At 40.1% G+C, this 288,358-nt stretch overlaps 2 protein-coding genes across 11 annotated transcripts; one reads left to right on the top strand and one right to left on the bottom strand.

Moving 5' to 3' along the window:
- The first annotated feature begins 1,465 nt into the window (after positions 1-1,465).
- On the top strand, positions 1,466-174,553 carry LOC118917226 (collagen alpha-6(VI) chain). 5 transcript variants are annotated; one of them, XM_057491870.1, is made up of 36 exons: positions 1,466-1,595; positions 36,764-36,861; positions 45,684-46,280; positions 47,562-48,182; positions 49,194-49,754; positions 50,560-51,117; positions 54,160-54,735; positions 56,604-57,173; positions 65,601-65,944; positions 66,028-66,106; positions 70,044-70,198; positions 72,335-72,427; positions 75,972-76,025; positions 77,702-77,773; positions 77,859-77,885; positions 78,204-78,248; positions 78,340-78,393; positions 79,435-79,497; positions 84,357-84,422; positions 84,735-84,788; positions 101,020-101,055; positions 102,285-102,347; positions 103,937-103,999; positions 118,393-118,455; positions 122,488-122,550; positions 123,323-123,373; positions 124,970-125,005; positions 125,706-125,768; positions 128,410-128,472; positions 129,534-129,569; positions 129,689-129,725; positions 134,869-135,362; positions 142,031-142,127; positions 144,895-145,569; positions 147,981-148,074; positions 174,415-174,553. In XM_057491870.1, the coding sequence occupies exons 2-36, from the start codon at positions 36,795-36,797 to the stop codon at positions 174,428-174,430; spliced, it is 6,606 nt and encodes a 2,201-aa protein (XP_057347853.1). In that variant the 5' UTR covers positions 1,466-1,595; positions 36,764-36,794; the 3' UTR covers positions 174,431-174,553. The 5 variants fall into 5 exon arrangements, 3 of the variants coding, with proteins under 3 accessions (XP_057347853.1, XP_036750675.2, XP_057347854.1); XM_036894780.2 differs by lacking the exon at positions 174,415-174,553 and adding an exon at positions 161,178-163,264; XR_008993763.1 differs by lacking the exons at positions 142,031-142,127; positions 144,895-145,569.
- On the bottom strand, positions 164,631-238,935 carry PIK3R4 (phosphoinositide-3-kinase regulatory subunit 4). Of its 6 annotated transcripts, none has more exons than XM_036894767.2 (20): positions 238,484-238,935; positions 237,019-237,783; positions 235,800-235,933; positions 233,504-234,086; positions 230,289-230,423; positions 228,548-228,769; positions 223,415-223,588; positions 212,971-213,116; positions 211,877-211,918; positions 190,785-190,986; positions 188,805-188,992; positions 187,805-188,015; positions 185,357-185,522; positions 176,384-176,548; positions 172,299-172,510; positions 170,496-170,627; positions 167,145-167,245; positions 166,446-166,534; positions 166,082-166,190; positions 164,631-165,192 (listed from the first exon to the last, which is right to left on the bottom strand). In XM_036894767.2, exons 2-20 carry the CDS (start codon positions 237,749-237,751, stop codon positions 165,022-165,024), a joined length of 3,915 nt encoding a protein of 1,304 aa, XP_036750662.2. In that variant the 5' UTR covers positions 237,752-237,783; positions 238,484-238,935; the 3' UTR covers positions 164,631-165,021. The 6 variants fall into 6 exon arrangements, 4 of the variants coding, with proteins under 4 accessions (XP_036750662.2, XP_036750660.2, XP_036750663.2 ...); XM_036894765.2 differs by having other exon boundaries at positions 211,715-211,918; XM_036894768.2 differs by lacking the exon at positions 228,548-228,769 and having other exon boundaries at positions 211,715-211,918.
- Positions 238,936-288,358: the final 49,423 nt, after the last annotated feature.

Here is a 288,358-nt window from a genome sequence, read left to right on the forward strand (position 1 = left end):
TTAAGTTGTCAAGAGTGATTGATCGGATGTGTGGTTTAGAAGGTCCCCCTGTCAGAAGAATGAAGAATGGATTGGCAGAACTTGGGTGGGCTGGAGTGGGTGAAAGAGATTTTGGAAGGGTTTGGAAGATCAAGTAGAAGGCAACCTTAGTAGTTGGAGGGTCAGAACTATGAGGATCTAGCTGGGATGAGACTGGAGACATTTCAGAAGTCAACATGGATCTTCCCGGGCAATGGTAGCTGACTCTCCCCAAGCCTGGATCATATTGGCAAGGCTCCCAGAGTCCTAATACTGTCATGGTAGAACAGCTCATGTGCACAGCTCAGGTTAAGGGTCTACCTCGTCTTCTGGTGCAATTCATGAATTACCAATTTAATGAGGTTGTCATGGTCTCTAAAAGCTCATGCAAGCCCATACAGCATCCTTGCTTCCACTTAAATTCCAGATGTTCCTTAAAAAAAAAGGCTCCATAGCAAAGAACATGGGCTACTTAAGCATCATTCTTCTGCTCTGGAAATCAAGGGTTGCATACTGAGAAAAACTGGGGTCACTTTAAATAACCAACTTCATTTCCAAGATCCAAGGACTTTCTTCTGTCTTTTTGCTCTAGTCTAGGTGAAAGGAGGCCTAATTCTTTGGGTGCTGGTCAAAGTTTGATCCATTGTGAAAACTGGTTTGGACATCTAAAAATCCAAGACATAAGACATAGTGTTTTGAGATGTCCCCCAAAATATATCAAAGGGCCTTGGCTTATTGTTAAGACGGAGCTATCTTGCCTTCCGGTTGGGCTGATGTGATCCTTGGTCCCAGCTTGATGGTGCATCACAGGTTTATGACTTCCAGAAGCCGTTCTACGAGGCTATAATAGAATGAGGACTGTATGTGTGGTATACTTTCAAAAGTACCTTTGGGTGGACTGGCAATTGACTAGAAACTCTGCCACCAGGAAGCCTGCCACTGCATTGCTTTTTTCAGTAATGACCGTGGGGAAAGAGAAACATACTGAGTTTAGAAGGATGTTTTTAAAAATACTATATAAGAATATGAAAACCTGAATTACTTAATTTTAATCATTTTAGGTAAAAGCAATAATAATTTGAGGTGTCCCCATGTCCTCTATTTTTGTTGCTGTTGTCCCAGTGTTCTCCCAGCGCCCCTCGGCCCAGAGCCCGGGGACCCGCGGAGGAGCCACCATCTGAGGCTGCCTGTCCCGGGACAGCTCTGCCAAGCCTGTGGACCAGGGCTGGGCACAGGGTCCGTGTAGGGGCGAGGCGGAGGCGGCCACAGCCCTGTCACCCCCACTCCCGCCTCCGTCTGCCAGCTCCCGCTGCGCCCCCTCCCCGGGGGCCGGGCGCCGGCCAGGGCCGCCGGGGCGGGGAAGGGTCGGGCCAGGGCGGGGAGAGGCGGTCATATAGCGGCCGGGAGGGGCGGGGGCACCGCGCCTGCCTGCCTGCGGACTCCGGGAGCGAGAGGCTGCCCGCGCCGCCGCGCCCCCCTCCCGGCTCCGAGGCCCCGCGCCGTCCCCGCGGCCGCTCAGCGTGTCTGACGCTGCGCTCCCGCCGTGCGCCCGGGGCCCGGCCGCGCGGTTCCCCGAGGTAAGTCCTGCAGGGCGCTGCGGGGCCAGTAGTTCCGTGGGAGGGACGGGCCAGACAGGCGACTGCAAGGACCGCGGGGAAGAAGGCAGGTTTCAGACTCAGAATCGCCCCAGATTTTCACCTCCTCCAGAGTTAGCTGCCTGCATCCCTCTGTTGTCACTCTCTGCTGCAGGCTCTGTGTGACCCCCGCACACTGAGCGCCACCAGGGCTGAAAGTTGCCTCGCCCAACACTGTATCCCCACGCCCCGTAGGGCGTGATGTGCGGCGGGCTCCCCGGACTCCACAGGACTGATGAATGAGGATGACCTGCCTGGGGCAGGAGGCGTCCCTCCCAAGTCTGTGCAGGCCCACCCTGTACTTTGCTTCCCTACCTTATCCGGAGTTATTAAAGATGGTTGTTTCATTGTTGTCTGAGGGAAGAAGGCAGAAAAAACGCCGTTTCTGAATACCCAGTAACGCCTGCAGTGCGTGGAGCTGCACTCTCGGCTCAGGACGGACTGTGCAGATAATTACAATGTGCGGAGGAGGCGGGCTGAAGAGGGCAAAATATTGAAACTAGGGAACGATTTCTTTCCTTCTGTGTCCTTTTGTGATAAAGAGATTTCACTTCTCTTTTTAGAAGTCTACTCCTTAGAGATCCTGATAGATAATCTTTGCCAATGGGAAAAAACAATTTTGATATGGGACAGGGCTGGTGATATCTCTTAGGAATAGCTGACATGCTGGTGCACATCATAAATAAGCCTTGATATACAAAGGATGTTAGAAGTCTTAAGACTTTCTGTAATTACACAATCAGCAGTCACATTGCTTTTTTAAAGAAAGATCTGATTGATGAGCAGTCTTTTAATATAAAATTTTCAGATATGCCATCTGGAAGTTACAATGTTGTACTTATTGTTTAGTGTGCCCATAGATGGGTTCACCTACTTAAAAATCTTGATGAGTCTAAAAAGTATTTTAAAATACATGACCTTAAAAGCTTTTTCCTTATAAAAGAAGTTGCTAATTTCCTCTCCTCTCATTTTATTCTAAAATATTAGTGCAGAGGAGAACCTGAAAAGAAACTTATCTTCCACTCAAAAGTACATAGATTTTGGACATTATCCCACATGAAGTCAAATTTTATGATGTACATGAAAGACTTTATGTTTAACACTCATCAGAGAATCATCTTTAGCTTTTTTGGTATCAAGAACCCTTTAATTTTACTAGAACTTGTGAAACAATTCTCAAGAAAAATCATTGCTGAATATAATGTACTTGCAATTTCCATGTTTCCCAATTCCTTCAGAGAGTCAAAATTTCAGAAAAGTTTGAATAGTTGGAATGTTTATAAAGAAAAGATTTATTTATTTGCATAGACAATGCCAAGAGCAGCTAATTAAGTTACTAAATGAAGGTCGGGTTACAAGAATTGTGAATGAAAGTTAATGCATTATTCATTCATCTATATACACAATATACTAATAGTCTTGCTAATATAATGGTCTTAAAAATAGCTGAAAAAAAAAATCCCTATCAGCAAATGTCCCCTCCCTGGTATTTCTCAAAAACACGTGATTGCTAGCTATGTTGTCTGCAAATAAATAAGTGATCCAGAGTAATGAGGATGTGTTCGCAAGCAAGGATGGCTGCAAACTTCTACAGTCCCAAGAAGATGAAGATTAGATTTTCTATACTTATACTTGTATAAGTGTCACAACTATAAAACTTTTCCAAGGTGATCAGATGTTGGCCAAAATCTTTTTTCTCCCTCCCTGACCTTTTTGTTGTTGTTATTGTTTAAAGAAGGGAGTGCTTTTAGCTTTGGTCTGAAACAGATTTAGGTTCAAGTTACAGACTAGCTGGGACATTCTCTTACCCACTCTGAGCCTCTTCTCACCTGCCACATGGAGCAGTGATACCTCCCTACCTCACAGGGATGTGTGAGAAAAAATAGGAAGATCCTTATAAAATGCTCAATAACTGAGGGCAGTAAAGTTTGGATAGAGGCAAATGGAAGCATTTCCAATAATTCAGTTAATGTAGAGCCCAGTTTTGTTCCATGTTTTGACCTCATTGAAATACCTTGTTTCCATGGAGTATAAAACATGATTAAGAGAAATGCATAACTCCCCAAACATTGTAATCTCCCTTTTTCCTGGGAATGTTCCCCTTGTAGGGATCATTTACAGACAGACCTGTCACTCAGGCATGCTGCTCTCCCGGAAGAGAGGTTTGAGAGCAGTGGGCATTCTGATTTCACAACGTGTTTCTTCCTATCTTCTGCTTTACAGTTTGGGGAAACTTTTTCTAGCAAACTTACACTGTTCCCACAGGCAGAAGGTGGCTTTGAAAAATGCACTCAGTGTTTTAGTCTTTGCATAATGGGTTTATAACAAAAATATCTTTTTTACTTTTAGCAGAAAGGTATTATATTTACATTCTCAGAATGTCAATTATAAAGGCCTCAAAATCAACCTTAGGTTTTCCAGGGGATGGACAGTTAAAAAGTATAGAGGATCTTTTACAAGACAGTGACTAATTAAAGGCCAAACTTTTTAACTGAAGAGATCATAGTTAGACTTGGTCTTTCTGTTTCCTCTCCTGTTTCCTCATCCTCTCTCCAAAGTTGTCTTTTCTTGGAAGGATCCCAAGGCCTTGGCAGGTGAATTTGGAAGAGATTGCCATGAACAAAAATGGATACTATCTGGCTAATGTAAACCATGCACAGAAGAAAAGATCCCTTGTATCTCACATCCCTAATGCCTCCTGGCACTTCATAGGTACTCGATAAATATTTAATGAATGAATGACTTAAAATTTCAAATGTCTGGCTGAAGTGTGCTTCCCAAGTAAATCTGGATCAGCTGCACTTAGAAAATCTGCTAGCATGCAAAGTCTAGGCCAGGTAACAGAGGCATGTGTCTCAGCTTCTGACCTGAAGTTTTGCTAAAGTCAGAAGGCTGGCCTGTCACTGCTGATCCTAAATCTTACCTTTAGTTGTCTTGGTTGACTGAGATAACCTCAAAAGCTAATGCTTCCTATGGTTCCAAATAACATGTCAAAGGAAATTTAGTGATTTAAATTTTTTATGAATAGAAAGTTTCCCCAAATCCTCACACAGTAGAGGGGAGGGAAAAATAGAAAGTACAAACTAACTAAATTGTATTAATGCAAACCTCAACATTCCCCTCAAGTCGCAGAGACAGGATACATATAGATTCAGCCATTCTCCAACCATTCACAATCACGGATTGGGCATTGATTTGACTCTAAAATGTCATCGTAATGCTCTAATTGCTGTATCCTAGACTTTAGAGGGGAAAGGTTTTGCCAGAGTTCATTGGCAAAGGCATTTGTGTTGGCTTAAAAAGCATAAGCTAATCACTTATTGAGTCCTTAAAAAACAACTTGATTAATGTTTGGCAAGAAATCCTGACTGAACGTCTCCATTACACGAGTCCAAATATAATAGGACTTTGAAGATCGTAAGCTAGTCATAGTCACATTTGGCTATTATTGTTTGGTGGAAAAATCCCAGTGTGTCCCATGGCTCATGTGCCATCTTTTGGTGCCCCTGCCCCCCCGAGCCAGTTAACTGGATGATCACACTGACCTCCACATTTCTCTGGGACAGTTGGAATCTATAGTACTAAGAAGATGATGTACACTGTAACAGATTTCCCTAATATCTTTGTTTCCTAGCGGCTTTTCTTTTCTCTACCCGCTAGCAGATGATGTCAGAGCCCTGCCCACACTCCCTCCACATTCACTGCTTCAGTGCATGCTGGAGGCTTCTTCAAGCACCTGTGAAGGCCTGAGAGCTTTCCCTGGCTGTGGGAGCATGTCTGCCTCACATGTGGAGTCGGGCAGAAGGGCCTGGGAGTTAACGACCCTGGGAACAATCCCTTCCCCCTCCCCCGAGAACAGCTGAGAGTTGGTGAATAGATAACACACCTTAAAGGCAACAACTCTTTAGTGATGATCTATACATTCTACCAGAGGTTCCTGAGAGAATGAGTTCCAGCTGCCCACCATGGTGACCTCCCTGCCTGAGAACAATTCCACACTGGCTTCTTTCCCTGCCTCGCTCTCCTACCAGAGTTTCCCAAGATCACCTCCTAAATAAACTAACTGCACAAATTCTTGTCCAGAACCTGCTTCTGGGAAACCCTGCCTACTTTAAGTTTGTTAGCTATTTCAGTAAATGCAGTGTTTTAGCTCTAAGTATACTATAGATTCTGTTCCAGCCAAAAACTGAATCAAGAGTGGAATTCTTGCTTTCTGCATGGATGAACAGAATTATGTCCACCGCCAGGGCCATCTCAGTGTGTCTGGGTCGGCTCACTTGTTGGTCATGACCTCACATGAATTCCTGTCAGCTCTCCGAGGACCATGGCATGGGGACGTGGCAGGAGATAGCAGTGAGGGCTCAGCGTGACCCAACCATTATACAAAAGTACATTCTGCTGGTTATGGGAGTGGCTCAAGCACACACTCTGTATGATGGAATTGGCCTCTCTTCATTTCTCAAGCGTTCCTGTTCCCTCCCCAGGTTCCATCACCATTTACTTCCTGAGTTGGTCAGGGTCCTCCAGAGAAACAGAACCAATAGGATATAGAGGGATACAGAGGAAGGGGTTCATTATAGGAATTGGCTTGCATGATTCTGGAGGCTAAGAAGTCCTCTGATCTGCCATTTGCAAACCAGAGAAAACTGGCAGTGTGATGCAGCCCAATCTGATGGCCTGAGAACCAGGAGAGCCTTCCAAGCAGGGGTGAATGGGTGCTCTAGCTCAAGCAGAGGGGGCAGAACGCCTTCCTCTGCTTCTTCGTTCTCTTGGGCCCTCGGGCCTCCCTCACATCGGCAAGGGTGATCTTTGCACTCATTCTATCAGTTCCCTTCTGGAAATACCTCACAGGCTCACCCAGAAGTAATGTTATACCACCCCTGATCTCAGATAGGTCGACCCATGAAGTGAACCATCATAATTAACAATTACCCCCTAACCGCCCCCCCAGAACCTCTCCTCAGTACTCCAGACCCAGATATCTAACTGCCCACAGGCACGGGACCATCTTCCATCTCCAACTCAACAAGCTCCAGACAGTATTCACTCTCTGCCCCGCAAACATTCCCTCTCCTGTACATGGCACAGTGCAGGGGCTGCACCAGGAAATTCCGCAGCAGCCTTGAAGACCTACCCTCTTCCCTAGCCCTTGTCAACAGTCCCATCTAAATAGTCTCCCAGTTCTAGCAGTTTAATGCCTAATACATCTGCAAACTTTCCTCCTTCTCCCTATTGTTTCTGGCCCTAGGTCCCCAACACCATCCTTTCTCCCACCCGATGGCTGCTTCCTAGTCCACCTCCCTGCCTCTGGTCTTGCTTCTCTGCTAGCGTTCTCCATATGTCAGCCTTAGGGAGCTTCCTAAAACCTGTACTCTCCTCTGTTTAATCCAAAGATCCAAAATCCCAACCATGGTTGAAGATCTTTCTGCCATCTGACCTTTATCCACCTTCATCTGCCCCCCTATTTCTTTGTCCCCACACCTAATCCTTCACTTGTGTAAGGAGAACTTGCTCTCTCCTTCCTCCTGCCTTTTGCATTTGGAATTTCCTCTACCTAGAACAGTATTCTTGAGACCATAAATCTGGCTAACTCCTTTTTTCCCCTTAGGGCTCAGCTTATGTGTCTGTTCTTTAGGAAAGCGTTACCAGACCCTCTTGGTGAGGTAAGGTATCCTGCCCTGGGCCCCTCAGCACCCTGCACTTGCCTGCCCATATTGCTCTCCCACTGAACTATGGTCTTTGTCTTTCATGTCCCCCAGGCCATCTTCAAGGCCAGCCACTCAGTATATGCTCCAGAAGTGTCTGCTGTATGAATAACTGAGCAGAACTCAGGCTCCTTACTAGCTGGTGACCGTGAGCAAGTCATATAAGCTCTCTGAACTTTACTTTGCCCATCTAAAGTAGAAAACATATCTAAGAGCAGGGTGATTGAGGGGATTTGATGAAATTGTGGGTTTTGGCTCCTGGTACACAATCGATGGTCAATAAACTATGGCTCCTTTGGATTCAACAAGGTAAGTACTATGCTTGATTTGACCCTGTGATGTTTTGAGACAGTAAAGGCCAGGACATTCAAGGTGATATTAAAGGGGCACTTTGATACAAGTGACATCCTGTCAAACTGTGTGTGGAGTGTATTTTTGGAAATGTAACTGATATAATAGCATATAATGGCATCTAATTCCCTCATACAGTTTCTTCCAAATAATCCTTCTCCTCAAGCTTCAACATTGCACTCCCTGGATTAGTGCCACGAATCCAGTTTCTAAACTGAGGAGCTTTTTCCAAGAGTTTTGCCTTAATAAATTTTCACCAACTGCAGTTCCTCCTGGATTTCTCCCCTTCTCCACAATTACTGCTGTCTTCCTGAAAGAGTGCCAGCAAGCACCTGATCACTGGCCCCGGGGGCCTGCTGCGGACTCTGGTGCAATTTGGATGTGCTGTAACTGGGCGGAGGGAAGCACTGAACAAGTTCACGGACTTGCACTGGTCAATGATTTGGCAAAGAAGCTTTTAGGTTTTAGTAGGGGGAGTGCATTAAGTACATGATTGTGGTGGAAATTAGGATTTCCAGGGGAGGATTTTAGGATTTCCTCAGGGAGCTGTCTGCATGCTTTAAAGACTTTTAGGTATCATTGGTAAGTCACTGCTTTTGCGCCCTAAAGTCCACAGCAATCCAGCTTTCCAGCTCCTTGGGCCAGGGGTGTCCCGCCAACTGTGACACACAGTTTGTAACCCCCTTTGTTTCTACTGTTGTATCTTAACAATTTGGGCACATGTCATCATTTGTAACGAATAGTCATTATACCAAAAAAATTGGTAAACTGATTATAGTGCTCTCTATTTTAGAGACCCACCTCATAAATCCATAAATACATATTCCTAGGTGGAAAGTACTTTAAATATATGCCTTTTTTCTCCCAAATGGTTGAGGGTTTTCATGTACCTGTTCATTTATTTTATTTCTCTGTGCGCCAACAGTTCTTCCGATTTCTTCATGGAGAAAGTTGCAATTAGGCGTAGATGTTCCACTGTCAGCTCAATCAGCAGCTACAGAAGTTATTGAGTCAAGTAATGCATTGGACACTGAACAAGAGATAGTGATTTCAACATTGCACATCTGGTAAACTCTCCTCTGGGAGAAGAGATATGTGCTCTGTGTTCAAAGCGGCAGCCATGCCACCAGCTTCAGCCAGCAAGTAAGGGGTGAGCAGGCTAGAACCAGCCTGGGTTGGAGATGCTGACTCCAGGTTTCTTTACACAGCGGACCTTTGAGTTCTCCAATCCAGGGAGTTAGGTCACTTAGCTCAGCATTATTAAGCTCTTTACGTACATGATCACATTCAATCCTCGCAACAATCCAGTGAGGAAAGTACCCCCTTAAACAGGGTTTGGGTCTGAGGTTTTAAGGTACATCAACTACCTAGTGGAGGGATTTGACATCAGAACGTGGTAAAACCCAAGCCTCCATATGGCTACCTGTCCATTCTGCTAGTAAACTGGAAAATGCATATTTCAAAAGCTTAGAAGCTCCCAATGCTGATGCTCAACTTAGATCCCTGCATGGTCAAAATGATAGTTCAGAAGTCATATTTTTCATGATAAGAGAAAATTTTGACTCATTATTTTTTTAGGGGAAGGAAGAAAGGAGAGTGCTGAATACAACGTGGTCATAAAGTCTCGAAGTGCCAGTGTTTGAGCAGCTACAAAACTCCGTAGAATCTTCATCATTGAAATTGGCTTTGTTTAATATTTTCAAAAGCCCATTCTCATTTTGCTGTTTGACTTTTCTTAGCATCCTAGAACTTCAGAGAAAAAAATGGTCTTATAAACCATTTCAAGTATTTTTTGTAAACAAAAGTAACTGGTTCTTCCCCCAACCCTTCCCCATAATTGAAATCCTTTAATGACCTCTGACTAATCTTGGAATAAAGACAGAAATCATGAATGGGTCCTGCAGAGCCATGCATGGCCTGGCCGCTTCTGTCCCAGCCTCGTCCAGTGCCGTGCTCCCCTGCGTTACGTATCTGTGCACACTGGGAATCCTTTCTTCCTTGACCACCCTGTTCTCCCTCCCACCACAGTAACTTTACATGAGCTCTCCTCCCTCCTAGAACACCCCCCTCCCTTGGCCTCATTAGCTCTCCCCGTTCCTCTGGATAGCAGCTTAGACATCATTTCCTTGGGAAGCCTTTCCTGGCCTCTCTGAGTTAATCAATTCCCCTTGTTACATGTCATCAGAATACATAATTCAACAAATGCTTGTTAAGTACCTTTTTATATACAAAAGTACCTTATTTTAGGTGCTAGAAAACAAGATGGACAAAGTCCCACCTCTGGGGAGGATATAAACATTAAAGAAGTCAACAAACAACTTCCAGGTGGTGAGAAATGCCAGGGAAGAAGGAGTTCCTTACGGGGTTAGTGACTACCAAAGGAAGAGAGGGGTGGTTTTGGATGGGGTGGTCAGGAAAGCCTCTGTGAGCAGATGTCTGAGTCATCAGGGGAGCAAAGGGAAGCTACCCGTGGAAAGGGCATCACCAGGCAGGAGCAGCTTTATCATGTCCAAGAAGAGCAAGGCCAGTGTGCAGGAGTGGAGGGAACAGAAGAATGAGCTCAGAGATTAGGGGGCATGGCTTCAGGTGGGGCCCGTGGACCACGCATACCAGATTAGGATTTGATCTAAGCCTGATGGACAGACATTGGAGATTTTGAAGATGGGAAATTGTTTCAGTGTGTAGCTTTAAAGATCACTCTGAGTGCTGTGTGAAGAATGTATCAGGAAGGGAAAGAGTCCAAGCAGGGAAGTCTGTTAGTGGGGTAACTGGTCAAGAAGCAAGGTGGTGTGGACATGGCACGAAGTGGTAAGATGTGGTTAGATTTGGAATATATTTTGAAGGTACTGTTGACAGGATTTACTAATAGATTGGCTGTGGAGTCTTAGGGAGCCCTCTTCTCTACAGTGTGTAGCGCAGTCTTAATTTCACACTTATTGATATAATTCTTTCAAAAATATCTTGTTCTGTCAGTAGACTGTAAGATCCCCAAAGACAAAGACCATGTCTGGTTTTACTTCATTGCCTACCTGCTGCCTAGTGTAGTGCCTAGTATAAATAACTGTGCAGAAACCACCTTGTTTTTTGAGGTGGAAATGATGAGGAAAATGAGTCTCTGAGAGCCTGAGTTAAAGGCCTGGCCGGGACCTCTCAACCCTGATGAGAACCTGTGCCTGCACACCCCTCCCTCAGGCTTGCTTCCCTCTTGCAGCGGAGCCCCCTCCAGACAAGCATTTTCATTTGGGGAGGCAGGGATCACCAACGTGTGCTTCACATGCTCCTAAGGGATGACCTGCTGCTCAGGCAGGCGCCCACAAATGGCAACCAGCATCACCCTGATCACCTTTGAGGCTCTGTTCAGGCACGCTGAGTCTGTTACATTTCGTCTTTCCTTCACCGAGTTTGTTTTCTTCTAGATTAAAATTGTTGATCTTGTGTTATTATTGGTGTTATGCCTAGGACCCAAAGGAGGTCAGCCTGTGCCATCTGACTTGTGTTCTGTTTTGAAAGACACCACAGGATTACATGAGAGCAGCTGGCCTGTTTAATCTTCATATAAGAAATTATATGAAGAAATGTTTGCTCCTCCAAGGATATTTTGAAGAAAAAATTAGTCGAGTCAAGCAGTGATTAGAGGGAAAAAAGAATTGAATGCAATTAAGAGTTTCCTCATTCTCTGGCAAGGGAAAAGCTGCCTGAAATGTAGCTTTCTCAAGCAATGATCACATCCTTGGCTTTGGACCTCTGCCTTTCTAATTAAGTTACCAATACATATGTACATATTTCATTTGAACAGCTGGGAAAATTGGATTCTTACTCTGTGGAGATTTATAAAGCACTTTGGCATTTCTGTGTGATTGAATACTAATACTTAACCCTGGAATACAAAATGAGGGAATTAAATCTAACCTAACTGCTCATCATCCAGGACCTTTTGGGCTGCACCCTCCCTGGTCTTCATAGTAATAGGCTCTCTTCTCTCCCATCAAGTCACTGTCCCTTTACCTTATTACCCCCTGTTGGAATCAGCAGGTGGGCTTTTTGCCCTTCAGAGTTCTTATGCCCTGAGACCCAGTCTCCACTCTCCTGAGACTCCCAGTTTAGTAGGGTCATTCACAGAGTTGAAGAGCTCCCGGGTGATGCCCAGGTGCAACCTAAGTGGAGAGCCATTGTGGGCTTTGCTCTGGTTTGGTAGGCCCTGGGACAGGTAAGGCAAAAATTAGTCCTCCCTTCCTTAGTTATGACACACCACCAGTTGCCCAACAGCTTTCAAGGAAGGAGAAAAAAGTAGGTGAAAATGTACAGATCTGTAGTAACACCCATCCTGATTTCATGGACGGCAAAATGCTGTTGTAAGGGCACACTTTGAGTCCAGGAAACAGCATTCTCCTCCCCATTAGGTGGATGAGGAAGACGAGGCACAGAAGATGCATGGTACGGACTGGCAGACATGCGCCAAGGAGAGTCAGGCAAAGTCCTGTGACTTAGCTCACTGGCCCATCCCCGGTGCCCCACGTGCACGAGCCCCCCTCCTCCTGGGCCTCTGTGGCTGCATGCCACTCTCTCTACCTTGATGTGTTTGCCCCGTCCTTAGACTCACCTGATCCTGCTTCTCTACCAGGTCGCAGCTTCTCCTGGGTGTCCTCTCTGAACCCATACCTAGGGTAGGAGACCCTGCCGGGAGGCCTCCTCCCCAAAGCCAGGTCTCCTTCTGTTGACACAGACTTACCCCCAGGCTAGGGGAGAGTCCCAAGGGCTGGGACTGTGACTGCCTACTGTCCCTGAACCTGTGTGCTACTGCGACTCATAATAAACTGTATATTGGTCTTCATCACATGCCCTGGCTTACGTCTCCCAAAGCCCTGGAATTCCCAAAGCAATAAGAGCAATGAGAGTATCTTTTATAACATTTGCTCTCCTGTCCTCAGTTCCTGAAATCACTTCACAGCCCTAAAGTTGAAATGGGTGTCTTATTACTCATAACAAGCCCTTCCCTCCACAACTCGGTTTATGTTAATTAAGTGCCTTTCGGAAAGTACCTAAAGATGGGGGTGTGGGGTAAGGGGATGTGGAGGGGTGGGAGGCTAGTTGCTAGGGGAACCAATGATGAATAGAGGGTTGGAACCACCAATGGTCAATGACTTAATCTCACCTAAGTAACGAAGCCTCCGTAGAACTCCAAAAAGACCCAGATCGGAGAACCTCCAGGTTGGTGAACATATGCAGAAGCTGGGAGAGTGGCATGCTCATGCTGGAGGAGGCCGTGGGAGCTCCGAACCCTTCCCCAGACTTTGACCTATGCATCTTTTCCCTCTGGCTATTCCTGAGTTATAGTCCTTTACTGTAAGCCAGGAATATAGTAGGTAAAATGCTTCTCTGAGTTCTGTGAGCAGCTCTTGCTAATTAATGGAAACTGAAGAGAAGGTTGGAGTTTTATAGTCATGTAGTCTGAAGCACAGGTGACAGCCTGGACTTGTGGATGGCCTCTGAAGCAGGAGGGGAAGGGATTTTTGTGGGACTGAGCCCTTAACCTATGGGATCAGACACTATGTTCACGTAGATAGTGTCAGAATTTAGTTGGATTGTAGGACACCCAGCTGTTGTTGGTGAATTGTTTGAAGCTGTGGACCCCTTACTCCCAACACACAACAGGATTGGTGAATAGAACTGCTACACTTGGTGTGCAGCACAGCTTGGGACTATCTGTGGAATGTGTGCACTTTGGCCCAGTCCTGGCCATTGTTACTTAAAGAAGAGGGCAGCACAGTGTTTTAAAGTGGTGGTTCTCAAAGTGTGGTCGCCAGGTTGTCCCATTAGCATCCCTTGGGAGAGTGCTGGACATGCAAGTCCGGCACAGCCAGACTTAGTGATTCAGAGTGTTGGGGCTGAGGCCAGCTAGTTTCAAGAAGCCCTTCTGGTGATTCTGTGTGAGCACCACAAGTCAGGGTGTGGGCTCTGGAGCAGCTGCCTGGCTTCAGAGCCTGGCTCTGCTGCTTAAAGTCTGTTTGGCTCTGGGAAGGCCACATTGCCTCCCTGTGTCTCAGGGTTCCCATTATCAGAGGGAGATGATAGAAATAATGGTGGTGCCTCAGCTGGGTTCACGGCAAAGAGTGGCCAGCACGGCCCCTGCTCACAGGAAGTGCTCAAAATCGGTACGCTGTGCAAATATAGGAAAACTCATTACTTTCTCCAAGTTTTACTTCTTTTATCTTTACAACAAGGATGGACTCTTTGCCTTCACCAGGTTTTGAAAGTTAAATGTGTGTGATGATCAATTTTAGCTTGGCTGGGTCAGCTTGGCTGGGTCATGGTGCTGTTATTTGATTGAACACCATTTGAGATGTTGCTGTAAAGGTTTTTATTTTTTAAGAAGTGACTAACAATTTAAACCTATAGACTTGAGTAAAGCAGATTACCCTTCATATCGTGGGTGGGCCTCATACAATTAGTTGAAGACTTTATGAGATAAGACTGCCTTTAGGCTCAAAAGCACAAAGCAACTTCTGCTAGAATTTCCAGCCTGCCCTGAAGTTTTCAGACTTGCCAGTCCCCACAGCCAGAGCCAATCCCTTAAATCTGTGTGTGTGCATACATACATGCCCCCCAACCATAATGTACATATGTACACCACACACACATATACACATATATATACCCCATACATATACACGTATATACCCCCATACCACACAAACATATACATATATACCCCCATATGTAAACATATATACCCCTACACATACATTTACATATATACCCACCCACACGCATATACACATATATACCCCACATGCATACATATACATATATACCCCCATATGTATACACATATACTCCCACATATATGCACATATATACCCCCTTCTACTTTTTGTATTTTTCTTGGGAGACAATGTGTTGAATATGTGTAGGTCAGGATTTCTCAACTTGTGTAGTTCCCAACTACTGACATTTGGAGCCAGATAATTCTTTGGGGGGGGCTGTCCTGTGCACTGCACAGTATTTAGCAGCACCCCCAGCCTCTCCCCACTAGATGCCCCCCACCTTCAGCAGCAAAAACAAAAAAATCCCTCGACACTTCCAAATGGCCTCTGGGGACAGAATCTCTCCCCTGGTAGCACGGGTGTAACTTGAGCACACAGGCGCCACATCTCCCGTGTCTCCTGAGGCCCACCCAGCCGTCACTGCCCTGATGCCCACGTTTCCCACACACTCTCCCTTCCCCATCTCAACCAGTTTATCATGTTCCACAAAACCCGTCTCAAAACACACGCCACCAAAGGTGACCTTAATAGTCCCCCGCCTCCTTCCAACCCCACCTGTATGCCTGCCTTCCCCTTGCACACATTCCACTCCACACACCATTCCCCTTGGTCCCCACAGCCTCACATGCATGTGCTTTGCCCAGTTCCATGGAAATCCCTGCTAAGAGGAGTGGATAATTTTGTCGGAGCCACATCCTGCTGTTTGCCAGCTTGTGAGTTTGGGATAGCCACTTATTCTTCCTGACTTTCCGTATTAATATCTTTAAAATGGGAATAGCTGAGTCTACTTTGTAGCATGGCTATGAAGCACAAGCAGTTTTGAACTAGAAAAATATAGGATTTTTCCCAAAGAAAGTGAAATCATGGCTTTTATATTTTTCTGTAAGAGTTTACCCACTACAAGTGGGTTTAGGATGAAGTATGACTTTGGAAAAGGCTAAATGAACTTTAAATACATAAATTTGCATATCACATTTTGCATTTGGGTCTAGTTTATTTTCCTCTTCTGATAGCTGTTAAAGTAGTGTGGTCAGGGGCCTTTGTGTCCTTCTGAGATTGATATATAAATTATTATTATTATAGAAGGTAATACTGAAGGGAACACTGTTTTTAAGTTGGTTTGCATTATTCCCAGCTTAGCTTTAACATACATATGCTTTAAAAAATAGTTTTTGTTGTGTTTTAGAGGTTTTACATGGATGGCATTAAACTTCCGGCCATCTTCCCACATCCTCGCTGCCAGGGACTGGAGTCCCTGTGGCTGGGTCGGATCAGCCTACACCTAATTTACTCACTCTGTTTTAAGATTTTTTCCTATTAAAGAATGTAAAACTGAATCATGCATCTAATGCTTGAATAATATTCCCATGTATGAGTATGTGCCAATTTAATTACCCCTTTTTCCTCTTCATGAACAATTAAATGATTTAAAATTTTTACAGATATTCACAGAAATCTTCCCTTGCATGGTTCCAGAGTTTCTCTAGGGCATTTACTTGAAATGAAGTTTCTGAGTCATCTTTGATTTTACTAGAGATTGCCAAATTGGTATTCCAACTAAGTGTATCAAATTATATTCCCACCAGCTGTGTACGTGAACTCTTATTTTCCTACATCCTCATTAACCCTTGGTATTGCCAGTCTAATAGCAGGGAAATGGTATCTTCATCATTGTTTTAATATGCATTTCCCTATTACTGGTAGGGTTAGGGATCTATTCATGTGCCTATTGACCAGGTTACCTCTGTTGTGAGTTGCCTATTCATATCCATTGCCCATCTTTCTATTGGGTTTAGTAGTTTCTTATTGATTTGTAGAAATATTTCATATATTCTGGATATTAATCTTTTGTTGATTAAATATGCTGTTCCTCTGGTTGCTTGTTTCTTATGTCTTTTGTCAATATTTAGTATTTTACACTCCTTTAAAGTCTACTTTATTGTATATTCCTTAAGAATTTCTTCCAAAGTCATAATGATTTTGGTTTATATTTTGTCATTTCGCTCTTGGAACACCCTTTATCAGAGTTTAACTTTAATACGTATTTATGCTTTTATTAAATAATATCCCCCCCACCTTCCATGTTACATTGTGAAATATTTTTCAAGGCTCATAGAGAAAATTTATGCCAACCTTAGAATGCTACTGTGTGCATGAACCTCTTTAAATTTCTCTTGATTTTCTAATCCTGAAACTTAGGAGGTCAACAAATTAGTAGATGTTTGTTGAATGTCTACTTTGGCTTAACTGCCAGGATATTAAAGAGGCCCAGCTAGATCTAACTCATACTTCCTGCCATCCTAAGCCATGCATGTTTTTGATTTAGCGCAATGAATAAATATTTTACCAGTGACCCAACATATTCATGACCTCTCTGGTGCTTCTGAGTATTGCTGGACACATCTCAGACTAGCTGATGTCACTGTTGGCTTTTGTGAATTGTGTCAGTATGGCTGCCCTTTTGTAGCATCAGCCAAACAGAGAAAAACAACTTGGAGATGAGGAACCTCTATTCAGACTTAATGGGATCAGCTATAAATGACAGAAACTCACAGCAGCTGATACTCATTCACTGAGAAAGAAGACAATTCAAGGAAACAATTTCCAGTAAAACATAATTACAGACATAGATTACCTGGCACATTCTAACATGTTAGATAAAATTCCTTCATCCTCAGAGAACTGGGTAGCAAGCAAGGCTTTGTCTCAAAGAGAGCAATATGATATCATAGAAAAAGTACTGGACTTGGAACACCGGCTGGTTGTGACCCGGGAAAAGGCTCAGTCTTGCTGTGCTCAGATGTTTCCTTGGTAAAATGGGAATAATAATTCCTACCTACTTCACAGGGTGCTATTAGGATTCAGGGATATAATGGCCATGAAAGGACCTGGAAAGGTACAAAATGATAAACCTATACAAGCCTATACAAATCTGAAGGTTGGAAACGTTGGGAAGAAGACTTGAGGAGACTTTAATTCCTTTCCAGAGTATTCCTTAGCCTGTGTCTTTTCTAGGCTGCTACTCACAAGGTGTCCCATTGTCAAGATGGCAATAACAAGAATAAAAATGATAGTAGCTGATATTTAGTATCTGCAGAGCAGGTGCTGTGCCAACTCCTTTACATGTATCAGCTCACCAAACCTCCACAATTCCTTGAGATGGGGTGGTTACTACACAATTTCATAGATGAGAAGCAAGATTCACAGGGATCGTCACTGGCCTGCTTGTAGATCTGCTGCACCACACAAGCAGGATTTTAATCAGGTGGTCTGATGCCAGCTGCTGGGAGTTCACATGGCTCCATAGCCAACAGCTGGGTTGCTATGTAACTGGAGTGTGGCCTCAGTGTTGGGGGTTCCTGTGTGTTCTCAGTGATGTGATGCCCTCTGGGCTTTGGAACTTGTTCTACCCTTCACTCTGGTCATAGGGCTGCTCGTGCTGTTATGCCACCACAGGTGCTGGTGCTGTGTGGGGGGTTAGGTGACACTTGCTGTTGTGGTAAAAAACCCAAAAATGTATACTGGAAAATGCAATAGGAAGTTACATTCTCACTGCCTTAACAGCCCCTCTCCACAGCCATCCAGGCCCGCCAGCTGGGAAAGCAGCTGCCCTCCTCAGCATTTGGCTTTTGAGGTGTCCTCATTCCGGATAACAGGGAGCAGAAAGAGATGGAGGCGCCCATAGGAAGTCTAGGGCCAGGCCCTGCAGTGGATGGCATCGTGGTTTTACTGCCCATGCTCCACTGGAGAGAAGGCTGCTGTTAGCCACCGCAGTGGGTCTGGGACCTGTCTCCAGCTGGCAGCCGCAGCTCAGCGCCGACTGCAGCACAGAGGGAAGCCACACAGTTTGCGGAACAGCTAGCGATGTCTGCTTACCCACACAACAGTTCTGCTGCGTGTTTATCATTGAAGCTTACTTGAGTTCCTTTAATGGGGTCCTGCAAGATACCAGTGGGAGCTATGAACTCTGGGAACATTCTTTGGTCAAAACATGTTCTTCTTCCCTGTGTTCCACTCCCATTAATACAAAATTTACTACAGATAATAGTCTCAGGGGCACAAATTTCTCCCTATAACTGTTCCCCTACCTGCCCTCAACATGTCACTAGGTTCTGGGCTTAATTGCCTGATTTTTTTCATTCCTCTGTGTTTAATTAATCAAAAAATAAGGTTATTCTTCTATATACTTATTAGATCTCAGGTAAACAGAATTGGATTAGTCCTAACCTTTAGTTCATTACACACTCCCATCCATGGGTCTTTGCAAGACTTTCTATTTGCTTATTTATTAATAATAAACTCATGAAACTCTACCAATATGGAAACTCAAATATTAATAACTCATATCTACAATAAATTCCCTCCCATTCCCATCATCCTGCCTCCCACATCCTCTTTAACCAGTCCTGAATCATTTGTTTATTATTAGTTTTCTTTGTTCACAGCAAAATTGAGCAGAAAGCAGAGATTTCCCTTATGCTCCCTGCTGCCACACATCCACGGGCTTTCCCATTAGCAACATCCCCACCAGAGTTGCACATCTGTTACAATTGATGAACCTATATTGACACATCACTGCTGCCCAAAGTTCAGAGTTTACATTACACTTCACTCTTGGTGGTGTACATTCCATGGATCTGGACAGATGTATGATGACATGTGTCTATCATTGCAGTATAATACAGCTTGATTTCACTGCCCTGTAAATCCTGTGTTCTACTTACTCATCCCTCCTCCCCCACGCAACACCTAGCAACTCCTCACCTTTCTACTGTTTACACAGTTTTACCCTTTCCAGAATGTCATATAGTTGGAATGATACCATATGTAGCATTTTTAGATTGACTTTATTCACTTAGTAATATGCATTTAAGTTTCCTCCATGTCTTTTCAAGCCTTGATAGCTCATTTCTCTTTTTTTATTGAAGTATCATTGATATACAATCTTATATTGGTTTCAAATGTACAACACTGTGGTTCAACAGTTACCCATATTATTGAATCCTCACCTGCTCTGTCAATGTAGAAAGATGTTGCAGAATCATTGACTATATTCTCCATGCTGTACACCATCCCCACAACCAACTTATACTGTGATTGTAAATTACTGTGCCCCTTTATCCCCCTCATCCATTTTCCCTTCCTGTCCCCACCCCTCCCCCTTGGTAACCACTAGTCACTTCTCAGTATCTATGAGTCTAATGCTGTTTTGTTCTTTCTGTTTTGCTTTGTTTTTATATTCCAAAAATAAGTGAAATCATATGGTATTTGTCTTTCTGAGCCTGGCTTATTTCACTGGACAGCTCATTTCTTTTTAGTGATGAATAATATTCCATTGTATGGGGATATAAATATCCTCCAGTTTATCAGTGCCTATACTGAAGAAAATCACAGTTGCCTCCAGATTCTGACAATTATTAATAAAGCTTCCATAAACATCCATGTGCAAATTTTGTGTGGACATAGTTTTACTCCTTTGGGTAAATATCAAGGAGCACGACTGAGGGATAATTTAGCAAGGGTATGTTTATTGCAGTCAGACACCACCAAACCATCTTCTGAAGTGGATGTGCCATTTTTGCATTCCCACTAGCAATCTGTGAGAGCTCCTGCTGGCGTTGTCAGCGTTTTGGGTTTGGGCCATTCTACTACAGTGCGATGGTATCTAGTTATTTTTATTTGCAATTCTCTGATGATACGTGATGTGGAGCATCTTTTCATATGCTCATTTTCCATCTGTAAATCTTTGAGGTATCCGTTAAGGTCTTTGGCCCACTTTTTAATCAGGTTTTTTGTTTTCTGATTGTTAAATTTTAAAAGGTCCTTGCAGAATTTACGTTACAGTCCTTTATCAGATGTGTCTCCTGCAAATATTTCCTGCCAGTCTATGGTTTGCCTTCCCATTCTCTTGACATCATCTTAGTTTTTGTGAAGAATATAAGTTCTATTCTAGATTTTTTCTTTTGCATGTACATGTCTAGTTGTTCCAGCATTATTTTTAAAAAGGATTCTCTTTTCTCCATTTTATTGCCTTTGTTCCTTTGTTAAAGATCAATGGACTGAATTTATAGGGGGTCTAGTTCTGGGCTCTCTCTTCTGTTCTATTGACCTCCTTGTCTATTCTTTTGCCAATACCACACTGTCTTGATTTCTGTAACTTTATAATAAGTCTTGAAGTCAGGAATTGTCAGTCTGCGGATTTTATTGTCCTTCAATATTGTGTAGGCTATTCTGGGTCCTTCACCTCTCCATAGAAACTTCAGAATCAATTTGTCAATATCCATAGAATAACTTACTGGAGTTTTGATTGGGATTGTACTGCATCCATAGATCAAGTTAGAAAGAACTGATATCTTTTTTAAAGTTTTTATTGACGTATGGTTGAAATAATATTAGTTTCAGGTGTACAACATAGTAATTTGATATTTATGTACACTACGAAATGCTCACTATAATAAGTGTAATTATCATCTTTCACCATACAAAGATATAACAATATTATTGACTATTTCCCTTATGCTGTGCTTTTCATCCCCATGACTTACTTCTTTTATAATTGGAAGTTTCTACCTCTTGGTCTCCTTAATCTATTTCGTGTATTCTCCCTCTCCCTTTGCCTCTGGCAACCACCAGTTTGTTCTCTGTATTTATGAGTCTGTTTCTGGGGTATTTGTTTTTGTTTTTGTTTTTTTAGATTCCATATGTAAGTGAAATCATACAATATTTCTCCTTTCCTTCTGACTTATTTCACTTAGCATAATACTCTATAGGGCTATCCATGTTGTTGCAAATGGCAAGATTTCATTCTTTTTTATGGCTGAGTAATATTCCACTATGCATGTATGCCACATCTTCTTTATCCATTCACCTATCAATGGGCACTTAGGTTTCTTCCATATCTTGGCTACTATAAGTAATGATGCAAAAAACATATGGGTGAACTCATCTTTTCGAAATAGTACTGTTTTCCCTTTGGATAAATTCCCAGTAAAATTCCTTGTTTATGGTATTTCTATTTTTAATTTTTGAGGAACCTCCATACTGTTTTCCATAGTGGCTGCACCTATTTGCCCTACCACTAACAGTTTAGGAGAGTTCCCTTCTCTCCACATCCTCACCAACATTTGTTATTTCTTTTTTTGTTGATATTAGCCAGTCTGACTGGTGTGAGGTGATACCTCTTTGTGGTTTTGATTTATGTTTCCCTGATGATTAGCAATGTGGAGCATCTTTTCATGTGCCTGTTGGCCATCTGTATGTTTTCTTTGGAAAAATGTCTATTCAGGTCCTCTGCCCATTTTTAATAGGATTATTTCATATATATATATATGTATATATATATATATGAAGTTATGAGTTCTTTATATATTTTGGATATTAATGCCTTATTAGATATATCATACGCAAATATATTTTCCCATTCAGTAGGTTGCCTTTTCATTTTGTTTACAGTTTCCTTTGCTGGACAGAAGTTTTTTAGTTTCATGTGATTACACTTGTTTATTTTTGCTTTTGTTTCCCTTGCCTGGAGAAACATATCCAGAAACAAATTGCAAAGACCAGTGTTCAAGAGTTTGCTGTCTGTTTTCTCACTTCTTTCCTAAGTGTTTGGTTAAATTCACCAGTGAACCCATTTGTACCTTCTCTTTGGGGAGGTTATTAATTATTGATTTTGATTTATTTAACAAATATAGGCCTATTTAGGTTGTATATTTCCTCTTGAGTGAGTTTGAAAGACTATGACTTTTCAAGGTCCATTTAGTCTAGGTTATGAAATTTGAGAGCATAGAGTTGTTCATAGCATTCTCTGATTAGCCTTTTAAAGTTCATGAGTTCAGTGATGTTCCCATTTTCATTTCTGATATTAGTAATTTGTGTCCTCTCTTCTTCTTTTCTTACTTAACCTTTGAGGATTATCAATTTTATCAATCTCAAAGAACCAGATTTGGTTTTGTTGATTTTCTCTATTGATTTCCTGTTTTCAAGTTCATGGATTTCTGCTCTTTTTTAAATTATTTCTTCTGCTTACTATGGGTTTAACTTAACTCTTCTTTTTTTAGTTTCCTAAGAATCTTTGATTATTGATTTTATATCTTTCTTCTTTTTGACATATGCACTCAATGCTATAGATTTCCCTTAACCTCTGTTTTTGCTGCATCCCACAAATTTTGGTAAGTTCTGTTTTCATTTTCATTTAGTTCTAAATATTTTTAAATTTCCTTTCAGAAGAAATACCATGTATTATTTAATAGTGTGTTGTTTAATCTCCAACTATTTGAGGATATTACAGGTATCTCTGTGTTACTGATTTCTAGTTTAATCCATTATGGTTTGAGAGCAGGTACTGTATGATTTCTATTCTAAAATTTAAGGTGTGTTTTATGGCCAAGAATATGGTCTGTCTGGGTGAATGATCCATGTGAGCTTGAGAAGAATGTATGTTCTGTTGTTTTTGATGAGACAGTCTACACATGCTCATGATGGATTTGTGGTGGTGTTGAATGCAACTATGTATTACTGATTTTCCACCTCACAGATCTTTCCATTTCTGATAGAGGGGTATTGAAGTCTCCAACTGTAATAGTGTATTCATCTATTTTTCCTTACCATCTGTCAGTTATTGCCTCATGTAGTTTGATGCTCTATTGTTGGGTACATACATGTTAAGGATTATTTATTATACTTTCTTGTAGAATTGTCCCCTTTATTATTTGTGATGCCACTCTTTATTTCTGATAACTTCCCTTGCTTTGAAATCTGTTCTGTCTGAAATTATTATAGCTAATTGCACTTTCTTTTGATTAGTATCATGTTTTTCTGTAACCATTTATTTTATCCATTCCATTTTCTATATCCATTTACTTTTACACACATTTACATATGTGTCTATATTTAAAATGGGTTTCTTGTAGACAACATATAGTTGTATATATACATTTACATCTAGTTGTATATACAAAAAATGTCTACAAAAATACTTGTTTCTTGATCAACTCTGACAATCTCTTTTAATTGGTACATTTAGACAATCGATGTCCTAATTTTGTCTTCCACTCCTTTTGTCTTTTGATGTTTTAATTGAACATTTTGTGATTGCATTTTCTCCCTTCCTACTTTAAAAAAATATTATCTTTAGCATTTGCACTAGAGTTTGCAATAAATATTTACAACTAATACAAGTCCACTTTCAAAGAACACTGTACCACTTCACATGTAGTTTGAGTATTTTCTAATAACAAAATAATCCTAATTTCTCCCTTGTACCCATTGGAAACTTACTGTAATTCATTTCACATATATAGGCATAAATATATATATATGTGTGTATATATACACATATGTACATACATGTATATGATACATTTTTGCTATTATTTTTCTGAAAAACTTTTGCTAGATCTTTTAAGAATAAGAACAATAAAAGTTTTTATTTTACCTTTACTTAATCCTTCTCTAATGCTCTTCCTTTCTTTAAGAATACCTGAGTTTCTGACCTATATTAATTTCCCTTTCTATGAAGAACTTCTTTTAACACTTCTTCAAGGCAAGTCTACTGGTAATAAATTCCCTGAAGTTTTTGTTTGCCTCAGAAAGTCCTTATTTCTCCTTCACTTTTGAAGGATAATTTCATAGGATTAAAAACTGTAGGTTGGTGGCTTTCTCCCTTAAACACTAAATATTTCGGTCCACTCTTCTTGCTTGTATGGTTTCTGAGTAGTAGTTTTCTGGAACTTATTTTTTTACTTATTCTATTGCTGAGTGATTCACATTTTTTACTTATCTGTAGTTAATTCAATTGATTAATGTAAGATATTCCTTTGTGTTGTTATGCCATATTTATTTATATGTTTTTCTTATCAATAACAACTTCTTGGTTGCTATCACAGTCAGTGTTGCTGTGAAAATTCTTGAACATATCACCAAGCATCTATGAGCAAGAGCTTCCCCAGGAATAGAATCGTCATAGGCCACAGGACGTGAAAACGGCCAGTTCTATAAAGCAGTGCTGAGCTCTTTTCCAGAGCAACAGTGATGGTTCACACTCTCACCACCATGTTCACAAGGCCCTGTTTACCCACAGCATCTCCAATACTTGATTCTGTCAGAGTTTAAAATTTCTGCCGGTTGAATGAATGTAAAGTGCCCCAGTGTGACTGTGAGTTGTATTTCCCTGATCACAAGTGAGTTTGAATATTTCTTCATATGTAATGTTCATGTTTTCTGCCCTTTTTCTTTTGGGTTATTTACTCCTAGAAATTCTAAGAACGTTGATATATTTGATACCATTTTTTTTGTCTGTATTATGAGCATCTTTTTCCAATATGTAACCTGTCTTTCCACTTTCTGTAAAATATCTTTGACCAGAGGCTCTCATTCTAACACAGTAAAATTTATTGCTTTTGGAGGGTGCTTTTTGTGTCTTGTTTTAAAAATTCTTCCCTAACCAAGGTCAGAAGTGTACCCACATATGGTTTTACTTAGTACTTTATAGTTTTGCTTTAACGTTTAAGAACTGTATCCATTTGTAGCTGATTTGGTGTACAGTGTGGTGGACACCTCCATCTTGCCTATTTCCGTGCAGATAGCCCCCTGCCGGGTGTACCCTGACAGCTGTGCCTGGGTGCCCCTGCTGTCTATGCCATTACTTTATTCACATTGTCCTTCCATAACAGTTTATTAATTTTGTTATCAATCTTTTACATATTTTAATATTTCTTTCTTGGTATTTCATAAGTTGGTGCTATGTTAACTCAGCTCCTTTAAAAAGACTTACATTTTCTTGTTTATTGCAGATATACAGAAATGCAATTGACTTTTTTGTCTTGATGTTATACAAAGATACCTTGAATACTTGCCTTCTTATTTTTAATGATTTTTTTATATATGTAAACAATCATGTCACTTACAAACAATGACAATCCATTCTTTTCTTGTTTCAATCCTTGTGGCTTTAATTTTGCTGCAGTTAAAGAGGGCAACATTTTCTAGTTCCTCATTTTAAAGAGAGTACTTCTATTATTTCCCCATTAGGATGATAGATATTACAAATTTGTAAAATATATTTCTTCATCAGGTTAAGCTTCCTCCTATTCCTGGTTTGCTATGTTTTTGTAATATTATGAATTGATAGAGTGGTTTTCTTTTGTATTTATAGTTTTTTATTTATTTCCTTTTCTTTTACTATCTTTCCTTTCTTGTTAATGTAGTGAGTTATATTTATGTGTTTCCTAATTCTAAAACATCCTTGCATTCCTGAGATACACAAACTTAATAATAGTGTATTATCTCTTTTGTGTCCTGAGGGAATGGATTTGCTAGTAATTTATTTAGGAATATTTTTTGTGTTTATAAGTAAAATGGGCCTTTAGTTTTCCTTTCTTGTATTGTCTTGTCTGGTTTGCATATAAATTAGTATTATATTGGCTCCATAAAAATGAAATGGCTAGTATTTATCTTTTCTAGTCTGAAATAATGTGGGTGATTGAAAGTCTGGTGGAACTTGCCAACTAAATCATCTAAGCCTGGAGTCTTTACTGTGAATATTTTTAACTACTACTTCGATTTTTTTTATAGTCTTTGCCTTATCTATAGTTATTTCTCCTTTTTCATTCAATTATCTATTTGTCTTCTCTCTCTCTTCCTCTTTTCTAGTCAGTTGGTGTTTCTAAAACTTAATTTTCTTTTTCTATTTTAGTTTGCTGATTTCTGCTCAAATTTTTAGTATTTTAGTGTCTCTATATTTCTTTTGTACTCTTTCTAACTTCTAAATTGGGCATTTCATTCCTAGTGGGTTTGCCTTGTTGACATTTTAGTCCCCTTTAGTCATGTAGTTGGGTCTGGAAGGATTTCAGTAGTTTTGACCCAGAAAGAGTCACCACATGAGACATGCTCTCCTGCTGTGGCCCTCCTCACGAGAGCACCTGCACACGTTGTCTGAAGGCAGTTTCCACTCTGGGACTATTTCAGAACCTCTGCTCAATATTTCAATGTGCTCTTGGCCTTTTTGTTCTTCTTCTAGTGCTGTTTGTTAGATCAAAGAACTGTAGAGTTGCTACAATTTGGAAAGAAGTACCCTCTAGTGCTTCAGATTAGGAACCTACTGCAGTGAGGTGGTGGTGTCTGAAGTCACATGACAGTTCAGGAATGGAGTGACACCTGGGTCATGAGATTTTTTTTTTTATTAAGGTATGATTGATATACACTCTTATGAAGGTTTCACATGAAAAAACAATGTGGTTACTACATTTACTCATATTATCAAGTCCCCACCCATATCCCACTGCAGTCACTGTCCATCAGTGGAGCAAGTAGCCAGAGATCCACTATGTGCCTTCTCTGTGCTACACTGTTCTCCCTATGATCCCCCACACCATGTGAACTAAACATAATACCCCTCAGTCCCCTTCTCCCTCCCTCCCCACTGGCCTTCCCACACCCCTCCCCTTTGGTAACCACTAGTTCATTCTTAGAGTCTCTGACTCTGCTGGCTGCCATTTTGTTCCTTCAGTTTTGCTTCATTGTTATACTCCACAAATGAGGGAAATCATTTGGCATTTGTCTTTCTCCGCCTGGCTTATTTCACTGAGCATAATGTCCTCCAGCTCCATCCATGTTGTTGCAAATTGTAGGATTTGTTTCTTTCTTATATTTGAATAGTATTCCATTATGTATATGTACCACTTCTTCTTTATCCATTCATCTACAGATGGACACTTAGGTTGCTTCCATATCTTGGCTATTGTAAATAGTGCTGCGATAAACGTAAGGGTGCATATGTCTTTTTGAATCTGAGAAGTTGTATTCTTTGGGTATATTCCAAGGAGTGGAATTCCAGGGTCAAATGGTATTTCTATTTTTAGTTTTTTGAGGAACCTCCATATTGCTTTCCACAATGGTTGAACTAGTTTACATTCCCACCAGCAGTGTAGGAGGGTTCCCCTTTCTCCGCATCCTTGCCAGCATTTGTTGTTCTTAGTCTTTTCGATACTGGCCATCCTTACTGGTGTAAGGTGATATCTCATTGTGGTTTTAATTTGCATTTCCCTGATGATTAGTTATGTGGAGCATCTTTTCATGTGTCTGTTGGCCATCTGAATTTCTTCTTTGGAGAACTGTCTGTTCATATCCTCTGCCCATTTGTTAATCAGGTTGTTTGCTTTTTGGGTTTTGAGGGGTGTAAGTTCTTTATAAATTATGCATGTTAACCCCTTGTTGGATATGTCCTATACAAATATATTCTCCCATACTGTAGGATGCCTTTTTGTTTGTTGATGATGTCCTTTGCCATCCAAAAACTTTTTAGTTTGATGCAGTCCCGTGAGTTCATTTCTGCTTTTGTTTCCCTTTCTCGAGGAGATGGGTTCGGGTAAAAGTTGCTCATGCTTATATTGCCTATGTTGTCTTCTAAGAGTTTTATGGTTTCATGACTTACATTCAAGTCTTTAATCCATTTCGAGTTTACTTTTGTGTTTGGAGTTAAACAATAATCCAGTTCCATTCTCTTGCATGTAGCTGTCCAGTTTTGCCAACAGCAGCTGTTGAAGAGGCTGTCATTTCCCCATTGTATGTCCATGGCTCCTTTATTATATACTAATTGACCATATATGGTTGGGTTTATATCAGTGCTCTGTAGTCTGTTCCATTGGTCTATGGGTCTGTTCTTGTGCCAGTACCAAATTGTCTTGATTACTGTGGCTTTGTAGTAGAGCTTGAAGTTGGGGTGTGTAATTCCCCTGCTTTATTCTTCCTTCTCAGGATTGCTTTGGCTATTCGAGGTCGTTTATGGTTCCATATGAATTTTAGGATGATTTTCTCTAGTTTGTTGAAGAATGGTGTTGGTATTTTGATAGGTATTGCACTGAATCTATAGATTGCTTTAGGCAGGATGGCCATTTTGACAATATTAATTCTTCCTATCCATGAGCATGGGATGTGTTTCCATTTATTGGTGTCTTCTTTAATTTCTCTCATGAGTGTCTTGTACTTTTCAGAGTATAGGTCTTTCACTCCCTTGGTTAGGTTTATTCCTAGGTATTTTATTCTTTTGATGCAATTGTGAATGGAATTGTTTTCCTGATTTCTCTTTCTGTTAGTTCATCATTAGTGTATAGGAATGCCACAGATTTCTGTGTATTAATTTTGTACCTGCAACTTTGCTGAATTCAGATATTAGATCTAGTATTTTGGAGCGGATTCTTTAGGTTTTTTTATGTACAATATCATGTCATATGCAAACAGGGACAGTTTAACTTCTTCCTTGCCAATCTGGATGCCTTTTATTTCTTTGTGTTGTCTGATTGCCATGGCTAGGACCTCCAGTACTATGTTGAATAGAAGTGGGGAGAGTGGGCATCCTTGTCTTGTTCCCAATCTTAAAGGAAAAGCTTTCAGCTGTTCGCTGTTAAGTATAATGTTGGCTGTGGCTTTGTCATATATGGCCTTTATTATGTTGAGGTATTTGCCGTCTATATCCATTTTATTGAGATTTTTTATCATGAATGGATGTTAAATTTTTTCAAATGCTTTTTCAGCATCTATGGAGATGTTTATGTGGTTTTTGTCCTTTTTGTTGATATGGTGGATGATGTTGATGGATTTTTGAATATTGTACCACCCTTGCATCCCTGGAACAAATCCTACTTGATCATGCTGGAAAATCTTTTTGATATATTTTTGAATTCAGTTTGCTAATATTTCGTTGAAGATTTTTGCATCTATGTTCATCAGGGATATTGGTCTGTAATATTCTTTTATTGTGGTGTCTTTGCCTGGTTTTGGTATTAAAGTGATGCTAAAGTAAAAAGCTAACCTTTTCAAACAATAAGGCTTCTCTCTCACTTACCAACTTAACATTTCCCTGTATGGCCCCGGAAGATGACTGGTTAGCCAGAGACGGGTAAGATTCCTCAAGGGGGGAACAACCTAAGACAGGCACAGTCGCAGGGGGCCATCAGGTGAGAAAATGGGGATCAGCAGAGGTGAGGCTTAGAACCTCCCCCCTCATGTTCTGAGAGAAATCTTCTGCATACATGGATGTTTTATTGCCCTTGTCTAGCTCGGATTAACACATAGTCTACAGACACACACCTGATCATCTACATTTGCTCTCTTACAACACTAAACTCTGTTTTCTACCTTTATCTCGTATCTACCTACCACTTCAGCATTTTATTAAAAATAATAATAATAGAGAAATGTGGTATCCACATATAAATCAAGTATAAAAGTCAAATGAATATTCATATTTGAACTGACTGTTTATAGTTCATAATGCATGAACAAAACCAAAAGCTTCTGTGATGACTGCCCTTGTAATGTTCACCATGTAACTTATTCACTATGTAAGAATTTGTACTCCATGTAAGAACTTGTTCGTTATGCATCAGAAGATTGGAGACTGACGAAAATTAGGCTTGGGGTGGATTAATGATTGTGCATTGAGTATTGACCCCCCCAATACAGAATTTTATTGTTGTTAACAACCATTTGATCAATAAATATGACAGATGCCCTCACACACACAAAAAATTTATATATATATATATAATTATATAAACACACTTCCAATTGTAAAATAAATAAGTAACCAGGATGTAATGTATAGCATAAGGAATATAGTCAAAATATTGTAACAACTTGGTATGGTGATAGCTGGTACCTAGAATTATCATGTATATAAATGTTGAATCACTGTGTTGTATACCTGAAACTAATGTAATACTGTGTGTCAACTACCCTTCAATAAAAAATAATTATCGAGGAAAAAAAATAAAATAAAATAAAGTGATGCTAGCCTCATAGAATGAGTTTGGATGTATTCCCTCCTCTTCTATTTTTTGGAAAACTTTAAGGAGAATGGGTATTAGGTCTTCACTAAATGTTTGATAAAATTCAGCAATGAAGCCATCTGGTCCAGGGATTTTGTTATTAGGCAGGTTTTTGATTACCAGTTCAATTTCGTTGCTGGTAATTGGTCTATTCAGATTTTCTCTTTCTTCCTGAGTCAGCCTTGGAAGGTTGTATTTTTCTAGAAAGTTGTCCATTTCTTCTAGGTTATCCAGTTTGTTAGCATATAATTTTTCATAGTATTCTCTAATAATTCTTTGTATTTCTGTGGTGTCCATAGTGATTTTTCCTTTCTCATTTCTGATTATGTTTATATGTGTAGACTCTCTTTTTTTCTTGGTAAGTCTGGCTAGGGGTTTATCTATTTTGTTTATTTTCTTGAAGAACCAGCTCTTGCTTTCATTGATTCTTTCTATTGTTTTATTATTCTCAATTTTATTTATTTCTGCTCTAATCTTTATTATGTCCCTCCTTCTACTGACTTTGGGCCTCATTTGTTGTTCTTTTTCTAGTTTCATTAATTGTGAGTTTAGACTGCTTATATGGGATTGTTCTTCCTTCTTGAGATGGGCCTGTATTGCAATATACTTTCTCTTAGCATGGCCTTGGCTGCATCCCAAAGATTTTGTGGTGTTGAATTATTGTTATCATTTGTCTCCATATATTGCTTGATCTCTGTGTTTATTTGGTCATTGATCCATTGGTTATTTAGGAGCATGTTGGGAAGCCTCCATGTGTTTGTGGGATTTTTCTTTTTCTTTGTGTAATTTATTTCTAGTTTCATACCTTTGTGACCTGAGAAACTGGTTGGTACAATCTCAATCTTTTTGAAATTACTGAGGCTCTTTTTGTGGCCTAGTATATGATCTATTCTTGAAAATGTTCCATGTGCACTCGAGAAGAATATGTATTCTGTTGCTTTTGGGTGTAGAGTTCTGTAGATGTCTGTTAGGTCCATCTGTTCTAGTGTGTTGTTCAGTGCCTCTGTGCCCTTACTTATCTTCTGTCTGGTTGATCTGTCCTTTGGAGTGAGTGGAGTGTTGAAGTCTCCTAGAATGAATGCATTGCATTCCATTTCCCCTTTTAATTCTGTTAGTATTTGTTTCACATATGTCAGTGCTCCTGTGTTGAGAGCATAGATATTTATATGGTTATATCTTCTTGTTCGATTTACCCCTTTATCATTATGTAATGTCCTTCTTTGTCTCTTGTTACTTTCTGTGTTTTGAAGTCTATTTTGTCTGAAACAAGTACTGCAACTCTTGCTTTTTTCTTTCTGTTACTTGCATGAAAATCCTTTTCCATCCCTTCACTTTTAGTCTGTGTATGTCTTTGGGTTTAAAGTGAGTCTCTTATAGCAGCATATAGACAGGTCTTGTTTTTTTATCCATTCAGTGACTGTATGTCTTTTGATTGGTGCATTCAGTCCATTTACATTTAGGGTGATTATCGATAGGTATATACTTATTGCCATTGCAGGCTTTAGTTTCGTGGTTACCAAAGGTTCGAGGTTAATGTCCTTACTATCTAAGAGTCTAACTTAACTCACTTAATATGCTGTTACAAACACAGTCTAAAGGTTTTTTCTTTTTCTCCTCCTTTTTCTTCTCCTCCATTCTTTATATATAAGGTATCCTATTCTGTATTCTTTGTCTATCCTTTGATTGACTTTGGGGATAGTTCATTTAATTTTGAATTTGCATAGTAATTAGCTGTTCTACTTTCTTTACTGTTGTTTTATTACCTCTGGTGACAGCTATTCAACCTTGGGAACACTTTCATCTATAGCAGTCCCTCTAAAGTACACTGTAGAGATGGTTTCTGGGAGGTGAAATTCTCTCTGATTTTGCTCATCTGGAAATTGTTTAATCCCTCCTTCAAATTTAAATGACAATTTTTCCAGATAAAGTAATCTTGGTTCTAGTCCCTTCTGCTTCATGGCATTAAATACATCATGCCACTCCCTTCTGGCCTGTAAGGTTTCTGTTGAGAAGTCTGATGTTGGCTTTTCTTTGTATGTGATCTTATTTATCTCTCTGGCTGCATTTAATAGTCTGTCCTTATCCTTGATCTTTCCCATTTTAATTACTCTATGTCTTGGTGTTGTCTTCCTTGGTTCCCTTGTGTTGGGAGATCTGTGGATCTCCATGGCCTGAGAGACTTTCTCCTTCCCCAGATTGGGGAAGTTTTCAGCAACTACATCCTCAAAGACACTTTCTATCCCTTTCTCTCTCTTTTCTTCTTCTGGTATCCCTATAATGCGAATATTATTCCATTTGGGTTGGTCACACCATTCTCTCAATATTCTTTTATTCTTAGAGATCCTTTGTCCTCTCTGTGCCTCAGCTTCTCTGTATTCCTCTTCTCTAGTTTCTATTTCATTTATCTTCTCCTTCACCATATCCAACCTGCTTTTAATACCCTTCATTGTGCTCTTCAATGATTGGATCTCCAACTGGAATTCATTCCTGAGTTCTTGGATATCTTTCCATACCTCCATTAGCATGTTGATGATTTTTATTTTGCACTCCCTTTCAGGAAGAGTCATAAGGTCCATGTCATGTAAATCATTCTCCGGAGTTATATTAATTTTACTCTGGACCAGGTTCCTGTGGCATTTCATATTTGTATATGGCGCCTTCTAGTGTCCACAAGCTCTACTCTGGAGCTGCTCAGTCCCTGAAGCAATGTCGGGGGTTGCAGGGGAGTGGTATTGGTGCCTTGGGTGAGGAAAGAGCTGTTTCCTGCTTCCCGGCTCTTATGCCTGTCTCCACTGCCTGAACCAGTGGGCCAAGCACACAGGTATAAGCTTTTGTCCCAGAGCAGATGGATACAGATCCCTGCTTTCCACAAGTAGCTGGAATCTCAGTCTCTCCAGGAATTCTGCCTGTATTAGCTTTCCAACCCCATAGTCACTCATGAAAGCACCATGAAATGTAGGTTTGTGCTCCCAGAGCAGATCTCCAGAGTTAGATATTCAGCAGTCCCAGGCCTCCACTCCCTCCCTGCTCAGTTTCTCTTCCTCCCAACAGTGAGCTGGGGTGAGGGAAGAGGTTGGGTTCTGCTGGGCCACAGCTTTGGTACGTTACTCTGTTCAATGAGGTCTGCTCTCTTCTCCAGGTGTGTGCAGTCTGGCGCCATCCTCTTTCCTGTTGCTGTCTCAGGATTAGTTGCACCAACTATATTTTCTAATTATATACGGTTTTAGGAGGAAGCCTGTGTCTCTTCTCTCACGCCGCCATCTTTGGGGTCATGAGATTTGATAACCTGTGCTCTTTCCACTGAGCGAAGTGGAGAGTGTCCACTCTACAAAGTTGTGGTTGCCTGTGTGACCTTCAAATATGACAGCATATATGGTCTCTGTTTGTGATTCCAGGACACGCAGCTGGAGGAAAGTGTGATATTAACTGTAAAATTATGCGATATGCTTGCCCTGCAAGTGTTGGTGTCTTCTTACCATCACTGATTCTTGGTTTATTTGTTCCTAGTATGTGCCAAGCATTTAAACTGAAGGATTTCAACAGAGCTGAAGTCTCCCTCTGAATACTTTTCTTCCACCTTCCAACTTCTGAGAAGTAGAATAGCTTGAGGAAGGGCAAAGGTGGAGAGATTAGGGGTTAAATAAGCAAGTAATTTATCCTGAAGTTTGTGGCACAGACCCAGTATTGTTCCTTATGGTGAGACAGCTACCAATATTCTTGCTTCTGAAGAAAAATAAAACCATTCATTAGAAACGATGTACCCTGCATACTCTTTTTAAAGGAAAGAAATGGAATTTATCTTAATTCTGCTAAAGTCTCTTTTGTATCCCTTATGGGCTCTTTATATATATAAGATGTGTCCTAGATTATGAATTGGCTTGAATTGGGCAGAGGTCTCTCTGAAATCCCTGGTTCTTAGCAGCCTCAGGAGAGGTATTGCATAAGTCCTAAACATTCTGGGTCTGAGGCCAAGGGCTGAGTGACTGGGCAGCTTGTGCAGCTGCAGTGTAAATCAAAAACATTCCACCTTCCTCACAGAAAGTTTACAGAGATCCAGATTTTTAAAGTCTTTTTATAGTATATAACTTCAAAAGAGGTGTATTGACCTCAGCTTGCTTAATTCAGAATGAATTGATTACAACAAAATTCAGATTAAAGGGGCCTATACCTTTGAGAGTGTTTCCGTAATGAGAAGCAATCGATCTCACTATGGTTATATTAAGATGGGGTGTACCATGAATTCAAATTTTATGTTGTTATTTTAAGCATTTTAAAAATTTATTTTTATTTAAAATTTTAGATATTTAAAATTTTTTAAGTATGTAATTTCTGGCCATGTCTTATAGTAGAATGACATACAGATTATAGGCAATTCATCCATGCTTTGATGTGGTAAAAGTGAATCCAAGCCTCCCAAACATGAACTTGGAGTAGCCCCAACTCTAGGCCTGTGCCACTACAGAGCAGGGCAAGCACTTCGAAACCCTCCCACTGGGCTTCCACCCTGTGTAGCCTTGGAGCACACCCGACCAGATTCCATTTGAAGGCTGCGAGGAAGTTGTTTGACATCATGGCCAAGAACTCAGTTCTGCATGTGTGCTGGTGCTGACTGTCTGTGTGGGGAGACATGCAGATGCTGACATGCTGCTTTCGGGCTGCTGTGGCCTCACCTAATCCTCGCTTTTCTATCCAGGTTCTAACTTTCATTCAGGACTACTTTCTTTCTGTCTTTGAGATTTATCCTGAAACATCTTCTATTTTATGTCTCATAACTCATAAAGATATAGCATTTATTTGTAAAGCTCACAATATAAAGGGAAAAGAAGTAAATAACACAAAGCCCTGGTTTTGAAAAGGAAAAATAGACATGAAAACAAGTACCAATATGTGCTAATACTTAGAAAAGAGGCATAGAACAAAGACATTTGAGACTTTTTTTGCATTCATAATGTTGAGTTTGGGATGCAGGATAACTGAGTTTGAAAGTATAGACTTTAGAGTCAGACAGATGTGGGCTCCTGTCCCAACTGTGGCCCGTTTTTTCAATGTGACCTTGAGTCAGTTATTTCCCCTTTACAAATCTACTTCCTTATCTGCAAAATAGGAACAATATTACCACCAGCTACTAGATTTGTTTCCAGTGTCAAATAGGAGAATAGACGTAAGATGTGAAGCTGTTAGCACGGGCACAGCACACAGCAGAGGCTCAGGGAGCGGCAGGATTTATTATTGTTGTTATGCACATTAGTAGAAAATTTGTACAGGTATGTGACTTGGTTTTCACTTTGAGCAATCCACTTCGGGACTAAATTTCCTCTAAAATAGAAGGGTTGGACTAAAAACAACCTTTAAAGGAACCCCTTCCAGCTCACTGTGCTCACTTCCAGCTCCCAGCTCAAATCCTTGGGAATAGGATTGATAAATTGACTTGCATCCTGAAGTTTCTATCATCTAGGCTTCTTATGAAGAAATAGAACAGAGTCCCAAACTCCTGAATGTCAGAGGGATGATGGCGTGGGTGAGGAAATAGGGATGAAATTTTTCATAGCAAAGTTCTCTTTTCTGAAGGAATGAAAAGTATTAAGCACTAGGAGTCTGCCTGACAAGGAATGATACAGCCATATATGATATTGCAAATATGTGTCTGGGTAAGAAGAAAGAAACAGAGAGCCTAGTTTACTCATATGAACTTTTCATTCAGTGGATGAATTAGTGAATGAATGAACCTAACCTGCTTTGTTAAAATATTTATTTTCAATCTTAAAATCCTATTTCATGCCATGAAATGAATCATTCAAGTGCTGAAAATGCTTTAGGCCAAACTAGAATTGGAAAACCCTTGCCTCATGCAGTTAGGGAGCAAAATGGTACACATTGAGTCATTCTGAGGAATAAGACATCATATGGAATATGGAAAGGTCGTTACTTATTTTTTAATGTCATCTCTTAAATTTAAGGATAAAGAGAAATGGTTGCCTTTCTAATTACATGGGAAAAGGAAGAAAAAGCAGGCAATTTTGATCACATCTAGAAATATTTCTCAAATGTGAAACATACCTATGTGTTCATGATGGAGAAATTACAAATCAGGTCTTACACTGTGTCCCAGCCATGAACTCTGAATTGTCTTGGCAATGAGTAGAGAGAGGTGATCCTAGGGTACAGAGAAAATGATTAAAATGAATCATTTTTGATCTGGAGTGCATTTGGCTACTTTCATTGATGATCCAAAATCTCGTGTTTCTACAGGGATGGGGACCACAAGAATTCTACAAATCTGTAAATGGTAGTGGCCCTTTATTTTAAGGCACTTCATAGATCAGAAGGTCAGAGAACCTCAGAAACTCATTGTCCCCGGTTGCACCCAATTTAATACATAATTTTGTGTGATTTTATGTGTGTGAGTCCTGACTCCCAAATAATATCCACAATAATTTTAGATGTTTATATTTTTGCCTTTTCAGATTTCAAGTTGGAGATTTTTCAGGTCATAATATGAAAATGCTGCTGATTTTGTTCCTCATAATAATTTGTTCCCATGTTTCTGTGAACCAAGATGCTGGTAAGGAAAAAAACTGAATTATTTAATTTTCATTATGCAAAGTAAATAATACATGAGATGTACGTACTTACACATTAAGAGTTTCATTTTGCTTTGTCTGGTTTTGATGGTGGAAAGGGTGCATGTAGCTCAATTTCTTCTTGATGTCACCCTGTGTTCCTTTGCAAAGCATTTGTCTCTGGTGCTTATTCTCTGTCACTGATGGAAAGACAAGAGAGCTGCTATTTTGCCTCATTTTCAACCCTTTTTAGGTCTTCAGGGAGGTTGCATGAAAGTTCTCTCTTAACATTAGGTTCAGGACTGGAAAATGTGGAATGTCTCTTCATAATTCATTTGTACCAAAATACTGTCTTGGTTAAGCATCCAGATGTTGCCCAATTTAAACTGTCATTCTGCTTATTGTAAAGAAAGTGCTTTTACCCTGAAGAGAAAACTCTTAAGCCGTCTGCTTGAGCAATCTCTGTTCAGGGGGACTTAAGTCAAAATACTGGCCCACCCTTCACTGCCTCTACCACCGCTTAAATAATTAGTTCTGATACTGGTCACTTTGTTCCTGGGCCACCTGTATTGGCTTTTACAGCTTTTTCAAGAACTCTGACCTCTGGAAGCAAGTTTTCTGAGGAGATAAACTAGACGTTACCCACAAACATCTCTGTGCCACGCTCAACCTAATTAAGTTTTTTTAAAGAGAGGCAATACTTTGCCCCCAGTTGTTCCATGATTCAGACAGAGTGAATGGGCCTTATCAGAACCTGAATCCACCTCATCCACCAGTTGGGCACATTTCCTTTCTCCACACAATACAGGGTTTATCCGTGAATGGAGGGGATGGAGGGGTCACGTGTGGCCGCAGGTCACGCCATCCCGGGCAGGGCTCCCCTGAAGGTCCCGCTTCCTCTTGGAGGAAGATGTTGATTCATCCTCACTTACTCTTCCCTGGAACTGCTGCTGGCTACATGGTCATCAAAGGACTCTCAACCTGGTTGAAATTATATTATTTCCAAAAAAAAGAATGGTTTTATCCACTAAGTCTCTTGATTGCTATAAAGACAATGAAAAACATGCAGGGGTGCCAAAGCTGATTCCCTAGACAGAAAAAGATTGAAGTTATTTTAATTTGATTATAATGATCTAGTAACCATTTCAGGTAATCATTCTCAGAATGAGGAGGGACCTTAGATATTTTCTGGTTGAATCTACTCATTTTAAAGGTGAGACACTGAAGCCCATGTATACTGAACAGCTTGACCAAACTTGTGGAACCAGTTCATAGCACGACTCCATTTCCTGTTCAATTACACCTCGTTTTCCTAAACACACACTATTCACGTACATGAGACATTTTCTTCCCCTACCCAGGGAAGAAATGAACTTGATACTGAAGTGGTGAGAGCTCTGAGTTCAAACAGCAAATCATCAGCAGACGACATTTTGTGCTTGAATCCAGTGATTTTCTTTGACATAAAAATAAAATTCTACACACGTAGCATTGAATCTGTCATCAAATAAAGACTTGAAAGTTCAGCAAAGTATTGTTTTCTTATATGAAAGTTATATTTTTAATAGAAACTAAAACTAGAATCTCTTTCTTAATTTAGTGTATACTGGTTTCTACCACAGTTTACATATGTCAGAATAAATCTACCAATTATAAATCTCACTCATAGAATTCATAAAAAAGCACTATAAAGAACTTCAAAATAGATTAAGGTAATACCATATATATTTTTTTTTGTGTATGTATTTAGTATATTTTTATTAAGGTATTATTGATACACACTCTTATGAAAGTTTCACATGAAAAAACAATGTGGTTATTACATTCACTCATATTATCAAGTCATCCGCATACCCCATTGTAGTCACTGCCCATCAGTGTAGTAAGATGCCACACAGTCACTATTTGCTTTCCTATGCTACACTGTCTTCCCTGTGACCCGCCCCCCACACACACACCATGTGTGCCACTCATAATGCCCCTCAATCCCCTCTCCCTCTCTACCCACCCACCCTACCCCACCCCTTCCCTTTGGTAACCGCTAGTCCATTCTTGGAGTCTGTGAGTCTGTTGCTGTTTTGTTCCTTCAGTTTTGCTTCATTTTTATACTCCACAAATGAGGGAAACCATTCGGTACTTGTCTTTCTCCACCTGGCTTATTGCATTGGGCATAATATCCTCCAGTTCCATCCATGTTGTATCAAATGGTAGGATTTGTTTCTTTCTTATGTCTGCATAGTATTCCATTACTTTATCCATTCATCTACAGATGGACACTTAGGTTCCTTCCATATCTTGACTATTGTAAATAGTGCTGCAATAAATATAGGGGTGCATATGTCTTTTTGAATATGAAAAATTACATTCTTTGGGTAAATTCCAAGGAGTGGAATTCCCGGATCAAATAGTATTTCTATTTTTAGTTTTTTGAGGAACCTCCATATTGCTTTCCACAATGTTTGAACCATTTTACATTCCCATCAACATGTAGGAGGGTTCCCCTTTCCCTGAAACCTCACCAGCATTTGTTATTCTTAGTCTTTTCTATACTGGTCATCCTAACTGGTGTGAAATGATATCACATTGTGTTTTTAATTTAGATTTCCCTGCTAATTAGTGATGTTGAGCATCTTTTCATGTGCCTGTTGGCCATCTGAATTTCTTCTTTGGAGACTTGTCTGTTCATATCCTCTGCTTATTTTTTCATCAGGTTATTTGATTTCTGGGTGTTAAGGCATGTGAATTCTTTATATATTTTGGATGTTAACCCCTTGTATGATATGTCGTTTAAAATATATTCTCCCATAGAGTAGGATGCCTTTTTGTTCTGTTGATGGTGTCCTTTGCCATACAGAAACTTTTTAGTTTGATGTAGTCCCATGAGTTCACTTTTGCTTTTGTTTCCCTTGCCCGGGGAGATGCATTCAGGAACAAGTTGCTCATGTTTATATTCAAGAGAATTTTGCCTATGTTTTCTTCTAACAGTTTTATGATTTCATGACTTACATTCAGGTCTTTGATCCATTTTGAGTTTACTTTTGTGTATGGGGTTAGACAATAATCCGGTTTCATTCTCTTGCATGTAGCTGTCCAGTTTTGCCAACACCAGCTGTTGAAGAGGCTGTCATTTCCCCATTGTATCTCCATGACTCCTTTTTCATATATTAATTGACCATGTATGGTTGGGTTTATCTCTGGGCTCTCTAGTCTGCTCCATTGGTCTATGGGTCTGTTCTTGTGCCAGTACCAAATTATCTTGATTACTGTGCCTTTGTAGTAGAGCTTGAAGTTGGGGAGTGAGATGCCCCCCTACTTTATTCTGCCTTCTCAGGATTACTTTGGCTATTCAGGGTCTTTTGTGGTTCTGTATGAATTTTAGAACTATTAGCTCTAGTTCATTGAATAATGCTGTTGGTATTTTGATAGGGACTGCATTGAATCTGTAGATTGCTTTAGGTAGGATGGCCATTTTGATAATATTAATTATTCCTATCTATGAGCATGGGATGTGTTCCCATTTATTGGTATCTTCTTTAATTTCTCTCGTGAGTGTCTTGTAGTTTTCAGAGCATAGGTCTTTCATTTCCTTTGCTGGGTTTATTCCTAGGTATTTTATCCTTTTTGATGCAGTTGTGAATGGAATTGTTTTCCTGATTTCTCTTTCTGCTAGTTCATCATTAGTGTATAGGAATGCCACAGATTTCTGTGTATTAATTTTGTACCTGCAACTTTGCTGAATTCAGATATTAGATCTAGTATTTTGGAGTGGATTCTTTAGGATTTTTTATGTACAATATCATGTCATCTGCAAACAGTGACAGTATACCTTTCTCTTTACCAATTTGGATGCCTTTTATTTCTTTGTGTTGTCTAATTGCCATGGCAAAGACCTCCAGAACTATGTTGAATAGAAGTGGGGAGAGTGGGCATCCTTGTCTTGTTCCTGATCTTGAAGGAAAGGCTTTCAGCTTCTTGCTGTTAAGTATGATGTTGCCTATGGGCTTATCATATATGGGCTTTATTATGTTGAAATACTTGCCCTCTATATCCATTTTGTTGAGAGGTTTTATCATAAATGGATGTTGAATTTTGTTGAATGCTTTTTCAGTATCTGTGGAGATGATCATATGGTTTTTGTCCTTCTTTTTGTTGATGTGGTGGATGATATTGATGGATTTTTAAATATTGTACCATTCTTGCATCCCTGGAATAAATCCTACTTAATCATGCTGGATAATCTTTTTGATGTATTTTTGAATTCAGTTTGCTAATATTTCATTGAGGATTTTTGCATCTATGTTCATCAGGGATATTGGTCTGTAAGTTTCTTTTATTGCGGTATTTTTGCCTGATTTTGGTACTAGGGTGATGCTGGCTACATAGAATGAGTTTGGAAGTGTTCCCTCCTCTTCTACTTTTTGGAAAACTTTAAGGAGAACTGGTATTAGGTCTTCACTAAATGTTTGATAAAATTCAGCAGTGAAGCCATCTGGTCCAAGCAGTTGTTCTTAGCTAGTTTTTAATTATCAATTCAATTTCATTGCTGGTAATTGGTCTGTTCAGATTTTCTGTTTCTTCCTTGGTCAGCCTTGGAAGGTTGTATTTTTCTAGTAAGTTATCCATTTCTTCTAGGTTATTCAGTTTGTCAGCATATAATTTTTCATAGTATTTTTTAATAATTCTTTGTATTTCTGTGGTGTCCGTAGTGATTGTTCCTTTCTCATTTCTGATTCTGCTTATGTGTGTAGACTCTCTTTTTTCTTGATAAGTCTGGCTAGGGGTTTATCTATTTTGTTTATTTTCTCAAAGAACCAGCTCTTGCTTTCATTGATTCTTTCTATGGTTTTATTCTTCTCAATTTAATTTATTTCTGCTCTAATCTTTATTATATCCCTCCTTCTACTGACTTTGGGCCACATTTGTTCTTCTTTTTATATTTTCGTTAATTGTGAGTTTAGACTGTTCATATGGGATTGTTCTTCTTTCCTGAGGTAGGCCTGGATGCAATATATTTCCCTCTTAGCATGGCCTCGGTGTTTCCCACAGATGTTGTGGTGTTGAACTATTGTTGTCATTTGTCTCCATATATTGCTTGATCTCTTTTTTTATTAGGTCATTGATTCACTGGTTATTTAGGAGCTTGTTATTAAGCCTCCATGTGTTCGTGAGCATTTTTGTTTCCTTTACATAATTTATTTCTAATTTTATACCTTTATGGTCTGAGAAGTTGGTTGGTAGAATTTCAGTCTTTTTTAATTTACTGAGGCTCTTTTTGTGGCCTAATATATGATCTATTCTTGAAAATGTTCCATGTGCACTTGAGAAGAATGTATATTCTGCTGTGTTTGGGTGTAGAGTTCTGTAGATGTCTATTAGGTCCATCTGTTCTAGTGTGTTGTTCAGTGCCTCTGTTGCCTTACTTATCTTCTGTCTGGTGGATCTGTCCTTTGGAGTGAGTGGAATGTTGAAATCTCCTAGAATGAATGCATTGCATTCTATTTCCCCATTTAATTCTGTTAGTATTTGTTTCACATATGTCAGTGCTCCTGTGTTGGGTGCATAGATATTTATAATGGTTATATCCTCTTGTTGGACTGAGCCCTTTATCATTATATAATGTCCTTCTTTGTCTCTTGTTCCTTTCTTTGTTTTGAAGTCTACTTTATCTGATACAAGTACCACAACTCCTGCTTTTTTCTCCCCATTAGTTGCATGAAATATCTCTTTCCATCCCTTCACTTTTAGTCTGTGTATGTCTTTGGGTTTGAAGTGAGTCTCTTGTGGGCCGCATATAGTGTGGTCTTGTTTTTTTATCCATTCAGTGACTCTGTGTGTTTTGATTGGTGCATACCATTTACATTTATGGTGATTATCAATAGATATGTAGTTATTGCCATTGAGGGCTTTAGATTCGTGGTTACCCAAGGTTCAAGGGTATCCTATCTAAGAGCCTAACTTAACTTAGTTAGTATGCTATTACAAACACAACCTAAAGGTTCTTTTTTTCCTCTCTTTTTTCTTCCTCCTCTGTTCTTTATATGTCAGGTATAATATTCAATACTCTTTGTCTATCCCTTGATGGACTTCGGGGATAGTTAATTTAATTTACATTTGCTTAGTGATTAACTGTTCTACTTTCATTACTGTGGTTGTATTACCTCTAGTGACAGCTATTTAGACTTAGGAGCACTTCCATCTACAGCAGTCCCTCCAAAATACATTATAGAAATGGTCTGTGGGAAGTAAATTATCTTAGCTTTTGCTTATCTGGAAATTGTTTAATCCTTCCTTCAAATTTAAATGATAATCTTACCAGGTATAGTATTCCTGGTTCAAGGCCCTTCTGCTTCATTGCATTAAATATATCATGCCACTCCCTTCCAGCCTATAAGGTTTCTGTTGAGAAGTCTGATGCTAGCCTGATGGGCTTTCCTTTCTATGCAATCTTTTTCCTCTCTCTGGCTGCTTTTAGTAGTCTGTCCCTATCTTTGATCTTTGCCATTTTACTTATTATATGTCTTGGTGTTGTCCTCCTTGGGTCCTTTCTGTTGCGAGATCTGTGCACCTCCAAGGCCTGAGAGACTTTCTCCTTCCCCAGATTGGAGACATTTTCAGCAATTACCTCCTCAAAGACACTTTCTATCCCTTTTTCTCTCTCTTCTTCTTCTGGTACCCCTATAATGGGAATATTGTTTCCTTTGGATTTGTCACACAGTTCTCTCAATATTCTCTCATTCTTAGAGATCCTTTTATCTCTGTGCCTCAGCTTCTTTGTGTTCCTTTTCTCTAATTTCTATTTCACTTATTGTCTCTTCCAGTGTATCTAATCTGCTTTTACATCCCTCCATTGTGTTCCTTAGTTATTACATCTCCATCCTAAATTTGTTTCTGAGTTCTTGAATATTTTTATGTACCTCCAGGAGCATGTTTATGATTTTTATTTGGAAATCTCTTTCAGGAAAATTGATTAGTTCAGTCTCACTTGAGCCTTTTTCTGGTGTTTGTGGGATTTTTGTTTGAACCAGGTTCCTCTGATGTTTCATATTTGTATGTGGCGTCCTCTAGTGCCCAGAAACTCTACTCTCTGGAGATGCTCAACCCCTGGAGCGATGTCAGGTGTCTCATGGGAGCAGTGCTGGTGCCTGTGGTGAAGAAAGAGCTGTTTCATCCTTCCTGTCTGCAGTGCCTGTCTCCACTGCCAGAACCAGTGGGCTGATCACACAGGTGTAAGCCTATATGCTTTGTGTTTGAAGCTGCTATAGGCAGGGCTTTCCTAGTTGCTGGTTTGCGAGCCAGGTGCAGTCTCTGTGTTACTGTGGGGGGCCTTGGAACTGCAGAGCCAGCCATGGAGCTGGAGTGCTTGAAGATCCTGAAAGTACCCAACCTGCTGGGAAGAGTGCACTCAGACAATTTTGTCTACCTGTCCTTTCTCCTGAGCAGTAAGCTGTGTGAAATCCTTTCCCCTTTAGCAGCCCTCTAACTGTTAAGAAGTCTCTCATACTGCCCACCCAGAGAAGCCGGATATGGATCCCTGTTTTCCACAAGCAGCTGGATTCACTGTCTCTCCAAGTATTCCTCCAGTCTTAGCTTTCCAACCCCACTAATCACCAGAACACCATGTAATGTAGGTTCAAGCTCCCAGAACAGATCTCCAGGGCTAGGTGTTCAGCAGTCCCAGGCCTCCTTTCCCTCCCTGCTCCATTTCTCTTTCTCCTGCCAGTGATCTGGGGTAGGGGAAGGGCTTTAGTCCTGCTGAATCATGGCTTTGGTAAATTACCCTGTTCCGGGAGGTCTGTTCTTTTCTCCAGGCGTATGCAGTCTGACGCAGCCTTCTTTCCTGTTGCTCTTTCAGGATTGCTTATGTTAATTATATTTTCATATTATATGTGGTTTTAGGAGGTCTCTGTCTCAGCTCTCATACCACCATCTTTAATCTACAAATCCAATACCATATATTTTTATTTTTACGTATTTTTTAAACCTCATCAATTTGACACTGGAATGTAAAACTAATATGTTGAAAGTTAATTGGATGACTATTGCATTCCTTAAATCTAATCATGATGAAAGATTATCTTTCAGTTTTCCATTCAAATAGATTTGTAGCAGTTTGATTCTCAATTAAAATTTGTTTCCTCTCTATATAAATTGAGGTCAAATTCTGAAAGAAAAAAATATGCAAGGGGTAATTATCTACTAGTGGTATAAAAACCCAAGATTTTTTACTTCTCCAAATGTACCTAGTTCTCACTAACTAAATCCTTACAAAAGTGATGCTTTATTTTGGGATCAGGTAAAATGGGAGGGTATATAAAAGAATCAGCCCAAGAAACAAATATGGTTGACCCTTGAACAACACTAGTTTGAACTGAGCAGGTCTAATTATATGTGGATGCTTTTTGATAAATATATTGGAAAATTTTTTGGAGATTTGTGACAATAAAAATCATTTTTGTTTTTCTAGCTTACATTATTGGAAGAATGCAGTATAGTATATAATACATATACAAAATATGTGTTAATCACCTGTTTATGTTGTCCATAAAGCTTCTGGTCAGTAGCAGGCTATGAGTAGTTAAGTTCTGGGCAAGTCAGAAGTTATATGGAGACTTTTGAGTGGCACAGAGAAGAGGTGGGTTGGCGCACCTGACCCTAGCATTGTTCATGGTTTAACTGTATCTTTTTTCTTAAGAGAATGTGCAATTTCGGAGAAGGTATTAAAAATACAAGGAAAAGAAGAAAGTAAGTTTTTTGCATATGGTTGACATAAACATGGTAGTAGATTTTTTAAATGTTTGCTTTGTTTCTTGGTTTTGGTGTGTAGGTCCTGAGTATGCAGATGTGGTGTTTCTGGTAGACAGCTCTGATCACCTGGGAACTAAGTCCTTCCCTTTTGTAAAAATGTTTATCAACAAAATGATCAGCAGTCTTCCCATAGACACCAACAAATACCGCGTGGCCCTGGCCCAGTACAGTGACATGCTCCATGCCGAGTTCCAGCTGGACACCTTCAGGAGCAGGAATCCCATGTTGAACCACATCAGGAAGAACTTTGGGTTCCTAGGTGGCTCGCTGAGGATAGGGAATGCTCTCCAGGAGGTTCACAGGACCTATTTCTCTGGGCCCACAAGCAGGAGAGACAAGAAACAGTTTCCCCCAATTCTGGTGGTCCTGGCTTCAGCCAAGTCTGAGGATGATGTGGAAGAGGCTTCCAAGGCCCTGCAGAGAGACGGGGTGAGAATCATCTCTGTTGGGATGCAGAGGGCATCGGAGGAGAACCTGAAGACCATGGCCACAGCTCAATTCCATTTCAACCTCCGGACAGCCAGAGACCTCAGCATGTTTTCCCAAAACATGACGCAAATCATCAGGGATGCAGCCCAGCACAGGGAAGGAGCAGCCAATGACACTCCTGTAGAAGGTGGGTTTAGGGCACATGTGCAGAAATGATGATAAAATGCTTTGAAACACCAATGTTGGGGAAGGATTAAAACTCTCTGAACATGCAATTCCCCAAAAGCTGGGCTGTATTTTCAGATGTTAAATATCAGTTTGTTCACGAGGCCCCATAACTGTGGCCATTTCTAACCCAGTGAGCCCCCAAGCCTTAGTGTTCCTACTTTTGCATATCCATGTTGCAGGCCATTTATAGGCTTCTTAAAATTCAGTGACACCTCCTCCCTGCCACCCAGCTCATCCCTGAGCTATCTCCCTGGGCTTTAGTTGTTATGAGTTTTATTACTTGTTCATTTAAAAGTTATGGTTGTTCCATAAAACGCCTGGACTCCTGAAGTCACATAATATGATCACAGAATGTTAGCACTAGAAACAACCCTTTTCTGCAGAGTAACTTGCAGGTGTCCTGGGATTTTGTGTGGGCTGGCCCAGGTCCAGGCTGGGGACTTGGTCGGGTCTCCAGCCCCATCGAGTTCAGTCCCACACTGCCCCCATCCTGCTGTCATACTCCAAATCAGCTTTCCTGTTCTGATCCACTCCAATTCACTGTCCTGCACTGTTAGTAGAAGAGTATGCCTTCTACTAATAAGAATGGCCAGGGGTTTATGAATGTCATTCAAGTGAGAGTCAGGGGAAAGTCAGTTAGAAAAACAGTGCTCAAAATGTGCAAGTCCAAATAAGTAGCACAGGAAACTCACATTATTTCTGGCTTAATTCACTTGAATGAAATGATAAATAAAATTTTCTGTTGATAATAGAAAATGTTTTTCTTGTGGTAATCTATGAAAATATGAATCCTATTATTGGCATCTTTTCCAAATAAAATAATGGAAAGTGCAATTGCTATTCCAGTACCATTGTTTAGTCATATTTGAACTCTATTGATTTTAACAGTGATGATGCTTAAGTAATTTTAATATGACAACATTAATGGCTATTCATTCAATAACTTTTATGTATCAGGCCCCATGCTAAGCACCGCATCTCATTTAATCCCCAGAACAGCCCCATGAGATAAATATTATCTCCAATTTACAGATGAGGAAACTGAAGAAGGAAGTTTAGCTAATATCCGGTGTTTGAGCCCAGGACCCTCTGATCTCAGCTTCATTCTCATTTTGTTTACGTGCTTCATCCATTCAATGCATGATCAAGTTCTGGTAGAGGTTCTCCATGCCTTCTAATGCTGAGCAGAGATGCTGAACCTCCCACTAAAACAGTGCCTGTTCATTCCCTACCCACACAGGGTGCCAAGGCCCGTCAGTGGCTGATGTGGTGTTCCTGTTGGATGTGTCAATTAATGGCAGCCAGGAGAACTTTGATTATCTTAAAGAATTCCTGGAAGAAAGTGTGTCTGCCCTTGACATAAAGGAAAACTGCATGAGGGTCAGCCTTGTGGTTTACAGCAATGAGACAAAGGTGATAAATTCACTGAGCAGGGGCATCAATAAGTCAGAGGTTCTCCAGTATATACAGAACCTCTCTCCCCAGATCGGGAAGGCCTACACGGGAGCTGCTCTCAGAAGGACTAGGAAGGAGATCTTCAATGCACGAAATGGCAGTAGGAAGAATCAGGGGGTGCCCCAGATTGCCGTGCTGGTGACCCACAGACCCTCAGAGGACAACGTGACCAAGGCAGCCACTAACCTCCGGCGTGAGGGTGTGACCATCTTCACCATGGGCATAGAGGGGGCCAGCGACCCCCAGCTGGGAAAGATAGCATCTCATCCTGCCGAGCAGTATGTCTCCAGACTGAAAACCTTCTCCGACCTGGCTGCTCACAACCAGACATTTCTGAAGAAGCTGCGGAACCAAATAATGCACACAGTCTCTGTCTTTTCGGAATGGACCGAAACACTCAAATCCGGTATGGTCTTCTGCTGGGAGCAGAATTATTCTGAACCTTCTGTTTTCTTATCTTTCAGGTATTATATATTTAAAAAGGATTGGCAGGCTAAGATGTGGGTAGGGAGAATAAGTTCCAAATTTTTCACTTTAACTGGATTATATGAAGTGTAAATTGGGAGAGGTGTGAACGGGAAGAAGGGATTTCCCTCTTCCTCTTCTGCACAGCTTTCCCTTTCCCTGCAATACCTTCCTCTGCTGTTTTTCTCCCTTCACTTTTTCCCTCTCCTTTGCCTCTTACATCCCCCTATTCTTTCCTTTCTTTTTATTTTTGTACTTTTCTCTCTTTTTTTCCACAATCCTCAAATTTCAAGTTAGAGGACAAAGAGGAAACATGATTTGCATCGAGGATAGAGTGACTGATGTCTTAAGTCTTATTCTAACACCTATGAGTTCAGAGAGACAGCAATATATTTTATGTATTTCATATATCTGCACATGTATGTTGTATAAATTAAGTATACATAGGCATATATGTATACATTGGTCAATAAATTTATAGCATGCTTACTATAAAAGTGTCATTGTCCTACACAAATAAGGCCACTGACAATATCCCTAGTTTTGTTAATTGACTAGGAAGAAGTGAGAAGTAAACAATTTAAGATTTCAAGAGAGGGAACTCACTCATCCACAAGCTCCTGTTAAACACCTTCTTTATTTCACAACACACCACCTGCCGTTTGCTAAGTGGGCATTCACTAATGAGAGTAGAGACTTGAGTTTTCTTCCTAATCTATTACTACATCCAGATTTATCCTAACTCATGACAGAGAATTATCCAAATAGTCTTCAACTGTCCACAGCAATTCATCTGCCCAACAGCTAAGATTCTCTCCATTAAGCTAGCAGAGCATGTCTCTTACCCCCAGAAGGTGTTTCCCATGTTTCTGTCTGAAGACACTCCTGTATGTTCCTGCCATCTTCTCCCACTTGCCTCCAGGCTATATTTAACTTTTTGGTTCTGTTTTAGGTTGTGTGGACACAGAAGAAGCAGACATCTACCTGCTCATTGATGGCTCTGGGAGCACCCAGGCCACAGACTTCCAAGAAATGAAGACCTTCCTGTCAGAGGTCGTAGGGATGTTCAACATTGCTCCCCAAAAGGTGCGGGTTGGGGCCGTTCAGTACGCTGACAACTGGGACTTGGAATTTGAGATCAATAAATACTCTAACAAGCACGATTTGGGAAAGGCCATTGAGAACATCAGGCAGATGGGTGGGAACACAAACACAGGTGCAGCCCTGAATTACACACTGAGGCTATTGCAAAAAGCAAAGAGGCAGCGAGGAAACAGAGTGCCATGTCATCTTGTTGTCCTGACGAACGGCATGTCCAAGGACAGCGTCTTGGAGGCTGCGAGAAGACTGAGAGAAGAGCTCATCCACGTTTATGCCATTGGGGTGAAGGAGGCCAACCAAACACAGCTGCGAGAAATTGCTGGCATGGAAAAGAGGGTGTACTACGTGCATGACTTTGATTCTCTGAAAGACATTAGAAACCAAGTTGTTCAAGAAATCTGTGCTGAAGAAGGTAGGAGATTCAGTGGCTTTAACTTTAGACTTCAGTTCACAAACTGCCTTCCTGCAATATTGGACATTGCAGGCTTAGAGAAACATCAGTTTCCAAGTTGATATTTGCTGACTTGTGTAGCTGTGCTTGTTCTCCAGACCAAAACTAAGAACCTGCTATAGTGTTGCTCTAATTAATATCTGAAGCATAAGAAAGATATTTGGAGGAGTTTTCCCTAACAAGTATTCATTAGCTTCTTCCCACAAATCCCTGCTAGAATAGATGTGTGATTAGACACTGCATGTATAATATGATCAAATGAATTCTGATTTTAAGGAGCACATCTGGTTTATTTCAATTGCTTTTTAAAAAAGCTTCCATGTAATCTTTTAGAGCTGTATCAGTAATCTCCAACCCAGGGCTGATTTTGCCCCCTCAGGGGACACTTGACAATGTCTAAAGACATTTTGGTTGTTGTAACTTGGGGAGTGCTACTGGCTTCTAACCAGTCAAAGTCAGAGATGTTAGTAAACATCATACAGTATACTATGTGCACGGACTGCCCTCCATAGGAAAAATTATCTGGCCCAAAATATCAACTATGTTGAGTTTGAGATACCAAGTTAAATATTAAGGCAAATTACTAAACAGCACATGCAATAGTCTCATTTCTATTGCCTTCAGTGCTTTAACTACATGCTAACAATCTTCTCCAAGCACACACTTAACTTCAATATAGGACTGTCTGTGTTTGTATTTTCTTAGTCTCCCTTAATCTTTTCACACGAAGCTAACTTGAATAAACATCTTGCTTTCTCCCACACAGCCTGCAAAAACATGAAAGCTGACATCATGTTTCTGGTGGACAGTTCTGGCAGTATAGGACTTGAAAACTTCATCAAAATGAAAACATTTATGAAAAACCTGGTGAGCAAATCCCAGATTGGGGCAGATCAGGTACAAATTGGCGTAGTCCAGTTCAGCGACATCAACAAGGAGGAGTTTCAGCTCAACAGATATGTGTCCCAAAGTGAAATTTCAGAGGCAATAGACCAAATGGGTCACATTGGGGAAACCACCTTGACGGGTAGCGCTCTCACCTTTGTTTCTCAGTACTTCAGCCCCACCAAGGGGGCCCGGCCCAACGTCAGGAAGTTTCTCATCCTCATCACAGATGGTGAAGCTCAGGACATAGTCAAGGACCCAGCAGTAACACTTCGGCAAGAAGGCGTAATTATCTACTCTGTGGGGGTGTTTGGCTCCAATGTTACCCAGCTGGAGGAGATCAGTGGGAGGCCAGAGATGGTTTTTTATGTTGAGAATTTTGACATTCTGCAGCACATTGAAGATGACCTCGTTTTTGGGATATGCAGCCCCCGAGAAGGTAGGCACAGGAAAATCCACTAATGAACATGTCCACATGGCCATGTTAGCATGTGTTTAAATTAAGTTGGTGCAGTTGGAACATTGTACACTTTTGTTTGTTGAAATGGTTATCCTAGTGGCTTTTGACTGCATGTGAAAGGCAACTTTCCTCAGTGGAACAGTTCAGTTAGGAAGGAAAAATTTTGCTACACTTAGATTCTTTCCATTTTCAGAGAAAGAGCCCTAAGTGGTGAGTCTTCCATTTGAGAATAGTGGCGCTCTCCCAGGTGCTTAGGTTCGGCTCTGGAAGAGAAGCTGAGTCGGGCCTTCTTGTGGAAGTGACTCACTGAGGAGGTGTTTTCAGAGAGGGGTAAGGGGAGCAGGGCAGGGCACGGGTGGGAGCTGGGCGAGAAGGCAGAGTCGAGCATCAACGTGGCCCCAGGGGGCTCCAGAGCATGAACGACAGCACAGAGTCACTTCCACCCTGCGGTGAGGGACCAGCCCCACGGAACCGCGCTTAGGCCTCGTGTGGGCGGCGGAGGCCATTAGGGAGGGGCACGACCCCCTGCGCAAGGCGGCTCCCTTGACATAACGTCTACATATGTTTGTTTATTTTATAATTCTAAAAAACAAATACTTGTATAAACTTAAACAATGTTTGTAAAAACACTTTGAGTTTATTAAATCCTATAAAGGAGGAATGCAGTATGGGTACTCAATCTACCGGGGCTTCAAAGGGAGTAAATACTACAGTCCCCGTTCTCCTCCCATGGAACTACAGAGTGACAGGAGTGATAAGACACAACCTCAGCAGACATAAGGACTGACTGGTATTGCGACCCAGTGGGCATGATGGCAGAAAAATTCTGAAAAATATCCATAAAGGAGTTGGATTTTAATGGAATTGTGAGGGAAGAGATAAACATTGTTCTGTGATTCAAATAAGAGTTCTGTTCACCTCCCATTAGAATGTTTGGTGATTGCGATCTGTGTTTTGTGGGAAGAAGAGCATGCCAGGATTTTATTTCCTGGTAATTACACTCAGAACAAATCTGAACTCTTTTGTGGGTGCCAACACTGAGCAATCTACCCCCAAACCCCCAGGTCATCCAGGCTGCCTTCCCTGGACAGCCAAAGGCCAGGGGATGTAGTATCTTCTTTTGTGGAACCAGCCTTTCTTGAGAATTTGGTCTATGCCTCATGCTCAGAGCCTCTAGTAAGTGGGTCGAGTGCATTGGCTCTAAGGTTTCCATATAGCGGCACATGGCAGGCCAAAGAAAGAAATGTGGGGAGCCTCTGAGGTTGCAGGTGGGGTGGGGGTACTTCTTTACAATTCTGGATGAGTTAGCATTTGGAACATACCTTTTTTTAAAATTTAAGTATAGTTGACATAATATTAGTTTCAGATGTGCACCATAGTGATTTGACATTTATACACATTACAAAATGCTCCCCATGATAAGTCTAATTACCATCTGCCACCATACAAAGTTATTACAATATTATTTGCTACATTATCTATTTTCCACTTTTCATCCCTGTGTCTTAGTTTATAATTGGAAGTTTATGTACCTCTTTATCCCCCTCACCTATGGCCATGCCCCCTCCCTTATGGTAACCACCAGGTCTCTGTATTTTTTAGTCTATTTCTGTTTTTTGTTTGTTTGTTAATTTGTTTTGTTTTTTAGATTCCACATGTAAGTGAAATCATATGATATCTGCCTTTCTCTGGCTAATTTTACTGAGCATAATACCATGTAGGGCCATTCATATTGTTGAAAATGGCAAGATTTCATTCTTCTTTATGACAGAGTAATTTTCCATTGCATATATACCACATATTCTGTATCCATTCATCTATCAATGAACACTTAGTTTGTTTTGATATCTTGGCTGTTGTAAATAATGGTGCAATGAACATAGGGGTGAATGTACCTTTTAAAATTATTGTTTCTGTTTTCTTAGGATAAATACCCAAAAGTGGGATTGCTGTACAGTATAATAGTTCTGTTTTTAATTTTTGAAAAACCTCCATATTGTTTTCCATAATGAGTGCACAAGTTTATATATCCCCCAACAATATGGGAGGGTTCCCTTTCTCCACATCCTTGCCAACACTTGTTATTTCTTGTGTTTTTGATATTAGCCATTCTGACTGGTGTGAGGGGATATCCCATTGTGGTTTTGGTTTGCATTTCCCTGATGATTAATGATGTGGAGCATCTTTTCATGTGCCTGTTAGCTGGAACAGGCCTTTCTAAGGCCTGTAGAAATTGTGCTATGTGAGGACCAAATCCTTAACCATCTTACAATCCCTCTTCTTCAGAATGAAAGAGTTGGAGTTTAGAACTCTGTACCTTTAGATAGAATATGCTACACACACATGGGTTAACTACTAATTGAGTCTGTCCTGCTTTATTTTTCCATGGCATTGACCCGAAGTTTGAAATTTAATAGGAACATCATGCTAGGAGCAGTTAGCTGGGCCAAGTGTGAAATGGGCTTCTTTCTATGAGGCAGCCCAGTAATGAAAATAGATTATGTTTCAAAAAAGTCAAAAAGGAAGAAAAATGCAACCTTGAAAATTGGTCATTATATAACCATGAAAAAATATAATACTGTCAAAATCACTTTAACTTTATAATTTCTACAAGGTTTTATCTTAAGAATAAAATCTCATGATCCCTATGGCTTAAAAAAAAAAGACAAATTTGTATAAATGAAAGCACATGTTGAGGGAATCATGTATACAGAACAATTTCCACAGAATTGTGATTTTCCTTTTTTTAGTCCAAAGCATTTGACGTTTGCTCCTCATGATCCTGTGATTGTCAGTCTGCCCCCATCACACCCTCTATGGCCTTGTCCTCAGAGTTTGCCTGAGTTAATGGAGCACTGACAGCACAAGTGTAAATGTGCTGCATCTGTTATTCAGGGGGTGGATGCTCTAAAGCACAGACTGATCCCAGGCAGAGGGACACTGGCAATTAAAGACAGGTGGGGGGTCTTCCCTGAGGTCCAAAGCTAATCCCCTTTGGTCTTCCTTTCCCCCCTCTTTTAGAATGCAAGCGGATTGAAGTCTTGGATGTTGTGTTTGTAATTGACAGCTCTGGAAGCATTGACTCTGATGAATATAATATTATGAAGGAATTTATGATTGACTTGGTGAAAAAAGCTAATGTTGGCAAGAATCAGGTCCAGTTTGGGGCTCTGAAGTACGCTGATGACCCCAAGGTGCTGTTTTATCTGGATGACCTTGGCACGAAACAGGAGGTGATATCAGTGCTCCAGAATGACCAGACCATGGGGGGTAACACTTACACTGCCGAGGCCCTGGGCTTCTCAGAGCACATGTTCATGGAAGCCCGGGGCAGCCGCCTGCACAAGGGGGTCCCCCAGGTCCTCGTGGTGATCACTGATGGGGAATCCCATGATGCGGACAAGCTCAATGCCACGGCCAAGGCCTTGAGGGACAAAGGCATTCTTGTCCTGGCCGTGGGGATCGCCGGTGCCAATCCTATGGAGCTGCTGGCTATGGCAGGGTCCGGGGACAAGTACTTCTTCGTGGAGACTTTCGGAGGCCTAAAGGGGATATTTTCAAATGTGTCAGCCAGTGTGTGTAACTCTTCAAAAGTAGGTAAGATTTGTCAGTTAAGTTTTTCCTAATTATCAGCAGAGATCCAAGTGAAGGATAAATCAAACAATAACCCTCAGGAACCTTTTCTAGGAAGGAGGAGCAGCACTAGCTGCGTCATAGAACTCCTTACATTCTGGAACCTCAGGGTTGGAGAGACCTCAGGGATGTTCATTCACCTCCTCCCAAACAGGAATGAGTTCTACAGCATTCCTACCCCCTTCTGCCTCAGCTCTCTAAGAATGGGGATTCACCATTTTTGAACAGGCTTCATTTATTGGAGCACAAATGTGTTTACATGTCATTTTCCCCACTAGTTCTTCTTCCTGCTCTTTCACAAGAGATCAAATTCTTCCTAAGAACCAGTGATCATTGTCTGAAGTCTTCTCTCCCCCAGGCTACAGGCCCCATCCCTTCACCTATTTCTATTATCACCAAACTCGTTTAAAACATGGATGCCAATAGTAAACACGCTGTCCCAGCCTCAGATGATTCCAGAGCAGACTAGGTCTGCCTTTGTTCTGGACTCTGAGTTTCTATTCTAGTAGCTGGACATGGCATTGCCACATTTAGGTATGCATTCATTCATTCATTCATTCAGCTGCCACTTTATACTTCTGTTTCAAAGGCAGTTGGTGATCTATTAAAATTCCTTAGTATTTTTATTAACATGTGTTGTACTAAAAATAAAAAATAAGTTTATTAGATAAGTTTCTGTTCATCCAGGATTCCAAAATCTTGGTGCAGTTCCTGTTGAAAAGTATTTCCCAGTTTCCATATGCCTTGCCTCCTTAGAATGCAACTACTATCTTTTTTTTTTTTTCATGAAACTAACAAAATCCATCTGAGTCTTACTGAAAAGTGGGACAAATCCCCCACCTTCTGTTGGCTGATGTCTAAAATTTGAACTGTCATTTCCAAGTCCACTATTGAAGTTAATATCGAATTTTTATATTGAAAGTTCTCCCTTGGACAGAAATAGAAATGTGATGCATTAACCAGTTCCTGAAAGATCCTTTTACTGTATTTCTTTTGAATCTCTTCCTTGCTTATACTGAGACACAAAGGAATCTCAAACATCTTTAATGTTTTCTGAGGCTAAGATGGAAATTAATTTAGGTCAGTGGTGAGGTCTCTGGGGAATTCAAGGAAATGATGATGCTCACCAGAGGCTCAGGAGCACATGTGGGCCTGGGCCAAGCTCAGCTCACTCACTGGCAATGGCCTTCCCTGTTTCTGTTTTGTATTTGCTGCGTCAATACTAGGGGAGCATCTGAAATACACTGCATTTTTGTTCAAAAATATTTTTCTCAGGTAGATATTTTTGCCTATATGTTCCAGACAGGGAGCTGATAAGGAGGAAAACTGACTAGACATAGATAAGAAGGCATGATTTCAACACTTTGATTTGACCTAAGAAACCAGAAAAATACTTACTGGCTCAGCTGGCCAGGGAGGCCACCTCACTAATATAGCCCATCTGTCTGAGTCCCTAGGTGGATGTGTATTGTTTGCTTTTCTTGCTGTGTCACTGGGCTCTCTGGAAGGGCTGGGGCTGGATTGTAGGTGAGAACAAGCTTTCTGTGGCGCTGCCCCAGTGCTTGTGATGTTGGAGAAGGAAGTGGTGTAAAGCCAAGTAGAAATGCCAGGAGAACCATGAAAGGCTGGGCAAGATGTTCACGCCTAGTGCCCATTGTTTGAACCGTTGTTTTCATTTCCTCTCCAGTTACTGTGACCACAGGGTGGCAAGACAAGACACCACCTTCAGAAATATCATTTCTATGTAGCTGAAAACAGCTTATGTACTCTCACTGGGTTAAAGGCAAAATAACAATCTGACTTTTTTTGGTTCTGTTTCCTCATCTTTATAGATTGTGAAATTGAAAAAGTAGACCTTGTGTTCCTCATGGATGGATCAAATAGCATTCATCCAGATGACTTCAAGAAGATGAAGGAATTCTTGGCATCCATTGTTCAAGACTTCGACGTCAGCGCCAACAGAGTGCGTGTAGGAGTGGCCCAGTTTAGCCACACCTACCAACCGGAGTTTCCTCTGGGCAATTTCATAGGCCAAAAGGAGATATCATTTCAGATCGAAAGCATCCAGCAGATCTTTGGGTACACACACATCGGCGCTGCCCTCCGGCAGGTGGGGCACTACTTCCGGCCAGACATGGGCAGCCGGATACAGGCAGGTGCCCCGCAGGTGCTGCTGGTCCTCACGGACGGCCGGTCCCAGGACGAAGTGGCTCAGGCCGCTGAAAACCTGAGACGCAAAGGAGTCGACATTTACTCCGTGGGAATCGGGGATGTGGACGACCAGCAGCTCATTCAGATCACCGGCACTGCAGACAAAAAGCTGACAGTTGATAACTTCGATGAACTGAGGAAGGTCAGGAAGAGGATCGTTCGCAGCATCTGCACCTCGGGGGGTGAAAGCAGTAAGTATGCCGCGCATGCGTACGCCCGCTCCTCCCCGCCTTCCCTGACAGTTTCCTCAAGCTCTCTTTATATCTCCTGGGGCTGCTGGGAGAGTCTAGGTTTGTGCCTCTGGATTTCAGATTGAACCTTTCACAGGCATCAGGTATTTTTGTGGCTTGTGGGTTAAGAAACAGGACCTCTGAGAGCTGATGTCCCTTCTCTCTGGAGAGCGCTTTCCCCTGTGAACAGGTAAGCCTTGGCTTCAAAAGGTGTGAGGAAAAGGCCCTTGTTTACAATCCAGTTGGTTTCAGAGACTGGAAAACATGTTTCAAGGAAATAAACTATTTGCTGGATTTGGGTTGCCTGGCAGTAGGGCCTACAGGGCTGCCAAGGGCAGTATACAGGCATGTAGGGAACATCGCTGGAGGCTTAGACCTTTATTACGAAACTTTACTGCAAAAGTTTGTAAATACATTCTTAAAAATGAGCACATTTTGACATTTTTCCAAAAGATGGAAGAACGGTCTTGAAAGGGGTATAACCTTTTCTATCTAATAAAAGTGCCCAGAGAGTTGGCTGTGATTCTGTGTAACCATCCACGGTAAATGTTAACCAGCAAGAGGAGAGTTACACAGTTACTCAGAGGCAGCTCTGGAGAGGGATGACCTGGCAACAGATCCCTGCTCAATGGCCAATTTTTCTTGGACAAGTTGCTCAACTTTTCTAAGTTTAATTTCCTCATCTGTAAAATGTGAACAATAACCACATCTAGTTCAAAAGATCGTTGTGAAGATTAAATGAGAAAATGCATATTTAGACTTCAAATAAGAATGACCCTTGGGAGGTAATTATAAAGCCACTTCATTTCTGTCTACCACTAACCCATTCGATTTATTCACGTGCCTAGCTCTTCTCTTGCCCTCAGTCACTTTCAGGAAACAAGTGAACCTCCTCCTGGTGATTGGTATGTCCACCCCAGAGTAACTATGAACACTTAAAGCTTCATTCAGTTTCTAACAGGCTGCTCAGCTGCCATGACATAGTGGCCACACGTGGCTGGCATTCCCCCATTGCTCTCCACCACCTGTCACCTCTACCCCCTTCTCCCAGGCCCTGCCCTCTTCTTGCTAACTATGGCCTCTTAAAATGGGCTGGGAAAGGGAGGAAGCTGAAGAGGCACAAAAAGGCTCCTACTGGACGGCAGGTGCAGGAATTGGCTCTGATGGTGGCCCATGTCTGACGCTTGGTCCATTCGCAGGTCCTCCAAAGACTCCCCTTCTGCCCCCTCGCCCCCGCTTTCCCCACTCCCACAAAAGCATCTGTCAGGGGGCCTCTCAGCCTTGCGGGAGGTAAGCATGTCTCAACTCCAGGTGTTCCCTTACGCCTTCCTCAGCCTTTGGGCCTCTGGTGATGCTTCTGCCTTTCTCTGCTACCATCTCTCTGCCCCTCCAAGTAGCCTATTTGAACCAGACATCAGAGAAGCCCACAGCAGCTCTTTCTTACATGCACCCATTCAGCTCCATGGGAAACAACGTGTCAATTGCCCCAGTAAACCCTGGAGGTCACGGCGCCCCAGTGTGGCCGCCTCTCTTCTGCAAAGAGCAGTGTGCCATCCAGTGTATCATTCTTCAGGATTCTAGGTTTGTGTCATCTCCAAGTTATCTCGGAAAGCTCCCTTCTCTTGACTTAAAGGGAATTGCCTCCTCACCTTGTGTGAGTGTGTGTGTGTGTGTCTGCGTGTGCACACATGTGGTGAGAGACCTCACATCGACAGTTCTTCCCCAAAGTGTTCCTCTAAACTCCAAGTGCAAACCTTTATAAGACACAGTGTGTAGGCAAAGACTGAATCCTGCAATTGACTAAGGACTGTCTTTGTAAATCCTACTTTGTGATGTCCTCATACTCTGGAATGTATATAGTGACCTTGGCCAAACCTTCCACATTAATTTCCTGTTTCACATGAACACCCACTTCCAATTATTAGGCTGAAAATTATCTCAGAACCATGTAAGTCTCTGCTTGAAAGAATGAAAGAAACTAAGTAGAAAGTCAAAACCAAGAGTATACACTCAGAGTAGTCTGTGTGTTATCTTTAAAGGAAAGCATTATGAATGTAAACATAAATAAATAAATTGTACTTTGTGTTAAGATAACCTTGAAGTCACTAGGGCAGCATGCAAGAATGTGAGTGGCCTTTGTAGCCAAGCTGGGGGCTCAGGACTGAGGATGCTGGAATGAACACTGATAAAACTTCAAAAGCATGTGCAGTATATTAGCACATACCAGTTCCTCTTAAACCATAAACCCCAATCAAGGAAATCAGACAGTGGCTTGGTGTCGCTCAAGGCAAACCAGACTTAGCACCTGAACATCTGGCTTTGTATTGAAATATGTACAGTTCTGAAGTGGCTGCTTCACTCCCTGGCTTGCCCATCTCTGTTTCTCTGGCTGTATTCTGTGATTCAATATATGTGGAAGGAAGGTTGGACATGTGGGGACAGGAGGGAAGTGACGAAGAACCAGTGTTCCTTTAGCGTCTATGAAGGGCCAAGCATAGTGCTCTATCCTTTCTTAGTGCATTATCTCAATAATTTCTCCCCAAACCTTATGTGATTTGTATTTGTATTCTCTTTATTCATGAGAAACCTGGGGCTTAAAGGCATATTGATAGTCTGGCCCAGATCATGCAGAAGTAACAGACTAAGGGAGCTTTGAAATCTGGGTCTGTATCCAGCCCACTTTTTTGTTGTTAAGTTAAGCTGCTTGTCTTCTTGATATCATTGCTATCTAGGTTATCTGATGCTGACATAAGGAACAAGTGTCTAAGTGCTGTGCTTCGCTGATTAATAGCTGGACCTTACTAGACATCGTGGGTTTCTATCTTGAGATTGTTCCTGCAAACTGCTGCTCGCTAAAGAAACTACTTGCTGCCCCCTGACTGGGAAACCACCGCTTCCAACACCACAGTCTAGTAGTCTAGTGACCTGCACAGCCCTTTGCCACTGGCCACATAGGAAGAGGCAAAACAAGGCAGTCCAGCATGTGAACCCCAGACACACCTAGATTTGAATCCAAAGCATGAGGTCCTCAGTAGTAACTGTGAGGACTCAGGCAAGCTGCTCTAGGCCACAGCTTCCTCCTCTGCAAAATGAGTATTAGAAGAGTTGCTATTGCTCTGTTTCACAAGTGAGATACTGCGTGGGGCATGCACGTAAAGCTCAGTCAGTGTCAGTGATCAGGATGGGAGCTGCAGAGGGCATCTTAGAAATGTGGATCAGGGAGTGATAGGGCTAGTTCATGTAAGGACAATTTACCAAGAGTTTCTTGGATTAGGAACTTTAATATTTTAGCAACATTTCAGATCTATATTTAAATTTAATGTCTTGACATGCACCAAATTCTCCTAAGCAACTCAGCTCCGAAATCTGTTTTCTTACCTTCACTCATGCTTATTTTCTTGATTTTTCTTCTTTGAGCCTGGCTATTCTGAGCACCTGGAGGAGACTTCAGGCAGTTTTCGGAACATGGAAGCCCTGCCTGTTTGGGCATGAAGCCATCAGGTAGCAAAAGAATCGGGAAAAGCAGCTTAACATCAGGTAGCAAAAGAATCCCGTGTTTTGCATCATCGTGGATGGGTAGATCAAAAGGGGTTCAAGCAAAAGGCCAGTCTGATCACAATGAAGTAAGAAACACCCTCAGGATTTGATTCAAGGAATGTGTGAAATATAAGGAAAAAATAGATGCTCATTTCCAACTTTTCTAGACAGGGATGTCTTTACATTCCTGTCTTAACTGGCTTCTCTAGAAAACAGAGCTTAAAACAAAGTTTATGTGATGATAATACTTCATGTATTAATACTTCAGTGGGAGTACAGTCCTGGGAAAACAAGAGTTGAGTGGAAGGGAAGTAATTTAGGAAAGGAGAGAAAGTACATACAAGATGGCATGTTACCAAACTAGCTACAGCTTCTTGAGAAGGGTAACTGGGATATTGATCATGCAGAATATTGGCAAGGAGGCCATGTAGCATCACTGCACCGGCCAGTCTGTCACAGGGAATAAAGGAGAGCATCTATACGCTGATTCCTTCCTACTACTGCCTCTTGCTGGGGAGTTTACCCCCTAAAGAGTCGACTCATCCACCCTACTGTGCTGTTGTCATCGGTCCCCTGGGAAAACCAGAAGCAGGACCCACAACGTGTGCATGTGGGGCTGGAGGTGGTGGGGAGAGCAGAGCTCCTGTGAGCAACTGTGGGGCAGCCGTCAGCCCCAGAGTCCTTGCAGCCCTCCTGCACTGAGGAGGGCCAAGGCCGTGCCAGAGCATCGGGGCACCAGGCAGGGGCCGCAGCTGAGGCCTTCCGCCAGGCAGATGTCCACGTCCTGGGTGTGTGCGGGGAGGTGGGGCAAGTGACTCTGGAGGTATATAAACTATGTCTCTTACAGTACCTAACTTTTTGTTTTTTTATTTTTATTTTTATTTTTTATTTATTTATTTTTTAAAAATTATACACATACATTTATTTCAAAATTACAACTGTAGTGCTGCAAAAGAGTGGTGCTGAAGGGTCTAGCTTAGTCAGGAAAGGAGTCCCTGAAGGTCAGTTACAGGATACTTAAAGGGTGTATGGGATAGTGTCAAAGAAAGTGGAAGGGAATATTCCAGGCAGCATTAGTAAAGGATCAAATCTGGAAGCAGTCTGGCTTGTCAAGGAACTGAGACGCAGCCAGTAAGTTTGGGATTTAATGAGAAGACAATTGCTGGGAGCCATGCTACTCAAGCTGTGTAGCAAAGCTCAGGCTGGAGGAAGACCTCCACAAAGTAGGGGCCTTCACAGCTGACTCTCTCTATTACCCACCTTGATTTTGTTATTTTCCATTATACTAATGGCTTTGTTTTTACTTGCATTGTTGCCAAAGACTAAGCTAACCTTTGCTAAGCAGCACGGAAAAGATGAAAACATAAACTTCCCAAAAGCTTTTCAGGACAGTGCTCCTGAAGAATAAAACACTCAGGGGCCAAATGGCGATCTTAGCATAAAGTACCGAAACCTGCTGTTAGTTAGTCAAACATTGACCACCCCATTTCCACTGAGAATGCCCCCCTTGTTTACAATGCTAGTGAAACTAGTGATGGAAAGTTTTCTAGAAATAGAGTCATGAGAAAATATTAAATAGAATAACCCTGTTGACACTTAATTAATCATCTCATGTTTTCTTCCCTCTACTACTTCTATAGTTTGTTTTTCTTTTTTCTTTTTTTTTTTTTTTATGTGTATGAGGGCATCTCTCATATTTATTGATCAAATGGTTGTTAACAACAATGAAATTCTGTATAGGGGAGTCAATGCTCAATACACAATCATTAATCCACCCCAAGCCTAATTTTCGTCAGTCTCCCATCTTCTGAAGCATAACGAACAAGTTCTTACATGGAGAACAAATTCTTACATAGTGAATAAGTTACATGGTGAACAGTACAAGGGCAGTCATCACAGAAACTTTCGGTTTTGCTCAGGCATTATGAACTATAAACAGTCAGTTCAAATATGAATATTCATTTGACTTTTATACTTGATTTATATGTGGATACCACATTTCTCTCTTTATTATTATTATTTTTAATAAAATGCTGAAGTGGTAGGTAGATACAAGATAAAGGTAGAAAACATAGTTTAGTGTTGTAAGAGAGCAAATGTAGATGCTCAGGTGTGTGCCTGTAGACTATGTGTTAATCCAAGCTAGACAAGGGCAGTAAAACATCCACGTATGCAGAAGATTTCTCTCAGAACGGGGGGGGTGGGGTTCTAAGCCTCACCTCTGTTGATCCCCAATTTCTCACCTGTTGGCCCCCCTGCAACTGTGCCTGTCTTAGGTTGTTCCTCCCTTGAGGAATCTTACCTGTCTCTGGCTAACCAGAGTACTTAACTTTTTAGATCATTTTTTCTCTTTTTTCACATGTGTTCCCTTCTTTCAAAAGCCCCAAGCAAACTTATTTCCTTTCCCAACTAATAACTTCCAAGAGCCCAACTTTCCCCTTTAAAGCATTTTCTCAAGAATCTGTGATCTAATCACACTAACAAATCCTACCCTCTTGATAACATTTCTTATACTAAGAATCTGCCATCATCAACTCCACTTTAAGGACATTCTTTACAAGTCAGATGATTAAAACCAGCTTTTGGGTCTGGCAAGGATGAATGAGACTGTAACTGTCTGGTCCAATCTACCCTTTTCTGTTCTTTTTTATTTTTATGTTGAAATATATAACTTCCTTATTTTTTTAGACAAGAAAATTAATGCCCAGAGAGGTTCAGAGGTTTGCCAAAAGTTATTTAGTAGTAACAGCGGTGATTTGTACATTACTAAAACTACCTTTGTGCCTTCCTGAGCAAAGACCTCCCACCCCAGGCTTGCTCCCTGCTGCTGGTGAGCACTAGTCAAACACTCACACACTTCTGTTACTTCTCTTTATCTCCTTCTTTAGCCAGGTCACCTTCCTACCCTCCCTTGCATTTCTCTCCCCTTTTCAATTCCCACTCCTGCTATCCTGATTTAGTCCTTCATTATTTCTCCAGAAGCCCATTTGAACCTTCTCCTAAGCTCACTTCTGAAACTACCCCTGCCACTCGTTAACTCTGAAGGGCTCCTCATTCGAAAGCAGAGTCTCTGCTGAGTGTGCAAGGCCATCGCGCAAGAGCCCACTGGGTCGTATGGCCAGCCATGCTGCCAGCTCTACATTTGTCCCCCAAAGCCCATTCCTTTGATTACATTATTATGAAATCTTTTGCTCATTTTTATTGAATAAACACAAAGAACCTGTTTACTAGAGTTTGTACTTTAATGTGGACAAATTAAAATACTCAAAAACCTCCTGTAAAAGGGGGATAGCTCCCAGGCCACTCAGTGGCATTTTGGCATTTCAGCCAATGTCTGTGTTTTCACCGGAGACTCTTTCCCTTGAAGGCAGTAATATATTTTAGTTACCGAATGGTTTTCTGTTCAGAGTTAAAGCAAGATTCATCCAAGAGTGAAACTTTCAATCTCAAGATAGAAATAAAAGGATATAGATTCAAGAGGAATTTGGGGAAGGATATTTTCTGATGATTCATTCTGACTACTTTCTTTCTCTTCATCAGTAAGATGAAATCAAAAAAAAGAAAGTACGTAATTCTGAGTATTGAAGAAGATATTTTCCAATAAAGTACATACAGTAAAATTAGAAATCCACTTTCAAATTTTTTGATAACATATTGAATTACCTTGAATATCATGGTGAAAAATGATTGTCTAATAAGGCTTTTATTTTCCCTCACCCAACTCTTTTCTCATAAAAATGAATCAAGTTATTGGCCCTTGTATTAAGAATTGAAACTGACATTTTAGTTTCAAAGACCTAAAATGTCCCAACTGACCAATATGTCTAGAGGTAGAATAGGTGGCATTTGTCCACACAACAAATATCTGAAAATCTGCTATCTAAACAAGGCAAACTAAAAACGAATTTTTCACCCCTTTTATTTTACCAAGCAAGCTACATGTATTGAATTTCCTGGAAAGGTGAAAGTCTTCAGCTAACCTAGGTCTTAAAAGAGGAGTGCATATGTCATACTTTATCTTTCACCAATTATCTACTCCTCCGGATGCTCAGCTTAAACTATCAAACCCCTTCTAGTTTTCTCCAATCCTTACATGCCCCTGGAGTTAATAAAAATAAGAACAAAGCACTTTAAATGCAATACCTCGCTCAGTATTTCCTGAACCCCCAAACGACAATGGGTGTGGCTTCCTGAATGGCTGAGCTCTGAAGGCAGTGCCGTCTGGACGTGTGCCGTGTGGGTGACTGGTGCCCAGGTCCTTCCCTGTGTGGAGAGCTCAGGGGTCTCTCGGAGTCTTTTTTTTTTTTTTCTGTAATGTTATAAGATAAAAAGAGGAATCAGAGGTTGTTTTTGGAAGGATGAATCAACAAAATCTTTCCTTTAGACAAGTCCTTTGTGATTTATTTTTTCTAAATAACTTTCTCTATTCAAATGCTCTTATATGTTCCTTATCATTTGACTCATATAATATTGTTGAATGACCTCAATTGATAAGCAGCATAATATGAATTTTTATTTTAGATTATTAACATTTCCACAATGTTTCATGTATTTAAATGACTCTGCATGGCTTTTTTGGTGGCTACAATAAAATCATTCAGAACTTTAATTGTTAAGGAATCATCTAGATTTTATCCCAGTCAAAAAATAATACTATATACTTCTACTTTTATAGGTTATGAAAGAGAAATTCTGAGCTTCTTCCATTATTCACTCATGCTTTTCTTTATTTTCCAACTTTAAAACTGGAATAGAAATAAGAACTCCAAGTCCTTTGCTTCCAATATAGCATCCAAGTCAAGTAAAGATATTTGTTGATGTAATAATATATACTTTTCCCTTGAACCCTAGATTGTTTTGTGGATGTTGTAGTGGGATTTGACATCTCAACTCATGAGAATGGGCAGACTTTGCTCGAAGGTCAGTCTTGGATAGAAACCTACCTTCAAGACATCTTACATGCCATCAGCTCCCTCAATGGGGTAAGCTGTGAGGTGGGCACAGAGACTCATGTTAGTGTGGCTTTTCAAGTGACTAATGCCATAGAAAAATACTCCCCCAAGTTTGAGATCTACAGTGAAAACATACTGCACAGCTTGAAGGATGTGACGGTTAAAGGACCATCTCTTCTCAACGCAGACCTCTTGAGCTCTCTGTGGGATGCATTTCAGAATAAATCAGCTGCTCGAGGAAAGGTAACTTTGTTTCATTGTGTTTGTTGGTCTATGATTACAATGACCTCCTTTTCATTCCTTTCTCTTTTTGGGTACTTCCCTAGGTGGTTCTCTTATTTTCCGATGGATTGGATGATGATATTGAAAAGCTTGAACAAAAATCTGGTGAACTTAGGAAAGAAGGTACTGAGCACTGGGAAGAGGGCGGTGTGGGGAAGAACTGTTTATTAGCTTTTTAATCTCAGAACTCAATACAGCTCCTGAGTCTCCAAGCACTCACGCAGCGCCGGGCCCACCAGCCCCCACCCCCCCGACCCCACTCTGTGTGCACTGGGCAGAAGAGCACATGTGCACTCAGAACATTTTGGCATCTGCTTATTCCCCTATGCCTGTGTAGATGGTACAGCACCGAATACAATGTCCTATCCTTTCTCTTGCATTGCTGTATTTCTTCTTACAGAGCTTTCCTTGAGAATGTCCTGTCTCCCTTGGCCCACATTATCTAATATTGCTATTTTCTTTAGTGTCAGCGGAAGTGAACCAGGTATTTCTCCTTGACCAAGAAATGGGAGAATTGAATTATTTTCTTCTAACACTCAAACATTTCCAGAGTTGCAAGCATAGTTGGACAAGTTCACTCATGCTTTGGGGCTTTACGATCAGTCCTTCTTCTTTCAGATTCAGATGGATCACCCACGATGTTTGAGTTTTTAAAGCTCTGGCACCAGGCTTTTGGCTTTAACCAGCAGTGTCTGGTCTGACTTTTGCCAGTTCTTACTGAAATATGCATTAGTGAAAAGAAAATGCATCCATATGTTCTGGTTTGACTAAGAATAGAAATACTTTCCTATATGCTAATGGGTCTATTTATAAGCACTCTAGATCTTTTTCTCAGTCTTCATTAATATCTCTACTAGTCATCATGGAAAAAGACCAAGACTTGATAGAATAGAGATTAGCTTTAGTAAATAAGGGCAAAATAAATATCCTTACTCTCTAGCTGCAAATTCAGTGAAGACAATTGGTGTCACCCAGACCCTGTTTTCTAGACAGGTTCCCCCTTCCTCCAGCTGCTGTGAGTATTGGCTGCTAACAACTTGCAGGTTCCTCTTTCTCTAAGGAATTGCCCTTGGCCAATGGGAGCCACTTACCTGGGATGCTACTTCCTACCAAACCCCTGGGCAGCAGGTAGGGCACAAAGAGTTGGACCTTTGCCTCAAAATGGCACCAGTTCTGGGGTGTGATTTATGTTCCAGAGTTCCCTGTGGGATCAGGCTGAAGCTAGACTCCAGCTGAAACACCATCTTGGCTCAACCCCTTCCCTTGCCCAGACTGCCCCCCTCGCTCTCACCTGAGAGTGATTCCTCAATAAACTGTGTGCATCCAGATCCCAATCTGGGCTCTGCTTCTAGGGAATCAAACCCAAGACCTCTGCCTCTCAAGTTTGCTCTTAGAGGTTGAGTGGATTTTGTCTTCTCTCTTTAGTTCTGTCTCCTCAGTCTTAAACAAATTGCAACGTTCACTGAATTTGCAGCTAGAGAGTAAGGATATTTATTTTGCCCTTATTTACTAAAACTAGTCTCTATCCTATCAAGTCTCAGTCTTTTTTCATGATGTCTAGTAGAGATATTAATGAAGACTGAGTAAAAGATCCTAGAGTGCTTAGTTTGGGTTGGTGGGGTTTTTTTAAGTGCAGCTTTTCTTTTGTGAGGAAAAATGTCTTTTGCAGAAAGCATCAGAGTTTCCCCAGGACATTTCTTTTGGAACACCGGATTTTTAAGGCCCATCTACTTTTTTCCAACTCCCATGGAAAAAACTAGTAAATGAGTTTCAACTTCAGAAGCTAGATTTTGAATATTCTCAGAAATTTAGAATCTTTGAATAGGAGAGATAAAGGGGCAATGGCCATTATGTTCTCTGAAAAGTGTCGGATGGCTCTCAATATGGACAAGGAGGACCTCCAGCTCTGGCTTTTTGTATTTAAACATGTTATTATAGTTGATGCTGGATCTATTCAGTTGATCCCTATGATCTTTTGACCAAGGAGGACTTCCCTAGTCTGAGGCCAGGTATTTATACATGTGAACTGTTCAGTCTCTACAGGACAAAAGCAGGCCAAGAGAAAAGGATCCTCAGCAGCAGGTGCCACTTTAAGACTGATCCATGTGGATTGGGGTTTGGATTTGTTTCTTAATTTTTAAAACTCTAATACTCTAGAATCCACTCAGTGATCCTTTATTCTCCCAGTTTTTGAAATCTTTTCTTCCTTAATTCATTCTTAGGAATTGGAGATGCTGTAGTAAGATCGTATGACTCATTTATTGGATGAATCTGAAAGGAGCAGGACTGGAATCCTCCATCCTGAGAAAAAGTTACAAATAACAATTATATGCACATTTCTTGCAAATCAACAATCCCATGGTTCTCATAACTCTTAAATTTTTACATTTCCTGGAACTTATAAGAAAAATCAGATGTGAGATTTTTCCCTCTTATAAATAGACCAATTCGCATGCCTTCTCTTGATCATTAACCACTAGCTGATGAAGCCCGCATTCTTCATAACCTATCCCAGCCTGCACCACCATTCACTTTCTCCCCATTATTCTCATTCTTGGAAGAGTGACTAACTGTCCCTGTTTGCATCAGACAAGCCAGAGATGGTCAGCACTAAAACTAAGAAAGTCCTCGCAGACCACGACAAGTCGCCCTATTCTTTGCTGTTTCTTCCTTTATTCCACTTCATCCAGCCACTATGTCTTCCTCTCCTAGAATTCTCCCTTTCCCCATTATGTCCCTGGGACTTTATTCTTTATTCTCTTCCTACTCTCATTCAAAATCACATATATAGAAGACATTCTTAACTCTCAGCCAAGTCCTTGAACATTTCTTTATTCTAGTCTGTTGGTTTCTGAGTCCTTTCCAAGAATTGTTCACTCATCCACAATAAAGTGAGAAAACTTAATGCCTGTGGAGTCAGATTTCCATAAAGCTGAATTTATTCAATTTTAGGACTTCCCCTTACTCTGATTATGTCCTTTGTACATTTTGTTATTAAATTTCCTTTGAGTGTAGGCTTTGGAATCAGGCTTTCTGGGTAAAAACCTAAAAATACCACTTAAGCCAGTCATTTAATATTTCTAAGCCTCAGTTTGCTTGTCTGTGAAATAGAGCTATAATCATACAACTTCTAGAGTTGTATTTGTATCTTACAAAGTGGACAATACATGCAAATCACTTAGCTAACTTCTAGGCAGATAGCAATTATTAATAACTGAGATCACGGTTATCTCCACCCTAACAATTACCAGGTTTATTACTATCATCATTTAATGTTCTTATTTTGCAAAATAAGTCAACCCTCTGTTAGTTCCTAAAAGTTTTCTTTGAAATATTCTGGTCTACAAAATCTCAAAGCCTATGAGCCACAGCTCTGGATAATCATGTCATTTGTTTCTAATTATCTGACAAGAAGTCTCTATCTTTTGCTATCTGTAATTCCTTCTTCACTGGAGACTAAGACCAGGAAAGTTGAGGCAAACCGTGGCGAGTGGGCCACCCTGCTCTTTGGAGTTCCTCCTTTATTCCACTTCAGTGGAATATCATTTCTTTACGAGGTCATTTAGAGCTTCTCAAATTTATAGGCATACAAATCACACAGGGGTTTTATTAAAATACAGATTCTGATTCCATAGGTCTGAATAGGGCCTGAAATTCTGCATTTCTGATAAGCTCCTAGCTGATGCTTCTCCAAGGATCCCACCTTTGAATGTCAAAAATTTAGAACATGGAACGCTTACTTTCTTGATATGTGAATACCTCTGTACATGCTATGCAGACCCCTTTTAACTGACTGTCTCACTTCAAATCATCAGAGAACTGGAAGTTCTGTTGTAATTTTCCCTGTCTCTGATTTAGTCCATTTTGAAAAATGTTGATTCCTTTTGGTCTCTGGTTATGACCTTGTCACTTTTCAGTTCACATTGTATGATTGGGAGAAGTGGACAATAAAATGAGTGATCCTCTTCCAACTGTTTTCCTAGAATAACAATTTAAATACATATACATGAAGATTAACCAAACCCATCTCACCTGTAGAACTGTAAACTGTGTTGGACAGGCCTGAATGCCCTTATAACGGTTGCTCTGGATGGAGCCAGCGACTCGGGCGACCTGGCTGATCTTCTCTACATTGAATTTGGGAAAGGATTCGCATACAGGACCCAGCTCACTATTGGAATGAGGGATCTTGGGAGCCGACTGGCAAGGCAACTAGTAAGTTATTCAGAAAGGGCTGGTCAATATAATTTTCTGCTTGTTTATATATAAGTTTAGTTTTATGCTTATGAATTTGAACTAATTTTGTTCATCTGGGAATGAAGAAGGTCTTTTCTGAATTGGTAAACAGGCTAAACAAGAGAGCATTTTGAAAGAAATGTAATATAGTAGGGAGACATCAAAGCATGTTTAATTTATATGCTTGGCAAAAAATAAAAAAGAAGGGAGAAGAAACTCGATAGCACCTACAGTCCTGTCTAAATTATAGTCAATAAATGTTAAGTGCCACAGAGAGTCTGAGAGATGAGGGTGAACTGTGCTCACTCAGCTAATCAATTTTTACATCCCTTGCAGATCCTAAGTGTCACTCTCATCACACTGAGTATAATTTGAGTGTTTAAGATCTGTATTTTCCCTGCAACATGGCATGTTAATGAAAGCCAATTACATTTAGAGTTTAACCAGAGAAAGAGCAATCTACTCCAATGGGGGAGGAAAAATGGGTGATGAGGGACTTCCTGTGCTGCACCTTGGATGATCAAAACATTTTTAAAGGTTGTCTTGACTAACTGAGAGTTTTGCTTTATGATCTAGTTGTAGTACCTAGCACCTGTAATGTGGTGCATCTCAATCTTATTGTTCTCAGAAGCACTTCACTTCAAAGTAGAGTGGTGACGTGTATCAAGTTATGTAGCATTACTTTCATGTTGATAAATGGCTAATAATTTGTAATTTGTTCTTATAATTTATAAGATGTATAATCAGCATGTCAGGATACCTTCCAATAAAGTGCTAGCTCCTGCTATTCACCACCTGTAGAACTGGTACATAAATAGATGTTTAAGCACAGTTTGTTTAGTGTGGTAGTTATGCAAAAGTAATTATTTATAGCATATGGAAAGAAAAGACAGTGTCTATTTTACAAAATGTATTTTTTCCCATCTACTACTCCTTGAAATCTGTATTTGTGATTCATAGATGGAAGAAGTTATTCTTCAAAATAAAAGCCTGTTGGTTTTTTAGATACCACCTAAATGTAACACTATTAAAGAAAAACTTAATTTTAGAAATAGATCAATTTTGATGTTAATAATAAAAAATTTGATGCCATAGGATTTTGGTGATCCAAAGAAAATTGATATTACCTAATATGAAATCACAGAATCCATTTCATTATTATTTGCTTTCACGTGTTTCAAATTTTATTAATTTTTCTGAGATTTTCAGAAAAAACAGGATAGCATTCTAATGTTAGAAAAGGAACATTATACCCCAGTAAGGCAAAGTATAGCATTAAAAAAAATTTTTTTTATGGAATCATTAATATACAATCACATGAGCAACATTGTGATTACTAGATCCCCCAAAGCATAGCATTTATTGCAAACAGAATTTTCCCAAAAAAAATCTTGTAGGTTAACTATAAAAATGCAATGAAATATGTTAATTATTCAAGGGATGATTAACTAGGTCCAGAATGAAAGTTGCTACATTTTTTAACATACGATGTTTTTCTGGGCGGGAGTATAAAGAGAAATATTCTCCTCATGCCTCCTCCCAGTATGGTGAGTGCTTCCACAATGTTGAACATGTAGTTGGTATTTTTGAAATCCTGTTACATATAAACTTTTCTGAAAGTGTTTACCCTTGGTCCCAAGCACCGTGGCACTGGGCGCTGCCCAAATCCTTCAGCACACAAAGATTTCACAGGACAGGACAAAGAGAGCACAGCATGCATTCACTTTACTAAGCACACTATTAGGACAGAATTATGTAGAGAAGTCAACACCTCCATGGTCAATGCTGGGGTGAGGTAGGAATAGGAAATCACACTAATAAATTAGTATGCAGTGAATTGGCCATGGCTAAATGGATACAATTTTGAAAACACAAAAGTGTCTTGAGTTGATTTTGAATTCCTCAAAAATGCAGTGGAGAATGCAGGTTACAGAAGGAACCATGGAAGCTAAAGAACATCCCATGTGCATCCTCTCCAGAGCATATTCACTTTCTTAGTGAACAGACTTCTGAAACTGTAGGAGTCTAGAAACACACCACTGAGCTTGTATGTGTGATTTGTGAAGTAGGCCCACTACATGTAACATAACATGTTTCCTACTACCCTCCCCCAAGGTCAATGTTGCCGAAAGGACATGCTGCTGTTTATTCTGCAAGTGCATTGGAGGAGATGGCACAATGGGAGAGCCTGGAGCGCCAGGGAAGAAGGTAACTCGGTTCAGACTTCTGGCTCACTTCACTTGAATGTTGTATGTCTTTCAGCCATGAGCATAGGGTTGATTTTAACTTCTAGGTAGAACCTCTGAGGCCGCCACTTATTGTACTCCTCTTATATAGGTCAAATTAGATAGTCATGACTCTTCCTTGGCATTCTAAATTGTAGTCTTTAAAAAACCTTTTATACAAGTCTCGGGAGAAATGACTGCCAAGATCCTTCATTATGCGGTGTTCGAGCAGTGATGATGATGTGCAAAGATCAACATTATCCTCATGTTGGATAACGGGAAACCTCCTGAATACTAGTCAGTCATTTCTATTTCCATTTTTAATGACTGTATAGTCCTTTCAGGCAAGTAGGGAGTATTTTGTGAAGTCTGTTGAAAATCAAGATGTTAAGATGTCTCATTCAGCTTTAACCAGACCAAAATGTTGTCACAGATGTATATGCAAAAACAGGCCAATAAAAACACTAACTGAGAGAAGATTCATATACACACTAACCTCAGAGATATTGTGGATTCAGTTCCAGACCACCACAATTAAGTGAATATTGCAGTAAAGTAAGTCAAATGAATCTTTGGTTTCATGGTGCATGTAAAAGTTATGTTTACACTATACTGTAGTCTATTAAGTGTGCAATAGCATTATGTTTAAAATATATATGTACCTTAATTGATGATGACCTTGTGCTAGAACTGCTAGCCATCATGTGAGCTCTTAGCGAGTTGTGATGTTTTGCTGGTGGAGGTTTTTGCCTCAGTGTAGGTGCTGCTGACTGATCAGGCAGCAGTTGCTAAGGGCTGCAGTAGCTGTGGCAATTTCTTAAAATAAGACGACAATGAAGTTTGCCACATCAGTTGACTCTTCCTTTCCCGAACAATTTCTCTGTAGCATACATCGCTATTTAATATAATTTTAACCACAGCTGCACTTCTTTCAAAATTGGAGTCAATCCTCTCAAACCCTGCTGCTGCTTCATCGATGAAATTTATGTAATATTCTAAATCCTTCTTACCATTTCAACAATCTTCACAGCATCTTCACCAGGAGTAGATTCCATCCTAAGAAACCACTTTCTTTGTTCATCCATAAGAAGCAACTTCTCATCAATTCAAGTTTTATCAGATGCAGCCATTCAGTCCCCATCTTCAGGCTGCACTTCGAAGTCCAATTCCCTTGCTGTTTCCACCGCATCTGCAGTTCCTCCCTCCACTGAAGTCTTGAACCCCTCAAAGTCATCCCTGAGGGGTTCCAAAGTTCTGTTAATGTTGATATTTTGACCTTTTCCCGTGAATCAGAAATGTTCTTAATGGCATCTAGAATTGTCAATCTTTTCAGAAGGTTTTCAGTTTACTTTGCCCAGATCCATCAGTGGAATCACGGTCTATGGCAGCTATAGCCTTACAAAATGTATTTCTTCAATAATGAGACTTGAAAGTCAAAATGACTCCCTGATCCATGAGCTGCAGACTGGATGTTGTGTTAGCAGGCATGAAAACAACACTCATTTCATTGTGCATATCCATCAGAGCTCTTGGGCGGCCAGGTGTATTGTCAGAAAGGAGTAATATTTTGAAAGGAATCTTTTTTTCTGAGCATTAAGTCTCAACAGTGGGGCTTAAAATATTCAGTAAACCATGGCGTAAACACATGTGCTGTCATTGAGGCTGTTGTTTCATTTATAGAGCACAGGCAGAGTAGATTTAGCATAACTCTTAAGGGTCCTAGGATTTTTGGAACTGTAAATGAACATTGGCTTCAACTTAAAGCCCCTGCCTGCATTGCTCCCTAATAAGAGAGCCAGCCTGTCCTTTGAAGCTTTGAAGCCATGTATTGACTTCTCCTCTTTAGCTATGAAAGTCCTAGATAACATCTTCTTCCAACGGAAGGCTATTTCATCTGCAGTGAAAATCTGTTGTTTACTGTAGCCACCTTCATGTGTTACCTGGGCTCAATCTTCTGGTAACTTGCTGCAGCTTCTCCATCAGCACCTGCTGCTTCACCTGCACTTTTCTGTTATGGACACAGCTTCTTTCCTTAAACCTCATGAACCAACCACCAACTTCAAATTTCTCTTCTGCAGCTTCCTCTCCTCCCTCAGCCTTCATAGAACTAAGGAGAGTTAGGGGCTTGCTCTGGATTAGGCTTTGGCTTACATAAGTGTTGTGGCTTGTTAGATCATCTATCTAGACCACTAAACTCTCTTCATATCAGCAATAGGCTGTTTTGCTTTATTATTTCATGAGTTCATTTTTTCATGGGGCATTCATTTGATTGTTTAATTTCCTTCAGGAGCTTTTCCTGTGCATTCACAGCTTGGCTAACTGTTTGATGCAAGAGACCTAGCTTTTAGCTTATTTTGGCTTTCAATATGCCTTCCTCACTGAGCTTGAGCAAGACAAGACATGTGCCACTCTTCCTCTCACTGGAGCACTCAGAGGCCGCCAGGGTTATTGACTGGCCCAACGTCAATACTGCTGTTCTCTCAGGGCATAGGGGGTCTGAGGAGAAGGACAGAGACCAAGGAATGCCCAGTTGGTAAAGAAGTCAAAACACACACGTTGATTATTCGCTGTCTCATGTAAGTGTAGTCTGTGACACCCCCAAACAATTACAATAGTAATGTAAAAGATCACTGATCACAGACACCATAAGAAATATAACAATGAAAATGTTTGAAATACTGCAAGAATTACCAAAATGTGACACAGGGACATCTGTGAGCAAGTGTTGTTGGGAAAATGGCCTTGATAGACTAGTGTGATGCCAGCTTGCTGCAGCCTTCAGTTTGTAAAAAGCAGAGTATCTACTAAGTGCCATCAAGGGAAGCCCAGCAAGATGAGACACACCCGTATTCCTAACCAAAAGAACCTCATGTGCCCTTATGTAAAAATATGATATGGGGCTTTAGGATATGTTCAAATATATAAAAACATATTATGGATATGTTTAATACTAACTTCAACACTGCTTGTTTACCTGTGTTTGATTTCTGAATAATTTATAAACAGCACTATCACTCCCAATCAGCATAGCTTTGTCTCTGAATAAAGTTTTCATGTTCTTATTTCCTGAATGCTTCAACTACTTGCAAAGAGAATGGCAGAATTTGGTTTTAAACAGGGCTCAGAAACAATGAAAAGAAATGTGTATGGTATGGTATGTGCACAAATCATAAAAAATATTTTTTAATGAAAAGAGGATAATTTTAGTCTGCTTGGACAAATATAGTTTTGCTCCTTTGAACACTTGTCTGGAAACAAAACTCCAGTGATATGTTTAACCCCAGGAAGTGCTATAGACAACATTATGATTCACACATGTACATACCCTGGAATTATCTAGGCACTTGTCTCAAATTCCATTAATTTTTATGTGTATAAATGCAGCCTCAGTTATAGAGGGAGGACTATTTTTTTCAAAATCTTACTATTCTGCATAAAAAACTGTAACTAGTTGAGGTATTTTGTTTGATTACCTCTGGTTTTGGGTCTATGGAATGCTAATGTATTCTTCCTTTCCTTGTTTCCAGGGACCCCCTGGTTTTAAAGGCAGTGAAGGTTACCCGGGAGAGGAGGGCATTGCTGTAAGTCAAGGTTTCTTCAGCTGTTTATTTCAAAGAACATATCTACAATATGAACTCATTTGTGTCAATTTAGAGGAAGGCAAGAAAAATCAGATTCCAAGGACTCATGAGTGAAACTGGAGGTCTTTCCTCACCCTCTTTGGGCTTTGCTTCTGAAGGTCATTAGTGGTTTATTAGCCTACTGTCTCCCCTTTGCTACTCACCAGCATCAGACAGTGAACTCACTGCAAATGTTTTCTTCTTCCCCATGAAGTAAAATCACTGCCATTTCTCCCTTCCTGGTCCATTTTGCACTGGTAAACCAGTGTACCACATTGCTTACCAAGGACTTCACTCTCTCTCGCATTAATCCATCCACCCACCCACCTTTCCATCCATTCTCCTTTCCTTCCATCCATGCATCCATTCATTTAACAATTATATAGTAAGCATCTTACCATTTACCATATTACTTATCAAATACCTTACAGATATATATGAAGGCATCTTACCATGTGCCATGCACAGGGCCAGGCCCTAGAAATAAAATAAATAAATAAATAAAATAAAAAGTATGGTTCCTATATCAGATAAATTCCAGACTAATGGAATAGCAAAGGAGACAACCGTGTTTCAGTTCTTATACACAAGGACTATACTACAGGCATAATGAAGTACCATGTGACCGAGAGTGGCAGAACAAATACCTAGCAGCCTCGGTGGCATGTGGGGCATGGGAGAGGAAGGCTGCAAAGAAGGGTAATTCTTGGGCAGATGTCTGCAGGGTAGATAAAAATTTCTCCCAGCAAATTGTGTAGGAAAGAACATTCTATTACAGACAGCTATGTGCTCAAGGGCATGTAACTGAGTCAGAGAATTGTATTTTTGCACAACGGTACCTGGTCAACATGGCTGGAACCCAAGATACAGATAGAGGAGGTTATAAGACAAGCAAGACCAGATTACTAGGAGTCTTGATTTCCCTGCAGATTTGGATGGTATCTTCCAGTTGATGGGAAGTCACTGAATGGTATTAAGCACACGAGTAAAATAATGGAACACAAGTTTAGGAAGCATACTAAGGCCGTACCATGAAGGATGCTAAGGCAGGAGTCACAGGAAGAAGTCTTGCATAGTAGATGCAAGACAAAGTGGTCCTGATTTTAGTTTGGGGCAGGAGGTTGAATGGATATAACTTGGTGACCACTGGGGAGAGAGAAGCTGAGAATGGCATTTTGTTTCCAGCTTATACACTGCACAGACTTGTAGGGTTACCAAGACAAAGACTGCAGGGGAAACATTTGGTTTAAGAAAGAAAGAAAAGGAAGATGGATTTTGGTCTGGAAGTTATGCCTCTTGCTTAGCTCATACCCAGAGCATCTTTCTCTGATGTGTCAACAGTTCTTTATTATCTGCTCTTGGAATTCTCCTGCAATCTTGAGAATACATTTTAGCTGCCAGTTATTTGTTTGTCTGTTTTGTTTATATACTACCCCAACCATGATATCCAGGTGGGGTCTAAAGCAAAGGGCTGTCAGTGAGTTGCTCCGATTTACTTCTATTCTTAGTTTTTATAAACATGAATTCTGGATTGTAAACTATAAGTAGTCACACATTGTTTTCCACCACAAAACTTTTCAAATTTCCAAGACATATTCCAACAGAAAAACATCACCTGGGTATGTGCTCTTTCTCAGGGAGAAAGAGGAGCCACCGGACCGGTGGGAGAGCAAGGTGCTAAAGGGTGCCGTGGTGCCAGGGGTCCTAAGGTGAGTGTCACTAACAAGTCATGAAGTCTTCCCAATGTTAAGTCCATTTTCCTACACTGATCGCTACTGTCCTTTCTGTTTTCAGGGAAACAGGGGACTAAATGGACAGGAGGTATGTCCAAACATATCCATTTATCTGCCCATCTGTTATCTAGAAATATTTTTATTTTTGAGATTATTGACCAAGTAGATTGTACAAATGAAGTTTCTGTTGACCTTCTTTTTTTATTGCCAACTATTCCATTTTGTTTATTCCTGTCTTTTATTGCAAGTAATGTATATTATTTGTTGACAGCTATTACTCAGCAAGCTTTGATATTACCCAAGGCTAGGCTAACAAAGAAGCTATATATGGAACATAAAATTAACCTTTTTTTTATTTGGTATCTGACTTCTTTTCACATAATTCCAAGCACATCTGTCTTTTCAGGGAGAAGTTGGGGAAAGTGGAATTGATGGATTAAATGGAGAACAGGTAGAGCCTTCTCTGTGTACCATAAAGACCCTTCTAAGCTATTTCTCATTAAGAAAATGGGAAATAGAGTTTACTCTTCTCTGTTTTTTAGGGTGATAGTGGTCTTCCTGGAGGAAAAGGATCAAAGGGTGATGAAGGATCCCAGGTAGGGATTCAACAGGGAGACAACAGGGACGCTGTGCCAGGAACTGAGGGTGTGTGCAGCCAAGCAGAACAGGTGCCCGGGGTGCATCAGCTAGCTGGCGCCACAAAACTGCTTTGTGACTAACAATCACATGCAACAATAAACATTTATTTCTTGTGAGTGGCTCAGCTGATGCAGGCTGAGCATGGCTACCGTGGCTCACATCCTTACGTTGGCTGCAGTCATCAGTCCATGTGTCCCTTACCCTCCTGCGGGTACCAGACAGCTGCTGGCCATGTCGGCCCCAACCTTTTCACGGCCATGGCGGAAGCACAAGGAAGCAGGTAGAAACACATAAGGCCTCTTAAGGCCTCATGAAGCCTGCACTTGGAACCCTCACAGCAACATTGCCATCTCTTCCTGTTGGCCAAGTCAGGTCATGACCGAACCCAGGGGCAGGGAATCTTGCCCCAGAACAGCAGAAAGACACTGCAGGGTTACATGGCAGAGGGCACAGATACAGAGAAGAGTGAAAGCCCAGCGTGAATAGAAGCAGCCACTACACTAAGAGCAGTAGCTGGCTGTCAACAAGGGCCTGCGGCCCAGGGGAGCCCGTTGCATGCACTGCTCATTCCATCTGGAACAAATGCCAGCAGCAGCCACATTCCATCATCTGCTTTACCTGTATGTAGAGTGAGAAATTGAGTCCAAAACTCATTTTCTGGGTGATGCAACCACCTTGGGAAAAATGGATAATGTCTCTGAATCAGCTGCCTCGTTAAATGGAAGATAATAAAAAATACCTGGTTCATACAGTAGTTATAAAAATTAAACAAGATGACAAATGTGTCTGGAAGATGGAGTCCATCACTGTGGCAAACATTGGGGTCACTCTTAAATTGTTCATATGATGCCTGAAACTATGTTTCGGTTGTTCTTCTTTCCAGTTGAAGAAAAACATTTAATTATTCAAATCAGGGAGAAGAGAATATTTTAATTTGTTTTAATTCATGTTGTTAAAAATCCTTGTTTTGTACTTCTTCTGATTTGTATACACTTTAGGGAAGCCCAGGGAAGAAAGGAATGTCTGGCGACCATGGAGCAAAGGGCCTGCGAGGAGACCCTGTAAGTGACTTCATGCCTGTGAGAGCTAGGGATGCATGGGCTGGGCGCTGACATCGGGGCTCGGTTCCCATCAGCACATCTGGTAGGGGGAGAGCCCCATGTTAAGGTACTGCACAGCAATCCTGAGTCTAATCATCACGTGCGCAATTGCTGTGGAATTTTAGAAGCAGGTCCCTGCGCTAGATCCTCTTCATATACAGAATGAGTACGGACAGTGAGAAGCCTTGCACATCATTTACTCATGCAGTTTTTAAATTTATTTTTTAATTGTAATACAGTTGATATGCAATATTATATTGGTTTAAGGTGTATGGCATAGTGATTTGACAATTATATACATTGTGAAATGCTCACCATGGTAAGTATATTTACTGTCTGTCATCACACACAGTTATTGCAAAATTATTGGCTATATTTCCTATGCTGTATTTTTGTTCCTATGACTTATTTATTTTATAACCAGAAGTTTGTACCTATTGACCCCCTTCACCTATTTCATCCATCCCACACCCCCTTTCCTATGGCAACCAGTCTGTTCTGTGTTCATGAGTCTATTTCTGTTTTGTTTGCTTTTCAGATTCCACATATAAGTGAAATCATATGGTATTTGTGCCTCTCCATTTGACTTATTTCACTTAGCATAATGCCCTGTAGGTCCATCCATGTTGTTGAAAATGGCAAGATTTCATTCTATTTTATGGCTGGGTAGTATTCCATCATTTTTATGAGAATACATTTTCAGAACTGTCCTTGTGGTTCAAAGCCATGAAGTAATTCCAATCCACTTCATCATATTCCTCTGAGTACCCCAAAATATGGACAGAATGGAAGAAACAAAGCAATCTCTTTTTCCTATTTTCTGAGTCTTTCTCAATTGAATATTAGCTTCATTTCCTCAAATCTAAGCCACCTAAAATGATATTAAGCAAAACTTATGACACAAAGGTGCCTACTTTTATAGGGACACAACCTAGTTGAGTAGGCATGACCTACACTAAAAGACACAACCCACACCAATATGGGGAAATGCTAAGCCCCATGGAACCCTAGTGCTATAGGACTTGCACCAATTTGCCCACACATAAGTCTCCAAAACCTTAATGGGTTAGGATTCAAGGTTGTTCATTAAACTTTTTAATTGAGATATAATGCCATATAATTTGTGTAAGTTTAAGGCGTTGACTTGATACATTTATAAATTGCAACATGATTGCCACCATAGGGTTAGTAACTCCTCTATGAAGTCACACAATTATCATTTTTTGTGGTGAGAACATTTAAGATCTAGTCTCTAAGCAACTTTCAAGTGTACAATACAGTAATGTCAATTGTCACTACGCTGTGCATTAGATCTCCAGAACTTATTTTTGAACTGTAACATATATCAAAAAGTACACAAATATAAATGCACAGGTTGATCAATGCAAATACACCTGTGTGCTCACCACTTAGGTAAAGAAATAGAACATTGGATGACACCAGAGCATCCCAAAAACCCTCCTCATGTTCAGTTCGATAACCATCAGCTCTCCCTAAGGTAATCATTATCCTAGGACCGTAAGTTTCTTACCTGTTCTTATGGATATAATAAGTGGAATCATATAGGATCCATTAATCTGTTTCTGGGTGCTTTTGCTCCAAGTTCATGCTTCTGAGATTCATTTACATTGTTCTGAATAACAATAGTTCATTTTATCTCATTCCTATAGAATATTCCATTGTGTATATGCCATGATTTCTTTATCCATTTTACTGTTGATAGATATTTGAGTTGTTCCCAGTTCTTGATATTACAAATAGTGCTGCTATGAACATTCCTGTACATGCCTTTGGTGCACATTTGTACATATTTCCAATGGGTTTGTACTTTGAGTAAAATGTCTGGATGATAACTTGTGTACATATATTAAACTTCAGTCTTTATAGCCAGTTTTCAAAAAGTTTGTACTAATATCACTTTCAACAGCAATATACCAGAGTATTACACACCCATCCAAATGGCTAAAATTTATAAAAACTGACAATACTGAGTGCTGATAAGGATGTGGGGAAACTGGGAATCTTGCAGGACTTTGTCTTCAGTAACTCCTTCCCCAGTACACAATGGGTTGATTAGAGGAGGAATTGAGTGCAATATATATCAACAAATGTAAATGTTAGATATGCACTGAAGATAATTCCATTTAAAAAGCAGAGGAATTTGCACTTGAAGGTACTATTGTTTACTAGGGACATCTGATAATAGTCTGGTGACCTGAGAGTTTTCAAAAAATGTCAGGGTATCTATTTGGAAACAAAAAACTGTCCATAAATAAGGGTGATTAAGAAATACTAGCTTGAATACAATTTCAGTCATCAATATATATGGTGGCAAAAATTCAGTTGGAGTATTACTATAAAATTGCCATTCACTTTGATCAGAATCCCCCTAATTGCCTGCTAAATTGACTTTTTGACTATGTAGTATCTTTAAACAAATCTGAATAATATAAAAGAATTTTTATTTTTTAAAAATGTTCTATGACTTTGAAATGGTTGAAAACCAAACCACTAGAGCTTCTCTGTGGCATGCTGTTTGTTACTATATTAACTTTAGATGGTTTTTCAATGCATGACAATTCTTCCCAGATACTTAGGAATATACATCTTAAATCAGTGAGAACTCTGTGCTTTTCTTACATTGGTCTTTGTTGGTTACTATTTCAGTAAAAACTTGAGAAAGCAAGATTGATAGAATGAATAGAACCCACACATGATCAGATTAGTCATAGGAATGCACGCAAGTGGCACAAAGTTCTAAAAATCTATCTGTATTCAGATAGAATTTCTGATCACATGAAAACTAATATGGCTGTTTGTAATTTCTCATTTTGACTTAAATATTTTTTTAAGTCTCATGTAATTTTGGGGGGAACTGAACTAGATCATTTGGCTGAGCTACAGTTTATTAAGGTTCATCATTCTAAAACATATCATTAGAAGAAGCCCATGTTTAATCATAAATTTGTGTCAGATGATGCTCTTTTGTCCAGCTACACAGAGAAATTGGAAGACCAAACAACTGGTCTGCATGCAGATCTGGATATTCTAGTCTGCAGAAGGTGCTGATGTATGATTTTTTTAAACATTGTCTCTACAATCAGATAGTTTGGAGTTGGACTACAGTAAATTGCTTATACCTCTACTGGAATGAAATTTTAGATTTTACATTACCTTCATTTTCCTTACTTTTCTCACAAAAATACAGTTCTTTAATATTGTAATTTACATATACCCTGCTTAGGGAACTTAGACAAATATTTAAACAAGAGTAAAACAGAAAATGCAGAAAATAATCTTTCATTTTAGTATGTGGGAGAGAGAAATATTTTTTCATGTAAATTTTAGTAATATCAGTTAGAAAGTAAATTCTAAACCCATCTTTTTCACCATCTTAGCCTATAACTTCTGTAAGTTTAGAAACTACTTGTTTAAAATGCTTACTAAGTATCTGAAGCAATGACATGCCTCTGGGTGAATTCATATCCCCTGCTAATTGATGAAGGTCATCTGGGCTCCTGTCAGCCAGATGGCCCAGCAGCTGACACTCAGAAGGATGGGATGGCTCTGGTCCCGACAGTTTGTTAGCATGCTGACTGAACTGCCTGCCTCAGTTGATTGTCCCAGCATCATGCTGACACTGCTCTGTGGTGGTCCTAACTTCCCAAGGTAGAAAGTGTTCGGTTTAGCCTGCTATGGACAATATCCCACAAGAATGCCTGCTTTCAGTGATTTCCTGCTACAATGTTTATGTGAATATTGGAGGAAAACTCAAGATTCCAGGACTTTCTGAAGAAAGTGGGGATGAGGGTATGGTGGTAGAAGGCAACCAGATGTCCAGGAGTAGGAAGAGGGAGCGAGTGGCAGACAGAGTTCCCTGCATGGCTTGGTGTGTGTACGTTCCTGTGGTGGTGCCCATTCAGACCTCTGCCTTCACCCAGGGGTAGGGAGAGTGAAATCTCCCAGCTCTCAATCACCTTGCCTAGGCCCTAAGGAAGAAGAGCAAAAGTTAGAGGAAAAAATCTTACCATTTGCAACAACATGGATGGAGCTAAAGGGTATTATGCTCAGTGAAATAAGCCAGGTGGAGAAAGTACCAAATGATTTCACTCATATGTGGAGTATAAGGACAAAGAAAAAACTGAAGGAACAAAACAGCAGCAGACTCACAGAACCAAGAATGGACTAACAGTTACCAAAGGGAAAGAGGGACTGGGGAGAATGGGTGGGAAGGGAGGGAGAAGGGGAAAAAAGGGGGGCATTACTATTAGCACACATAATGTGGGGGTGGGAGGCATGGGGAGGGCTGTTCAACACAGAGAAGACAAGTAGTGATTCTACAGCATCTTACTACGCTGATGGACAGTGACTGTAATGGGGTATGTGGGGGGGACTTGATGATGGGGGGAGTCTAGTAAACATAGGTGTTGCTCATGTAATTGTAGATTAATGATACCAAAATAAATAAATAAGTTAAGGAAAAGATGGCAGTAACAAGAAGGGATACCTGCAGACCCAGCATAAGTGTCATAAACACATCATGTCACCTTTGCTTCCCTGGCTCTGCCTTCAGTGGGGAGCTCTTGCCTCCCCCACCCACTCACTTTCAGACTCCACTCTCTTCTGATAATGCCAAGTACAGGAGGAAAGAGAAAATGCTTGTAAGCCCCGTTTGTAATTTTAAACTATCTCTGTTTTCAACTGGGTTGAATTTCTAATTATCGTTTTTGGGGGCAACTAAATGTGTTTTACACAAGCAACATTTTTAAGGAGGTATATTCAAAACCTTTTAATATTTCTATTTGTTTTCTATTTTTTAGGGAGTTCCTGGATTTGACAATAGCATACAAGGACCAAAGGGCTTAACAGGAGATCGTGGAAGACAGGTCATTATGTGGGCAGTTGATTTCTTTCTGTGGCAGCACAGTGAGGAGAGTCTAAACCCTCCAACCTGTACCCCACACACGAGTTAGATGTGGCGATGATCAGACAGAGCCACGTCATTAGCACTTGGTCCTGTGGCTCCTCATTACCTATACAGATGTGACTTGTAGCCAGTGGAATTAGTACCACATTCCAAAGGCAGCACAGCTCTCCATGCAGAGTGTATCCATTCATCCCCAGAGAACAAGCAGATGTGAAGAGGAAATGTGTCAGTGCTGTGTAATTACTGTGATATTTGTCTGTTCATTTTACAGGGTAGAAGAGGCTGGCCAGGCCCCCCTGGAACACCAGGCTCCAGAAGAAAGGTGGTAAGAGCCCTTCCAGACAAGGGGGCCTACAGCTCCTGTTGCCTGCATTGGGGTGACAACAGCTGATGTCAGGAGTGGGTGACCTGTCCCACTGGAGCTTACTGCTTGGCAAACTGACTTGGTCATCTGAGAGTAGAGCTGGGAGGCCTTGGGAAAGCCTGATGCTGAGGCAGAAAGGTGCCGGCTGCAGGTAATCACCACGCAGGAAAAAGAGCGGGGCAACATGAACAAGAAGGAAGCCAATGTGGGAAGATAGGCAGCCTCTGGCCCCCACTAGGCTACCTGAGGCTGCCAGTGATGTCATTGACCCCCAAAACGTCATTCCTCTGCCAATTTCATGACTACTTAGAAAAGTCAGTCCTGGTGTAAGTCCTCTGTTCTTACCTCATTTTCTCTGCCTTGAAAGGAAGAGGAGCGTGTTCCAAGATACAAAAATATTTTCTTGATGGAGTAAAATAGCTGGTTCTATGAACTTCTGCTCAGAAAACATAATGCATAATAATGCAATGTATTGAACTAGTTTTTATTTGTGCTCAATTTAAAAGTATTATATATATTTTATTGAGATGTAGCATTATATTAGTTTCAGGTGTATAACATGATTTGATATGTGTATAAATTCCAAAATGATCACACAGTAAGTTTAGTTAACATCCATCATTACACAGTTACAAATGTTTTTTTCTTTTGCCAAAAACTTATAAGATCTAGTCTCTTAGCAACTTTCAAATAGGATACAGCGGTAATTACAGTCACCATGCCATGACTATTTTTGTAACTAAAAGTTTGTAGCTTTTGATCCCCTTCACCCATTTCACCCACCCTCATACCCCTACCTCTGGTAACCACCAATCTGTTCTCTGTATTTATGAGTTTTTTTTTTAAGATTCCACATATAAGTGAAACCATACAGTATTTTTTTCTGACTTATTTCACTTAGCATAATGTCCTCAAGATCCATTCCTGTTCTCACAAATTGCAAGATTTCTTTCTTTTTTGTGGCTGAATAATATTCCTCTGTGTGTGTATCACATTTTCTTTTTCCGTTGATGGACACTTCCATGCCTTGGCTATTATAAATAATGCTGCAGCAAACATGGGGGTGCAGATGTCATTCTAAGTAAGAGTTTTTGTTTCCTTTGAATAAATGCCAAGTGGAATTGCTGGATTATATGGTAGTTTTATGTTTAATTTTTTGAGGAACCTCCACACTATCGAAAACATTGTATATTTTTATGGGCATAAAAATGAGGAATTTTTTCTCAAGACAGTGGCATAAGTAGGGTGGTGGAAATCACCCAAAACCATATATGTTTTGGAAAATACAGCAAATACAACTACTCTTAAAAGAGAGACCAGAGGATGCAGTACAGCCAGGCTACATCTACATCTGTGAGAACTCAGCATCTCATGAAAAGGGGAAGATACAAAGCCATGACCTGGCAGGACCCAAGCACTCCCCAAGCCCCAGCTCACCGGAGGGAGGAAAAGAGTCAGAGTGGGGAGGGAGTGGAAGCACAGGACTGCTAATTAACCAGCCCTAGTAATCTGCACCAGAAGCACAGACACACATTGCATTGTGTAGTGGACATTAAAGAAGTTGAAAAGTAAAACCTGAGACTGAGACTGTGAACAGGTCCCCACAGCCAGCTGCCTTGGGAAAAAGAAAAGCGGGTGCTTTAAAAGTCTTAAAGGGACAAGGGCTTAACAGGAGGACAAAATCGTCCTTGCACACACAGCCCAGCAGGCTGGGAATTTTGAGGAACTTCAGGTGCCTTAACCCCCTGGGTGGCAACGCAGCTCCGAAACCCCTCATGATGATAAGCAGCCTACTGTTAACTCCCCACTGCCGGCACTGCAAACAAACCAGCTGACCTGCCATTGCTTTGGACTTGCTGGGGAGCAGCCCCACCCACAGCAACCACACAGAGTCTTCTCCCAAACAGGACCAGACCCAGAGACTGCTGCCAGCATGCAGCTACCCAGCACAGACAGAGGAAGCTGGTGTAAAGTCAGGAAGGCACAAAGGGACACCATTCTCACAGGAGAACATACAACACATGCCTGTGACCCCTGCCAGTGCCCTAGGCTATCCCAAGGGCTTCCCTGCCCATGGCAGCTCAGGGGATTATCCAGAGATTGCACCCTGTCTGCAGATAACTGGAACAGGCAGCAGAGAAGGGCAAGGTGACCAGAAAGCAGGAAGGGACTTTGTTCTCCCAGCTGACACATGTGTCACTCACTGGCGATCACTTCTCTTGCCATGAACAGGCAGAAGAACCTGGTCCAGTCCAAAATCACTCAAATGCCAGAGAGAGGGCCTGGTGAGACTGATATAACCAATCTTCCTGGAAAAAAACTTCAAAATACAAGTCATAACCATGCTGATAGAGCTGCAGAGAAACAGGCAAGAACTAAGGGATGAATTCTGGAGGGAGATAACAGAAATGAAACAAACAATGGAAGGATTTAAGAGCAGATTGGATGAGGTGCAAGAGACTGTTAATTGAATAGAAATAAGAGAACAGGGATACAGACAAGCTGAGGCAGAGAGAGATAAAAGGAACTCTAGGAATGAAAGAATATTAAGAGAACTGACCAATCCAAATGGCACAATATTCACATTATAGGGATGCTAGAAGAAGAAGAGAGAGAAAAAGGGTTAGAAACTGTCTTTGAAGAAATAATTGTTGAAAACTTCCCCCAAGCTGGGGAAGGAAATAGTCTCTCAGACCATGGAAGCCCACAGATCTCCCATGACAAGGGACCCAAGGAGAACAACACCAAGATATATAATAATTAAAATGGCAAAGATCAAAGACAAAGACAGGGTATTAAAAGAAGGGAGAGAGAGAAAAAAATCACCTACAAAGGAAAACCCATCAGGGTATCATCACACTTTTCAACAGAAATCTTACAGGCCTGAAGAGAATGGCATGATATATTTAATGCAATGAAACAAAAGGGCCTTGAACCAAGAACACTGTATCCAGTAAGATCATCATTTGAATTTGAAGGAGAGATTAAGTAATTCCCAGTTAAGCAAAAGTTGAGGGAATTTCCCTCCCACAAACCACTCCTGCAGTGTATTTTAAAGGGACTGCTCTAGGTGGAAGTATTCCTAAGACTAAAAAGATATCAACAGAAAAATAAATTCACAGCAAAGAAAGCAGACCAACCAAATACTAACCAAAGACAAAAAATAAAATCAGCTGTCCACAAAATCAGCCAGGTGAAACATAAAAGAGTACAGAATAAAATGCATAAAATATAAAGAGTAGAAGGGGAAGAAAAAGGGAGATAAATAAAGAATCATCAGACTGTGTTTATAATAGTGTAATAAGTGAGTTAAAGTTAGATGGTTAGATAGTAAAGAAGCTACCCTTGAAACTTTGGTACCATGAATCCAAAGCCTGCAATGGCAATAAGTACATATCTATTGATAATCACCCTAAATGTAAATGGACTGAATGCACCAATCAAAAGACACAGACTAACAGAATGCATAAAAAAGCAAGACCCATCTATATGCTGCTTACAAGAGATGCACCTCAAACCCAAAGATATACACAGACTAAAACTGAAGAGATAGAAAAAGATTATTCATGCAAACAATAGGGAGAAAAAAGCAGGTGTTGCACTACTTGTATCAGACAACATAGACTTCAAAAAAAGAAAGTAACAAGAGATAAATAAGGGCATTACATAATGATAAAGGGGGCAGTCCAACAAGAAGATATAACTATTATAAATATCTATGCACCCAACACAGGAGCACCAATGCATGTGAAACAAATACTAACAGAATTAAAGGAGGAAACAGAATGCAATGCATTCATTTTAGGGGACTTCAACACACCACTCACTCCAAAGGACAGACAACCAGACAAATAATAGTAAGGACACAGATGCACTGAACAACACCCTAGGACAGATGGACCTAACAGACATCTACAGAACTCTACACCCAAAAGCAGCAGGATACACATTATTCTCAAATGCACATGGAACATTCTCCAGAATAGACCACATACTAGGCCACAAAAAGAGCCTCAGTAAATTAAAAAAGATTGAAATTCTACTAACAAACTTCTCAGATCACAAAGGTGTAAAACTAGAAATAAATTGTACAAAGAAAACAAAAAGGCTCACAAACACATGGAGGCTTAACAACATGCTCCTAAATAATCAATGGATCAATGACCAAATTAAAACAGAGATCAAGCAATATATGGAAACAATGAAAACAACAACACAATGCCCCAACTTCTGTGGGACACAGCAAAAGCAGTTCTAAGAGGAAAGTATATAGCAATCCAGGGCTATTTAAAGAAGGAAGAACAATCCCAAATGAATAGTCTAAATTCACAATTATTGAAACTGGGAAAGAAAGAATAAATGAGGCCCAAAGTCAGCAGAAGCAGGGACAAAATAAAGATCAGAGAAGAAATAAGTAAAATTGGGAAGAACAAAACAATAGAAAAAATTAATGAAACCAAGAGTTGGCTCTTTGAGAAAATAAACAAAATAGATAAGCCTCTAGCCAGACTTATTAAGAGAAAAAGAGAATCTACACACATAAACAGATTCAGAAATGAGAAAGGAAAAATCACGACGGACCCCACAGAAATATAAAAAATTATTAGAGAATACTATGAAAATCTATATCCTAACAAACTGGAAAACCTAGAAGAAATGGACAACATTCTAGAAAAATACAACCTTCCAAGACTGACAAAAGAAGAAACAGAAAATCTACACAGACCAATTACCAGCAATGAAATTGAATTGGTAATCAAGAAACTACCGAAGAACAGAACTCCCGGACCAGATGGCTTCACTGCTAAATTTTATCAGACATTTAGAGAAGATGTAATACCCATTCTCCTTAAGTTTTCCCAAAAAATAGAAGAGGAGGGAATACTTCCAAACTCATTCTATGAAGCCAGCGTCACTCTAATACCAAAACCAGGCAAAGACCCCACAAAAACAGAAAATTACAGGCCAATATCCCTGATGTACATAGATGCAAAAATACTCAATGAAATATTAGTAAACCGAATTCAAAAATACATCAAGAGGGAGAGACCCAAGATAGCAACATGAGTAGAGCAGCAGAAATCTCCTCCCAAAACCATATATATTTTTGAAAATACAACAAATACAACTAATCCTAAAAGAGAGACCAGAAGACACAGGACAACAGCCAGACTACATCCACACCCATGAGAACCCAGCACCTCGTGAAGGGGGTAAGATACAAACCATGGCCCAGCGGGACCCAAGCGCCCCTCACCCCAGCTCCCAGTGGGAGGAGAGGAGTCAGAGCAGGGAGGGAGAGGGAGCACAGGACTGCTAAACACCCAGCCCCAGCCATCCACACCGGAGTGCAGACACAGTGCGTGCGTGGGGTGCTGGAAACTAGGGAAACAGGACAGTAAGACCTGTGAGTGGGTCCCCACAGCCGGTGCACCTGGGACAAAGAAAAGTAAGTGCTTTTTGTAAGTCTTAAAGGGATAGGGACCCCACAGCTGGACAGAAGTACCCTGGGACACTTAGCCCAACAGCTGTGAATCCTGGGGAACTCTGGGTGCCCGAACCCCCGCAGCACAGCTTGGAGGCCCCTCATGACGAAAAACAGCCTCCCACCTGTTCCCCCTCCAACGTAGCTCTGCCATATTGGAGAAGCAGCCTGAGGCAGGCCATGCCCACAGCAACTGCAGAGCAAAAGAAACTCCGGGCAAGATCAGAAGCCACGTCTGCACACAGCTGCCCAGCACAAGCCACTAGAGGCCACTGTTCTCCCAGGAGAGGAAGGCCATAAACTGGCAAGAAGGGACTTTCTCTTACCCAACACATGCGCCAGCTCCCCACAAATATATCTATCACCATGAAAAGGCAGAAAAATTGATACAGACTAAGATCACAGAGGCAAACCCTGAGAAGGAGATAGACCTAACCAGTCTTCCTGAAAAAGAATTAAATATAAAGCTCATAACCATGCTGATGGAGCTGCAGAGAAATATGCAAGAGCGAAGGGATTAAGTCCGGAGAGAGATTACAGATGTCCAGAGGGAGATTACAGAAATGAAACAATCTCTGGAAGGATTTATAAACAGAATGGATAAGATGCAAGAGGCCATTGATGGAATAGAAACCAGAGAACAGGAACGCATAGAAGCTGATGCAGAGAGAGATAAAAGGATCTCCAGGAACGAAACAATATTAAGAGAACTGTGTGACCAATCCAAAAGGAACAATATCCACATTATAAGGGTACCAGAAGAAGAAGAGAGAGAAAAAGAAATAGAAAGAGTATTTGAAGAAATAATTGTTGAAAACTTCCCCAAACTGTGGTAGGAAATAATTGATCAGACCATGGAAGTACACAGAACGCCCAACAGAAGGGACCCAAAGAAGACACCACCAAGACACATAATAATTAAAATGGCAAAGATCAAGAACAAGGACAGAGTTTTAAAGGCAGCTAGAGAGAGGAAAAAGGTCACCTACAAAGAAAAACCCATCAGGCTATCATCAGACTTCTCAACAGAGACCTTACAGGCCAGAAGAGAATGGCATGATATATTTAATGCAATGAAAGAGAAGGGCCTTGAACCAAGAATACTGTATCCAGCATGACTATCATTTAAATATGAAGGAGGGATTAAACAATTCACAGACAAGCAAAAGTTGATGGAATTTGCCTCCCACAAACCACCTCTACAGGGTATTTTAGAGGGACTGCTCTAGATGGGAGCATGTCTAAGACTAAATAGATGTCACCAGAGAAAATAAAACCACAGCAAAGAAAGCAGACCAACCAAACACTAACTTAAGGCAAAAAATAAAATCAACTACCCACAAAAGCAGTTAAAGGAAGCACAAAAGAGCACAGAATAAAACAACCAACATATAAAGAACAGAGGAGGAGGAATAAGAAGGGAGAAAATAAAGAATGACCAGACAGTGTTTAAAATAGCTCAATAAGTGAGTCAAGTTAGACAGTAAGATACTAAAGAAGCTAACCTGGAACCATTGGAAACCACGAATGTAAAGCCTGCAGTGGCAATAACTACATATCTTTCAATAATCACCCTAAATGTAAATGGACTGAATGCACCAATCAAAAGACACAGAATAATAGAATGGATAAAAAAGCAAGACCCATCTCTATGCTGCTTACAAGGGACTCACCTCAAACCCAAAGACTATAGGAACAAAGAAAGACTGAAGGAAAAAAACAGCAGCAGAATCATAGAACCTAAGAATGGACTAACAGTTACCAAAGGGAAAGGGACTGGGGAGAAAGGTAGGGAGGGATAAGGGTGGGGAAAAAGAAAGGGGACATTATGATTAGCATGTATAATGTGGGGGGGCATGGGGAGGGCTGTGCAACACAGAGAAGACAAGTAGTGATTCTACAGCATCTTACTATGCTGATGGACAGTACTGTAATGGGGTTTGTGGGGGGGATTTGGTGAAGGGGGAACCCAAGTAAACATAATATTCTTCATGTAATTGTAGATTAATGACAACAAAATTAATTAATTTAAAAAATACATCAAGAGGATCATACACTATGATCTAGTGGGGTTCATCTCAAGGATGCAAGGATGGTACAACATTTGAAAATTAATCAGCATCATCCACCACATCAATAATAAGAAGGACAAAAACAACATGATCATCTCCATAGATGCAGAAAAAGCATTTGACAAAATTCAACATCCATTCATGATAAAAACCCTCAACAAAATGGGTATAGAAGGCAAGTACCTCAACATAACAAAGGCCATATATGACAAACCCACAGCCAACATCATACTGAACAGCAAGAAGCTGAAAGCTTTTCACCTAAGATCAGGAACAAATCAAACTGTCACTATTTGCAGATGACATGATATTGTACTTAAAAAACCCTAAAGACTCCACTCCAAAACTACTAGAACTAATATGTGAATTCAGCAAAGTTGCAGGATACAAAATTAATACACAGAAACCTGTGGCTTTCCCACACACTAACGATGAACTAGCAGAAAGAGAAATCAGGAAAACAATTTCATTCACAATTGCATCAAAAAGAGTAAAATACCTAGGAATAAACCTAACCAAGGAAGTGAAAGACCTATACCCTGAAAACTGTAAGACACTCTTAAGAGAAATTAAAGAGGACAGTAACAAATGGAAACTCACACCAGGCTCTTGGCTAGGAAGAATTAATATTGTCAAAATGGCCATCCTGCCTAAAGCAATCTACAGATTCAATGCAATCTCTATCAAAATACCAACAGCATTCTGCAACAAACTGGAACAAATAGTTCTAAAATTCATATGGACCCACAGAAGGCCCTGAATAGGCAAATCAATCCTGAGAATGAATAATAAAGCAGGGAGGATCTCTCTTCCCAACTTCAAGCTCTACTACAAAGACAGTAATCAAGACAATTTGGTACTGGCACAAGAACAGACCTATAGACCAGTGGAACAGAATAGAGAGCCCTGATATAAACCCAAGCATATATGGTCAATTAATATATGATAAAGGAACCATGGACATGCAATGGGGAAATGACAGCCTCTTCAACAGTTGGTGTTGGCAAAATTGGACAGCTACATGTAAGAGAATGAAACTGGATTATTGTCTAACCCCATACACAAAATTAAATTTTAAATGGATAAAAGTCCTAAATGTAAGTCCTAAAACCATAAAACTCTTAGAAGAAATCATAGGCAAAAGTCTCCTGAATGTAAGCATGAGCAACTTCTTCATGAATGTATCTCCCTGGACAAGGGAAACAAAAGCAAAAATGAACAAGTGGGACTATATCAAGCTGAAAAGCTTCTGTACACCAAAGGACACCACAAATAAAACAAAAAGGCATCCTACAGTATGGGAGAATATATTCATAAATGACATATCTGATAAAGGGTTCAAATCCAAAATATATAAAGAGCTCATACACCTCAACAAACAAAAAGCCAATAATCCAATTAAAAAATGGGCAGAGGAGCTGAAGAGACAGTTCTCCAAAGAACAAATTCAGATGGCCCACAGACACATGAAAAGATGCTCCACATCACTAATCATCAGAGAAATGAAAATTAAAACCACAATGAGGCATCACCTCACACCAGTTTGGATGGCCAACATCCAAAAGACAAAAGATGTTGGTGAGCATGCAGAGAAAGGGGAACCCTCCTACATTGCTGATGGGAATGTAAATTTGTTCAGCCATTGTGGAAAGCAGTATGGAGGTTCCTCAAAAAACTAAAAAGTAGAAATACCATTTGACCCAGGAATTCCACTCCTAGGAATTTACCCTAAGAATGCAGTATCCCAGTTTGAAAAAGACATATGCACCACTATGTTTATCACAGCACGATTTACAATAGCTAATAAATGGAAGCAACCTAAGTGTCCATCAGTAGATGAATGGATAAAGAAGATGTGGTACATATACACAATGGAATATTATTCAGCCATAGGAGGAAAAGAAATCCTACCATTTGCAACAGCATGGATGGCACTTGAGGGTATTATGCTCAGTGAATGAAGCCAGGTGGAGAAAGACAAGTATCAAATGATTTCACTCATCTGTGGAGTATAAGAAGAAAGAAAAAGCTGAAGGAACAAAACAGCAGCAGAATCACAGAACCCAAGAATGGACTAACAGTTACCAAAGGAAAGGGACTGGGGAGGGTGGGTGGGAAGGGAGGGATAAGGGAGAAAAGGGGCATTACAATTAGCACACATAATGTTGGGGGGGAGGCACAGGGAAGACGTACAACACAGAGAAGACAAGTAGTGACTCTGTAGCATCATACTACACTGATGGACAGTGACTGTAATGGGGTACGTGATGGAGACTTGATAATGCGGGGAGTCTAGTAATCATAATGTTGCTCATGTAATTGTACATTAACATTACATATATATATGAGCAAAATTAAGTCACTTTCTTATGGAATCTTTTGGGTCTTTTCTGTTTGTTTATTGTTAGTTTTTAATCAGTATTGAAAAAATATTCTGTGCTTCGCTTCTTGGGAGAACACTAAGATTGTAAAAGAAAATCTTTATTCAATAAGAAGACATAACTTTAATAAGATACCTGTAAATACTTGCAGTGGCTTCTAAATTAAATGTGTCTATTCTCATTTTGCAGATTTTTCTTTCTTTCCATTCTTTATTTGTTTACCCAACCTTCTCCAACTTCCTCAGCCTTCCTCCACCCAAAAATGTAATATTTTAAAGTTGAGCACAAATAAAAAATAGTTTAATATATTGCATTTATTATGCATTATATTTTCTGAGCAGAGGTTCATAGAACCAGCTATTATATATGCCATGAACAAAATGTTTTTGTATCTTAGAATACACTCCTCTTGCAAGGCAGAGAAAATGGAAATAAGAACAGAAATTCTATTTAAAATGTGAAGAATTTGATTGCTGAGAATGTGTTTTTGTGCTGCGTTTTCCATACATCTGAAGATTAAGAAATACATTTGCTATTCAGTTCACTTTCTAAAAGGTTTATAGCCAGCTTACATACCCTGAAAATATTTTGAACTTACAGAATATCATCCAAGAAATCTTGTCATGGAAGATGTACTTTTACTGTTTCATAGAGGCTCTAGTCTCTAAAGGCTAATACAGTATCACCATGTATTATTTAAGCCACACAACTCCTGAGAAATATGGCTCCATCTTGGGTTATAGGTTCAGCAGTATCATTCAAGAGTAAAATTAGGTCTTCCAGCTAAGGACAGCAACGTCAAGTTTTTTTTAATACTATTCATCAACTCACCAGCAACAAAAAAAAAAATTAAAAATACATTGGTAAGAAATGACCACAATTTCAGTCACACATGATGACAAATACTGGCTAACTATTTTTATATCTGGATCCTAATAAGGGAGGCTTTGGAGAGCTGCCACATAGCATCTCAGACCTGAAGGAGAGATCAGATTTTTCTGGAAGTAGGTGCCATAGTTCAGAAAAAGCTAGTCAACAAAATCCAGGGGTATTGTAGGTTGGAGAAGATCAGGGAATATACTGATAATTTCAGTGTGTATATATATCAGTATATTCAATATATATTGATATTTTCTGCAGAAAACACAGAAATAATAGGAAACAAAAAAATTCCATTATTAATATCTATAACTTAGCTGTCTAGGCCATGGAACTGCAAAAAATAGTAAGAAACTGACTATCACAATGCAGAAGCTATGACTCAGGGACTTCGTGTGAATTCCATGAATCTCTTAAATGCCAACATTTGAAGGAAAAGGTATCTGTAAGGTAAAAGTAATGACTCATGATGAGAGTGTTTGAAATAACATATCTATATCAAAGCTACTCACTCAAGTCCACCTACACCCCATGCAGTAATTCAGCAAATAGGTGGCCCTATTCAAAGGTGATTAATAATCATAAATATCAATAATCTTCATTATCAATTAAACAGATGGTTACTAATCAGGACCCATGCATAGAAATTTTAAGATAAGAGGAGGACAACTACATGAGTAAAGAGGAGATAAACCGTAATTAGAAGAGGAACTATTCAAGGAAAAAGTAGAACAACTCTGGTAAATAGTTCTCTGGAGTTTCAAAAAAATTAAGACAAGATAATTGATCTAAATAAATGGTCTAAAGAACTGATGAAAGAAATGGAAGAAAGCAAGCTGGTAGTGCTTAAAGAGCAATAAAAAAGGGAAGGACGTAGAATGTAAGATATATTAGAAACAACAAGAAAGGTAAATAAATATGACTGAAAACATAGTCAGGCATATGGTAATAAGGAGACCACAGAAGCAGTGATAGAGTGGGACAGCAACCATGGAGAGCCAGCAAATGTGCAGTTCGCATCACTAAATTAAACAGACTAGTGTAATGTAAAAAAATATTCAGAGATGTAGTAAAAAGTAACTTTTTGAAACAAAGGCTCAAATATGAAGATAGAAAACTCATACTCTGACTCAGAAAAAAAACTGATACAAAAATATCAACACGGAGCCACATCCTAGTGAATTACCAGATTTATTACTTAAAGAAAAATCATGAGAATTTCCAAACAGAAAAGATAGAAAACTGAGTCTGTCTTCAACCTTCTTCAAAACATTAAGTACCAAAAGAGAGCAGTAGAATGATTATAGAGTTCTGAGGGAAATAGAGTGGTCTAGGATTTTTATACCCTCCAAAGCTACCCTTTCAGCATATAAGTAATTAACATGATCAAGCCTTCAAAACCTCAGGCAATAGAGTCTCCATTATCCTATTTTTAAATTTTTATGATAATAAATATGAATCCCTTTAAGTGTAGTAATAAGACTACACCATAGAGACATGATTATAGAACAAAATATAAATGTTGTATACATTTGACAATCTAAAAATCATGAAAACAGGAAAGTAAGAAAAGGTGTGGGAAAATACTAATATACTATAATCTCATCTTTCATTGCAAAGAGTCAGTGTCTAAACATCATCTTAAGCTAAAACATGTATTACAAATATATCCTAACCTAATTTTTTTCATCAACATTCTTTCCTCATTTAGAAGTGCATATCTGTTGTTGTCAAGAAATGTTACCACCAAACATTTCCAATTCTTTCAGTTTTACTTTTTCTTCTCTAAAAGTCAAGTAAAATTAAATGTAATGTTTTTATTTTAAAGTAGCATGAGTATCATTCCTTTTTAGCCAAATGTACCACTATTTAGAACTCTATCTGTAGTATCTGTAAACATCCATAAAAAGGTGTCAGGAATCATGATTACCAAATGTTAATGATACTTATTTATACATGGGGAATTTGGCATTAGTTAAATTTTTATTCTGTGTATTTTCTGTATTTGGATGTTTTAAAATCAATGTGTATCATTTTTATAGTAACAGCAAAGTCATTATCCTTTTAGAAAGAAGAAAAATCTATACTACAGACTGAAAAACTAAAATGTAGGTAGATAATGAGCACTGAAGACACCTCAGTGCAAAAAGGTTCTGCTGAACTGATAAGTGATTGGAGACGGCCAGTGGTAGGGTGGGACATGCAGGGAAATAACAGTGGTTGGCCAGATTTCACCTTCATTCATTTGACAAACATTTATTGAACACCTACAGTGTATGAGCAGTTCTACTAAAGACTAGGGTTTCAAACTCAAATAAGATATAATCTTTGCTCTCAAGGAACTTAGAGTCATTTTATAGAGCCTGGTGTCTGACCCTTCTATTGTCATGTGCACTGAATAATTCTGTGTTGTGAAAGGCTGTCCTGGGCATTGTCGGGTGTTTAGTGATATCTCTGGCCTCTACTCGCTAGGTGCCAGTAGCACCCCTGACTGTGACAGTGAAACATGTCTTCAGGCATTGTCAAACCTTCCCAAACCCCAGTGGTTTCTGCTAAACGGAGTATGAACTCTTCAGCCTAGGGAAGGGAGGGTGCTAAATCACCCCTTGCAGCTGAGAACCACTGTTGTAGATGGGACACACCTGTAGGGTTAACAAGCTGTAATCAGTGCTCTGTTAAGAGTCTGTAATGGGTTGGCGTGGAGGGAGGGAAGGGATCAGGGCCACACTGCTTAGCGGGGGGTGGGGTTGGCGGGGTATTGGCTCTTTCTGAGCCAAACTTTACTGAAATTAGAAGATTGTTGTGCTATGGTTCATGAAAAGCAACTGTAGCCTCCAACTAAAGCATGGCCCTCAGTTCTACTCCATCTAGAGGGCTGTTGGTCATGCTTACGTGGCACTACTGTAGGAGCACCATTAATTGCGGTGAATGAGTTTGCCGTTAAGATTCAGGGTTAATGTCATGCTTTATTTACCATTAACAATGTTCTGCTTTTATCCTGGGAATCCTGTGTCCCAAACCAGTCTATACCTATCTAGGAAAGTGGCCCTGGTAAACTACCCAAAAGCCAGGCTATGGGGGACCAAGGAATTGAGTTCTGGGTCTTCTTACTTTCAGGTCTTCTTTGGGGAGATTTTCTTGATGTGTGCATTCACATTTCCTTTCACATATCGGTCACGCTGTCTGGATGTGGTACCAGACAACTGCAGGTGCTTCAGCAAACCATTAAGACCTTTGGGATTTAATCTTTCCCATCTAAAACATTTTAAAATTTGAAGCAAAATTGTAAAATCATCTCCCCTATTTCCTTGTTTTCTATCTCTCACACCTACCCAAGGTATCTCTGCTTGGAGTTTAAATCCCAAATAGGTGGTAGGTGATTTGTGAGAATGGTGGATCAAAGTCAGTGCCTTCTATTAGGGTTACGAACTCCTGCCTGGGGACAGGAGTCAGCTTTCACTTACTGTCACTCATCCCAGTGCTTCAGAGGGAACAGGAGCTCAATAAATGTGTTGAGATGACTAATTTTAATCAAACTCTTTCCAAGTCAAATGTTAAAGATACAGACAACAAGTGTTTATTGATCATGTTTCAAACACTGTGACAGTGGACCAAAGAAAGATTTTTGGATATAAAGGCCTGTTTCATCTCCCTTAAGTCTTTTCAGACAAAGAATTTAAGGTTCTGAATAGTTCACATGAGTGTCAGGTTCTACTCAGTTGCTCACACTACAACCAAATGTATCCACCCAAGTCCAGGACTCGTCGTGTGCATTTCTTGCTCCAAGAACCCCAGTGGTTTCTGCTAAATGGAGTATGAACTTTTCAGCTTAGAATTTTCAGCCTAGTGACCCTACTAGTCCCCTCTTTTCTCATATCTTTGACCCAGACTTAACACTATCAAATACACTTCCATTTGTCCTGCTTCTATGTCATTAGTTAGGTTATACCCTCTCCGAGAAAGACTTCTTTCATTCTCTACCTGTAAAACTCATGCACATTCTGTGAAACCCAACCAAAAGAAGTTTCTTCCTTTAGGAAGATTTTCCTGATTTGACCAACTGTATATGATTGCTTTCTTTGAAACCTATATTTCTATCTTTCCTTTTCCAAAACCATTTGCCATACTCTGCCTTGTAAATATTTGTGATATTTATCTCCTCCTGACCAAATCGAAAAAGTCAGGGTCACCTGAGGTCAATGACCCTTTGTGTGTGTGTGTGTGTGTGTGTGTGTGTGCCTGCGTGTGTATGTGTGTGTCATCTGTTCCTGTGGTTGCCATCCAATATGCTTCATGGGCAGTAGATCCTTGGTAGGTATTTTTATGAATAAAATGGAAGTGAATGACCAGAACAGGTTAAACCCCTGTGCTAAAGGAGGGAGAGCTTCTTTACCTCCCTCTGATAAAGAGGATTTGGACTTTTATCTCAAGATAACTTGTCGGGGTATTAAAGAAATAAGCCTCCAACCATTTCCCTTGATACATAGTCTGTTTCCTAGATAACAATAAATTTTGACTAAAATATTAGGAGAATTTAAAATCTGCATACTGGCCTCACATAGAATTTTGACCTCAATGTCTCAAACTTTCATCAAGAAAATGTTGTCTGATATTTATTAAATTTTGCAAATCCTGGATGCTAGTCTTGTAATAACCTTACTGAGAGATCAGATCCTAAGTTAGACAATAAAATGTCTGTCTTTTGATTTTCACATCTATGAAATATCAATCTGGAGCATATGCAGACCCTAACCTTACACATGAGAGTAGGAAAAATCTGCTTGAATGTGTAGTGCCATTATTTTGATTGGACATTTTATCAGCATACTGAATTGAGTAACTTTTGAATGCTTGGGATGATTCCTTCACTTTTGACAGGTCAGATTAATTGGCTTTTTGGAAGGAAGTGGATAAAATTAGTTTGGCTATCTTTAGCTTCTGAAATTAATCTATAATAAAGGTCATAAAGTCAGTTCTCCCAGTTTTTCCTGTCTTCCTGCCTTTTGCTTGCTCCACTCCTCATTTCTGGTTTACTTAATAATACTGTGGAAAAATGGAAGGAATAAAATTCAAATAGATTTTGGAGCTTGTGACCAGCTCTAGTAAATAAGTTAGTAGAAGGTGAATTATGGGCCTCTATCTGTTCTCCTAAGTATGTATAGATTTCATTTGTGTATGATTTTAATTACCTATTGCTCTTGTATAGAAATTCACAGTTGACAGCATTTTGATTTGATGGTGCAGTAGATAATTAAGTGTTTTAAGCAGTATGTGAGAACTTTTTAAAATATCAATGTCTTAAGGTGTTCATTATTAAATTAAATATAAAAAGCATTTATTTTTCAGAGTTAATGGTATCTACCCTCCTGTTTTAGGCAGCTCATGGCCGAAGGGGACATACAGGTCCACAGGTACAATGACTTTTTTTTAACTCCAAATGATAATATTCTGTGTTCAATCAAGGATCTAGAATAAAGGCTCTGGAAAGTCCCTTCCAAGTCTAAAGTTCTTTCACTTTTTGATTATATTGGTTGTGGCATAAAATGTTAGAAAACGTTAAGGCTACAATTTCAAGTACTCACATCTTAAAAGAAAATTTGGGTACCTTATTAAAAATTATAAAAATTAATGGCAAGAGACACTATCTACTTGGCCTAATTATTGTTAAATTTAACTTCGGATTTCAGGTATAAACTCTAGTAACTCAGTGGGTGACCTTCTTTTAGAGTTTTATTCAATTAACTCTGAAACCTTACTTACAATTTACATAAACCCCTTTTAAACCAAGAGTACAATAAAACCCCAGTACAACTTGGATATTCTGAATGTTTTGCTCAAAAGTAAATTATACAACATGTCATATCATCTTCCCTTTGAATATGTTGGTGATACATTATACACACTTCATGAATCTCTAATGTTTATGAAAGAGCAGCTGTGACTTAGAATTTTACAAAGTTAAAGAAACAAACATCCTCAAACTGAAAATACAGTGAGGATAAATAATAAATCTACTGTCAATTATGTCATGGTGAAACTCCAGAATGTTAAAGATAAAATATTTCCAACACTACCAGAGAAAAGACAGTTTTACTTATGAAAAGAATAGTAAATTAGATTGCAGCAGACTTCAATTCATTGACATATTTAATTTAGTTGCCTAAATTAAACTTTTGAATCCTTCCTTACTCCTTTTGAAATTCATCTCTCTGGAGAGTTCAAGGTCAAGGTAAAGAGAATGCTTAATTTTTGATCCCTAGATGTTTAATCTATTTGAATATAAATATAATGTTATAAGATGCCTGGAGATTTTTGCAGAAAATTTGAAGTAAATTATGAGTTTTTCAGGCCCAATACACTATTATGTATGTTATATTACAAGGGTTATAGGAGAAGGGAGTGTTTGTGTATGTGCATATGTGTATACATGTGTTTAAAGACTGAAAGCAAGTACACATAGCTGTGGTTATCTCTGCTTGATGAGATTATAGAAGACTTTTACTTTGTATTTTCCTTTATTTTTTCATATTTTTTGCAAAAATCCTACTCTGACACTGTGATTGAAAAAAATATAACCTTTCACATTAAGGACAAAATTCTCAAGAAACAGTGTTAACAGATTAATTCTTTATCACCATAGGGGAAAACAGGCATCCCCGGCCCAGATGGACTCGAAGGCTCACTGGGACTGACGGGCCCCCAGGTACTTGTCACTAATCAGGGTGTGAGACCATAAAGAATCTGAAGCCTTGATAGAATCCCTCAACCCTCCTTGCAGAATTATAGATATTTGAAGTGTTTTCAGAGTAATAAAGGCAGGAAGCAACATGGCCTGTCCAGCATTTGGGCTCCTTTGTCTAAGTTTTGTCCCACTCGAGAGGTAATAAATGAGCCAACGTGCTGGGCAGTGGTCTGCACTGGATGGGTTCAGGCTTGCTAGAGTATTTCAGGGAGACCTTGAGCCAAAGAAAATGTTGGGCCACTAAACTGGGAATTTTGGTCAATTTAGCACAAGAGCTCAGTGTTACATATCTGATGCCCATGGTATAGGAAAATTGGCTCTACTCTAGGAGAGAATTGTTCCAAATACAGCTGAGGTCTTCAGGAGGTGATATATGGTCTAGAGCCTGTCCTTTCTAGCTTTCTTCTTCAGGGACCTGCCTCCAGCACTTCCCTTTTGCAAGAAACAAGTCATGGCTGTCTCTGACACTGATCACATGAAGGGAAAGGAAGCATGTGTCAGAAGGGAAAATGGAGCCTAAAATAATAAAGAGAAGGGAATGGAAGTCCTAGAAAATGCTAAGATGAAAGAAAGAAGGTCATACTATGAAAGTCAGAACACATTTTTTTCTCTCCAAACTTTTAGTTTTGAAATCTTGAGAAATAACTTTGTTGCTTGGCAAATGCAGGACAAACAGTGGTTCTGTAATTTCTCAAAGTTTTAATCTACAAAGTTTTTTAAAAAATTGAAGTAACTATTACATGTTGGCAGTTTGGTGCATGGAAGTTGGGCAAAATATCCTTAGACATCAGAAGAAAAACTTTGTTCACATTTTTCCAAGATTTCAGAGCAGTACACAGTTTGCCCCTGAGACCTCTGTCTCCTAGCTTGATTGCCGTTCTTTGTCTTACTTGCCAGCTGAGGAAAGATCCTTACCTTTAAGCGAGAAATACTTGCCACTGAGGCTGTGGGGAATCATTTCAATAGATTGTCTGGCTTTATTTCATGCTAAACAAGTAATAATACAATATGCCTTCTTCTTTTTGTACACTTAACCTTTTTTCACAGCATAGTTTAAAAGGATATGCAAAAACCAAACACAGCATGGTTTCTCTGCTCACATAGGGAAGCCACAGTGAAAACGCAATATAATATTCCAGAAGTAGAGATTTCTGAATTTCTTCTTACCACATGCCATATCTCATTTATGGCCAGTCTTCTATGTGGTTATTGAATAGAAAATCCATTTAAATATTCCAGTTTCAGATTGATATAATTAGGGATTACTCCTTTTAAACGTAAGAAATATATGCATTTGGAGTACAAAGAATGTTTAGGGTAATTAGAAAGCAATACTGAAAATTTCAACTGTTCAGTATTTCTTCACTGTGACCACAAATGTCCAAGCACCTAAGTGTTGGTCTGGACCCTCCTGTCCCTGCGTAGAGAGAGCAGCAGAGCAAGACCGGACGCAGGCGGGAGCAGAGTTCTGCCCTCATTACTGACTTGGTGTTTCATTGTTAGTAGTCAAGTGCTCTGTTAGGGAATAATACTTAATTCTCTGCACACAGGGCCCGAGAGGAGAGGCTGGTGTGAAAGGGGAGAAAGGCGATCTGGGAAGTAGAGGTCCTCAGGTATGTAATGGGAGCAGTGACTGAACCTGGCTGTGATCTTGGTTTCATATGAAAGTGCCTGCAGTTTTCTTCGCAGATGTTATTTGCTTCCTGTGAACTAGCACAATGCTTAGGCTTGATTTGAGTGCTAAGTGTGGTACCACATCACATCGTGGCCCTTGCCTTGCAGAGCAGACTGCCATGCTGGCAGACGAGGTGGCAGGTGGCATCCAGCCACTTTGGCCTCAGCAGCTCGACCATTATTGAAAGTCCAAGAATTCCTCCTCTGTGTCAATCAGGTCACACTCCCCTGATCTCAGTCCTCAGGGACTTCCTATTGTTCCCAGAATACGACCTCAGCCCAGCTACACATTATTCTCCTGGGCAGACTGCAGAACCGTCACCAGCAGAACCCTCCCCAGGACACTTATGGCCGGACCTCTGGAAGGGAGGCCAGGATATCAGTAACTCCATCTTCTCTGTGACTCTGATATACATACCCAGCACCGGGAATGTCTGTTGTGAGTACTTCCCCAGCTTTGAAGTGCATAAAGAATCACCTAGAGAACTTGTTAAAGCTCAGACTTTGGTCAGTGGGTCTGGGAGAGGCCTGAGAGTCTACACTTCCAGTGAACTCCAGGGATGACGGTACTGCTGATCCCCAGACCACACTGCCAGTAGGAAGGCCCTACCTGACCTGGCCCTGGCCTGCCTGACAGCACAGTTCATACTTACTTGTTTAGCTGTTTGTCTCCCTTCTAGGCTGTAGGCCTAGAGAGCCAGGACTTTGCCTTGTTTATACTATATCCCAGAGCCCAGAACAACAGTGTGGCCACCCAACAGAGCCAAGTCTGCTGGTAAAGGAATGAATGACTTGGCTGACATGGGGATCAAGGGTATCTGTTACTTTGTGTCCATTAGTTAAGCCGGGCAGTGGTCCATCACTTAAGTGGATGTGTTCATCATCAAAATGTTTAAGAAGCTATTTGCATAAATCTGTGTCTCATGATGCAATATTTTAAAGCATATTAATTATAGGTCATGAGGATATTTGTTTCCAATTTTGATGAATATGCTCCTTCAAAAAGCATGAAAAGTTTAAAATTTCATGGTAGGACTAAATTAATGAAAAGCAACTATTTTGCATTCATATCCTTGGGTCATTAAAAGCTTACTGGTGTCACAAATTGGGATTTTTAAAAAATGGTGAATGCCAAGGGAAACCTATCAGGAAACCTATTTGTCTGATTATATAAAATATTGAGGGGTAGATGGGTTGAAATCCAAAGAGCTTGGTAATTCTCTTGCTCTAGAATCCAAAATTATATCCAAGTAATGTAGGCTGGATGAACCATCAACCACCCCATTTACTCATTTGACAAATGAGTAAATGCATTATCCCATTTGCCCTGAAGTATATTTTTATGAGTGGGTCCCCTTTAGTCGTGCCTTGGCAGGATTGGTCAGAGTCATAAATCATTCAACCCCTCAGCATCACCTGAGTTAGTCAAAAGGCACCACTTCTCTCCAGCTCTTCCATTTATCTGGTTGGAATGCCTGGTTTTCTTTCTTTGCTTTCTTGAAATACTCACGTCAACACAGTGAAAATTCTGCTTCAAAGATGTGTAGAATTTTCTATGTGCAAGACATAATGAATGAGGTCTCAAAACTGTTGTTTCCAAAAGAAAACCATGGGAGACAGACACCATCGATACACGTGTGAGTCATCATTTGCTGGCCCTGTGAACCTGCCAGCAGAGGCGTCGTTGTGTCTTCCACACACAAGGGCCAGCCCCTCGGATGGAATAACATGGGTGTTTTCTAATTGCAGACTTTAAGGTTTTTCTTAGGATGTATGTTTAGAAAAAGGGCTGTGATTTCTTTTGAGAGTGTTCCAAAGGCTTTAAATTTACGCAGTGTTAGGGGCATTCTGCATAAATCAAACATGTGCCAATCTAACAATTGTGTGGCTATGATATAAAGTAAATGCAGTCCACAGCACAGTGAAAAGAAGAAAGAACTTTAAAGGAATGGCATGTTCATTTGTACCTCCCTTTGTGCCCTTTTTGTTTGGTTTATGGCTAAGTCTTCCACTAATGTAACCCATGCCTATGAAGTGGTGCAAAATCAGACAAAATATTCTAATTAGAGCTGGAATTCTTCTTCACTTAAGTTTTGTTCTAAAATAATCACTATTGTCATATGCAATACCAAGAAAAGTTGAAATTATTCAGTGAGAATTTGGAATACACAGGAGAATTTCTATTGTCTTTTTTACAAAGCATAGCATAGCAATCAAGTACATAGAGTCCAGAGCCAGGCTGCTAGTTTTGATCGCCAGCTTTGTATCTTCCTAGCTGTGTAGCCTTGGGTAATTTATCAAACCTCTCTGTGCCTCAATTTTTTATGTTGCAAAATAAGAATAGTAATAATAGCTACCTCATCAGATTATTGTGAAAATGAAAATGATCTAATATACGTAGGTGCTTAGAGGAGTGCCTGCAATACAGTATGCACTGTATGCACTGTATAAATATTTATTACGGAGAGGCGGAGCCAACATGGCGGCCTGAGTAGGACAGTGGGAATCTCCTCCCAAAAACATATATACTTTTGAAAATACAACAAACACAACTAGCCCTAAAAGAGAGACCAGAAGACGCAGGACAGTGGCCAGACTGCAGCTACACCAGCGAGAACCCAGCGACTGGTGAAAGGGGTAAGATACAAGCCCCGGCCCTGCGGGACCCGAGCGCCCCTCCCCCCAGCTCCCGGCGGGAGAAAAATAGGCAGAGCGGGAGGGAGACGGAGCCCAGGACTGCCGAACACCCAGCCCCAGCCATCCGGATCAGAGCGCAGACACAGTGCGTGCCCAGGGGGCCCTGGATACTGGGAGAACAGGGAGTAAGACCTCTGAGCGGGTGCTGAAGCTGATGCCCCTGTGACAAAGAAAAGCGGGGGCTTTTTGAAAGTCTTAAAGGGACAGGGACTTAACAGCTTGACGGAAAAAACCCAGGTCACAGTACAGCAGCTGGAAATTACAGGGAAAACCGGGTGCACTAACCCCCTGGGCAACAGCTCTGAGACCCCTCACGGAGGCAAACAGTCAAGCAGCCCCCCCATCCATCACCCCACCGGGCGCTGCGAAAGCAGAGAAGCAGCCTGAGACAAATTCTGCCCACAGAAAGGGAAATTTCTCCCTCCCGGCCAGGCAAGACACAAAGACCCACTCTACACGCAATTACCCAACACAAGCCACTAGGGGTCGCAGTTGCCCCAGTAAAGAAAGGCCAGTAGTAAGTGAAAATTTTGGCCCTCCCAGCTGACAGTCAATAGCACCTGTCAACATGAAAAGGCAAAAAAATATGATCCAGACAAGACTAACCCAGACAGCTTCAGCATCTGCTACATCTTCCCCTGAGAAGGAATCTGGGGAGATAGATTTAGCCAGTCTACCTGAAAAAGAATTCAAAACAAAAGTCATAACCATGCTGATGGACTTGCAGAGAAATATGCAAGAACTAAGGAAGGAGAATTCAGAAATAAAACAAGCTCTGGAAGGACTTCAAAACAGAATGGACGAGATGCAAGAGACCATTAATGGACTAGAAAAAAGAGAACAGGAACGCAGAGAAGCTGATGCAGAGAGAGATAAAAGGATCTCCAGGAATGAAATAATTTTAAGAGAGCTGAGTGATCAATCTAAAAGGAATAATATAAGAATCATAGGCATTCCAGAAGAAGTAGAGAGAGAAAAGGGGATAGAAAATGTCTTTGAAGAAATAATTGCTGAAAATTTCCCCAAACTAGGGGAAGAAATGGCCTCTCAGACCACAGAGGTACACAGAACTCCCATGACAAGGGATCCAAGGAGGGCAACACCAAGACACATAATAATTAAAATGGCAAAGATCAAAGACAAGGACAAAGTATTACAAGCAGCCAGAGAGAAAAAAAAGGTTACCTACAAAGGAAAACCCATCAGGCTATCATCAGACTTCTCAACAGAAATCCTACAGGCCAGAAGAGAATGGCATGATATACTTAATGCAATGAAACAGAAGGGCCTCGAACCAAGACTACTGTATCCAGCATGAATATCATTTAAATATGAAGGAGGGATTAAACAATTCCCAGACAAGCAAAAGTTGAGGGAATTTGCCTCCCACAAACCACCTCTACAGGGCATCCTACAGGGACTGCTCTAGATGGGAGCACTCCTAAAAAGAGCACACAACAAAACACCCAACATATGAAGAAGGGAGGAGGAGGAATAAGAAGGGAGAGAAATAAAGAATCATCAGATTGTGTTTATAATAGCTCAACAAGCGAGTTAAGTTAGACAGTAAGACAGTAAAGAAGCTAACCCTAAACCTTTGGTAACCACAAACTTAAAGCCTGCAATGGCAATAAATTCATACCTTTCAATAATCACCCTAAATGTAAATGGACTGAATGCACCAATCAAAAGACACAGAGTAATAGAATGGATAAAAAAGCAAGATCCATCCATATGCTGCTTACAAGAGACTCAACTCAAACCCAAAGACGCGCACAGACTTAAAGTCAAGGGATGGAAAAAGATATTTCAAGCAAACAACAGAGAGAAGAAAGCAGGTGTTGCAATTCTGGTATCAGACAAAACAGACTTCAAAATAAAGAAAGTAACAAAAGACAAAGAAGGACATTACCTAATGATAAAGGGCTCAGTCCATCAAGAGGATATAACCATTATAAATATATATGCACCCAATACAGGAGCACCAACATACCTGAAACAAATATTAACAGAACTAAAGGAGGAAATAGAATGCAATGCATTCATTCTAGGAGACTTCAACACACCACTCACTCCAAAGGACAGATCCACCAGACAGAAAATAAGTAAGGACACAGAGGCACTGAACAACACACTAGAACAGATGGACCTAATAGACATCTACAGAACTCTACATCCAAAAGCAACAGGATACACGTTCTTCTCAAGTGCACATGGAACATTCTCCAGAATAGACCACATACTAGGACACAAAAAGAGCCTCAGTAAATTCCAAAAGATTGAAATCCTACCAACCAACTTTTCAGACCACAAAGGCATTAAACTAGAAATAAACTGTTCAAAGAAAGCAAAAAGGCTCACAAACACATGGAGGCTAAACAACACGCTCCTAAATAATCAATGGATCAATGACCAAATCAAAATGGAGATCCAGCAATATATGGAAACAAATGACAACAACAACACTAAGCCCCAACTTCTGTGGGATGCAGCAAAAGCAGTCTTAAGAGGAAAGTATATAGCACTCCAAGCATATTTAAAAAAGGAAGAGCAATCCCAAATGAACGGTCTAATGTCACAACTATCAAAATTGGAAAAAGAAGAACAAATGAGGCCTAAGGTCAGCAGAAGGAGAGACATAATAAAGATCAGAGAAGAAATAAATAAAATTGAGAAGAATAAAACAATAGCAAAAATCAATGAAACCAAGAGCTGGTTCTTCGAGAAAATAAACAAAATAGATAAGCCTCTAGCCAGACTTATTAAGAGGAAAAGAGAGTCAACACAAATCAACAGTATCAGAAATGAGAAAGGAAAAATCACAACAGATCCCGCAGAAATACAAAGAATTATTAGAGACTACCATGAAAACCTATATGCTAACAAGCTGGGAAACCTAGGAGAAATGGACAACTTCCTAGAAAAATACAACCTTCCAAGACTGACCCAAAAAGAAACAGAAAATCTAAACAGACCAATTACCAGCAACGAAATTGAAGCGGTAATCAAAAAACTACCCAAGAACAAAACCCCCGGGCCAGATGGATTTACCTCGGAATTTTATCAGACATACAGGGAAGACATAATACCCATTCTCCTTAAAGTTTTCCAAGAAATAGAAGAGGAGGGGATACTCCCAAACTCATTCTATGAAGCTAACATCACCCTAATACCAAAACCAGGCAAAGACACCACCAAAAAAGAAAACTACAGACCAATATCCCTGATGAACGTAGACGCAAAAATACTCAACAAAATTTTACCAAACCGAATTCAAAAATACATCAAAACCATCGTACACCATGACCAAGTGGGATTCATCCCAGGGATGCAAGGATGGCACAACATTCGAAAGTCCATCAATATCATCCACCACATCAACAAAAAGAAAGACAAAAACCACATGATCATCTCCATAGATGCTGAAAAAGCATTTGACAAAGTTCAACATCCATTCATGATAAAAACTCTCAGCAAAATGGGAATAGAGGGCAAGTACCTCAACATAATAAAGGCCATCTATGAAAAACCCACAGCCAACATTATATTGAATAGCGAGAAGCTGAAAGCATTTCCGCTGAGATCGGGAACTAGACAGGGATGCCCACTCTCCCCACTGTTATTTAACATTGTACTAGAGGTCCTAGCCACGGCAATCAGACAAAACAAAAAAATACAAGGAATCCAGATTGACAAAGAAGAAGTCAAACTCTCACTATTTGCAGATGACATGATACTGTACATAAAAAACCCTAAAGACTCCACCCCAGAACTACTAGAACTGATATCGGAATACAGCAAAGTTGCAGGATACAAAATCAACACACAGAAATCTGTGGCTTTCCTATATACCAACAATGAACCAACAGAAAGAGAAATCAGGAAAACAACTCCATTCACAATTGCATCAAAAAAAATAAAATACCTAGGAATAAACCTAACCAAAGAAGTGAAAGACTTATATTCTGAAAACTACAAGTCACTCTTAAAAGAAATTAAAGGGGACACTAACAGATGGAAACGCATCCCATGCTCATGGCTAGGAAGAATTAATATCGTCAAAATGGCCATCCTGCCCAAAGCAATATACAGATTTGATGCAATCCCTATGAAACTACCAGTAACATTTTTCAATGAACTGGATCAAATAATTCAAAAATTCATATGGAACCACCAAAGACCCCGAATAGCCAAAGCAATCCTGAGAAAGAAGAATAAAGTAGGGGGGATCTCACTCCCCAACTTCAAGCTCTATTATAAAGCCATAGTAATCAAGACAATTTGGTACTGGCACAAGAACAGAGCCACAGACCAATGGAACAGACTAGAGAATCCAGACATTAACTCAGACATATATGGTCAATTAATATTTGATAAAGGAGCCATGGACATACAATGGCGAAATGACAGTCTCTTCAACAGATGGTGCTGGCAAAACTGGACAGCTACATGTAGGAGAATGAAACTGGACCATCGTCTAACCCCATATACAAAAGTAAACTCAAAATGGATCAAAGACCTGAATGTAAGTCATGAAACCATTAAACTCTTGGAAGAAAACATAGGCACAAACCTCTTAGACATAAACATGACTGACCTCTTCTTGAACATATCTCCCCGGGCAAGGAAAACAACAGCAAAAATGAACAAGTGGGACTATATTAAGCTGAAAAGCTTCTGTACAGCAAAAGACACCATCAATAGAACAAAAAGAAACCCTACAGTATGGGAGAATATCTTTGAAAATGACACATCCGATAAAGGCTTGACGTCCAGAATATATAAAGAGCTCACACGCCTCAACAAACAAAAAACAAATAACCCAATTAAAAAATGGGCAAAGGAACTGAACAGACGGTTCTCCAAAAAAGAAATACAGATGGCCAACAGACACATGAAAAGATGCTCCACATCGCTAATTATCAGAGAAATGCAAATTAAAACTACAATGAGGTATCACCTCACACCAGTAAGGATGGCTGCCATCCAAAAGACAAACAACAACAAATGTTGGCGAGGCTGTGGAGAAAGGGGAACCCTCCTACACTGCTGGTGGGAATGTAAACTTGTTCAACCATTGTGGAAAGCAGTATGGAGGTACATCAAAATGCTCAAAACAGACTTACCATTTGACCCAGGAATTGCACTCCTAGGAATTTACCCTAAGAATGCAGCAATCAAGTATGAGAAAGATCAGTGCACCCCTATGTTTATCGCAGCACTATTTACAATAGCCAAGAATTGGAAGCAACCTAAATGTCCATCGATAGATGAATGGATAAAGAAGAGGTGGTACATATACACAATGGAATACTACTCAGCCATAAGAAAAGGGCAAATCCAACCATTTGCAGCAACATGGATGGAGCTGGAGGGTATTTTGCTCAGTGAAACAAGCCAAGCAGAGAAAGAGAAATACCAAATGATTTCACTCATCTGTGGAATATAAGAACAAAGGAAAAACTGAAGGAACAAAACAGCAGCAGAATCACAGAACTCAAGAATGGACTAACAGGTACCAAAGGGAAAGGGACTGGGGAGGATGGGTGGGTAGGGAGGGATAAGGGGGGGAGAAGTAGGGGGGTATTAAGATTAGCATCCATAGCGGGGTGGGAGAAAGGGGAGGGCTGTACAACACAGAGAAGACACGTAGTGATTCTACAACAGGTTGCTACGCTGATGGACAGTGACTGTAAAGGAGTATATAGGGGGGACCTGGTATAGGGGAGAGCCTAGTAAACAAAGTATTTGTCATGTAAGTGTAGATTAATGATTAAAAAAAAAAAATGCAGTTCCTATGTGGTGACCTCTAATGAGTTCTACACAATGATATAAAGGACATATAAAAGTGTAGGCAAAGGGTCTGTTTGTGTTTATACAGAGGATCAAAGCCTAATTGGGCTACCCCGAAAATGAACTAAGAAACGATATGAAAGAGAACTTCCAACATCAGCACTCTCGGGAAGACTCATGCCAGAAGATGATCATCAAAAAACCCCAACAAAGATCCACGCACTGCTACAGCTGTAGATGCACTCATCCCACCAGCTCCTGGACTTGCCATGGGAATGAAGGAGATATCTAAGCTGGCCTGTGCATACAGTAAAACAACATATTTGACTGGATCTATACTGTTGGAACTCAACCAAGAATTAGGAGAAGTGCAAATTGTAGCGCTCCAAAATCTTACAACTACAGACTATTTACTGTTAAAAGAACATATGGGATGTGAACAGTGCCCAGGAATGGGTTGTTTTAATTTGTCTGATTTTTCTCAAACTACTCAAATTCAGTTAGATAATAACCATCATATCATTGATAAGTTTTCACAAATGCCTAGGGTGCCTAACTGGTTTTCTTGGTTTCACTGGAGATGGCTGGTAATTACAGGTATGCTTTGGTTATGTAACTATACTCCTATTATGTTAATGTGTGTGCGCAATTTAAGTAGTAGCTTAAAATCTATACATGCTGAAGTTACTCTACAAGAAGATATGTCAAAGAAATAATCAATCTTCCCATGTTTTCTCCCGCCTGCTACTTCTATAGCTTTTCTTCTTTCTTCCTAATTACAACGAATTCTTAAATAGAATTCGTGCCTCATATCAAATTTACCGAGTATCATAACTCCTCCAAGTGGTAAAGATACCTCAAGACAAATGCTGGGCATAGAAGCCACAGGGCATAAATATGCAAAGAAATAAAAAGCTAACCATTTCAAACAATAAGGCTTCTCTCTCACTTACCAACTTAACATTTCCCTGTATGGCCCCGGAAGATGACTGGTTAGCCAGAGACGGGTAAGATTCCTCAAGGGAGGAACAACCTAAGACAGGCACAGTCGCAGGGGGGTCATCAGGTGAGAAATTGGGGATCAACAGAGGTGAGGCTTAGAACCTCACCCCCCCTGTTCTGAGAGAAATCTTCTGCATATGTGGATGTTTTATTGCCCTTGTCTAGCTTGGATTAACACATAGTCTACAGGCACACACCTGATCATCTACATTTGCTCTCTTACAACACTAAACTATGTTTTCTACCTTTATGTTGTATCTACCTACCACTTCAGCATCTTATTAAAAATAATAAAGAGAGAAATGTGGTATCCACATATAAATCAAGTATAAAAATCAAATGTGTATTCATATTTGAACTGACTGTTTATAGTTCATAATGCATGAGCAAAACCAAAAGTTTCTGTGATGACTGCCCTTGTACTGTTCACCATGTAACTTATTCACTATGTAAGAATTTATTCTCCATGTAAGAACTTGTTCATTATGCTTCAGAAGATTGGAGACTGACGAAAATTAGGCTTGGGGTGGATTAATGATTGTGCATTGAGCATTGACTCCCCTATACAGAATTTTATTGTTGTTAACAACCATTTGATCAATAAATATGAGAGATGCCCTAACAACAACAACCAAGAAAAAGTACACACTTCCAATTGTAAAATAAATAAGCAACCGGGATGTAATGTATAGCATAAGGAATATAGTCAAAATATTGTAACAACTTGGTATGGTGATAGCTGGTACTTAGAATTATCATGTATATAAATGTTGAATCACTGTGTTGTACACCTGAAACTAATGTAATGTAATACTGTGTGTCAACTACCCTTCAATAAAAAATAATTATCTAAAAAAAAAAAAAAAAAAAAAAATATTTATTACTACTATATCACATCAATATTACCTAATCTAATGGGTATTTTATGCTCAAAACATGCTAGTCACCAATCCAAGGGAGGCCATACTATCAATAATGATGTAATAATATATAATGTCCTGTAATTGTCAGATTTTATTATTCTGCGTAATGTAGGCTGGATGAACCATCAACCATCCCTTTTACTCATTTGACAAACAGTTATTGAGTGTTTCCTGTGTGTCAGGCTCTGTAATAGGAAGGATGAATCAGACAAGTGCTCCCAGTCTCATAAAGGAAGGTCATGCAAGCAAATAATTGAGATGTGATGTGCTGAATGTGAACATGGAATCATACCCAAGGAAGGGTGGTGGGAGGGAGGGTGGACTCAGAGGGAAAGAGAGGCTTTTGCAGGATAGGTAGGTGTTTCCAGGTGACCAAGGGAGGGGCAGGCATCCAGGAAAAGGAGCCAGCTTATACAAAAAGAGGTATCATGGTGAGTTTGGGGAACTATAGATGATTCAGCAAGGATGGAGTGCAGGATGTGTGAAGAAGGAAGGATCACGGGCTGAGGTTGGCGGCTGTCTTCCAGGCTAGCACCAAGATCACCACCTTCCCAGGTATCCCAGGGCTTGTTCTCTCATCAGCCCACCCCTTGCTGGCCTCTTGTTTCTTATTTTCTCAGAGCTAGCTCATATCTGACTCTGACAGAACTGAGCGTTTCCTCTCCTCGGACTGTTTCATCCCAGCCTGTCATTTGCTGCTGTGAGTGTAGGCGCCGTTTCACCCCCATGAAAATAGTAGGTGACAGTCTCCTTTGAAGTGTGAGAAGAATCCGTGCTGCCCAGCCGTATCCCACCTGAGTGAAGGTGTCCCTGACAATCCCCGCCACCGATCCCAAACTCCTAGCAGCCCCTTCTGAAAAGACACTGAGAACAACTTTTTAAAACATTTAAACTACAAACATTTCCTTTCTATCTTCACTTATCACGAAAGCATTTGTGATTGCCCAGCGCTCTGTGGTAGCCTCACCACAAACAGGCCCCCAGCCCAAGTGCCCACACTGGGAGAGCAGGTGTACCAAACTCCTGCCTTGGCTTTGGGGGTTCACATTTTTAACACTGGTGCATGGATGGTTAGAGCTTGGGAATCCTGCTCGGGCCATGGCCTCAGAACAGTACACAAGTGGCTGGGAGTTCTATCTTTAGAGTCAGAATCAGGTTCAATTCCAGCTCACCCTCCCATTAACAGTTGACTTTGGGTTAAATGCTTACAGAGTCTGTTTTTGATTGGTAAAATGGTGTTAACCTGTATCTCATTGTGTTGTTATAAGGAGTGAAGAAGTTTATATACAAATATGTATCACTTAGCAGAGTGCCTTTCACAAATTAAATGCTCAATAAAAGGCTGCCGTTATACAAAGCCAGTAGCGAGCTGGCCTCTTGCTAATGCTCTTTTTGTTTAAATGCCCTCAGCTTCTCTTTAACTCCCACAGCTACTCTGGACCTCAGATCAAGCTACTTTTTAACTCTGATATCTTGGCGGTAGCAGGGAATTTTTCTTCTTTTTTTTAGAAACACTGTTCCTTACACAACCAACAGCATCTAAATAGGTGATATATCTACCATTTATTGAAGCTTGAGCCTCATTCGAGCAGCCCCAAGCCCCAGTTTGATACTTCATGCGGCCCTGCACAGGAAACACAGTTGGGCTGTCTGACGCTCTGTGACAAGCCTCTCTCTGTACTCACCTGTCCACCTAAGAAATCTTTTGCTTTGGAATACTTCCAAGCAGGGTGATGTCTTGCTGTGCTATGTGTGCATGAGGCGGCTACACATAAAGTGATCTCCCCGAAACTGCCTTCATCTCACAGAGCTTATTTTATCTGGAGGAAGCACAGAAAGTGAGCCCCTTGGCAAGATGCTCAATTTACCCCTTATTGTCATGGACAATTGAAATCCCTCTACTTCATCACCTCATCCCCCTTGGACACCATTCCTGGAGAGGGAGGCACATACACCGGTGGGTGGTGATGGATTCCAGGCACTGTACTAAGGTTCTGAGATACGGCGTCAAGGATGTGCCCCTTCCTTCAAGGAGCGTACAGGTGAGCGCATAGTGGATGAGAAGGATAAATAGATGAACAGTTACATGCAGAGCAGAAGAGTCTGTGGGACAGTTGGGAGACCCAATACAGACAGGGGGTCAGCTATTCTTCTTGAATCAGTGATGCTAAAACTAAGATTTTCAGGAAAGGCAGAAAAAAAGGACCAGCTAAGGGAACAACTTGTACAAGTGTAGAGACGTAAAACACGAAGAAGTCTGTGGTGACTTCACATGCTTTGATAAGCACAGACACAGAGTGACTGACATGGCCACCGATGACCACAGAGGCATGAAGTACTACAGTTTCCAGGGATTTTTACATGTTAATAAATAAAGATATTCAACTTTATTCTGAAAGCTACTCCGAATTTCAGAAAAAAGGCAGCCTCAGCCTGAGCTTTTAAATCAAAAGGAAAAAGAAATGGGGAGTGGATTAGAGAGAGGCCAGGCTACAGTCAAGGTGTTCACAGAACGCGGGAAAGGCCTGAAGGTGGGTGCTCGCAGTGCAGCAACAGAAGGATGGATACCGAAGGGGCAGAGACTGAGGGACTTGGAGCTGATGGGTCTTGAGAGAGAAGCTGGAGCGAGGGGTCCAGGACGACTCTTTGGTTTCTGGCTTGGGTTTGGGGGAGCAAAGGGTGGCGCCATTCCTTAATGATCAGAATGAAATAAGCATGAGCCTCTTCTTTTAAGATGAAGAGGGAGGGAGAAAGATGGCAGGTTGTCATCATTTTCCCTCATTGTCCCACAATCTTTCCTACTAGGAATTTTTTTATGTCCAACTTACTACATGTTTAATTTTTTAAAAGATGAGAAGGTTAATGTCATAATTTATTTTCTTCTGAACAAAACTAATTTACTAAGTATGCTTATTACACAGATTTGGTTTGTTTATTTTTAAATTATAGTAACCATGGCAAAAAAATTGTGAAAATAATTTCAGTTCACTGGCATTGGGATTATTTACAAGTACCTGTAGGTAGTTTGAGCAAAGGAGATTTCTGTTGCCGTATGTTTGGATATTCCAAAGGAAAACCTGATCCCAAGTGTCTCTAACATAGCAAGACAGTTGTGCTGTCTCTGACTGGGATTTTTTAAATGTTCAGCTATCAAGCTTTTCCAGTAAAGCACACTTTCTAGAATGTTAAGGAGACTCCTCTTATGTCAAATAGATTTAAAATATGGACACATGGTACATTATCCATCTGTTTAAGTTTTGTTGTGTTCTTCAATGAGATCTTAAAGCTTTCTTTATGTAGATCTTTTATTGTTCTTGTTAAATTTATTTGAAGTATTTTATAGTTTTTTTCTCCTATTAGTAAATGTAAATAATTTACTTTTCTAATTTAATTGCTGGAAAAGTGAAAATTATTTCAGAATATTTATCTTGTACCACCTGAACGTATCTTGTTATTGCTAATTATTTTTAGTAAAGTTTATTGGGCTTTCTATTGTAAAAATCATATTACTTGCAAGTGAAGATGTTTACCTTAAAAAAAATGCTTCCCACCAAGGCACAGAACCAGGAAGAAAGTCATCGAAGGCAAATGCCATTCGGAATGCCTTCTTTAAATGTTAGACATTTAACAACACCTGCTCTCACAGCAAAACAGGCAGAACCTCAAATCTCTTTGGAAAAGAACTCTCACAAGGAAGCACAATCGTTTGGCAACATCTGGCATTAGTTACTTTTTTAATTTTCTGTTATTTACTAGTCTTTATTTGACAACTGTGATACGTTTTTCCAGAACAAGAATCAGTAAAGCCGTAACTCTTTCCCCATCTGGGATTCATTTTCCTCTTAGAAGAGACACAAAAGATTTAAAGTTAAGTCGCTGTATGTTCTGCTATATTTTCAATCCTTCTTTTGTTTCAGGGACCTCCAGGACCAGGAGGAGAGGCAGGGAGTCAAGGCCACTTGGGAAGCCAAGGATATAAAGTAGGTCACATTCTTTATATCCACCAAAGTTGAGGTTTTTCTTCAAGGGAAGTGTGTCTAGTTGCATCAGCCAGAGCCTTTTCAACCCAAGGGAGAACATACCGCATTGCTCCGCGCCCTGGCTTGATTCTTAGAAAGCCAGCAGCATTTAAGGACGTGGGCGTGGAAGGGTGAGGTCAGGGATTCCAGTCTAGCGTCACCTCACAAGGGGCCCCACCCGGTCTGAGCTGGGGACTTCAGGGAGGGGACTGTGCCGGCAGGCCTGCCTTTCTTTCTCCTCGCACCCTTTTTTCCTCCCTCCTTCAACTCTACCTTCCTTTCTTTTCTCCATTCATACAAACCTTGCTGACCCCTTTTCGAATGAAGGCACGGCACTGGTATTTAGCCGAACTAGGGACTCAGCCCCAGGGATCTCCATCTGCCTTGCTCGCTGACACGTCCTGGTGCTCTTGCTCTAAGTCACAGCACCTGGTACATGAGGGCACATACAGAGCGCTTAGTGAATATTCGTTTAATGAAAGAATTCTGGCTTCTTTAATGATTAATATGATATGGAATCGACCCTAGGAATTTAGAATAGTTTGAACACAACATAAAGACAACATCTATGACATCAAGTAGTCAGAGAAAGGGGCTGAAATGGGGGCTGGGCACAGTGTGAGAAGTGTGTCTGGATAGGGAAAGAGGCATCACAGCACACGGACTTTGAGCAAACCTTAGAAGATAAGGACACTGATAGCAGAGAATGGGGGTGGAGGATTTCAAGTGGAAGAAACAGTGAAGCGAAAGCACAGGGTGGGAAAATCCTGGGAGCAGGTGTTTGGAGAATAAAATGATGCTGTCTGGTGGACACATACAAAACAAGGAAGTCTGTGGTGCCTGACTTTATTAACTAGGCATTATAAGGCTTTTTACAACTTTTTGAATGGAGCATATGGACACTTCAGACTTCAGAAGAAGGTTTTAAATAGACAACTCAGGTTAGAAATATTCTGAAGGTGGAATACTGGAACATTGAAGATCAGAAGCTAGGAGAGTAGTTGGTGCACCCTCCCAGTCCCCCAGACGGGCAGTGACTGGGTGCCTTGATAGGGTGAGGACAGGAGGGGCTTGTGGTCACTGTGCAGGAAGCAGCAGGGAGAGGGCAGATGGCTCGGGGGCACCCAGCTGAGTGGTGCCACCCCAGAGAAGCAGGAAGGTCCTGAGGAAGCGTGGGGGCAAGAGGAGGAAAACCACTGGTTTGGTGGGAGGAGGAGAGGGTCTAGGGCTGCTTGGAGATGCAGGTTTCAGTGTTGTTTGGATTTTTCAAAAGATTCTTGGTGATGTCCATTTGTAAGAAGTGTAAGGGGAGAGTGAATTATTAGAAAGGAGGGGAAAGAAACAGAAGCCCCCTGAGAAGAGTTCAGGAAGGAGAGGTTGGAAGCGCCCACTGGCTTAAAGTGGGTACAGAAGTTGGGGGGAGCCGCCATTCCTGCCGACTGAGACGCCCCAGAGGGTAGGTTCAAACAGACAGCAGTTGAGAGGCTGAGAAAGGAAGGAGGCAGGTGCCAGAAGGACCGAACACTGTGCCGCTGGGGGTGGGGGTGGGGGTGACTCTCAGCTGCTCTTTGGAGAAACTAGGCTTTGCAAGGGAGGGGGAGGCCCTTAACTGCTGGTTCTGGCACAGCCCAGCACAGACTGGGCTGGGTGTTGCCCTCAGTGATGGGAGAGACTATAGTGTGTCCTAAGCAGAGAAGAGGAAAACAGAAAGGGAGGAGGAGGTTGGTGAGGGAGGCAAGACGAGACAGTCCGCGGAGAAATGTCTCGGCATGAGACGAGATGAAGGGTGCGAGGAAGGGCTGGCTTTGGGCTGGAGCGCTGCTGTGAAGGGCTGAGTGATGGGCACCAGCCGTGACAGTGGCAAGGACAGTTGATTGGAGGATGGAATGAGATCCAAGGTGGCAAGGATGGAAGGGATGACTGGAGCTTCTGGTGGGGCAATAGTGGTCTAAAAGGAGGCTGGGAACAGTCAGTGTCACCCTCTTGCCCTGGGCTGAGGGTGCGAGTGGTGTCACAGGTAAGGACCAGGCTTCTCTAGCAGTGAGGGTGGGTGCAGGCGCCACGACCGTGCATAGAGGGCTTGTGTGTGAAATGAGGGCCCTCCGCAGGCTGTGATGGAGGGGCGGAGGAGCCCCAGAGCAGGGGCAGGGGCAAATGAGGACCAGGAGAGACACAGTAGGTTGGTGGTGCCAAAGACGGTCATTGTGACAGAAGGGTTCTTTCAAGGGAGGGTAGTCAAGAACGTGGGAGGGAAACGCCTTCAAAGCAAATCCAAACACTTTGGGTAGCCCCAAGATGGACCGAGCCCTCTAAACTCATTACTGAGATGAGCCCCCAACACTTACTTCTACTTTGCTCCTCAAGTTCCCAGGGGAGCAAGCAGCCCAGCAACTAATCCCAGGCCTGAAGCTTGGCTGCACCAAGAGCCAAGTGTGTGACCCTGGACAAGCCCAGTGGCTTCCCTTGTTTCCCTGCCTTAAAGCAGATGTTCTCAAATTTCAGTGTGCATAAGAATCAGCTGAGAAGCTTATTTTAAAAGGCATGTTCTTAGGCTCCACTACCAGAGACTGATACCAACAGGGTCCAGGAATTCACATCTGCATGCGGGCCCCAGGTAACTGGGAGGCAGGTGACCCCAGGGCACACTTTGAGAGCCGCTGCTGAGAGAAAGGCGCACGGCAGGTGGTCGGCTGCCGCCCTTCCATGGAGCCCACTCTGTTTCACCCCCGAGTCCAGTGCTGGTGGACAATTATCCATTTGCCCTTCTCACTTGGGTTGCTTTTCTCTCCTTAAAAATGAGCTAACCACTCACTCCCACTCCTTAGGTGTGGGCTGCACACACTTCTACATATTCTTTCTTCCAAGGAGTACATGATGGAAAGGGCAGGTGGGGGGAACCAGATGGGGAGGAACCTGACCAGCAGCGTCAGCCAGATGATGAGGGTGCCTGCCAGGGGCCACAGCCACATCGACAGTACACACTCCTGAGGTGATGTGATAAGAATGGCGCTTTAGCTCTGGGGCCTTACCTCCCAAACCCTAAAAATCCAACCTAATCATGAGACAAACATCAGGCAAATCCCAAGTGAGGAACATCTACAAAATACTTGACCCAGAGCCCTCAAGATGGTCAAGGTTATCAAAAACAAGGAAACTGATACACTGTCAGAGTCTAAAGGAGCAGAAGGAAATGGAACATGTGGTATCCTGGCTGGGATCCTGGAACAGAAAAAGGGTATTCGGTAAAAACTAAGGAATTCCAAATGAAGTATGGGCTTTAGTTAATAATGCTGAATCAATATTCATTTATTTCTTTGTTGTGACAAACGCACCCTATGAGTGTAACTAAGGCGATGTTAGCAGAGAGGCAACTGGACGCAGAGTACACGGAACCCTCTGTACCATCTTCATGTTTCTGTAACTCTAGAATGTAAAACCTAGTTGATTTTTTGTTACTTTTTTTAAGAAGACTTAACCACCTGTTGCAAACCTGTGTTAACCTTCCCAAGTAGCTGGACTTTCTGCAACATAATGCTGAGACTGATCCATAACCCAATATGTGTTCTGCTAGTCAGAAATCAGAACTTGCCAGAGTGGACATGCTGCCTTGGTTATCATGATTGACTCCCAAAGCTACATTAATAAGTCTGCTGTCTTTGCAGCAGCAAGCTGACTTGCATGGATCATCATGGAAAACAGTTCTATTAAGTTTTCTGAACAGTACAGAGCTTCCTCTTTGACTCCTGGTGGGCCCTTTCCAGGGGCGCCGTTCGGGGCACACCCGACGTGCCAGGCCCTGTTTGTCGCGGGAGTAGATGGCAGGGGCCACCAGCAGCCGCTGCTCTCCTGCGGCACCGCCCACCGCCCTGGCCACAAACCCTGTGCGCTGTGTGATATGTGTGGGGTGCAGCTGAAAACTTGTCCCAGCACCATCAGTTCTAATTTCTTTTACAAACAACCTAATAAGGACACACTTCATTGCTCTGTTTGCAGGGAGAACCTGGAGCTCCGGGAAGCAAAGGAGCTCTTGGCCTGCCTGGTCCCCGAGGCTTGCCGGTTTGTGCTTGATTACTACCTTTAATCGGGCCTTTGGACCCTTTTAGTTCAATAGATATCAGGTGTGGCTCTCAGAAGAGTGTTTTAAAGACACCATCCAGTCTCGCTTGACAGCTATCAGAATCAAGGTATTACCCTCATCATGGATTAGTTCCTTGGCCAGCTTTTGCAAGGTGGTAACTTCCTGGGTCCCAAACATCCTGGCTGGGATGCTCTTGAAGCCAAATTATAAAATGGACCACACTTGTCTTGAGCATCCCCACAGCCCTCCTTCCAGTCTTTCTTCCCATCCGCACCCATCCAGCAGAAACCCAGCCCCCTCCCCCAGCACACCGGTCTTCTCACCGAGGCCTGCCGCACAGGTCTGAGAGGAGCTGAAGCCCAGGCATTCAGGAGGTCTTACTTTTATCCAGCAAACTGGAAATGGATTCAAGCTAAGGTGTTAAAATACAAGTGTTATCCAGAAGACAGAACACTACTGTCTCCTTTCACTGAGAAACTATATGCTTGAAATTATCTAATTTAATCCTCATAATAGTACCATGAATTTGTATAATTATTATCCCCATTTTACAGATGAAACAAGTAAGACTGAGAGCACATTATCTGTTTGTGAGAGCTGCCTTTAGTGCCACTATCACGAAGTGTCAGAGGCAAACCTTGCTTCCTAGTTTCTCCTAATCAAACCAAAAAACTGGCTCTCTTGTTCTCTTGTGAATAAGCCTGCCTCTCTGTATTCTGGGGTGCTTGTAATTACTTGCTTTGTTTACAGGGGGACGATGGCCACCCGGGTTATGGCAGCTCTGGAAGTAAAGGAGCAAAGGTAAGGCTGGAAACGACATTTTCCATTTATTTTTATTTATTTTTGCCACACTTAGGAAAAAGCAAGCAATGAATAAGGCAGTCTTGGACATTTAGAGATAGATTTTAATGATTTATTTGATGATGGGAATATGATGGAAGAAGAAAACAATTTGATGGTTTAAGGTGCAGGTAACCATTGAAACCTGGAGATTAATTTTCTGTTCTTGCAGAGCTGTGCGGCCAGCACTGACTTGTTCCATCTGAGCCAGGTGTCTCAGCAGCTCTGTGCTCAGGTTTGCTTAGGGAGACATTCCGAAATTTGCCCTCCTCTTGTTATATTTACTTTAACTACTAGTGAGAAGTTTTACAAGGCCTTTCTAAATGCTTTGAGTCAAGCAATAAGTTAAAAATAAAAAACCTTTTTATTTTATATCAAAATTACAACTTTATATTGTCACTGAATGTTTGTGCCTTGAAGTAAGACAGGTAAATTTACCCAAACCAGTGATTTCCATACACCAGCAATAACCACTTAGAAATCATAATAACATCCACAAAAACAATATAGTTCATAATACCCTTTCTGCAAAATGTTTGAGACCTGTCACAAAAAATTACTGAGATATAAAACCTCAACAAATGGAAACATACCAAGTTCTTATTGGAAAGTCTAAAACAAATTAAAGGATCAATATAATTCCAAGCAAAATTCCAATGGGAGTGATGCCATAGGCTGTCTGGGAGAATAAACAAACCCAAAAAAGCTAAAATTTCATTGGATAAAAGAACTACCGAATGAGTGACTCCAGTGAAATTTTCATTAGAATAGATAATAATTGTAAACAATCTTAATATCTGATAAAAAGGGAAATAATTAAATAGCCTATAGCATGGGAATGTTAGCCACTGTTTAAAATAAGTGTATATGAAGTTTATAATTATGTAAAGAAATTATGTAACAATGTCAAGTAAAAAATAAGAATATAATCAGAAAAAAAGCATTTATCCCAATTGTGCTAAAATGTATTTTAAAAGGCTTAAAGAAAATATGACAAAATATTAATAATGGTTAGTTTTGGGTAGTGAGATTTGGGTGATTTTCTTCTTTCTATCCTTTTGTATTTTATGTATATTTGAGGAGATACTATTTTTAATAATCAGAAAATAAACTTTAAATAAACTATTTTTTTCATCAAATGGGATTATCACACCTCTTCAGCTTTAGTCTGTCACCAAATTAAGGTGCTGTAGAGACCAGGAAATGAATGGTCAAAGTTCATCCTCCAGGCTTCCCAGATACCTCCCTTGAAATCCATTGTTAAGATTGTTTCAGAGACACGTCGCTGAATAACCAGCTCGCCTGTCGTGTGCCTGCAGTAGGGGAGCTGAATTGTAGTTCCGCAGATGTATGCATTTCCACTTATCTTAGGTTGCCATGATGTTTTGATGAAAGCAGTAAGTAACCATAAATTGGAATTAGTTTCTCAAATGGTGTTTTGGCCCTTTCTTGGTTCAGGGGTACTAAAAATAAATAAGGCAGCAGGATAAATTAGAGTCAATATAGACCTATCTCTGGAATATGTGCATATGTTAATTTCCCTACTGTCAATTACAGGGGCAAGAAGGATTCCCTGGAGAAAGTGGAGCTAAGGTACCTGGTACTTCACACTAACTGGAGATCGATCAGGAGTATCCTGGAGTTAGGAAGTCTATATAGGAGAATAGAAGGATAGTTAATTATAAATGAATGAAAAGAAACCTTCTGGGGGAAAGAAGGGAAGAAAGAAACCGGCCTCTTTAAAAAAATATATTTCAGTTCTAGTTTTTTAATTTGTAGGCAAAGAAAGATATCATTCTTATTTTTTCCCCTCACATGTACTCCTCCCCCTTTATCATATGTATTTCCTTCTTTGCTCAAAGGAAAGTAAAATGTAAGGAAAACTAAAGTTACCTGATTTCACCTGGCTCAATTTTCCCAGTGCATTTATAAATAACCTTCAGATAGTAAGTTAGCAATGATGTCCCTCTACCTTAAGGTTGCTACTTTTGCTAGAAATGTTTACTGAGCTCAGTAAATGCCAGGTCCTGTGATAGGGTCAGGGGACAAAATGAAGGGCACAGTTCATGTCTCCAAGGAGGCTGGGCTCTAGCCAGAGAGACAGAAATGGAAAACAGTGAGGATGCCATGTGCTGGAAACATGAGGATGATTGGGAATACACTTGAAAGAAAGCTGTTAAAGATAAAAGTACACGTGAAATATGTCTTCATGTTGGGATCAGTTTAAAGACATACTGAAATATATCTGTTTGATTTTAATAACCATTTTATTTTATTCTTTGAATTTATTTAGGGTGAGATTGGGGACCCAGGTGGCCTAGGAGAAACTGGACCCCAGGGGGCAAGAGGCCAGATGGTAAGCTGCTTGGGTAATGAGGCCGTATAACCCCAGTTACTTTGGGGAGGCCCGTCACATGTTTTTACAATCATTTGAGCTGTCGCTGTTCTCAAAGACTTGTAAAATGTGCATTTTTTGTTAAGGCAAACTTGGGCAAGGGAAATGGATATGTTACTCACCCTTCAATGCCTGCAAGAAGGCAATGGACTGTTTGCTTTTAGTGAACAAGTTCATCTATTCTGGCTGCAAGTACCACCCTTAACACTCGAAAAAAGAACTTTTTTAAGGAATCCCTGTGGTCCAAAATAGTTTTGTGCTGCCAAAATATAAGTTTAATCCTGTTTCCCTGGCAGGTTTCCTGCAACCCAATACCCACTGACTTCTTGTCTTCTCTATTTGGTTTTGTTAAACTACATTTAATGAAGTGTATCCTGAAAGGGCCCCTCCTTATTTAGCTCAAGAGAGCATCTCTTAAGCTTTGTGAGAAAGTTTCTGTCCTTGTGAGAAAGTGGCTGAAAATGTCCTAATTTTTCCATGAAAAGGCTTATATATTGCCTAATGCTTTGCATCACTTAGAATAAACATGGGGCTCCAGTACATCTCATAGGCCTCAGCGTCCTCAGGTCCCAGTGGGTTCAGAGTGGATTTTTGCATTTGTTGCCGCTTTAGGTATCTTGTGCTATGTATAAGTGAAATGGCTACTTGATAAGAGGCACAGTGTTATGATAATTGTCTCCCCATACATTCACTGTCTCTTCGGAACAGCGCTGGTGAGGGAAACTGATCTTAACACAGCATCAGTCAGCGGGAAAAGAAAAACACAGTGTCTGATAAAACTGGGTGCTTGAGGTGGTTTTCCAATTTTGTCATCATGGTTAAGTTTATTTTCGTCTTTTTTTTTTTTTACTGTGTTCAACAAGAACTTTATGTGTAGAGATTATGTGGGTACAAAATAAACTGTTCTTGCCTCCCCCAGGCTTCCCCCAGGAGGACTCTTCCCAGCTGCAATTCTTTTCCTCATATGTGTTTTTGCATGGCTATCCTTCAACATTACACTCAAATAAAATAAGAAAGATGGAGACTGGTGCAATTAGGAAGATAATTGGAAGAGACTCTCCAGTTAATCCAGAAATCCTCCCCATTGAAATCTCTCTGGGTCCTGTCCCTCGGCTTGCTAATGAAATGCTTCACTCCTGAACACTGGGAGCCGCTAACGAGTTGGGCCGTTTGTTGGGTTCCCTCCCCACAATTACACAATAATCATTTTTAAAAACAATGGACTAATGGGAAACATAAACATTCCCTCTCGGCTTTAGTTACTTGTGTTTTTTTCCCCACCTTGAACAATTTATCACTGCAACTTGCTTATCTCACCTGTCACATGGCCTTTTCCACATGTACACAGATACTCTTGAATTTGAAGTTGAAGTTTAGACACTGACAATGTCCAGGTTTTCCCTCTGAAAGAGCCGAAGTTTCTTTTGGAAGACTTTGGTGAAGCTGTATTTTAAGTTTTGAGTACCTCTCTAGTTTCCTTGGAATTGCTACATTCCTAGTTTGAGTTTTCTATGTCTTCCTTCACTGTGCTTCTTTACCCCCAACTGAAGTATTCTTTTTAAATTTGCCATGATATTTGACCTGACTTCTTTTGTGTATATGTGTATGTTTTGTATGTATTTATATTTTTTATCAACTTTACACATGCATGTATCTTAAGTGAGGGTTTCTCAGCCTGAGTACCATTGACACTTTGGGCTAAATAATTCTGTGTTGCACTTTGTAAGACCGTTAAAGCATGGTGGTTTATATGTTTCCCATATAGCTGGCCACTAGCTGTCAACATCAGGCACTCCCCTCTCGCCCCACCACCACTGTGACAGGCAACATCGTTTCCAGACGTTGTCTGGTGGGGAGGGCAGTACAAAATTCTCCCCGGTTGAGAAGCACTGGTTAATTATATTGTTAAGGGCACACGGAGAAATTCCTGGCATGAGGGGTAAACAAGTGTTGTTTCATTACTGCTGTTATTCCCCCTTCCACTACAGATATTTCTAGCCAAAAGTTAAGTGTTTTCTTATTGTTGTCATTTCAAGTTTTGTTTTACTGGGTCCTTTGCACATTTTTCAGTTTTGTCACTTACCATCTCACTTCAGTAAAAATTTCTCCCTTGGCTCAACAATTCCAGTTCTAGCAATCTTCCCTGAGGAAATCATCAGGATTGCACATACAATTGCAAACTTAAATGCCAACAATAAAAGACTGATTCAGTAAATCATGGTACATCCGTGTGCAACTGTGAGAAGTGACTTGCCAGAGAATATTTGATAACATGAAACTGTCCAGAGAGATACACTGAGATTAAAAGTCAATAGGAAGAGTATAAAATTATATTTTAAAAGAATAGTTTCCTGATATATATATATGAACATACACACACACACCAAAACAATAGATAAATGAAAGACTAGAAGACACCAAAATGTCAACAAGAATTATTTGGGAAAGGAGGGATTTCTGAGGATTTTTTCCTTCTGTGTGCTTTCTTGGCAGTCTCTCAGTTTCTAAGATGAAAGTGTATTGCCTTTGAAATTTAAAACATATCCATAAACATACACATACTTATAAATATAATTTTAAAATAAATAAATTCTTCTTCGAGATATCCACTGGGCTTCCAGGAGAGATGGGATTCCCCGGAGAGCCAGGACCTGCTGGGCGCAAGGTGAGTTGAAAAGCAATAAATCACACCAGATCTTTTTCCAAATAAAAAGTCAGTGCACGGAGGCTTCATTTTCCAAATGTGCACACTTTCTGTCTTTGCAGCTTGGCAATTATCTCCACTATTTTTCTATGTTTATGTGCTCAGAGAGAAGAGGAAAATAATTGCCGGTAAAATATCAGTTTACATTTTCTGGGAGGTAGGAGGAATTGAGGGAGGAAATGGAAAATATTAGACTAAAGTGAGATGTCTCAATTACCAGTTAATTTTATTTATCAGTCCAATCCGTGTTCCCTTCTTATATTCAGTAAGTAATTGGTGAACAAATGAACGTGAGAGGAAACTAGTAAATAAGGAGTAAATGATCCAGGTGCATCCACGGGGACTCACCTGCCTCAGGAGTCTGGGTCTCTGACAGAAGCCAGACTCTTCCTGTTCCAAAGACTGGATTGAAGGCATGAAACCAAAACCAAATCTACTTGGTTCTTTTAATCCCCAACCAGAAATACACACATACACATACACGCACACACTCACTGTGGAAAGACAGTTGGGATTGCCTTTCCAGATATTCAGTTTGAGCCTGGTCCCTTCGTCACCCACAAATGATGGGCACTGATGAAGGCGTAGCTCAGCGGCTGCCCCGCTGCCCAGGCAAAGCCCGAGGCTGAGGAGGTCCACACCTCTGCCTTAAGGTGGGGAGCCAGAATGGGTAGCTCAGCCTTCCCCAGTTCTAAGCCTTCCGCCTACCCCAGGGCTCTCCGCGCCAGCGTCAAGAGGGCAGCTACGACTTCCAAGTGTGGAACACCCTTGTTGCCCAAAGGTGGGGCTGCAGGAAAGGGGTCTTGGGAGGCTGGCGTGTATCAAGCTTGCTGCCTACAGTTTGTTCCCTGGGAATGTTATTCTGAACTCAATGCTGAGGATCCTACATGTCTTCTTTTTCCCTCTAATAAGAATACAATCTCTTCAGAGTCTCACTTTCTCAAGGTAATGTTGGTGCGAATTCTGGCTACTGATGTGTGTGTCCAGTGCAGTGAAACCACATTTTTTGTTTGTTTCCCTAGGGTGTGAAAGGGGCCAAAGGATTGACTTCGTTTTCTGTATGTATCTCCTGACCCCAAGAAAATGCTCTAGGCATTCCATTAAATTGATGTATTTTTAAACTTCAAGACCTGGCAATCTGTTGGTTAATTCTTTTGGTTTTATTTTTGAACTGCAGGCATGTGAGCTCACTCAGTATGTACGGGACCACAGTCGTAAGTACCCCGCTTAAGGCGATTGCCTAAGTCATCAGCATTCATAGAAGGAAAGCAGTGTGCTCTGCATTCAGAATTGAGATGATGTACTGGTCAGTCTCTCACAGTTAGAGATGTCACTGCATACCTTCTGAATCAGCATACACTGGTGATTATTAACTCCTCCTCTGGCTGCCAACTTATCTGTTGGAAACTGTTCCAGGCACTGAATAATGATATAGCCTGTGCTTTTGATCTAGGGAAGATTGAGATAGGAGGTGAGGGCTCTCCTGATGCTGAAATCGAGCAGTGGAGAGTCAGACTGAAGTTTAAAGTGATTATTAATGCCTGACAACAGCTGCCAGGACTGAATTCACCTGGCATGGAGAGAGCCGCGGCAGCAGGGCACCCTGTGGCTGGGGGCCCTGACTCGGGTCACTGGTCACCACTCCTTTCAGGCAAGACTTTCTTGATTTGCTTGTAAAATTACTCATTCTGCCTAGGTACCTTCTTTCTCTCTCAGTTTAAAAGCCAAAAGCCTTTTAGTTTGGCAAATGCTCTTTTGAATTTGCTCCAAGACCATTACAGCAGCTTTTTCTATCATAATATGTTAGCGCTGTCAAAGGAATTCCACGTTCAAGATGAGGAGAGAATCATCTATTTAATGTTCATCTGCAAATGTGTAATGGCTTCCCAATAAACACTGTACCTGAAAAGAATGTTGAAAATCCCCTCAAGGTATGTGGGGGAGATAAATAGGCAAATTAGAGCTCATTTCTGTAGAGAGTATTAGTTTCAAAGACACAGACTTTTAAAAGCTTTAATGCACTATGGATCTTAACTGCCTTTTTGTAGCAGGATGGAACCGTCCATGGTGGGAATCGAATATACACATTTGGTCATGAAGAGTAGTTGATCTGGGGCTGAATTAGTGCCTGGGAGCACATCTCTGACATGGGAGCCATGGGGGCTGTAATGACTCTAGGGTGGACACAAGTGTGATGAGGCCTCATTTTTTCAGACTTGAGGGTCTCAATGCAAAAATTGCAAATCTGAAAGTAGGTACAAAATTATCTCAAAAGTGTCATTTAGAACAAGAATGGATATCATAACCAATGACTTCTGCATTTTACAAAAGTACATGCTCATGTGAACGCATGTCTGATGCCCTTCTCAGACCTTGCAAGGGACCCCTGCTGGTGAGAGGGCGAAAGCAGTGCTGTCCAATAGAACTCTCTGCGGTGGTGATGTGTCTCCTGCACCAGGACACAGCAGCCACTAGCCACATATGACACTGAGTCCTGGAAAGGTGATTCATGCATCTGAGAAGCTGAGTTTATTTACTTTTAATTAATTAAAATTTAAATACATGTGGCTAGTGGCTTCCATATTGGACAGTGCAGATCCAAGGCTTAAACTTTAGTTGCTTCAGAGTAAATTCACCTCGTGTTTACATATGCACACACCCACAAATGCACATATATGCACTCTTATGCATATGTATGTCTGTATCACTGATAGCTATAGATCTCTACATGGGGAAAAGTTAGAGTACAGAGAGGTTAGGACCTTTTAACTTTCCAAATTCACACCTCTATGGAAATAATGCTCCCCCCAAGCAAAGGTTCTTCCCCTCCGACAGCGGCTGCAGGCTGCTGATTCATGGCTGTGTATCGCCCCACTTCACCCCTCTCATTCCCTATGGAAGGGATGGTGCTTTCACCAAGATGCTGGGCTCCATGTGCATTTTCCACAAACCCTGTCTGTGGCCTTGATGTCTGAGTCACCTGCAACCAGCACAGGGCCGAGCCTCCGCTGCCACGACTCTCCCACCCAGCACTGTTCTCCTACCAAATAGTAACCCAATCTTCTTTTTTCTGCCTCCCCAGCTGGTGGACACGGTGAGTAGTCTTTATTTACAGCATATTATAATCAAGCTCCAAAATGCTGCACTTCTGGAAAGATGACTTAGAACAATGTGTTGCCTGCCAGATGATATAAATTTTATCTGCACTGTCTCTGCTGCCCACACTGGTAGCACAGTCCTGCCACCAGTTGAGTCACTCCGGTTTAGCTGTTTCACAGCTGTTTCTCAACCAAGTGGTTTGATTTTAATTAATATTTCAGTGACTAGCATTGTCACTCCCCTTACCATTAGACTCTTTGTAATACCTCTTCTCCCCCACTGGCTTTCCCACTCTCTTTGTCCCATTATGTCTGTAGGCTAGTGGTCCAGAATAGAAGGTGAAGACGGCAGATGTAGGGGGTGGTGGGGAGGAAGAACCATAGACATCATGTGAGCTGAGTGCGCGGCCCTGATGACCACAGGGCTCGTGCCTGCTGTTAATCCCCAAATCAGCTTAACATCTTTCTGTGCCCGTTTTTAACTATTTTACAAACACTGATGACATGATGCTTTTGTATAAGCCTATCATCACCCTCTTAGGCCTTTACACTCTTATACCTTTTGAGTAAACACATCAATCCATGCCCTCTCTTTGCTTGTTCACTCAATCAATCAATCAATAATTATTAAAAATCAGTTATGTGCCAGGCTCTGTCCCAGGCCCTGGGGACACAAGGCTGAGTAAGAGAGACACAATTCCTGTCTTAAGAGGCTTTCATTCTAGTGGAAGACCCAGACGACAAACAATAAGTGAGAGAATTACAGAATCCTATAGCTGCTGGGACAGAAAAGAAAAGCCCCCCAATCACGGAGCAGGGCCCAGTCGGGGAGGGGGAAATGCTTTCGGAGGAAGGGCTCTCTGCTTTGAGGCCAGGAGCCCGCACGTCAGACCGAGCAATGAGAAGACGTGTCTTTGCAAGCACCAGGCCAAGACCAGCGACGGTAGGGCCATGGGGCCAGACAGGCCTAGGCGCCTTCTAGGAGCGGCCGGAGCCCAGTCTGACGGAGCCGTCTTGGGGCAGGGGGGCTGGCATGTGAAAAAAGGCAGAAGTCCGGAGGCGCCAGATCATCCTGGGCCTTGTAGGTCGTAATACGGAGGCTGGGTGTGCTCACGTTGGACTGGGAGGACGTTATAGGGTTTACTGGGGGGAAGAACGTGAGCTGATAAACAGCTTCTGAACGCTCGTGCAGGCCAGCGGGAGAGTGGCGTGCAGGGAGGCCGGCTCTCGGGGCCCGAGGAACAGTCAGCAGGGGCTGCGCACTTCCGGCAGATGCCTGGCGCCTGGCGGGGCGGCCACCGCCAAGTGGCAGCTCTGCGGCAGGGGGCGGGGTGCCTTCCACTGCACCCTCACCATCGGCTCCACACCAGGAGCACTGGCAGCGCTCAGGGCCGCAGAGCCGCATTAGGTCCGCGGTGGCAATCCATGCCTCCAGGAGGGCCACCTGGGTGCCCCCGAGTCCAGCCCAGTGCTCTTCAGAATCTCGGGGTTCATCTAGCTTGCTGGACTTCCGAGGGTGCGTTTTGCATGTTGAATTAGTCCTTAGGTGTTTTTTCCTGAAAACTTGAATTTTTCACATCTCCAGCCAGTGCTACCTTTTTCTCCTTCCCTTCATCTCTACAGCACATCCGAAGCTCCGCCATTGTCGTTCCCACACGCACGTAACAGCCCGAACAAATAGCCGGCAGTACCACGTTCACCTCTGATCATAATTTCCCTCTCTTTTTATTGGAAAATCGACATGACCTCAGTCATTTAAAACATATCTCCCCACCCCTCCAAATCAGAGGCTGATAATTCATGTCCCGTCTCCACTGAGGAGCAGCTTGATTTGGGGTGGAACGTTTGCTCTACTGGCCCTTTCGCCTGGGAAGGGCAGAGCGCAGGGCCCGTGGCAAGGATCCTCTTGCACTGAGCCGGGCCAGAGCCCAGCCGGAGGCCCTGAGCTCCCCGGGCGGGCGGCTGGGCCTCTGCTGCCTGCATTACCTCCGCTCTCACGCGCTGGGCACTCCTCCATGGGAAGCCCGTCGCGGACATTTCCTTTTACCAACCCACATCTCAACACCAGGCATCTCACCCATTATTAAACTTTTCTTCTTCCTGTACCTGTTTTGCAAAGAGCCGCATCTGTTTGGGTCTTTTCCACTCAGTTCACGTTATTAGGTCCCTGATAGACGGCAGGGACCAAAACTGTGGCTGATCAGAAGAGATGGTCCCTGTCTCTGCGCTTCACAAATTAGTGGGAGAGGAAACACTAATCCAATCAGATGATCAGAAAATTGCCAGCTAGGATAAGAGCAGGTACTGAGATTAGAATGAATGAATTGGGATCAGTGAATAAATCTGAGCTTAACACTTACATCCCAGTTTAATGATCATAATTCCAAGTTTCTGTAGTGATATGACATATTCATTGGTTAAACTTGAGGTTTCCTCATTCTTTAAGTGGTACAAAATGAAAAAGTCCATAATAATAATTAGAATAGTCACAGCTAGCATTAATTGAGCACCTACTGTGTGCCAGGCCCTGCTTTACCTGTGTTATTTAATCCTCAGCAGAGGGCTGCGCAGTGGGTAGGTGACTTTAGAACTGGCAGTTGACAGACAAGCAAACTAGTGCAGACAGGGTAAGTCACTGGGACAAGGTTGCCTGGGTAGCCAAGGTGTGAACTCCCCCACATCAGCATCCAGTGGCATATGCCAGGTGTTTTCCAACCTTTCCAAAATTACCAGCAGAACTTTCACACCCATGCCCATTCCTTTTTAACCCGTTACATTTCCTCATTAAGTTTAGTTTATAAACCATGCTATACATTAATAATTACATATATCATAACTATACACTATAAAGCATATTATACAGTAAGTAAAATATATATGCTGAGTAAAGTTCCAGTAATGAACATGATAGCATTGATCCAGTCTCTGTAAGTAAAAGAGTATATTCATGAGCTCTTTACTATTTAGAAGGAATTTAGTAATCAATTTGATAATTTAATTAAAGTGCAAATTGACTTACAGACTTTTTCTTGTCTTTATTGAAAGTGAAAATTTGGTTTTTAAAATAGTATTTTTCAATATTCAATATTTAAATATGTAATATTTCAAGTGCTTATTTAGTATTTAAGTTATTCATACTTAATTTTGTAATGTTTACATATTTGAACATCTAACACTTAAAATTGCTTTGCCTTCTGTGTCTTTTTTTAATTTTCAAGTAAGCATGCCACATGCTAAGGAGCATACTCTTGCCTTTTAGGAAAGCCAGAATGCCCAGTGCACCCTACAGAGCTGGTGTTTGCCTTAGACCAGTCCCGGGATGTCACGAAGCAAGAATTTGAGCGGATGAAGGAGATGGTGTCTTCCCTGGTGAGGGGCGTCCGGGTCCGGGAGAGCAGCTGCCCTGCGGGCGCGCGCATCGCCATCCTCTCCTACAGCTCCCACACCAGGCATCTCATCCGCTTCTCGGATGCCTACAAGAAGAGCCAGCTTCTCAGGGAGATTGAAGCTATTCCTTACGAGAGATCCTCAGACACCAGGGAGATCGGCAAAGTCATGAGGTTTATTTCCAGGAATGTTTTCAAGCGCACGCTTCCAGGGGCCCACGCGAGAAGAATTGCCACGTTCTTCAGCAGCGGTCAGTCTGCCGATGTCCACTCCATCACCACAGCTTCCATGGAATTCAGTGCCCTTGACATTGTCCCGGTGGTGATTGCTTTCAGCAATGTGCCCTCCATCAAGCGTGCGTTTGCGGTAAGATGGTTGAGCCTTTCACACAGGATTTTTTTTTTTCTTTTGCTTATCCTCAGAAGCCTCTGTAATAAAGTATAAAACTACACTATTTATGTAGCAGGACCATGCTGAGCCCTTATCTGCATTGCCATGTCCAGTTCTCACCAGTAGTAAGTACAGGGTAGGTATAACTTTCCTCCCTTTGTATCTGTAAGAAAACTGAGCCCGCAGAAGTTAAATGCCCATGTTCACATGGCTAAGAAGTGGCAATGTCTGGACTTGAACCCAGTTTTCTACCCTAGTGCTTCTCCAAGGGGTTGTCTGAGTTGCCTCTGGGTATAAAAATATTAAATTAGGAAGGCTTAGGGAACATTCCCAGATGTCACTTATGTGGCCAGAGTAATAATCATTGCTGCACAGTGAAAACCAGCTGACAAATTTTATAACTTCACCAACATTTGTATGTGTTGCGCAATGATCACCACAGTAAGTCTAGTTAACATCATCCATCACCACACATAGTTACAAAATATTTTTCGTGTGATAGGAATTTTTCAGTTTTACTCTCTTAGCAACTTTCAAATATGCAACAGAGCATTAACTGTAGTCATTATACTGCATGTTACAACCCATGACTTGCTCGTTTTACATGTGGAAATCTGTATCTTTAGACCCCCTTCACCTTCTCACCCATCCCCCCATCCTCCTCCTCTGGCAACCACTCTGTTCTCTGTATGAGCTCAGGTTTGGGTTTTGTTTTGTCTTTGTTTCTAGACCCCACATATAAGTGAGGTTGTATGGTACTTGTCTTCATCTGTCTAACTTATTTTAATTAACGTAATGCCCTCAAGTTTCATTCGTTTTGTTGCAAATGGCAATATTTCATTCTTTTGAATGGCTGAATAATATTCCATTGTATATATGTACCATGATATCTTTACCCATTCATCTATCAGGGGACACATAGGTGGTTTCCATGCTTTGGCTTTTGTAAATAATCCTGCAATAAATGTATAGGTGCATATATCTTTTCAAATTGGTGATTTTGTTTTCTAAGGTTAAATACCCAGAAGTTGAACTACTGGGTTGTATGGTGTTTGTATTTTTAATTTTTTGAGAAAGCGCCATACTGTTTTCCATAGTAGCTGCCCCACTTTACATTCTCACCAACAGTAAACAAAGGTTCCCTTTTCTCCACATCCTCACCAGCACTTGTTATCTTCTGTCTAAGTGACACTAGCCATCCTGACCTTTCAGACACCCCGTCAGTCGTGGCGCTGCGGTAGGGTTCCCTTATAAACGAACTGTCACCTCTGTGGGCCCCAAATGTGGAAACCGTGGAGCGGGGCCCAAGCAACAGCAAAGGGACACTGGAAATGCAGCCCGGACAGAAAGGCCAGGCACCTGAAAACCATTTCAGAGAAAAAGGAAAATAAGATACGACAGAGTCACTGGCTTCAGTGTGTGAGAAATCACTGCTGGGAAAACCAGCCAGCTCAATCCAACCTGGCAAAACCTCCTATCAGACAAACCGGGGGTGAGAGCAGTCAGGACTTGAGGCAGGATTTAGGTGAGAGCAGTCTGAAGGCAAAGCAGGCTTACTGTTGCCTTGGACTGAATGGCTAAGTGCAGGTGGTCAGGATGTCACCTTTCTCAGAAGGCCTTTTCTAGGGGTGGTCACATGCCTGTCAAGCTGACTCCAGTCTGTCTGTCCTGGAGCCTAGACGTTAGGACTCATGGCCTTTCGAGGCCCTTTCAAGAGCCATAATTTTCTGTGAAGATGTTAAAACAAGCAGAACAGTGTGTAAATAGAGAGCTCATCTGTTATACATGGAAAGCAGTGCCTGTGCCCCAGAGCTGTGGTGAAGATGAAGCAGTGTGAGGCTGAGCGACAGTCTAGGACATAGTAAACACTCAAGAATGGCAACTCTTGTTTTAATCACTATTGTTCTCATTTATTTGCCGATGCTAAACTAAAATCTGTTTAACAATATTAAGTCTAGGTTGTAAGGGAGCTGACACTGCTCTTAACATCATTGAAGTAATTCAAAATTATGCAAATGAACAGACTGGTTTATCAGGCTCAGAAAAGAAAATGCATGTAAATTAGGAATACTGAGCCAGGCTATGCAAATATAGTGGTTATGAGTCTTGGCAGCTCAAAAATTCTGTGAGAGTCCTCATAATTCCCTTATTGAGAGCCCCACTGTCTCTTGGTTTTATTTAGTCGCAAAATGAGACAACTTAATATCCTGATGCAAATAATTGATGTCACTCGTGATATAAACTTAGACGGACACAATTCCACCACCCACTTAAAAGTATGTGCACAGCATATCACTTCAGAAAATGCATCTTGTTGGTCTTTTTTAAGCTTTTAAGTGTTAACAGTCTCACAGATTTTACCCAAATCACCTAGAGACTCTTAGCTCCTTTCCTGAAGGGGTTCATCTCACAAGAGCCCCAGTGAAGACCCAGGCTCCTGACAGTGACCCTCACACACCTGAACACTGGCTCCAAAACCCCCAGGCCAGGGGGTCGGAGATGCCCACAGAGGCCAGAGCTGGTCTCCAGGCTCATTCAGCCAGCAGATGCTTAATGAGCATCTCATGTATCAGATGCTATCCTAGGCTCTGGGGACACAATGGGAGAATAGGGAACCCAAAGGGCCACCCTCAAGGAGCTGCATCCTAAGCAGCGCTGTCTGGACGGGCTCAGAACAGAGGCATGTGATGTTGGTGAGAACCCAATACATGGCATTGCAGAAGAGGAATTGTGTTACTACTACATTTACCTCTTTTTCTTTCTTCTGTCCATTCTCTTCAGTTGTGCTTACCTGCACTTAAACAGTTGTTTATTAGTATTTTATGGACGGAACTAAAAAATTTAATGCCAATGAATTTTTACTTGGGGGTCATGTTTTAAAACTCCAATTTGTTTCCTAATTATCATGACTTTCTAAATCCAAGTTTATCTGAGAGTTTAGCAGTCCAGTGTGAAATCTGGGACCCAGATACACGTGGCAGGGCTCCAAAGCAGCTGCTTGGCCAACACGGGTTGGTTTCCCGTGTTCCGCAGCCAACAGGCTGTAATCTTGGACATTTCTCATGATGGAAGGAAGCTGAGTGATGCACTGTTCATCCCTCCTGAAATGGAAGGCCATTTTTGACTGGGAAGACACCCCAGTCTCAGCTTTGTTTTGTCACTAGGGTTTTCCTTCTAAATTTGTTTGGCAACTACCTCTTTCTTCTGGTGACATTTTCCTAGCTGCACATGAAGAATTCTAAAATAGACTGGATCGTCCTTTCTACTGTAGTTATAGGAAACATCTCTTTTTTAATGAGCCTGATTTTGAAAAATGTTACTCTCCTGCTTAGCATTGCAGATGAGAAAAACAAAGTGTAATTGTTTGGCATTACAGGTTATTTTGTAATTGGACACAGAGCTGAAGTGTGGGGGTGGATATTAATGGTAAATGTGAGCACTTTGATCATCAACCTTTTTATTTTTAAAAGGATCTCCTTTGATAATACAGAATTATCTGAAGAAAGATGATTATACATAATATTAATTGTATCTTTTCTCAAATGCACCAATTTATGGAGCCTTGTGATGTTTAGAAAAGAAAGAACGAGGTATCTTCAGAACTACTTGCTTAATGCCTCCTATCACCCATCTGTGGACATCCTAGCTACACTTTCACCTAAGCTGGTGCCTCTTTAAATCCACAGAAAATTGAGAATGGAACCACTGGACCCTTTTATTTTAAATCCCCAGCTCACATTCAGCTTAATGAATTTTCTATAATATGGTGGGTATAGTTCCAGTGAGATGAGTGATCTCTAAAACCACATGTGCCCTACTTTATTGAGTAGATTACTTGAGGGGTGGGAGACAAGGAGAGCACAGACCCCCTGTGGGCTCTCCCAGCAAAGCAGTGCAGCAGAATCCATGAGAAGGATGATGTGAGGCCAACACCAGTGTGTTGGTGGTGATTGAATATGAAGCTGAATCACCAACTAGTGCCACCTCCAGCAATACGGAAGCTGGCACATTGTAGACATTCAGAGCACAAACCGATGGCACGGCCCCTAGATGGCATCCTGGGGACACTGTCACACACTGAGGTGGGACCCACTGACATGCAGCTGCGGTCCCAAAGTTAGCTTATGCAGAGGATGGAAGGTGGGTCCTATTTGTGGAGGGCAAAATTTAAACTGGAGCATCCTCTATTCTGCCCTCTCTGGGCTCACTTACCCTGTTTGGGAAAATGGTGTGACTGGATTACATGGTTTCTAAAATCTGTTCTAGCTCAAACATTCTGTAATTTTTTTTTCTGGATTCTGGTACTTGGCAATAACAAAGCCCTTTCCCCACCAGATGTACCAGCTGGTCTGACCCATGCTCTCTGGTTTTGATTTCCTGATCACTCGGCACAATCCAGATGAAGTGCAGGCACCATTCCCTTGAAACACTGCCCATATACCTATTAAAGCCAATAAAAATACAGCCTGATTGTTTCTGCTGGCATTTTAATCAAGAGATAAAAAAATGTTTATAGACCCAAAAACCCAATTTAAGCTGCTTAAGTACACACACATACACACTCCAGGTGGATTTATTATAAAGATCAGATATGACTCAGGTGGCCTCTGGCTCTGAGTCCAGGTTAGCAGCCTCTGCCCTGTGCTCGCCTAGACACAATTCAGCATTTCTTCAAAGAACCGTGTGCACAAATAATCGGTGAGCAATGCAGGTTTTCCTGAAGGTGGTGTGTCAGCAGGAGAGGCACCATCATGCAGAGAGCACTGTGCTCCACTACTCAACGTCCCCACTATGTCACACCACCCAGTCCCTTCTCCACTGCTCTGCTCTCCCAGGCCCTGCCTTCCCAACTCTCTCACTACATAACGCTCCCCTCCACTGCTTTCTGTTTCCTCCTTCTCAAGCTCTTGGCGCACCACACACTCCTTTCTCTATACAACAGCGCCTGGACATTGAGCTACAAACTGCAGTCCCCACCTACTCCCTCTGCCGTCCCCTCTAACCCAAACGGATGAAGGCAAACGGTGGTCTGCCAGGGAGGAGTCCTCAGAGCACAGATTTCCCATCTGTTACACACAAAACACATGGGTGGGCGCAGAGGTGAGCCTCAGGGAGCGCCCCATTCCCGCCCATTTCCCTTGCTTCTCAGCCCGCAAGGTGGAATATGGCCACGCATGCTCACCTCCCGCAAGGCGCTGCCAGCTCCGTATCCCTGAGCCCGTGGGCCCGAGGGGCTCGGATGTGCATCCCCGGAGCCGTCCGCACTGCTTGGGGGAATGGGCGCACCCCATACACACCCAGACGCCCACGTCCTCCCCATAAAGCATGGGAAGGGAACTTCCCAAGAAAGGGGATGAGCCAGCAAGACCCCCAGGGATATTAAATGCATCTGTCCCGTTTCCTAGGCATTAGAAAGGATCAAAACTACAATTCTTCTTCAGCTATCAATGATCTCTGAGTCAGGTGGCTGACAAGCTAACTATTCTTCACTGTTTGGAGCCTCCTTATCTTCTGCCCTGTAGCCCCAGGCAGGTCAGTAATAATGGTGCCACCAGAGAAAGCGTGGGAGTTGCCCTGCGGCGGCTGCCTAGACAGGGTCTGCCTGGCAAAGCCAGCTCCACGCCTGGCTCACGGTGGGGACTCAAAGATGGGTGTAAAGACTGTGATGTCACTCGGTTCTTGGGACTTGGGGTGGCAGACATGGGGCGGGGGCTCTTATCCTCTTCCTGAAACGGCTTCTGTGTCCAACATCTTTTGATCCATCTGTTAACCTTTGAGTTAACCTGTTAAAGGGGATGACAAACATGAGCATGAACTCACTGGATTGTAGAAATGATGGCAGGTGTCTTGCCAATGGGTTTCAGCCCCGGGCAAGTTCGCTATGGATTCAGTGTCACCAAAGAAATTGACAGCAAAACACTCTTTGGGGTGAAAGGGTTATACCCAACTTTATTTCCAGGTGGCAGGTCAGTCATTAGAATCCCATTCACTCAGAGCGAGTCTGCATGCAGCAAGCCGGTCTCTGCTTCTGGGCCCCTCTGTCCTCACAATTGTCTTGCACAGCCGTCCTCTGGGCCTCTGTCCCCAGTGCTGCCACCACTCCAGTCTCTGCTCTGCTCTCCTGCAGCCTTGCAGCCCTCACCATGGTGCCCCCAGAGCACTGGGCAGAGCTCTTTTTATAGAGTCAACAGCCATGTAGTGCCCACAGGTGTGCAGTGAGCTAGTCAACCACAGCCAGGTGAGAATCCTGGCAACAGGAACTCTGATTTTATCCACAGCAGGGAAGTGCTGAGTGGTCTCTAAGGAGCCACGCGGTGTCCACCCTGTGCCAGGCAGTGCCTGGGTGTGTATGGGGTGAGCCCATTCCCCCAAGCAGTGCGGATGAACTCACTCATGCTAGATGGTAGTGTGATTATTCCATTCTACAGATGAGGAAACAGAGAGGCAAAGAGACTTGTCCTACAGCCACAGGAGTGTGGGTTTCAACCCAGGCTGTGCTCCAGGCACCCAGCATGGTGGGCCTCCCAGGACCACCTTAGGAGGAGAGCGCTGCTGGCCCCTGTCTCAGTTCTCTGACCAGCCCTGGGAGGCTGTCACAGCCCCATCCGCTGAGCTGCTCTCTCTCCTGCCTCTGCTGCTTGCAGATTGACGACACGGGCTCATTCCAGGTGATCATGGTTCCGCCCGGGGCTGACTACACGCCTGCACTAGAGAGACTCCAGCGGTGCACTTTCTGCTACGGTAAGACCTACAGGGAGAACACAGTGTGAGCAGGCCCGTTCAGCAAGTCGAGGCACTGCTGGTAGTGACCTTGGGAGAGTTTCCCTGGGGCTCTGGGCTCCCCTCTCCACACCGCATCGCCCGCAGAGGGAGCCTCTCAGCGAACTGAGCAGGGCCTCCCTGGAACCACAGTGGGAGGGCGACATTACAGGTTCTCTGCTTCGTGCAGCTTCCTGGAAACAGTAATAATTTTTAGAAAAATATAGCCTGTCTCATTGCCAAGATTTTTATGCTGTAAATTATATTTATGTTTTCTAAATTGCAAATGTTCACAACCCCCAAAAAATGCTTTACAGTAGAAGTGGAAGTTAGCAGAAATTCATGCATTTCTCACGGGAAGAAGCTTGACAGACATCCAAATGTTAATTCAAGCATCAAAAAGATTTACTCTGTTTGTCCATTGTGTTTTATACACAATCTCTACATCTAGCTAGATCTATATTTGAGTACTACTAATTTGAGTGTCCTCAGAATTATGAAGACGGTGGATGTTGCTGAGATTACTGGGTGTGTGTGACAGCTGTCAAATATCAAACATTTATTGTAAGCCATGCATGGTTCTAATTGCTGTCCATAGCATTGAGAATGGTGTGGTGGAGTTCATTCTTAAGCTACTGTGCTCACTGTGTTCTAAGTACTCTTCTAATTGTTTCATTCAGTCCGCAGGATCGCCCTAAAAATGTTAGAACTATGGTTACCCCATTTTACAGAAGAGGCAAATGATGCTTAGAGAGATGAGACAATTTGCCCAGGGCCTCACAGCCAGATCAGGCCCAAGAAAATGGGCTTTAAAACACTTGCAATTTATGATGAACAGATATTCTATTATTCTGCTCCCTGAAACTCTATATTTGGCCTTGAAAAATGCTTTAATTTCTCTCCTTCTCCATGTTTATCAACAAGATGCTAATGTTTATAAATGATATCCCAGGGAGGCAGCGACTTGGGGAGAAGTAGGATTTCTTACAAGGACCCTCCCCTCTTTCTATCCTCTTCCCTCTAACCAGTGTCCCTCCTCCCGCCCCCCAGCCCCCAGGGCACAGGGTTGGTTGGGCACTGGCATTCCCACTCAGAGCAGTTCTCGGGCCAGTCCTGCTGCAGGCAGAGGCCCCGCCCTCTGTATTCTCAGCCTGCTTTCAGATGTGTTCGTTCCAGCAGCATGCCGGGATGCTGCGCAGTCAGAAGCACATGTGTGACTGGGGATAGATTTTGGCTCCATTTCTTGGCTTAAACCCTTGTTTGTCTCTTAGGCAAATAATGGAAGGTATTTTGGCTCGCACTGCCTGCAGTTAAAAAAAACACAAAATTGAGCAAACCGCAGCCCGCTGTCCCTGATTTTAGAAACGGACTTGCACGCAGGTGATTGTTCACTGTCATCTGACCATTAAACACAGTCATAAATTTGACTGAATTTCAGTAAGGGCATAACTTGCTGAAAGCCACATCTTTATTGAGTCTATGAGCAAGACCAAGGTTAGGAAGTTGGCTGCATCCCCCAGGATCTGCATCCTGGTTATTAACCTTTTGTGTAATTGCTCTTATTTGCAACACAGGCCCATATCTAAGTACCAGATGTTCACAAGCATGTTCCTCCATTTCTTTCTTCCCTTTAGTGTTTAAAGAGGCATTCTCACCCTTAACCACCAGCTATTCCTGAACAAATAGGATTACAGATGTTAGCCCTGGAAGGCTCCCTGAGTGAATCTGTCCAGCCTCCTAATCGCACAGAAGTGAGGCCCAGTGGTGACCTGGGCAGGGACACAGGCACTTCTGTTACTGGGTACAGTGAAACGAGAACCCGGGCACCCTGGCTCTCAAGCCAAAGGGCCTCCCCACTGCTGCACATGTAGAACACCAATCACATGTAGAAACTTCTAGAAATACTTGTATATGCTTTGACAAGATGATTTTACTCTTCTACCCTCATTCTCTTCTGCAAACTTAGAAGATCAGGTAACCCCTAAGATCCTTCCGTTTCCAATTTTTTTATTCCTCTGAATATTCATTGTGGTCAGATCCAATAAAATTCACTGTTTTTATTACTACACATTTTTATTAAATGTGTATGATAAGCCTACTTATCAAATTGACCTCATGTTTTATGAAATATGTAGTATTTATATTCATTTATTTGAGAGACAAGTATTGAGCTTTCAACTAATAAGCACTATGGAGATACAAACATGAGCAATAGCTTTGTCCTTAATGTGTAAACATAGGCAGACACTGAGTTACAAACCTTTATTTAAGTTGAAATAAAAGATGCCTTGCTTTTTCACTCTTACTTTCTAAGCAGATTACTTTTCATAGTAGAATGGTAAGTGGAATAATAAGGGCCATTCGTCTAGCCTGTATATCGCCAACCTAGAGAGAGGACTAGTTTCTATGTCATGATGCAGTATACTCTCAGAAGAGACAGGCTGTCTGCTGCAATCTGTATAAACTTAAAACACAGTCAAAATTCAACTTCTGTTGAAGTCAGCCTAATCTTTAAAAGTCAGACAGCATTAGTGGCTGGACTCAGGTCACAGGCTGAGTATAAAATCTGTACTTTTTGGTATAGATGCAAACCTTATACTGGGAAGATTTCCTGTTGAAATCACAGTAAGTTAGTAACTATTTTAACATTAAATATTATGCAGTTTCCAGTTGTTGAAATATTTGAGATGCTGTGTCACCTTTTCTGCCCAGTTCTGTTTAGTAATCCTAAGTGACTTTTGGTCTACAGATGCATGCAACCCGGATTCTTCCTGCAACCAAGCCACCCCACCACCCGCTGTACAGTCCTACATGGATGCTGCTTTCCTTCTGGACAGCTCCCGACATGTGGGAAGTGCTGAATTTGAAGACATAAGAGGCTTTCTGGGAGCATTGTTAGATCACTTTGAAGTCAGCCCAGAGCCCAAGACCTCTGTCACTGGGGACCGGGTGGCCCTGTTAAGCCATGCTCCCCCCAACTTCCTACCCAACACTCAGAAGAGTCCTGTTAGAACCGAGTTCAACCTTACCACCTACAACAGTAAACACCTCATGAAGAGGCATGTGGAAGAATCAGTCCAACCACTAAGTGGAGATGCCTTTATCGGCCATGCCTTGCAGTGGACTGTGGACAATATCTTCTTAAGTACACCCAATCTGAGAAGAAACAAAGTCATATTTGTGATATCTGCTGGGGAAACCAGTCACTTGGACAGGGAAACTTTAAAGAAAGAATCCTTGAGAACCAAGTGCCAAGGCTATGCCCTGTTCGTGTTTTCCTTGGGCCCTGCCTGGAATGACAAGGAGCTGGAGGAGCTAGCCAGCAGCCCTTTGGACCATCACTTGGTCCAGCTTGGCCGAGTTCATAAACCTGACCACAAATATGGTGTGAAGTTTGTGAAGTCCTTTATAAACTCCATCAGGCGTAAGTCATAAAATCTGTTAAGAGCACACTTGGTATTCCCAAAAGTAGAGTTGATGAGCTGACACGGATTCTTGGAAACCTCTGTCCTCACGGGCACGGCAGGGTCAGAAAGGAAAGTATGTAATCATGGATGTGGAGGGAGGAAACCTCTGATTCCTAAGCACTTAATTTTTTGGCTCATCTTTTTTATTCCTCTGTTCCTATGGAGATACAATCATAACAAGGAGCTGCTCACACATCTGTCTGCCCGGAGCAGTATAGCTGTGGGGTATGAGCCACAGCCAGGACTTTAGCTGCTATGTAAAACCCTTCCGTGTAACATTCACACACTGCCCTTTGATGGAAAGTTTCACCAGTTAACGTGCCAAAAAAGAGAGCCAAAGAAAAATTCAACAGTTCTTTGGCTTTGCTTTTACAAGTTACAAAGGCAGAGTTTGAGCATTAGGAGACACCATTTTACCTGTCAGGAGGAGAGATACATCCCTGCAAGTTTCTCAGCCTCTTTTAATGGCTTTTTATGAGGCCAGTAATTAGTATAATTGGTGCCCATAAAAAAAGAAACATGAGGTGTATTCTTAGAGTGAGCGTGTGCCTTCAAAGGATGCAGTGCATTTTGAATGCAGCAGGATGGGTAAAAGGAAGCCATGTCCTGGCACAACTGTGTAGGATTTCTGAACGTTTTCCTAGTGAACGAGCCCTTGGAGTTCAGAGGAAAAGTGAATACCCAGTGTAGCTTAAGGGAGATTCAGATTGTGTCTCAAACTTGTCACTGACATGCACAGCAAGACCAGGGAGGGCTGCAAAGGCACCAGCTAGTCAGCACCAGCGGGGAAGTGCCGACATAACTGGTGTGACGGCCTCTGCTGCACCAGAGTCTCGGGCCTCCCCCTGCATCCTGAACTAGAATCGGCATTTTATCAAGATCCCTGGGTGATTCACATGCACCTCATGGTTTGAAAGAGGAGCATTGTGAAATACATGTGGATGTGTTCCAGAATAAGAACCAGAAAAGGGAGTTAGAAAAAAGAAGGGGAAAAAATGGGGCTAGGAGTCATTCCAAAAGAAGGAATCCATGGCATTTGTAAGGGTGAAACACCTAGAAATACTCTGAGAAACGTGTAAAGAAACACTCGTTATGAGCAAAAAGTTGAAAGGAAGTTTAAGACAGAATTTCCTTCCCAGTCGCCCAAAATTCTTTGTGGTGTCTCATGATAATTAGTCAAACTATATGATTAGATAAATGACACCTGATGTTTTAAGAATTACTTGGGGTAGGTGAGAGATCTAAGGTGCTCTTGGAAAGCCATAACTATGACACAGTAACCCACCATGTTTCCAGAACTTAAGTATCTAGTAATCTCCAGTCTTTACATTGAAGCTCCAAAAGCACAAGAAGCTGCAAAAGGCTTTGACGCCGTCACGGTGAAGCTTGCACCCCTGGTTCCTCGGCACACCCTCAGACTCACTCCCGCAGCCCCACATCAGCGCACGTCTGCCAGGGGCCTGCTCAAGCTGCTCACGCCGAGGTGCAGGGTGCGGGCAGTGACCACATGCGGCCCCTGCCCTGAGCCACGCGGCTTGTTCTTCAGGACGCTGCCGTGATGCAACTTCCTACTAAGGAACGGCCACGTCAGAGTCAGCACACTGTCTAGGAGAAGCAAAACCGCTGACGAACAGCCTGAAGTTTTGAGACAGATAAAAAATTAAACATCAGACTCAGTAAAAGAAATGCTCCCATCCTGTGGGGGAGCGCACAGCCCAGCCTGCCGCAGCGCCCCCGAGACAGAGCTCCATCCCAGCCCGGGACTCGCTGCTCCTCACCGCGAACGCGCACCACCAGGAGGGGGCTCTGGCTTTACAAGTTCGACTTAATGCTACAAGGAAATAAATAATACATTTTCTAAGTTTTCCATAAAAAATGTCTTTTAAATGGTGTGGGAAAAGGCATGCTTTATTATTAGGAAAAATTAATATGCTTCCAAATGAAATGAGCTGCTAATGAATGAAACTCAGGCTGGCCCTGTGGTTCCTGTTGTTAACAATGGAGACCATAAAGTGAATATCTGTTTCCCTTTACATTTTTATGTTCCAAAGGAGCAAATGAACAATTACTATTCCGATTAGTTCATGTCAGTTAGAGGACAGACTCTTAGGACTGGCTCATGTTATCTCCTCTAAGTTTGGCCGACTCTAGCAGCTAAGGGCATCTTACTGAAAAGCGAGTTGAATTCTCCACTAGAAAATCAGCAGAGATGTATTTTCTAAGTGCAGTGTCAGTGACCTCCTGAAAAATCCACTTTCATCTCATATGACCACATTGGTTGGTGCATGTTGAAAACAGTGAAGGGACCCTTTGCTGTAATGTTAATAGCCGTGAATGAGAGACTCATCACAGGTGTTTCTCTTCCCAGGTACAATCAACAAATATCCACCAATAACCTTCAAAACCAAGTGCAACAGACTCAGCTCCACAGACCCAAAGCAGCCCTCACGGCAGCTACAAAGGTATGTCCTGCCTGGTATCAGTCAGCCAGCGCACAGGACCCCATCCTCCACACCCTTCCTATCATTTCCTCCCCCTCCTCTTCTCTTCCTCTATCCTATTTGGACAAAATATTTTGCTACATGATGTTAAAATATGATTTGAGAGAACAGAGATAATCAAAAATGGCCAGGTTGATCTGAAAAACAACCAAATAGAGTTATTTTAAAGTAGAAAAATCTAATTATTGTAAGAAAACAGCCAATGGGACACCCTCATGGTGATGAGCATGGCTAATGGCCAAATCTTGGTTTCTAAATATCATGCCCCACTAAAAGGAACCAGGGTTTCTTGAAGACACAGCTAATTCAAGGCTGCAGCAGGAAAAGCACAATGTGAGCCTGGAATATCTGTTATGCCAGAAAGCAAGAAAGTAGTCAAAAGCTACTAGTGTCATGTCAAAAGGGCAAAGGAGCTATTTGAAACAATTCCCAATGGCCCATTTTGGACAATTAAAACAGCACAAGGATAGTGCTGGTAAAGAATTATAACACATTGAATTTTAAAACTCCACAAGTCTATACAGAGACTCCAAATGGGAGGGGTTGCTATTTTTAATAGAAGTATGCTAGCTAATAAATGTAGAAGAATGATGGAATTCAAAAATCACCAGGTTGTCATCACAGTGTAACAGCTGAGTCAGGCAAAGACCAAGGAATGCTAGAACCATTGGGCAGCAGGTTGCTGGGGAACAGGCTATTCGCAGTCTCACTGTAATTTTAATACACTCACGTATCACTCGTTACTAATTACAAAGAGGGCAGTGTACCTCTACATGCTGAGATCTAGCAGTACCCACCTTAACTCAGATCTGACGTATGTGCCTCCTGAGGGGAGGAGGGAAGAGAGACATCACCTCTGCGAGATTCTTGCTGGGAATGTTTGACCCATGTCTAACAGGGAGGAAGCCACTGGGCAATTCCAGAGTGTGGGACATTATTCAGAACAGCTGGGTTTCAATATCATGAACAGCAGCAGAGGGATGTGGGGTACTCTAGAATGGGAGAAGCCAACAAGGTGTAACAGCCGAGTATAATGGTGTTTACATTGACGGGATCCCAGATCAGGAAAAAAAGGCATAAATAAATGTCAGGTGGGGGCAACTGGGGAGAACAGAATATGAACAGTGTTAGATGTTACTGATTCCAATGGACTTCCTTATGTGTAGCAATACCTTCATGATCCAGTAAGATGTCTTCTTTTTTTTAACACTCACTAATTTTTTCCCCTTCACCTATTTCACCCATTTCCCCCACCCCACTCCCTTATGGCAACCACAAGTCTGTTCTATGTCTATGAGTCTATTTCTGCTTTGTTTGTTCATTTGTTTTGTTTTTTAGATTTCACATATAAGGGAAATCATATGGTATTTGTCTTTCTCTGCCAAGCTTATTTCACTTAGCATAATACCCTCTAGGTATACCCATGTTGTTGCAAATGGCAATATCTCATCCTTTTATATGGCTGAATAATATTCCATTGTGTATATGTACCACATCTTTATCCCTTCATCTGTCAATGGTTACTTAGGTTACTTCAGTATCTTGGCTATTGTAAATAATGAAGCAATAAATATAGGAGTGCGTATATCTTTTCAGGTTATTGATTTTGTTTCCTTTGGGTAATTTCTCAGAAGTGGAATTACTGGGTCATATGGTATTTCTAATTTTAATTTTATGAGAAACCTCCATACTGTTTCCCACAGTGGTTGCACCAGTTTACATTCACACCAACATCCTCCACATCCTCACCAAACACTTATTTCTTGTCTTGTTGATATTAGCCATTCTAACTGGTGTGAGATGTAACAGGCAGGGTAGATAAAAAGAAAGCTATGTGCTGTTAGTTCTGGTGAAGGGGAGCACAAAATACCAAGACAGAGCAACTTAAAAGCAACCAGAAAGAAAAAGCAGATTATCTACCAAGACACTTTTAGGCTGGCAGCTGAATTATCAGTAGCAATACTGGAATTCACAAACTATTGAGAAACTTTAAAGTAGTGGAAGAAAATTTTGTCAACTTAGAAAACTCTTTCAAAAATAATAGTAAAACAAAGATAATTCAGACAAACAAAAAACAATAGTTCACCTCAAAGACCTTTGCTAAAGGAACTTCTAAGATAGTGCTTCAAGGAAAATAAAAGTGATTACAGGAGGAAAGACTGAGATGCAAGAATAGTGAAAGATAAAAATTTGTCAATATTTAGGGAAATCTAAATAGGTGCAATATATTAAAGTACAAGTAATATCTAATTTGAGGGGGCAAAAAAAAGCTGTACTTGTTAACAAAGCTATAAAAATGAAATATTTGGAACCTGGTGGTTTTACCAGAAAAAAAGTTGTACTATAAATATTAATAAGTATGTATTTAAGCATGAGAAAATACATTGAACACTAAATCTTTTGTTATTTAAAAAAATGAAGCCTTATACATCTCAGGCAAGGGAGACAAGCAAAAATAAATAAGTCGGACCACATCAAACCAATGATTTTCTGCACAGCAAAGGAAAGCCATCAACAAAACAAAAAGGCAACTACTGTATGGGAGAATATATTTGCAAATAAAATATCCAATAAGGCTCTATTATCCAAAATATATAAAGAACTCATACAACTCAACATCAAAAAACAAATAATCCATTTAAAAAATGGGCAAAATACCAGAATACACATTTTTCTAAAGAAGACATAAAAATGGCCAACAGACACATGAAAAGATGCTCCACATCACTAATTGTCAGGGAAATGCAATTCAAAACTACACTGAGGTATCACTTCACATCAGTCAGAATGGCCACTATCCAAAAGACAAGAAATAACGAGTGTAGGTGAGGATGTAGAGAAGAGGGAACCCTCCTACACTGTTGCTGGGAATGTAAATTGGTGCAGCCACTGTGGAAAACAGCATGGAGGTTCCTCAAAAAAACAAAAATAAACATACCATTTGACACAGCAATTCCACTTCTGGGAAATTACCTGAAAACAAAACCGCTAATCTGGAAAGCCATATGCACCCCTATGTTTATCACTGCATTATTTACAATAGTCAAGATATTGAAGTAACTCAAGTGTTCATCAATAGATGAATGGATAAAGCTGTGCTATAGCTATACAATGGAAGATTACTCAGCCATAAAAAAGAAAGAAAGCTTGCCCTTGCAACAATGTGGATGGACCCAGAGGATATCATTCTAAGTGAAAGAAGTCAGATAGAGGAAGATGAATGCCATATGATTTTATTTATATATGGAATCTTAAAAAACAAAGCAAAAAAAAAAAAGAAATAGACCCAGAAATACTGACAACGCTCTTGGTTACCATAGAGAGGGGCTGGGTGGGTGGGAAAAATAGGTGAAGAAGATAAAGAGGTACAAACTACAAATTATAAAGTAAGCTATAGGAATGGAAGTACAACATAGAGAATATAACCAATAATGATATAATACCTTGGTATGGTAATGGAGTAACCACACTTACCGTGGTAAGTATCTAGTAATGTATGTAATTATTGAGTTACTATTTTGTACATCTAAAACCAATATAATATTGTGTATCAGCTATATTCTGATAATCAAAAATGAACTCTTGAGCCATAAGGGTAAAAAAGGCAGTACCAAAAAAGCAACATAATGTATGTCATGTGGGGTGTATGGAGTTGAAGGGTTCCAGGGACATGTGCCGACTGAGCAGGTGGTTACACTGTGGAAAAACTTTACTCTCTTAAAAATACCTTAAAAAAATTTAGGGCACACACCAGAAAAAGACAAAGAGATAGAAGGTAGCTAACTACCAAAAATGTAGGAAGGGAAACTGGAATAGAAACAAAAACAACATAATACATATTTTTTTAAATAAAAAAAGGCAAGAAAGGAAAAAAGGACAAGTGGAAAGAAAGCGCAAAGTGAGAGCAGGATCAGATCCACTTAGGCACATCAGTAACCACAGAAGTACGGAAACCAAACATCCGGTTATAATCAGGAGCTGATGCCCTAAGAAACAAAACACAATCCAGCTGTAACTTGCAGCAGATACAGCTACAAAACGAGGATATATAAGTAAAATCATGGAAAAAATATACCAGACATGCGTTTTAGAAGGAAGCTGGACTAGCTGTATTCATACAGATAAAACATACTTTTAAACAAAACCATTCCGTAGGGATAAAGAGAGTCACTATATAATGACAAAATACTCAATTCATGAAGAAGGCACAAGTGTCCATTTACAAGAGGGTGATAAAATAAATTTAAAATATGCAAAGTGGAAATTGAAAAACTACAAAGAGAAACTGCCATTGAACTATCACCAGAGTCGGAGATTTCAGTACACCCGTTTGGGCGCTGATAGGTCAAGCAGACAAGAATGAGTGAAGATGCAAATTTTAGACTCCTGCATAGAAATATGAGACACTCTTCCAAAAAATTCACGAACGTTAAGTGTTGATTCAAGGTGGAGAGTTTACATTGTGCATCTGTAACTTACCAAGCATCAACAAACCTTGAACAAGTGACATGGTATAATCCAAATGGTTTGATCACAATGCAACTGAGTTAGAAATCAATAAAAACAGTATTTTTCAAGCCCATACATTTTAAAATTAAAATCACATTTCTAAATAACTAATGGCACTTCAGTCTCAGTCTCATAAATAACTAATGGCACAAAAATCAAAATGTAAACTTAAAAATACTTAGAACTGTATGACTATAAAAATATTACATCCCAAAACTTGTGGGATACATCAGATTTAATAATTTAGTAAAGTTTTAGGTCTTAATTCTTATATTAACAGAGAAAAAATTTTAAACTCTACAAGCTAATGAGCTAAACATTGCTCTTAAGATATTATAGAAAGAGAAAGAATATACCCAAAGGAAGAAGAGTAGAACTTACTTTTTTTATATCCTAATAAAGAAATGTTATTGACAAAAGCTAGTTGTTTTAAAACTTCACTGGCCAGGAGCCCAGGCAGGGCTGGAAGCTGGGGAAATGTCCAGCGGCAGACGCTGCTGGGGTCCGGCCTCGGCAGGTGCGTGGTCGGTGCCTGCGGAGCAGGGCGCCCCCTGCTGCAGACGCCAGCGGCCACAGGCACGGGGGCGGATGGGCGGCCACCTGGGCATACTAAGGGGCACTTGGAAACCACACCCCCTACGCATTCTGCTTGAGAGGCAGGCGGCGGCGAGGAGGTTTCTCGGTGCTCCGGGCAGGAGGTTCTTCCCGTCTGAGCATCGTCCTGGATGCCCTAGAGGTGCAGCACCTCCTGCATGCCTGCCGTGGTGAAATGTTGGGGAAGGGCCGGGCCCGTCAGCAATCAGGACACGCCGGTGAACTCCCTGCAGGGTTCCTGGGCCCCAGGCCTTGTCCACAGGGCCGAACACCAGCGCAGTGTAACAGGCCACACAGCTGCTTCTGAAGCTCCCGCCTGAGCCCCAGAAGTGAGGCGTAACTGGGTGCTCAGCACTGAGGGAGTCAGGAAGGTGGGCTGGGCACCTGGCCTCAGGGACAGCTTGAGTAGCAACTGGGTAATTCTGCTGGGAGATTTTTGAGAAGTACTGTAGAAGCTGGTTCTTATCAGATGGGAATGAAAGGAAGAGACAGATGGCCCTTGAGGATGAGACTGCAGGGCTACCTCTGTCAGCACTTAGATGCCCTCAGACCATCAGCCAGCTGCTTCATGCCCAGCCAGGCAGGGATGCACTTGTGCCCAGCCTGAAAGCAGCAGTGCATGGGAGCCAGGATGTGAGCTGTGTGGGCACATGCAGTCACCCAGGCCGTATGAATAAGGCATCTCCTGTAGTTTTGCTCTCCAAATGTTTTCCGGACACACAAAATGTGTGTTAAAATAAAAAGAATTCTTTAAATAAAGTAACCTTTGTAAGATAAATTCTAACTGAAATAAGCAGGCAATGAGAGGCAACAAAAGGCCAGGCAGTTTATTTGAGTGCAATCCCGGGCAAGGTTCACCAGTCTGCGCTAATACAGGCTGGGGAAGTCATGATTAGCAGGGCAGGCAGCAAGTTTTTAAAGAACGTAGGAGGAGGCAGAGCTTGGATTTACAGCAGCGTGAGGATTGGCTAGCCTAAGGCACATTTTTCAGGTTGGGAGAGGGCAGCAGCCAGGGACTTTGGCACATCATCAGTGTCCGACATGCTCACCCCTCCCTCCAGTGCCTCCAACCTTACATTCCAGCCTTTTGGTTATAATGGGCGCTGACTTGATCTGGCTACTTCCAGCTGAGGAGGGGCGGTGCGGGTAGGGTTGAAGCTGGTGGGAGGCCAGAGGAGGCTTGGAGGGAAGGGGTGAGTACTGATGTACCCACATGGTCTTGTTTACTTCTACTGTCCAACCTTTCTATTGGTGGCCGGAGGTTCTAGCAGATATGTTGTCTTCATCTCTCAGGACAGATATATCTAGCATGATCACTCAGGCTTTGCCCCGTCCAGTACTGTAGTCCAGACAATGGGAGACAGACTAAGGCTTGTTTGTAGCAGGCAGCCTGGACGAAAGAATGGAAAGACGAGCATTGGGCGGGACAAGGGGGTATCTTTCTTAGGAGTGAGAAGTAAGGTAGGTAGGAGAGGTGTCCAGGGGAACTTGAGATAAGAGAGTATAAGGGTTAGCGACGACCAGGTGAAGAGGGACTACAGCTTCGTTGATTATCTGCAGGTCTCAAACAAGCTGGTAGGCCCCCGATGGCTTCTTGACTGGAAGGATTGGAGTGTTACAGGGAGAATTAGTTGGTACTAGAAGCCTTTGGGAAAGAAGGTGGTTGATGATAGGTTGGATGCCCTTGCGATGGACTTGGTAAATAAGAAATTGGGGTCTAAAAGGAGAGGAGGATGGGTCCTTGAGGCGGATGAGGACCAGAGCATGATGGCTCGACACTACAGGAGTAGAGGTGTCTCAGACTATCAGGTTAATGCTGGTTGATGGCACAGGAGGGTCTGTGGAGGCCTCAGGGCTACAACTTATATTGGCTAAGATGATGAGTGAGCTCGGTTGGGGATGACTAAGGGGCAGGGAGATAGAGGCATCAAGCTTGGAGAGGAGATCTCTCCTTAACAAAGGGATGGGACAGGATGGGATGACTAGAAATGAGTGGGTAAGAGGATGGCTCTCAAAAGTGTAGGCTACTGGACCTGTCTCCAGAGGCTTAGAGGGGGTTCCTGTGACACCCACGACCAAGGCCTGGGAAGGATGTAAACGCCCGTGAAAGGAAGGTAAAACAGAGTAGGCAGCCTCTGTGTCCATCAAAAAGGAGATGGACTTACCTGCTACCCACAGCGTGGCCCTGGGCTCGGTGAGGGTGATGGGGTGTTTGAGTCTAGGAATCTTCTGTCTTCGGGTAGGCCCAGCAGGTCTGGAGGGGAGTCCCTCAGGGGGCCTGCCTCCCACGAGACTCTGTCGTGGGGGGATGACCTTCCCCAACTGGGCACTCTACTTTCCAATGACTTCTCTTACTGCAAACTGGGCAGGGTTTAGTCGGCTTGTTGGTCGGGTCAGGGCATCTTTTTGCCTAGTGGTCTTCTTGGCCACACCGGAAGCAGGGTCCCAGAGGCTCATGAGCTCTGGACCGGTCTTTGGTGTGATGAGACCCCTGTCCTGCCAGCCACAGGGCCGCCGCAAAGGCTCGGGTTTGGGACACTGTCCTCTTTTTATGTTTTTCATCACTGGTATTAAAGATTTTAAAGGCCATGGTTACCAGGTCACGGAGTGGAGTCTGCAGTTCTTCTTTTGCCTTTTTAACTTATGTCTTATATAACTAATACTTGTTTTGGTGAAATCTAGTTCTTTACTAGTTTAGAAGTAATAAAATAGTGACTATAAATGACAAGACTTACAAATGACAATGGTTAAAGATCTGATGAGAGTTTACTGTAAGACAGTTGACATAAGGAAATTCGGATATTTCTGTAACACAAAACATTCAGTAACAAAGTTTAGCATTATTCCCTTTGACAGTACTTTCTAGGTAATTTAGCAGGTAATTTTATATGAGATAAATAAGTCAAATTGGCCGAATACTTTCTCTAATGAGAAAAAATTTCTCTGACATGTTCCAGGGGCCCTCTGGAAAATACCAGAGTTAACTAGAGGTAAAAGCACTTTTTTGAATTTGATTTTGGGAAGCTGTTAAAGTTTTTTTAAGGCATTTGTTTAAATAGAATCATAAGTTACTATGAAACAATACTTATCTATTCAACTAGAATGACAATAAAATATTTTAAAGGCAAATACAGAAGGTTACACAGTTATTAGCAAAACTTAGCTTTTGGTTTTTTCATATTAAGATCTCATTATCTTAAACATTCAGACAACTCATTGAGACTTTAAACATGAGAAACTGTTTTGATAAAACAATTAAAGAACTCTTTGCAATCTTTCAACATTAAGAGCAGACTAACAGTTAGGAAAACTTTCTTTTTAACTGAAAACAAAATTCTAATTTTGCTGTGTACTTGATACTGAGATTCATTTGCTTTAATTTTATATAGCATGACCATATTAAATTCTTCCACAAGCTTTCTACAACTTTCTTTTTACATTCAGTGTTCTCCCTCTTTAAATAAATAGCTGTACTTTAGAACAATTACTTTATTTTACCCTCAACAAAATGAATTTTCATTCTTTACACTTTGTCTTATTAAAACACACATCCTTTTAGCAAGTAGAGATGTTTTCTTCTTTAAATAGCTTTAATTAGACCTCAAAACTATTAGGAACTTTAATTTTCAGTGAACACTGACAAGTGGGCTATTGTAAACCATTGCACTAGCATTCTTTAGATTAACAAATTCATGAACACACTTCATAATTCTTGACACTATGTGCTTTACAGTATAATCTCTAAGCACAAAATATGTCTACTTAACTTAGCAAAACGTGAAGATTGTAGGTCACTACAAAATTTTCAGGCTGCAGGCAGGCACACACACTGCAATACACAATCACTAAGATGTTCACTTGCTACGCCCAGCTCACCCACTCTCAACAACCACACCAGACCACTTACAAAATGGTGGGTGTGGGGAGGGGTGTAGGGTCGGGAGAGAAAGGAGGCAGGTCTGTGCTGGGAGGAGTCTTGTCCATGGCTTCTGGAACCAGAGGGCGGGAGGGGCGTGTTCCGGTGGGGGAGAGGGCGGTGAAGGCGGAAGGAGAGGGGGAGGGGGTGGTGCAGACACCGGAAGAGAGAAGCAGGAAGGTGGCGTGGTTGAGAATGTAGGACTTTAAGATGGCAGCAACATGGGGGAGGACAAAGAACTTAAAGATGGTGGCGGAGAGGGGTGGGGGTAGCGAGCTGAGAGAGGCAGGACACTAAGGTCCTCTGGCAGATCTGAAAAGGAAGAAGGACTGGGCAGAGTAAGAGGCTGACAATCTTTAACTGGAGATCAGGCCAGGAGAACCTGGGTCATTGAACACTTAACATGAAGGTCTGGGCAGGAGTACAAAGTCCAAAAGGCCTGCACATATGGGATTTCATCCTACTCTCCGCTCCAGTGGCAATAATTAGTCAAGTCAGTGAGGAGGCTAAAATCGAAAGTTCCCTCAGGGGGCCAGCGAGATTGGTTGCCAAGGGATACTGAGGCCTGGCCTGAGAGCAAAGAAAGACTAGCTTCCGTTTGCGAACTTCCCGGGACAAATATAGAGTAGCCAAATTAGAAATGAGACACCGCAGTGGGGTCTGAGCCTCCACTTTTGAGGGCTGGTTCCCCATGTCTGCGTCACCCCCCCCAACTAATCCCGCTGAGAGGAGCACCCAGTGTCCCAAGTGCACCACACCACAGGGCCAGGAGCGGGTATCCCAGATGCCCGCAGCGAATGGGCTGGATGCCCCAACCTGGACGTAGCTATGATTTCAGACGGACCAGGTAAAACAGAGTTAGGAAGGGAAACAGACCGGGGGAAACTGAGGGACTCACCAGAAAATAGTCCACACAGCGGAGAGCAGGCTGAGGTCCCGGGTAGGGGAAGGAGGGGGTGGGGCCACCGGTGGCTGGTCGGGGCCCCGCACTCACGCTCTTTCCCGGGTTTTTTTGGCACCAAATGTAAGACTAATTCTAACCAAAATAAGCAGGCGATGAGAGGCAACAAAAGGCCAGGCAGTTTATTTGAATGCAATCCCGGGCAATGTTTGCCAGTCTGGCTAGTTACAGGCCAGGGAAGTCACACCTAGCAGAGTAGGCAGTGAGTTTTTAAAGAAGGTAGGGGGAGGCAGAGCATAGATTTACATCAGTGCAAGGATTAGCTAGCCTAAGGCACATTTTTCAGGTTGGGAGGGGGCAGCAGCCAGGGACTTTGGCATGTCATCAGTGTTCAACGTGCTCACCCCTCCCTCCTGTGCCTCCAACCTTACAATCTTGTCTGCATTTTCTACTCCAACACATCCAGTCAGCTGGTAAATGCAGCATGGCTGATTCCTGGTTATTTGCATGGATGGAGGAATCCACCACCACAGAAAACCAGTCTGCGGTTAGTCCCGCCCACCTCACTTTATCTGTTTGCCACATCTTTCCACAAGCTTTCTGGAGCTGGGCATAACTTGCAACATGAATTGACTATATTTCATTCCTGTGTCTTTATCTTGACTACCCATTGTGGGAGGGAGTTACCAATCAGTAAAAAAGTATCTGAACAATATAGAGTAGGAGGAAGAAAAGAAGAAAGTCTATGATTCCCAAACAGGGTAATCAAATTACTCTTATCCAATGCTTATCAAATACAAGCTCCTAAGTACAACAGAGTGGGGGGGAAATGGAATTCAGAGAGAGAGCATTTCTCAAGCTCAATCTTTTTGAGAATAAAAATATTTGAGGGGGGAAGTAAGTAATATCTTGTTATAGAAGCAGTTACCAATTTAACAACCTCTTAACAAAGGAGGAAGATAACAAAGATAACTTACCATAAAAAGGATCCAATGGAGGGGGGCAGGAGTGGCAAGACCAGTAGGGTGAAGATGAGACTCTCATCATGAAAACTCTATTCTAGACTCAATAGAAGGCATTCTCTATAGCCACGTTCTGTGCATATAGGCAATTAAGACATTGAAGAATTAGAGTTCATAACACAGCAAAGTGGAGGTAGGTGTGAGGAAACTGAAACTGTATTTGCACTGAAATTTAGCTGGGACTGCTGTTCTTGATAACTGGGAGCCTGCTGACTCAGTACATTCCTAACGATATTGATGGTACTGAACTGAGATACATTTTGGGCTTTGCATTTTAGAAGCCTGGACATACAGTATGTAATGCATGAAGGCTTCAGGGCGTATGTGCATGAATGTTTCTGTTGGTTTCACGTCTCCTTTATCCCTCTCACAACAGGTAAAAGATTATATGGTGTATGTCTACACGTGTGTGTAAGAGGTGAAGTAATTTTAAATTCTTTATCTTTCACATATTCATTTTCTAAACACTGATGCTTTTGTGAAAGAGATCAGATTTATTATTCCTGGTGTCAACATTTTGGCCTTCTCTTGAATCTTCCCTTGATGGCAATTCGGCTAATTTCTAAAGTTCATCAGTATTGATAATACTCCTCTCATGACACCAGGCCCTTGTTCTGAGCATATTTGCCTTACATTCATTCTGAACAGATTCACGAAGTTTTTGTGCCTGGCTCCTCACGCCTTACCTGTCCATCTGCCCCAGGACATTTGCCTTCCTGTGGTATGACCCACACACCCAGTGCTTCTGATAGCATGATACTCACCGTTTCACTTTCCTATTCCAAGTATCTCAGAGGTCCCCACAACATCCCAAATAAAAGCCTGATCCACCGGCAGGAGGCCAAGCTCCTGGCACCAGAAAGCTGGGTTAGTTCTGGCAACAGCGCTGACCTTCACCCCATGCGCACATGTATCTCATCTCTCACAGTGCCATGGTGACCAACCTGGGGGACCTCAGCTGTCTGCAATGACATAGGTCATTTCTGACCCTATTTTACACCTGAAAAAACAAGGATCACTCTAGCTAAGTGTTTTGCTCAGAGCTGCTCAGCTAGTAAGTAGAGGAGCTGTAATATGGTTTTGGACCCAAAGCTCTTTCCACACCTCCCAGTAAACGAGGTTGTCTGAAATGGCTCCCTACCTATGCTGTCCAATACAATAGCCATTAGTTTTCAATTAAATGAAATTAAAAATTCCATTTCTTATTCACACTAACCACATTTCAAGTGTTCACTAGCCACACGTGGCTGGTGACTGCCATAATGGTCGGCAAAGATTATAGGACATTTCCATCAGCACAGTTCTATTGGACAGGCTAGAACATCTAGTCAGCACTTTGCTTCTGGTTTCTGTCTGGCGTTGAAAGTCTCCCAGACTCTGACTCCAAGCCTCCTCTGCTGTTGGTCACTCAGTACTCCAGTGAAACTCTTTATGTGCCTGCTAGATGGGGCAGTTTTCCTATGTTCCCCCCTGTGCCTAGCCCAGGGCCTCCCGCAGAGCAGACGGTAGACCCTGGATGGACGGGTGGGTGAAAGGGAGGGAGGGAGGGGAGGAGGGAGGGGCATCCATTCATACTTTGATTAGACAAATCTTGAGTGTCTGTGCGCTGGTCACTCTTGCTGGGATTACTGTACGACAGACATGGTCTCATGAAACTTGCTGTCTGGGAGGGTGGAAGAGTGGGGAACAGATCACAAAGAAGGTTACAAGTAAACAAAAATTCAGATAGTGATTATTATGGAAAAAAATAAGAGCAAGCTGTGCTGAGTGACTGGGAGTGGGGTACAATGTGGAAATGATAGCATGGTAGTCTATAATGAGGTTCCATTTGAACCCACATCTCAGTAATCAGAAGGAACCCACCATATGAAGTTCCGGGTGGGACAAGCTCCACAAAGAAGAACCTTTACTGTTGAGATTATACTTGCGGTAACTTGACAAGATGTCTTATTTATTGGCTTTGATACATATGCCCCATGTAAATCCCCAGTAAAATTACCCTGAAAGAAGAATGCAACAAGGAATGGGTGCAACATTTAGGGAGGAAGGCAGATTAACACAGGGTCTATTGAAGCTGAAATGGTATTTATCTTCTATGATGCTTCTTTTTTTTGTTGTATAGCTTTGCTCCTGGACCACATAAAGCTACCCTCAAAGAAGACGTATTACAGAAGGCAAAATTCTTTCAAGATAACAAGTATCTTTCAAGAGTAGCAAGAGGCAGCAGAGATGGTACTGTTCAAAATTTTACCAGAAACATATTCCGTACCTTTAAAAATGGAAAACAGGTGATAAAAACTGCTCCCAAACAACATGATAAAGGACATGCTCAAAGAATTTAGCCTCAGAAAGGATGGTAAAACTCTGGACTTAAATAATTAAGTTCACTGCCATCACCGTGGGCAACTTTTATTTGGGTATCTGCCTGTATCCAAGGTCCAGTCAGAGGGCTGGACAAACCACAGGTTGTAGATGATCCAGCAACTTGACCCCTTGCATTTGTTGGTATTAAGATGTCCTGTCCATTTATCTGACTGCTCCTGTTAACTCTAGCACTGTAAGCTGATGTGTTCAAGAACTGTTATCATTAAAAGGTGGAAGAATGAAAGAAGTATTTTTGAAAAGTCTAGTGGAAATATAACTGAAGGTAAACTTTATATAGTGTATACATGGGCTAATTCTTTTGATTATAGATCTCTGTCTAGTTCACTTTATGTAAACCAAGACTTTTTTCTCAATTTAATACTGTTTAATGCTCATGTAGTTAACCAAAGATTGTTCTGGGAGACTCCAGAATTTATCTTAGTAATTGGTGCTTCTGGTATGTCACAACTTTGGACATTTGGCTTTCCAGGATGATTGCATTTAAGCACACCTCTGTCTCTGCATGGACCAGTCGGGGGCTTGTGCTACAAGTTTCCTCTCACCTTCTGTAGTTGTTTGCCTGGACAGGTGAGGGGCAGAGAGTAATTTTCCCCAGCTGCAAATCCTCCTTAACCCCATGAGAAACTGATTAATTCCTCCAGAACATAGATTATTGCTTTTGAGCTGAAGTTCCTTCTCATTATACAGAGCCCCCTGCCCGGCCATTTTGATGGGCACTTTTCTTTCCTATTATTGCCATTTATTATTTTTTTACTAATCTATATATCGTTTACCCAAGGAGAAGACAGGCACAATTGTCATGGGTAATTACTTTTGCAATCAGGTAGCTACACTCAATAGTGCATAGCACCAAAGAGGACCAGCAAGCTCTGGACAGAGCCTCAACTGCATAGTTTGGAAAAGATAAGAAAGTTGTTGATATTTGGATCTACAAATCCACGTGGGGTTGCAAAGATGCAAAGAGATCAGAGTAAGTTAAAGCAGGAGAGGTCTCCGAAGTACCAAGCCTCTGGTGGCCTCCACTGACAGCCACTCTCTCCCCATCCCCTCACGTAACTAACTAATCTTACGGAAGGGCTGATACTATCAGCAACTGAACAGCAGGCAGCATTTAGTCCAGACACAATGTTCAGACCTTACCTTGACCTCTGAGAGCGGCTCCACAGTTGGAGCCAACGGCCCTGCTGGGCAGAGGACCACCCTCTTCAGCCAAAAGGGAAGCCTCCTTGGACGCACAGCAGGTGGGAACTGACACCTAAGACCAGCAGGTATGATCAGGTTTTTTTCTATACCTCTACTCATAAAACTTGGGAACAAAGGGCCACCTGCAGTGTTTTTTTAAACCACCTCTGCCATCCTTACTCAGGTGACTCCAGAGGGAGAGCTCCCAGTGTCTTCAGAGGGGCAGGGAGTTAAAATGTCAACTTCACACTCAGGAAATAAGAACAGGAAAGCACATCAGGTTTCTTCATATCCTAAGTGGTGCTTCAGGGTTTAGAAAAAATTTGTTTCAAATACAAGGAATTGATGAGCAATATTTAAAAGGTATTCTAATAAAAGGGATTTTTCTGGTTAACTTTGGATTAAGCAAAAACTCCTTTCTTATGTTTATTGCTGGAAGTACTTTTAAAATGTATTTGCCTATTTTTTCTGCATTGATCAATAAAGTACACCAAACAAATATCCCCTTGGTGATTGAGATTTAGCATGTTGGCATATTTTAGCATTTTGGGTCATCTTTTTCATCATTACTAGGTAAAGAGTTTGAAACATACTACAAATATTAAGTTCCTTTTAAAAAATAAATCCCTAATATTACCATTTTCCATGATTTTCTTCTTTCACCCCAAACAGGAAAGCAGCAAAAGTTCAGTATAAATTAAATAAAACCCTATTTAAACCAAGAATTACACAAACAAGCAGTGATCATTCTTGGCTTAAAATGTAAAGTGACTATGCCTCCTATTATTTTTGTACTGAGCTGTAAGTCAAATGTGTTAGTGAAAAAAAAGTTGAAAAAGAGATGCAACTCAATATGGCTTCAGATTGTAATACTCATGACAACTCAACCCAGTGACCTCTTTTTAAAGGGGGGAGGGGAGAACTTTAGGGGGATTAGAAGGGGTGGCAGGAAGGTAAGGGGAGAAAAGGATCTCCATCAGCCCATTAGATTTTTCTCCTCAGCACTTCCCACATTTATCTAATGGCTCCAGGCTTGAAGCTCATTCTCAGCACAACAGTTTGTCTCAAAAAAACTTCTCCAACCTCTGCAGACTCTAAATCTCACTCAATAGCTAGAGACTCTTAAATTGGATCTTAGCAGACTTTAAGGGAAACAGAGGCAATGTAACAATGTCAAATTTGCAAATTCTACTGACCCACTGGGGGGTCTGGCCTGGTCAGCCATCACTCCTGACTTGCACCTTTCTGGATAACAGTATTTTCTAACAGTTTTGTTGTTCACCTGTCTGAACATTATGCATATTGAACTGTGAAGTCAGACATATGCATTGCAAACTGCCATCTACCAAAACTGAAACCATGTAATTATAGAAAATTAAATGTCTGAAATATTTCTTAAGTAGTATTTTCCCCAGATTCAGATTTTCTGTCCAACTTTCTGGTTTTATATAGATTCACGTAACTAATTTCAGACTTAACTATTCTGAACACTGTAAACCTTTCTGCAAGTGGATGAGAAGTAAATGTGGAGAGAGAATCAGGTTTGTGTACAAACAATAATCAATAATCTTGAAGGGCTCATTTTAGTGAGAAAGGTGAATTTTGATCTCTTAAAAATATAAATGTTTGGTGTATTTTTAACAGCTTAAACCTTTTCTTTTTCATGCATTTAATAAATAATCTGTACTGGATAAAAGTAAGCTGGTGAACCAAATTTCACAGTTTATAGGCAAGCCTGCAGAAAGCAGTAATGGTGGCCAAGAAGAGACACATTTCTCTAGATCTGATACAGGGTCAGTTCTACAGTGTTAAATAACTAATAAAAACGACTATAAAACACACAGAAGTTAAGAGCAGAAAGAGCATAACATTGAGAGTCCAAAGATTTGGGCATAAGGCCTAGTTCTGTCAGTGACTCCTTGTGACACTGGTCCATTTATTTAGAACAAATACTGCGGAAGTTTATTCTTTTGTTAATTACTGGTAAACACACCAAGAGAAGCAAACCTTAAGATGCTTGAACACAATTTATTGGCTGGTCTGAGTAGTATTTTTAATAGCAAAAACGTGTTTACATTATAATAGCTTACAACCATCTTTTCCACCATCTTTTTCCGTACAAAGTGAACTGACATCATGTAAGTCTGAGCATTTTAAATCCCTCACCTCTGTGACCTATACAACAGAAAAATCCCAGATACTGCCACCTGGCCGGTTCTCGCAGAGATGCACATATACTAGCCAAGAGCAACGTCCTTAGCCGCCTTGGGTGGGATCTGTTTAATTTGTGAAACAGTACTATAGAGACATGGTTTTGAAAATTAAGCACTTCTCTAAAAAAACTCTTGAGTTACGGTATATTTATAACTTTGTTACAAATTGTACACATCACTAGGCTTTCACTTCCACACCTTAACAATGCCATCTCTAGAGGCAGTCACGATGAAGCCCTGTGTGGTCTGGAACGTGGCGACATCCGTGATGATGTCATGGTGCCCCACAGGCAGAGACTCTGGGCCTCTCCGGGGCGTGTCATCACTTGGTCCAACCTTCTGCTTGTTCTGAATTTCCTGTTTCAGGGTTAAAAGTCAGGGGGAAGCCGTAAGTTAAATGCCTGCACCACATTCCGCCTCTCATCAGTCTTCTTACCCCTTGGATATGTTGGTGTTCTTACTAGAACTAACACCGCTTGTGACATAGTTATCCCTTCACAAATATATTGAGCAAAAGGAGTTAAAAGGGAATCCAGAATGACATGTGAGGTTTCCCGTCACTGCATTCCATGAGTACCCACTTACAAATATGAAAAACTTATAAAGGGACCAACAATCTATACAATAATCTCATGTTCCCTTTTGTCAACATCAAAAGAAACAAGGGGAAGTGTATTACTGAGAGGTGAGAATGCCCAGAATCTGGCAGTGAATACGTGTTGGATGTCTGGCACCTCAGAAGCCCGCTACTTGCCTCGAAGGCAGCACTCTGACTTACTGAGTACCTCCTTGGGCCCCAGGCCTTTCAGGTGACCACCTCCCCAGAGGTTTTTGCCCAGCTCAGGAACATGAACCTTAGAAAGCCCAGCCAGGTCTGAATCCCAGCTTTGGCACTTACTAGGTGGACGGTATTAGACAAGTCACTTAACTTTACTGTGCTTAACTTTTCGTTCTGTAGAAGGAAAATACTAAATGTACTTCCTCGTCAAGTTGTCTCAGGGACCAAGCCAACTGTATAAAGCACTTACTTCGAGCCATATGCTTATACGGGCACTTTGTGTATGTTGATTATACCTTAATAAAAGTTCATTTAAAAAATACAGAAAAGCCAAGGAAAATAAACATACTTCTTAAACTCAAAGAAACACTGCCACTCTTGGCAAAATCCACTTATCTTAATCAACTTAGTGTTCCTGAAAGCCATGTTTTTGCCTACAGAAGTTGGGAGAGAAAAGACTACTTATACCTGGACGACTTCAGTGCCCTCAATTATTTTCCTGTAGTAGGACACGGATGGAGAGCTAGTACTTCCTGCAACAACATAGGACCTCTCTGGGTAGGCCAAGTCCCAAAACCTAGAGAAGAGGAACCGAATGGCAGGAAATAACCAAGGAAATAATGATCACAGGCTTATATTCATCAGTGCACAGCTTATTTTCCTCTGCATTAGGAAAGAGACTTTTCTAAGACAGCATAAAATTAGTTACAAATGGATAAATAATACATCATCTGTAATAAATTATACCCGTGTTAACTAAGGTATCCAACAACATTGTACTGTCCTTTCTGTAAAGTGTTACATATGAAATATTCTTTATTAGATACTGTACCTTATTTTCATGTCTGAGCCAGCTGTCAGCAAGATAGGATTTCCATCTGCAGGACTACAGTAGATACCATGGACACTGTGCGAGGAAGGCTTAAAAAGAAAGAAATATGAGTCAACAAAGACACCAGTGTTTTCCATAAATGACGGTACCATTTCTAGAAACAAATCAACTGTCAGTGGCTTTGCAGGCACCTGGCTAACTGAAGAAACGAGACTGAGTATGTATGTCTTACAGACTTCTTTCTTTGAGACTATAAACTGTATTTGTTTTGTATCATTCTGAGTGAAGAGACAAAGCCTGTTCAGCTTCCTAAAATTTTCTATTTGGGACAAGGACCTGAACTAAAGGAGAAAAAAAATCTCTCCTACCTTTTGCCCCAGTAAAGCACCCTTGGCAACATGACAATTAAAAACAGAGTGTATGGAAGAGGATCATATTCGATTTTTTAATGACCTAAACTTCAATCTGGACTTTCCCTAATTAACCCAGATATTTAGTGGAGTCCCAAAGAGACATCACAAACCATACAGAGCTAGCAACCCAAAGGTCCAAGCATACAGCAGTAAGCCTAAGAAACTGGAAAGGACAACACTTACTTTAATGCAAAAGCTCGACAAATGTCACATTTGGTACAATGCCTGCAAGTGCTTGGGACGGGGTAAATTATATTGTCCTTTGTGATAAAAACTGGAGTCACACCTGTAACTCAGAAAGTGGTGGTGCACTGCTGGCCCAGAGGGTGAATCTTCTGTCACCGGTCTCCATGTCCCACATGGACACTTCGTTGTTACCCTGAACAGCTGAGGGAAACAGAGGCCAGAACTGTTACTCAGACAGAACTCCGTTCACAGAGCTCTTCCATCTTGTGGGTCATCCAGGTTAGCCTGGAGCTGTTTCCACTTTCCCCCACCCTGCACAAGTGCTCACTAGTTCTTCTAATAACACTGTGACCCTGGCACCAGATTGGAGTTCCAAAAAAATGCTTTTAATAGCCCTGTAAATATTTACTGGTGTCCAACTAAGCAGAAAGAACTATGGGCTAAGAAGGGCAAATCATAAATAGAGAAAAAATATATATTGCGTGCGTGTGTGTGTGTGTGTGTGTGTGTCAATGAGAGCAAGGGAGAAGTGCCAAGTTCCACCTGAACTCAAGGAGGGAGACCACATCCGGGAGGCAAGAGTCACGGTCGCCTCACAGAGATGCTTTCGCTGAGGCTGAGGGACGAGCAAAGCTGATGGGTTCAGATGGCACACAGGCAAGCCATTCCAGGCACAAAGAGTGGAATGAGCACACAAACCACAGCTCTCCAGGGTCTCGGGGAAACATGAGGCGTTGGTGAGCCTGGGGCTCCCTGGTGCAGGGAGGAGTGGGAGATGAAGGCAGAGAAAGGACAGGAGGCTGGAGGGAGACAACAGAACATGAGAACTGTAGACCTGAGAGAAACATCTTCCCCTTGGGTATTTCTGAGCAGGAGTGACAACACCCCAAGGCTCATTCCTTTTTTATCTACTGAACCAACATGTACTATGAGCTTGCCACTGTCCTGGGCACTGAGGGAAGGCAGGCAAACTATGCAAAACTTCTCTGTTGCATGGAACTTATATTCTAGTGGGGACAACAAGCCAAAAAAATGCAAAGGCCCTGAGGCAGAGTGTGCTCAGTCCGCGAAAAAGGCCAGGAAGCCAGTGTGGCTGGAGCAGACCGAGCACAGAAGATGAGCAGGGAAAAGGGCACAGTGCAGGTCACCTTCCATGCTAAGGGGACCCACATGGACACCACCAACAACCTTGCACACCCTCTGGCTGCTAGATGGGTTTGGCCTATTGGGAACTAAATAATGACCCTTCAAAACAACCAGGTCTCAACCTCTGGATTCTGTGAATGACACCCTTCACAGTGTTACCAAAGTGACTTTTCAGATGTGATTAATTAAGGGCCTTAGTTTGATTAAGGGGTGGGGAATTATCCAGGTGAGTTCTAAGTGCAATCACAAGTGCCTTAAAGAGGGAGGTAGATCAGACAGCAAAGAAGGCAATGAACTCAGATGTGCTGGGGCCCACTCTGAAGATGGAAGAAGGGGCCACGAGCCAAGGCATGCGGCTCTAGACACAGGAAAAGGCCAGGGAACGGACTCTCCCTCAGAGCCTGATAAAGGGGGAATGTGGCCCTGCTGTCACCTTGATTTCAGTTTAGCCAAATTCTTTTCAAACTTCCGATCTCCAGAAGGGTTAGAGAATAAATCTATTGTTTTTAGCTACGAAGTTTGCAGCAATTTGTCACAGTAATCATAGAAAACAAATACAGACAGGCCTGTGGAAGCCCCATAGATAAAAGAGATGGATGAATGTCAAGTCAGTCACCTTAGACTGGCTGCATCTGTCACCTGGAAACCACCGGTCCTCTCAAGGCGGCCTTCTCTATTCAGCTTCCTTCAGATCCCAGTGACCATTCCCTCCCGCCCTGCCTTCTACTGCCACTCTGCCAGTACTCACTCAGCCCTATTTTATTGCACTACTTTTTATGATGCCCCACACTCATACCTTTGTAAATAGTTCCTCTGAAAATATATCCTCCTCAAATGATCCTACCTTGCATATGCCATCTATCTCCTGTTGGCACCCTGACTGATAAAGAAGATCAGGGAGTAGCAGGAGCAGATACCATAAAGCCTGTGGGCCATGGTGACGAGTCTGCCTGCTACTGGGAGTGAGAAGCCACTGGAAGGTACTGGGGTAGAAGAAAGAACAGCAGGCAAGATAAAAGAGGGAAGGATAAAAGCAGGGAGTTACAAGGATATTGCACTAACAGGGACAAGAGATTATGATGGTTCGGACTAGGGAGCCAATGATGGAGGTGGTAAAAAGGGGTCGGATTCTGAATACAGTTCAGATAGAACATATATCTGGCTGATGGACTGGAGTGGGATGAGCAAGAAAGAGTAATCAAGATCAACACCAGGCTTTCTCCTGAGCATCTAGCATATGAGAGTTGCCACTTACTGGGAGAATATTGTTAAGGACAGGTTTGTCTCGGGTAAGTGGTCGTGCTGAAGGAACTGACAGAGAGGAAACCATGTGTTCAGGTTGGACATGCCAAGTTTAAGACAGCTGTTAGACATCTTAGGGGAGATTTCAAGTGGACAGATAAGTAAATCTGAATAAACTTGGAATCTAAAGCATGCAACTAGATGAGATCATACAGGGAAGCCTGTGTGAAAAGAGAGGAGGTTAAGATTGAGCCCTGAGGCAGACCCTGATTTAAAAGTCAGACAATGAGGAGGAACTAGCACATCAACAAACTGAGAGTCATGTCCTTGAAATCAGGGAAGTAAAGTATTTCAGAAAGAAGAAATGATCAACTGGACAAATGATAAGTCAAATAAGAGGCAGGCTGAGGAATGGCATCGACTCGGGCAGCATGGTGACTGACAGCCGTGTGTGAGATGGACTGTGTACAAGGAAGGGGCGCAGCGCAGAGGTAAGGGGAGCAATGAATAACAAGCTTTATCAGGCATGAACTGTGTGCCAGACTTTACATGTTTTATCTCAAAGTCTTACTACTCTGCTAGTAAGTATTTTAACCACATTTTACAGATGAGGAAAGTGAATTTTAAAGACTTGCCCAAGTATCTTGCCCAAGAGCCCCACAGGAAAATTGGAATGTCCAATGAGGGGAGGGAAGGGAACACAACAAACAGATCAATAAGAAATGGCAACTGACAAGATGAGCCAAGGTTTCTAACTTAGATTTCTAGGAAGATGGTGGCAGCTTTAGCAAAAAGATGGGATACAGAAGAAAGAACACAGTGGAAGGGGAATGGTGGCAGACAGGAGTGAAGGGGATGGTAGTGCCTAGGAGATCACTTTCAAACATGGTACATTTGAAATGATAGAACCAGTGGTGGAAACCTCCATAATCATAACAGAACAGAATCAAGCACTGGGTTCATATGTAAAACAAAAACCCTAAGAATATGAGTCTTGGCAGCAGGGTGTTATGCACTTTCTAAGAAAATTCCCCAACACCCGAAAGCCAGCCCTCCATTTCACCTGCGATCACCCAGGACTGATACAGCGGGTGCATTGACAGGCGTCGGATTCGAGCCCTGGAGGGATGACAGTGACTGGAGATTGGCAGCTGGAACCTCATGTCCCAACAAGCCATGGTACCACTGCTTGTACCTTAAGAAAAAAGACAGCCAAAAATATTACATCTAATGATTAGAGTACATCAGGCTACATTTAAACATATGGTAAACAGCATTAGCTTTGTATGAATGAATTTTATTCATCCTTTGGTCTCATGAAGTTGCTTCCCCAGTTTCAAACAGCATCTCTATTTGTTAAATAATGAAGGCATAAAGTGCGTCTCACATTGCTACTACAGAAGTGTCTAACAAATGTGTCTAACAAATGTAAACTGAAAATGAATGATTCATTAATTAAACCCACAATAAAACAGAATGTCTAGAGAAGATAAAAATTGAACTTGGTAATTGTGAATGCCTTAAATAACCAGAGAGGTTTTACTGGTATTCACTGATCATTTTATCAGTCCCAGAGGGGCAGCAGCTGCCATCAGGTTTGATTTGATGATCATTTCTGTATGCCCTTTTCTCCAGTCATTCCAGAGACAGGTATGGATGTCCAATACCACAGAAACTGGGGTGAGTACCCACACATCTGCCCAAGACAACTTAAACAGCACCGAAAGGAGCCGCTCCCCAGGAACAATGCCTACTGAACAATGAACAGCTGGTCCAGACAGAGGCACACAGCATCTTTCTGGATTAGTCCCTAATTCCAGTAACAAGACTGAGGTGGGAAGAGACAAAGGGGCCCACTGGCCCCTCTTGTCTGTCACCCTGTCTCTTCCGGGACAAGGGCTCAAATAGCTACAGGAAGTACTGGCTGCCCTCCTCAAAGCTGATCAGGATGCCTGAGAGCATCACTGCCATGTGCTCATCTGCTAAGGATTTAATACCCACTCCTTGAGGCCTGGCATCATACCATCCTGTACCTGTGCAACTTATTTACACATAAGGCAAAAAATAATGCATTCCATATGAACGACATAAAAAATAGGAAAGGAAAGGGCAGATACTTAACAATATCATAAATGCAAGTCAGGGAAACTAGAAACCAAAACTCAAGCATAGCAGAGTACAATTCTTCTGAAAAAGAGAGGCAAGTGGGAAAAAATAAAATGTGATGCCTTTCTCAAGGAGCAGGTCCCAAAGCCCTATGGGGTGGCCGGGGTGGTGGTGAAAACACGTGACTAAAAGAGGGAAGAAGTGAGGAGAGCACATGGTGCATCTTCAGCCTCTGAGGAAGGGGGTGGGGAGGAGGGCCAGAATCACTGCCCAGCTCTTCTCCTCTGTCAGGCGCTATGAGAGATGCCTTTCCCCCACCACATTCTCAAAGCAGCCCTCGAAAGGAGTAGCCCCATTTGAAGAGAGGATGCCACTCGGAGGAGTTACATAGCCTGCCGGAGGCTCCTGGAACGGAAGCCTGAGTTTGCACCAACACAGCAGTACCATCCACAAACCCAGCCTACTGCTTCCCTGGCAGAATAAATAAACCAATGCCAGCAAATCTGATCGGTACAGTGATCACATAGAGGCTCATTTAAGGACAAAGAGAAACGGAAACTGTTTTATACACATTGGGATGCTGACTTTACTCTTTCAAGTCTATTTTTTAATGGAAAAAATTAAGTTGCAGGTGATAATTACTTTTAAAAAGGAGATGGGAAAAAACTACCAGTGAAGAAAAAGGAGAAAGCTTTCGTAAGAAGCAATTCCAGACAACAGCGGTATTCAAGAGACAGGCAATGAGTGGAAGCCCACTCACCAAGGCAGAGCCAGCACTGGTGGGTGTCCACGGCAAAGGAAGTGATGAGGCCTGACTTCAAATCATGCTTGAGCGCCCATGCATTGCTTGAAGACCTGAGGTCCCAGCCAACCAGAGCCCCGTTCACCGTGGCGTAGGCCAGGATGGACTGCGCGCCCGAGCTGAAGTGGTGCATGTCCACAACACAGCCATCGTCCTTCTGGTCTAGAGCCCTGAAGAATACACAAGGCAAAAGGCAAGCAGTTTCCCAGTCACTGAAAACATGGCATCAAGCGTCACTTCACATGAATTTATACTCTAACCATGGTCAAGAAATTAAAAGCTTTGTGATCCATCAAGACAATGACAGCTGAGGCATTTTTTTAAAGTAATTTTAGACTTACAGAAGAGTTGCAAAACAGGAAAAAATTCCTGTATAATCCCACCCCCAGTGCCCCACCCCCCCAGCATGTAAACCTTACAGAACCATACAACATTCATTAAACACAGTACAAGTAAAGGACAGAACACATTAGGATTCTGTCAGTTTTCCCACTAGTGTCCTTTTACTGTTGTTCCAGGATCCAAACCAAGGTGCCTCATAGCACTGTCCCACCTCCTCGGACTCCCCCACTGTCAGTCTGTCACTGCCTGCGAAGACCCTACCATTTCTGCAGACTACCAGCCTGTCCCTTCATAGAATGCCCCTCAGTCTGCGTCTGCCCTGTGCTGTCATGAACAGCCCGTGTTTACGCCTCCCAGGGGAGGAGCCGGGTCAGCGGCACACCCTCCCAGCGCAGATGATGAGCTCCTGACGGCAGCAAGTGCGGAGGTGACACTGACAATGATCATCTGGCTAAAAGGGTGTCTGCCAGGACCTCTTCTGTAAATGAATTATTTTTCCACTTAAAACGACTCGGTATTTAGGGGAAATACTTCTGAGATTGTGAAAATACTATTTCTGCTTGAATCACTGTCCACTGACTTTAGGATCCTTTAACAGACCAAGAGGGTGGTGTTCTAATGGTGGCTCTCTTTCCCTCATTCCCCTATACTTATTGATTAGAATTCTTCTGTAAAGAAGAGTTGTCATTTCTTCCCCATTAATTTATGTATGTACTTATATGTATCAGTATGGACTCATGGGATATTTACTTTACTCTTTGAGTTGTAACTCAATACTATCCTTATTGATTTTGTTGCTCAAGATGTTCCAACTTTGGCCACAGGAAGCTCTCTCAGCTTGGAGCCAATGCCCTTTGAATATGATTTTTTTGGACCACTTACTAACTTTCTGGCATCACAAGATGATCCAGACTCATCTTGTATTTTTCACTGCCGGCCTAGAAGCACACTGGTTCCTTTACTGGAGAACTGTATTTAAAAACCAAGGTCTATGTGTTAAAAATTTTGCACTGTTATGGAGGTGTCCCTGTTTCCAGTCTCTCTCAATGGCCAAAGCTACGGAACATATTACGTATACTACTTCATGGAAACAGACACATTTGTATTTCTGTTCTACACATACATGTGCATAAGCACATACATGTATCAGGAGTCCACACCAGTACCTGCCCAGAACCAGGGTTCAATTCTAGACATCCCTCTTCCCCTATTTATTGACTTCTTTTTCCATACTGGGAAATCTGGCTCTCATTATCTACAACACGTTTACTTATTTGTTAATGCTAGTACACAACTAAAGTAGTTACGGAATCGTTAAACCACACCCCTACGGAAAACAACCAACCAGAACACGTGTTTCAGCTGGGTTCCTCCCATCATAGCCCCGCGGCTCCAAGCAAGCCACTACTCTGGTCTAAACCGAAGCTAGCCGCTGGCTCCTTTCCTCCCATCTTCAGTGTGACCACACGGCCCATCTGTGGGACAGCAGACTGATTTCCTCCTTTCCTGTTTTCTGTTTTTATTTACATGGAGGAAAATTCCCTTTTTGTGTTATACAATTCTATGGGTTGTGGCAAACACACAGCCGTGTATCTTCTACCACAGGAGCACGGAGAACAATCACACGCCCCCAGAATTACCAGGTGTGGCCCCTTTGTTGTCCACCCCTCCTCCTATCCCCATCTCGGGGCACCCACTGATCTGTTCTCCTCCCCATGGTTTTGTTTTCCAGAATGTCACATGATTGAAAGCAGTGTCCTGTCTTGGGTCTGACTTCTCTCATTAACAAGAAGGATTTAAGGTGCATTGATGTTTTATCAATAGTTTATTCCTTTTCATAATGATAATCAAATAAAAGTAATAAAATATTACTGATTCCTTTCCTCTCATTTTTATGTGCTATTCCATTGTATGGTATTCTGTTTTTTTCAGGCTGAGGCATTTTTAAACTAAAAGAGTATCATAAACATACTGGTCAGCCTCCTTGATGAATATGTATCATGCTTCTGCATACACTATTTTAGATTTAGGGTCTTAGATCAAGGGTTAGCAAACATTTTCCTAAGGAACCAGATAGTAAAAAATAGTTTAGGTTTTGCAAGTCACACACATCTTTACAGCATATTCTCTTTTTCTTTTTTACAACCCTTTGAAAATGCAAAAATCATTCTTAGTTTATGGCCATACTGCAGGCTGTAGTCTGCTGATCCCTTAGATGACAGTTATATTTACAAATATTCTGACACTATATTCCCCTTCTAAAGGGATGATGAAAAGTCCAAATGCCAAATAAAAAGTGAAAAGAGCCACACATTCTAATTAATAATGAGTTGACAACAGTTGATACTAAGTTGATCTGACTAAATGAAGCAAAGGAAACAAAAAAGGACTCACAACAAGGTTTCTCGGGAGCACTGTGCCAGGAGGCAGAATGAACCCTAAACCCGCTGGCACAACCTCCCAGTCGAGGCTGTCGGTGTTTGCTTAGGGTGAAGTGCTGTCGGCTGAGAGGCGCTGGTGTGCAGAATGTGCACATCTGTGTGTGTGACTTGCCGCACAGTCGCCACACGACACATTTTGCCAACAGGTCTGTTAACTTACATGGGACTCAACAGGTACATTGCTGTATAGACACCCTTTGCTGAAACGATTTTAAGGAAAACTAGCAAGTATTTGTTTTTTAGTTAAGGGCCATATATAATTTGTCCTGGACAAAAGCTGGCCATATCTTATTAGTGAATGTGTTAAAAGTAATACTTGTTTTAATTACAAAGGCAAAACAAAATAACAAACAATACAAAATACAAACAATAAAATCCTAGGTGATCCAACAAACACCTTTCTCTGCCTTAGCCATAAAATGGCCATGACTTAACCCCACTAGTATCTGCTCGCTCTGCCTCTGCCCGTGGGACCCCACTCTGCCTGCCATGCCTGTGGGGCCCCCACTATGGCTGGCTGACTTCCTCTGCTCTCACCCCCAGGCCCGCATCTCTACCCATGCCCTGCCAGCTGCATGTGATCTCACTGTGCTGGAATCTTCTCCCCCTAGACTGCAGCTTCTTAGGCAGCTTAACATATTTTACTTGTCTTTGGAATACTTAGTGTGAAGCACAAATTGGTCAGTTGGGAAACTGTTTTACCATCAAATATCTTATCTTACATGTGTTTAATCTGTAGGCAACCATAATTTCTAAGAAGTGAAGAAAATTCTAAAACGAACCACCCAGTATTTTGTTTTAAAATGATAAGCAAATCATCTGACTAAAAAGCTTCACGACATGTTCCCATCAACTTCAGAGGTTTTAATGCCAAGTGATAAAATGCTGACGACATCTGACTTTTCTTTATGAAGAACACTGACTTTCTCAAAATTGGCCAGCCAGTTATGCTTTCAGTAGTTGAGAAAGAAGAAGTAGCTGATAACTAGGGTATTCAGACAGATTCCAAACTGGGATCAAGCTGCAAATTCAAAGCTGCCCTTCCAACCTTCTGACAAATTGGCAGAAAATAAGATGTGCATACATAGTTTTCTGACAGTAACCACATGTGGTAGAGCTGAGCTGGAAATATAGTGTTATTTATTTCATGTGCTTAAAAAAAGTACAATAGTCCCTCAGTTAATCCAAAATACCCAGGGGAAGGACGGTTAAATTACTGTAATGCACTAAATGCAGTTTAAAGCCACAAAAGATAGATACCTGCTTTGTAGAGGATGAATTTTAGGAGACTTGGGCAGCTTAGATGCTTCGATTCCAAGAAGCTGGACAGCACCATTATCAGATGCTACAGCTAAGTAATGGGAACCCTGGCAGAATGTGAGCGTCTTGACACGTCCTCCAATTCGGCTGTACGTAAGAATAGACCTGCACAAACGAAAAATAAGATTGCATTTCTGAAAGGCCGCAAGAGCATTATTATTGTTAACATTAAATAAATACCTATAAGACTATTAACAAACAAAAAACTACTACTTTGAGGTCCATTTCATGTCTTTCATCTTGTAACTAAACCAAGAATCCCCCACAAAAGCACTAATACAAAGTCACCTTTTCTTCTGACATTTCCAAATGGCCATATCCACACATTTCTCTCCTATCAGAGAAAGACTGTCCACTCTTCTTGCCAACTGGAAACCCCACAATTGTGGCCCTGGTCCAGCTTTCCTTCCTGGGGTGACATTTTGCACCCAGCGGTACCTGTACCATCAGTTACCAGGGGATCCTCAAGATGCAGTCTGGCATAGCAGGAAAAGTGCCGGTTGTGCAATCAGCTGAGGTCCCGAGTACAGACTACTCACATGATCTTGGTCAGGACACTTAATTGACCCTGGGTCCTGGTTTACTTATCCACAAAACAAAGACCGCCCAATTTATCTAAATGAGACATAGTGAAGCTCAAATGGTACATAAATCATAGAACACTCATAAATGCAATATTATTCAGCCTCTCTCACACACATGCTGACCCCTCAAACTGTCCATCCTCCTTCCTTAAATTAAGGGCCAAGTTTCCAAATACTGATCTACACAAGGTACCACTCCTGATCACCAATTCCCCCCTTCATTACCTTCCACATGGGCTGCACACCCACCCTTTGGAGGTGCCATACCTCTAAAAGGTCACAAATGCCTTACCACCAGACTTATTAATCTGTTTTTTGCAATTTATTTCCTTGGATTATGTAAGTTATACATACTCAATATACAAATAATCAAAGTACAGAAAAGCAAAAACATTTATAATTCCACCACCCAGAGAGAAACACTATTTTTATATTCTTTCAAAAGGTTTTCTATGCATATTATAATATATTCATATTCACTTTTTAAAAAAAATATGGAATATTTTATATTTTCGTTAATGCCTTTCTAGTTCACTTTTTAGTGTTGTTGAGCTATAACTTCCATGCCATGAAGTATAACATTTTAAAGTGCAGACTTCAGTGATTTTTTTAGTATATTAACAGAATTCTGCATAGATCATCAGTATCTAATTCCAGAACATTTTCATCATTCCTAAGAAACCCAAAAAGAAACTGATTTCTATTAGCATTGACTCTCCATTTTCCTCTTCCCCAGGCCCTAGAAACAGCTAATTTACTTTAATTTTCTATGAATTTGCCCATTCTGGATATTCCATATAAATGCAGTCATACATTACATGGCCTTTTGTATCTGGTTTCTTTCAGTGAGCATGTTTTCCAGGTTCATCCATGCCTTTTTATGCCCAAATATTACTCCATTAGGTAGATAAACTACACTCTACTATCTCTTCACCAACTAATGAAGATCCTTATTATTTGACCTTTTAGCTATTATGAATAATGCTACTATAAATAATGTGTGGACACATCTCAGTGCATCTAAGGCCCAGCCAGTACAGCAGATGGTTAAAGCAAGCCTAGGACAAATCTATGGGAGAGATGGAAATGCCAAGAGGCTAGGTTTCTTGCACAAGCCTGTTCTCTCTCTCTCTTAATATTGAGATGTAATCAAACACCATAAAATTCACTCTTTTAAAGGGGTTTATGGTACGGTCACTCAGTTTCGGGACCATCACCACTATCCAACTCCTGAGCATCCTCACCACTCCCCCACTCTATAAAGAATACAGACTTTATAGAGTTAGTCCAGGAAAGTCACTAAACAGATAGGAACATCATCCGAATCTTACTACCAAAGTGACGTATTAATTAGAATGTCCAGTTTTAACCAAAAAATAACAAGTCAGGCAGTCCCCGTCCCCATCAGCAGTCACTCCCCAGTGCTCCCTCCCCAGCTCTGGGCAACCCCGACTCGTCTACTTTCTCTGAGGATGTGCCTGCTCTGGATACCCCGCATGACCAGAATCAGGATGCTCGCTGGTCTTTGGATCAGCTTCTTTCACTTAGATCTGTTTTCACGGCTTATCCATGCTGTACCTGAATGGGTATTACACTCCTTTCTATGGCTAAATGACATTCCACTGTATGGAAACATGACGTTTTGTTTACCCATTCAACAGCTGAGAGGACACTGTGGTTTCCACTGTTCAGCTATTATGAATAAATAATGCTGCTCTGAACATTTGAATATAGATTTCTGTGTGAACAAATGTTTTCAACTGTCTTAGGTTTACACCTAGGAGTGGAACTGCAGGGTCATAAGGTAACTCTATGTTTAGCATTTGAGGAACTGCCAAACTGTTTCCCATTTTACATTCCCATCAGCAATTATAAAGTTTCCATTTTACATTCCCATCAGCAATTATAAAGTCCCAATTGGTACTTATCACTGTCCCCCTGACCGTGACCACCCCAGTGGATGTGACGTGGTCCCTCCTTGTCGTTTGCGTTTCCCTAGTGACTGATAATGTGGAGCATCTCTTCATATACTTACTGGTCCTATTTGGAGAAACGCCTCTTGGAATCCTCTATTTTTTTAACTGAGTTATTTGTCTTGTCATTGTTGAAAGAGTTCTTTATATATTCTGTATTTTATATAATTTTACATACATGATTTACAAATATTTCTCTCATTCTGTAGGTGTCTTTTAACTTTCTTGATAGTGTCCTCTGAAGCACAAATGTTTATAATGTTACAGTCTCATTTGTCTATGTTTTTTCTTTTGTTGCTTGTGCTTTAGATGTCATATTTCAGAAATCTTCAAATTTATTGAGGCTTGTTTTATGGTTTAATCTATGAAGTGTTCCATTGGCACTTGAAAAGAATCTGTAACCTGCTGTTGCTGGATGAAGTTTCTGTTGATATTTGTAAGATCTGGTTGGTTTCCGGGGTTAGTCAAGACCTCCGTTTCCTTGTTGCTCGTATGCCCACTTGTTCTATCCATACTAAAAGCAGAGTATTAAAGTCTCCAACTATTACTGTTGCACTATTTTTCCCTTCAATTCTGTCAGTTTTGCTTCACTTGGGGGCTCTGTTGTTGGGTGCATGCATTTGTGATTACAAAAATTTTCCTGGTGCACTGACCAGGAGTGTTATCATTATAAAATTTCCTTGTTTGTCTCTAGTAGCAATTTTTGTCTTAAAGTTTATTTTTTATGATCTTAGCATAGCCACTCAAGCTCTTTTAGGTACTGTTTTCATGATGTACCTTTTACAGTCCTTTCACTTACAACCTATTTGTGTCTTTGAATCTGAAGACAGGGCTTGCAGCCAGCACTGTCATATCATGTTTTTTCATACTTTCTGAGAACTCTGCCTTTTGACTACGTTTAACGTGACTACCAATAAGGTCGAATTTTGTATAACCTTTCAGTATTTGTTTACTCTCTGTCTCATGCCAAGTTTTTCTGTTGTTCTCATATTCCTCTATTACTGCCTTCTTTTGTGTTCCAAAGATATTTTCTAGAATACCATTTTAACTCCTTTGTTTCTTTTAGTCTTTTAGTATTATATTTTTGAAAGGCTTATCTTTAGTGGTTTCACTGGGAAATACAATTTTTTAGTGGTTTCCCTGGGATCTAAAAATGATCAGAGTAATATGAACTTAATTTCATTAATATACAAAAACTCTGCTCCAATATATCTCTGTTCCCTCCTCCCTCCCACATACTATTATTGTCATACAAGTTACATATTTATATAAGCCCATCAACACAGTTTTACGATTATTTCTTTATATGATTATTTTTTAAATCAGAGAACAGGTAAAAACAGTTACAAATAAAAATAATTCGTACTGTCTTTTATATTTATTTATGTATTTACCTTTACCAAAACTCTATTTCTTCACATGGATTCAAGTTACTGTCTCATATCTTTTCAGCACAAAAGACTCCTTTTAGCCTTGTTTTTGTATGCCTTAGAAAGTCTTGATCTCGTTTTTGAAGAACAATAGTACTGTATATACAATTATTGGTTGACGATCTTTTTCTTTCAACACTGGCTACGTCTTCATCATTTCTGATGAAATGCTAGCTGTTGTTTCTTCAAATATTCTTTCTGCGCCTATTTTTCTCTTTCTCCTCACCCTCTACTATGTGTCTACCAAGCTAAATGGTGCTTCACAGGCCTCTGAGGCTCTGCTTATTCTTCTTTATTCTTTTCTATTATTGTACCTCTGATTGGATAATGTCAATTGATCTAGCTTCAAGTCCCTGATTTTTTTTCTCTTGCCAGTTGAAATCTGCTGTTCAGCCTCTCAAGTGAACTTTTCATTTCTGTTATACTTTTCAACTACAGAATTTCTATTTATCATTCTTTCTCCTTGTTGATATTGTCAATTTGGTGAAACATCATTCTCATACTTTCTTTTTAATTCTTTGGACATGTTTTTCATATCTAATTTAAAATTTTGTCTACTAAATCCAGTGGGATTACTGAAGTACATTTTCCACTGACTGCTTTTTTTTTCCTGTGTATAGTCTATACTTTTGTGGGTTTTTTGCCTGACTTGTTATTTTTTGGTTAAAACTGGACATTCTAATTAATATGTCACTTTGGAAGTAAGATTCTGATGATGTTGCTATCTGTTTAGTGACTTTCCTGGACTAACTCTATAAAGTCTGTATTCTTTCTCATGTGTGGCCACCATAGTCTCTGTTGAGTTAGCTCAGTGGTCAACTAATGACTGGATAGACATTTCCTTACATGCCTTGAACTGGTAAGTGTTCCAGCCTTTGTTGGGGCTGGGTTTGTATTATGACATACTTTCAACAAAGCAATTTACAACTCTACCATATCCTTCATTTTCCTACTTGTACAGGGTCTCAGTGTCAGCCAGAGGTGAGAACTCAGGGTCTTCTCAGTCCTTTCTTGGGTATGTGCACAACCCTATGCATACATGTGGCTGAAGACACCCAAGAATACATCCAATCTTTCGTCTCTATCCCTAGTTCTGTGGTCATCTCTTTCCCTAGTTCTTCTTTTAACTTTCTGGTCAGACTCTTGCTAACTACAACTGGTCATGCCACCTCAGACAGCCTCTATGCTAAACAAACAGCACTAATAATTTCAGCACATGTCCTGTGAGTAGAGTTCTTCTCAAAAAACAGGCCCTAAGAATGAAGCTATTCAACAAACTGCCAGAAAGGTCAGAATGACAATTTTCTGGAAATGAAGCTTTTGGGGAGTTCTGAAGCCATACGACCCCTTCGGGGCTACAAACGGCTGATTTTCATGGCTACTGTAGGTGTCAAACTATAAGATTTCAAAGCCACTTAACAGCTTGGTAGATGGACATGAAATTAGAGAACATGGCTCACTGTTCTGAGATTCAGCTGTTTTTCTTGAATAACATACTTCAGATTGATATAGGACTTTAATTTCTAGAATTCTGAAAAAGAATATTTTGATAGTTTTTGCCAGGGTTCTCATTATTTTTCTGGAAGAGCAGATTTTTGGAAGTCCTTACTCTGTTGTTCCAAAAATAGAAACTCCACATAGGCTCTTAAATCTACTTTTCCCAAAATATCAATATATCACATCAAAAAATTTATTTCCACATCTATTTTATATTTATACAATCACTTGTTTATCCAACTTCACCTCTGTTATTGAATCTTTAGTTTGCTTCTAGTTTTTTACTATTATGAAGAGGCCAATCTGAACAGCCTTAAAATGAAATCTGAGTTTATTCCTAGTTATTTCCTTAAGATACAGACATCATAAAGACTTGATATATTATTGCCAAAAAGCCCTCCAGGGATGATGGATGCATCATTCCACCAAAGGGCACTGCATGGGAATGACCAATGGCCTCACTCGGCTTTCATGCTCTCACTCACACTTTTTCACTGCATTTGACAGGTGCCTTTAAGTCCCTTTCTTAAAACTCTCTTCTGTTACAGTCTGATGTAATTTAAATGGTTTCTTCTCTCCCCTTTTCTGACCACTCTGCCCTGATTCCCAGAATTCAATATTCCCTAAGATTAAGGCCCCAGGCTTTAGGCCTGTACAGCCCTTTATGCTTCCTTTTCTTCAGAGCAGCCATACCCCTCAAAAACTTCAACTCCAGTGAGTCTTCAATATGAAACCCTAACACTGATAACTTCCTTGTACACCCTCATTTTGTTTCAACTCGTCATTAGGACAAAACTTCATTTAGATGTTTTATCATTTACCTTTAACAAGTACCAAATGCATCAACCTCCCCTAAAATTGATAAGTTAAATGAGCCAGAACTAGGTAGCACAAGAGGCATATGTGTAAAATATAATTTAGAGTGCTATAAAGGATTAAGTTGAAAAAATTCTATGTAAAAGTTTAGAAAGAGCAATTTTTCAAGAACTAGTTCCCAAGGGACAAACTAAAAGTTAACTCAAATAATAAAGAAGAAAATGGCAGAGCCAAGATCCAGATGGCCTAAATCACCAACTGTAATTCAGTGAGGAAGTCAGGACTGGGAACAGGGTGGTCAGCTGACAATGCACAGGGGGGAATGCCTCAGTAGTCAGAGTATGTGAGTAACATTTTCTAAGAAAACGCATCTGTTTTCTCTTCTTTTCCAGCCACAGCTGCTTCCCCTTGGGTTCTGGCAATAATAATGGCTTCCTTCTCCCCTAATCAGTTCATGAAGGCATGTGATGAGGGCAACTAATTCTGTTCCCCTGCCCTCTCCTCCAACCTGGAATGAAGCCCCTCCAAGCCAAGGCCTATTGCATTCCACAAACAAGAGAGCAGCTGTGTCCAGAGGAAATTCAATCTCTTCATCATACAAACTTCCCAAAGACTACACAGCTAAATGGCCACATTTTCTGGGAAATCTCTGTCTGAAATGTCACACTGAGATAGAGAAGGCACCAGTCTATCATAAAAATCATCTGGGAATTAACAAGTGAGGTTTTTTGCAAAGTTAACAGATAATGACCTTAAATGAGAGGTTTACTCATGTTAATTAATTTATTTTTCTAATAAAAGGGACAATGAATGCAAATGATGATGGTAATAACAAAGAACAATTTGGAAAATACTAAATCAGAAGAGGTGGTTAAAATAGTAATCAAAATGCTAATAATGGTAGGAAATAAAAGAATGGCTGCAGACAGGGAGGAAGCAGGATTCTACATACATAAGGGGACATAAAGTAATACTGGTGACAGTTGTTTCTGTATCTTAAGAGTGGCTAAGGTTGCACAGGTGTATGTATTTACTGGAACTCATGGACTGGTTCACATAGGATCTGTGTACTTCATACCATATCAATCTTATGGCAAAAAAGAAAGAACTATAAACATACTGAACTCTACTTAATGACATGCATACTGAAGTTCCTGGGGGAAGTGTGCAACTTACTTTGAAATACATTTTAAAATAATGAATTGACAGGATAGATAACTATATGAAGAAGCAAATACAGTACAACTGTAGAATCTGTGTGGCACGTATACAGGTGTTCACTGTGAAACTCCTCTAACTTTTCTTTTAAACTTGAAAATTTCATAATAAAATGTTGACAAAAAATTGCTACACAGAGCCAGAATTCCTTTGAGTTTCAGTTTATATTCTGACCAATGCAATGCCACAACAGTGAGCAAGAAAATAGTAATTAAGCATGGTGTAAAAATACAGGGCTGTTTTTTAAAAATAACCACCACCAACAGGTTGGTAAATAAAAAGCAAACTTTTGTATTATTTTAGTTATCAAAAGTATCTTGTTGTTTGGCAGTTTTATGGTTAACTATGGTTAATGAACTGACAACAAGAAAAGGAACAGAGATCCCCCACACCTTTTTATGCACATGAAATTCAATTTTGATTTCTAGTAGTTTTCTCTTCAGATCAACCAAACTAAGCACAGAACAAATATGAATATGGCACAACTAATGGGATAGGGGTAGGGGTAGGGGTGGGGATGGGGGTGGGGAGGCAGCACCCAGACTGTGTATCAAATAGAGACGTAACTATAAAGTTGTACAAATCTAACATACTTTTTACAATCACACTTAATCAAAACCATATCATGCATATTTAAAGAGTCTTAGGGATTTCAAGTCATAAATTATCTCCATCTCGACCAATAACAGTGGGGCAATAGCGTAACAAGTTTTTCCTTACACCTCTACCTATTCAATGATTTTTTAACTTTCCTTCTGTTCATATTCCATCTAACCCTTTTAGCAAATCTTGTTGGCCCTACCATCAAAATATATCTATAATCTCAGCACTTCCCACCACCTCTGCCCCTTGCTTGACTTACTGTTAAGCAGCCTCCTAACTGCTTCCGCCCTGCCCACTTCAGTCTGTTTCAACAAAGGAGCAAAGCCATCCTGTTCAAGTGCAACTCTGATCACTGTCTCTGCTCAGAACCCTCTAAAGGCTCCAACCTCACTCACAGCAGAAGCTGATGTCCTTTACAGCAGCCTGCAGGCCATGCAGTCTGGGCCCTGGTAGCCCCCTCCTGCCCACCACTCAAGCCACACAGACCTTCTGCTGTTCCTCAAACATCTTCTCTGGGAGGCATTCCCTAGCCAATCTACTTACAATCCTACCTTGCCCCACCCCTACTGCATTCCCTACCCTTTTCCTGCTGTTTTTTTCCTCATAACAGTAACATAACTTTTTCTATCCAACATGTTTTACTCATTTTTACTGTTAATTATGTGTCAGAAACTGCACAGACAGTTTTTGTCCATTTATCATTGCTGTATCCCTGGTACATAAACCAGCGCTTCAGTGAGTATGTGTTGGCTAAGTCAATGAACGAAAGGATTCTCCTCTAACATGGGCTACCTGGTAGTGGTGGTCTTCCCCTCCATCTTTTGACTGTTCCAAATTTTCACTGTGCCATCATTTGAACACGTTGCAAAAAGTGAGTGTTCATCAGAGACTCTAATCCGGTTCACAGCCGATTTGTGTTCATGAAGATGCGCAACTAGCAGCCCTTTAGGACGCCACCCTAAGGAGAAGCAAGGGACTGTCTTCAATTGTGGTTTACCAACACAATCTTTCCCTCCCTACCCCCACCCCCAGCTACAGCCGCCAACCACCAGCGTGAGAACAATCCTAGGAATTGAACAAAGGTAACAAGAGCAAGCCAATACAGAGAGGTGTACTGAACCATGAGACACTATCACACCATTATTAACTGAGTAGGGCATCAAAGACAGCAAGTAGGTGTTGCTCAAATAACCTTGGGAAGACTGCACTGGGGGCCCTTCCCCTGTATCTGAGAAGGCAGAACCGTCTCGCTGCACAGAAAAACCCTGACTACTTGGCTAAGTAGCAAGGGGTGAAGACCTAGAGAAATTAGTGCTAGAAGCAGCCTGGGACTGAGTCTTAAAATGCAGATCTACCATGATGTGTGACCTTGGGGTACTTACTAAACACTCTGAGCTTCAAATTCCTCAGTGCAAAATGAGGGAAATATTACTTAAGCCAAAGGATGACTATATGGATAAACAAGACATACAAAGAGTCTAACATTGTCCCAAGCCCACAGTAAACACCCAAATGTTAATTTCCTGTCTACCTATAATCACTTATTCTATGGTATCAACATATCAGGATAAGCAGCACAATGAAAGACAGCATTAGCTAGCACCTGAACTGTCTAGTACTTTATGACAACTATACATTTGTTTTATTATGTATATTCTTTTTGTGTATGATTAATTTCCACTAATAAATTATAAATTTGCTGAGGCCACAGACTGTGTCTTATCCATTCTGAATCACTCACAGAATCTAGCATAGGTCCTTGCTTGTAACTTTTTTTATGTTTAATGAATAAATTTTTATATTAAGTATAAAACTGCATAATACTTAGTATTGATCAATATTAAAATAAAATGGAAAGCTTTGCTGAAGATCATACTGTATTGAGAGTCAGTCCGGTGCCTAATTACATGATAACAATGTCATTTTAGAATGAAATGATTTCTTCTTACCAAGAAACAAAAATGAAACCAAGACCATTGCCAAATCTGGCACACTCTGTGATTAAAAAATAAACTGTTTTCCCTTGACTATCTAGCTCACCTGTGTGCAAAGAACAGCTGAATGTGATTTTTAAGAAGGATGTGTTGGATTTGGAAGTGATCAAAAACACTTTGCCATGCAGTCTAGATAATCTACTGGCGAGGCTGAACATTTCCCTATAGAGAAAATCAATCTCACACAACTTCTCAAGCATGGAAAGAAAAAAAATCCAAAGTCCAACATTCACAGCACATTTCCTGAACCACAAAATTTGACACTTTTTCTGTGATTACTGAATAAAATGAATAGCTCCACTTAAGTATAGAATGCCACTTATAAAGATAGATTCTATCATTTTTGTGGTCTTTGTTTTTAAAGAAGGGCTGGTTAGAGACGTTGAACCATATCACAGAAACAACAAACACTGGATATTTATTTTGAAAAAAACTTGTATGACTAAAGATGCCACTTGCCACTTAACAATGTTTTTTAAATCTTTAAATCATTGATCTCTAACAGCATTTTCCCCTATTTCAAAAGTGGTAGCCCATGGAAATTCACATGATTTTTAAGTGTCTATACATAATAAGCACACTAGGCATTTCTTCTCAGTTTTCAAGTTACATTTTTATTATTAAAATTTATATACAGAAACTCATTAAAAATGTTTGTAGAATCTGCAAATCTAATATCAAAGACTAGTTCACTGGGCACGTCTGTTAACATAGCTGAGCCACATTTTCATCTGAAATATCCCTAAATGTCTTCTAAATCTTCTTAGAATATAGGAATGTTTTTCCAAAATCTTAAGGATGATAATCACTGAGTGGGTGGGGTTAGAGATGATTTTTGTTTTCCCTTTTAAAGTATCCACTATTATTAACCTTTTTTAAAAGAAAATTAATAGATGTGAAACCTTTGAGAAATTAAAAGCCAGAGTTTACTCCAAGAAGCCTAACATTCAATGAGAAAGTGGCATTGACACTAAGAAGGCAAGTAAAACCTAACCTATAAGTGGGAAAAGGGGTCACAGACAAGCTGAAACAGCCCATTGCCTCAACAAGACACTGTAAGCTGCCCCCAGGGCTAAGAAGATCCAAATGCCACAAATAATGACTTCTAAGATTTCTCCCTATTGCTTCTTCCTCTGGACTCCCAGAGTGACACTGCTTTTTTGTTTTTACTTCCTTTGCTGGGCAATTAATGATCAGTAACCTGTATCAGACACTGGGCTTCAGCACCTATCAACGAGCTTTTTACCAGGTGGTGGTGGTTTGCTCTCCCATTCAGCATTTTCCATCATCTGCTTAGCTATCCTCTCTGCATTACACTGCTCCCGCTTCTGCTGTATGAGCTGCTGAAGTTCAGTTTTACAGGTTGTAATCCGAATCTGGTAAGTTGATGGTGAAATTGTGCTACTTAAAACCTGTATTGTTGGTTTTCTATTTGGGACATTTGTCACTTCTGGAACCTGAGAAACAGAGTTACAGGTATTTATGTCATAAGCAAGAGTGTATTTGATAAAATGTACACGTTCTCTCTATTCATGGTATCAGCTTTTGGTCCTTATTAATGCACCAAGTTTTAAATCCATTTACATACAATGACACATTTTTTCTCAATGAAAACCTAGTTAAAATGAAGTTAACCACCATTACTACATTTCCAAACCTCTACATTATTAAAAAATATTACCAGTGTGGCAATAACATTAAACAAAAACCCTCATTAATTTAAGTGTAAAGAAGAAACAGAATTTTATCAGTTGCTTCAGTTAATGATTTCATTTAAAATATGAGTGGCTAGGGAACCTTAAATTGCAAATTTATTTCAAATATATCAATCTCATGACATTTCTCAGACATGGTGAATTTGGGATTTTTCTTCCCACAATATTACAGATATAATTTATATATCTGTGTGCATGTGTGTGTGTGAGGAAGAGTAAAAGGAGACTTAAATGGTTCACCACAGCCGGTAATTATCATGGTTCATAATGATGTCATCAACCCACAATTTCAGGTCACTTCATTATTGAGTACTCTAAAATGAGACCTTTCTTGATCCTTTCAATGACTGGATTTCTCCTTGGCTATAAAATTAATGACACATATTGAACCTATCTTAAAAAGAAACATGTCCTCCCTAAAGGACAAGACACTATATTGATTTTTCCAGTACAGGACACAGTCTTTAAACAACCAAAACAGTAGAATGGGATTAAAAGACAAAAGAAGGACTGTTGCCTAGGTGACAGTACCTGTGGAGAAGTTGACAAAGGGACACAAATGCCAGCAGATGACTCGGATCGACGAGGCTTCCCAGTCTGCATCACCTCCTGGTCACTCCCTTTAGGGAGAGCCTGTGGGATGTTTGGTGGTTCCAGTGACCCAAACATGCTTTTCCATTCTTCATTTACATTTGAGTCTTGTTTGACATGTTTTCTAGCTATAAAAACAGATTCAGAAGTTAGTCTGAAAGGAGCCTCTAAAACCGGTATGTGCTTTTATTGTGGTTTTTTTTTCTTTTTGATGGGGAAGGGCCAGCAAGGACTTCACATCCAATTTGTTTTTTATGATCTCCAATATATGTACATTTATGTATCAACTCATTAAGTCTCACTGCATCACTACGGCAGATGGAATGGATGCACTTTCAATGGCATTAATAATTAGACCTCACTGCTCCTTAGTTCCCCAAGCCTAAGCACCATTTTATCTGAAGAACCACAACAAAAACCACACTGCTGAATATGACCTATTTCCAGCATCAGTTACCTGGGACAAAAACAAACAAAAAAAAGAAGAAATAGAAAATCTAATGCTATATTACTAACTTCGGACTACAAACAACTGAGAAACCCTTTATTTTTTAAAAATTTGTCCAGTTACAAAAAAGACATTATTAACACAAAGTTCTAGTATTACCAAAATATAATATGAATTGCCCCCATAACTTTGTAAACTTTATAGACTACATAGTTTAACGATATACTACCACATTATTTTGCAAAAAAATATATACATCCTATTTTACAACTTGCTTTTTTTACCTACTTAATACTTGAACACTTATATAACCACCCCCCTATAAATGAACACTTCATTTCTTTCCTTTATATTTTTCCATTGATAACATTATTTTACATATTCTTCACATTTCTGCCAATGTTTCTTAGGGGAAGTTTTCAGAACTGAAATTGAAAGTCAAAATTTAAGTCAAAGAATGAGGACACTAATTTCTAAAAAAAAAATATGCTCAATTATCATCTCATCAACAGTGCATAAAAATGTATATTTCTTTACCCTTGCTGTACTAGGTATCATCCATCTTTGCTAATCACATGCAGAAAATGGCATCTTATTGTTTTAATTTGCATTTATTTATTTATTTACCTTTTCAAACATGCATTTCTCTTCTTCCATCAGTTGTATGTTCAAATCCTTCTCTATTTTTCTTTTGGGGTGCTTGTACTTTAATTAATCTGTATGAGTGCTTTAAATATTATGGTTGTAAACCATTGATAATTAAGTTGCAAATACCTTATCCCAAGTTTGGCAGTAGAGGTTCACTTGAAATAGAATTTATCAGCAGCCCTCAAAATCTGATACTGGAACAGAGGGATTTTTAAAGGCTGATACTTTTTAGTGAGTACATCTCCAAAAATAGTTAAAAGGAGAATGCACAAGACCTATCAATCAATATCAATGTCCCTGTCACAAGAGCTAACAGTTCTAAATCTCAAGACTTCCAAGTGGTTAAGGTTTCTCTGATCTCTACTTTTCTGTATTTCATTGTTAATAACAGGCTATTCTTTCCAACTCACTGGGCATTAACTACTAATAACAAACTAAAAAACTTTACCTTGTTTCACATAGACCATTGGCCTTGGATTGGTGTTTAAAGGACTAAAAAATAAGAATTTCCCCTTCAATCACACACCTCCACAGAGGCAACATGATTTTATTGTAAGATAAAGACTTTGGAGCCAGGGAGGGTCTGAATCCTGACTAAGACACGCACAGAACCAGGACTTCGGCAAGTTACTATATGTCTTGACTGCTAGTTCCCTTCACTTTCTCTTTCCCAGATCTTCCTGCTATATAATGGGGAGTCACTCCTGAATTTGAAAATCCTGGATCTGGGAAATGTGACTTTTTATTTTACTACTAACTAAAATTGGTCTTATGAAATAATTAGTAATAACAAGCTAAACACACACACACATAAATGTACATACCTCGCTTGTCATCTGGTTCCTGTTTGGTTTTAACAAGATCAACTTGTCTCCCAGTTATGCCTAAGGCTGCCAGGTCAATCACGCCTTTCTGACTGCTATCGTGAAGATGGCTCTGGTCTACTATATTGGCCTTTGCTTTGTTAGATTTCATCATGAAGTCTTTCAGGGCCAGAAGTTTGTCTTCCTCTTCCTCTGTCATTCCCTAAAACCAAATAAAACCATTATGTTCTGGGTTATTTTAGTAAATAACAACAACAGGCCTTGGAATAAGTAACAGACTAAGTATTAGCAATGAGACACGCAAAAGCAAGAGAAAAAGAAAGTATCAATATCGAACAACATCTTACTACTCTGATCTCCCAGAACACTCTCTATTAGGGCACTTTCTGTTTTGCATCATGATTTGTATCTCTCTCTCTAACTGAAAGAAATACAGTCCTTTCAAATATCCAAAGAACCACAAACTTAGCAACACCATCCACCAACATTCTAGGATGATGCAGTCAGAGTCACACTACCTAGGTTCAAACCCCAGCAACATTACTGTCCGTATGACCTCAGGCAAGTTACCCAATTTCTCCCTACCTCTCTTCATTTCTTTATACAGTGTGGATAATTATTAACACAGACTTTGTAAGGTTATCTTTAATAAGGTAATTCACACAAGACACTTAGAACACATGAAGCAGACAGCCAATAAATTCTACATAATTAACTTAAGTAACTGACTCAATGAGAAATATTTCAGTAAATGGAACAATTCTGTATTTTCTTCTTAATTTTCTAACCATTCTCAGAATCCTTTAGAATGCTTTTATTATGCAAATGCAAAAAATAAAATGATAATTCCCCTAACACCTAAATATAGAATCCACTGAAGTTCAATTATTCACAATCCACAGGCACACAAGACAAAAGCAAACTCAACAAAGAAAGTCAGAAAGCTAAGAAATAATTAAATAAAACTACATTTAAGTACAATAATCATAGCAGGATCCCTGATTGAACTGTTTCCAATATTAACCTTAAGTTCTTCATTTATTCTCACTTCTGAAATTTGCTTTAAGTATACAGTTTTATAGCTATATTAAGAATTCTATATTTGTTCGTTCACAAGAGAAAGGGCTCTGTTTTTATCCACAAAAGGGAGGACCAGTGTAAAGGCAAAAGAAAGGAATAAGAGACAGTGATGTATACCACAATACGCAGGAACCCTGACAATACTCTGCTAGGTGAAAAAAACCAGACACAAAGGGCTACACAGTGTGTGGTTCCATTTATATGAAATATCCAAGAGAGGCAAATCTGTAGAGGCAGAACATAGATTTAGCGGGGGGTGCCAGGGGGTGGGGGGGTAAATGGGGAATGGCTGCTAATGGGCATGGGATTTCTTTTTGGTATGATGAAAATGTTCTCAAATTAGATAGTGGTGATGGTTTCAAAAGTGTGAATATACCAAAACCACTAAATTTTACATGCTAGAAGAGTGAATTTTATGGTGTAGCCACTATGGAAAACAATTGCTGTTGTTCCTCAAAAAATTAAAAGTAGAAGTATCATATAACCAAGTAATTCCTCTTCTGGGTATTTACCCAAAGGGGGAAAAAAAATCCACTAATTTGATAAGATATATGCACTCCTATGTTTACTGCAGCATCATTTACAACAGCCAAAATGTAGAACCAACCTAAATGTCCACCAATAGTTGATTTAAATATACAATGGAATATTTTATTCAGCCATAAAAAGAAATGAAATCTTGCCATTCACAACAACATGGATGGACCTAGAGAATATTATTCTAAGTAAGTCAGTGAAAGAAAAATACCATATGATTTCACTCATATGTGGAATCTAAAAAACAACAAACAAACAGAAATAGACTCATAAATACAGAAAACAAACTATGAGTTGTGGGGACAAAATAGGAGAAGGGGATACAGAAGAAGAAACTTCCAATTATAAAATAATTCCCTATGCTATGAAGTACAGCATAGGGAATATGGTCAATAACACTGTAATAACTTTGAATGCTGACAGATGATAACTATACTTACCAAGGTGAGTATTTTATAATGTCATCATTACGTTGTACATCTAAAACTAGCATAATATTGTATGTCAACTATACTTCAATAAAAGAATTGATAAAAATAAATGAGTTTTAATATAATTCACATATAAAAAAATCCCACTTTGTTCTTATATTGCATTAAAAAAAAGTTAATCATTCAATCATTTCAAAACATGAGTTTTATTATATGTGAATTATACCTAAATAAAAGATGTTAGAACTGCACCATCAAAAAGAAAAAACAGTGAAGGACATTACAAAAGAAAATTGGGAAAATCATTCATGAATGTAAATAGAAAAATATCCAACAAATATCAAAATGCCAAATGCAGCATATATAAAAATGTATTTTACATAATATTCATCACTTTGTGTTACTTATACATTACGTATTTGTATTTTTACAATGAAATGTATGTAAAAATAAACACAATATAATAAAATAATGCTTAGTCCAAAAAAACCAAGAATAAAGGTTGGTATGGCAGGGAATCAATCACTATAGTTAACAGAAGAGAAAAACCATACAATTATCTCAAAAGATAAAGAAAACAAGGTATTTGACAAAACTTAACATTCTTCTGTAAACTACTCTTAGCAAGGCAGAAATGAAAGGGAATTTCCTTATGATAAAAATAGTGTATAAAAAAAGCTATTAAGAGGAGGAGCCAAGATGGCGGCATGAGTAGAGCAGCGGAAGTCTCCTCCCAAAACCATATATATTTTTGAAAATACAACAAATACAACTATTCCTAAAAGAGAGACCAGAAGACACAGTACAACAGCTAGGCTACATCTACAACTGCGAGAACCCAGCGCCTCGCGAAGGGGGTAAGATACAAGCCACGGCCCAGCGGGACCTGAACAACCCTCACCCCAGCTCCCAGCAGGAGGAGAGGAGTCAGAGCGGGGAGGGACAGGGAGCCCAGGACTGCTAAACACACAGCCCTAGCCATCCACACCAGAGTGTAGACACACAGTGCACGGTGTGCTGGATACTAGGGAAACAGAAGAGTAAAACCTGCAACCGGGTCCCCACAGCCGACACCCCTGGAACAAAGAAAAGCGAGTGCTTTTTGAAAGACTTAAAGGGACAGGGACCCCATGGATCGACGGTAGCATCCCGGCACAATCAGCAAAGCAGCTGGGAAACCCGGGGAACTCCAGGCGCCCTAACCCCCTGGGCGACAGCGCAGCTCGGAGGCCTCTCATGGCGATAAACAGCTTCCTGCTTGGACCCCTCCAGCGCAGCTCCGCCATAGTGGCAAAGGCCAAACCCACAGGAACCACAGAGCTTACTGCACAGACGCCAGGCAAGAATCAGACACACCATCTCTGTGCAGCTTCCCAGCACAAGCCACTAGGGGTCGCCAGTCTCCAAGGAGAGGAAGGCCACAAACTAGGAAGAAGGGACGTTTTCCCAGCTGACACACGCACCAGGCCCTCACAAAGACCTCTAACACCATGAAAGGGCAGAAGAATTTGATCCAGACAAAAATCACAGACACAACCCCTGAGAAGGAGCTTAGAGAGACAGACCTAACCAATCTCCCTGAAAAAGAATTCAAAATAAAGGTCATAACATGCTGATGGAGCTGCAAAGAAACATGCAAGCGCTAACGGACAGAGTAGGGAGGGAGACTACAGAAATAAAACAATCTCAGGAAGGATTTAAAAGCAGAATGGATGAGATGCAAGAGGCCATTGATGGAATAGAAACCAGAGAACAGGAATGCATAGAAGCTGATGCAGGGAGAGATAAAAAGATCTCCAGGCATGAAACAATATTAAGAGAACCCTGTGACCAATCCAAAAGGAACAATATCTGCATTATGTGGGTACCAGAAGAAGAAGAGAGAGAAAAAGGAATAGAAAGTGTATTTGAAGAAATAATTGTTGAAAACTACCCCAAACTGGGGGAGGAAACAGTCGATCAGACCACAGAAGTACACAGAACTCCCAACAGAAGGGACGCAAGGAGGACAACACCAAGATACATAATAATTAAAATGGCAAAGATAAAGGACAAGAACTGAGTTTTAAAGACAGCTAGAGAGAGGAAAAAGGTCACCTACACAAGAAAATCCATCAGGCTATCATCAGACTTCTCATCAGAAACCCTAAAAGCCAGAAGAGAATGACATGACATATGTAATGCAATGAAACAGAAGGGCACCGAACCAAGAATACTATATCCAGCACAATTATCATTTAAATATGAAGGAGGGATTAAACAATTTCCAGACAAGCAAAAGTTGAGGGAATTTGCCTCCCACAAAACACCTCTAGAGGGTATTTTAGATGAACTGCCATAAATGGGGAGCACTCCTAAGGCTAAATAGATGTCACCAGAGAAAATAAAATCACAGCAAGAAAGCAGACCAACCAACTACTAACTAAAGGCAAAAAATAAAATCAACTACCCACAAAAGCAGTCAAAGGAAACAGAAAAGAGCGCAGAATAAAACACCCACCATATAAAGAATGGAGGAGGAGGAATAAGAAGGGAGAGAAGTAAAGAATCATCAGACAGTGTTTATAAAAGCTCAATAAACGAGTTAAGTTAGACAGTAAGATACTAAAGAAGCTAACCTTGAACCTTCGGTAACCATGCCTCTAAAGACTAGAATGGCAATAAGTACATACTTTTCAATAATCACCCTAAATGTAAATGGACTGACTGCACCAATCAAAAGACACAGAGTAATAGAATGGATAAAAAACCAAGACCCAGCTATATGCTGTGTACAAGAGACTCACCTGAAACCCAAAGACATGTACAGACTAAAAGTCAAGGGATGGAAAAACATATTTCAAGCAAACAACAGTGAGAAGAAAGCAGGGGTTGCAGTACTAATATCAGACAAAATAGACTTCAAAACAAAGAAAGTAACAAGAGATAAAGAAGGACACTACATAATGATAAAGGACTCAGTCCAACAAGAGGATATAACCATTATAAATATCTATGCACCCAACACAGGAGCACCAGCATATGTGAAACAAATACTAACAGAACTAAAGGAGGAAACAGAATGCAATGCAATGCAATCATTTTAGGAGACTTAACACACCACCCACTCCAAAGGATAGATCCACCACACAGAAAATAAGTAAGGACACAGAGGCACTGAACAACACACTAGAACAGACAGACCTAATAGACATCTATAGAACTGTACATCCAAAAGCAACAGGATACACATTCTTTTCAAGTGCACATGGAACATTCTCCAGAATAGAACACATACTAGGCCACAAAAAGAGCCTCAGTAGATTCAAAAAGATTAAAATTCTACCAACCAACTTTTCAGACAACAAAGGTATAAAACTAGAAAAAATTGAACAAAGAAAGTGAAAAGGCTCACAAACACACGGAGGCTTAACAACATGCTCCTAAATAATCAATGGATCAATGACCAAATTAAAATAGAGATTAAGCAATATATGGAAACAAATGACAACAAGAATAAAGAGCCCCAACTTCTGTGGGATGCAGCGAAAGCAGTTTTAAGAGGAAAGTATATAGCAATCCAGGCATATTTAAAGAAGGAAGAACAATCCCAAATGAAAAGTCTAACGTCACAATTTTCTAAATTATAAAGAAGAACAAATGAGGCCTAAAGTCAGCAGAAGGAGGGACATACTAAAAATCAGAGAAGAAATAAATAAAATTGAGAAAAATAAAACAATAGAAAAAAATCAATGAAACCAAGAGCTGGTTCTTTGAGAAAATAAACAAAATACATAAGCCTCACCAGATTTATTAAGAGAAAAAGAGAATCAACATACATCAACAGAATCAGAAGCGAGAAAGGAAAAATCACAACAGACCCCACAGAAATACAAAGAATTATTAGATACTACTATGAAAACCTAGATGCTAACAAACTGGAAAACCTAGAAGAAATGGACAACTTCCTAGAAAAATACAACCTTCCAAGACTGACCAAGGAAGAAACACAAAATCTAAACAGACCAAATACCAGCAATGAAATTGAATTGGTAATCAAAAAACTACCCAAGAACAAAACCCCCAGGCCAGATGGATTTACCTCGGAATTTTATCGGACATACAGAGAAGATATAATACCCATTCTTCTTAAAGATTTCCCAAAAATAGAAAAGGAGGGAATAATTCCAAACTCATTCTATGAAGCCAACATTACCCTAATACCAAAACCAGGTAGAGACCCCACCAAAAAAGAAAATTACAGACCAATATCCCTGATGAATGTAGATGCAAAAATACTCAACAAAATATTAGCAAACGAAATTCAAAAATACATCAAAAGGATCATACACCATGACCAAGTGGGATTCATCCCAGGGATGCAAGGATGGTACAACATTCGAAAATCCATCAACATCATCCACCACATCAACAAAAAGAAGGACAAAAACCACATGATCATTTCCATAGACGCTGAAAAAGCATTCAACAAAATTCAACATCCATTCATGATAAAAACTCTCAATAAAATGGGCATAGAGGGCAAGTACCTCAACATAATAAAGGCCATATATGATAAACCCACAAACAATATCATACTGAACAGCAAGAAGCTGAAAGCTTTTCCTCTGAGATTGGGTACAAGAAAGGGATGCCCACTCTCCCCTCTGTTATTCAACCTAGTACTGGAGGTCCTAGCCAAGGCAATTAGACAAAACAAAGAAATACAAGGAATCCAGATTGGTAAAGAAGAAGTTAAACTGTCACTATTTGCAGATGACATGATATTGTACATAAAAAACCCTAAGGACTCCACTCCAAAACTACTAGAACAAATACCGGAATTCAGCAAAGTTGCAGGATACAAAATTAACACAGAAATCTGTGGCTTTCCTACACACCAACAATGAACTAATAGAAAGAGAAATCAGGAAAACAATTCCATTCACAATAGCATCAAAAAGAACAAAATACCTAGGAATAAACCCAAACAAGTAAGTGAAAGACCTAAACCCTGAAAACTATAAGACACTCTTAAGAGAAATTAAAGAGGACACTAATAAATGGAAAGTCATCCCATGCTCTTAACTAGGAAGAATTAATATCATCAAAATGGCCATCCTGGCCAAAGCAATATACAGATTTGATGCAGTCCCTATCAAATTACCAACAGCATTCTTCAATGAACTGGAACAAATAGTTCAAAAATTCATATGGAAAGACCAAAGACCAGGAATAGCCAAAGCAATCCTGAGAAGGAAGGATAAAGTGGGGGGGATTTCGCTGCCCAACTTCAAGCTCTACTACAAAGCCATGGTAATCAAGACAATTTGGTACTTGCACAAGAACAGAGCCACAGACCAGTGGAACAGAATAGAGACTACAGACATTAACCCAAACATATATGGTCAATTAATATACAATAAAGGAGCCATGGACACACAATGGGGAAATGAGTCTTCAACAGATGGTGCTGGCAAAACTGGACAGCTACATGTAAGAGAATGAAACTGGATCACTGTCTAACCCCATACACAAAAGTAAATTCGAAATGGATCAAAGACCTGAATGTAAGTCATGAAACCATAAAACTCTTAGAAAAAAACATAGGCAAAAATCTCGTGGGAAATAAACATGAGCAACTTCTTCATGACTCTATCTCCCCGGACAAGGGAAACAAAAGCAAAAATGAACAAGTGGGACTATATCAAGCTGAAAAGCTTCTGTACAGCAAAGGACACCATCAATAGAACAAAAAGGTACCCCACAGTATGGGAGAATATATTCATAAATGACAGGTCCGATAAAGGATTGACATCCAAAATATATAAAAAGCTCACGCACCTCAACAAACAAAAACCAAATAATCCAAGTAAAAAATGGGCAGAGGAGCTGAACAGACAGTTCTCCAAAGAAGAAATTCAGATGGCCAACAGATACATAAAAAGATGCTGCATATCACTAGTCATCAGAGAAATGCGAATTAAAACCACAATGACATATTACCTCATACCAGTAAGGATCGCCACCATCCAAAAGACAAACAGCAACAAATGCTGGTGAGGATGTGGAGAAAGGGGAACCCTCCTACACTGCTGGTGGGAATGTAAATTAGTTCAACCATTGTGGAAAGCAATATGGAGGTTCCTCGAAAAGCTCAAAATAGAAATACCATTTGACCCAGGAATTCCACTTCTAGGAATTTACCCTAAGAATGCAGCAGTCTAGTTTGAAAAAGATAGATGCGCCACTATGTTTATCACAGCACTATTTACAATAGCCAAGAAATGGAAGCAACCTAAGTTTCCATCAGTAGATGAATGGTTAAAGAAGATATGGTACAAATACACAATGGAATATTATTCAGCCATAAGAAGAAAACAAATCCTACCATTTGCAACAACATGGATGGAGCTAGAGGGTACTATGCTCAATGAAATAAGCCAGGTGGAGAAAGACAAGTACCAAATCATTTCACTCATATGTGGAGTATAAGAACAACAAAAAACTGAAGGAACAAAACAGCAGCAGAATCACAGAACCCAAGAATGGACTAACAGTTACCAAAGGGAAAGGGACTGGGAAGGATGGGTGGAAAGGGAGGGATAAGAGCAGGGAAAAAGGAAGGGGGCATTACGATTAGCATGTATAATGTGGGGGGGTCATGGAGAAGGCTGTACAACAGAGAGAAGACAAGTAATGATTCTACAGCATCTTACTACACTGAAAGACAGTGACTGTAATGGGGTTTTGTGGGGGGACTTGGTGAATGGGGGAGTCTAGTAACCATAATGTTCTTCATGTAATTGTAGATTAATGATAAAAAAATAAGAAAATAAATAATAAAAAGCTATTAGCTACTTGTAAAACCAGAGAACACTATGGTGGTTTCCAGTCTGTCCTGTCGGGATATTGGGAGACATTGTTAAGGGTATAAACTTGCAACTAGTAAATAAAAACTGGAGAATAAAGAGGGGAAAAAAAAAAGCTATTAGCAAACACCACACTAAGTGGTATAATGTGAATTTTCCCAGTGAAATGAGAAACAAGACAAGTGAGCCAATTTTATCTGACTCTATAATAGAGATACTGGCCATTTAAACACAGCAAGGAAAACAAAAGCAGCCAGACTGGGGAAGGAAATGACTACTATCCACATAAGATATGACTGCAATGTACAAATTCCAAAGAAAGACACAAACAAGTTATTAGAATTAATAAGTTTTGAAAGTTGCTGGTACCAGTATAAAAATTTTTTTCTATATACCACCTACAAAAATAATTTTTAAATATAACAGTTATAACAGCATTCAAAAAATCAAATACACAAAATATTTACAATACATGTATGAAACTCTACAATGTAGGCATTACTGAAGATCTAACTAAACAAAGGCATACCACATTCAACTGGAAGACTGAAATTGTCAAGACTTCAGTTCTCTCCTAGAAGTTCCAATGCAACAGGAATCAATATACCAATGATTTTTTTTTTTATACAGTTTGACAGGCTGATTTGAGAGCATCTTATGGAGAATGTATATGGAAATGCAAAGGACAAACAATGGCCAAGACAATCTTGAAAGAGAAAAATAAGTCAGGAGATTGTGCTCTAGTCAGAGACCAAGTCTTAAGGAAGTGAAATACTGGCCTAAGTCCATAAACATACCCACAGACTTCTGCTTCTGGCCATGATGTACAACAGATCTACAAAATTAGGGATTTATCCTCCTACTTTAAACAACTGAAAACTGGAGAAAAAATATGAAACCACACTTTTTCAGGCACTGAAAAACAGGATGAAGGGCTGTGACACCCAAGATAAAAAAGATGAGTCCTATGGCTGACAGTCCAACATACTCTCTACAGAGTTTCAGGCCTTGGCACAAAGAGGGGAACTCAGTTGAGGACAGTCAAGCTCAAGAGACAGATCAAAATTCAAGGAAGCCAGAAAGGCTAAATGGTGTGGGATAGAGAACTTCGGAAGACGGATCTGACACAAAACAACAGCTACAGAGGGGGCTGAACCATGTATGTGTGAGAGAAAATTACCTGAGGCCAGGGAAAGAGCAACCAGAAAGCAGCAAGCCTACACAGGCCTGGTAACATGAATGGTTCCTGGGGAAAGACCTCTTAATACATCATGTCCTCAGAAATCCTTATAGCTGGGCTAAATTAGTTAATGACTAAAGTCTGCTCTGGATCTGTCCTAACAAAGCTTAAAAGCAAGACTTAAAAGGATCAAATTGATTCCAAGTAACTTACTGTACAACAGAACAAATCCAACAGTACATACAGGACCGTAGCACGCAACAACATAAAATTTACAGTCAACAGAGAAACAAACTGTGTGGCTGAGGGTCATGGATTGGAGGAAAACTTACATTCTATTATATATTTCTTCCACCTTTTCAATTTTAAACCTTGTGTCCATACCATCAAGTCAAAACTTATTAAAATAAGAATCATCAAAAAGTTAAAGCATAGTGTCATTTTTTACAGCAAGGAGCAAAATCAGTTTGCATTCTGTATTAGTGCCTGATTAAATGGATACAGGGTGCTCTTGTAGAGGAGATCTACCTAGAACAGCCCTGCCATGTATCATCTCCAGATGGTAAGTCCCACTGAAAATCTGGAGTTAAGGCAGATTCTAATGTCCATAAGGGTGATATTCCAAATGTACTTAAGCCTATCATCAGACACTCTGAACACATATGCTCAGAGAACAAGGCTAGGCTGGTCTAGAAAGGCCTATGTTACCCATGATGTATTTATTCCAAGATGCAAAAGAGCACTGCAGGACCCCAAGTAAAAAGGTACTCTGCAGGAATTCAGAATTCCCACTTGGGGAGACTAAAAACACGTCTTCCCTCTGTAGCGTTGATATTAGGAACAGGTCTCATTTCCTACCTCCAAAGCCTGTCCTGGCTCCAAGCCTCTGCTAACAGTCCCACAAAACTCACATAGTGCAGGAACCAAAAGGAAGTGAAGACTTACGTGGTCAGTTAACCTACAAGGAGGCAAGAGTATATAATGGGGAAAGACAGTGTCTTTAATAAATGAAATGCCGTTGAAGAGTTTGCATGGACAGATAACATGCCAAAGAAGGTAATTATCACTTTCTTACACCATACACAAAAATAAACTTGAAATAGAATTAAAGACCTAAATGTAAGACCTGAAACCACAAAACTCCTAAAAGAAAACACAGGCACTAAACCCTTGGACATCAGCATTAGCAATATTTCTGTGGATATGTCTCCCTAGGCAGGGGATATAAAAGCAAAAATAAGCAAGTGGGACTACATCAAACTAAAAAGCTTCTGCACAGCAAAGGACACCATCAGAACAAAAAGACAATCTACTGAGTGGGAGAAGAATGTTTGAAAAATGTATATCCAAAGGTATTAATATCCCAAATATATAAAGAACTCATACAACTCAACACCAAAAAAAGAAAGAATCCTATTAAAAAATGGGCAGAGGACCTGAATAGACATTTTCCAAAGACGACATGCAGGTGGCCAACAGACACATGAAAAAATGCTCCACAACACCAATCATCAGGGAGATGCAAATCAAAACCACACTGAGATATCACGTCACACCAGTCAGAATGGCCACTATCCAAAAAACAAGAAATAACAAATGTTCACGAGGATGTAGAAAAATGGGAACTCTCACACATGTTGGTGGGAATATAAAATAGTCCAGCTACTACAGAAAGTAGTATGGAGTGTCCTCAAAATACTAAAAAGAGAAATACCATGTGACCGAGCAATCCCACTTCTTGGAATTTACGCAAAGAAAACAAGAACGCTAACCCAAAAAGATATATGCACCCCTATATATATTTACTGCAGCATTATTTATAATCCATCAGTAGGTGAATGGATAAAGAAGACTATATAGGTACATATACACAATGGGGTATTAGCCATAAAAAGAAATAACTCTTGTTATTTGTGAAAACAAGGAGGGGCCTAGGGATATTGTGCTGAGTGAAGTAAGTCACACAGAGAAAGACAAATATCATATGATTACACTTACATGTGGAATAGAAAAAAAAAAAAAACCCACTCAAAAGCCCAGAAACAGGCATAAACACAGAGATCATTCTGGTGACTTACAGAGAGGAGGGACGGGAAAGGTGAAATAGGTTAAGGAGACCAAGAGGTACAAACTTCCAGTTATAAAATAAAGTCATGGAGGCAGATTCTCAAGATGGTGGCATGAGTACGGTGGCGGAAATCTCCTCCCAAAACCATATATACTTTGAAAATAAAGCGAATACAACTGTTCCTAAAAGTGCCCAGAGGACACAGTACACAAGCCAGGCTACATCTACATCTGTGAGAACTCAGCAGCTCATGAAGGGGGTTAAGATACAAGGCCATGACCTGGCGGGACCGGAGCACTCCCCCCACCCCAGCTCACAGGCGGGAGGAAAAGAATCAAGAGTGGGAAGGAAGTGGAAGCACAGGACTGCTAAATAACGAGAACTTCAGGCACCCTAACCCCCTGGGTGGCAACGCAGCACTGAAGCCCCTTACGGCAATAAGCAGGCTACCGTTCAATCCCCCCCACTGGCACCCCACCCACAGCAACCACACAGAAGCTTCTCGCAGGGCACAGCTAACCAGGCCAGAACCACAGGCTGCCCCCTGCACGCAGTCAACTGACACAGACAGCAGAGACCGGTGCAGAGGCTGGAAGGCATAAAGGGGCTTTATTCTCATGGCAAACACACGCTGCTCGCCTACAACCCCTGCCAGTGCCCTAGGCCATCTGAGGGCCGCCCATCCACAGCAGCTCAGGGGATCAACCCAGAGGCTGCCCCCTGCGTGCGGCCAACTGGCACAGGCAGAGGAAGCCGGCGCAGGACCAAGAAAGCACATAGGAGCTCTGTTCTCACAGCTAACATGAGCTTATCACCTAGCGTGACAGCCCTAGGCTATCACAAGGGTCGCCCTGTCCACAGCAGCTCAGGGGATCAACCCAAAGACTACTCCTTGTGTGCGGTTGTCCAGCACTGGCAGAAGAGACCAACCGGCGCAGAGTTCCAAAAGCATGAAGGGGTGCCGCTCTCGCAGGAGAACACGTATCACTCAACTGCGACACCCAGAAGTGCCCTAGGTCATCCTGAGGGCCGCGCGGTCCATGGCAGTTCAGGGGATCAACCCAGAGGCTGCTTCATGTGTGTGGTTGCCCAGCACAGGCAGCGGAGACAGGCAAGGTGACCAGCAAGCAGGAAGGGACTTTGTTTTGCCAGCTGACACATGCGGCACTTGCCGGCAATCACTTCCATCGCCATGAAAAGGCAGAAGAACCCTGTTCAGTCCAAAATCCCTCAAACCGCAGAGAGAGGGCCTGGTGAGACGGAAATCACCAACCATCCTGGAAAAGAATTCAAAATAAAAGTCATAACCATGCTGATGGAGCTGCATAGAAATATGCAAGAGCTAAGGGATGAATTCTGGAGCAAGATAACAGAAATGAAACAAACAATGGAAGGATTTAAGACCAGACTGGATGAGGTGGAAGAGACTGTTAATGGAATAGAAACCAGAGAACAGGAATACAGAGAAGCTGAGGCAGAGAGGGATAAAAGGAACTCTAGGAATGAAAGAATATTAAGAGAACTGTGACAAAACCAAACGGAAAAATATTCGCATTATAGAAGTACCAGAAGAAGAAGAGAGAGACAAAGGGATAGAAAGTGTCTTTGAAGAAATAATTGCTGAAAACTTCCCCAATCTAGGGAAGGAAATAGTCCCTCACACCATGGAAGCCCACAGATCTCCTAACATAAAGGACCTATGGAGGACAACACCTAGACATATAATAATTAAAATGGCGAAGATCAAGGATAAAGATAGACTTTTAAGAACAGCTAGAGAGAGAAAAAAGAAAGCATACAAAGGAAAACCCATAAGGCTATCATCAGACTTCTCAGCAGAAACCTTAAAGGCAAAAAAGGAATGGCATGATATACTCAAAGAGATGAAACAGAAGAGCCTCAAACCAAGAATACTGTATCAAGCAAGATTATCATTTAAATTTGAAGGAGGGGTTAAACAATTCCCAGATAAGCAAAAGTTGAGGGAATTTACCTCTCACAAACCATCTCTACAGTGTATTTTAAAGGGACTGCTCTAGATGGAAGTGCTCCTAAGGTTAAACAGATGTCACCATAGAAAACAAAACCACAGCAAAGAAAGTAGACCAACCAAATACTAACTAAATACAAAATAAAATCAGCTATCCACAAAATCAGTCAAGGGAAACACAAAAGAATACAGAATAAAACACCTAACATACAAAGAGTGGAAGAGGAAGAAAAAGAAGGGAGAGAAATAAAGAATCATCAGACTGTGCTAATATAATAAGTGAGTTAAGTTAGATGGTTACATAGTAAAGAAGCTACCCTTGAACCTTTGGTAACCACGAATCTAAAGCCTGCAATGGCATTAAGCACATATCTATTGATAATCACCCTAAATGTAAATGGACTGAATTCACCAATCAAAAGACACAGACTAATAGAATGAATAAAAAAGCAAGACCCATCTATATGCGGCTTACAAGAGACTCACCTCAAACCCAAAGACATACACAGACTAAAAGTGAAGGGATGGAGAAAAGATATTTCATGCATACAATAGGGAGAAAAAAGCAGGTGTTGCAGTACCTGTATCAGACAAAATAGACTTCAAAACAAAGAAAGTAACAAGAGAAAAAGAAGGACTTTATACGATAATAAAGGGCTCAGTCCAAAAAGAGGACATAACATTATAAATATCTATGCACTCAACACAGGAGCACCGACATATGTGAAACAAATACTAACAGAATTAAAGGAGGAAATAGAATGCAATGCATTCATTTTAGGAGACTTCAACACATCACTCAGTCCAAAGAACAAATCAACCAGACAGAAAATAAATAAGGACAGAGAGGCACTGAAAAAACCCCTAGAAAAGATGGATCTAACAGACATCTACAGACCTCTACACCCAAAAGCAGCAGGATACAGTCTTCTCAAGTGCACATGGAACATTTCCCAGAATAGACCACATAAGAGGCCACAAAAAGAGCTTCATCAATTTCAAAAAGATCAAAATTGTACCAACCAACTTCTCAGATCACAAAAGTAAAAAACTAGAAATAAATTGCACAAAGAAAACAAAAAGGCTCACAAACACATGGAGGCTTAACAACATGTTCCTAAATAATCAATGGATCAATGATCAAATTAAAACAGAGATCAGGTAATATATGGAGACAAATGAAAACAACAGCGCAACACCCCAACCTCTGTGGAATGCAGTGAAGACAGTTCTAAGAGGGAAGTATATAGCAATCCAGGCCAATTTAAACAAGGAAGAACAATCCCAAATGGTCTAAATTCAAAATTACTGAAACTGGAGAAAGAACAAATGAGGCCCAAAATCAGCAGAAGGAGGGATATAATAAAGATCAGAGAAGAAATAATTAAAATTGAGAAGAATAAAACAATAGAAAAAATTAATGAAACCAAGAGCTGGTTCTTTGAGAAAATAAAATAGATAAACCCCTAGCCAAACTTATTAAGACAAAAAGAGAATCTATACACATAAACAGAAGCAGAAATGAGAAAGGAAAAATCACTATGGACACCACAAAAATACAAGGAATTATTAGAGAATACGATGAAAATCTATATGCTAACAAACTGAAAAACCTAGAAGAAATGGACAACTTACTACAAAAATACAACCTTCCCAGACTATCCAAGGAAAAAACAGAAAATCTAAACAGACCAATCACCAGCAACAAAACTGAATTGGTAATCAAAAAACTACCCAAGAACAAAACCGCCAGACCAGATGGATAGACTGCTGAATTTTATCAAACATTTAGAGAAGATATAATACCCATTCTCCTTAAAGTTTTCCAAAAAACAGAAGAGGAGAGAATACTCCCAAACTCATTCTATGAAGCCAGCATCAACTCTAGTACCAAGATCAGGCAAAGACCCCACCAAAAAAATAAACTACAGAAAAATACCCCTGATGAACATAGATGCGAAAATGCTCAACAAAATATTAGCAAATCTAATTCAAAAATACATCAAGAGGATCATACACCATGATCAAGTGGGATTCATGTCATGAATGCAAGGATGGCACAATACTCGAAAATCTATCAGCATCATCTACCACATCAACAAAAAGAAGGACAAAAAAAACCACATGATCATCTCCATAGATTTGACAAAATTCAACATCCATTCATGATAAAACCTCTCAACAAAATGGGTATGGAGGGCAAGTACCTCAACATGACAAAGGTCATATATGACAAACCCACAGTCAACATCATACTTAACAGCAAGAAGCTGAAAGCTTTTCCCCTAAGATCAGGAACAAGACAAATATGCCCACTCTCCCTACTTTTATTTAACATAGTACTCTGGAGGTCCTCGAAATGGCAGTCACAAAACAAAGAAATAAAAAGCATCCAGATTGGTAAGGAAGAAGTCAAACTGCCACTGTTTGCAGATGACATCATATTGTACATAACAAACCATAAAGAATCCACTCCAAACCTACTAGAACTAATATCTGAATTCAGCAAAGTTGCAGGATACAAAATTAACACACAGCAATCTGTTGCATTCCTACACACTAACGATGACATAATAGACACAGAAATCAGGAAAACAATTCCATTCACAATTGCATCAAAAAGAATAAAATACCTAGGAATAAACCTAACCAAGGAACTGAAAGACCTATACTCTGAAACTATAAGACACTCTTAAGAGAAATTAAAGAGGACACTAATAAATCGAAATTCATCCCATGCTCTTGGCTAGGAAGAATATTCTCAAAATGGCCATCCTGCCTAAAGCAATATACAGATTCAACGCAATCTCTATCAAAATACCAACAGCATTCTTCAACAAACTGGAACAAATAGTTCTAAAATTCTTATGGAACTGCAAAAGACCCCAAATAGCCAAAGCAATCCTGAGAAGGAAGAATAAAGCAGGGGGGATCTCGCTCCCCAACTTCAAGCTCTACTACAAAGTCACCGTAATCAAGACAATTTGGTACTGGCACAAGAACCGAGCCATAGACCAGTGGAACAGAAAAGAGAGTCCAGATATTAATCAAGCATATATGGTCAATTAATTTATGATAAAGGAGCCATGTAGTAGGGAAATGACAGCCTCTTCAACAACTGGTGTTGGCAAAACTGGATAGCTACATGTAAGAGAATGAAGCTGGATAACTGTCTAACTCCATATACAAAAGTAAACTGAAAATGGATCAAAGACCTGAATGTAAGTCATGAAACCATAAAACTCTTAGAAAAAAATATAGGCAAAAATCTCTTGGACATAAATATGAGCAACTTCTTCATGACTATATCTCCCCGGACAAGGGAAACAAAAGCAAAAATGAACAAGTGGGACTATATCAAACTGAAAAGCTTCTGTACAGTAAAGGACACCATCAGTAGAACAAAGACATCCTACTGTATGGGAGAATATATTCATAAATGACATATCTGATAAGGGGTTGACATCCAAAATATATAAAGAGCTCACACATCTCAACAAACAAAAAGCCAATAATCCAATTAAAAAATAGGCAGAGGAGCTGAACAGACACTTCTCCAAAGAAGAAATTCAGATGGCCAACATGCATATGAAAAAATGCTCCACATCACTAATCATCAGAAAAATGCAAATTAAAACCACAATGAGATATCACCTCACACCGGTTAAGATGGCCAAAATCCAAAAGACAAACAACCACAAATGTTGGTGAGGATGTGGGGAAAGGGGAACCCTCCAACACTGCTGGTGGGAATGTAAATTAGTTCAACCATTGTGGAAAGCAGTATGGAGGCTCCTCAAAAAACTCAAAATAGAAGTACCATTTGACCCATGAATTCCACTCCTAAGAATTTAACCTAAGAATGCAGGAGCCCAGTTTGAAAAAGACAGATGCACCCCTATGTTTATTGCAGCACTATTTACAGTAGCCAAGAAATGGAAGCAACCTAAGTGTCCATCAGTAGATGAATGGATAAAGAAGATGTGGTACATATACACAATATAGTATTATTCAGCCATAAGAAGAAAACAAATTCTACCATTTCCAACAACATGGATGGAGCTAGAGGGTATTATGCTCAGTGAAATAAGCCTGGTGGAGAAAGACAAGTGCCAAATCATTTCACTCATCTGTGGAGTATAACAAAGCAAAAACTGAAGGAACAAAACAGCAGCAGACTCACAGAACCCAAGAATGGACTAACAGTTACCAAAAGGAAACAGACTGGGAGGGTGGGTGGGAAGGGAGGGATAAGGGGGAAAAGGGAGCATTCCAATTAGCACACATAATATAGGGGGTGGGGCACGGGGAAGGCAGTATAACACGGAGAAGACAAGTAGTGATTCTACAGCATCTTACTACGCTGATGGACAGTGACTGTAATGGGGTATGTGGTGGGGACTTGATAATGGGGGGAGTCTAGTAACCATAATGTTGCTCATGCAACTGTACATTAATGATACCTAATTAATTAATTAATTAGGTCATGGGATACAGCATAGGAAATATAGCCAATAATACTGTAATAACTTGTATGGTAACTAAATTTATCATAGTGAGTGCTTCATAATGTTAAGTAAATGTCAAGTCATTATGTTGTACTCCTAAAACTACTATAATCTCAACTGTACTTCAAAATAAAAAGTGAAGGCAGAGAAAAGGCTAGCAAGGAGCTGGAGGGGATGAGCCACACATGAACTTCGTCCTAAGTCCACTTGAAGTCCTGTCTTGGCTCCCTGTCTTTGTTTATTTTGTGAGGCAAGACGACAAGGAACATGGACATGGAGTGAGGTTTAGGTTCAAATTTCAATCTTGGAACTTACTGGGCTGTGCGAGCAAAGGCAAGCTAACCACCCTCACGGAATCTGTTTCCTCATCTCTAAAATGGAGGTGCCAACTGTTCTTCAAGCATGTTTTAACAACCATCACAAAATATGTAAAGTACCAACTGCAGTGGTAGAAGTGGTATTGTTCTGCTGTTCCTTCTTCTGAGGACCTGAGAGGCTGGCCTGCTCTCCCTTCTATTACAGTGCCTGCCCCTTGAAACGGAGAACTCCTAACTCTTAATGGGTCTCCAAAAACTTTACCAACAGAGCCACACAGAACACGACTGAGGGCTCCTCCTCTTCCACTCAGACAAATAAGGGCACAAGGGACACAAGGGGTCCAAACAAGCACTGACATTTCAGAGAAATCCAGGCCAGTGGGCTTGGTGATTTCATCATGGTGCCCAGGAACAGGGGCTGGCACTGAGGGAGCAGCAACGGAAAAGGGCTTGGGAGAACAGGAAGTAGAGAGGTGACAGAAACTGCTCCTCAGTGCTCTGCTCTTACCCACAGCAGCAGCTAAACCTACACCCATAGCAAGGTGAAAGTCAGCACTGGGACTAGTCATGACGTAACTCATGACTTAGAGTGAAAAGGAATTTTCAGGAAAGAGGCTTTTAGTTTAACAGACAGGATTTGCACAAGAGAGAAAGACAAAGAATAACACCACCCAAGTTCAAACCCAAAAGAAACATCTAAGTTGGTGTAGTTTTTACTACATGCTGAATTCTTTTTGGTAAGGGTTACTTACTCAGCAGAAACAAGAGAAAATGTGATTCATTACCCAATTCTCCATCAATTGCTTTCTAAAATATAAAATATATCTTATGTACAAGCTAAGATTAAAAGAAAACCCAAAGAAAAATCTCTGGTAATTCAAGTCACATCAAGTTAAGTCTTCTAAAATATAGAAAACAGAACCATTGGTCTGTAAGCAATATTCAGAAACAGCTCCAGCCTCTTGGCAAACTGAGACCTAAAATAACCAATATGGTTACAGACCAGCCTCCCATTGGAGCCTGTTCCACTACTCAGTCACCCAAACCAACATTTGGGCATCAAACAGCACTGGAAAGTGAGTGACAAATACAATACATCAAAGGATCTATACCCTCAAACTGACCAAGTCCTCTCTGTAAATAACTAAAGCATTTTCTCATTTCCTTTTCTTGTTATACAAGATATGACTGGCAGGCATCTCTTAAACCAAAATGTCCTGCAGACTTACGGACAGTCATTGAAGTTGTCCCTTGGTATTTGTTTTATGGCTCAGGGAGCATTTGTTCAGAAATTGTATTCTTTTAACTCTAACCATTTTTATTTCAACCTTGACTTCTCTAGATTCCACACATCCCTCTTAATACAAGATAACTGAATCCAGACTTAATATTTCTGAACAGGCCTTAACCAATGCCAAGTAAAATACAAAGATTACTTCCTCCTTCTAACAAGATCTGTCAACTGATCCAACTCCATAGGTTTTTATGATATAGCAATAAACTGCTTTATTCAATTTAATGTGTCTTATAAATTCCAGTTATTTCAGCTGTTTGCATGTGGTGAGAACTCTCTAAATTTGGACTGACATAAACCAGGATTTTTCTATATTGCATATGTGCTTTGCAGTGTTTCTTCTAATTGAACTTCATAATTGTTTTGGTGAATATGGAACTGAATCAAGAATATTAGTTAAATCTAAGGTTATATCCACTCTTCCCCTCATTTATATAACCAGTATCACAAAAGAAACAGATCTCCCATGATTCCCTGTTCAGCTCGACTCAATGTCTTGTCTTCATCCTAGTACCTCCTAGATGTCAGAGAAAATGTATACTGTATTTGCCAGATTTATTTACTTGTTATGAAGCAACCTAACAAACAAAAAATATTTTTAGTGGCTAGATGGATGCTTCAATGTTTTCATGAAATTTGCATTTGAATGTGAGACTTCAGAAAGGTGATACAACCTGTGAGAGCAATTTCTTCAGAAGCTGTGCTACGGCAGGATCCTCCGGTGGTGGGCAGTCAGGAAGAGACCCATTTCGTTTCTTCTGACGCATGTGAAGATGTCTGAACAAGCTGGTAATATCTTTAGACCTCAAAGCATAATCAAATATAGAACGACTTACTGGCTCTTTTAAAACACTGAGTAGAACAAGTTTTCTTTCAATCTATAGTAGAAAAATAAAAACAATCAGCCAAAGATACAACATACAGTACAGTTATTTTCAGATTTAGTAAGACAACCTGTGCAATGTTGATTCCTTAAGAAATTAACTTCCAAGAAAATGGAAATTATCAGTATGTGCAATTTTTGCTTAGAAGACAAAATAGTGATCTTTTATTATTTTTGAGCTTTAAGAGCTAATGTACTTCCTTTTCTCATGGTTAACATCTGAGTACACATCTGTGTCTGTCCCACTGGGAGACTAGTGATGAAGGAAGGACTGAGGACACAGCCAGAGGTTCATTTCCAGAGGACAGCCAAGGCCCCCGTCTCCAGCCAAAGGGAAGACACACTGGAGTACAAAAGTAGGTGAAAGCCAAATTTGCAAAAGGGAAAAGAGCTTTAGTAAAAATAGGACATTTCAGGATGTTTTAATAGCCAGAATCATCTCAACAGTCCATTCAATTTAGTATCTATTTTGATAGTTGGCTGCTCAGCAAGATGAAGGGTGTAAATGCTGACACATTAGGTAAATAACTGCCTGTACAGACCCAAGACCCAAAGTTTACCACTAAGTGCTGTACTGCAGGGGTGGAGGCAGGGGATGGGGCCATTAATTAAAAAAAAGAAGGAAAAGCAACCAGACCAGGTTCCAAAGAACAATCATTTAATAAAAGGCTTTTTCCAACTTTTTATAAATGCTGACTTGGGCTGAAATCAGTTGTCCTTTTACAATAAAAGCAGAGGTTCATCAATATACATGTTTGCTATATTTTACTTCAATAGCAGAAACTTTAACAATATGCATACAAGAAAATAAAGTATGAACTGAGTGCTACATACTATATATAACCTGATATATAACATGAGTCTCTTGAACTTTTCTCACCTTCAAAAAGGTTTGTTCCATTAGCATTACAGTAACTAGCTGGAAGAAATGTGAACATGTGGGTTCCCAATTTAAATCTTTAATAACTTAAATAAAAACGGGATTCTCTAAAACATTTTTTAAAGCGGTGTGGTTTAGAGGGAGGATTGGTACCTGTATATGCATACCTGTATTATTGGTTGGGTAATATATGGGTGAAGATAAGGCATCAGTTTACAGTAGACATCAGCTGTGCTTATTTGATGAGCGAGCACTGTGATGAACCCCACAGCACCATAGCGTATCCACAGGTTGGGATGACACAGGAAGGGGGCTGAAGAGGGGAAAATGATGTAGATTAAACCATGTTCAGAAATTTACAACTACCAATACTGAAATACCAAAATAAATTTTCACCTTCTAACACAATTGATTAAGGGATTATACCACATGTTACTGATCAGGTATTTTCACATATTCAATTATCCAGAGGCATAAACTCAACCAAGTCAGAAGCTCAACCAAGCAAGCACACTATTATAATATTCACTATCATAAATTTCAACAAAACTACAAAAGAATAAAAACAGCTCTCTCCTTTTGAGGATTTAAATTTGTATTTTTTCATCAAAGCCTAAGATGGGTAGGCATGTACTCATTTATAAGATTGGTTAAAAACTACTGGACAAAGACATAAAAATCCCAACAGTATATAGCAAACTATTATTTCCTGAGCCACTCTCCCCCCAAGGATGAAGGACACACCATCTTCAACACAAGGGGCAAAGAAACAGAAGCTGTTTCTTCTCCAAGGTGTAGCACTGGATTAAAGAAAAAATTTCACCTATCTGACATTCTTTTTAAAACAAAGGTTTGATCAAATCTAATACATAATTTATAAATTCATTTATAAGGTATTTGGAATGGAAACTAAATGGGAGAACACCTGATACCCATTCTTAAAGACTTTAAAAAATAAGATTGAACCAGCAAATTAACAAAATGTCTTTTCAGGGAGAGCAGTTTGACGGCAGTGTAGGAAGAGCCTGAACTCACCTGCCATGGACACATCAAATCTATAGCTGCATATGTAATAATCCTGTCTGAAAAATACCTAAAAACTGACTGAGCAGCTCCTCCACAGAAGGACAAAAAGCACATGGAGACAGGCAGGACAAGAACTGCAGCCTTGCCAAAAACCCCACCTTTGGCAGTGATCCACAGGTGGGAGGGACCTCACAAAGCAGTGTACCCCTGAGGAGCAAGGGGTTCAAGTGCTCCCTCAGGCGCTCCAACCCCTGGCAGCTGCACCAGAGAGACGAGCATCCAGACGTCTGGCTATGAACACCATGAAAGCTTACCTCCAGGAGATGGAAGGGGCTGTGGAAAACTGACACTCTACTCTTGAAGGGCTCCCTGACAGACTCACTCCCCCTGGGACCAAGTACAAAAACAGCAGGTTGAAAAGCACTTAGTCCATTTCTAAAAGACAGTCATTGGCCCATTTTAAAGGTCTACTAGAAGGTCTGCTGAAACTCTCTCCAGGGACAGAGGCACTGGCAGGGGCCAGTTTTGCACTTTCCCTCTAGATCCTGCACCCTGCAACCCCTCCCTGCACGGTGCCACTCCACCTAGGAGGCAGGCATGCCCCAGCACAGCATTCCCCGCAGCCCCACCCAATCTAGCAGCAGCTTGCAGTCTACACAGGGACACCCTTCAAAACCTGGTCAGTGGCCAGGGAGGCCTGCATCTCTGGGCCGACTGGGGCTGAGACCAGAGACAGTTCTTGTGCACTCCCAGAACAGTGCACACAGCAGACCGAACACACCCCCAGTCTTCCTGCAACCATTCCTTCACAACAGGGAGACAGAGCTGTTTCAACTAACATACAAAAACACAGTCAGGCAAAATGAGGAAACAGAGAACTATGTTCCAAACAAAAGAACAAAACAAAACTCCAGGAAAAAAACCTTAATAAAGCAGATGTAAATAATTTACCTGATAAAGAGTTCCAAGTAATAGTCATAAAGATGTTGACTAATATCAAGAGAAGAATGGATGAACACAGATAATTTCAACAGAGAGACAGGAAATTTATGAAAGGACCAAATGGAAGTCACAGAGCTAAAGAATACATAAACTAAACTAAACATTACACTACAGAGATTCAACAGCAGACTAAATGAGGAAGAAGTAAAGATCAGTGACCTGGAAGACAGGGCAGTGGAACTCCCCAAAACAGAGAGGCTAAAAGAAAAGAATTTTAAAAAGTGAGGATAGATAGCTTCAGGGACGTATAGGACAATCAAGAACAAAATTTGCCTTATACGGGTCCCAGAAGGAAGAGAAAGAAAGGGACATAAAACTTACTTGAAGAAATAGTGACTATAAAGTTCCCTACTGGGGAAGGAAACAGACATCCACAGGCAGGAAGCCCAGAGTTCCAAACCAGATGAACCCAGAGAGATTCACAGCAAGACACATTATAATGACAATGTCAGAACTTAAAACTAAAGCAGTTCATCACACTAAATGAACCTTACAAGAAATGTTACAGGGAATTCTTTAAGAGAAAAAGAAAAGGCAGTAGTTAATAAGAAAACACACAGAAGTAAAAAACTCACAGGAAAAGGTAAATAATAAAAGTAGTATATCAACAACATAAAGAAAATATGAAGGGGGGTAAAAGACAAAAGGAGTAGTTTTCCAAACAGTAGAAGAGGAGGAAATACTCCCAAACTCATTCTATGAGGCCAACATCACTCTAATACCAAAACCAGGCAAAGACACCACCAAAAAAGAAAATTACAGACCAATATCCCTGATGAACTTAGATGCAAAAATGCTCAACAAATTATTAGCAAACTGAATTCAAAAATACATGAAAAAGATCATCCATCATGATCAAGTGGGATTCATCCCAGGGATGCAAGGATGGTACAACACTCGAAAATCCATCAACATCATCCACTACATCAACAAAAAGGACAAAAAACACATTATCATCTCCATAGACGCTGAAAAAGCATTCAACAAAATTCAACATCCATTCATGATAAAAACTCTCAACAAAATGGGTATAGAGGGCAAGTACCTCAACATGACAAAGGCCATATATGACAAACCCACAGTCAACATTATACTTAACAGTGAGAAGCTGAAAGCTTTTCCTTTAAGATCAGGAACAAGACAAGGATGCCCACTCTAACCACTTCTATTCAACATAGTACTGGAGGTCCTAGCCACAGCAATCAGACAACACAAAGAAATGAAATACATCCAGATTGGCAAGGAAGAAGTTAAACTGTCCCTGTTTGCAGATGACATGATACTGTACATAAATAACCCTAAAGAATCCACTCCAAAACTACTAGATCTAATATCTGAATTCAGCAAAGTTGCAGATACAAAATTAATACACAGAAATCTGTGGCATTCCTATACACTAATGTTGAACTAGCAGAAAGAGAAATCAGGAAAACAATTTCATTCACAATTGCATCAAAAAGAATAAAATACCTAGGAATAAACCTAACCAAGGAAGTGAAAGACCTATACCCTGAAAACTACAAGATACTCTTAAGAGAAATCACAGAGGACACTAATAAATGGAAATTCATCCCATGCTCTTGGCTAGGAAGAATTAATATTCCCAAAATGGACATCCTGTCAAAAGCAGTCTACAGATTCAACGCAATCCCTATCAAAATACCAACAGCATTCTTGAGTAAACTAGAGCAAGTAGTTCTAAAATTCAAATGGAATGCCAAAAGACCCCAAATAGCCAAAGCAATCCTGAGAAGGAAGAATAAAGCAGGGGGAATTACGTTCCCTGACTTCACACTCTACTACAAAGCCACAGTAATCAAGACAATTTGGTACTGGCACAAGAACAGAGCCACAGACCAGTGGAACAGAAAAGAAAGCCCAGACATAAACCCAAGCATATATGGTCAATCAATATATGATAAAGGAGCCATGGACATACAATGGGGAAATGACAGCCTCTTCAACAACTGGTGTTGGCAAAACTGGACAGATACATGCAAGAGAATGAAACTGGATCATTGTCTAACCCCATACACAAAAGTAAACTCAAAATGGATCAAAGACCTGAATGTAATTCATGAAACCATAAAACTCTTAGAAAAAAATATAGGTAAAAATCTCTTAGACATAAACACGAGCAACTTCTTCATGAACATATGTCCCTGGGCAAGGGAAACAAAAGCAAAAATGAACAAGTGGGACTATATCAAACTGAAAAGCCTCTGTACAGCAAAGGACACCATCAATAGAACAGAAAGACATCCTACAATATGGGAGAATATATTCATAAATGACAGATCCAATAAAGGGTTGACATCCAAATTATATAAAGAACTCACGCACCTCAACAAACAAAAAGCAAATAATCCAATTAAAAAATGGGCAGAGGAGCTGAACAGACACTTCTCCAAAGAAGAAATTCAGACAGCCAACAGGCACATGAAAAGATGCTCCACATCACTAGTCATCAGAGAATTGCAAATTAAAATCACCTCACACCAGTAAGGATCGCCACCATCCAAAAGACAACCAACACATGTTGGCAAGGTTGTGGAGAAACAGGAACCCTCCTACACTGCTGGTGGGAATGTAAATTAGTTCAACCATTGTGGAAAGCAGTATGGAGGCTCCTCAAAAAACTCAAAATAGAAATACCATTTGACCCAGGAATTCCACTTCTAGGAATTTACCCTAAGAATACAGGAGCCCAGTTTGAAAAAGACAGATGCACCCCTATGTTTATCGCAGCACTATTTACAATAGCCAAGAAATGGAAGCAACCTAAGTGTCCATCAGTAGATGAATGGATAAAGAAGATGTGGCACACATACACAATGGAATATTATTCAGCCATGAGAAAGAAAACAAATCCTACCATTTGCAACAACATGGATGGAGCTAAAGGGTATTATGCTCAGTGAAATAAGCCAGGAGGAGAAAGACAAGTATCAAATGATTTGACTCATCTGTGGAGTACAAGAGGAAAGTAAAAACTGAAAGAACAAAACAGCAGCAGACTCACAAAACCCAAGAATGGACTAACAGTTACCAAAGGGAAAGGGACTGGGAAGGATGGGTGGGAAGGGAGGGATAAGGGGGATAAAGGGGCATTCCAATTAGCACACTTAATGTAGTGGTGGGGTGGGGGGACATGGGAAAGGCAGTATATAGAGAAGACAAGTAGTGATTCTACAGCATCTTACTATGCTGATGGACAGTGACTGTAATGGGGTATGTGGGGGGGACTTGGTAATAGGGTGAGTCTAGTAACCATAATGTTGTTCAAGTAATTGTGCATTAACGATATCAAAATATATATATATATATATAAAATAATTATTAAAAGGTATCATCAAAAATATAAAACATGCTAGGGGGAGTAAAAATATAAAAACTTTGAAATGTGTTCAAAATTAGCTTACTATCAACTTAAGAGACACTTTTATATACATGTTATATGTGAACCTCTCATAACCACAAAGAGAAAATTATAATAAGTACACAAAGAAAAAGAGAAAGGAATCTAAAAATAACACTAAAGAAAACAATCAAACCCAAGGTAAGAGAGAAGAAAGAACAGAGAGAAGCCTCAAAACCAGCCAGAAAACAGTACAATGGCAATAAGTACATTCCTAACAATAATTACTTTAAATGTAAATGAACTAAATGTTCCAATCAAAAGACATAGAGTGGCTGACTGGACGAAAAGCAATACCTTTCTAAATGCTGCCTAAAAGATACACTTTAAACCTAAAGACAATCACAGACTGAAAGTGAAGGAATGTAAGAAGGTATACCATGCAAATGGAAATGAAAAGAAAGCTGGGATAGCAATATTCATGTCAGACAAAATAGATTAAAAAAAAAAAAAGACCAAGAAGAACATTGAATAATGATAAAGAGGTCAAGCCAATAAAAGGACATAACATTTCTAAACATTTATGTAGCCAACATAGGAGCACCTAAATATGTAAAGAAAATATCAACGGAAATAAAGGGAAAAACATACAGCAATACAGTAATAGTAGACTTCAGTTCCCCACTCATATCCAGACAGAAAATCAACTAGGAAACACTGGCCTTAAAGGACTTAATAGATATGTATAGAGACAGAACTTTTCATCCAAAAAGAGCAGAGCACATGTTCTTTTCAAGAACATTCAGGAACACGCATGTGGAACATTCTTCAGGAGAGATCATATGTTGGGCTACAAAGGAAGTCACAGTAAGCATCAAAAGACTGAAGTCGTATCAAGCATCTTTGCCAACCACAATGATATAAATATAAAAATCAATTTAAAGACAGAAACTAGAAAAAGCACAAGCACATGGCGTAAATACCATGCTATTAAACAACCAGTGAGTCAATGAAGAAATTCGAGGAAATAAAAAAATACCAGAGACAAATAACAATGGAATACAACAGACCAAAATTGTTAGGACACAGCAAAAGCAGTTCTAGGAGTTCATAGAAATACAGCCCTACTTCAAGAAACAAGAAAAATCTCAAATAAACAATCTAACCTGATACCACAGGAAATAGAAAAAGAATAAACAAAGCCTAAAGTTAGTAGAAGGAAGGAAATAAAAAAGATCAGAGCAGAAATAAATTAAACAGAGCCTTAAAAAACAATAAAATGGATATATGAAACTAAGATCTGATTCTCTGAAAAGATACACAAACTCAACAAACCTTTAGCTAGCCAAAAGAGAGATCACTCAAATAAAAAAATCAGAAATGAAAGAAGAAATTACAACTGATACCACAGAAATATAAACGGTCATAAAAATACTATTAACAATTATACACCAACTAATTGGACAACCCAGAAGAAATGGATACATTCCTAAAAACATACAATCTTCCAAGACTGAATCATGAAGAAACAGAAAATAAGAGACGGATTATAGTAACGACACTGGATCAGTAACCAAAAACCTTCCAACAAAGAAAAGTCCAGGTCCAAACAGCTTTGTTAATACCTAGGCTCCTCAAATTATTCCCAAAAATTGAAGAGGAAGAAACACTACTAAACTCATTTTACAAGTCCAACATTATTACCCTGATACCAAAACTAGACCAACAAAACACAAAGAAAGAAAATTACAGGCCAGTACCCATGATGGATAAAGATGTGAAAATCCTCAATCAAATATTAGCAAACTGAATTCAATAATGTACTAAGAGATCATACACGATAACCAAGTGGAATTCATTCCAAGGATGCAAAGGATAGTTTAACATCCAAAATCAATGTGATATACCATATTAACAAAATGACGGATACAAATCATGTGATAATCTCAACAGGTGTTGAAAACGCATTTACAAAATTCAACACCCATTTTATGATAAAAACTCTCAACAAAGTGAGTATACAGAGAATGTACCTCAACATAATAAAGGTCATAGATAACAAACCACAGCTAACAACACATTCAGCTGTGAAAAGCTGAAAGCTTTCCAGTCAAGACAAGGTTGCCCACTTGCACAATGTTCATTCACCATAGTATTGTCCCTAGCCACAGCAATTAGGAAAGAAAAAGAAAGAAAAGGCATTCAATACAGAAAGGAAGAAATAAAACCGTCACTATTTGCAGATGATGATAATCCTAAAGATGCCATAAAAAAAATCCTAATAGAACTAATAAATTAATTTTAGTAAAGTTGCAAGATACAAAGTTAATAGAAATCTGCTGTGCAGATTTAATGTGTATACATTAATAATGAACTATCAGAAAGAAATTAAGAAAACAACCCCATTTACAATTGCATCAAAAATAATACCTTTGATAAAATTTAATCAAGGAGGTGAAAGACCTGGACTCTGAAAACCATAAGACATTAATGAAAGAAACTGAAAACATAAATACAAAGGTAGTCCTGCTCACAAATCAGAAGAATTAATATTGTCAAAATGTCCACACCTACCCAAAGCCATCTATAGATTTAATGCACTCTCTACCAAAATACCAACATTTTCCACAGAACTAGAATAAGGAATCCTCAGATTTGTATGGAACCACAAAAGACCCCCAAATAGCGAAGGCAATCTTGAAAAAGAAGAACAAGATGGAGATATCACAATCCCAGATTTCAAACTATAGTACAAAGCTATAGTAATTGAAACAGTATGGTATTGGCACAAAAATAGACAGATGCATCAATCAGTGGAACAGAAGAGAAAACCCAGAAATAAATCCATGCTAATATGGTAAACTAACCTATGACAAAGGAGGCAAGAATATACAATGGAGAAAAGACAGTCTCATCAATAAATGGTGCTGGAAAAACTGGACAGCTCCATGCAAGAGAATGAAACCATAGCACTTTCTTATACCAGCTATAAAAATAAACTCAAAATGGACTAAAGACTTAAATTTAAGACTTGAAACCATAAAACTCCTAAAAGAAAACACAAGCAATAAGTTCCTGGACATCAGACTTAGCAATACTCTCTTTGGATATGTCTTCTCAGGTAAGGGCAACAATAGCAAAACTAAACAATAGGACTACATGAAACTAAAAAACTTTTGTACAGCAAAGGAAACCATCAATGAAACAAAAAGGCAACCTAGTGAATGGGAGAAGATATTTGCAAATAATATATCCAATAAGCGATTAGTATCCAAAAGATATAAGCAACTCATACAACTCAATAACAAAAAAAAAAACCCAGTTAGAAAATGGGAGAGAATCTGAATAGATATTTTTCCGAAGAAAATATACACATGGACAACAGGCACGTAAAAAATGTTCAACATCACTGATCATCAGAGAAATCAAACCAAAACCACAATGAGATGTCACCTCACACCTGTCAGAATGCTTAGCATCAAAAAGACAAGAAATAACAAGTATTAGTGAGGACATGGAAAAAAGGGCACCCTTGTGCACTTTTGGTGGGAAGATAAACTGGTGTAGCCACATGGAAAACAATATGAAGTCTTCTCAAAAGATGAAAAATAGAATATGGGATCCAGCAATTCCACTTCTGGATATTTATCCAACAAAAACAAAATACTAATTCAAATATATGCACCTCTATGTTCACTGCAGCATCACTTACAATAGCCAAAATATGGAAGCAACCTAAGTGTCCACCAAACCAAATGGATAAAGATGTGGTCTAGATATACAGTGGAATATTATTCAGCCATTAAAAAAAGAATGAAATCTTGCCATTTGCAACAACATAGACAGACTCAGAGGTATTCACTAAGTGAAATAAGTCAGATAAAAACAAACACTATATGATTTCATTTATATGTGGAACCTAAAGAACAAAACAAATAAACAAAACAGAAACAGACTCACAGGTACAGAAAAAACGTGGTTACCAGAGGGAAGGGAGTAGGGGGAGGACAAAAATAAGTGAAGAGGATTAAGAAGTACAAAATTCCAGTTATAAAATAAGTAATGGGGAGGTAATGTACAACTGATAGGGAATATAGTCAACAATACTGTAATTATTTTGTAGAGTGACTGATGGTAAGTAGGCCTATCAAGGTGATCATATCATAATGCATAAAAATACTGAATGACTATATTGTACACTTGAAACTAATATATTACTATGTCAATTAAAATCAATAAAAAATAAACTCAAACAAGCAATACACAAACAAAAGCACTAAAAGAACTATTATAGATATCAGAGTGTAAAATAAGTAGCCTACATATATTTGAATTTTTCACAATTTTTTTTAAAGAGCTACATTCATGCCTTTAAAATTTCCAGAAACATTATACATCTCTACAAGCTAACACCTAGTTTCTCAGCAATTTAAGTAAATTACTCCCTTGTCTTATTTCCTCTGAGGATTGCCTCAAGAAAAGCCTATTGACCAGTCTAACCAATTTTAGTTTTCTATTAATTTTCCTTGGCAAAACATATAATAGCAATTAAGTATTTTATTCAAAGAGGCAATTTTCTACAATTTCATATTCTCTTGGTACAGATCCAACTTGCTATCTCAAATTGCTTACTTTCTTAAAATGAAGTGATAAAAAGATAGAAAGTTTTAGATTAATCTTCAAATGTGTCATATTCACTTGTTTGCTCTTATTCTGAATTTTAAGTTGAGAAAAATAAGTGCTCTAAAGGTGAAGGAATTAATTACTTTCATTAGTTAGTAAGATTACTAACAGAAGAAACTTGAATACTATGAATTCTTAACTGACAATCAGTGCAAGAGAGACATCACGAACCATCCTCCAAATACAGCTTCGCCCTAATGGTCAAATGTCCAAAAATAAGATGACTCTTCAGAGCTGTTAAAGACCTTATCCACATCATGTCAAAAAAAAAAACAAAAAACAAAATAAAATCTTCATTTGCCAAGGACCAGAAAGACTTCATTACAGATAAAAATAAAGATAGATTTCCCAAGCTGGGATGGAGGACCAAATGACCCTGTGTGTTTGCCTGTCTCTTTCTTACATATAACCATACCCATCATGTGCACACACACACCAGGGACAAATAACGTTGAAAATCTAACTATATTGCCTAGAAATTTTACAACACTCCATCAGTTATTTCCCTTACCATGTCCTAATTTTGAGAAACAGAAACTTACCAATATCACTGGCAAATTCATAAACATGGGGTTTTTGTAGCAGCCCTAACTGGCACATGCAGGTAAGGGCATTAAGAGCTTTCACAATAACAAATTCTTCAGCATCACTAAGGCCTTGCTGCAGCAGGGGTTTGAGAATCGAGGAGCTTTGCCAGCCAACATAGGCAGCAACACCTGAAAAAGAGAATTAACATCACATGACCATCCGATACCTGATGTACAACTGCCAGCCTGTACCCGAACATACAGCCACCAGCCCGTACCTGAGCGCACGACCGCCAGCCCATATCTGACACCAGCCCATACCTGAGTGCACAACTGCAAGCCCATACCTGAGCACACAACCACCAGCCCATACCTGAGCACACGACAGCCAGTCCATACCTGAGCATATGACCGCCATCCTATACCCGAATGTACAACTGCCATCCTATACCTGAATATACAACTGCCATCCTATACCTGACTGCCATCAAATAGCCATCCTATACCTGGATATGTCACCACAAAACCTTCCTATACCTGATGTGCCATCAAGTAAAACAAGGAAATGAATGAAAAGCCAAACATATTGAACAACAATCCAGGAGATGACACACACTCCCTATCCAGTATAATAAATGAAAAAGACCCACATCAAAGCAAATCAGTAAGAAATTCTGGAAACCAAGAAAAACAAGACACTATGAACTTACAGAAAGAAAAATACAGGTCACTAGAAGGGAAGGAGAATCAGACTGGCACCAGACGACCTTCAGCAAAATTGGAGGCAAGAACACAACAGAGCAAGACCTTCAGTTATGAAAGAAATTTTATTCCCAAACCTCCAATTAAAATTTTTAAAGTCATTTTGAGATACATAAGAACTATACAGTTTTACCTCCCATGCAACCTTTTCTAAGAAAGTTTCTTGAGGATGTACTACAGCAAAGAAGATGCAGAACGTACAAAATGGTGGATATTATCCAGGAATTCAAGGGAAAAAAAAAAAAGAACAGCTTGCAAAGATCTAGCCCTAATTAGAACTAAATCAACCCTAATTAGAACTAAAAGTCAATAAATTTCAAAAATGTTATCAAGAAGAAACATGGAATAGATTACAAGCAGTAGATAAAACTGGTAAGAAAGTAGCTAGATATTATAGAAAAGTTTATAACTTTATCTCTATATAACTTTTATCTCTAAAAGTAGAACAAAGGAATCTGAAACTCCAGGACAAATATAAAATTGTGCAAGAAAGTCATGGTATAAATGTAAATAAATAAAAATGTGCAATGTATTTAGTAATTTGCCAAGGACAGAAAGGATTCATTGACCTTGATGCTATAAATATTCTCATCAAGTGATAAAGGAGTCATGGCACTAAAATTATGATAAAGCAAATATCAATATAGTACACTATTGGTTCTAAAGTTAATAAAATTTACATACTCATGATCATGTAAATTTTGTTTTGAATTTTCAGAATCAGTCTATACAAATCACAAAGACTCTGTAATGATTACAAAACAGAATTTGAATATTATCAACTAGGAAAACGCAATTGTTAGGTGAGCTGTCAATTAACAATTAGAAGAATTATCAACCAATCAAGAAAAAAAGAAACAAAGGGTACAGAGAAACAAAGGCACACTAATTTCTTTCCAGTCCAAATCAGAGAGTAGACCCATAAGAAAGAGGATTAATTACTTAAAGTTATAAAAACAACAAACTAAAAATCAAAGCACTGAAAATAGGGATTGACAACTCAAAAACAGAGGGGAGAGGAATCAGGGCATGGTATGAGTGAGTGAGATCGTCATCTGGCACAGAAGTAAATTAAGAGACAAAGTCTAAAGTTGGTAATTCTAAGAGTAATAATATGACGACACTATTTAGAGATAAGGCAAGAATCATTTGAAGATATCAAACCGAAACACAAACCAGAGTAGAATGGAATAGAATGTATGCCTCTGGAAAGTGCAACATGGCTTTTCATATATTAGTTCATACATTTTGAAAATTTTACAAAAGTATTATTTCCCTTATAACTGAAAAATAATTTTAGAACTTTTTCTTTAATAAAAGGACAAATACTATCTAAAATCTGGATTATATTTTGGAACTTTACAAACTGAAATGTATAAAGAGCTAAAATAGCTCAAAATGTTTTGGAAAAGAAGAGTGACATCTAGGAAACTTTTCCTAGCAGATACTAAAGTTGCTTATGAATATATATTAACTAAACTATGATACAGCTTAAGATTAGAGAATTTAATATTGAGTACAGGAATTAGAAATCAATGGAATAGAATGTATATCCAGAAAACTGACTCTAAAAGACATGAGCATAAAAGAAGCCTCACAAATAAATGGAAGAAAATGTAATGTTTAATAAATAATATTGGAAGAGTTAGATATATTTCTGAGAAAAATTTAGATTTCACCTCATACCACATCCCAAAAAATATATATATTAAACAATTAAGTGTGAAAAATAAAGCATTGTCTTAAAAAAAAGAATGTACACCAACAAATTACTAACCTAATTCTGGAAAGGGAAAAGACTTTAGGCAGCAAAGTAAAAAAATCATGAAGATCAAATAAATTGACAACATAAAAATTGTTTTAAAAAAGCAAAAAAGATCACATTATGAGAAGTATTTGCAACAGAAATGATAGTCATTGTTTTTAATGTATATATAAAAGGTTCAAAAATATCAAGAAAAGCATAACACAATTAGAAAAGAGACCTAAATAATAGATAAAACTTTCATACACTAAGAAATATCAATGAGTTGTCAACATGAGGAAATTTTTCACCTTCACTGATAAGCAAAGAAATACACATCAAAACAAATTACAACTTCACCCTACCAACAAGCAAAGATTAACTGAAGACTATTCCACGCTGGAAGGGGGTGCTGTCAAAACCAGAGTGGGAAATTATTTCACCTTTTTAAAAGCTTATAAAATATGTCAAGAGTTTTTAAAATAGAGTCATATTCTTTAACTCTGTAATTAAAATTTCAGACTTCTATCCTGAGAAATGATCAGAAGCAAGTATATATGTTGAAGATTAACATATGATAGAAAAAAATGAAAATAATTTTAAATATACAAAAGAGTTAAATAAATTTTGGTAAAACTATATAATAGAATATTTCAATATACTAAATAATGGTTTCAGAAAATGGTTAATGACATGAGAAAATGCTTAGAATATGTGTCACCAGAAAAAGGTTTAAGAAATAATAAAATAAGAGTAAGAATACACTATACAAGCAGCACTTATGTGCTAGGCCTTATACATATGTTAATTCATTCACCTTCACAACATCCAGTGATATAGGTGCTATCATTGTTCCCATTTTGCAGAAAGGGAAACTAAGGCACAGAGAGACTACATGACTTCCCCAAGAACCACAACCAGTAAGTGACACAGGCAGAACTTGTGCCCAATGGCCTGGCTCCAGAGTGCCTCTTCTTAACCAGTACATACCAGTGCTTCACAGTATACATGACAGAACGGCAGATGGAATGGAGGGAGGACGGGAGGAGGCCAGCCTACAGCAAGTAATCCCAAAACATTAACAGAAGTTTTACATGGGTTTAGGATTAAAGGTGATTTGTTTGTCTTACTGATTTCTGTATTCTTCAGATTCTCAACATCAAGCATGAATTACTTTAATAAACAAAAAAAATCAATGAAAATTGTTTTAAAATGAAAGAAGAACTAATATACAGGCACATTTCAAAATATGCATGAATTGACCAATAGATGGGGGAAGTTCTAAGAACCATCTTTCTGGAGAAAATAAATAAAAATAATATTATCTGAAAGAAGAGAGCAACAAAGAAAGAAAGAAAATGAGAAGCAAAGTATACTGTATATTTAGGAACTGAATTAGAGTTTAAGACACAAGATGGAGATGAATCAATAAAGTAAAGCAAAAATAAAAACAAACAAAATGCCTAAAAAGAGGAGATACAGCTATATCCAGTAATAACAAAGCATGAACAGCAATTTCAGAGCTTTTCCAAAGTAGAAAGTAGCCTTTTCTACAAAATACTGTATGAGAGTATTTGCAGAAATATCAATACTGTTGTGATAGGAGTTTTCCCTTTTCTTATTTTTTAGGAAAAATACCAATGGCAAACCTTTGAGCACTAACTTTCCAGACTACTGAGAATCAAAATCCAAACCCTACAGCTTTTGCTGGGTAGCAGCAAAGCTCTCCAATGTGTAACAGTCTTTAAGTCTTTTGAGTTAACAGACAAGCTGTTACAATCATGTGCAAAATGATATAAAAAGGATAATCATAACAACATGGCTTAAGCATGTATTTCAAAAATGACCAAATCTAAAATTGAAGAGGTCAGTACAAATGGGTGGAAAGGGAGGATTAGTTATTATTCAAAAGAGAAAGATAATAAATCTTGTGTCAAACACGACTTAAATTTACTCAGTCTATTTTATTTCCCCTTCATTTTGAATCTGAAGTTAACAGGAGTCATGCACATAAAATACAAAATGTCTCTCTTCCTTAAATTAGAAAATCAAAAATTGAAACATTTTAAAGAGTGAAAAAAATTGCTTTTCAAATTTTCACTTTACACAAAGTGTGCAAGCTTTAATTTTCTTTCTATAGACTGATTTTCAATCATAAATTATACTTCTACTGTTATTTCCTTATCATCAAAGTGATGCACGTTTACCGTTGAAAATCTGACAAATACAGAAAACAATCATCCATAATCTCAGCCCGAGAGATAATCACTATTCACATCTTAGTACATTCCAGCCTTTTTTAATAAACATATGATTTGTTATTCTTTACACAACTGGGATCACACTTTAAGAATTTCCTGGTACTTCCCAGGCCATTAAATATTCTTTTAAAACATAGTTTCTAATGACCAAGTGGCATTCCTTTTATGGCTGTACTAGCTTAATTCGCCAATGCCTTGGGCAGCTAAGATAATTCTATCATCTAAAAACAGCATGATGACAGACAGAAACACCAGGAACCATTTCATCATTCATGAAATCGGGTAGTATCATCCCCTATCTTTCAGACTGCTTTAAGCATTTGCTTGAGAGGGTAATTCAAAGCCTTAAAGATGAATTTAAAATTGAACAAAAAAACATACCAACAATACTATCAAAAAAAGCTCCACGCAGATGCCAATCATTTTTATCATTTAGGAAAGTGATCATGTGGGACAATAAAACATCATTGGCTTTCTGACGTCCAAAGAATACACACAGCCTTGTTATTCCATTTTCCATTAAGGTTTGTTTCACAATATTTTCAGGGTCACTTAGCAAAGTGACAACTTTCTGCTGGACCATTTCATGTAAGGCTTGGAGCTCTAAAAAAAAAAGTAAGGAGAGGTTCAATTTTTTTTCGCTACACTAAATGCACAGTATTGTGTCTAACTCCTCAGAAAAACAGAATGATTACAAAAGCTACCGTGATTCAACACCTATAATCACTGTTTTCCCACTATTCAAATCTCTGAAGGACAGATGGGAAACTGAAATATAAACTGAAAAACATCCTAATAAGCAGATGCCACCAAAATGGTTACTACATCTCTAAAATTATAGCTGTATTCATGAAGCTCAAGCAGTTTTATAGGGAAGCCCCAGAAGGGAGATCATACTGCCCCAATCACACCAAAGACTTGAAAATACTAGACTGGTTTAGAACACTATCTGATGATATAAGGAAATACTTTTAGAAAGCATTTTTAAAGGTCATCTATTATATTTTAGAAAGCCAGAAAATGTACTGCAAGTCCTGTCAAGGATTTACATGACCTGGCCACTGCCTTCTGACCTCATCTCCTACCTACCCTCCCCTTTTCCTTTATTTTATTGACTTCGTTGTCTTTGTCTTTCCCTCACTAAAATGTATACTCAACAGCCGGGATCTCCTCTGAGTTATTCATCACCATACCCTTAGGGCTCACAGCACACACGTAACTGCCTGATGCAAAGCTTATGTTTAAAAATTACCTGTTGGCAAAATGAATGAGAGCAGCCATTGTCAAGAGAAAAAGCAGTCTGATATGCAAAATTCTATGTTCACATCTGAAAAACTTTAACTCCCAAAAAGTTTTAACACCTAACTTCATTACCTAAAAAGACCCAATTACGTGGTTATGCAATGTAGAACAGTGTTATTTTTTAAGTAATTGCATGAAAATAAGCCAGGATTTCCTTTCTGATACACTGTCTTGGAAGTTCAAAATTATCCCACTGTCTTCATCTCTAGATAATATATGCTAAAAATGATGCCTTTCTAACAAGTAACAGAAACATCTGGGAACATATTTAAGTGTATTATTTTACTTCTAAATCTTTAACTCAATAAACATTAACTAAAAGCCCATTAAAAGCTGTGTGGATGTAAAGAAAGTGAAGATAGGGACTCTGACCTCACAGAATTTACCATCACATCTGTTCCATCACAGTAAAGGGTGTGGATTTTGACAATCATAGACAGCAGGAAATAAACATAGTTTATTATTAAGGATATTCATAATATGCTCACATAAGGAAAAAAGAATTAAATTCTTAAATGATTTCAATGTGGTTTTTTTGTCTTAATGAGAATTACACAATTCTGCTAGCTTTACTATTGACACAAGCCAATGCTGGCTGAAAAACAACTGAGCTGAGAATCTGTGGCAACAAGCCGATCATGTTCTGGCCAGCTAACAGTGCATGAGGACAGAGAAAACACTCAGACGCCCAGCACTGTCCCATCCCGTACCTGGTATTCTTTCATCTTACCTGAAAATCACAAATTACAGCTTGTTGCAAGCTATCGTGTTAGCAATTCCTTTTAAATAACAGGAAATCTGGAAGAGAAAATCATACTACCTGTGTCATAATTTCCATTGGGATGTGTGACTTCGTCTATTTCTTCACTATTTGGGTCATTTTCCATATTAAGATTTTTTAACTGTACTAATTCCAGGAATCTCAGAGCTGTTTCTGCCAGCAGAGCTATGTTTTCTATAGAAGGAAGAAAATACATAATTATAATCAAATCTTTGTAATACTTATAACTTTTCCTCCCTAAGTTTTTATACTTATAATCATCATAAAACTGAGGAGGAAAAGTGGGACTTCTCAATTTAGCACTTAATCAGATTTTTAATGACTAATTTCATAATCTACAACTATTCCAAACTGCCAGTTTTAATAATGAAACAAAAGCTTTTTAAAAAAATACAAATGCATACATGATTATTTTAATTAATATTGCTATATTATATACAAAAATGTTAAGAGAGTAAATCCTGAGTTCTCACCCCAAGGAAAAATAAATTTCGCCTTTTTTTGCTTTCTCTTTGTCTTGTGTCTACATGAGATGATGGATGCTAACAAAACTTTATGCAGTAACCATTTCACAACATAGGTAAATCAAACCACTATGCTGTACATCTTAAACTTATACATGATGTATGTCAATTATACCTCAATAAAAATAAAAAAATAACCCAAAATAAAGCACTAAACTCTACTGAGTGAGAAAAAGCTTAATCCTGCTATAGAGATCTACCCTTTAAACTGTATCTTAACAGGTTGAGTCTCGGGTTCTTCACACACGAGTCACATTTACCTCAAAGAGCCATCCCCAAACTGAATCAACCATTACTAGATTGCGTTACAAGTGACTCACGTTCTTAGTGAACCAAAGCATGAGGCTATTTGCTTTATTTTCTCCATCCTCTCTGATAATCTATGAAGACTGATAGTACTCACCACTGAAAATATCTACTTCTAATTTCTGCTGTCACATTTACTATCAATTATACACGCTCTTTGCTTATACTTTCTTTTCCCTTCCATTCTTATTTATTCCTGTGGCTCTGCCCTTTCTCTCCCACTTTCGTGCTTAACATACGACCACACCAGCCAAGACTGTTTTGCTTCTTAGCAGTGAACAGCACTGAACACAAAGTTTAACTACCTTTTTTAACAATTCTAAGACTTTCACTTTCCTTTTTAACATCTCTGAAATAGAAATTAATCTCACAATAGCTGAGATTTTTGAGTCAATCAAATGCAGTGATCTTGGATTCCCAGTCCCCACCCCTGACAGGTTCAACAGCATTCTGAGTAGAACAAAAATTTACCTCTAAGTAAACAAGACATTATCTTGTAATGCCTGTTCACCCTAAAGAGAGAATAATTCTGGGCCACCCTCTGATATTAGTCAAAATTCTAGATGGAATATCCCCACTTTAATGAGCATATCTTTATTAGGAAAAGTTTCTCATTTCCTGGGCACCTCTGAAGTTTGAGTAGATCTATGCCTACTTCCCCATTTAAGTTCATAAACCACAATGGACTTGAAAATTTATTTTACATAAGATACAAACCTATACCATTATCTCTGAGTTAAAAAAGAATAAAGAACAAATTTAAAAATTGATTTTGAACTTTTACAATTACTGATGTGTGGTTTAGTCCATGTAGACATCTGGTTCTATTAAAAAGGCAGCTTCACCATGCATTGAGCCATGAGGAAGGGGCGCTGCAAGGCAGCAGCAGTGACCCCGGGTTACCAGGACTCTTGATATGAAAGGCCAGAGACCCAAGGAAAGTAGGGTTGCTTCAAAACCAAGGTCTACACCAGGAACTCTGAGAACTGATTAAGAATTAACCACACACATTTGGGTCAAATTATTTAGCCTTAGTCCGAATTTCCTCACTTGGAAAAATGAAGATAATATAACATCTACTGTTCAGTCTTTGCAAGTGTTAGTAACTGCAACCTTGAGCAGCAGATGCCCTGACACACAGCGAGTTTTTCAAAAATTAGTAGTTATTATTTTTATTCTATGACTATTATTAATTGAATGTCTATGTTAATCTAGCACCTACACATCAGAACCTTACCCTTTCTTTAACACAACTGAGAACAAACTAAGATATACCAAGCCAAAGGCAGGCCATGAAACTCTAAAGCAACATACAACTTGTTTTTAAAACCTATAAACCTTTATTTAATTTTATCTGGTTCAATTATTTATATTTGCCAAATGAATGATAAATACGCTTGTTACAAATGATAAAAGCAGATGTGTCATAAAGAAATCCTGGATTTTCTAGGCCTGAAGTTTACACCTGGGCAGTTATAGAAACCAAAAAACATAAAGAAAACAGGCAGCAGGATAATATAAATAAAAATATATGTATAGAAAACATAAATAAAAACTCTCAACAACTACCAATCACTTTGTGGGTATACCTAGAGATGAGGCCAGAGTCCAAAGACAATTTTTCATATGTTCCATTAAAATAATGACAGGAAAACTGTAAAATAAAATGAACTAAGCAAGTATGTTTCAAAAAAGTGACTACCACCACGTGTATATTGTAAACTACTTACAAAGACTTCAAAACAGGATCCCTGATTTTCATCACATCATATTTAGGAAATGAATTATGGAATTAAGTAAATGTTTCAATTATATTTTCCATGCAGAAATAAGCGTTTGGAAGAAATTTGGGGAGCTAAAAACATGAATTTTATCACCTGATTTTATGGTGAGAGTTACAAGTAGAACAGGTAGGTGTGTTACATGACACACCCACCTAACCACAAAGCCACATACCCTAAACACCATAGTAACTGAAAGAGCCTTAAAATTCATTAAGTTAGTAGGCTAGGTTCTTTCAACACCAAATTACCAAGCAAAATTAATTAGGATACTGTTGTACCCTAAAATTTATATTCAAGCAAGCATATTTGCTCAGAGAAACTGTAAAAAGACCTAGACAATAGATATAAAGCACATAATTGTAAACATCAGCCTTACTACAAATTAAATTACTCCCAGTACAATAGTAAGATTTTGTATTCTATACTTATCACTTGATAATTCTGATCACTTAAAAAATGAGAGTACACATAGAAGTTGAGTTCCAGGAACAGATCAGCAATAAATACTAATAAAATGTACACAAATAGTTCGAGGACCAAAGAAATCTTGGAATTCCCAAAGAAATCAGAGAAACAAGAGGTATTACAGTCAGTAATGTCAAAACCATGAGTGGCTATGATTCTGGACAGTAGATCTTACCAGCATAGGCTAGTCTAACAATAGTAGCACCATCCTGGGCTAAGTGGGCTATGCCCGGCAGAATATACTCCGGATAGATATTGATATCATTGCGTGGAACCTCTTTGACAAGAGCAAGAACTTTGGTCAATGTCCTCAAAGCTTCGGCCCTCACTCTAGGAACAGAGTCATTGCTGAAATGCAAAAGATATGGAGTGATACGATCCAAAAGAATTTCTACACTTAATCTTGGGGCCAAATGGAGAACAAGTTCCAAAGCAGCAAGCTTGGAATCACAGTATTTAAGGGTCTGTAGGCAGGATGTCATAACAGACACCAAGATAACCAGCCCACTTTCCTTAGGCTCTCCTTCTGCTTTTTCTGGCAGATCATGTCCACAGAGATTGTGAGTAATGTTGCCCAAATCCTTCCGTATAACCAGAATACGCTCATCTGCAGAAAGAAATGTTTCCTTGGCAAACTGGGCCATGTAGGGTTGAAGGAAAGTGTAAAATATTTCAGGAAAGGCATTGCCACGCTGCTGCTTTAAGTAATCTTCTGCCTCTAAACGTTTATCTGGCTCACGGTGAATCATCTGCATTACCTACACCAAGAGGAGAAAGGAGCAAAAAAAAAGATTTACTCAGATGAAAGTTACAAGGGCAATTACACAATTCAGAGAATTTTTTAGGTAATTCTGATTCTTCTCAGTCTTCACCTTTCAAACTACTTTCAGAACCTGACTACTGAGTGATGCGTGACTCTACTACTGTCCCAGAAAACAACTGGAAAACACATACTAATCTATTACAGATGGCCTAGACACCTTGGAAGTAAGCCGTGTTCTGCATTCCCCGTTCATTAAGATGGGAGTAATATACATGCTGCACACAACCCAAGGATTTTTAACCTTTTTAAGCAGGACACACCTGAGAATCTGAGGAAAGCAATGGGATCTTCTCCAAAGAAAATTGTAGACATGTAATTTTTGCATAGTTACAATTCTGAAATGAATTAATCACTAAAATGTATTTACATATCCAAAATCAAGTTTACAGCCTTTTTACCACCAAGGGAATACATTATTTAAGTGTAGCACTAGGATCTATTCAAAAAGAGAATCAGTGGTTTAAACTCTTCAAGTAGTGTAAAAGAGATGTTAAATCCTGCAAATGTGAGAAAGGACATATACCTAATTTGAATTTATCTTCTTTTATAGCAACTTAGGGAAATATTTTTTTCAGTATACAGAGCACAGTTTAATTTTTCCTAGACCCTCATAATGCATCAGTCATTAATTACGCAAAACATCATAAAGATATATCTCATTATTTGAGCTTTCCATTTATACTCTAAATAGGAGCCTAAGATTGGACTTTGAGGAATCAAATATACTATAAATAAGGAAAGGTAACTTAATAGCAGTACTTTTACATTTGGATTAAGCCTAAAGATTAGTCAAATTTGGTCCTTTCATGATTAAGAAAATGCAGGCCCAAATTCACGAAGTTAGCCCGTGTAGCACGCCAAATGAATGCCATACCCAAAGACGGAGCAGAGGGAACACCAGCTCCTCATCCAGTGCACTGTTCACTGAACAGAAACTAAACTGGCTTCCTCTGAAGCATCTTACTGTTAATATTTGTCATTGTAAGAGAAATTACATACTTCCCTACCTTATGAAAGAATATCTCAAATATACCATAACCTGTCCATGACTAATGGAAGTCATCAATATCAGTATCACGTAGACTAACTTTAAAAATTAATCCCCTAAAACAGTAATGTGGACATATGGCTTTTGTGACTTCCCACAGAATTCCTTATATTTGTAATTTTACAGATCCCCTTAGAGCATTGCCTCAGGGTCATGGAAGGTATACACAACTAGTTGTTTCTATATGAAACTACCCTAAATTGCGTACTGTATTCAAGTTAATGTTTCCTGTCTCCTTCATTTTAGTATATGCCACCATTTCTTACTAGCAAGCTCTATCCTGGACAGCCTCTGTAATCCCCAGGCACCCTCCCTTTAAGCCTTTCCAAATCTGTCCAAAGCAGAGATGGAAATTACAAGGGTACGATGTGTATATTTGTCTGTGTGTATGTATGTGTGTGCAATTAAGTCAAATGAGTTCAGCCTGAGAAGGGTAAAAGAACTGTACATTACCACTTAAAGTAAAAACAATAGGTTGCCCCTATTAGTCTATAGGGCTTTAATGCTTTGTTCCAAATTCGTAACATTCCACAAAGCTAACAGAAATGTGAGAACACAGTCTATTAAAAACTTTATGGCAAATATTTGGAGCATAGTTACCAATTCTCTGATACTGCAATCTTCAATTTTATTTAGCACTTGTTCAGGGAAAAACTGTCCATTTCTATAAGCCAAAAGTTGAGAGAGATCAAAGAGTGGTACGCCTTCTGTAAAAAGCTCAGCTATCACGCAACCTGGAAAATAGATGATATAATTCCATTAAAAATGAAATGTAATATATCATTAATATAGAGGAAGAATTCAGAGAAATCATAAAACTCAAAATGCAAAACCCGAAGTAAACTGAATTAAAATTTTAATGCAACACAAAACTATAATCAAGCAAGACAGGAAAAATGTCTACTGCCTAATCATCAGTTTCTGAAAGTATAATGTCAAAGTATGTCAAAAAAGGTCCATTTTTCTCTCATAATAAAAAACATATCAAGTAAAATCAACCTCTTCCTAGCCCTCTAATTTAAAATGAAAGTTTATATATAATACATACACATATAAATACATAGATAAATAAAAACCACAAGACATACACTTTTTTTTTAAAGATTGGCTTACAGACTAAGTTCATAAGGAACTACTAGGAAGTTATATCTGACGATTAATAACTGTTTAATGATCAATAAATCAAGTGTCTACTATACAGTAGGCACTAGTAATACATAAACAGATAAAACCCCTGCCCTCATGAAGCTTTCACTCTAGGAAGAGATGTAAAATAACCCAGTGAACAAATACAATAATGAAATGAGAAGTGCTGAAATGGTATCTATAAGATTAGAGAGGGAAGGAGTAATAAGCTGATCATTTTGCATTTTTAATCTCCAAACAAGGAATAAAAAAAGTACCTAAATTCCCAAAAGGACAATGCAGTTTCAATGAGTCATTATATTATATTCATTTAACAAGGTTTAAAGATATCCTTAAATAACCTGCGCTCATAGCCACAGCATCTGCTTGTCCCACTGCTGGAGTACTATTCCCCCAAGTACCAACGAGGCTAATACCTCCACCTCCTTCAGATCTTCAATCAGTTGACCTCTTTGCAGGAAGGCCTTTCTTGACCACCCAGTTTAAAGCTGCAAACCCCACCACAATTTCTCCACTTAAATATGTCCAAAGAATGCTGCACCACTCTGAATAGTGTATGAGACACACCAAGACGTTAATTTTTCAACATAATGTGACTTGTAAAAAAGCTATGTTCCTATATTTAAGAGTTAAGATACACATCACCCTTAACAAATTCGAGCATCTCAAATACCTGCTGAAAAGATGTCCATTGCTCGCTTCAACTCTCCTCTTGTCCTCTGATTGCTATTTAAGTCTACAAGTGGCGTTGAAGGATCTCTCATATATTCTAATTCAGTGGCGAACAACCCACCATCAACAAAACGCTCAGGAGCAATATAGCAAGTTCTTCTCCGTGATGTGTCAAAGAAATAGTTGAAATCTGCTGGGTTGTCCTCTGGAAGATAAGTGGGTTTAAAACTGGCAAAATCAGTCAGGAGAACCCAGTTCCAACTGGTGACCATTACATTCTCAGTCTTGATGTCCCCATGCCGCACTCCTGACTTGTGTGCTTGGTCCACTGCTGTCAGGATCTGGAAAGCAATCCAACGCTTCTCGATGTTATTTAAGAATGGACGGGTGCTGATGCGATCATAGAGATTGTCTCGCACATACTGCCTAAAGAGCATGGCTGCTTTCTCGGATGCTTTTTCTGCTGCTTTCTGGAAAGGCAGACAGTTCTGTGCAGAATGAAGCCTGATTTTCAGTTCCTCCAGCTCTTGTTTATAGCTGGTCAAAGGCAATGTAGGATCCTGAATTGCAAAGACCTTCACAACCACCAGACCTTCTCGGTGCTTTGCTCGAGCAACTTTAAAAAACCGAGTACTCCCCAGGCTCTTGTCATATTCAAAGTCATGGATGTCTGAGAAATAACTCTCCACAGAAAGGATCTGGGAAGGAGCAATGCCAGCGAGCTGATTTCCCATGGTGGTCAATAAGTTAGGGATCAACACTTATACTTAGAAAAAGAAAGAAAACAAGAAAAAAGAAAAAGAAAAGAAACAAGCAATCAAATACCATTATTTATGATGTCTTCCTAATAGACATATGAATCCTATTTCTCTTCCACTGAGAGTACTGTACCTAGCCTTCTAGGCAGCCTCCAAATTTCAGACGTATTTATCTAAGAATTTGTTAATTTAGATTGCCCTTTCCAGGAGCTGAACTATATTTAAATATTCAATATTAAGTTGCAAGTATCAGAATGTGTATTTTCTGATACTTAAAATTTCAAATTAAGGAGCTTTCAGTATATGTTCGGTATCGTGCCTAGGGCTGTGAGGGTCACAAAAGTACTGATGCGAGTCTTGGTCCAAGAATAACCTCTAGTCTTGGATACAAAAAGCAAACACATAAAAAGTTTTTAAACTAAGAATCTCCTAACACAAATAAGTCACTGAACTCCTCAACGGCCAGGCTAAGAGCCAAAAATAAAGTACCTTCCGGGCCCTTCTAGCCTAATTCCAGCGTGCCTTCCCACCCAGCCAACAGAAGACACTAAGTTGTCTGGTTTGCAGTAGGGAGAAACTCCGGCAGAGATGTTAAAAGTAAACCAAAATACAACTTGCCGAGCAGAGTGTAGGGTTCTCTTAGCTCGGATTTTGCAGGAAATAAGAGACAAGCACACACACACGACGACGCGCACATTAAGCATTTACCCGAGGGCTCCGGAAAGTTACAAATAGGTCACTAGCTCACACTGAGGTCATGGCGGGCCGACGCGGGGAACCAGCAGCCGGGGGGTCGGGGGGTCTCCCTTTGAAGGCAGGAGATGGGATGCGGGGTGTGGAGCGTATGCGGTCCGCCGCAGCGTAGTGGGAATGCTCTCGGGGCCGCGGCGCACACACGAAAGCAGGCTGAAAGGGCTCCAGAGACACCCAGACAGCCGCCCCTACGGCCCGACGGTCCCGGGGGACACGCGTTCCCTGCAGCGCCCTCCTGGCGCGCGGAGCCCGGGCCCCTGAAGAGCTCCTCCTGGAGGGCCTCACACAGGAGGGGAGATGAAACGGGGTAGACGGGAGGCCGTCAGCGCCGGGGGAAGAGACCCTCTGCAGCTGCCACGACCCCACAGGTGCCGGACGCCCGGGAAAGCCGCTGGCTAACGCCTCACTTCCGGTTGAGGGCGGAAGTGACGAAAGAGCGAGGCCGGGACCAGTACCCGCTGGGAGCTGGTTGCTAAGAAACGGGAAAGGGGCGTGGCCTTGCCCTGGGAGACTGGAGAAAGAAAAGCTCTGGCTGATTATTTTATTTCCCGTTCCGCGTGTCTGCGATCTTTTTCCAAACTCTGAGGCTTCTGACCTCCTCTAGAACCTGTTCAGAAACCCCTTCGTCCTAAGTGAACCAGGACAGAGTTCTTTAAGAGAATTCGCAGGCTTATTTAGGAAAGTTGAATTTTTAAGACCTTTTTTGAGATATAGTTTACATACTGTAGAGCTCACAGGCTTTAAATACACAAATCAGTGGGTTTTTAAAATATATTTACAGAGCTGTTCAGTCATCTCTATAATCTAATTTTAGAACATTTTAATGATCCCCCAAATGAAAACCTGTCAACTATTAGCACTTTGCATTCTCCCCATTCCTCCTGCTCCACAGCCAGCCCTAGGCAATCACTAATCTACTTTTGTTAGGCAGGAAAAAATATATGAACTGGATGGAAAGAGAACAAGGTCAGTAAAGCCCCCTAGAAAGGATTCAGTTAACCAGTTAAAACTAGAAATCCAGAAAAGACTCAGAGTTAATGAGGTAATCAGTTAAAGCTCAAAAGATCAAGAGCAGCTTGGCCTTGTGTTTGAATATTCCCCAGATAAAATGAGATAGGGACCATGAGTTTAGACAGAATAGGCTGAGGGCCTCTGGAAAAAGCAAGACAGAATATTTACAGTCAGAGCAATGTATCTACATGCAAGGAAAACCCTACCAAAACTCTGTATTAAACATTAAGCTCTAGTCATTCTTTAGTGAGATCAGTTAATATTCCCCAGATAAAGAAGAGTAGCACATGTTTTTATTATGCTAATCATTTGTAATCATGTATAAGATTCACTTTAGCATGGTAAAAGGCCCAGGCCTATGTGCAGTCTTTCCTCCTTCAGATCTGATGAGGTGATTTTGCAAACTGGGCAACTAATTTAGCATGCAGACCCAGCTGTAAACAACATAGTAAAAAGCAGGAAGGATTCCACCTTAAAGATTAAGATTGCATTTTAACACCCAGGAAATTTAAGAAGTAAGATTCCTAACTTACTCTTTAGCAAACAGTACCTCAGCCCACCTTGGGGACTGGGCAGGTGGCCTTTTGATGTGCTTCCAGGCCAAGACGCCTGTATCCCAGAGAGAAATCAAGGCTGGAAATTCCTTCTAAGTTAATTTTTAATATTCAGGGACCACTTAACAAGTCCACACCCCTAAGCTTTTGTTCATGTTCCCAAATACCTCAACTGCCTATAAAACCCCTAGGCAACGCACCACTATGGGCTCTCTTGTCCCCTCCTGGCTCATGCCAGGAGCTCTGTCTGTCCTCTCACTATATCTTTCAATAAAAGTCTCCCTGGCTCTCCTACCTGAAAGGGCAAGCTCCCAGATTCTATTTCAGCCAATTGGGACCCGGATCTTACCTCAGCCAATCAGGACCTGGATCCTATTTCACCCAATCGGAGCTTGGTCTCTGTCCTCTCCAGTCAGCAAAGAGCTCACCCACCACCCTTAGACCCTGCCAATTGACTAGAGCCACGACCTATCACCCCACCAACTACCCCTAGATCCAGCCAATCAGCCAGAGCCACGTCCATCACCCCACCAACTGCCCTAGAACCCCATAAAACCTTTGTGGTATTGAAACTCGCACTCTTTCTCTGGCATCTTGCCACTGCGTTGGTGTAGATGAGAGATTGAGCTCAAGCTAGCTTGAATAAAGGCTCTTTGCTTTTGCATCGGTGTTGGCTCCTTGGTGGTCTTCTGGGATTCGCGACTTTGGGCACAACACTACCTTGACTGTTTGCTAAGTTCATTCTTCAACTCCGCAAACAAGAACCCAGGCATCAAAAACAGAAGTATCTGAGTACAGCCTATGTCTTCATTGTGTCAACTAGATCATTGTAAGATTTACTCTAGCCTGCTAAAAGGCCCACCTATAAACAGCATAATAAAGACAGGGAGATCCCACCTTAAAGCCAGAACTGCATTTTGACAAAAAAACCCAGGAAGTTTAAGAAGAAAGATTCTTAACACACTCTTTAGAAATAACTCTGCCCACCTTGGAGGAAGGGCAGACAGTCTTGATTGATATGCTCCCTAACCAGGAAGCTGCTATCCTGGGCAGAGACAAGAGCAGTAAATTTCTTGTGTTAAGCTAATTTTGCAGAATTACCTAGAGGACTGATAAGAAACTTAATGTCTCATCAAAGATATGTGAGACCACTTAACAAGTCCACACCCCTAGCCCTTTGTCACATTCCTGAAAAAATCCTTAAAAGGGCCAACCTTTCAATGTGCTCCTCTCTCTGAGGTGGTGCACACTTTCTAAGTGTGTAACCTTTTATCTTAAACTTTTATCTTAAACCTCTCTTTCTGAGGTTGCCTGTACTTTCTCTCTAAGTAACTTTAAATAAAACTTTTGCTCTGCTTCACTACTGTGTCTCTGCCCTTCAATTCTTTATTTGCGGCAGGGACAAGAACCTAAGAAAATACCCAATGCCTCTCCCCCAAAACTTTCTGTTTATGTAGACCAGCCCATGCAGGATATTTCATATGTGGTCTTTGTGACTGATTTCTTTCACTTCACATGTTTCTGAGGATTATCCATGTGGTAGCTTGTATAAGTACTTCATTTATTTTTATTGCCAAATAGTCTACTGTATGAATATTCCACACTTTGTTTATCCACTTATGAAAATTAATTAAGAGAAACCTCACCGACATGGTATTGGGAGGCTTACAGGAGAAGTTTTCATGCCTACCAATCCTTGTAAATCTCACATCCCATCAGAAGAAAGAGATCCTCTACTGTTTCAGCTACTTGGCCACCCAGCAGGGAGCTTCCACCTTCCCCCTCCCTTCTACAGCCCAGCCAACAGCGACTGTCACGACTCAGCAATGAGAAGCCATGATATGTGGGATTCCCAGTTTACTTCAAGGCACTTTTTTGCTTAGAAATAGCCCTCCTAACTCAGCCCTGAAGGCAAATTCTGGCACGCTAAGACCCCCCCACCCCTTAAGATCCAATCATCAACACAGAACACACCCTTCTCCTACTCCTTAAAAACACGCTTCCTCACCCATGAGCTGCTGCTCCCTCTCCCTGGGGGCAGCCATTTTCTCTTTCACATAATAAAATCTCTTGTGGGCCCGTGTCTTGAAATGTTCTGGGGTAAGGAGGGTCACGGCGAGATACCCTTTCATGCCCCTTCCTCTATAAAAGAGTACTTCTCTCCTTATTCTCTGCACATGCCTATGGCTCTTCGGTGGTTTGCATGTCTCATTGCAATTCTCTGTTATTCCCAAGTAAACTTTGTTTTGCTGTAAAACTGAGACATTTTACTTGTTTTCCACTGGTCATGCACTAAAACTGGGGCTATTGGTAACAACCATGCTGCAAGGTGAGGCCTGAGGGGGGTCACCGAATTTAGTAATTAGGGAGCCTAATTACCATGCAAAGTCAATATGGTATCTCTATGTTTGACATACTGAGAAACTGCCAAATTGTTTTCCAAAGTTGCGGCACCATTTCACAATCCTACCAGCAATTTTTGAGGTTCCAATTTCTCCACATCCTCACTGACACTTGTTATTATCTTTTTTTTTTTTTTGGCTGTGAAATATCTCGTGTGGTTTTTATTTGCATTTCCCTAATGCCTAAGGTTGTTGAGCATTTTTTCTGTGCTTATTGGCCATTTGTGTATTTTCTTCAGAGAAATATCTATTCAAATATTTTGTCTGATTTTTCATTGGGTTATTTGTCTTCTTATTATTGAGTTTCAAGAGTTCTTTATATATTCTGCATATTATATATATATATATATATATATATATATATATATATATATATACCAGATTTGCAAACAGTTTTTCTCTGTGTTATCTTTTTACTTTCTTGTTGGTATCCTTTTAAGTCCAAAGCTGAATTTTTTTAACCATCCCTACCACATCCCCTCTTCCCTTCTTTCCCATCTCAGTAAGCAGCCCTACCACCCACTGGATTCCTCAGACGACAAATTAGGAAGTCATTACGTCATCCTTCACATCTTTCTACTGTGTCCATCTTCCACCCACCCTTATTCAATCATCACCTGCTCTTGATCATTCTACCTCCAGAACAATGCCTTGGAGCCATACAGCTGCCTCTCCAGGGCCTAAGCCAAGCCACCACCATTGTTACGAGTCCGGATATTGAAACCTACTCAGAAAAGGTATTTTTCACCCACAATATTATTTTTTACAACGTCCCCCATGATTTCTTCTGGGTCTTTTATGAATTCATTTTGTATTCTTCAATCTCTGAAGTATGGGTCTGTTAAAATCTCTGAAGTATGGGTCTGTTACGGGTTGAGATCATTCTTGGTCTTGCCCCGCTGCAACAAAAAATTGAAATGCAGAGACACAGTAGGGAAGCAGAATGAAAGTTTTATTTGAATGCACTCCCAGGGAGGAGTGGGCCAGAGTCACGGTGGACAAAGGCAGGCTGCTCACCGTGAGGCTTCTTTTTATGGGGTTTTGGGTAGGACAGAGAAGTGCTTGATTGACTGACTCTCACCTTGGAGGTCTGGTCTAGTTGGTAAAAAAAAAAAAAGAGGGCCGGCTGCTCTTTACCACACACAAATTTCTTATATATATTTGGGTATTCTGCTGTATTTCCTCTTCTGTCAATTGAGTGGCCATTTAATTCATCTACCAGTACCATTTTTATCATTGTAAAAGATCTTAAGTCTAATATGGCTACTATTAGAGTAATCTTTCTAAAAGTACAATATAATCATAAGACACTGATATTTACATCCTTCCAGATGCTCCCCCTTATTTTTAGTCTAAAGTTAAAAGGCCTTAGCTTGGCCTACAGGACCCTGTATGATCTCACCCCTGCCAGCCTCCCCAATTACAGCTGGCATCACCTACTGACATTCCTTTTGTTCCTAACCTGACAAACTTCTCCCCACCATGAAAGCCTTCACATTTACTCCTTCTTCTGTTTAGAGCATTATTTCCCCTACTCTTTATGTAGCCAAAGCATACTCATCTTTCAAGTTCCAGAATAAGTGCCAACACTTCAGGAAGGTCTTCCCTGAAGTCCCCCACCACCTGCCAGTATAGAATCTCACAGACCCTCAACTTTTCTTCATAACACATGTTAACACTGGAATCACTTGTTTTGGGTGGGGACAGGGTAACTGTTTACTTAATATTTGTTTTCCTGCCAGATCATAAACTCCATGAAAACATGAATCTCTCCATGATTGTATAGTTCATATTCACCAGGTATCTTCAACACCTAGAACAGTTTCTGATGCATGGTAGACATTCAGTAGATATTTGTTGAGTTGATAGATGTGGGCATGTCAGGTCTATAACATTAGGGCCAAGACAATGAGTCCCAGGACTAGAAATGTCACATACATATATAAGAATTAGTACAACACACACACAGTAATTCAGCTGATAATATTTAAGATTATGTTTATATTTTAGACTTAGAATACCAAGTGCTTTAAACATCTCCAATAGAGAAGTAACTCATGGTGTAGGAATGTGATAAATCTGTCTCACTTTAGATCACTCCTGTATTTTCCCCACATCTATTTTTTCCCACTACATTTTGTGAAATAAGTCATGAACAATTTTCAATGTCTTCTATACTCACCTCTATGGTTTTCTTTTCTTTCTTTCTTATTTCAGTTTTTAAAGAGCAACTATGGCTGCCCACGGAGGCTTTTTTAAAGGAATCTCACCTAGTCCTTCTTAGAGTAAGGAAAAAATAAAATTCACTGGCCACTAGGGGAGTAAAGAAAAGGAAGAGCCAGCAAACAAACACTCTTCTATCCTCTGGCCAACAGCCTGTCCGCTGCATGGGACCAGGGTGGTAACTCTCCCCTATGCAGAAAGTGGATGTTCCTGGAGAGCAGCTGTACTACAGGGACTGTATGCTTCAGCCTCTCACCCCCATCCCTTGGATATAAGCTGGGCCATTTTGACTAGCTCTCAGTATGAAGTGGAAGTGGAAATTATGTGTCTCACTTCCAGGTCAAGGCAGTTAAAAAGTGAATGACTTTCTCTACTCTCTTTCCATTCTGCCTAGCTACGGGGAACTTCAAGGTCTTAGGCAATGCCAGAGTCACAAGATGGTAGAAACCTATGTCCCTGAATCACAGCCTGGAGAAAGACCACCTGTGAGACAGGAACACCTACATAGGACTTTTACGTAAGTGAAAGTAAACACCTATGTGTTAAGCCTCTGAAATGTTGAGGATTATTTACCATGGTACTTGAGCCTTACCCTAACAAGGATGTTCATCTCCCTAAGCTCTACTCGTTCCCCCTCCAATGCACTTCCAGCCTGTGCACTTCCAGCCTGTGCACTTCCATGTGGACTTTCAGGTAATAAACATAAAAGGAACTGTAGGAAATTACCATTTTGCAGTATAATAATTGCTTCCACAAGGATTATCATTGGATTCTAAAATCATTGGGCAAAAAATTGTGAGGCAACAAGATAGACTCATGAGATGCCAAGGAATACTTACAGATTACTTTCTACCTTAGAAAGGGAAAAAAAAATGAATCTTTTAGAGAGGAAAACTCTAGCAGTAAGCTCTTTATCCAAGTGATCAAATTTAATATCATAACAGGCATTACAGTTTCTGATATAATGCAATGAGATATACACAGTCACACCCATGCAGCATTCTTACCAAGAAAGCTAACCCTGAATTTAATCAAGCCTCTAAACCTCATTGTCCAATATAATAGCCACTAGCCACATGTGACTGAGCACTTAAAATGGGACTACTGCAAACTGACATGTGCAGTAAGTATAAAAACACAAAGGATTTAAAGAACTCAGTAAAAATTTTGAAAAATGTCTCATTTTATCTTTTTATGTTTTAGGTATATTGAATTAACTATCTCATTAAAATTAGTCTGTTTCTTTTTACTTCCTTAAGTCATTACTAGACCATCTTAAAGTACATATGTGGCTCATCCCATATTTTTATTAGATAGCCCTGCTCTAGACTTCGAGCTCATAAAAAATAAGGGAGATAGAAGAATAATTTAAATAATACCATCAGGAAACAATCTGACAGCTCCAGAAAGTGAAATATTAGCCTAGATTCTCCAGAAAGTTAATACCATGAAAAAAAAGGAAAGACTTCTCTAGACTAAAAGACTCTAAAGAGACATAAAATTCAAATATAATATGTGAACTTCAACTTTATCTGGGATTAGAAACAGCTATAAACGGGCATTTTGTACCTAATTGGAGGAATTTTAATATGGACTGAATATTTCAGAGAGAAAGAAATGCCAAAATGTTTTTTAAATTGGTAATTATTTCATTCTGCGATCACTCCTCTGGGTCTTCTTTAAAACCACTTAAGCTGCCTGACCAATAGTTGTTTCACATTGCACACTATGGGACTGGTGCATGCGGAGGAGAGCCAGGCATCAGTGTCCTTTGGATGTGTAAACTTGGGGGAAACTTTATTCCTGAATGAATGAGAGTGCAACGGCCAAAGAAAGTTTTTAAAAGAAGTTGAAAGCTGTCAAAGAAACCAAATGATTGTAATGATAATAAGTGCTATGAAGAAAAAGTACAGGGTCTGTGAGAACATATAATTGTGTTTAGAGGGTGTTCAGGGAAGACCTTCCTGAAGTGTTGGCACTTAATCTGGAACTTGAAAGGTGAGTAGGTGTTGACTACATAAAGAGTAGGGAAAAGAGTGTTCTAAGTAGAAGAAAGAGTAAATGTGAAAGCCTTGTGGTGGGGGAGAAGTTTGACAAATTAGGAACAAAGAGGAGGCCAATGTGGGGTCTGACAGGGACACTGAGTGAGTGACACCAGCTATGATCTGGGGGTGGACAAACAAAATCCACATGTCAAAAACATTCCTCTGCTCTGTCACTGTTTTCCACTGCTACTCCCCCACCAATTTTCTCCACAAAGGATTTGAAGTGACTTTAGATTTAGAAATTAAATCAGACAATGAAAATGGAAACAGTAAATATTCATTGAAAAGAACAGACAAATACAACTTGGAATTAGTGAATTGAATTTCAGATGAATTTTTAATTTAACTTTGAAGTTGGGACAACTAATCCTAAAAGGTAAATTTGTGGTTTACATAATTCCCTTTGTCCAATGAAGAGAAATAAACTATTTAATATGAAGAGAAAACTTTTTCTCTAGCCCAAATTCAGGTGGGATTTTTTTCCTTTGAAGCTTTATAGAAAAGACATCAACTAACATGTTAAGTAAGCATCATGAGCAAAGTTTTTCCAGAGTTAGGTAAAGAGTTCAGCAAATATGATGCCTACCACTTGGAATCAATTCAGTATGCTTATAGTGTCTTCTGTTTTTTAAGTACTTGATTTCCATTTAAACTCCCTATGTAGGTGACTTCTTCCAGTTCTGTGATTTTGAATATCATCAATATGCTGATAATTTTCATTTTTTTTCTCTCAAACCCTTATCTGGCTCCTAAGCTCATGTATCCAGTATCTATTTGATCTTTATACTTATACTTGAGCATATAATAATAATTTTAAAGCTACCACTTGTATAAGGCTTAAATGGGCCAGATATTAAATCTTTTAAACAGCCTATCAATTCCATGAGGCAGATACCGTTAACATCCCCATTTTCAGATGATAAAAGAAAGGCACCAAGAGGTAAATAACTTAGCTAAGATCACATCTTAGTAAGTCTAAAGTAATGTAAGAAACACAAAGATATTGATGTGCTAGACAGAACATGTGCTAGTTCTTGGGTGAAAAACAATATTTGACTACACAATAAGTTTACTGGTGGTCTGTTCACTAGTGATATATATATATTCTTTTATGACTGTTGCTTTTCACATTGTAACTTTGGGCATTAAATAATAAATACATGGGAAATGAAGATTGTAGTAGCTTTGTCACAAACTTTGGATTAAGTGAGATAATACTAACATATATTAGTATTTTGACACATATTAAATGTTCAAACATCTGTATGTGTGAGTGTATGTGGATCTATTTGAAAGACTACAATATCAATGTTAACAAAGATCATCTCTCATTGGTTTATAATTTTAAAAGTTAAAATTCTAAATGCTAATACTATGTGTATATTACTCTTTTTTCTTATTCACAGTTAATATGTTTTATTTTAGAAAAATGAGAAAATATATAAGGGGGAAGATGCATAACTCTGTCAATATTTTATTTTATTTTATTTTAGCTAGATCCCGCTCTCCTGAAGTATGGGCTTCCCTTCACCATAACCCCATGGGCTTCTGTTTTCAATTAACTTATATTTTATTGGAGTAAAATTGATAAATAGTATTGTATTATTTTCAGATGTACAACATATAGACTCAATAATTATATACATTACTAGATGCTGGCCACAGTAAGTGTAGTTCCATCTTGTTTATACCAAGATATTCCTTATGTTGTACTTCCATTTCCTTGACTGATTTATTTTACAATTTGCAGTTTGTATCTCTTTATCCCCTTCACCTATTCCACCCTCCCAGCACCTCACCCTATGGTAACCAACAGTCTGTTGTCAATATTTATAGGTCTATTTCTTTTTTGTTCATTTTGTTTTTTAAATTCCACATATAAGTGAAATCATATGGTCTTTGTCTTTCTCTGCCTGGCTCATTTCACTTAGCACAATACCCTCTAGGTCCATCCATGTTGTCACAAATGGCAAGATTTCCTTCTTTTTAGGGCTAAATAATATTCCATTGTGTATATGTACCAATGTACATCTTATTTATCCATTCATCTATCAATGGGCACTTGGCATGCTTTGATATCTTTGTTATTGTAAATAATGCTACAATGAGCATAGGTGTGCATATGTATTTTTAGATAATTGATTTTGCTTTCTTCGGGTAAACTCCCACAAGTGGAATTGCTGGGGTCTATGGTATTTCTATTTTTAGTTTTTTGAGGAACCACCATATTGTTTTCCATAGTGGCTTTACCAATTTACATTCCCACCAACAGTGTAGGAGGTTACCTTTTTCTACATATCCTCACCAACACTTACTTCTTGTCCTGTTGATATTAGTCATTCTGACGTGAGACTTTGGGAAAATATGTTTAGGTCTTTTGCCCGTTTTTTTAATTGGGTTATTTGAGTTTTTTGGTGTTGAGTTGCACGGATTCTTTATGTATTTTGGATATTAGCCCCTTATCAGATATATCATTTACAAATATATTCTCCCATGTGGTAGGTTGCCTTTGTTAAGTCAATGGTTTCCCGTCCTGGGCAGAAGCTTTTTAGTTTGATGTAATCCCACTTGCTTACTTTTGTTTCTCTTGCCCAGAGAGACATATCCAGAAAGAAATTTTTCATGCTGATGTTCATGAGATTCTTGCCTATGTTTTCTTCTAAGAGATTAGTGGTTTCATGTTTTACATTTAGGTCTTTAATCCATTTAGAGTTTACTTTTGTGTGTGGTATAAGATAAGTGATCTAGTTTCATTCTCTTACATGAATCTCTCCAGTTTTCCCACCAACATTTATCGAAAAGATTGTCTTTTCCTCATTGTATATAAATGCCTCATTTGTCATATATTAATTGACCATATACATGTTGGTGTATTTCTGAGTTCTCTATTCTGTTCCATCGATCTACGGGTCTATTCTTGTGCCAGTATCCAACTGTTTTAATCAATGTAGCTCTGTAGTGCAGCTTGAAGTCAGGAAGTGTAATACCCCCAGCTTTGTTCTTTCTCAAGATTGATTTGGCCTTCAGGTTTTTTGTGGTTCCATATAAATTTTAGGATTCTTTGCTTTTGTTCATTGAAAATGATATTGGTATTTTGATAGGGATTACATATAATTTGTAAATTGCTTTGGGTAGAATGGCCATTTTGACAATATTAATTCTTTCTATTCATGAGCATGGGATAGATTACCATTTGTTTGTATCTTCTTCAGTTTCTTTCATCAGTGTCTTATAGTTTCCAGACTACAGGTCTTTCACCTCCTTGGTTATGTTTATTCCTAGGTATTTTATTCTTTTTGATGAAATTGTAAATGGAATTGTTTTCCTGATTTCTCTTCTTGCTAGTTTGTTATTAATATATAGGAATTCAATAGACTTCTGTATAATAATTTTGTATCCTGCAACTTACCTGAATCCAGTTATTAGTTCTAACAGTTTTTTGGTGTTGTCTTTAGGATTTTCCATGTATAGTCTGTTGTGTCATCTGCAAAGAGTAACAGTTTTACTCCTTCCTTACCAATTTGGATGCCTTTTATTTCTTTTTCTTGTCTGATTACCATGGCTAGGAGCTCTAGTAATATGTTGAATAGTAGTGGTAAGAGTTGGCATGCTTGTCCTGTTCCTGATATTAGAGGAAATCTTTCAACTTTTCACCATTTAGTATGATGTTGGTTGTGGGTTTGTCATATATAGTTTTTTTTATGTTGAGGTACTTGCCCTCTATACCCACTTTGTTGAGAGTTTCTTTCATGAATGGATATTGAATTTTGTCAAAAGCTTTTCAGCATCTATTGAGATGATCACAATACGGTTTTTATCTTTTGTTTTATTGATGTGGTATATAACACTGATTTGCAAATATTGTACAATCTTTGCATCCCTGGAATAAATCCCACTTAGTTGTGATGAATGATCCTTTTGATGTATTTTTTTATTTGGTTTGGTAATATTTTGTTGAGGATTTTGCTCCTATGTTCATCAGGGATATTGGTCTGTAATTTTCTTTTTCTGTAGTGTCTTTGTCTGGTTTTGGTGTTAGTGTAATATTGGCTTTATACAATGAGTTTGGATATATTCCCTCCTCTTCTATTTTTTGGAATACTTTAAGAAGGATAGGTATTAGCTTATCTTTAAATGTTTGGTAGAGTTTATCTGTGAAGCCATCTGCTCCTGGACATCTGTTAGTTGGGAGTTTTTTGATCACCAGTTCCACTTAATTACTAGTAATTGGTCTATTCAGATTTTCTGTTTCTTCCTGGGTCAGTCATGGAAGATTGTATGTTTCTAGGAATCTATCTATTTCTTCTAGGTTGTCCAATTTATTGGCATACAATTTTTCATAGAATTCTCTTCTAATTCTTTGAATTTCTGTGGTGTGGTTGTAACTTGTCCCTTTCCATTCCTGATTTTGTTTGTGTCCTCTGTTTTTTCTTGATAAATCTGCCTAAGGGGTTGTCTAATTTGTTTTTCCTCTTGAAGAACCAGCTCTTGGTTTCACTGATTTTTTTTATTGTTTTCTTAATTTCCACTCTGATCTTTATTATGTCCCTCCTTCTGCTAATTTTGGGTTTTATTTATTCTTCTTTTTTAGTTCCTTGAGTTGTAGGGTTTATTGTTTATTTGAGATTTTTCTTGTTTCTAAAGGTAGGCCTGTATTGATAAAAACTTCCCTCCTAGAACAACTTTTGTTGCATCCCACATAGTTTGAACCATTGTGTTTCTGTTTATATTTGTCTTCATGTATTGTTTCATTTCCTCTTCAATCTGTTCCTGATCCACTGATTGTTTAGAAGCATGTTTTTAGCCTCCACATGTTTGTGTTTTTTCCATTTTTTTTCTTGTGGTTGATTTCATATCATTGTGTTCTGAGAAGATGCTTGATAAAATTTCCATCTTTTTAAATTTGTTGAGACTTGTTTTGTGTCCTATTGTGTGTTCTTTTTTTGAGAATGTTCCATGTTCACTTGAGAAAAATGTGTATTCTGTTGCTTTTGGGTAGAGTTCTCTATATATCTGTTAAATCCATCTGGTCTGATGTCCAACTCCTGTTTCTTTTCTTATTTTATCTCTGGATGATCTATCCATTGATGTGAGGTGTTAGAGTCTCCTACTATAATTGTGTTGCTGTCAGTTTATCTCTCTAGAATTGTTAGTATTTGGTTTATGTTTCCAAATATATATGTGGTTTGTGTTTTTCATGGGGTTCTTATAGGACATCCTATGAATATAACAATCTATAATAAGCTGATTGGTTCCTTAAGTTCGAGCACGTTCTAACAACACTATATTTCTTACTCCCCTTCCTCCACATGGATGTATGTAATATCTTCTTTTACATCTTTTTATTAAGTGATTCCCTTAAATAATTTTTAGATGTAATTACCTTAATTCTAGCATTTAAGTAACTCATCTGCTATATGTTTGCTTTGCTAGTGGAAATACTTCCCTGTCTTAAACATCTTGCTCATATTTAGGGTCTTTTACTCTTAAAGAAGTGCTTTTAACATTTCTTATAAAGCTGGTTTAGTAGTGGTGAACTCTTTTAATTTATTTTGATCTGTGAAGCTCTTGATCTCTCCTTCAATTCTGAATGATGACCTTGCTGGGTAGAGCACTCTTGGTAGGAGGTTTGTTTCCCATTCGGCATTTTGAATATCTCATGCCATTTACTCTGGCTTGTAGAGTTTCTACAGAAAAATCAGCTGATCACCTTATGGGGTTTCCCTTATATGTAATTGTGCTTTGCTCTTGATGCTTTTAAGATTCTCTCTTTGTTATTGATCTTTGACATTTTAATTACAATGGGTCTTGGTGTAGACCTCCTTGGGTTCATCTTCTGTGGAGGGCTCTGTGCTTCCTGAACCTAGTAGACTGTTTTCTTCCCCAAGTTAGGGAAGTTTTCAGATATCATCTCTTCAAATAATTTTCTACTCCTTTCTCTCTGTTCTCCTTCTGGGACTCTTATAATGAGTATGTTAGGACATCTGATGCCCTCATTTTTTTTTGTCTTTCTTCCTTCTGCTGTTCAGCTTGAGTGCTTTCCATTACTCTATTTTCCAAGTTACTGGCCCATTCTTTCTGCATCTGCTAGTCTGCTGTTCATTCCTTCCAGTGTATTTTTTATTTCATCTATTGAATCCTTCATCTCAGTTTTTTCTTTTTTAGGCTTTCTATCTCTCTGCTGAGGTCCACCTTGAGTTCCACTATTGTTTTCTCAAGTACAGTGGGTATCCTCAACCACTGTTTTAAATTCCTTATCAGGTAGTTAGGTTAACTCTGTTTCATTTGGTTTTTTTATCTGGAATTTTTTTCCTGTTATGTCATTTGAAGCATATTCCTCTGTCTCTTCATTTTGTGTTATTTTCTGTGCTTGGTTCTATTAATTAGTTGAAAGGCCAGTCTTGAGGGATTGGCCTTGTGTAGGAGAGTCCCCTGGATAGACTGCATGTGCCTTGTGATGTTGGCAAATTGGAGACTGAATAAGTGTGAGAAAGGCTTTTCCTGTTGCCAGGGTTCCCAGGGTATGGTCCTAGAGACAAAGCCTTGGGGCCCATTAGAGTGGCTCCTGGGTGGAAACCTGTGGGCTCTGTGCTGGTGGGGGGAGTTATTATAGTATGTGTTTTATTCTTCCACATTATTTTAAATTTGTATTTGTATATATTTGTTTTTCAAAAAATGGAATCATACTGTACATACTGATTGACCAATGAAAAACCCATGCACTTGTGGAATCTGAGGTGTATATGTATAGTTTATAATCACATGCATGAGTTTTTGAGTGTATAGAAGGCCATATTTGTCTATACAATATCTATAGGTCAATTTTTCATGAGTATTTGATCAAGATAACTTAAAAAATTTTTTTATTAAGGTATGATTGATATACACTCTTATGAAGGTTTCACATGAAAAAACAATGTGATTACTACACTTACCCATATTATCAAGTCCCCACCCATACCCCCATACAATCACTATCCATCAGTGCAACAAGATGCCACAGATCTACTATGTGCCTTCCCTGTGCTACACTTTACTCCCCGTGACCCCCCCACACCTCAAGATAAGTTTTTGTAATAATTTCACACACATCAGGCTTACATACCATCCAGTTCCAAACAACTCCTCCCTTGCCTGCCTCCACTACAGGGTTGTGAATGCTAAGTACTTGTTTTCCAGTCTCCCTTTTAGTAAGATTGGCCATGGGATGATTTTCACATTGAGATGTAAGGAGAAATCAGCTAACAGCATCTTTTTCCCTTTGACCTTTTTCCAACCCTGATCAAGATTCAGAGCTTGATAAAGTGTTCATGATTCAAGAGGCATGAGGAAACAGTAAGGAGGATCACAGAAATGCAAGTCCTGATAATGGCCAAACTTTGAACCAATGTCAACAGCCCCAGATTCTAGAATTTCTCATTACATGAAAAAAATAAGCATCTATTTAAACCACTGTGGTTGGATTTTCTCTTGCTTGTAACCAAAGATCTTCCTTAACTGATAAAGTACTGTAAAAAGTTAACTAAATTATCTTTCTCTAGAACTTCAAAGACAGTTAAAGGGACATCACTGTTCAGAGTTTGCAGTAATACTGGAGATGACTTCTTTTTTTTTTGTATCATTAATCTACAATTACATAAGGATCATTATGTTTACTAGGCTCCCCCATTCACCAAGTCCCCCCAACAAACCCCATTACAGTCACTGTCCATCAGCGTAGTAAGATGCTGTAGAGTCACTACTTGTCTTCTCTGTGTTGCACACCCATCCCCGTGCCCCTGCCCACATTATACATGCTAATTGTAATGCCCCATTACTTTTTCCCCCCTTCCCTTTATCCCTCCCATCCCCCTCATCCTCCCCAGTCCCTTTCCCTTTGGTAACTGTTAGTCCATTCTTGGGTTCTGTGATTCTGCTGCTGTTTCATTCTTCCAGTTTTTTCTTTGTTCTTAAACTCCACATTTGAGTGAAATCATTTGGTACTTGTCTTTCTCCACCTGGATTATTTCACTGAGCATAATAGCCTCTAGCTCCATCCATGTTGTCGCAGATGGTAGGATTTGTTTTCTTCGTATGGCTGAATAATATTCCATTGTATATATGTACCACCTCTTCTTTATCCATTCATCTACTGATGGACACTTAAGTTGCTTCCATTTCTGGGCTATTGTAAATATTGCTGCAATCAACATAGGAGTGCATGTCTTTTTCAAACTGGGTTCCTGCATTTTTAGGGTAAATTCCTACAAGTGGAATTCCTGGGTCAAATGGTATTTCTATTTAGTTTTTTGAGGAACCTCCATATTGCTTTCCACAATGACTGAACTAATTTACATTCCCACCAGCAGTGTAGGAGGGTTCCCCTTTCTCCACAATCCCACCAACATTTGTTGTTGTTTGTCTTTTGGAAGGCGGCAATCCTTACTGGTGCAAGGTGATATCTCATCATGGTTTTAATTTGCATTTCTCTGATGACTAGTGATGTGGAGCATCTTTTCATGTGTCTGTTGACCATCTGAATTTCTTCTTTAGAGAACTGTCTGTTCAGCTCCTCTGCCCATTTTTTAATTGGATTATTTGCTTTTTGTTTGTTGAGGTGTGTGAGCTCTTTATATATATTGGATGTCAACCCTTTATCAGATCTGTCACTTATGAATATATTCTCCCATACTATAGGATACCTTTTTGTTCTATTGATGGTGTCCTTTGCTATACAGAAGCTTTTCATCTTGATATAGTCCCACTTGTTCATTTATGCTTTTGTTTCCTTTGCCTGGGGAGATATGTTCATGAAGAAGTTACTCATGTTTATGTCCAAGAGATTTTTGCTTATGTTTTTTTCTAAGTTTTATGGTTTCATGACTTACATTCAGGTCTTTGATCCATTTCGAATTTACTTTAGTGTATGGGGTTAGACAATGATCAAGTTTCATTCTCTTACATGTAGCTGTCCAGTTTTGCCAACACCAGCTGTTGAAGAGGCTGTCATTTCCCCATTGTATGTCCATGGCTCCTTTACCGTATATTAATTGAACATATATGTTTGGATTAATGTCTGGGGTCTCTATTCTGTTCCACTGGTCTGTGGGTCTGTTCTTGTGCCAGTACCAAATTGTCTTGATTACTGTGGCTTTGTAGTAGAGCTTGAGGTATTGGAGCAAGATCCCCCCCCTCCACTTTATTCTTCCTTCTCAGGATTGCTTTGATTATTTGGGGTCTTTGGTGTTTCCATATGAATTTTTGAACTATTTGTTCCAGTTCACTGAAGAATGCTGTTGGTAATTTGATAGGGATTGCATTGAATCTGTAGATTGCTTTGGGCAGGATTGCCATTTTGACTATATTAATTCTTCCTAGCCAAGAGCATGGGATGAGTTTCCATTTGCTAGTGTCCTCTTTAATTTCTCTTAAGAGTGTCTTGTAGTTTTCAGGGTAAAGGTATTTCACTTCCTTGGTTAGGTTTATTCCTAGGAATTTTATTCTTTTTGATGCAATTGTGAATGGGATTGTTTTCCTGATTTCTCTTTCTGTTAGTTCATTGTTAGGGTATAGGAAAGCCACAGATTTCTGTGTGTTAATTTTGTATTCTGCAACTTTGCTGAATTCTGATATTATTTCTAGTAGTTTTGGAGTGGAGTCCTTAGGGTTTTTTATGTACAATATCATGTCATCTGCAAATAGTGACAGTTTGACTTCTTTTTTTTACCAATCTGGATTCCTTGTATTTCTTTGTTTTCTCTAAATGCCATGGCTAGGACCTCCAGTACTATGTTGAAAAACAGTGGGGAGAGTGGGCATCCATGTCTTGTTCCTGATCTTAGAGGAAAAGCTTTCAGCTTCTTGCTGTTCATTATGACGTTGGCTGTGGGGTTATCGTATATAGCCTTTATTATGTTGAGGTACTTGCCCTCTATACTCATTTAATTGAGAGTTTTTATCATGAATGGATGTTGAATTTTGTTGAATGCTTTTTCAGCATCTATGAAGATGATCATGTGATTTTTGTCCTTCTTTCTGTTGATGTGGTGGATGATGTTGATGGATTTTCGAATGTTGTACCATCCTTGCATCCCTGAGATGAATCCCACTTGGTCATGGTATATGATCCTCTTGATGTACTTTTGAATTCGATTTGCTAATATTTTGTTAAGTATTTTTGAATCTGTGTTCATCAGGGATATTGGTCTGTAGTTTTCTGTTTTGGTGGGGTCTTTGCCTGGTTTTGGTATTAGGATGTTGCTGGCTTCATAGAATGAGCTTGGGAGTATTCCCTCCTCTTCTATTTTTTTGAAAACTTTAAGGAGAATGGGTATTATGTCTTCTCTGAATGTCTGATAAAATTCCATGGTAAATCCATCTGGCCTGGGGGTTTTGCTCTTGGGTAGTTTTTGATTACTCCTTCAATTTCGTTGCTGGTAATTGGTCTGCTTAGATTTTGTGTTTCTTCCTTGGTCAGTCTTGGAAGGTTGTATTTTTCTAGGAAGTTGTCCATTCTATGTTTTCCAGTTTGTTAGCATATAGATTTTCATAGTATTCTCTAATAATTCTTTGTATTTCTGTGGGGTCCATCATGATTTTTTCTTTCTTGTTTCTGATTTTGTTGATGTGTGTTGACTCTCTTTTTCTCTTAATAAGTCTGGCTAGAGGCTTATCTATTTTGTTTATTTTCTCAAAGAACCAGCTCTTAGTTTCATTGATTTTTTTCTATTGTTTTATTCTTCTCAATTTTATTTATTTCTTCTCTGATCTTTATTATGTCCCTCCGTCTGCTGACCTTAGGCCTCATTTGTTCTTCTTTTCCCAGTTTTGATAATTGTGACTTTAGATATTCATTTGGGATTGTTCTTCCTTCCTTAAATATGCCTGGATTGCTATATACTTTCCTCTTAAAACTGCTTTCGCTGTGTTGCACAGAAGTTGTGACTTTGTGTTGTTGTTGTCATTTGTTTCCATATATTGCTTGATCTCTATTTTAATTTGGTCGTTGAGCCATTGATTATTTAGGAGCATGTTGTTAAGCCTCCATGTGTTTGTGAGCCTTTTTGCTTTCTTTGTACAATTTATTTCTAGTTTTATCCTTTTGTGGTCTGAGAAGTTGGTTGGTAGAATTTCAATCTTTTTGAATTTACTGAGGCTCTTTTTGTGGCCTAGTATGTGGTCTATTCTGGAGAATGTTCCACGTGCACTTGAGAAGAATGTGTATCCTGCTGTTTTTGGATGTACAGTTCTATAGATGTCTATTAGGTCCATCTGTTCTAGTGTGTTATTCAGTGCCTCTGTGTCCTTACTTATTTTCCGTCTGGTGGATCTGTCCTTTGGAGTAAGTGGTGTGTTGAAGTCTCCTAAAATGAATACACTGCATTCTATTTCCTCCTTTAATTCTGTTAGTATTTGTTTCACATATGTTGGTGCTCCTGTATTGATTGGGTGCATATATATTTATAATGGTTACATCCTCTTGTTGGATTGAGCCCTTATCATTATGTAATGTCCTTCTTTATCTCTTGTTACTTTCTTTGTGTTGAAGTCTATTTTGTCTGATACTAGTACTGCAACACCTGCTTTTTTCTCCTTGTTGTTTGCATGAAATATCTTCTTCCATTCCCTGACTTTTAGTCTGTGCATGTCTTTGGGTTTGAGGTGAGTCTCTTGTAAGCAGCATATAGATGGGTCTTGCTTTTTTATCCATTCTATTACTCTGTGTCTTTTGATTAGTGCATTCAGTCCATTTACATTTAGGGTGACTATTGAAAGATATGTACTTATAGCATTGCAGACTTTAGATTCATGGTTACCAAAGGTTCAAGGTTAGCTTCTTTAGTATCTTACTGTCTAACTTAGCTCACTTATTGAGGTATTATAAACACAGTCTGATGATTCTTTATTTCTCTCCCTTCTTATTCCTCCTCCTCCATTCTTTATATGTTGGGTGTTTTATTCTGTGCTCTTTTGTGTTTCTTTGACTGCTTTTGTGGGTAGTTGATTTTATTTTTTGCCTTTAGTTAGTATTTGGTTGGTCTGCTTTCTTTGCTCTAATTTTATTTTCTCTGGTGACATCTATTTAGCCTTAGGAGTGCTTCCATCTAGAGCAATCCCTCTAAAATACCCTGTAGAGTTGTTTTGTGGGAGGCAAATTCCCTCAACTTTTGCTTGTCTGGAAGTTGTTTAATCCCTCCTTCATATTTAAATGATAATCATGCTGGATACAGTATCCTTGGTTCAAGGCCCTTCTGTTTCATTGTATTAAATATATCATGCCATTCTCTTCTGGCCTGTAAGGTTTCTGTTGAGAAGTCTTTTGATAGCCTGATGGGTTTTCCTTTGTAGGTGACCTTTTTTCTCTCTCTGGCTGCCTTTAATACTCTGTCCTTGTCCTTGATCTTTGCCATTTTAATTATTATGTGTCTTGGTGTTGTCCTCCTTGGGTCCCTTCTGTTGGGAATTCTGCATGCTTCTGTGGTCTGAGCAACTATTTCCTCCCCCAGTTTGGGGAAGTTTTCTGCAATTATTTCTTCAAATATACTTTCTATCCCTTTTTCTCTCTTCTTCTTCTTCTGGTACCACTATAATGCAGATATTGTTCCATTTGGATTGTTCATACAGTTCTCTTAATATTGTTTCATTCCTGGAAATCCTTTTATCTTTCTCTGCATCAGCTTTACTGCTTTCCTGTTCTCTGATTTCTATTCCATTAACAGCATCGTGCACCTCGTCTATTCTGCTTTTAAGTCCTTCCAGAGGTTGTTTTATTTCTGTATTCTCCCTCCCAACTTTTTCTGTTAGCTCTTGCATTTTTCTCTGCAGCTCCATCAGCATGGTTATGACCTTTATTTTTAAATCTTTTTCAGGAATATTGGTTAACTCTATCTCCCCAGGTTCCCCCTCAGGCATGTCTGTGTGATTCTGGTTTGTATCAAATACTTCTGCCTGTTCATAGCGATAGAGGTAGTTGTGGGCAGTTGGCTCATTTGTCAGCTGGGAGAACAAAGTCCCTTCCTGCTTGCTCATCACCTTCTTCTCCTGCAAGAATGGCGACCCCTAGCAGCTTGTGCTGGGCAGCTGCGTGCTGACAGGTTCTCTGATTCTGGCCTGGGCAGCTGTGGGGGGAGGCTATGCACAGCTGCTGTGGGTGTGGCTGGCCTCAGGCTGCTGCTCTGCTATGGTGGGGCCATGCCGGATTGTGAACAATTGGGAGGCTGTTTATCGCTGTGAGGGGCCTCAGCTGCACTGCTGTCCAGGAGGTTAGGGCACCCAGAGTTCCCCGGGATCCCCAGCTGCTGGGCTGCATGTGCCGGGACGCTTCCATCCAGCTGTGAGGCTCCTGTTCCTTTAAGACTTTCAAAAAGCACTCGCTTTTCTTTTGTCCCAGGGGTGCAGGCTGTGGGAACCCATTCACAGATTTTACTCTTCCAGTTCCCTAGTATCCAGCACACCATGCACTGTGTGTCTGCACTCCCAGTGCGGATGACTAGGTCTGGGTATTTAGCAGTCCTGGGCTCCCACTCCCTCCCCACTTGAACTCCTTTCTCCTGCCAGGGCGCTGAGGTGGTGGGTATGGTTGGGTCCCACTGAGCTGCGGCTTGTATCTTACCCTGTTCATGAGGCGCTGGGTTTTCACAGGTGTAAATATAGCCTGGCTGTTGTACTGTATCTTCTGGTCTCTCTTTTAGGAATAGTTGTATTTGTTGTATTTTCAAAAATATATGTTTTGGAAGGAGACTTCTGCTGCTCTACTCATGCCGCCATCTTGGCTCCTCCCCTCTGGAGATGACTTTTATATTAGAGTCTAACCTTTACAGGTCTCTTGTTTGTACCAATTGGGTATGCCCATGTGGCAATGAAAAATAAAACTAAACCCATGACCTTTAGTTCATGTGTTTTGTAGCAGCTGAATGTGGTTTGTTTGTAGGAATGAAAATTCTCCTGAAATGTTAATTGATTCAGTGCTTGCAGTATCATAAATCAATATCATGATATTTTTGTGCACTAGTGATAAAGATGGTGATATAGGGAAGGACCAGTAGTTATGGGATAGGTATGATTGTTCTGAATGTTTTGTTTTTAATGCAACTCAGGAAGATTGAGACTCCTTTCTTTTTGGAATGCCTCATTGTGGGGAGGACAGTGTGACATGTATTATGGGTTTATTGTAATCCCAATCAAGTAATATTAGATTATTTTATATATATGTATATAAAATATACATGGAGAGGGAGAGAGATCTGATTTAACTTACATGTTTTAGTAATCTATTGTTGTATAAGAAATTACCTTACAACACAGTGGTTTAAAATAGAAATAATTTACTATATCATGGTTTCTGTGGTTCTAGAATTCAAATAGGGACAGCTTGTCTCTGCTTTGCAATATTTTTGGCCTCAGCTGAAGACTTTAAGCTTTAAATCATCACATTTCTGGGGGATAGTGCTGGCTGTGGTGGAGGCCTGCTGAGGCTGTCAGCTGCAGTACCCATGTGTAGCCTTTTCATGTGACCTGATCTCCCTCCCAACATGGTGGCCAGGTTGTTGTAATCTAGCTTTGGTGACACAACATCATATCTGCCATCTTACATTGGGTGAAGCAGTTATAAAGGTCTGTGCAGTTTCAAGGGAAAGGAACATAGCCCCCTCACCTGCCCATACAGTTCTCAATGGAGGCACGTTATGGTCAGATAAGAAGAGCAAGTGTGATGGGAAAAATATAGTGTATTGGGATATATTTTGGAAAACACAATCTGCTATAATAGAATATTACCTCCTCTCTTTGTTGAACAGCCATGCCAACCATATCAATGTTTTGATGATATTGACAATGTCCAGGCATATTATTTTATTGTCACAATTGTGGGGGTGTGGGCAGGCAGAATTTACTACAGGCATCTAGAGATTACAGGCCATGGATGCTGCTAAAGTTCCAACAACAGACAGAACACACACACACACACACACACACACACACACACACACAGAAAATTAGGCTCAACAGAAGTTACAAATCCTGTCTTAGAGTATTAGCACTCCACGAGTACTTAGAATAATTAGATCAAGGATAGAAGGACCTATGGAAAACATCAAAATCATAAAAGTCTTCCAACTGGAAGCCTATATTTAATATTCGATATTAATTAATTACAATTTATCATATATAAAAAGAAAAGGCTGTTACTTAGGCAAGTTTTTATTTCAAATATGGTATGTTGAACATCGACACTTAAATGAACACAAATAAATGGAAATATATTGCTGTTAATGGATCAGAAGAATTAATAATGTTAAAATGTCCATATTACCTGAAGCTACTTATGGAAACATTGCAATCCCTGTCAAAACTCCAACAGCATTTCTCACAGAATTAGAGCAAATAAACCTGAAATTTGTATGAAACTACAAAAGACCCCAAATAACCAGGGCTATGTTGAGAAAGAAGAACAAAACTAGAGATATCACAATCCCAGGTTTCACACTATACTACAATGCCATAGTCATCATAACAGCATGGTACTGGCATAAAAATGGGTGCAAAGATTAATGGAATGGAAAAGAGAACCTAGAAAAAGCCCTCACATATAGTCACGTGATATCTGGGAAATAGGTCAGGAAGGCTCAGTAAGGGAAAACCTGTCTCATCAATGAATGATAATGGGAAAATTGGATGAGTACATGCAGAATGAAATTGGACCCCAATTCTACTTTACTCGAAATGGATAAGAAACTTCAATATTAGGATTTGAAGCCATAAAACTAGAAGAAAACATAGACAAGGGATTAAAGATGGCGGTGTGAGAGGTGAGATAGAGGCTACCTCCCAAAACCACATATAATACAAAAATATAGTTAATACAATGAATCCTAATAGAGCAACAGGAAAGAAGGCTCTGCCAGACTGCATACACCTGGAGAAAAGAGCAGACCTTATGGAAAAGGGTAATGTACCAAAGCTGTGATCCAGCAAGAACCAGGCCCTTCTCTGACCCCAGCTCCCCAGAGGGAGTAGGAGAAATGAAATGGGGAAGGGGTTGAAGCCTAGGACTGCTGAACACTCAGTCCTGGAGGTCTGCAATGGGAGCACAAACCTACATTGAATGGTGCTCCAGAGATTAGTAGGGTTGAAAAGCTAAGACAGGTGGAATACTCAGAAAGACTGAGATTCCAGTTGCTTGTGGAAAACAGGGATCCACATGTGACTGCTCTGGGACAAAAGAAAGTCAGGCAGTCTGAGAGACTTCCTAACAGGAAAGGGTTGCTAAAGGGGCAAGGATTGCACAGAGCTTGCTGCTCAGAAGAAAGGACAGGTGGACAAATTTGTCCAGGCGAACTCTGTGCAGCAGGCTGGGAACTTTCAGGACCTTAAGGAACTCCACCCCCTGCCTGGCTATGCAGCTCCAAGGCTCCCCACTGTGATATGCAGCCTCCACCAGCCCACAAACAGGCAACCCCTGCCCTGGCGTCAGGACAGCCAAAGGGAAGCCCTGCCTAATGCAGCTACAAACCTAAAGCATAGAGGCTTACAGCTCTGTGCTCAGCCCCATGGTTCTGGCAGTGGAGACAGGCACAGCAGCTGGGAAGCAGGAAACAGCTCTTTCCTCCTCAGAGGCACCTACACAGCTCCCCTGCAATCCCTGACATTGCTCCAGGGGCTGAGCAACTCCAGAGAGTAGAGTGTCTGGGCACTAGAGGCCACCACAGACAAAAATGAAAAAATCAAAGGAACCTGGTTCAAACCAAAATCCCACAAACACCAGAAAATGGCCCAAGTGAAACTGAACTCACCAATCTCCCTGAAAGATAGCTCATGGAGGTACAGAAAAATATACAAGAACTCAGGGTAGAATTCAGGACTGAGATTCCATCAATATGGACAGCAATATCTGAAATGAAGCATATAATGGAGGGATTTAAAAGCAGATTAGATGTAGTAGAGAAGACGATAAATGGAATAGAAATTAGAGAAGAGGAATACAAAGAAACTGAGGCACAGAGAGATAAAAGGATCTCTAGGAATGAAAGAATATTGAGAGAACTGGGTGACCAATCCAAATGGAACAATATTCACATTGCAGGGGTACCAGAAGACGAAGAGACAGAGAAAGAGATAGAAAGTGTCTTTGAGGAGGTAATTGCTGAAAACTTCCCCAATCTGGGGAAATAGATAGTCTCTCAGACCATGGAGGTGCACAGATCTCCCAATACAAGGGATCCAAGAAAGACAACACCAAGACATATAACAATTAAAATGGCAAAGATCAAGGATAAGGACAGAATATCAAAAGCAGCCAGCGAGAGATAAAAGATCACATAAAAAAGGAAAACCCATGAGGCTATCATCTGACTTCTCAACAGAAACCATACAAGTCAGAAGGGGGCGGCATGATATATATATAATGCAATGAAGCAGAAGGGCCTTGCCCCAAGAATATTCCACCTGGAAAGATTATCATTTAAATTTGAAGCAGGGATTAAACAATTTTCAAATAAGCAAAAGCTGAGAGAACTTACCTCCCACAAACCATCTCTACAGTGTATTTTGGAGGGACTGCCATAGATGGAAGTACTCTTAAGGCTAAATGGCTGTCACCAGAGGAAATAAAACCACAGAAAAGAAAGTAGAACAATTAATTAGTAGGCAGATGCAAAATCAAATCAACCACCACCAAATTCAATCAAGGGATAGACAAAGAGGACAGAATAAAGAATGGAGGAGGAAGAAAAACGAGGAAAAAACAAGAACCTTTAGACTGTTTCTAATAGCAGAGTGAGTTAATTTAGATAGTTAGATAGTAAGGAAGCTACCCTTGAACATTTGGTAATCATGAATCTAAAGCCTGCAATGGCAATAAGTATATAACTATTGATCATCACCCTAAATGCAAATGGTCTGAATGCACCAATCAAAAGACATAGAGTCACTAAATGGATAAAAAAACAAGATCTGTCTTGCCTACAAGAGGTTCACTTCAAACCCAAAGACATACACAGACTAATAGTGAAAGGATGGAAAAAGATATTTCATGCAACTAATAGGGAGAAAAAAGCAGGAGGTGCAGTACTTGTACCAGACAAAATAGACTTCAAAACAAAGAAAATAACAAGGGAAAAAGAAAGATATTACATAATGATAAAGGGGTAAGACAAACAAGAGAATATAATCGCTATAAATATCTATGCACCCAACACAGGAGCACCTACATATGTGAAACAAATACTAACAGAATTAAAGAGGGAAATAGAATGCAGTGCATTCATTTTAGGGCACTTCAACACACCACTCACTCCAAAGGACAGATCAACCAGACAGAAAATAAGTAAGGAGACAGAGGCACTGAACAACACACTAGGACAGACAGACCTAACAGACATCTACACAACACTCCACCCAAAAGCAACAGGATACACATTCTTCTCAAGGGCACATCAAACATTTTCCAGAATAGATCATATACTAGGCCACAAAAAGAGCCTCAGTAAATTCAAAAAGATTGAAATTATACCAGTCAGCTTCTCATGCCACAAAGGTATGAAACTAGAAATAAACTTTGCAAAGAAAACATATAAGCCCATGAGCACATGGAAGCTTAACAACATGTTCCTAAATAATCAAAGAATCAATGACCAAATAAAAACAGAGATCAAGCAATATATGGAGACAAATGACAACAATAATTCAACACCACAAATTCTATGGGATTCAGCAAAGGCTGTGCTAAGAGGGAACTATATTGCAATACAAGCCTACCTCAGGAAAGAAGAACAGTCCCATATGAGCAGTCTAAGCTCACAATTAACAAAACTAGAAAAAGAAGAACAAATGAGGCCCAAAGTCAGTAGCAGGAGAGACATAATAAATATTAGAGCAAGAATGAAACAATACAGAGAATCAATGAAAGTAAGAGCTGGTTCTTTGAGAAAAAAAAAAAAGATAAACACCTAGCCAGACTGCTCAAGAAAAAGAGAGAATCTACACACATAAATAGAATCAAAAATGAAAAATCACTACAGACACCACAGAAATACAAAGAATTATTAGAGAATACTGTTAAAAATTATATGCTAACAAACTGGATAACCTAGAAGAAATGGAAAACTTTCTAGAAAAATACAACCTTCCAAGGCTGACCCAGAAAGAAACAGAAAATCTGAACCAACCAATAGCCAGCAAAGAAATTGAATTGGTAATTGAAAAACTACCTAAGAACAGAATCCATGGACCAGAAGGCTTCACTGCTGAATTTTATCAAACATTTAGAGAAGACCTAATACCCATCCTCTTTAAAGTTTTCCAAAAAAAGTAGAAAAGGAGAGAATACTTCCAAATTCATTCTATGAAGCCGGCATCACTCTAATACCAAAACTAAGCAGACACCACAAAAAGAGAAAATTACAGACTAATATCCCTGATGAACATAGATGAAAAAATGCTCAACAAAACATTAGCAAACAAAATTCAAAAATACATTAAAAAGATCATCTACTATGATCAAGTAGGATTTATTCCAGGGATGCAAGGATGGTACAATATTTAAAAATCCATCAACATCATCTATCACATCAACAAAAAGGACAAAAACCACATGATCATCTCCATAGATACTGAAAAAGTATTTGACAATATTCAACATCCATTCATGATAAAAACTGTCAACAAAATGGGTATAGAGGACCAGTAATTCAACATGACAGAGGCAATATATGACACCCACACAGCCAACATCATACTTAAAAAAGAAAAGCTAAAAGCTTTTCCTTTAACATTGACAACAAGGTACGGATGCCCACTCTTTGCACTTTTATTCAACATAGTACTGGAGGTCCTAGCCACGGCAATCAGACAACACAAACAAATAAAAGGCATCCAGATTGGCAAGGAAGAAGGTAAATTCACCCTGTTTGCAGATGACATGATGTTGTACATAGAAATCCCTAAAGAATCCATCCACTCCAAAACTACTAGATCTAATATCTGAATTCAGCATAGTTGCAGGATTCAAAACTAATACACAGAAATCTGTGGCATTCCTATACACTAATGACATACAAGCAGAAAGAGAAATCAGGTAAACAATTCCATTCACAGTAAAAGAATAAAATACCTAGGAATGAACCTAACCAAGGAAGTGAAAGACCTATAATCTGAAAAGTATAAGATGCTCATGAGAGAAATTAAAGAAGATACCAATAAATGGAAACATATCCCATGCTCATGGATAGGAGGAACTAATATTATCAAAATGGCCATGCTGCCTAAAGCAATCTACAGATTCAGTGCAATTCCTATCAAAATACCAACAGCATTCTTCAATGAACTAGAGCAAACAGTTCTAAAATTTATATGGAACCACAAAGACCCTGAATAGCCAAAGCAATCCTGAGAAGGAAAATGAAGCTGGGGGGATTACACTTCCTGACTTCAAGCCCTACTACAAAGCCATGGTAATCAAGACAATTTGGTACTGGCACAAGAACAGACCCATAGATCAATGGAACAGACTAGAGAGCCAAGATAGAAACACAAATATATATGGTCAATTAATATATGATAAAGGAGCCATGGACATACAATGGGGAAATGACAGCCTCTTCAACAGCTGGTGTTGGCAAAACTGGACAGCTGCATGCAAGAGAATGAAACTGGATTTTTGTTTAACCCCATACACAAAAGTAAACTTGAAATGGATCAGAGACCTGAATGTAAGTCGTGACACCATAAAACTCTTAGAAGAAAACATAGACAAAAGTCTCCTGAATGTAAGCATGAGAAACTTGTTCCTGAACACATCTCCTTGAACAAGGGAAACAAAAGCAAAAATGAACTCATGGGACTACATCAAACTAAATAGTTTTTGTATGGCAAAAGACACCATCAACAGAACAAAAAGGCATCCTACAGTATGGGAGAATATATTTGTAAATGACATATCCAACAAGGGGTTAACATCCAAAATATATAAAGAACTCACATGCCTCAATACCCAAAAAGCAAATAACCCAATTAACAAATGTGCAGAGGATATGAAGAGACAGTTCACCAAAGAAGAAATTCAGATGGCCAAAAGACACATGAAAAGATGCTCCACATCACTAATCATCAGGGAAATGCAAATTAAAACCACAAGGAGATATCACCTCATACCAGTTAGGATGGACAGCATCAAAAAGACTAAGAACAACAAATGCTGGCAAGGATGCGGAGAAAGGGGAACTCTCCTAAGGTGCTGGTGGGAATGTAAGTTAGTTCAACCATAGAAATACCATTTGACCCAGTAATCCCACTCCTTGGAATTTACCCATAGAATACAACTTCTCAGATTAAAAAAGACATATGCACCCCTGTGTTTATTGCAGCACTTTTTACAACAGCCAAGATACAGAAGCAACCTAAGTGTCCATCAGTAGACGAATGGATAAAGAAGTGGTACATATACACAATGGAATACTATTCAGCCATAAGAAAGAAACAAATCCTATCATTTGCAACAACATGGATGGAGCTGGAGGATATTTTGCTCAGTGAAATAAGCCAGGCAGAGAAAGACAAATGCCAAATGATTTCCCTCATTTGTGGAGTATAACAATGAAGCAAAACTGAAGGAACAAAATAGCAGCAGACTCAGCAGGAAGGAACTAGTGTTTACCAAAGGGGAGGGGTGTGGGAGGATGGATAGGGAGGGAGGGAGAAGGGGATTGAGGGGTATTATGTTTAGTACACATGGTGTGGGGGATCACAGGGAGAACAGTGTAGCACAGAGAAGGCAAACAGTGAATCTGTGGCATCTTACTACACTGATGGACAGTGACTGCATTGAGGTATGGGTGGGAATTTGGTAATATGGATAAATGTAGTAACCACATTGTTTTTTCATGTGAAACCTTTATAAGAGTGTATATCAATAATATCTTAATTAAAAAAAATTTTTTTAATGGGCAGAGGACTTGAACAGACATTTATCCAGAGAAGAAATACAGATGACCAAGGGCACAAGAAAAGATGCTCCAAATCAGTAACCATCAGGAAAATGCAAATCAAACCCGCAATGAGATAGCCCCTCACACCTATTAGAATGGCTCTCATCGAAAAGATAACAAGTTGGCAATGATGTGGAGAAAAGGGAATCCTTGTGCACTGTTGGTGGGAATGTAAATTGGTGCAGCCACTATGGAAAACAGTGTGGAGGTTGCTCAAAAAAAAATTAAAAAATAAAAGACTGAACTATCATTTGATCCGGCCATCCCACTTTCGGGTACACACCCAAAGGAAATGAAGTCAGGATCTCAGTGAGATGTCTGCACCCCCATGATCTCTGCAGCGTTATTCACAACAGCCAAGATACGGAAACAATCTAAGTGTCCTCCAGTGTATGAATGATAAAGAAGATGTACATTGCTACACCCAATAGAATTTTTTTAAACCATGAGAAAGAAGGAATTCCTGCTCTTTGTGACAAAACGGATGCACCTTGAGATCATTAAACAGAGTGAAATTAGTCAGAGAAAGACAAATACAATATATGATATCACTTACATGTGGAATCTGAAAAAGCTAAACTTATAAAAAGAAGACTGGACTGGTGGGTCCTGGGGGCTGGGGCTGGGTAAATGGAGAGATGCTGATCAAAGGGTACAAACTTTTGGTTAGAAGATTAATAGGTTTTGAGGATATAATGTACAGCATGGTGAATATAGTTAACAAAACTGTATTATATGCTTGAAAATTGCTAAGAGAATAGATATTAAATATTCTCACCACAAAAAAGAAATGGTAGTCATGTGAGGTGATAGAGTGTTAGTTAACAGTATGGCAGTAATCATTTTACAATATATAAATGTATATATAAACACATTGTACACCCCAAATTTATACAGAGTTATTGTCATATATCTCAATAAAAAGCTGGAAAAGGAAAAACAAACTCCTAGTACACAAAATTATTTTATTAAATCTATATTCCATCATTTTTTCCTCTTACATTTCTATAATTAAAGGGAGTTTTTGTCATGGACCTTTTTTTTACCCTTTGTGTGGGTAACTTGTTTGTGTACTGCTGGGAAGAGTTTTTGTCTTAAAAATTGCTTGTTGTTAGGTGTTGATCATAATCTTCCCTATCCTGAAATCTAAGCTCAGAGGAAATCAACAATTTTAATGTAGGGCATGAAGAGATGTAATTTTCTTAAGAACACTTGGACAACTCTTGTCTGTTATTAAATTCTTACATGCCATATAAGCCTGTTTGCTGCTTCTCCTTTTTCATATTGGTCATTCACTAAGCCTAAAAGACATCTAATTTTTAAGAGCCAGCTCTCCAATAAAGATGAAGCTGGCAGGTTTCCCCTCCTTTCCACAGTGTGGTCTGCCAGCTGCAAGGGAAGCAGTTACAAGCCACCAGTCAGCCCTCTCCCGTGTGACAGCATCAGCAGTTTTACTCAGGGCTTCTTTTTTGATGAACAATAGCAGAAATAATGACCTAATTCACTAAAACCACCAAAACGTACACACTAAAAATCTATTCCCTGTTGCTTTCTCCAGAACAATACAGTATTAACCCAAGTCCTTCCTAATTAAATCAAGGCCACCCAATTATGCATTTTAATAACACGATGATTTTTAACAATATCAAAGTGAAAGAGATTCGTGTTTAAATTTAGGAATTAATTTGAGCTAGAGGAAAACAAATCCTGATGTGTTTGAATTTCCTGTGATTTACATATATTCCCAAGTCCTGTGTGGATTCCAGGAGAAGTCTCTCAGTGCTTGTCCTGACACAATCTGACTTACTCTTAAGCCTTCAAGCGTAATATGAACGAAGATGCTTGAAATACCCTGTTGCTTAGGGGGCAGTGCAGCCATGTTGATTTCAAGGCGAAGAACAATGAATTCTTACCTCATTTCTTCTCTGAGATTCACTTTATTTTCCACAAATCCCCTTCCCTCAGTTGGAAAAATCCCCTCTCTCTACATTAAAGGAGATAGGAAAGAAGACCGTTTAACATTGTATCATATTTAAGATGAAACAGTAATGATATTATGCAACGGAAAACCCCTTTTCAACCTGGTTGTTAGGCCAGGGTGAGAGCTTTATGGAAGGGCCTCCGCTGGAGGGCAGTGTGCTCAGGATGTTGAATTAAGATTGTGGAGCAAACATGAAAAATGCTTGTGGTATAATGTTGAGTGAAAAAAACAAGAATTCAGATCCTGTAAAAATTATGTACGCTTGTGGACAAGTAACACATACTATCTTGGTCTTAGATCTTGGATTCCTCTCTGTCTTCACCACTTCCTGGCTGTGGCCTTGGATGAATTGCTTAAAAACACCTCTGAGCTTGTCTCTCCATTTCTGCAGTGGAGACAGTCACAGACAGCACACAAGGCAGTTGTAAGCATTAAAAGGGGTCACGTGTGTAAAATGTCCAGGGTGGTGCCAAGCATATAATATTGCTCAACAAACAAATAGTAAGGATGATGTCATTATCGTGCCAAAAAAGAGAAAAGAAAAATTAGAATAATTTAAATTACTGGACTGAGTTGCTCACAGGTGTATTGAATCATTTTATCTTACTGAAATTTACATTGGGAAGTTTGTAGTGGAATTTGTTTTTTAATTGACTTTAAATGAAATTATTCTCTTCAATAAGCATTCTGTTTTTCAAAATACCCTATCTTCAAGTATTTTGTTTTTCAAAATACCCTACCTTCAGCACCTTCAAACTTTGGGGAGAAAAATGTCTGTATTTCTATAAAATGTTATTTCTGTCATTTTAGTGTCTAGTATCATTATCATGTTTTTGTTATTTTCATTTCCCAAATGAATAATCTTTCAACATCCCAAGGAATATACAGATAATTTGTCACTTAATACTTGTAAATATTATTCCTCATGAGCTATGTAGCCTCTGACAGGATATAGTATATTTTTCTTAGAACTCTCAGTGTAAAAAAATTTTATCTTATGAAAAAACAGAAATATTTAATAGATTGTCACATATACCAATTACTCATTACAAAATAGTTCTTTAAATATGAGTTCCAGTAATTATTCAGGAGTTCCTTTACAAAGCAACTATATGTTACAGAGGTAAAAGGAGCAGGGTAACTGAAGGCTGAAATAGTCCACCACTGACAGTGAAAGGTCATTCGAAACAAAGATTTAATACCTCTTAAATTATAGTGTGAGTCAAACTGGAAATATTTAATTTATAAAAGTTGATTTATATTGTTCATTCTGTTCTTAGCCTTTTAAAAGTAGCTGACTTACCACCCATCATTTGAAAAAGACCAAAAAGAATTCCTGCCTCTGGCAGTAGCTGCCCTCCCCAGCATTTGCCTAGATCATGACTGCCCTTCCTGCATCAGGACCATCACCACTGCCGCCAGGACAGCCACTGCCTCCACTGCCACTATCACCAGCATCTCCATCATCACCCATATTTCCTCTGCCTAAATAAACTCATTGTACACTTTTATCATCTCTCTACTTATCTGATCCCACCTACCCTGTTGGTAAAGAGGAAGGAAATTGATTAGGAATTTCCTGTACTTGTGGTATTCTAACAGTAGATGTAACTGACAGTATTATTCTAATGACACTGAAGATGGCAGGTGGGTACCCACCTCCATTATCTAAAACAGGATAGACTCAGGGCATGGGGCTCATGATGACCACTAGGAAATATCAGACCAGGATGTGGAGGATCTGTCCTCCCACCTCCCTGCCCATCACAAAGGCGCTCTGATGGGCCCCAAGGCAAGTCTGCATCACTGGGGTGCACTCTGGGAAGCAAGGGCCTCTGTAAGTGTCAAGATGAACATGACACTCAGTGTATATAAAATATGACAGCAGCTTCAACTTAATTACCCTCCCTGCCCTTCTGGGGCCCTGACCCATGTGGAGCTAGGCTTCCAGGGCACCAATGATCTTGACCAGTTTAGCAATAAAAATAATTTGCTGAATTACAAGATTCTGCTCAGTATTCTGGATCCAAAAGTTATTGTATACAGTGGTTTCTAAACACAGCTGATAATAAGAACCACCTGAGGAAGTTTAATTTTTTGTTCTTATAAAACAAGTTCTAGAGGCCTCAAATTCTATCATTTTGAAAGCCCTTGGGGGTGATTCAGATGACTCGCTGGGTTGGAGAACCACATACACTGGGGACATAGATGGCAGTCTCATCTTTTCACCATTCCCGGCATCACAAAACTCCACACAATATTCTGTGACTGATGACAGTCAGATCACTGTAGGACCAGACCAGGAAACATGTCCCTGATTGCCTAAGGTAGACTCCCTGTCTTCTCTCTGCCAAGTTCAGGGCCCACCAGGCAGAAAACTCAATCTAAATAGATGATAATGGGAGGCTGCCAGGCCTGGGAAACTGTTGGTGCAAGAGCTCTTTGGCCATCCAGCCCCAGCTTTCAGCTGACCAAGAAGATGCGGTAGGTCCCATGACAGCCGCAGAGCTGGGCAAAGGATGCCCAGGAGCCGAGGGCTTCATAGCCCTCTCATCTGGCAGGATGGCCTGCTCTGTGTCATAGCTTGATTTGAATTCATGAGCCATCCTAGATGACCCAATTTAAAACCTTAATAATCATCAGAGACTTTGGGAGTTAGGAATAGGCCAAGGCAATGTGAGGACCTGATAGGCTGTTCCCCAACACAAAATCGCTGTGGGGACATTCCAGCAATGAGCTTCATTTAGGATTGCATACAAGGACACTATCCTACTTCTGGCTATTCTAAACAGACCTTCAAAAAGAGTATGTCCCCTCTCCACCACTGTCCTCCTTCATCATATGTACCAGCTACTGCTTCTTTGATCATCCCTCTTCACGAAAGAGCCAACCATACAATCTCTGATTCTATAGCCTCTTTATATTTTTACTTTGTAGGATGCTTTGCAAAGATCTCAAAAAATTCCAAATGCCTTCCTATTTCCTACAATCAAGACCTTTACTTAATAAAATTTGGGTTCAGAGATCCTCCGTTTCTACAGCTGACAAGGCAGTACTCCTGATGTTAAAGACTGATCTCATTACTCTAACAGTTAGATATAATTTACAGCAACCTCTGCCCAGAACTTCATCTTCCACAACAATTAGGAGTAGGTCTGTACCAGGATGTGATACCTGTAGTTCAAGAAGACCTGCATGCCTAAGAACATGTCAGCAGGCATAAACTAAAAGTGGTAGCTTCCATCTGACTCTCTTGCACTGCTAAAACCCTCATCTATGCTAGCAGCCAGAGGATCTCTGATCAGAATCCTTGTAGGTAACAGAAGTAGGGTTCCCCACCACCTGTGTTCCAGCACCCCTCTTTCATGTGCCTCCACCAAAATTTCATTGTTCCCTCCTGGTGACCAAGATTCTATACTCTGCTTCACATCCCAATGTCAAGTCCCAGTGAATCAAGATTGAGAAGATAGAGTAAGCTTCCAAAGACATCAAAGCTTGATCCAGTGTTTGGTTCACAAGGAAGGGAGTAGCTGAAAGAACAATCATGGAATTCTGCTTCTCACCTTGGAAACAGACTATAACAGACCGTATAAAGCCAAATGAGCAGAAGGAAATCAAAGGAAACACATCCCATTCTGTCCCTTTAAATGGGTGTTACTCTGGGGGATAAATAAGTTCCCAACCTAGGGCAAATAACCTTTGAAGCCAAAATCAGTTAAGGGGAGAAATAAAATGGGTGAAACCTATTTACTCCTTACAAGTGGTCATCTCATCCACTTCTGCTCATCCGTGTCTCTCACAACCCAGCAGCAAAAAGGGACTCCACCTAACCTCTCCATTCCAGATATGCCCTTGCTTCCCCATGTAATCACCTATTGATATGGAGATGGACTACTCTCTGCCCCTTGGAAACATTTATTGATGTGGAGATGCACTAAGGCCATGTGAGAGATTCTGGATATACTGCAGTTTTACCCACAGTGGGTCTGACTCACCTGTGTATTACTACACAGAGGGCAAAGGAAAACACATATCTGGTAACAGCATGTCCCAAGATTTGCCCATAGTGTCCTCTCAGATACCTGCTCACAACATTTCCTTAGATCTCCCTCCTTGTTTTGGATTCTCATTCAACCATAATGAGAACCACACCATGTCCTTCCATTGCCCCACCATCCTCACACATGCCATTTGTCCTCATTTGTCAGGTTACAGGACTTAAATGGGTTGGGCCAGCCACACTCTTCACTTACAAGTTTTTTCACTAGGATAGGAAATTGAGAGTATAGAACTTTAAGATTATCCTTGGTGTGTGAGCCAGACTCTTCTTGCCTGGTTTCATGCCTCAGATTCAGGGTAGCTTTGTATTGTGTCTGACTATGGATTCCAGGAAAGAGCTAAACCACAAAGAAACCAGTTCCTTCAGGAAGGCTAAACTCTCTTATGGAGCAATTAGCTTCCATTTGTGTTCTTCCATCAATGTGGATCCAGTGTGTAGGTAAGTACTTGGCAGAGGGACACAATATTTTTGTCTAGGGGCAAAAGTAATTTATTAAGAAGGTGTGAAGGGAGACAGACAGGTGTTCTTTGAGTTAATAATAAGGAAGCTGTCTGGGGTTTTATAAGTAGCAGTATTTTAAATGTGCTGATATAGATGGTTTCTGATTTTTCAGAAGATGACCATTGGATTCAGCCTTAAATCCTGCAGCAAAAGGTAACCTTACCAGAAGCTTTCAAAGACTTCTGAGCTTCATGCCTGGGTTTAATTATATCTTCCTACTCATGAACCCTAACAAAGTTACCAAATGCTACTGCCCTGCCAGAGAGTTGGCCATTACCATAGACACTAATAAATCATTCTTGATCTGGACAAAATTCTCATCACACTTTACAGTCTTTGATCCATGGGAAGCAAATTAATAGCACAAGTAAGAAGGCAAGGCATATAACACGGGTTATTGGCCAAGTAGGCCTCTGCTCCAGTGTGCATTTGGTGATAGATGTCAGAACTGATGCTTTTAACATTTAAATAAGGACCATTAATCCAGTAGCTAAGACATCAGACAACTCTTTTTTGGACCACTTTCCACACTGAGTCACCACAGTTTGGTCACCTTCTCCTGGAATCCCTCATAAAGCCCTTAAATAGGATGATGCAATTTCATATCTAACCCACAAACCACAATTTCCTAGGACACATTTCACATAATACAGACAAATCATATATTTTACTGCCTGAATATGGCTCAGTGGAAATTAGACTCTTCCTAAGCATGATTTTAACATTTTAGGGCATATTAGCAAAAATTGTGCTAAGGACGAGACTACCCACATGAACTAGAATAAACAAGAAAAATAACCTGAAAACCAGATGAGGACATGGCAAATCAGGTGACATCTGTTCACCTTGCCAAAGCTCCTCAAAATAACTTCACGCTGTCCTGGGGCTGGCACTGGGTGAGGCCAGAGGCTCGTTGAGTGAACAAGCCTGAATCTCCAGCTCAATCTGGAGTGCCGCCCTGTTGATTCTCTGGCTGAACCTCCAGCTCCAGCGATTATTTCAGTCATTCCCTGGCCTTGCCTGGAGCATGACTGCTGCCAGGCCCTGGCCACAGCTTCGGGTCCTCCCTGTGGCCGCCTTGCACCCCTGGCCTGGCAATGAATCCACAGGACACCTGGTTCAGGTAGGCTTCCTGACTACTTCCCAGGCCTCTCCTCTCAATACCACCGCTAATCATGGAGCTCCCCCACAGCTCAGCCCAATAGCGACTACCTGTTTGCATCTGAAAGGAGGCTGCCAAGGTCTTCCTCATTACCTGCTTTTCCATGGAAGCTTTCCTGACAAGTTCATGGAGAATTGGCGGCTCCCTCCTTTGTGCTCCTGCTGTACCCTTGTTGTAAAAAATGTTCAATTAATTGATTTTCTTATATGGCTCTTTCCCCTACTCAACTTCCTAATGGCAGATGCTACGTATTATTTAATTTTTTTATTTACCCCTGGTTTTTTGCAGGTATTCACACATCGCACATTGCAAGTTTTCCATAAATGCTTGATGAACAAATGAATGAATGCTTTCATGAAGTAGCCTTCTTTTCTCCCACACCAGGCTTAAATTCTATGAGCAATTGAATCATTTCTGCTTAAATTGTTACTGGTATGCTATCAATCATGGGAAATATAACTTCTGCCTAAAGTTACTGGTATGCTATCAATCATGGGAAATTATAACATCTACTTCCAGGAATATCCTGTGAACTATCAAAGTTTTCCTTAAGATAAGAATGCTGAATTTATATGGTATATTTTCACTTATGTGTTATTTTTTGATTATTATAACTGACACTAAGACTTACACAGTGTCCTAGACACTGAACTTAGTACTCACATATATATCCATACCGTTACTATAACCCTATGAAGTGGGCACAATGTTATCCTGAAGAAACTAAATCTAGGATGGTTAAGAACCTTTTCAAAGTTGGCAAAGCTAGTAAGTGAGAGAGCCAGAAATGGATCTAGTACCTAATCCAGAGCCCTGTTCTTACCCACAAGGTATTACCTCAGAGAATAACCTGTCCCTCCACCCAAAACACCAGACCATGCGTTCTTCGAAGAACACCAGACACACTCTTCGAAGACTGTGAAGAGAGAAGTGGAGGCCCCAAAGAGCAAAGTTGTGAAGTGTAAGAGTGTAAAGGCAAAGCCTAATATTTAAATTCTATGATTCCTTGCTAGTTCTTCAGTTACATATTGTACTAGTGGGGTTATCAATCCAATGGACAAAACAGGGTGTGAGAGAGCCCTATAATGCTTAAGCCCAAGTGGATCTTAGTGCCTCTATTATCTTTCTTTTTATAGTTAACCTTGAACTTATACCCATATTTTTGCAGTTTACTCTAGTTCCTCTACCTTATATTATTCTCTCAGATACCTGACACAAGACATGTACAGAAGAATGGAGAGACACATAAATTTAAGGTAAAGATGCAAATTGGGAAGGAGGATAGTGAAGACTTCTAGTGTCTAAGTACCTCCTATCCTGACTATCCCTATTGTAGTTATCACCCTCTGAAAATTTGAAGAGCATTGTCCTACAATTCACAGAAGAAAGAAAAAAAGAATGGCCAATAAATATATGAAAATATATTCAACCTATTAGTAATAAGGCAAAAAAATTAAAACATCAATGAGGTGCCATTTCATATCCATCAGATTGGCAAAAAATTTAAAGTCTAATAACACTGAGTGTGGGGAAATAGGAGCTTTCAACTCCCACTGGTAGGCATGTATATCAATACAACCATGTGAGGGAGTAATTTAGCAATATCTAATGAAGTTGAGGACATAACAATCTTCTGTGCCCCAGAAATTCTGCTTCTATATATATCCCTAAACAAATTCTCCAACATGAATATTCAAGGATATTATATGAAACATTGTGTTGTAATGGGGAAAAATTAGAAACATAAAGATACACTAATAAGAGAATGGATAAATCATCAAATGATGGAATATTATTTAGCTATGAAGTCAATAAACTTGATATACCACTATAGATTCAAAACACAATGTTCAGTGAGGAAAACAAGTTAGTGGATGATCCTATATAGTATGATAACATTCATATAAACTTTGAAAACTCACAACAACTGTAAACACTTTTCATAGATGTGTACATATAGAAACATAAGCATAAAAATATTTCAGGAGGAATATCTATCAATGTCCAAATAGTGGTTGTCTCTCCAATGAGGTAAATAGGGCTAGTGTGAAGAAAAAAAGGGATCTTATATTTAATATTTTCTTTCTTTTTAAAAATGGCCTGAAGCAAATAAGACAGAATAATAGCATTTGTGAATTCTAGATGGTCACTACTCAGTTGTTTATAAAGTTACTCTTTTAATTTTTCTGTATGTTTAAAATTTTACAGTAAAAAAAAAAACTTGCCTGAACTAACAGTTTCATAGGAGTTAAACAGAGTCTAGTAAGAAAAGCTACAATTAAGAACAAAGAGGATTGAGGACAGAAATGGACCTAGACAGCACCAGTGCTCCCAAGCCCATGAATTATTATCAAAGCCCACTTGTACATCACCGAGAGCAGAGGACAGCCCATCTGCAAGGCAAACCATGATTATTTCCCAGTAAGAAAGATGGTTTGGACCTGTTAGGCAACATTGAAAAAAAAATTTTATTAAGGTATTATTGATATACACTCTTATAAAGGTTTCACATGAAAAAACAATGTGGTTCCTACATTTAACCACATTATCAAGTCCCCACCCATACTCCAATGCAGTCACTGTTCATCAGTGTAGTAAGATGCCACAGATCCACTGTTTGCCTTCTCTGTGCTACAGTGTTTCCCCCGTGAACCCCCACACCATGTGTACTAAATATAATACCCCTCAATCCCCTTCTCCCTCCCTCCCCACCCGCCCTCCCCACCCATCCCCTTTAGTAACCACTAGTCCCTTCTTGGAGTCTGTCAGTCTGCTGCTATTTTGTTCCTTCAGTTTTGCTAACGGTTATTTTTTTTCTCCTCCTTTTTCTTCCTCCTCCATTCTTTATATATTAGGTATCATATTCTGTACTCTTTGCCTGTCCCTTGATTGACTTTGGGGAGAGTTGATTTAATTTCACATTTGCTTAGAAATTAACTGTTCTACTTTCTTTACTGTAGTTTTATTTCCTCCGGTGACAGTTATTAAACCTTAGGAACACTTCCATCCATAGCAGTCCCTCCAAAATACACTGTAGAGATGGTTTGTGGGAGGTAAATTTTCTCAGCTTTAGTTTATCTGGAAATTGTTTAATCCCTCCTTCAAATTTAAATGATAATCTTGCCAGATAAAGTATTCTTGGTTAAAGGCCCTTCTGCTTCATTGCATTAAATGCATGCCACTCCCTTCTGGCCTGTAAGGTTTCTCCTGAAAAGTCTGATGAGATAGCCTGATGGGATTTCCTTTATATGTGATCTTATTTCTATCTCTGGCTGATTTTAATAGTCTGTCCTTATTCTTGATCTTTGCTATTTTAAATACTATATGTCTTGGTGTTGTCTTCCTTGGGTCCCTTATGTTGGGAGATCTATGCACCTCCATGGCCTGAGAAACTATCTCCTTCCCCAGATTGGGGAAGTTTTCAGCAATTACCTCCTCAAAAACACTTTCTACCCCTTTTTCTCTCTTCTTCTTTTTCTGGTACCCCTTTAATGCAAATATTGCTCCTCCACCATATCTAATCTGCTTCTAATACCCTCCATTGTACTCTTCAATGACTGGATCTCCAACCGGAGTTAATTCCTGAGTTCTTGTATATTTTTCTGTACTTCCACGAGCATTTTAATGATTTTTATTTTGAAATACCTTTCAGGAAGATTCATGAAGTTGATTTCATTTAAATCTTTCTCAGGTGTTGTATTCATCATTTCACTTTGAACCAGGTTTCTTTGGTATTTCATATTTATATATGGCACCCTCTAACGCCCAGAAGCTCTACTCTCTGGAGCTGCTCAGCCCCTGGAGCAATGTCGGGGGTCACAGGGGAGTAGTATTGGTGCCTAGGGGGAGGAAAGAGCTGATTCCTGCTTCCTTGCTGCTATTCCTGCCTCCACTGCCAGAACCAGTGGGCTGAGCACACAGGTATAAGCCTCTATGCTTTGCATTTGTAGTTGCTGTAGATGGGGCTTCCCTCTGGCTGGCCTAATGCCAGGATAGGGTGTGCTGGTTTGCAAGCCAGGTGGGGCTGGCCCAGTAGGCTGCATATCATGGAAGGGTTCCTTGGAACTGTGTATCCAGCCAGGGAGATGGAGCGCCTAAAGATCAAGAAAGCTCCCAACCTTCTGGACAGAGTGCACCTGGACAATTTTGTCAGCCTGTCCTTTCTCCTGAGCAGTAAGCTCTATGAAATCCTTGTCCCTTTAGTATCCTTTTTGCTGTTAGGAAGTCTCTGAGACTGCCCACCTTTCTTTTGTCCCAAAGAAGCTGGTTATGGATCCCTGCTTTCCACAAGTGGCTGATATCTCATTCTCACTAGGTATTCTGCTTTCCAACCCCCTAATCATGAGATTACCATGAAAGCACCATGAAATGTAGGTTTGTGCTCCCAGAGAAGATCTCCAGAGTTAGGTATTCAGCAGTCCCAGGCCTCCACTCCCTCCCTGCTACATTTCTCTTCCTCCCACCAGTGAGCTGGGATGGGAAAAGGCTTGGGTCGAGCTGGGCCACAGCTTTGGTTTGTTACCCAGTTCCATGAGGTCTGCTCTTTTCTCCAGGTGTATGCAGTCTGGCACAGTCCTCTTTCCTTTTTAATTAATCGCATTAATTATGTTTTTATATTATATGCGGTTTTAGGAGGAAGCCTATATCTCACCTCTCATGCCACCATCTTTAATCCTCTCCCCTGTCAGGCACCATTTTATTTCTCTTAAAGTCAGATAGAGTTTCTTTGATTCACTTTGTAATATCACTTGTCTTTTGGAAGTCCTCCCACCCACACAGGCATGAGACTAACATATTAAGGAAAATTCAATTTCCAGTAAAACGGGGTATGCACAGACTACAAACAAAATTCCTTAAGAAAGCCAAGACAAACCCTTTTGGTACAAAATTTGTAGTTCCTTTGTGGTCTTTTCTTATATCCAGAATCTTGTTTAAAAGACTGTAAAAATATATCTTTTGAGGATTTGGGAGCCAACTTGAAGAATTGTTCCAAAGATGGGAATGAGAGCAATACCTGCAGGATGTCAACACACATCAAATAATGTTTAAATCCATGAGTTCATTGTCTCAAACACACAGACACAGGCACACAGCTAGTTGGTTCCCTTGGAGATGCTATTCATTTTGAAAATTGGTAAACAAAGGGGAAGAATTATTTATCCTGCCTTTCCTATATGAACTATATAACTATGTAAACGTATAATAGATGAAGCAAATTTTCTCTTTATAAATTATTTCCAACAAATAAATGAGAAGGAAAGCAAAAATGGGAATATTATTTTGTAACTTCTAAAAAATTGAATCATCTGAGCATTAAGCCCCCATAGATGCTCAGGGAAAAAGAGGGACACCTGGACAGTATGAGCCTCATGACAAAGAATGTGCTCACACACTTGCTGGGACAGTCAGATCTGAATATGACTAAGCCTCAAGGGCCAAATACTAATTCATAGGAATGCAGAGCACAGAAGACCACGTTACAGGGGGGACATTAATCAGTAATTCCATACTGTGAGCAACTACAGAAGAAACCAACATGTTTCTACAACAAATAACTGAAAGGAAAAAGAGAAAGAGAGAGAAAGAGGAAACATGGAAACTAAGAGACCCAGAAGGCAAACCTTTAAAAAGCAGGCAAGAGATTGGGTTACAGATGGTGGCGTGAGAGGTGAGACAGACCTTCTCCTAAAACCACATATAATACAAAAATATAATTAATACAACTAATCCTGAAAGAGCAACAGGAAAGAAGGCTGCACCAGACTGCATACACCTGGAGAAAAGAGCAGACCTCATGGAGCAGGGTAACATAACAAAGCTGTGACCCAGTGGGACCCGAGCCCTTCCCCCACCCAAGCTCACTGGCCAGAGGAAACGAAACAGAGTGGGGGAGGGAATGGAGGCCTGGGACTGCTGAACACCTAGCCCTGGAGATCTGCTCTGGGAGCACAAACCTACATTGCATGGTGCCCTGGTGATTAGTGGGGTTGGAATGCTAAGACAGGTGGAATACCTAGAGAGACAGAAATTCCAGCTGCTTGTGGAAAACAGGAATTCATATCTGACTGATCTGGGTGGGCAGTCTGAGAGACTTCCTAACAGTGACAGTGCTGCTAAAGGGGCAAGGATTGCACAGAGCTTACTGCTGCACAGGAAAAAGGACAGGTAGACAAAATTGTCCAGGTGCACTCTTCCCAGCAGGTTGGGGACTTAAGTGAACTTCAGGCACTCCATCCCCCTGGCTGGCTATGCAGATCCAAGGCCCTCCACCATGATACACAGCCTGCTGTGTCTTCCTCCCAGCTAGCCTGCACCTGGCTGGCAAACCAGCAGCCCTTGCCCTGGCGTCAGGCCAGCCAGAGGTAAGCCCCGCCTATGGCAGCTACAAACACCAAACATAGAGGCTTATGCCTGTGTGTTTGGCCCACTGGTTCTGGCACTGGAGACAGGCATAGCAGCCAGAAAGCAGGAATCAGCTCTTTCCTCCCCCCCCAGACACTAGCACCATTCCCCTGTGACATCCCCACATCACTCCAGGGGCTGAGCAGCTCCAGAGAGTAGAGCTTCTGGACACTAGAGGGTGCCAAATGCAAATATGAAATGTCAAAGGAGCCTGGTTCAAAGCAAAATCTTAACACCAGAGAAAGAACCAAGTGAGACTGAATTAATAAATCTTCCTGAAAGAGATTTCAAAATAAAAATCATACACATGCTCATGGAGGTACAGAAAAATATTCAAGAAATCGGTAATGAATTCCATTCAGAGATCCAATCATTGAAGAGCACAATGGAGGGTATTAAGAGCAGATTAGATATGGTAGAGTGGAAGAGACTACAAATGAAATAGAAATTAGGGAAGAGGAATACAAAGAAGCTGAGGCACAGAGAGAAAAAAGGATCTCTAAGAATGAAAGAATACTGAGAGAACTGTGTGACCAATCCAAGTGGAACAATATTCATATTATAGGGGTAGCAGAAGAAGAAGAGAGAGAAAAGGGGAATAGAAAGTGTTTTTGAGGAGGTAATTGCTGAAAATGTCCCCAATCTGGAGAAAGAGATGGTTTCTCAGGCCATGGAGGTGCACTGATCTCCCAACAGAAGGGACCCAAGGAAGATAACACCAAGACATACAGTAATTAAAATGGCAAATATCAAGCATAAGGGCAGACTATTAAAAGCAGCCAGAGAGAGAAATAAGATCACATACAAAGGAAAGCCCATCAGGCTATCATAAGACCTCTCAGCAGAAACCTTACAGGCCAGAAGGGAGTGGCATGATATATTTAATGCAGTGAAGCAGAAGGGCCTGGAACCAAGATTACTTTATCCGGGAAGATTATCACTTAAATTTGAAGGAGGGATTAAACAATTTCCAGATAAACAAAAGCTGAGAAATTTTACCTCCCACAAACAGTCTCTACAGTGTATTTTGGAGGGACTGCTATACATGGAAGTGTTCTAAGGGTAAATAGCTGTCACCAGAGGTAATAAAAAGGGATAGACAAAGAGTACTGAATATACCTAATATATAAAGAATGGAGGAGGAAAAAAAGGACGGGAAAAAAAGAACCCTTACATTGTGTTTGTAATAGCATATTAAGTGAGTTAAGTTAGACTCTTAGATAGTAAGACATTACCCTTGAACCTTTGGTAACCACGAATCTAAAGCCTGCAATAGCTATAAGTACATACCTATCAATAATCAGCTTAATTGTAAATGTTCTGGATGCACAAATCAACAGACATAGAGTCACTGAATGGATAAAAAACAAGACTCAACTATATTCTGCCTAAAAGAGACTCACTTCAAACCCAAAGACATACAGAGACTGAAAGTGAAGGGATGGGAAAAGATATCTCATGCAAGTAATAGGGAGAAAAAAGCAGGTGTTGCAGTACTTGTGTCAGACAAAATAGACTTTAAAATGAAGAAAGTCACAAGAGACAAAGAGGGATATTACATAATGATAAAGGGGTCAATACAACAAGAGGATATAACCATTATAAATATCTATGCACCCAACACAGGAGCACCTACATATGTGAAACAAATACTAACAGAATTAAAAGGGGAAATAGAATGCAATGCATTCATTCTAGGAGACTTCAGCACCCCACTCACTACAAAGGACAGATCAACCAGACAGAAAATAAGTAAGGAGACAGAGGCATTGAACAACACATTAGAACAGATGGACCTAACAGACATGTACATAACTCTCCACCCAAAAGCAATAGGATACACATTCTTCTCAAGTGCACATGGAACATTTTCAAGAGTGGATCATATACTAGGCCACAAAAAGACCCTCAGTAAATTCAAAAAGATTGAAATTGTACCAGCTAGCATCTCAGACCACAAAGGTATGAAACTAAAAATAAATTCTGCAAAAAAAAACTGAAAAAGCCTACAAACACATGGATGCTTAACATGCTCCTGAATAACCAATGGATGAATGACCAAGTAAGAACAGAGATCAAGCAATATATGGAGTCAAATGACAAAACAATAATTCAACACCACAAAATCTGTGAGATGTAGCAAAGGCGGTGCTAAGATGGAACTATATTGCAATATGGGCCTACCTCAGGAAAGACGAACAATTCCACATAAGCAGTCTAAACTCAGAATTAATGAAACTAGAAAAAGAAGAACAAAGGAGGCCCAAGGTCAGTAGAAGGAGGGACATAATGAAGATTAGAGCATAAATAAATAAAATCAAGAAGAATAAAACAATAGGAAAAATCAATGAAAGCAAGAGCTGGTTCTTTGAGAAAATAAAGAAAATAGATAAACCCTTAGCCAGACTTATCAAAAAAATAAGTGAGTCTACACACATAAACTGAATCAAAAATGCAAAAGGAAAAATCATTATGGACACCACAGAAATACAAAGAATTATGAGAGAAGACTATGAAAAATTATATGTTAACAAACTGGATAACCTAGAAAAAATGGACAACTTTCTAGAAAAATACAACCTTCCAAGGCAGAACCTAAAAGAAACAGAAAATCTAAGCAGACCAATTACCAGAAACAAAATTGAGTTGGTAATCAAAAAACTACCTAAGAACAGAACCCCTGGACCAGATGGCTGGCTTCACCACTGAATTTTACCAAACATTTAGTGAAGACCTAATACCCATCCTCAAAGTTTTCCAAAAAAGTAAAACAGGAAGGAATACTTCCAAATTCATTCTATGAGGCCAGTATCACCCTAATACCTAAACCAGACAAAGACACCACCAAAAAAGAATATTACAAACCAATATCCCTGATGAGCATAGATGAAAAAATACTCAACAAAATATTAGCAAACCAAATTCAAAAATACATCAAAAAGATCATCCACCATGATCCAGTAGGATTTATTCCAGGGATGTAAGGATGGTACAACATTCAAAAATCCATCAACATCATCCACCATATCAACAAAAAGAAGGATTAAAACCACATGATCATCTCCATAGATGCTGAAAAAGCATTTGACAAAATTCAACATCCATTCATGATAAAAACTCTCAACCAAATGGGTATAGAGGGAAAGCACCTCAACATAATAAAGACTATATATGATAAACCCACAGCCAACATCATACGTAACAATGAGAAGCTGAAAGCTTTTCCTTTAAGATCAGGAACAAGACAAGGATGCTCACTCTCTCCACCTTTATTTAATATAGTCCTAGAGGTCCTAGCCACGGCACTCAGACAACACAAAGAAATAAAGGGCATCCAGATTGGTAAAGAAGGAGTTAAACTGTCACTATTTGCAGATGATATGATAGTGTACATAAAAAACCCTAAAAATCCACTCCAAAACTACTAGATCTAATATGTGAATTCAGCAACATTGCAGGATACAAAATTAATACACAGAAAGCTGTTGCACTCCTATACACTAATGATGAAATAACAGAAAGAGAAATCAGGAAACCAATGACATTTATAATTTCATCAAAAAGAATAAAATACCTAGGAATAAACCTAACCAAGGAAGTGAAAGACCTATACACTGAAAACTACAAGACACTCATGAGAGAAATTAAGGAAGATACCAATAAATCGAAACACATTCTGTGCTCATGGATAGGAAGAATTAATATTGTCAAAATGGCCATCCTGCCTAAAGCAATCTACAGATTCAATGCAATCCCTATGAAAATACAAATGGCATTCTTCAATGAACTAGAGAAAATAATTCTAAAATTCATATGAACCACAAAAGAACTGAATAGCCAAAGCAGTTCTGAGAAGGAAGAATAAAGCTAGGGGGATTATGCTTCCCTACTTCAAGTTCTACTACAAAGCCACAGTAATCAAAACAGTTTAGTACTGGCACAAGAACACATCCATAGATCAATGGAACAGACTAGAGAGCCAAGATATAAATCCAAGTATATATGGTCAGTTAATATATGATAAAGGAGCCATGGTCATACAATGGGGAAATGACAGCCTCTTCAACAGCTGGCATTGACAAAACTGGACAGCTACATGCAAGAGAATGAAACTGGATTTTTGTCTATCTCCATACACAAAAGTAAATGGGAAATGAATCAAAGACCTGACTGTAAGTCATGAAACCATAAAACTCTTAGAAGATAACATAGGCAAAAATCTCCTGAATATAAACATGAGCAACTGTTTCTTAGTGCATCTCCTTGAACAAGAGAAACGAAAGCAAAACTTAACACATGGGACTATATCAAACTTAATAGCTTCTGTACAGCAAAAGACACAATCAACAGAACAAAAAGGCATCCTACAGTATGGGAGAAGATATTTGTGGAACACATATCTGACAAGGGGTTAACATCCAAAATAAATAAAGAACTCACATGCCTCAACACCCAAAAAGCAAATAACCCAATTAAAAAATGGGCTGAGGATATGAAGACACACTTCTCCAAAGAAGAAATTCAGATGGCCAACAGGCACATGAAAACATGCTCCACATCACTAATTATCAGGGAAATGCAAATAAAAGCCACAGTGAGATATCACCTCACACCAGCTAGGATGGCCAGTATTGAAAAGACTAAGAACAACAAATGCTGGTGAAGATGTCGAGAAAGGGGAACCCTCCTACACTGCTGGTGGGAATGTAAGCTAATTCAACCATTGTGGAAAGCAATATTGAGGTTACTCAAAAAACTAAAAATAGAAATAGCACTTGACCTGGGAATTCCACTCCTTGGAATTTACCCAAAAAATATATTTTCTCAGATTCAAAAAGACATATGCACCCCTATGTTTATTGCAGCACTATTTACAACGGCTAAGATATGGAAGCAACCTAAGTGTCCATCAGTAGATGAATGGATAAAGAAGGTGTGGTACACACACACAATGGAATACTACTCAGCCATAAGAAAGAAACAAATTCTGCAATTTGCAACAACATGGATGGAGCTAGAGGATATTATACTCAGTGAAATAAGCCAGGTGGAGAAAGAAAAGTACCAAATGATTTCTCTCATTTGTGGAGTATAACAACGAAGCAAAACTGAAGGAACAAAACAGCAAAAGATTCACAGACACCAAGAAGGGCCTTGTGGTTACCAAAGGGAAGGGGTGGGGAAGGGTGGGTGTGGAGGGAGGGAGAAGGGGATTCAGGCGTATTATGATTGGCACACATGGTGTGGGGGGGATTAGGGGGAAGACAGTGTAGCACAAAGAAGGCAAATAGTGACTGTGGCATCTTAGTATACTGATGGGCAGTGACTGCAATGGTATGAGGGGGACACGAAAGCATGGGTGAATGTAGTAACCACATTGTTTTTTCATGTGAAACCTTCATAAGAGTGTATATCAATAATTCCTTAATAAAAAATAAAAATAAATAAAAAGCAGGCAAAACTAAACTTCAGCATTTAGTTTTGTTAGAAAAGAGTGTAAAACCTAAATGTGATTTATTCCCACTAGGAT

Source organism: Manis pentadactyla, chromosome 14, assembly GCF_030020395.1.
Source record: "Manis pentadactyla isolate mManPen7 chromosome 14, mManPen7.hap1, whole genome shotgun sequence".
Taxonomy (NCBI): Eukaryota; Metazoa; Chordata; class Mammalia; order Pholidota; family Manidae; genus Manis; species Manis pentadactyla.

Excerpts from the sequence above, each read along its gene's own strand:
- LOC118917226 (XM_036894780.2), top strand. The coding sequence starts at position 36,795 with ATGAAAATGCTGCTGATTTTGTTCCTCATAATAATTTGTTCCCATGTT. Across the intron at positions 51,118-54,159 it reads GATATGCAGCCCCCGAGAAG|AATGCAAGCGGATTGAAGTC; the intron begins GTAGGCACAGGA and ends CCCCTCTTTTAG. Across the intron at positions 77,774-77,858 it reads GTGGTGCCAGGGGTCCTAAG|GGAAACAGGGGACTAAATGG; the intron begins GTGAGTGTCACT and ends TTCTGTTTTCAG.
- PIK3R4 (XM_036894765.2), bottom strand. The coding sequence starts at position 237,751 with ATGGGAAATCAGCTCGCTGGCATTGCTCCTTCCCAGATCCTTTCTGTG. Across the intron at positions 190,987-211,714 it reads TGAAGAAATTGCTCTCACAG|GGAATGACAGAGGAAGAGGA; the intron begins GTTGTATCACCT and ends ATTTGGTTTTAG. Across the intron at positions 185,523-187,804 it reads GAGCAAACCACCACCACCTG|GGTGGCGTCCTAAAGGGCTG; the intron begins GTAAAAAGCTCG and ends GCTTCTCCTTAG.